The sequence below is a fragment of the Pelodiscus sinensis genome, chromosome 1 (assembly GCF_052426305.1).
Source record: "Pelodiscus sinensis isolate ZL-2025 chromosome 1, ASM5242630v1, whole genome shotgun sequence".
Lineage (NCBI taxonomy): Eukaryota > Metazoa > Chordata > Testudines > Trionychidae > Pelodiscus > Pelodiscus sinensis.
In genome coordinates, this window is record NC_143052.1 from 41,576,266 (window position 1) to 41,864,623 (window position 288,358).

Below are 288,358 nucleotides of genomic sequence, written 5' to 3' on the forward strand. Positions count from 1 at the left end.
TCTTCCCCTCTCCCACCTCCTTTTCCCAGTCTCCCCAGTTTTGTTCAATAAAGACAGATTCCATTTTTGAACACAATTGTCCTTTATTTTGTACATCAAGAAGAGGGGCTAGGGAAGGGTAAGTGGAAGGAGGTGAGGGAGGAATGGGGTACGCGCCCCGATGGGGAGGACTAGGCTGGCTCTGTGGGCTTCTGGGGGTGGAAGCTCTCCTGCAGCCCCCCCAATTGCCCCCTCTCCCCAGATGGCAGCCTGCGGCAAGTGCAGCCGGTCTGATGGCCGAGTGCTGTGATGTGCCCAATGTGGGTACACCGGGCAATACAAGCCAGGACTGCTTTGCAAGCGGGACACCCCTGAGAACTGTCTGTCCGGGGTGGGGGTCGGGACCCTTTAAGCACAGCCCTCGGCTAGCCTGAGACAGCAGCTCCACGCTCTAAGTCCTACTCTGATGCCCTGCCGGTACTGCTTCCGGCCATCCTTAACCCCGGTTCAGGGTCCACTTAAGGTGGACATGCTAGTTCGAATTAGTAAAACGCTAATTTGAACTAGTTTTTTAGTCTGGATCCGTTAGTTCGAATTAGCTTAGTTCGAATTAACTAATTCGAACTAAGTTAGTTTGAATTAGTGCTGTAGTGTAGACATACCCTCCCTATCTACAAGGCTTGTTACCCTGTCCAAAAATTTAAAAAAGCTATCCGGTTGGTTCAACATGATTTGTTCTTGGCAAATTCATGTTCACTATTTCTTATCTCCTTATCTTCTAGATTTTTGCAAAATAATTATTTGTTCCATTATTTTTCCTGGTACAGAAGGTAAGATGACTGATCTATAATTCCCTGGATTCTCCTTATTTCTCTTTTTATAGTCAGATGCTAGATTTGCTAATGTCCTAAACAAATGCTTGATGGCTGACTCCATAAAAACACTTCCAGGCTTCAACCTACTCTGGAAACAATGATCTGCAGTGAACTGTGTCAGAATCTTGAATGGCAGATGCTATAATCTTTTTGTACCTCTGGAAGATGAAAAGCAATGCACAATGTGTCTGTGCACACTAGTCACAAACTTTAAACCATATTGCAAAGCAGTGCCTTCTTCAATTATTTGTCAGTGACAACTCAGACTTAAGACAGGTCATATCCAAAGCTATTCACTGGCTTGCTAATTTGGACTTCAGTTATTTCAATGTAACTAATCAACTGTCTTGCCATAGGAAAGGAAAAGCCAGGGACCTGATTTAAAATAAAAATTACACATAAAAGGGAGGCTGGATTAAGATCATTCTAAAAACATTAGCCTCAAAATATATATTACATTCAAAAAAAATCCTAGCATTAATATAATGCTAAGGTTGAGAAAGTCAAATCATAAAACATTGATGTTAAAAATCAGGTACACAAAAGACTGCAGTACTGTGGTCTGGAGCAGCATTTCAACCTTTCTGATACAAACAACCAGAAATTGGCACTGGTCCACAAACTGGCCATTAAAACAACCTGATCTAGTGGTAGGAAACTGGGCTGGTACTCTTTAGGATACATCTGCACTGCAGGAATTTGTCGGCAGAGGCAATGCAAATGAAGCGTTCATTAGCATTTCTTGCACTCTCATTTGCATAATATCTTCCGATCTGTTTTGCCATAGAGGTTTTTGTGCAAAAAAACGTAGTGTAGATGGGGCCATTTTGCACAAAAAAACACTTTTGCGCAAGAACCCTCATTCCTCAAAAAAAGCAGGTATACAGGATCTTGCGCAAAAGGGGTTTTTGCCTCGTCTGCACTGCATTTTTTCTGCAAAAACCTCTTCTGCAAAACGGATCAGAAGAGAATATGAAAATGAGAGTGAGAGAAATGTTAATGAGTGCTTCATTTGCATTGCCTCTGCCGAAAAATTCCTGCAGTGTAGACGTAGCCTCTACTGAACAGAACACTTGAATGGAACTCAGGAACAGAACACTTGACTTCTGTTCCTGGTGTGGGACTTATCTGCTGGGTTATTTAGACAATTCACTTTCTGGCTCTGTTGTCTCTCCCATTCTTCTTCCGTTTTGTCAATTTATATTGTAAACTCTTCATGGGGGCTGTCTTTTGCTATATGATTGTAATATTATAATAATACTTTTCAACAACAGAGTGCAAATCGTTTCACAAAGGAAGACAATATCATGATTCCCATTTCCCCATTTTACAGATGAAGAAACTGAGGCACAAAACAGGGAAGTGAGTCACCCAAGGTCATCCAGCCTGCCACTGGAAAAGCAGAGAATAGAATTCTGGTTTTCTGAGTTCCATTCAAGTGTTCTGTTCACTAGACCACGTCGCCTCACTTGTAAGTACCTAGCACAGTGAGCCTGATCTTATTTAGTCCACTAGGTTCCATTGAAATGCAAATAATTAATATAGGTTGGACCTCCCTGGTCCAGCACCCTCGGGACCTGATCAGTCCTGGATGAGGATTTTGCCAGACCAGGGGAGGTCATTTCTGGCTCCCCAGATATCAACCCGCCCTCCAGCCAGGGCTGGATTACCCAATAGGCAGACTAAGCATGTGCTCAGGGCACCAGCAAAGCAGGGGCACCAAAAAAAAAAGAGATTTGACAGTATAATATTGTTTTTATTTTGAATTACATAAGGGGGGGGGTGCACCATAATCTTTTCAGTGCTCAGTGTCTCTAAAGGTCTTAATCCGGCCCTGCCTCCAGCCCTGGACTGGCCTCCAGCCTCCTGGCTGGCTCTCCCCCTGCCCCACTGCCAGCCCTGCCCTGCCATTTCCCCTCCTCCAGCTCCCGCCCGCCTTCCCTGTGAAGCCAAGCAACCCAGCACCCAGGGCACTAGTCTCCTTGCCCCACCAGGTAGTGCCAGGCTCCTGGCTTCAACTAGCAGCCCAGCTGATGCACTCCTGGTAGTTCAGTTACAGGGAACCCAGCTACCAACCCTCCACCAGGATTTTCTGGTCGTGGAACATCCATAGTCCTTCCAGACCACGGCTGTGTCTACCAATTCCAACCAATGGGAACTGAGAGATTGTGCAGGGGTGGGGCAGTGCACAAAACTTCCCTCCCCCGCCTCCGGGTGCACAGTGCAGAGAGGTATATGGAGCCATCAGCTGCAAAGAAATATGATTGGCTGGTCCCTTGGAACCTGGAGAACCTGTTTGGAGTTCTTCTTTAAGAACACAATTCCCAATGTGATAGTAATTTTGAATTTGTCTGTTGTACATGTATCATGCAACAGTATTAATTATCATTGAAAAAGAAATCTGTCTGGTGTAGAACTAGGTCAATAGTCTGCCTACCCCATAGTACCTGCAAAAGAAGGCCATGCTGAGTCTAACCACAGCATTGATTTTTAGGGTCAACTACAAGCAAAATGACGCAACTGGAATGTTTCCTTGAATTTCAGTTGTTTGCACAGCTGAGCCTACTTAGTCTCAGAACCTTAAAAGAAGGTGAAATGGGTGTTTGGTATCGATGAACCAGGACAGGGAGTTCTAGATATAGGAGCTGCCTTGTTTATATAGATTTATGAGTGAGGATTAAAGTATATTCAGGGAACATGATGAGAAACATGAGCAGATTTTTGTGTACTTTTGATTACGGATGAATACTCAATATAAAACTGAAACCCTGGAAATGGAGAGAGGGTTTTTTTTTCATTTGTTTGTTTCTGTTTTGTCTTGACTTAGGAAAATTGTGTGACATTGGCCTCCAGCTGCACAGATTCTGATCCCGCCTCAAGGTCAAGTCGGGCAGGTGTTTAATGCTCTCAATACCCAGGACAGGGCCCCAAAAGTGTAGTGAGCGAGAAGGAAAAAGTGTTGGAGTAATTCGTGCAGCATATTGCCAAATGGAAACCTTCAGCCACTTGAATAAATTATGTATAAAATCAACCCTGAACATACTGCTAGAAAGGGAAATTAAGACCATTGTGCCTACTACAGTACATAAAGAGCGCTTGCACTGAATCCTGGATATTTCTCTGTGCTTCAAAAACTGCACAATCAGAGCCACCTACCGCCAGTAAGTGTTTCTCGTCCAAAGTTATTTATTTTTGTCCCTATTGCCAAAACTGTATAATAAGGACAATCTAATCATACAGAGATGCTCCAGGGACTTTTTCACGGAACATCTAATAATTATGTTTTGAAGTCGATGAAGTAATAGTATCCTTTGATGTAACTTCCCACAGAGGGATCTGCAAAACAAAAAACCCCAGTAAAGCCTGAAAAAACACAAAAGCTGATACAACATAATTACAGAGGAATAGCAGAGATCATATTGCCCAAATGTTCTTCCCTTCACTCACTTAAGAGAAGCAAACTGCTTGAAGAAATCTAAGATCAACCAAAAACAGGGGAAAAACATTCTCCTGCAAAGGATCAAGCATATTTTTAATATACATAATTGAATCCATGTTTTCTTTTTTTCCCCTTCTCTTCATATTTCTCTATAAAAGGACAAGGTACTGGAGATAAATTATTAGAAATACGCAAAAGCTGCAAATTAAATATTGCATATCTGAACAAAATACATATAAATTTGATGCCAAAATAAAATATTAATTTGTCAATAAGTATGTAATTGTAACTAGCCACAAAATTGGCAAAAAGACAGGAAATCATCCACACACAAGACATCTACTCCCAAAAAATAAAGTAACTAAACCGTACACAAAAATGTATATGCCGTCTGATTGGCCAGCTGCTGTACCATCTTGATCTCTTATTCAAGCAGAAATTCAAAGACAACTCGTAGAGCTTGTTCTGGTGTTGACAATGACACATTCCTCCCCTGAATAGTTTAAATTACAAATAAACTATGCCCAGAAAATAAAATGGTTGCCATTTCTTAAAATGAGTGACAGATTCTGGATTTATTAAATGCACATAACTGAGGAAGGAATCTGCAGTTCTCACAAAAACTGTCCCATTCACCTCTTCCTTATGTTGACTGAAAATGCAGAACAGGCCATGAGAAAGGTTGCTGCAGATTTATGATGGAGTAACTCAGGTATAATAGCGTCATAGATGTGGAGCCACCAGGGCGTTGGCTGGACAACTATATTTGTGCACACTCCTCTGATTTACCTTAATGAGGTCAGGTATAGTTCCCTCTCATTTGTCCCACCCCTAAGCAGAATGAATTTTGTTCTGTGCACCAACATTGAGGTGACATGCAATACATCACCTCCATATTGGCGCACAGAACAAAATGGTGTGATAGGGGTGAGGCCAATGGGTCCTGAGAGTAGGAGGGGGCTTAGGCCTTGGGCAGAGAGTTAAGATGCAGGAGCATGAGGGCTCTGACTGGGACTGGGTATGAGAAGGCTGGGGTGCAAGGTCTCTGGCTGGGGGTGCAGGCTCTGTGGTGGGGCTGGGGCAGAAGGTGGAGTACAGAGGTGTAAGAAGGGGCTCTGGGGCCAGGCTGTGGCAGTTGAGATCCAGACTGCTTGAGCGGTGCCAGGGGCCTCCAAGGCCTGGCTGATTGGCTCACAGCAGGTGTCTCAGGGGCCAGGCCTCAGTTACATTCATGCCAGGGAAAGGTGCTGGACTCAGGCTGTCCCTCCCATGGTCACTGCAGCCAGAAGCTGGGCTAGGTTGGGGGTTGGCAGCCTTCTTTCACACCTTGGGTGGGTGCCTAGAGCAGCGGAGTGGCTCTAACTAGGCAGGTGTGTGGCTACGCAGCTTACAGAGATGTCAGATCTCAAATCCATGGAAAGAGGAAATCCTGCCTTTATAATCTCATGAGTTTCACCTCATGGGAATGAAATCAGATGCACTCCTCTTTTCACAGTGAAGGGATATATAGACTGGGAGGCTAAGGTTTAGCCTACCAACAGTGCAAAGCCCACAGATTTGAAGGGAAAGTAGAATACATCTGCATGAATCTCAAACTTTTCCCAGATATGACTTTCTTCCCATCACTGCTCTTTCAGGCCTTCTTCCTCACTCTGAAGGGTACGTCTAGACTCTGCTGCATCCAGAGAACGCGATTTTTTTTCAGAAGAGCAGACGCACTATTTCAGAAGCCCTGTCTTCCTTGTTCCATGAGGAGGAAGAGATCTTCCAAAAGAGGGTTTTTTTTTCCAAAATTTGGCCCAGTGTAGACAGGCCAAATTTTGGAAAAGCCTCTTCTGAAAAAAAAAAGCGAAAAAGGGTACGCAAATTGCAGCACGCATTTTGAATACCTTTTTCCAAAAAAAGTTATAGTCTAGACATAGCCTTAGAAGCAAGGCTCTCCCAAGAGCCATACAGTCATTGACTACTCCCTTTGTGACCATTTAATTTATCTCTATTCACCTTCTTCTAAGTGGGGTAAAAAAGATTAATTCTTTTTTGTTACAACACTGACTTGCACATCATTTGAATTCAGAAATCTAGCTGGTTAGGCGAGAGAGATGCCACAAAGAGTTATCATTCCCTAGTGCCCATGCTCTACTCTTTAAGCCCTAACCATACAGACACAGGGCTCTGTTGTTTTCTGAGAAGAGGGTGTGCTGTGGAACTCTTGCCCTCCTTTCAGCACTTCTGAGCCTCAGTACAAATATTAAGCTCAAGAGAATTATGAAGACTTTAGGCACTCCCGGGATAAGTTTTTACTTTAAAATTTTTTAGCAGTTTGAAATGGGGATAACCTTGCAACCATATATTGTTTGCTATCAAAAGGGAATTTTCCTCAAATCAACAAATTGAAGTGTCCAAACTGTACAGTATTAGAACAGTAATTTGTGAACAGCTTATCTGTAACTCAGTCTCAGATAGAGCATTATTAATTTAACACTGATCAACAGTGAAGAGCTGGAGATCACCTCTACAGTGAAATGTGCAAAGGAAGAACCATGTTGAGGATAAAGTGGAAGATGGTTTCATTTCCACTGCCAGGTTTCTGCCTGCCTATCTGTAAAGTTCCATGCACACCTACAACACATATCCAAAGCAATAACGAACAACTGATTGCATTTTGATAGTATAAATCATTTTGGATCGATCAAATCATTTAACATTAAGTAAAACAAATATATTTCATTCTGATTATGACATGATGACCACAGCTGGGAAACCCATTATCAAGCAATTTAAGTCCCCAGACTGCTGCTGGGTAGGGAGTTATTAAGACATGCAAACTTGTATGTGCTGCATATACTCTGACCTCTGCTGAGGGGTACAGTGAGGAGATACGGGAAACCAGGCATACTGACAAGGGTTTCCACAGGGAGCAATTGCCCCTGGGACCAGAGATTCAAAGGGGCAGTAGGAGCAGCTGGAACCCCAAGTCCTTTGAATTGCCACTAGAGTGTTCCTCTGGGCGCTCCGCACAGCTCTGAAGTCTGAGTGGTGCTGAAGGCTTCTGGTGACATGTAGTTGGTCCCCCCAACACACACACACACACACACACACACACACACACACACACACACACACGTTGCCCAGCAGCCTACAGAAGTTGCTGGCCATCCTGTTGGGACACAGTGGCCATTACTGTGCTAGGGGATAATTTTAAGATGATTTTCCTATAGGATCAATTATTAATGAGTTTAAAAAATTGTGTGTGTTTCATAGTTTCACCATATGTAACAATAGGAAATTCACAACAAGTGCTATATGTTCTTCAGCATATTTGGCAGCTAAATTACTTTTTAATCCAGGGTAACTCAATCAAAACAGAACAACTGGCCCTAATCCTGCAATCAGATCCCATGTGGCTTGCAGACCCCATTGCAAGGTAGAGGCTAAAATTATAATAAGCTTACTTATCCAAATAAATCAAAGTAATTGTAGATTCACATTTTCTCTTCACCAAACTCTTTGATGCAATAATCACTTTATAGCAAAAGCATTTTCCTGAAGTGTCTAATATAATATTGGTCCATGCTTATTGTAAGCAAGACTTTTGACCATGCTCACCTATTGTTTGTGTTAGCTTTCTCTGACTTAATTAAGGTTCTTATTTGCTGTAGAGGGTTAAGGTCAGGGTTTTGAGGATGTCGTACCAATTAGTGCCCTTGATGACTTTTTTGTTGTTGCTTGAATTGCCTCTTCACAGGTGAGAAGAAAGTGAATCTTTATGCTCTTGATAAATGAGCCCACAGACAAGCAGCTGGTATACAGAAGGAATTCTAGTCTGTACAAAAGTGCTGAAGAGAAGGACAAAAGAGCAGAGGTATTCACAAAGGTTTGTGCAGAACACAATTTATTACATTTACTTTGATGACATGTGCCACTCTTTTTTTATTCATTTCCCCACCAATGTCTGTACAAGTGATTTGGATGGTTGGTTTGCAAAAACATTTGCAGAAAATTAAATTCTCCAAATACTCATGCCAAAATGTGTTTACACAAATGTCAGTGCTGGCAGGGTTAGCATGGGCATCTCAGTGATTTTTTCCAGTGTATGAAATTTTCAGTTAACCCATCAAGGATAGTCAAAATGAATACTCAAAGAGCAAGACATCAGCTACAATATCATGATTGGATTAAAGTCTCTCTCTGTTATATCATGCAAGCAAGACACTAACAAACTTCAACAGGACTTTATTTAACAAAAGTGAAACCTCTTTACAAATCTGCTGCACCCCTCTGTAGCTCTCACTCAGCTCTAGCTAATCTTCTCCCCCTCCTCCCTGTTTCCTGTGCTTCCAGACTTCCAACAGCCAGTGCTCCCAGTTCTAATAATTACAAGCAGCATCTAAAACACCACACTCTCCCATACACACAATAAAAAAAACATCATAGATTTTTTTTTGAAGAAATGGAAGAGCCAGATTCATTGTTATGGACAAAGATAGCAGATACCTTTAACATTTTTTAATCAAAACATTGTTTAACCAAAAACTGTCATTTGAGCCGAACAGTCTAGCCAGCTTATTCACTGCGTAGTCCATTCATCCAAGATGTACTTTTTTAACTTGCTAGCAAGAATACTATGGAAGACCATATTAAAAGCTTTGTCAAAATCAAGGTATATCAAGTTAACTGCTTTCCCCATATCCACAGAGCTAGTTATCTCATCATAAAAGGCAACTAGGTTGGTCAAGCATGATTTGTCCTTGGTGAATACATTTTGACTATTCCTAATCATCTTTCTCTCCTCCTAGTGTTTCAAAATGGATTCCTTGAGGATCTGGTCCATGATTTTTCCAAGGATTGAGTGAGGCTGACTAGTCTGTAATCCCTGGATTCTCCTTCTTTCCTTTTACAAAGATGGGCACTACATTTACCATTTTGCATTTATCTAGGACTTCCACTATCACCACGAGTTTTCAAAATATAATGGCCAATGACTGCAATCACATCAGCCAACTTCCTCAGCACCCTTGGATGCATTGCTTCCATGAACTTGTGCATATCTAGCTGTTCTAAATAGTCCTTCATGTGTTCTTTCATCAGCAAGGGCTGCTCACCTCCTCCCTGTTCTGTGTTGTGCCTTGTATGTGAAGACTAGGGCAGATAAATATTGAATACTTCAGCATTTTCCCCATCATGTTATTAAATTGTCTTCCCCATTCAGTAAGCATTCCACATTTCCCCAGACCTTCTTGTTGCTACCTGTAGAAACCCTGTAGAAATTACCTTTAGAAATAATATACAAACAAACCCAGAGTTCCCACATCTACAACAAACTCTTTTAAACTACAATATAAACCCAGCCACAGAGCACACACCCGGATCTTCATAATGGCACTTGGGGATACAACCTAAACTTTGACCTCAGCTTCATTAAACTGTATCTTTTATAGACATGTAAACTGGCAGCTTCCATAATTGTACATGAAAGGTATAAACTTTCAAGTACAATAGACTGAGTCCACCTGAAACTCCCCCCCAGGGTGATGAACCTTCACACTTAGGCACTGAAACCTGAAACTGTAGAGACAGAATCTAATTTTTATTTGTAAGTACCTTGCCTCACTGTTGATCATTTTGAATTTTCTCTCTTAACTTTTATTCATATCCTAACAGATCTCATGGTACCAATATAGGGGCATATTTTACACCCCCAAGAAACACTCTAAGGGCCAGATCACACTGGGCAGCTGGCAGAAGATTAGAGGATAACAATGATTTCAAGTGACTGGCATTTTCTCAATCTCCTATGGACTATTCTGAGAATTGCTAAATAAATTAATGGAAAGTGCCTATCTCCTAGAACTGGAAGGGACCTTGAAGGTCATTGAGTCCAGTCCCTGCCTTCACAGCAGGACCAAGTACCATCCCTGACGATTTTTGCCCCAAATCCCTAAATGGCCTCCACAACCCTGGGTTTAGCAGGCCAATGCTCAAACCGCTGAGCTATCCCTCCCCCCAATGGTCCTTGCTAGAATGGTCCTTGTACCTTTAAGTCCCTCGCACATCCCTTATGCTGGAAGGAGCTAGGAGAGTGTACTCTCAGTTGGGGATCCTTGAGATGTCCCAAAAAGATGGATTTCTAGTCCCCATATCAGAGGAGCAAAAACATAAAAACACCCAGTGGGTCAGACCAATAGTCCATCTAACCCAGTATCCTTGCTCTGACAGTGATCAGTGCAACAGCTTCTGGAGGAGCAAGCACAACATGTGGTCACTTTTCCTTTGTGCTTAATTTACATCCCTCTGCTGACAGAGGGATATAGTCTAGATGTAGCCTTAGACACCAACAAAAATATAGATAGTGTCATGAACTTTCATGGGCACAACCCACTTTTTCAGATCACTCCATTCATCTGAAGAAGTTGGTTGTGCCCACGAAAGCTTATGATAGTATCTATACTTTTTTTTAGACTGTAAGATGCTATAGGACCACTTGTTTTTTGTCAAAAATTTGTTGTGATAAGTTTGCAGCACTATACTCTAGCTCATTCTCCATATTGCTTAATATAATCCATATTTAAGTTTTTAAAAGAATCAAACAGCAGAAAAATTATCATATCAGCAATGCTATTTGTCCATGTCTAATGACAACAATTCCTTTATCAAGTAAAAGTCACATGTTTGCTGCATCTCTACAAAGAGTCCAGGTGTAGAGATTTTGATTTCAGGATAAATATTTTTCCTAAAAAGTACACATTCTTATTTTTCCCCAAAATGATACTATCTTGGGATATCTCCTTTTTCAAAACCAGTTCTTGTGTTTGGCATGTAGCACTAAAAACAATATCAAAACATCACAAAATCATGAATAGTGATGCTAGAACAAAACCAATTGTTTATCACGTCTTAGCCACTGCATTTTGCATTCTCTTACATCATTAGATGTCTTCTCTAATCTCTTCTCAAATATGCCTGACAGTGATGGCCCCTTAAATGTCTCCCTGGGTAGTTTCTTAAACTGCCCAACTGCTCCAATTGTTAAAGACTTTTTCTTAATGTCTAGCATAAGCTTTTCTTTCCTTAACTCCAGGCCATTGCTTCCTATCATACCATCTTCTAAGTCTGAGTAATTCCCTTCATTCATTTTTATTGTTACCTTGATGGTATTTATATATCCCCCTGGAGTCATCTCTTTTCTACACTATAAAATGTGGTTCTTACTCTTATCCTCAGATCCTTGGACTGGATCATTCTTGTTGATTTTCATTGTATTTTCTATCATTTTTTCTCTATTCTACCCACACTCTGGGACCAAAGCAGAATGCAATTTTCTAAATGCTATGCAGAGTGACACTTTTAACTCCCTTCCTTTCTAATGTGATGACCTTTACTATAGCAAGATACTTGGACTTTTTTATTTTTAACCACTTGTAGCAGACTATGAGCTCATACTAAGTTTAACAATATCCGTTTGTATTTTTACTTGCTGTTTTTTCCCCCCTCAGATTGTGTATTTTTTATTTTCTCTTGCTAGGGGTAAGATTTTGTATTTTTTACAGTGAATTTCATCCTACAGTATATGTCTCATTATTTTACTATGTCAACCTTGCAACTTGCATTTTCTTTCCAGTAGCTTTCTTATCCATCCATTTTTGATGTTGAGAATGAAAGTATGCATCATTTTCTATGGGTGCCCAAGATCATGCCTTATCCTTTGCCTTAGTGATAGACTTGCTGCTGCTAAACCAGGAGTCAGCTCACTATCACTCAAGTCTCTAATCCACCCAAATAATATCCTCAGAAACTCTGCCAGCCTTGACTTTGCCTTGCAGGTTAACTCCAAAACCCTTGAAGGGTGTTCCCCAGTAGTATCCAGCCCCTGTCACTGGAAGCTCACCGAAATGACCAAGACTGCTGTCTACAAAGAAAGAGTGCACACTGGTCTGTTTGTTGAGGATTCGCAGTTGAGGATTCACATAGTATTAAAGCTAAAAGCACTGAAATGAATTTATAATGAAACCAAGAATACATTTATTAATAAAGAAAAGAGATTTATGTGATAGCGCGTAAGGAAAATGAAAATAAAAATGTTTACAAATAAAACAAAAGATAACATACTTTTACAAGACTAGAATTAACTCTATCAAATTAATTTTATCTAAAGCAGTTTCTCACCTAATACCTTTCATACTCAGTGTGCAAGTGTTCAGGATTCAGATTTTTCATAAGCCGCCAACATTCCTCCACAGCATCAGCACTCCTTACTGAGGAAGATAACAAAAATGTCTTTTTTCTTTATATTTCCCCAAAATTCCATTCTTGTGAGTGCAGAGACAAGTGGTTTTAGTCTCCAGTGTCTTCCCAGGCTAATTCTACATTCCACTATCAATGTGACTTTTCCTCTTGACTTACATGCAAATGCAGATTGCATTTTGTTTGGGATTTTACAAAATTTGATTCACTTCAGAGATATAGACAGACAGGTAATTCATCGTTCCTTTGTCTAAGACTGACTTATTTATCAATCCTTCCTAGTTACATGGCACAAAAGAAACATGTTTCTAGGACTCACATACAACTTCTTAATTTAATTATCACACATTCAAACCTCACATACTGTCCTTGATGACAAATATAAAGTGAGCTTTAATTTGATGCTTCACATCGCCTTCTTTACAAACAAAAACGACAGCAACGTGAAAGATGTAGAAAGTTTTTCAGGCCTGAAATTGCTTTTACAAGACAGTGAACTTTTCCCAGTTGGCACATAGGTGCTCTAAAGGTCATAGTGCTATATCCTTAAAATGAGAAAGGGAGTTCTGGGGGAAACAGAGAAGAAGCTAAGCAAAGAGTTGCACCATAACCAGAATTTCCATCCCAGGAAAATTTCACATTTCTGAAAAAACAACTCTCAATCAAAATAAAAAGTCAGTAATGCAAAAGTCTGATATATTAACATTTCCAAACAATGCAATTTTAGAAGAACTGAAAACAGAATTTTTGAATATATTCAATCTGAGTTTTTTCAGACTGTCATCTGCTGATTTCCATCAAAAGTTTAAATGGAATTGACACATTCCTAAGGAACTGTTCAGCATTTCAATTGAGCCAGATCTTTTCCTATAGGAAAAAGTTGAGTTGGAAAATTTTCAATCTGCTCTAGTTAAGAATGTTTACCAGCTGGTAGAAAAGAATATACAGCAAGCAATAACCAGATACAAAAGAACCACCCTAGAGATATGATTGCTTGGTTCTGCCAAATGTCATAGATTTTACTAGGGTCTGAAAGAACCATATAGACCTTCAATGTTGCAGTAAGAAGGCAATCCAGCACTGGGGGAGTTAATCAGGACACAAAAGAAAGCGTTCCTTGGTAAGGTGCTATATCTGAATATTGTATTGCCTTGCCTAGATCACAGATCTCACTCACAAATATGATTACAGTTTAATTTATACTTTCCTCTGCAAAATTATACTTGCTTTCCTTTATATTTGTTAAGGAAACTGCTTTTCCCATTACTGATTCTTGTGAAACCTAGAGGTTTCCCATTAGAAATTGCTTTCTTCTCTGCACAATCAATTTGTAATCCAGGCTATTGGTAAATTAACTGTATGGGTCGATATTAAATGTTATACTACAATAAGCAAGATTAATTCATAAAGCCCCTTTTATCAAATAAATGTGAAATTATGTTGAAGATGGGCTATTGCATTTGCTTGACATCACCTGTCTTTAATAAAACTGCTTAATTTTTTAGTTATTAAATACCTTTTTCCAAATGTCCACAGTTGATTGAAAGTTTTTTAATTTGAGTCAAAGATTCTGCTTACATCAGGTTGAATCACATGAATATCTGTCCAATTTATGTTAGTCCTTTATCATTTGGAACAACTGGAAATTTTCTGAGAATATAGAATAGCAGTTATATAGGCAAGAGGGAACTGGTTAAATAAGAGTTTAGCTCACTCATAAGTATGAGGATATTTTATGGTGTGATGAATAAGATGGTTACTACACTTTTTTGGACATTTCTGCCATTTAGTTAACTAAATTGCCTGAAAGGGTTAAACCCAGAGACAGTGGGTCCTTGAGAGTTTCCAGGAAGTTTTGACAGGAAGCCAGGAGAGTCAATGAAAACAGAGTGTCGTTTTTTAATGGGAAGCACTGATCTTCCTGCTGCAGTCTTTGTGTGACCAGAGGAGAGCTACAGACACGAATTAAGCTAAGAAGCAAGGCATGGAATATCCTTGCACAGGGAAAGACTAAATGGATCGATAGATATGTGTGTAGAACAGGGAATGTTTAAACTTAAAACACAATAAGTAGTCTTGCAGCACAGTAAAGATTAACAAAATATGTAGATGGTATCATACCTTTGTGATATGTTTGATTCCTATCACAGAGGTATGATTAAAGACATTGACTAGATGGCCCACTACATTCCACATCCTAATGACATAAAAAAAACAATGGGTACTTGAGAACAATTTGCACCTTCTCTATCAGCTTCATGTAGCATGGCCACTCTAATTGACTCTTCCCCCCTTTTTTTTTCTTTTTCTTTCTCTCTCCCCTGCCCAATCCCATATTTATTTAGAAACTGGACCTTTAATAACTCATTCATCTGAAGAAGTGGGTTGTGCCCACAAAAGCTTATCCCTCATACAATGAGGTGAAATATTTCAAAATAATGGGTGGCTTGTGTAGATGCAGGGTAGCTATTTTGGGGTACCTTTGGTATCCCGAAATAGCAATGCATTGTAAACGTACCCTAAGGTGCTGCTAGACCGTTCATTATTTTTTAAGTTTTTCCTATTACAGACTAACTTGGCTCTCCCTCTGAAGGGAATGTTTAGTTAGATGTGATCAGCTTATTTTCTTTATTTTGAGGTTTGTTGAACACCTCTGTGCTGATTCCATATATCCCCCATCCAAGTACATTGAAACTTTTAAACTGAATCCCAGGGGAACAATTCTCTGTGTTTTTAATCTGCCTTTTTTCAGTTGTGTTGTAACGCCTAGCTACCAAGTATTCTTTACCAAGTATGTCTTCTTTTTTTGTTAATAAAATCACCTTTTTAATACTATGGTCTCATTCCTATGTTCTAGAAGGCAGGAGGTTGTGTCTATGTGCCTGAGACTGAAAGGTTAGCTATTAAGAAATTACAGTTTATTTTCAAGCTCTCTCCAGAGGGAGAATTAAAGAGCTTGTGGATACGCCACAGGAAGAAATTCCCAAGTGTATCTTCCCTTGTTTGCAGAAGGGTTTTTGCATTTGGGTGGTGGCAGTGTATCACCTAAGGTCAGGGAATCTGTGACATTGGTGAGTTTTTAAGCAGAAGCATTTAATGGCAGGGAATTTTAAAGTCTCTTGTAGGACCCTACCTTCTGTACTTGAAGTGCTAGAGTGGGGAACAGCCTTGACATATGGATTTGCAACACTCATTGAAAACATAAGGTCCGTGGGTCAGGTAACAGATTATGTCAATCTATATATAATACAAGTATAATAAAATACTTATAAGTTGACTAGGAGAACAGAACTGAAATTACTCATATTTTCATGCCATGTGTATTTTTTAAACAATGTATATACTACATGCCACAAAATTTTGCACTCAAATATGAACAAAGACAGAGGAAACCAGATTTTCAAATGCCATCCACTAATTAACTCACCAGGGAAATTGTTAGCCAGTTTACATTTGCAACCTGCATAACCTGCAGCTGGGAAATCTGACAACCAGCTGAAGAATCAAGATAAGGGGTCAAATTCTGTTCTCTATTACACAAGGGTAAACCCAGAATACCTCAATTGACTTCAGAACTATAGAGTAAAAACATCCACACAAAACAAAAGCCACACAGTACCATACCAACATTCTACATAGTGGAAATTACTCAGTGTATGAATTATCCTTATTCAATAGATACATACTTTACAAATTTTCAGGGAAATATAATGAAAAACTCAGCAGTTTTAATAACTTCAGGGTCTTATCCAAAGGTCATTGAATTAATTGAGAAAACTCCCACTAGAAGCCAATTTGAATTCTCAGTCTATTATTGATTTTTTAAAAGTTACTTGTTATTTCTTTTCATTATTTCACTGACTATTATCTGGCTATAGAGATTGTGTCTCTGGCATTATTATGAAAGCTAAAGCATGAACAAATTTGTTGTATATTTGAAGGTAAATATATTTGAGAAGATGGGAGAAGCAGCATTCCAATAGATCAGTTCCAGCAATGCTGTTATTAGCTCTGTTCCCAGTCGAAATGTCTTTATCTGTTCATTCGTTTTTTGGCTTCACTTCAAACAAAGGCACTCATTTGCAGCTCATCTCTCTGATACAATAGATCTCAGTGTGTGTGTGTGTAATAATTTTTGTTTCTTATAATTTTTCTAGTTACTCAGACCAAGACAATATTTTTAAACAAATTGATTAAAAACAATCAGTCCACCAACCAAAAATCCACCATCTTTCATGTATACTTGGATCTATTTTCACTCAGAGGATCATCTACACCAGCATTTTTCAAACTTGGATCACTGGGCCACCAGGGTAAGCTGCTAGGGGGCCCACACTGCTTTGTTTACTTACTGTGTTCACAGCCACAGAACCTCACAGCTCCCTTTGGCTGCAGTTCACCATTTCCAGCCAAGAGGAGCTCCATGGCCACAGACATGTTAAGTAAACAAAGTAGCATGGGCCTGGCAGCAGCTTACTCTGACAGTTCTGTGATCCAAATATGAAAAACACCGGTGTAGATTATCCTTCGAGTGAAATTTTTTTTCACTATTGCTTGCAACTCATTACAAAGTATTGATGTCGGTCTCCAAAAGAGTGTTTTGTGAGTTGCAAGCATCAAGTTCTTGCATTTGAAACTCAGAATATTAAGGGAGGAGAGTAAAATCAGTGATTAAATCAACCAACAATACTTTTCATTCAAAAAATTACTAAAAAATATTAAATGTAAACAAACATATTTTGTACTAGGGGATACTCAATGGAATTAATTATGAGGAAAGACTTTAACAGTTGTTGGATAAACATGACGCTTCACTCAATCTTTTTATATGTCCTCCATACACAGAGGCACATAAGACATTCTGCTACACTGACCAGCAGACTGTTCTGAAGCTGAAAAGTGTAAGTTTGAGCCTTAATGCCATAATCATAACAATTAGTGGACAGCTCCTGGATGTCATCCCACCCGGCAAGGGTATGAGACTCTGCAGACACAATGAAAGCAGAAAACTTGCACAGATCTAAAGCAACCCTGCAGTGCTGATCCTATGCTTATAGATGGCTAAGTATCTGCAAATGATTCAGTTTCATAATATGTAGCAGAATCAATTCACTCTTGATGCCAAATCCAAGACACTGCAACTAAAAGAGAAGGGAATAGCTTAATCTAAATAGAGTTCTTATTTTTTGTAATCAGATAAAAACGCTTTTGGGACTACAGTCTCTGGGAAATATAAAAAACTTTCTCTATTTAGTGGAATGACAAGACATAAGGCTATTCAGTGCTTTGCAATCGAGGAGTTAACTACAAGTTGAACCTCTCAAATCTGGGATTCTCTGGTCTGGTAATATCTGTGATCCAGCAGGACCATGGTAGTTGCTGAACCAAAGAGCCTCAGAGGCCAGGAGTGGGAGCCAGCTGGGAGTCTGCTGATGGTTGAGGACCTTCCACTGGGCAGGTGGCAGTTGGGCCAGGGAGCCCCATCAGGAGCAGGGCCAGCAGTGACTGTGGAGCCGTGACTCTGAGGAGCCCCAGCAGGAACAGGCATGTGGCGGTTGGACGCCTGGCACTAAACCAGCCCCTGAATTAGGGAATGACAACTGGCTCCTTTGGTCCCCATCTTTTCCTTCTACCTCTGTGTCTCTATGCCTAAACTATACTGGACCAAGAAATGTGAAGCAAAGTGCCCTGTAAATACTCAGAATTTTCCTTTGGTTGTCATCTGACTGTTTCATAGCATAACTGCTGTTTGAGCAACTGGAGCACACAGAAAGTGTGGGTAATCTCTGACATCACTGATTTTTTGTTTTGTGATTTCAAAGTGAGAATTATGGAATAGTCTTCGTGGACCAAGTCCTCACTTCATTGAAAACAGCTGGGCCACATTTCACAAGATAGTGGTAACATACTGCCTACTGGTGCTGGCTACATCTAGACTGCAATCCTCTTTTGAAAGAGACTTTTTTGAAAGATACTTTCAAAAAAGCCTCTTTCAAAAAACAGCATCTAAACTACAACCAGTACTTTCGAAAAAGCAAGCCGCTTTTTTGAAAGAGAGTACCCAGGCTATCTGGATGCTCTTTCTCAAAAAAGCACAGTTTACATTACATAGCGCTTTTTTTCGAAAGAGCACTTTTGAAAAAAGGCGTTCTTCCTCATAAAGGTATTCTTCCTCATAAAACAAGGTTTTCTGTGATTTTGATTTACTTTCGAAAGAACGTGGCAGCAGTTTATACTCGGGAAGTTTTTTTTTAAAAAAAGGCCACTTTTTTTTAAAAAAAAAACCCTGTAGTCTAGACACAGCTTAAGAGATTTGTTGTCAAACAAAGGCAGAAGGAAACAACACTTTTTGGAGGTGAGAGCCATGTTGCAAGCTGCTTCTTAGCTACCAAATGTCATGTACATTTTAAAAGCAGATGTGTGAAAGTGTGAAGTATCTGTCAGTTCTCTGGCATGGAGGCAGCACTCAACAAATGCTGTAAAACTTTGACATACTCCATGAATAATTGTCTTTTCAATTTTATTCTCTTTCTGCCCACTGGTCAGTATGCATTACATGTCTCTATCTGTGCCTAAAGACTATATGAATCTCTTACATCTCTTAATTTAAGAGGCTAGATCTTTATCTCAAGCTCACACTTTTATCTTTGGACAGCTGAAAATTAGTCCGTGGTGTGGAAGCCAAGATGGTGCCTCTTCCAGGAAATCCAACAGCTTTGTGCTTCATATAATTAGGTTGAATGTTCTCTTTTCAGTGTGATGCATTGGGGGGGGGGGGAGGGGAATAGGGGAGTAGCTCTTTTGCAGAAGCAACCAGTTGGTTGTCAGCAAAGCCCTGCCAGAGCCTGAACAGGAATGCACCTACACAGAAAAGGAGTTTGTGGCTGTGGTATTTTGAGTGGAACAATTCCATCAATAGACCTATAGCCACTCTAGTACAATCAGACCATAAACCCCTACAGACAATTGTGGAAAAGCCCCTTCTAAGTGCTCCTCTGTTGGGGTATACAAAGCCAATGCTAAAGAAGAAATAGGCAAGGAGTTCTGGCTGGGTGGACTTGTCCTACTGCACCTGAAAAGCCTGTGTAAGATGGATGAGGAGCTTAAAAAGGAAAGCAAAGCAGCTCAGTGGCAGGTAGATGAGGAAGTGAGCTGACCTGCACTCTGAATTCCCAGGAAGGAGCACTGCAGTCACTCTTGTGCTTGAGGCCTAGTGTTATTGACCTGACAAAGCCTTCAAAAGGAGGAACTGGTGAATTTCTGAAAGTCAGCAACCTTATTACTGGGTTTAGTTATTTCCTTTACCCTGCAAGAAGAGAGGTTTCAATGGGAAATGATCCAGAGAAGAAGCTGCATAACACCTCAAGGTGCAGGACTTAACTGCTTACAATTGAGCCCTGAGTCAGAGTCCAATGGGGTGGGTCCAAGCTTCCCTGCCAACTGCAAAAGAGGGACAGTGACAGAAGTCTATCCCTCAGTTGGGAACCAATTGGGAAAAGATCCTGAAGGTGCAAGGGTACAGACTCCCCCAGGACACTGACACGAGGAGGGAAGCCCTGAACCCCGCACTGACTTCTGAAGACTTCCCCAGTCATTGAAGTCATTGAAATCTCTGAGTGCCCTGGGTGAAGTGGAATCCAGCTCAAATGAGGTGTTTATGCAAAAGGGACAAATGATCCAAAGGTACAGGAGTCATTAATGATCCAGGAAACATGGCACCTAACGATAGTCTATAGAAATCACAGAATGGAGAGACAGAATTATCTGGAGATTAATCCTCAAGTGAGGGAAGAGTGTCCACAGAGAGATCGTCTGCTAGACTCAGTCATAAGGAGATAGACAGGTCATACCCAGTATAGTTGCCTGCTGAGGAGACCAAAATATCTCAATAACTATGTAACCAGATAAGTCTGTGTTAGACAGGACTCCAACTTGATTATGTGCTAGCAACTGCTGGCCAAGGGGACATGGGGTGGGATTTAAGTGTCAATTATTTGTTCTTAATGTTTATATAAAAAAATTGTAAAATGGGAAAGATGTCTCATGATCAGTGGAAATGAAGTCGGAAGCAAAGTTCCCAGTTTCCCTGGTGTCTTCCAGAGAACAAGCGGAGTTAGGCTGGAAGCAACTCGGCCACACGGGCAGAACAGTTTTAATAAAACGTCACTTGTTCACCTTAACTTGCATTTAACTTCACTCTTTGTTAAAGAAAGCTACATGTTTTGTAGTACCTGTCCAAAGCAGCAAAATAATTTTTGACAAAACTGAAATCCTACAGGGGTTGTCTCAATTCACATAATGGGACGAATGCTCTATATATCTGAGAGAGTTTGTCTGTCTCTCTGAATGTGTCTAGACTACAGGGTTTTGTCCACAAAAGTTGGGTTTTGTCAACAAAACTATACCTGCGTCTACACTACCTCCGCGTTCTGTTGACAATAAGTTGACAGAACGTGGCAGTTTTGTTGACAGTGGTAAACCTCGTTTTACAAGGAATAATGCCTTTGTTGACAGAGTTCTGTCAACAAAAGGTGAGTGTGGATGCGGGGAAGAATTTATGTCGACATAAAATAGTGATAGAAATGTAGCCGTGTTAGTCTGGTGTAGCTGAAACAAAATACAGGACTATGTAGCACTTTAAAGACTAACAAGATGGTTTATTAGATGATGAGCTTTTGTGGGCCAGACCCACTTCCTCAGATCAAATAGTGGAAGAAAATAGTCACAGCCATATATACCAAAGGATACAATTTAAAAAAATGAACACATATGAAAAGGACAAATCACATTTCAGAACAGAAGAGGGATGCGGGGGGGGGGGGGGGGGAAAGGAAGGTGAATGCCTGTCCCCCTAGAGTGACTTACCTCCATCAAGATGGCCCTGACAATAGACCTCCCCACGCCAAACTGATGTCCCACAGAGTAGTAGCTGTCGGGGTGGCCAGCTTCCACAGAGCAATAGCGACGCGCTCCTCCAGGGGGATGGTGGCCAGCAAGCGGGTGTCCTGGCATTGCAGGCCAGGGGTGAGCCAGGCACAAAGCTCCTGGAAGGTGGACTTCTGCATCCAGAAGTTTCGGAGCCACTGGTCATCATCCCACTGCTGCATAACAAGCCGGTCCCACCAGTCAGAACTGGTGTCCAGCTTCCAAACTCGCCTCCCCAGGAATAAGTTCGGGGGCAAGGGCAGTGGGGTTGCAGCCTGAGTGAGGGGCTCAAAGCTGGGCTCTGAATCCAGCTCTGCCACAAACATCATGATACTCTCATACAGATGCAGCGGAACATCCAGCATCTCCGTGTGGGACCATCGCCTGCCCAGGGGCAGCTGAGGCTTCATGGCCAAAAACACAGTGCAAAGCACAAACCAAACCTGAAAATAAACTGCTGTGGTGTCCAAGGAAGCAGGGCAACAAGAGCAAAAACTGCAGCAGCTTTGCTTTCCCTCTAGGAGGTAGGCAAGCCAGAAGCAGGAGCAGAGCAACAGTTGTCCAGGAGGATCCCTTTAAGCACGTGTCTCTGCAAAGAGCATGCTGCAGCACCTGGAATTTAAGGCTGCCCCTGTGATGTGCCAGAAGCACTTCCAGGTGCCTTCTTTTGTTGACAGAGCGTTCAGAGTCTGGATGCTCTTTTTTTGACAAAGCAGATCACTTTTTCAATCTGCATAATGCAGTCTAGACGCTCTTTTTCGATAAAGGCTTTGTTGACAGTACCTGTCAACAAAGCCTCTGTCGAAAATAGCCTGTAGTCTAGACGTACCCTCAGTGTGTTTGTCTGTCTGTTCAAGAACTTCTCCTAAATGGTGAGTGCTAGGACAATCAAATGTGGTATAAAGCTTCCTCTTATATCTTAAAGCAAGGTAAGGGTTTGATTGTGCCAGGAAAATGAGATGTGCTTGGAATGAGATTGCTTCTCTTAAAACCATACAGAAAAGAGACAGGATCACCAAGCAGGTGAAAGAGGCTGGCTAGGGGTTGGCCTTCTCCCCCCATCTGGGACTACCCCAACCTCAAACCTCCACCCTGCCATGTACCCTAAAGCTCCCTCCCCCATCCATATGGGAACATTGCTGGCTGTTTCCTTTCATCAGGTTGCCCAGTTTCCTGCATTCCTCACTCTGGCTGGGGAGCAGAGGGGGGAGATAAACTTGAATCTGCCCCAGCTTGGGGACATGCATCCCTCCCCTATCTGTGCCTGCTGGAGCTACAGCAGCCACAGAGAGGCACTTCTCACCTAGCCCCAAGCTGCTACAGTGAAAGAGGCTGGGGTAATCCTCCTTCTCTGGGGCAGCCTGCAAACTGAACCCTTCATCTGTAGCCCCACCCCAGAACAAGGATTGAAATTATGTACATTTTCATTTTATTTTCCAAAAATCAAAAATTAATTGAGAAAAGGACCCGAGAAATGCTGGGTACATCTTCTAGTATATTATTAAATATGTAAGCATAAACACCTTTGGCTCAGTCCACTTCTTAGTGGAGCCAAATCCAAGAAAGATGTTGCACAATCAGAGGGATAGAATAGCTTGTAGGCCAACTATGTCCTTCATTTTAGCCTGAATTAAGACAAGAGGATATAACTTCGTGGTGTATTCAGCTACAACTCACATATTTTGACCAAACTATTTCCTTTGTTTGCAACAGTGAAAACGTGCCCCTACTGAGATCATATAAAATGCAATTTGAAGTATAGAAGCATACAGCACAGCAGTATTTATGTGCTGCAGCTAAAACAATCCATCATTTCTGATGCTTATCTGATGCCCTGCAGATCTACTGAAATGATCTAGCGCTTAGTCCTCAGCGTCTAAAGAGAGGAGACTATTCTGACTCAATTCTGTCAAATTATGTACATTTTTAACATGAAGTATGCTCCAATCTTTTGTGACCAACTGAGAAAACTATTCATTTTATTACCCTCTAAATACATGACAAACTATGGCCCTTTGGGAAACAGCAAAGCACCTTCGCTTTGTGCTTTAACATTAAATTAAATGATCATATCCCAGAAATAGTTTTTCCACTGGATTTCCAAAACATATGTAAACTTTGGTAGTTGTTAGTATTATTCTTTATTAAAAAGGTAACACATATAAAAGAAACAGTTGTACACCCTCTACTTTTTTATTAAAACCCCTAAAGATGAACATACTTTAAAAACCATAGTGACATTAAAATAGGTATTTAAATTAAATGTTGTGCTGCTTGATGTGTTAGCTTTCAATGTTACAATTAAGAATAAGTTCCTTGATCCTTTCACATGGAACATTTTATTGGAGACCTTTATTTGGCCGTTATCGCTATAGTATATTAGCACGTCTTCGTAATTGGTGCTTTTGTCCTCTCAGCACCCCATGAGGTAAGAAAGTACTATTAACTTTCTATTAACCCCATTTTATAGATAGGAAACTTAGGCACAAAGAGACATGGTGACTTACACAAGTGTGACACACAAATCCATCCATGAAAACAAAGAGGTTACAAGAATATACTTATTCTGTCATGTACATTCAGGTTCACCAAAGACTGTCAAGTAGACATTAAAGAAAAACTGGTATCACACTGGTTATGGTATCATTGTAAAATGTATACACTGCTATTATGTTAGGAGTTATGTATATAATATGGGAAATATAATTTTATATTTTATCAGAGGTACATCTAGACTACATCTGTTTGTCAGAAAAAGCTGCGCAAAATGCCCCATCTAGACTGGGCCAAATGTCAGAAAAAAAGCTTTTTTCAGAAACCCCCTTCTTCCTCGTAGAACGAGAAATACAAGGTCTTCCAAAAGAGCATGTTTGCTCTTCTGCAAAAAAAAAAGCAGAAGAGCAAACGTGTTCTCTGGACACTGTATAGTCTAAATGTACCCACGGTGTTATTCTCCAGCAGAGGTGAAAACCTGATTTCCTGACAGACTACAGATGTTTATCTCTTGAAATGGAAATTGAATATTGTTTCATTCATAGTCACTAGTCTGAGCTAAATGCAGATGAGCCAGAAAAATTGGATGAACCTCGAATAGGATTGCTTCTCAATAAACGTTACAGAAAAGATATAAAATGGAGAAATTTGGAATAGTGCTTTGTTTAGGCACCATTAAATCAATGCTTCAGGTTTCAAAACTAGAAGAAAATATTATTGGAAAACAAATTGACTATAGCCCTTTTTTGGTAAAATATAGTGAATGGCAAAAGTTTATAAGGATGAAGAAACAAAATGCACTTGATGGAATTCCTGAATTATGGACCCAAGCAACACTGAATACATTTGCTAGTTACAAATATATCTAAATGCTGTGATGTTGAAACAAAGCAGTGATCCTGAGCTGAATCAGACAAGCCTGTTGTACAACTGATCTTGTATTTCTGAGTTTTCAGTGAAAAAAGGGCTGGACATACAGGGGAATACCTCAGTGGGACTTGGGGACTAGATATGATAACGCTTATACCCCATTACTCATCAAACAAGGGAAATGACCCAATCAGTCCTGCTCTGCACCTTTAGAGAAGTAAGTAATTGCTTCCTGGACAGTGGAGGCAGAGATAAATTCTACAAGTAAATTGAGGGAGCTCAGCTGGAGGGAGACTACAGGAGAGATAGGTCTCACTGATGGAAAGAAGCCTTGGTCTGTGGTTTAACAGGCAGGATAAACCAAGAGAAATACAGTGAAGCCTGGGAGAGTTATTATCTTGAATATCTGTTTGCATCTTTATTTGGACTTGTTTCTGCTACTCCAGAAAGTGTGTTAGACCTTAATGGAAATTGACTTGAGGACTAAGTCATGGAATACTCCAAAGGAGGGGTCAGAAGAGGTGAAGTGAGAAAGACCATTGTATGCCAAGGAATTGGCCGCTGGGAAGGTGATGCAAGAAGCAAAGTCTCCTGAAACATTGTGACCAGGTGTGAGCATGCACAGTTACATGTGAGGATGCACACTTATATGTGGTCCCAGAGTGGAATCTGGAGACCCCACTTCCTCCAATGAAGGAAGGGAGATGCCAACTACCTTAAAATGAGAGTCAAACTAAGACATTTTTGGAGTGTGTGAAAGGGGATGGTATGTTGGCCAACAAGGGAGCAGATATGTTCCTTTGTTGCGCCTTCTGCAAAGTAGCAATAACAGCAAAAGGCTAAACAGGCTGAGCAAGAATTATTCTGCAATGCCTAGAAAAGTGGATCACAGGAATCCACTTTTTGGAAAAGTATTCATCCAGACCCAATGCCAGAGCTGGGAAATTTGAGCCCAGGAGACACTCCAAAGGCATTTTTGCATACTTTCAAAAGGGTAATGACTGCAACATGGTGGGCCAAATCCTCTTGGGCAGCTCAAGTAGCTCCATTGCTCTTGGGAGAAACTCAGGAAACTTCCCAAGCTTTGTACAATGAGAGGAGTGGTCCCACAAAATTATACAAACTTTTGGCTAGACTGCCATTTTGGATAGACTGCAATTGACCTCAGGAGCATACCACGATTAGTTTAGAACACAGCCTTTTTCGCTGGAGGTAACATGACAGTTTCAGCCCAGCATCAACTCATTAGACAAGCCGATAGACCTTAGGTCTACACTTGCACCCTAGTTCGAACTAGGGATGCAAATGTAGGTGATCAAAATTGCTAATGAAGTGGGGATTTAAATATCCTGCACTTCATTAGCATGATCTCAACGGTGCGTTACTCCACTCAACAGCTGTTTCAAAAGTGAAAGTGCACACCGGGATGCGTGAGTTTGAACCAAACCCCTTGGTTGGAACTAACGTTACTCCTCAAAAAATGAGTAATGTTAGTTCAAACCAAGGGGTTTGGTTTGAACTAACGCGTCCCAGCGCGCACGTTCACTTTTGAAACAGCTGTTGAGCGGAGTAACGTGTCGGCAAGATCATGCTAATGAAGCGCGGGATATTTAAATCCCTGCTTCATTAGCAATTTCGGTCACCTACATTTGCATCCCTAGTTCGAACTAGGGTGCATGTGTAGACGTACCCTTATAGTTCTAGAACAATTCCTAAGGGTCTTACCTTCCTGAAGATCTGGAAGTTTTTGCCTGCTTTTACTGATGAAACCATGCTGAGGTCAAGGGCATATATGGAAAATGATAATGCCGCATCCAGGGAGAGGGAGTAAAAATTCAGCTTGGCATCGAGCTCGTGCAGGAATAGCGAGGCAGCATAGAGCAGCAGCTGCACACACTCCAAAATGGCCATGTGGGGCCAGAACAGGCACAGGGCCACCCCTGGCTCCATGGCACAGAAAGTAAAAGGCAAAAGTCCCCAAAGGCACTAGGGCACAAGCTGTGATGTCCAAAGAAGCTGAGGGCAACCACAACAGGCACTGCTACAGCTTTCAGCCCCTACAAGAGTTTCCAAAGCACTCAGCAGCAGAGAAATTGCTGTCCAGGAAGATCCCTTTAAGTGCATGTCTCAGAGGGTCTTCAGCTTCTGCCCCTGGAACATACTGGTGCCCTTTTGCCCTGTCCAAAGTGGTTGGGGGGGAGGTATTTGCACAAGAGCGTCCCACCAGTGTGGACGCTCTCTTGCACAAAAGCGATTCACTTTTGCGATGATCTTTGAGCAGTGTGGACGTGCTCTTGCACAAGAACTCTACCGCAAAATAGTTCTTGCACAAGAAGCCTGCAGTGTAGACGTAGCCCAAGGGAACTACAGTGAAGCTTACGTTGAAGGGCTATCAATTTGAAGATTTATTTGAATCCTTATTTGACTTGTTCCTGCTACTGTAGAAAGGTATGTCTACACTGCCTAAACCTGCAAGGAGGTTTAAAGGTAGATCGAATTAGGAGCTTTAATTCAAACTACCTAGTCCGTGCCGCATGTAGTCATATGCAGGTAGTTCGAACTACGGGCATTTAAAAATGGCGCCCGCCTGGGAACATACAAATGAAGCTCGCGATATTTAAATCCCGGGCTTTATTTGCAAGTTCGAATGCCTACATTAGCCACCCTAGTTCGAACTATGGTGCCAATGTAGACATACCCGAAGAGATTTAGACCTTGATGTGATTTGGCCAAAGGTCCAAACTACAGAATGCCAAAGAAGGAGAGTCAGAAGAAGATGCAGATTGAGAAAGGTCAATGCGGGCTACGGAAGTGGCCACTGTGGGAATGCCAAGAGTTAAGTCCCTTGCAATGCTGCATCCAGGTACAAGGGGGTGTCCTCAATGTGAGGAGGCACATTTACACTAGGGTATACCTCTTGTTAACCTGCAAGGCAAATTAAAAGGAGATTATTGAAATAACTAACAGACTGGTGGTGGCAAGGAGCTGATATTTATGCACAAGCAAATCACCCTTTCTGGATAGAGACAGGTAAAAAGGTAATTCTAATTTCTTGGCACTGTCACACCAAGCTCACACAAAGTCTGTGGCAGACTGGAAAATTATACGTAGCTTTTACAAGTTCTATGCTGCATCCTACCCACTGGACCATCTTTCCTCACTGTTTCAGGACACCTACCTGCTCCAGTAAAAAAAGAAACAGGGCTCATGTCACTTCCCACCACTGTTCTCCCCTAGTGCCACACCCAGCCCACTTTCTTGCAGGGGAGTGAGGATCTAAGAGTATTAGATGAGTGATACTGTGTGATTTGAAGAGGAAGATAAGATAATAAGATATGTTCTCCTATGTGGCCAAGTAAGGGCAATAAAAACTGAGTCCAAAGAGGGAATTTTAGTTATTTACTCTTTGGGGGGCATAAATAAGGAGGCTATAAATCTATAAACATGTTGGTTAACATTAATTTAGAAGCATGCCTATACAAATTTGCAGATATGTAAACATCTGCACCGTTACCTGGGGTGAAGCCAATACATTTTTAATGTATTCTAAGTGACATAACCTTTTCAAGCCAATGCCACATCTGAGTCTAATGCTTGCTGACAGAATCTATTTTGGCAATTATTTTTAAAGGTCTGTTTCTCTTCATTTTATTAGTGCATGATAACTCTAAGCCCCAAGGCACCTAATTTCTGAACTAAATGTTGAAATACTGTAGTTACTGAAGAGGACTAAATGAAAAAGATAGAAATGATAGTAAATTGTTTGAAAAAATTATCTACCTTCACTTTTTTTAGAGTCATAGAAAAGGTTCTTGCACAATGTAGCCAGTAGAAGAATGATGGCATTTTATTGACAGCCCTTCCTCTTTCATTTAATTCACATGCCTTCAAGTCATTTTGAATGCCGAGGGTACATGTTGTTACTGAATGTGAGAGAAAAAAATTAACCCATATGACTTTGCGCCATTTAGAGGCAGTTGGCAGTTAACTGCGTTTGTAGAAGATATTGACAAGATGAGCTGGAAGGGCAGATAGCTGGCAAGTTAAGAATCTCTTCATTTTGGATTTCAAATTACAAAAGCAGGGAAGGGAACAGAAGGCTCTACAGTGTTAGAAAACGCAATTTTCATTTTTTTCTCTTACATTTATTCTCTCTGAATGACGTAGAACCATGGAATGACTGCTCTAACATGAGCTGAGGTTCACTAATTATTCAGGCATACTGTGTTATCAGGACATTTTTGAAATGAGGAAAGGAAGAGGGTTTTTTTTTTCTAAAGGTTTATTTTTCGTCTTTATTTGTTCTGGCTATATGCATTTTTAGAGAAGCCTGAGGACTGAATGCTGCTCTGAGTTACATCAATGTGACCTTGGGGTTGCTGCAGTGTAACTGAGAACAGAATTTGACCTTTGCCTTTTTGGTTACCAGGAGACTATTGCAACATGGGATTGCAATAGGAGGCTATTAATCAGTAGACATTAAAAGCCTTATTCAATACCATTTACGTTTTATTCATAAGAGAGAGTATCTTGTGATGAAAATAATATGGCTTATATAAGCTGCAAGTTTTTAGCTGGAATTTAAATAATAACAGTGAAGTCCCATTAGATTTTTCACCTTAATAAATAGATAGACAGGAAAAGAAATCAGTTGACCACCTGTTGTTATACATGTAGTATTGTTAGTTTTACTCAATAGCACTAAAGTGATACAATTTCTCACTGAAATGATTGTAAGAATTTTACATGAGTCTAACAATGTATTTTTCCTAATCTCATCTGAACCATTTTTGCTGACTCTTCCAAAGAAATTCAGACTGAAACAGACACCTCAGATGGAAAATTTCAGCTCAAATGGTCAAAATCTTTTAAAGTTATAAACAACTATAAATAAAGATATAGAAAAAGTTAAACATCTGTACTATAACTAGAAATGCATATAGGAACACCTATTGTTTAAAATGCCTGCATTTCTAAGACACAGTTTCTCAGGCTTATAATTTTGCAGACTTAAACCATTTTGGTTGAAATTTTCCAAATTAGGTGTCTGTCTCAGACTAAATTTCTTTGGGAAAATGACCCTGATTTTTCCCCAAATGGGGTTAGGAAACATGATTTTTTTTATATTATGTTAAACTCCTTCAGCCATTTCACTAAAAAACTGTATTACCTTTGGGCTTTGAAATAAATATTTGACAAGATATTGCTGTGATGTCAATAATGTGCCTTTTGCTGCTCTTGTGGGGAAAAAATCATAAATTTGGCTAAGTTTTGAAAAACCTCAGTTCACATCATCTATGGAGACTTATTAGACTTTGACAGATAAATTCTCTGAATAGCCTATCTGAACTATGAATGCTGCACCTGAGATCTGCAAAGTATAAGCTGGACTTTCCCTAAAGTTGCCCCTCCTCCCTGCAGTCAGGGGTTACTAAGGTGTCATGTAGAGAGAAACAGAGCTAAACATTAAATCTCTGTTCTCAATACTGCCACTGCTGGCACCCAGGCAGCAAAGAGGAGAAAGAAGAAGCTACATGACTTGAATGCAAACAATTGAGGAGATGGACCAGTGGGCATGCTGAGGGGACAATAAGGAACCAGTATTCAACAGGGTCACAGTCTGAGAAACCAAAGGGATATCTGTGACAAGGAAAAGGGGGTGAAAGGCTGGAGCATGTATCTAGGAGGATGCTAATCCTCTACGTGGAGCTGAGTAGGTGTGAGAGGTAGAGGGGGAGAACAGGAGGAAGAACTAGGAGTGAGGAATGGAATGAAAAGCTGAGGAGCAGGGGAGGCAGAAAAGTACATGCTGAACTAGGGCAACAATGTGGAGGAGTGGGAGGAGACTGGCATTGAGGCCGTACTGCTGGGCCAGGAACAGAAGAGAAAAGGATTGTCAAGGACAGAGGCCAAGGTTCTGTAACCACTAGCGTACAGTTCCTTCTGAAACTGAAATGGAACCCAAGATTTCTGGGTTCTGATATTACTCTGCTGTCAGTAAATATCTCTGAAACCCATTGTCAAAATATATACCTCGTCTTCTTCTATGGGCTAGCCCATATAGAGGATAGTACTCTATTAGGCTATCAGATACTCTTTGTTAGCTCCAGTAGCAGAAGTCCGTGCTATGGACTGAAAGTAACTAATCTTAATGATGAATCTCATTGGAGTCTATGATGTTCCCATGAAAAAAATGCTTTTAGCTGCCTTTTTAAAAAAAGTTAGAAAATTATGTACAAAAACTATTAAAAATGTTAAAGCTGCAAAATCAAGCTCTCAAAAGTTTGGAAATGACAGAACTAAGGTGATGTGTACTAGGTCCTCAAATCCTAACCTCTCACTTCTAAAGTGTAACAAACCCCATATCCACTGAGTCAGAGTAGTCATAGAGGTAGGATTTACCTTATGGGTGTGTCTAGACTACATGGCTCCATAGACGGAGCCATGTAGATGAGTTTACTAGGCACAGCAACGAGGCTTATGGTATCTTACGACAAATCGTGCTGGGGTCGGCTGATCCCCATCTAGACTACTGGCACAGCGTGGTGGCCATTTTGATGTAAATGAAGCGGCAATTTTTAAATCGCTGCTTCATTTTGCTATGTCTAGTAAACTCATCTACATGGCTCTATCGACAGAGCCATGTAGTCTAGACACACCCTACCTGACTAACTATGAAGACAAAAGTAGCTGACTGTAGATTCAATTCCCACAAAACTAGAGCAATAATTAAACAAGCCCTAATAGATGAGCAGTGTTCCAGCAAATGGAGATAAAGGGGCTTGTTCTATTATTTCATACACTGATTTTGGACTTTATGGCAGGAATTGAGGTTCTTTATTACTAATTTCACTTTATTGGTTCGGGCACCATAAAAAAACAAAAACAAAAGAAAACCACTCAACATTTGGAACCAACCAGATCCTATGAAAGTATGAACTGCACAAGCCCCACATTCCATATTTTCCTCCTGAAGCAACACTCCCTCGAAACATCTGTCACTCAGTATTAGTAGCACTTAAATTTAGAACAAATAAAAGGAAAGACTTATTTGTATGGTGTGTAGTAAGCCTGTAGCATTTAGTGCCACAGCACAGCTTAGAGTCAAATGCTGTACCTGGATTTTTGAAGGAGTTGGCTAATTTTATGATGATAATGAATTATGCAAGTTAAGGGTGATCAAATCTCATGCTTCAGTGATCAGCTGTTCAGTGCAGAGGGAAGGAAAGAATGTTCCATAGAATCCTAGGGCTGGATGAGACTAGGGGTGTGTCTAGACTACATGCCTCCTTCGACGGAGGCATGTAGATTAGCCAGATCGGAAGAGGGAAATGAAGCCGCGATTAAAATAATCGCGGCTTCATTTAAATTTAAATGGCTGCCCCGATCTGCCGATCAGCTGTTTGTCGGCAGATCGGGGGAGTCTGGACGCGATGCCCCGACAAAGAAGCCTTTCTTCATCGACACAGGTAAGCCTGGTTTCACGAGGCTTACCTGTGTCGATGAAGAAAGGCTTCTTTGTCGGGGCATCGCGTCCAGACTCCCCCGATCTGCCGACAAACAGCTGATCGGCAGATCGGGGCAGCCATTTAAATTTAAATGAAGCCGCGATTATTTTAATCGCGGCTTCATTTCCCTCTTCCGATCTGGCTAATCTACATGCCTCCGTCGAAGGAGGCATGTAGTCTAGACACACCCCTCAGGAGGCCCAAAGCAGGACCAGCCCCAACTACATCATCCTGGCCAGGGCTTTGTCAAGCTGGGACTTAAAAACCTCTAGGGATGGAGATTCCACCACCTTCCTAGATAACCCATTCCAGTGCTTCACCACCCCCAGTAAAATAGTTTTTCCTAATATCCAACCTAGACCTCTCCCACCTTCCATCATCTGCAATCTTACTCAATTAGCCAGGTTCATTACTAAGGTGGCAAATGGAGTGCTTCTTAAAAATGATTTTGGCCACTTTCTGAAGCAGTTTATCGAACAAGATGGACCACTAGTCTAATCAGCCATGGGAACTTCATATTACATGAGCCAGATCCTTGACCCCTGGCACTACCCCTTTGTGTCACTTTTGTGGCACCAATGGACAAGGAGAAATCTCCAGCTGCCATAAAACAGGGTTAAACCAGCTTTACACCAGCCATCCCTTCCTATTTCTCTCCAAGCCCAATCCTTAGCCAACATGTTTGTCAGGAGTGTGGTAAGGATGAGAGCACTCATGACTCCAGCAGCTTGAGACCCAACAATTGGCTTGCAGTGACTCAGAGGGACCTTTGAAGGTGCTGTAAATTAGTGAAGCCCCAAAGCTACTTTTCTTTGTGATGGGCTGAACTGGTTCCTCGATTTCCACAGGATACGAAGTATCCAATACTGCCTTTGAGTACAATTTGCCAAGCTCCTGGCCTTATAAGAAGGAGTTTAGACCCATAACACCTCTCCCGTCTCGGTGTCTAAGTATTATTTAATACAACTATAAAGTGTTTTTAAAAATGGCCAGTTGTCACTCTGTGTGCCTCAAAGTAGATCAATACATCTGTGAGAATCCCAGATAATTATTTTTCCTTCAGGAATTCTAGAATACTAAAATAAAACAACATTCAGGCTAGCCAGCAGGCTTTGTAATAACTCACATAAGTTCTTTAATAAAACTCTGACTTTTTCCTTTGAGGAGAATCACAATTTTATGGCAAGAGATCTGTAAATTAAAATTTTAAAACCTAAGGTAAAATTCTGAGGGAACAACTCTCTCCTTTCTTGTGTTTTAGTGATAATCCACTAGAACACAGAGGTCAAACCAGCAACTTTTTTGACAGAGAGAGAGAGAGAGAAAGAAAGAGAGAGAGACCTGACACTTATTCTCTTTTTTATTTTGTGTTGTTTTATGATTTTGATGGCTCAAATCCTGAAATCACTGCATTGAAATTTTCACTAACTTCATCTAAGGAAGGATTTAAAGATTTGTCCCTGTGTTTTCAAAGCCCTTCTTACCTACTTGAGCTGTGATTCTATAAAGATTTTTGTATGTGCTTAACTTTATGCTTAAACGGATGATATCATAAAGTAATATATCACAGAATTAAGAAAATATATTAAAACTTGTTATTTTGATGAGATGACAGTCTCTAGTCAGACATAGAATCATTTGTAATTGTGAGAAATGAGGGGACCTCATCCAATACGGAGTGAAAGGACCCGTTCCTTCAAGCTGCACCCTATCCCTAGGCAGTGATACCTCAGGGTTAAAGTCACTAGAGTTGCCCTGAGCCACAGGGTAGTATGATCTTATGGCCCAAGTCAGTGGGGTAGCCCTTCTCTGCAGGGAAGCAAAGCCTAATTGTCAGAGTCCATAGAACTACCCTAGTTTACAGGGCACTGAAGCCTAGCAGCTGGAGTCAATAGAGACACCTCAGGTTCACAGGGCAGCAAGGCATAGAGGTCAAAGCCCATAGATTTGCTTTCTTTCACAGATAAGTGTGACCCACTGGTCAAAGTCCATAGAGTTACCATATTCAAGGGCATTGTGGCCTAGCAATCAGAGTCAATAGAGATGACCTCTGGGGTGGGTTTGAATGGCCTATTAGCCAGTCAGGGTGCATGGATTGCCACACAGGGAGGTTGATGGCAGCTAGGATGGGGGACCTGAGCCCTCCCAGCTCCATCAAGTCCCAGCCCAGGGCCCTTTCAGTGTCATGTATGTTCGCCACTAAGCCAGCAGAAACTCTTGCACAACATGCTGACCATCACCAGGACACATGGTGGCAATCTCGGTGCCTTTGGGGTTTCCATGTTCCTCATCCTATACAGCTCCCTGAAGCTCAGACCTTGGTGGGGTGACCACAGGTAGCTGGATGTTTGCTTGCATCTTGGCACCTGTAGCTTCTGTAGTCAAGGTCTCATCTGTACCTGACTGGAAGCCAGGTTGTATTATCCTTCCTTTTTGGTGGTCAGCTCTGACTGATCTGGGCTGCTCCCACTTATACTGATTCTATAAGTGGTGCATGCCCAGGATAGATGTGGGGGCATGGTTTTCTTTACCCGCAGTGAGGAGTTAACTCTTTCTCATCCAATGCAGATGAGTTCATCCTGTGGAATTTAAGATAATGCGTTGAGAAACTATGAAAGCACAAGCCAAAGAACTGAATTCACCAGAACGGATTACCCATCTCCATGTACTAAGTGTAAGTCAAATAAAAGAGTGGAACCATTTGCTATGAAAATCACTATATAGCTGTCTGAACATGACTCCCCTGTGTTTTTCCCTCTCAGCTACAGTTTGAGCAAATTTCCTGTGATGTCGAGTAGCTGCAATCTAGACCATATGTGTTCAGAAAATCCCCAATAATGTTAGATGCTTATTAAAACCACATTGCCTTAATAGGATTAATTTTATTAATACTTATGACTTTGTAACCTGTCAGTGTATGCATGAGGAAGTATGAGTGAGAAACTGTCAGTCATAAAGCAGCACAGCATGCATTACCTTTTATGGCTAAGGAAAACTCCTGCAAAGTGCATAAATTGATGTGACAGGTGGCCAGAGGGAGGGTCTTTCCTCAAAAAGATGTAACAGCATGCCAAACTTGAGACCGGACCAGAAGCAGTAAAGCCCTTCCAGGGATCTCAAGGGACTTTGGGTACTCTGTTGCCTCGCAATCAATCTCCAGGAAAGCTGTAGCCCAGCCAGTGTCAGACACCTGTGAAACTGAAACTAACTCTTGCTGCCTGCAATCTGCCTCCAAAATGTCAGCATGAATGTGGTGTGTGTGTGTGTGTGAGTATTGCCGTACCATTAAGAATCTGTACTAATAAACAAACTTCAGTGCTGATCAAGTTCACCCTTTGTCTGGCTGATTCCAAGGGCAGGCAACAAGTACTGGGTGAACACTTGGTACAGATGGTCATGTGAGAGGTATGGATCACAGCATAGTCCCAAACAGTGTATTTATTCCCTTTGGAAAACTCTCAGAAATGTGGGGAAAATAATCATTTTTCAAAATGCTGCAGAAAAGTCAAGAGCATCCAGATCCAGAAAGGCCTAAGAAAAAGTAATAAGGAGTTGAATTGGAGTTTTACCCACAAAAATATATGCCCTAATAAATCTGTTAGTCTCTAAAGTACTACAGGACTCCTCATTTGTTTTTGCAAATATAGACCAACATGGCTACCCCACTGAAACTTTTCACTATGAGAAAGTAGACACTGACTTACTTACTGGACAATCAAAAGGTTATTTAAGAATCATGAATTATTAGTCCCTATGTCTAGAAATTTTCTCTCTGACAAGTATTAATGATAAGTAAGTGATAGGAAGCAGGAAGGGACTCTTCTCTAGCCATGGAATTCCAGAAGAAGTCAGTCGCTATAATGGGCCCCAATTTTCCAGCGTAGATTTTAGGCAATATACCATAGATTGGGATTTTCATCACAAAACATCAAGTCCAAATGACCCCAATAAAATGGATCTGTGGAAAGGTCTATGCGGACAGTAAGGAATCTTATGAAAAAGACTTTTGACAATGAGGTGATTTGTTTAAAGTTTTACTGGTTTACCAAAGTCCATCTGTGAGGAATGGCTTTTCTCCAATTCAGTTGTTCATGAGAAGGATCAGATCTAAATTACAAATTACTGATAACATTCTGAAATCTCACACCAATGAAACCATATGGAAGATAAAGGAAAATCAGAAGTGGAAGCAGAAATATTAAAAGGGCCTGTGATCTTCCATCTTTTAACACAGGTGACAGAGTGTATCTGAGGAATCACACCTTTAATACTGGAGGCCAAAGAAGTACCATTAAAGAACAGTCTGAATTCAAGTCCAGACAGACACAGGGGACGCATGAGATCTACAAGTAATCCCAGAAAATTCTGACACATTGACTGTTGAGGTTGAGTCTAGCATTTCCCATCTGATTGTTCCTTAGCAGCAGAAGGAACAAGAGAACAACTTAGGCTCTAATGAAAGGCTGATATTGAGAAGATCAGAGTGGGAGATTAAATGTCCTGAAAAACACACAGAGACTTGCTAACCTGCTTGAAGAAGGGGTATTTGAGGAAAGTAAGTAGTAAATAGTCAGTCAAGATTGATATGCTGGTAACCGCTCCTCTCTAGGAAGCTGGCACATAGTATATTTCAATACATCCTACACTAGTTGAGAATTTAATGCATGTGTTACTAGATAGTTTTAGCTGCTTGTACCTACTATACATTTGAGAGAGTTTGTGCGTCTGTCTGTCTCTGTGTCTATTTGTTCAAGAACTCCTCCTAAATGGTGGGAGCTAGGACCACCAAATTTGGTATGCAGCTTTCTCTTGTCATAACTTAAAGCAAGGTCACAGTTTGGTTGTGCTAGGACAATGGGATGTACATGGAATGTGATTGTTTCTCATCAAATGGAGGGGTGTGATAGCAGGGACAGTTATACTCACAAATGACCATTGGGGGCAGTAAGCATAGGGGACAGAATGACTAGAGGGGGCAGCAAGTGTGCCAGCTCTAAGAGGAACTGCTGTCCAGCAGCAAGGCCCCTGTTACCTTGACCTGCCCTGGGGAGCAGCTTCTGACCAGCCAGTACTGCCCCAGCTGGCCCTCGGGGGAAGCTGGTGAGCGGGCTGCACCACCTCCAGCACCTCTAAGCCAGGCTTGGGGAGAAGCTGGGGCTGTCCCCACCCACTGCCCTGAGCCCCCACCCCCTCACCTGAGCCCTCCCATATCTCCCAATCCCCTACCCTTACTCCTGCACTCCCACCCCCTGCCCTGATCTCCCTACTCCCCACTCTGACTCCTGCAACCTTGTACCTGGTGGTGGGGTCCTGTCTGAAGGCCTAAACAGCACCGATTGCACCCTGTTCTCTTGCCACTGTGGAATATCAGAACTAATTTGGATTCCATTAGGAGTCTTGTTGTGAGCTGCAGAATTGACTTCTCTGTGGGCCAGTTGAGCACTAGCACTGAGGCTCCTCTATTATGAGCTGAAATCACTGTGTGCTGTGGAGAGCCTGGTGCTATACTGTGGAAGATCTGAAATCACTGTTGCTGTGGGGAGCCTGGTGCTAAGCTGCTGAGCTACTAGCAGAGCAGTTTGCAGGGACAACCAGCAAGTGCAGGTGGACAGCAGAGCCGTTTGCAGGGACGACCGGTGGGTGCAGGCAGACAGCAGAGCAGCTGGCGGAGACGACCCGCAGCTGGTAGGAGCGGCAGCAGACAGCCAGTGGAGCAGCTGCAGGAGCAACTAGCTGGTGGCCAGGGGCCTGGACCGAGACGGCTGGTGGAGCCGGACAGTTCGTGGGACAGCTGAGGTGGCTCACTGGACGACAGGTGGAGTGTGGCGGAGTGACTTGTGTTGACGGCAGCGGCAGAATCCTACGGAGAGGCGGAGCCATTGGCGGACCACGTAAGGTGTATCAATCCCCACCCCTCCAGGTTAGGATGGTAAAATCTGCTGGGTGAACTTTTGAACCCTTGGGCGGCACTGACCTGGGGCAGAGACTCTTGGGGTGTTGGACTTTTGGGACTTTGGGGGATTCATGGCTGGGGGGAGGGTCTTTGCTCATGTTTGGCCTATGAATCCGAGTTGTGTTGTTTTCCCAAGTTAATGCTGATGTCAGTTACATCATGTTATTAAAGATTTGCTGCTATACTGAGGCTCTGTGCTTGCGGGAGGGGAAGAATTGCCTCTTTGAGGCATCCAGAGGTGTATGTAAGATCTCCCAGGTCACTGGGCGGGGGCTCGAGCCGGTGTTGTATTACCTTGTTGGGAGGAGACCCCTAGATACTGAACCTGGCCCTTGCTGCTATTAACTCAGCCTGGCAGAAGAGTTACATGTATATTAGAGTTCATTTATTTTTCTTTTAGAGGAAAAATGCAGAAATATGTTTGTGATTAATATACAATTTACAGTATAATTTACAAATGCTTACTCATAAGACACCATGTTATGAACATAGGAATTTGGAGACATGCTCTGAATGTGCATGTTGGAAACACCATATGGATGTATGCATTACTTCACTCCAGGAGCTCTCCAATTTGTTTATTTGTTTAATTAAAGTTTTATTCCTTTCTCATTCACTGGCTTGTTATTTAATGAACTGCCAAATCATCATATTTACCCTCAGTATAAGAAAAAGAAAGGGCTGGATTAGAGCAAAGAAGGAGCAGAGTTCCACTACACTTCATCTGCTATTGGTGTAGTGTCCCTAATTATGGTAGTGAGATACATTAGGGCTGCTCCTATGCAACATCAGCCTGCACCAGATGCTGGAAGTCCTGAATCAGGGAGCAACTACTGGCTTCCTACAGCTGTGCCTCTCTACCTGTCCAAGCACATCTACTACTGTCAAGTACCAGTTTAGTGAGATATCTTGAATGAGCAGCTTATGATCCCAAGCTGAAGAATACTATATGTGATGAATATTTGAAGCTGTTTTCTGGTAGGAGAAGTTGGAAAGAAAAATGCTATGCCTCCTGTGAACTGTGAGTTAACAATCAACACTGGTGTCCCTCTGATTTTGCTGCATCTGCCATCAGATAAGAGAATGGAAGCAGTCTTAAAGTGCAGGAAATTGTGGAAGACTTTGTGAATAAACCACATTCAGGTGCAGTGAACACTGCAGACCAGAAAGAAGTCAAATTGTCTTGTCACTTCACACTATTTTTCATTTCAAGGACATGTCAAGCTTTTGGAATTTACAAACTTGCTGTGTGAAACAGCTGAATTGATTTCTAACTTTCTGAAAAGTGTTTTGAGCAAGAATGGATTGAACTTGTCAAACTTGGTAGTTCTCTGTGCTTCCAATGAAAATGTCAGGTATGGTGGCACAAGTCAAACTAGCTGAAATAATGTTTGCATGAATGTAACAACAGCAAAAGAATCTTTTTCTTGCAGTAGGCTCCTTGATGCATGATGGTTAGAACAGAAGCAAGCGTGCTGGTGATTGCCAGGCTATGAGACGTATGCAATTGCATCCAAGATTGCAAGTCACATTTTTCTGCTCCTACTTGTGCTATAAATCCTTCAAGGACCTTTGAGACTTTGTGAATATCAATTACACCTCTGCCCACACAATCAACAACTCACTGGCTTATGTTGTTGCCAATAATTGAATGAGTCCTGCTGCTTTGGCCAGCTTTGAAATACCATTTCTTGTTCTCTGAAGGAATGCCATATATATTGCAACAGTTCCATTAAGCAGTGAAATTGATTTTGTCTTTCTTTAAAGCCCATTATCCTTATTTTTTTTAAAAACCCAACCTGGTTTCTGAAAAAGGCTGAACTATCTCACTAGACTTCATGCAAGAGATTAAAAGAATGAGGACGAAGATAGAAGACTGACTCCCCCCTCAAAATTGTTAAGTAGAATCATACAAAACTGCATTTGCTAACGTCAACTAACATGAAGAAAATACATTGGGGGATATGGAATTCTATATTGTAGCCATTAGCTACTTTTATAAAAAGTTAATTATTATTGAATATTTTGATATTCTCATCATTTTGGGCTAATTGAACCTGTTCCTTTTCCCCCATTAGTACTTTGTTAGTTCACATATCTTCAGCCAACCCATCTCTGAGTGGGGAGTCTTGTCTCATTTCCTTCTGACTGAGGACTGTTAAGGCTGCGCAGCTCTCTGCCTTACACTGTGCTATCTCCTGCAAGACAGTCTGCAAACTGACCAGAAATGAGGGCTAGGAACAGTGTATGCCAGTAGTTACAAGTTATTCTTTCTAAGAAAGCATGTTTATTCTTCAGGGAAAAGCATCACAGGGAAAACATAATGAAAATAATAAACAGATTTAAATATACACTCACTTTTGGGGCCCCTAGTGGGCCAAAGTCTTTCAAACCTTGTCCACAGGTTGTGGCCCCCCTGTAGTGTCTGTCCCTTTAAATGCTCAGGGGTCTGTACTCTCCTCCTCCCCAGTGCAAAGCCTCACTTGTATTAGTTTCAGATTTGTAGCTAGAACAATAAAGCTACCACAGAAGACAGTTGTATTTCCAACATCTCCCTTTGCATCTGTCTCCTTCTCTGCTGGCTCCAGAGAGATAACATTTGGTGATAAGGAATTTATCTCTCTCTAGTGTGCAGTGCTTGCTCACATTATCTGACAAAGGAGAAGAAAAAGTAAGCAAATAATACTATGAAAAAGGAAACCAGATTCACACAGAAAAACAGGAAGTGGCAGGCAGACTGGGACTGCATTTTGCTGCTTGAAAAACACGTATCAGCTATCTAGAGTGGGGGACCTAGGCAAATAAAGGCTGATACTGAGACGATCAGGATAGGAGTACTGGAGTTAGTGGTGGCACTGTTCAAACAGAAGCTGTAAAGGGAAAACTAGCAGCAATATTGACTGAGCATGTGCAGGCAAGGTGGCTGAGGTAATATCTTTTACTGGACCAACTTCTGTTGGTGAGTCGAGCTTTCCAGATATATAAAGCTCTTCAGGTCATATGTGCTATCAGGCAGACAGTCTTAGCCTGAACTGGGAGCCAGCAAAGGGAGACCAAGTACAACCAAAGGAGTGTACAAGTGCACAGGGAGTAGAGAACAATCAGATACATATAGAAAACAGTAAAAAGTGGGGAATGGGGGAAAGAGAATTTCCTTTGAAAAAGGCAACCAGTAAATCTAACAGAAGATCACTGATATGGCAATTTTTGTGGGCAATATTGGTGAGTGAGATGAAAGTAGTGAATCGTGGAGTGGTGTGTTTCAAATACTTTGAGCAATTTGTAATCTGCAATACCATTTCACATGGACAAAAAATTTCAACCTTGCAAATAGTGATGGGTCCAAATGTATATGGACTGTGTGACCTGTCATTTTCCACTGTGCTTGGAACTGCTATTTACGCCATGATTATGGCAGCAGTTCAGGAACATTTTTCTCCTTTCCCATCAATGGCAGTACAATGGTTTTAGTTCCATCTGCAGCATCAAGGAATTTATTGCTGCTTTATAGAGCTTATCAGAGCATTGTCAGTTTGGGCAAACATTAAATGATGATACATGGGACCAATTAGTTTCCAGATTACATAGTGACTAGGTCCAGAAGAAATTATTGACTATATCAATTCTTACATCAAAAAGGCTGTTGAAGTTGCTGTTGTAATGGAGACCACAGAGAAGGAGTCTCTGGAATTCAGTGTGAACTGAGAAGTTTACCACCTGTCTCAGTGAGACAGTTATCATGAAAACACTAAGGTTCCCTGTGTGGCCATTGTGCACAAACTATGCATTCAGAGCTGGCCCAAGGTACGGGCTGACTGGGCTACCACCTGGGGTGCCCCATTATCCACGTGGGGCTGCCGGGCTGTGCGGGGGCAGCACCGCGCATGCTCTGTGCGCCTGGGCCAGTGCCACGCATGCACCACGTGCCCAGTGACGGGGCCACGCATACGCCACATGCCCGGAGAAGGGGCCACGCATGCACTGGGCACCCGGGACGGGGCCACGCATGTGCTGGGTGCCATGGGCAGGGTAACACATGCACCAGGCACCCGGGGCGGGGCCGTGCATGCACCGGGTGACTGGAGGTGGGGGCGGCACATGCCCAGGGGTGGGGCCACGCATGCATTGTACTCCCGGGGGCGGCGCTGCACTCCCGGAGCCTGGGCGCACAAATGGCTTGGGCCAGCCCTGTATGCATTATGAGAGACCGCAAGGCACAATAAGTTAGACACTTGGAGAAAGTGTCAGAAGAAAGGACATGTCACTGTGACTTGTCATACTGTTCAGTGACCAGCAACACACAATAACTATATATCCAAGAAGAAACCTATGAAGGTTTAACCAAAAAAGGGTCAATGTTGGGAATTTTTAATGTGGAAAAAAAGAAGAGCTCTGGTCATAGTGGCCAAGACCTAGCAGTACACATGTTATTGGAAGCTGGAGTCAGATAATACATCTGGGTCGCACCCTTGATTCAAGGAGTACCTGAAAGAAGGAAGCTTGATACTAGAACTACTGTTTAATTGATTCCTGAATTACCCATCACCAAACATTTTCACAAGCTCTGCTAAAAACACCACCGTGATTGTGGAGACTTATGCCAGAGACAACCTAGTTCCAAAGAGGGATAGACTCATAGGCTGTGTCTACACTGGCACCTTTTTCCATAAATGCTTAAAACGGAACAGTTTTCCGTTATAAGTATTTCCGGAAAAAGAGCGTCTACATTGGCAGGATGCTTTTCCGGAAAAGCCCTTTTTCCGGAAAAGCATCCGTGGACAATGTAGACGTGCTTTTCCGGAAAAAAGCCCTGATTGTCATTTTCGCGATCGGGGCTTTTTTGTGGAAAAGACTACTGTGCTGTCTACACTGGCCCTTTTCTGGAACAGTTTTCCAGAAAAAGGACTTTTGCCTGAGCGGGAGCAGCATAGTTTTTCCGGAAAAGCAGCTGATTTCTTACAGTAAATCGTCACTGCTTTTCCGGAAATTCAAGGGGCCAGTGTAGACAGCTCGCAGCTTATTCCGGAAAAGAGATGCTTCAAAAAGCCCAGTGTGGAGCAGGTGCTTCATCTTAGCTTAATTTCATGAACACTTGAGAATAAATATTTGTAAATAGAGCTGGAAGTTCTCTGCCTGGCCTTTGAATCTCAGAAGTTCCATATCTATCCATCTACACCCTCAATTATTGCTTCGGACTTCTTGGACACAGAGTGATTTGAATTGTGCTGGGTCTTTGGAAAGTTATATGGTTTTGGTCACAATTAGCACCAAAATGGCTAGAAACTTTCCAAATGACTTCTACGATGGCTACCAAGACCATTAGACATCTCTGTACTTTGCTTATCCAGTTTGGTTTACCATCTGGGGTGACAAATTATATGGGCCATAGTGTCTGTGCTCCAGCAAAATTCAGAGTCTGGGGACCTAGCGCCACCAATATTCAGAGACTCTCCCCTGCCTCCCCTGCATGCTTCCCTCAGTGTGGATATCCATGGCTGATTTTTGCATATAAAGGTGTGAATGTGGATACAAAATTTTGTATCCACACAAGGTTCTATGTATAGGCCCTCCGAGAGCCACCCAGTTCCCAAGTCTTCATTATAATTATAAAAAAGAATTACAATATAACATAATTTTACAGCTGGGCACTATCAATATTTAGCCTGCAACCAGCAGCTGCTCTTGAAGTTCTCTGTAACCATGTGACACCTGGATAAAAAATGTTAATGGGAGCATGCAGGCTGATTTGCCCTCACCCCAACAAGTGACTCCAATTCTGAGGGGGCTTATCCTGAAGTCTAGAGCTGAGCAGCAGCCTGCAACTTGGGTGAGTGTTGTGTCATGGCGCCTCCTTCTTCCTGCAGTCACCATTCCTGCTCTACTCTGGACAAAGAGCAGCCCCAACCCACCACCTCTCAGGGTATGTCTACACTACCCTCCTAGTTCGAACTAGCGGGGTAATGTAGGCATACCGCACTTGCAAATGAAGCCCGGGATTTGAATTTCACGGGCTTCATTTGCATAAGCGGGGAGCCGCCATTTTTAAAACCCCGCTGGTTCGAACCCCGTGCAGCGCGGCTACACGGGGCTCGAACTAGGTAGTTCGAACTAAGCTTCCTATTCCGAACTACTGGTACACCTCGTTCCACGCGCTGCACGGGGTTCGAACCAGCGGGCTTTTAAAAATAGCGGCTCCCTGCTTATGCAAATGAAGCCCGGGAAATTCAAATCCCGGGCTTCATTTGCAAGTGCGGTATGCCTACATTACCCTGCTAGTTCAAACTAGCGGGGTAGTGTAGACATACCCTCAGTGAGGTTACAGTGAGGAGTAGCAATAGGGGAGGAGGTGCTCACGTGATGGCAGACCCTCTCCCTCTCCTCCCCTCCCCACCCCCAGAACCCACCCACTACAGGGAAAGCAAGGGGGCTTCCTGGACCTGAGAGGGGCCCTAGGAGCATGTGCAATAACAGCAGTACAATGTGAGTGTGCTGCTGAGAGAGAGGAGAGGGGTCCTTCTCCCAGAGCTTGCTGCTGCCAGTGAGGAGAGGGCAGGGGTGAGTATTCTCTGGCCTCAGTCCAGGGGCAGCCTGCCTGCACCCCAAACTCCTTAGCCCTGGCCCTGCCTCACCCTAGAGCTCACACACCCACCCAGAGCACTCACTCCTCCACACTCCCTCTGTCCTAACCCTGAGCTCCCTTCTGCACTATGAACTCCTCATCCATAACCTTACTCCACAGCAGTCACCCCAATCCTCTACTTGAGCACCTCCCATACCCCACATCTCTCATCCCCAGGCCCACCCCCTGAGCCCTCACATTTTATATGATTTTGAATATAATATATATATTGGCTTACAAGACAAGTGGGGAGGACTTGGACCCATTCTGGACACTGCCAAAAATAATACAAACTGGATGCTCCCACTTACAATTACAGTTAGTGAGTGACAATTGAACTCAATTCTGTCCTGAAGAATTTCAAAGATTCTTAGTTTCAAATAAAATTCAGCACATACACTTAGCTCTTAACTATGCTGCTACAAATGGCCTAGTGGAACAATTTCTATAAATACTTAAGCATGCCTTCAAAGCTAGTAAGTCTATTTTGAGTCATCAACAGAAACTGGACAATTTCTTGCTTGTCTGCATGAACACACCACCTATTATTATCCAGGAGTCACCTGCAATTCTTTTCTTGAAATGATCTTTGCTTACCAGTTGCATCCTGCTACATTTGGGTATTTCCTCACATATAGCCAAATTCCATATAATACAAATTCTCCAAAGATGAGAGATTCACCATCATTCTTTTCAGGTCAAACATTTAGGATACATCTACACTGCATGGCTTTTCAGGATATACTGAAATAGCTACCCCCTGTGTCTTAACAATCTGCCAGTTATTTCGAAATAGTTTTCGAAATAACAGCTACGCTGTTTCAGCATCCCTGTAACACTTGTTCCATGAGGGTTAAGGGATGTCTCAAAATAGTGCATTATTTCAAAATGTGGTGCTGTGTAAACACACCAAATTTCAAAATAAGCTATTCTGATATAGAATTGAAATAAGATAAGCAATTTGCGTAGCACAAATTGAATATCTTATTTTGAGTTTAGGGTGCTGTGTAGATGCACCCTTAGCATGGATTCCCAACTAGATTGTCGAGTGAAATGTGTACTAGAAAACTTGTAAAATGCATGGGGTCTGTTCAGTTTGTAGCCATACTTTTTATGGTATTTTATTGAATTTGCTTATGGATTAGTTTCAGTCTTGAGTAGTTTTGGAGTCTGGAGATCATCCAGATGGACTTTCTGTTTCTCCAGTTGAACTTCTTTCCATTACTACTTGTAAGTTTGATAACTTGATATTAGAAACTTTGGTACCACATGTTATGTCGTGGGGAGTTTCACAGCATAGGAAGAAATCAGTGGAAAGGCAGAGAGCTGGAGTAGGTGCAAGTGTCCATTTTATTGCATAGCACAGAACTCACCAGAACAAGCCCAGACTAGCTGGGCTGCCCCCAGTGACCTACTCAGTTACCATAACAACAAGATCTATATCTACAACCCAATATACAACATATTCCTCCCCCCTTAATAAAAACATCCCTTTAAGAAAACAAAAACTAACTATGAAATGAGGGTAGAATGCCTCAAATTCCCAGCTAACCCTGGGGATTATTTTGCCCCATCTGTGAGTTAATCTCAACTAAAGGTCCAGCTATTGAGGAGGCCTCCTTTCTCTAGGTGGATTACGGCGGACATCCAGCGTTCTCGCACCCGAAGATGTTATGGGTGCAGGCCTGACACTGGGCTGGGAACTTGAAGTGGGAACAGGTGAGGCTGTTGGATCAGCCTGCTCAGGGAGGAGGTTATTGTTCGCCGCTGGTGGTGATGGAGGAGGAGAGTCAGGAGCAGGTGATTCTTGACATGGTAGCTCACCAGCAGTGGGAAGGACAGGCAACTCAACTGGAGATGTGCCTTGGGAGCAGGAATAACCTGTCAATAACTGATCTACATGCCGCCGCCAGATGAGATCTTTCGCAGTCCGGACAGTATAGGAAACAGGTCCTGTTTGAGCAATAATAGTGGCAGGGACCCATTTAGCTACAGGAACATAGTTCCGAGCCAAAACTGTATGTCCAGGACTAAAGGTTCGGTCTTTTGCTCTGGATGCACGCCTGATGACTTGACCTTCCTGCTGACGTTGCACAATTTGTCGTGGTTCTGAAGGTTTCAACAAATCAAAGCACGTGCGTAGCTGACGTCCCATCATTAGAAAAGCTGGGGACACTTTGGTTGTAGCGTGAGGAGTGTTTCTGTAGGATAGTAAGAAGGTGTCCAGACTCTTTTGTACGAGTGAATGTTCTCTAACCGATTTCAAAGCTTGTTTCATTGTCTGGACAAACCTTTCAGCGAATCCATTTGTGGCCGGGTGATACGGTGCTGAAGTGATGTAATGGATCCCGTTTGCTTTCATAAAACTTCCAAACTCCTGAGACACAAACTGTGGACCGTTGTCACTCACAAGTTGTTCAGGAATACCCAAATGACAGAAGATTCCCCGTAATTTTTGGATAGTACTCTCAGCAGTAGTGGAAGGCATTATACAGACTTCTGGCCATTTGGAATGAGCATCTACCACCACCAAAAACATGTTACCTTCAAATGGGCCAGCAAAATCAACATGAATACGTTGCCATGGTTTTTCAGGCCAGTCCCATGGGTGCAGAGGTGCCAATTGAGGTGCATTCCTCACATCCTGGCAAGAAATACAAGCTCTTGCCTTCTTTTCAATGTCACTGTCCAAACCAGGCCACCAAAAATAGCTTCGTGCAATTTCTTTCATGCGCACCATTCCATAGTGACCTGAATGCAGTTGCTCTAACATCTGTTGTCTCAGTATTTTTGGAATAATGACACGCATTCCCCACAACAAGCACCCCGAATGGGTTGATAACTCTGTTCTCCTGGACATGTATGGGACAAGGTCAGATGAGACCTGAGAGTTCCGTAGAGATGTTCCACGCATCACGAGTTCTATTACTTGGGAGAGTACTGGGTCAACACGAGTTGCTCTCTTAACTTGTGCAGCAGTGATGGGCCTGTTCTCTACCTGCTCAAAGTAAAAGATTTACTTCTGGCCACTATCTTGATGTTTGACTGGCAAAGGCAGCCTAGAGAGACCATCTGCATTGCCATGTAGAGTGGCTTTCTGATATTTGATCTCATATGTGTGTCCTGAAAGCCACAATGCCCATCGTTGCATACGACTAGCAGCCATTGGTGGAATACCTGAGTGTGGACCAAAAATTGCCGTCAGAGGTCGATGGTCAGTGAGAAGTGTAAACTTCCATCCAAACAGGTACTGGTGAAATTTCCGAATTCCAAAAACGATTCCCAATGCTTCACGTTCAATTTGTGCATAGTTAGTTTCAGCTGTGCTTAATGTGCGTGAAGCAAAAGCAATTGGTTTCTCTCTCCTGAGGGCATAACATGTGACAAGATCGCTCCCACTCCATATGGGGAGGCATCACAAGCCAACTGTAAAGGTAAGGATGGATCAAAATGTGTCAGGACCTCTGCATTTAGCAATGCACACTTATCTTTACGGACTCGTAGGCCATACTCTTCCAGTCTTTGTAGGGTAGCCTCTAAGTTCTTAAGGTGATCCTCCTCATTCCCATTCCTCATTCACGACCAGGATGTCGTCAAGATAGCACTGAACTCCTGGCAAGCCACACAAGATCTGGTCCATAGCTCTCTGGAACAAGGCTGGGGCAGAAGTTATTCCGAAGAGTAAGCGACAGTAACGATAAAGCCCTTTATGAGTCACAATAGTCAACAGCTCTTGGGATTCCTCCTCAACTTGCATCTGTAAATATGCTTGACTCAGATCAATCTTGCTGAACCTTTGTCCCCCAGCCAGGCCCGCAAAGATGTCATTGATGCGAGGAAGGGGGTATTGCTCTGCACATAAAACAGGGTTAAAAGTGACCTTAAAATCCCCACAAATCCGAATAGAACCATCTTTCTTCAATATTGGAACTATTGGAGTTGCCCATGGACTATGGGTAACTGGTATTAGGACTCCATTTTTGACTAGGCGCTCCAGGTCTGCTTCAACTTTTGGTCTGATAGCATATGGCACAGTTCTGGCCTTCAGATATTTTGGTTGGCTACCAGGTTTAATGTTCAGTTTCACGGTGATTCCCCTCATACTTCCCAGATCCTCTCCAAAAACAGCAGCATGTCTCTTTAATATATCAGTCAGACCTGTTTCTTCTTTAGTCATCCGGTGCACTTCTGTCCAGTCCAGTGGGATCTTCCTAAGCCATGATCTCCCCATTAAGGCTGGGTAATGGCCTTTCACCACAAACAGTGGTAATTCTGCAGTCCGTCCATTTAGTTCCACCTTAACATCAGTAGTGCCCAATAGGGGTACTGCTTCTCCTGTATATGTCTTCAGAATGATCTTTGTTGCCTTAAGTGGAAGATGCTTCAACTTTTCCTTATACATCGAGTCTGAGACCAATGAAACTGCTGCACCAGTGTCCACTTCCATGCGTACCGGTTTGCCATCCAACAGTGAGGTTACCCAGTATTCATGGGAGCCCCCTTTCAAAGACAAAACATAGCATGGCACTTCTTCTTCAGACAAGGTGTCACTTTGATCATCAGGCATCTACTCGATGGTATGCAGATTTTCCTTTTTGTTCCGCCAGGCCACAGGCCTCTTTTTCTTTTGTTTACAGGCACGTTCAATGTGTCCTTTTTTTCCACACTGTCGACACATTAGGTTCTTACACCAGCATTCTGCTGCATGGTGACCTGTCTTACCACAGCGGTAACATTCCTGGCTCCCCACTGTTTTGTGAGTAGGTTCTTGGGACATTTTATGCAGCCCAGGGGGCGCACTAAGGTATTGTGCCTCCTGTGTGGCCAGTTCCATGCAGACCGCAATATCAATGGCCTTCTGTAAGGTGAGCTGAGCTTCTGTTAACAGACGCCTCCGTATAGCTTCACTGTGCAGGCCACACACTAACCTGTCACGTATGGCATCATTTAACATCTCCTTAAATTCACAGTGTTCAGCAAGCATTTTCAAATTGGCTACAAATTGTACAATGGTTTCACTTTCTTTTTGGTCTCTGCTATGGAACCTGTACCTTTCTGCAATTACCAGTGGTTTTGGAGCATAATGTGACCCCAGGATTTCCACAATGTCACTGTAAGATTTGGTCTCTGGCTTAACAGGGAGCAGCAAACTGCGTAGCAGAGAGTAGGTCTTAGCCCCTACAACACTTAAAAATATTGGCACCTTCTTCTCTTCTTTAATGTCATTTGCAATAACAAAAAGTTCAAAACGCTCAGTATATACGTGCCATTGCTCTACAGTCTCCTCAAAAGGTCCCAGTGGCCCTGTAAGTGTAGCCATGGCTGCTGCACTCCCCCCTTTATTTTTCTTTTCCAGTCTCTGGGCTCCTTGATCTTAGTTTCAGTTTGCACAGGGTAGCAGTCAGTTCTTCCCCCCACCTTCCAGAACAGCCAGAAAGAGTTTGTTTTCTTACATTGACTTCTACTTCTTTTGTTGCTGGAGGCAGCACAGGCATCCCACCCTCGTCACCAGTTGTTATGTCGTGGGGAGTTTCACAGCATAGGAAGAAATCAGTGGAAAGGCAGAGAGCTGGAGTAGGTGCAAGTGTCCATTTTATTGCATAGCACAGAACTCACCAGAACAAGCCCAGACTAGCTGGGCTGACCCCAGTGACCTACTCAGTTACCATAACAACAAGATCTATATCTACAACCCAATATACAACACCACAGCCAGCTGATTTCAAACTCAGCCCAGATGATTCCTTACCACTGTCTCTTCCTGCTGTTCAGGACACGGCTGTACTACCCATGTTATCCCAAGAGACTGAAAAAATTCAGTTGTTTAATTAGTGAGTTGCTATTCCAAGACATAATTCCTTGCAATGTAAGATTCTGCAATAGTCAACCTGGAAATTGTAATTAGGTTATATATGTTTCATGTTAGCTGTGAAAATAATGCATTGTTGTTTGGAAAGCTTTTTAAAGTGGGCTAGAAGAATGTGATGTCTTGACCCTTTAAATAGTTAGGGTCTCTGTACTCTCCACCCCGCCTCCCATCCCATGCAAAGCCTCACTTTTGTGTTGGTTTCAGTTTTGCAGGTTGAACAATAAAGATACCACTGCAGGCAGTTGTGTTTCCATCAGCTCCCTCTGCTTCTATTTCTGATAGTTCCAAAAATATAACACCTGTCTTGTACTGAAAGTCCTGTATGTTGCTAGATCAGAAGGGAGGCCCTGTGGAAGTTCAAATGCAGCCTTTTTTATATTCATGGTTTAAGTGTCTGAATCAGTATATGCAAATCAAGAATTCAAGCCTGAAACAGTATACGCAAATATCTCAGGAATGATAGCTCTCTGAAGTCCCCTGGAGTAATCTCCCTACCACCACACTGTTTTTAGTTCCTTTTGGATTTGCTGTGATCCTTCCCAATGCAGTAGAACAAAATCATACAGAAATCATTCATAAATTATATAAACGGTCACCCAAGATACTACTTGGGGTTGCAATATCTGTCATAGAGAGCATGTAATGTTTTACACAAAGATTAGGACAGGAAATAAGGAAATGCACTATACCCAAATGAAAATGAAGATTATGCCTATAATGCTATATACATAAATAATGAAAAAGGGAGATTACATGGCAAAACTCTCTTGTCCTGAAATCCAACTCTAACAAAAGATAAGACAAGATTTCAGAAGAATAAAACTCTGTTTCCTTATGGCTTCCCGTAAAATAACCTCTTATTTTATTTTAAATGCCATGAATTAAGGCAGGGTGAGCAAACATTTGGAGTATGGAAATTGCACGGAAGGCCATGGATGCTTCTGAAATTGGGGTTGGAGTATGTGAGGGAATGATGGCTCTTACTGGAGCTGTGATAGAAATGTAGCCGTGTTAGTCTGGGGTAGCTGAAGCAAAATGCAGGACAATGTAGCACTTTAAAGACTAACAAGATGGTTTATTAGATGATGAGCTTTCGTGGGCCAGACCCACTTCCTCAGATCAAATAGTGGAAGAAAATAGTCACAACCATATATACCAAAGGATACAATTAAAAAAATGAACACATATGAAAAGTACAAATCACATTGCAGAACAGGAGGGGGATGCAAGCGGGGGGGGGGGGGGAGGAAGGAAGGTAAGTGTCTATGAATTGATGATATTACAGGTGGGGAGAGTGGGATGTTTGTGAGTTAATGGTATTAGAGGTGATAATTGGGGAAGCTATCTTGGTAATGGGTGAGATAGTTCAAGTGTTTGTTCATTCCTTTTTGGAGAGTGTCAAATTTTAACATGAATGACAGTTCAGAGGATTCCCTTTCAAGTGCAGATGTAAAAGGTCTTGGTAGCAGAATGCAGGTGGTTAAGTCATTGAGAGAGTGTCCTTTCTGGTTAAAATGGCAAGAAACTGTTTTTTCTTTGTGATCTTGTCTGATATCTGTTTTGTGGGCATTAATCCTTTGGCGAAGTGTCTAAGATGTTTGTCCAATGTACATAGCAGACGGACACTTTCGGCACATGATAGCATAGATTATATTTCTGGATGCGCAGGAATATGTGTTCTTGATCTTATAACTCACTTGGTTAGGTCCAATAATGGTATCAGCAGAATGAATATGTGGACAAAGCTGGCAACGGGGTTTGTTGCAAGGGAAGGTACCAGGGTTGGTATTAGTGTGGTATGTCCTGTGGTTGTTGGTAAGAATCATCTTGAGGTTAGGTGGTTGTCTATAGGAGACTATGGGTCTGTCTCCCAGAGCCTCTTTGAGTATGGTATTCTGTTCCAGTATAGGCTATAGTTTATTGATAATGTGTTGGACAGGTTTAAGTTGGGGATTGTAGGTGATGACTGGAGCTGTGGTCTTTGGGGTGCGGTCAGAAATGAGGAGATCAGGGCAGAGGAAGTGGCTTTGGGTTGAGACAGTGGGGAGGAGGCTCAGGCATGTAGGCTCCAAGCTACACTTATCTCCTCAAGAAGCTCCTGGAAGCATCAGCATGTCTCTCTCCGGCTCCTATGTGAATGCACGGTCAAGTGGCTCTGTGCGCTGCCCCCCCCATCTGCAGGTACAGCCCCTCAGCTTCTGTTGGCCATAGTTCCCAACCAATAAGAGCTGCATGCGTGATGCAATGGCTAAAGACCCAGTGTCTCCTCTAAACTCTTCTTTGCTGTAATCTATGCTCCTCCCTCCAAGTTACATGAAGGTTGCAGCAGTGTATGCCCTCTACTGACTTATCCATTTTTTCTCCTATAGTACCAGCCATATTTGTGTTAATTAAGACACTGAGTTTTCTTGAAACACATCCTTACTGTATGGCAATTTCTCAGATTCTGTTGAATAGTTAATGGAATTCAGATGGCTATCAAAGCCAGCCTCCTGTCCTAAGGCATACTTCTTTCTTGCGATTTAAAGCTAACTCACATTATTTCTAAACTAGTTAACAGCCACAAAGATTTCTCTTGAAGATCTCTCTAGACTAGTTTCTGGTGAGTGATGTTGACTACAAAAAGATCAGAGAAACTGTCAAATTTGTCAAACCAGAACTCGTACCTAAAGACAGTTTGACGAAGTAAGCCATGTGAAAGCTATCTTCAAGGAAACATTTGACAAGTTGTCAGAACTTTCTTAGGACAAGCACTGGTAAAGTTACTCAAGTATGAAATGATGACTATGTTGAAGAAACTCACGTCAGTTTTGTTCTCTTTTTCTGCATCAAATACTGAAAGAGTATTTTTCTCTTTTGCAAATAGAGTAGACCCATGATACAAATAATTCTTGCTGTCAGACTGATTTCGTAGTGTCAGTGCACTATAATTTGACTGGTTAAAAGATACACACTGAGACCTTATCATGAGCAGATATAAATCAGTCCAGCTCAATTGAATTTGGTGGAACTATGATTAATTACACCATTGATAATGTGGTTCTAAATCCTAAGATATCATAATATGCTCAAGAAGAGTCTGTTTGATGAGAAGTAAAATTAACTGAATAAATTGTCTTAATACTGACTTCATCCCAGTGCTCCCTTAACCAGTCCCCACAGTGTAGACGAATCTAGCAACTGATTTTATGTACTTTGCTAGGTATAACTCATTTTGTGCTTATCCTTTCTTGTTACATGCTTGTGTTATTTTGTACTCCTTAGCAAATGGTGTTTGTTTCCACTTTTTATAAGAATCCTTTTTGATTATCAGATCATTGAAGAGCTCCTGATGGAGACATATTAGCCTCTTATTATTTTTTCTATATGTTCTTTTCATTGAAATAGTTGTGTGTTTAATATTGTCTGCTTGAGAAACTGCCAATTCTGCTGAATCCCCTCAACCCATCGTGTATTGGACTCTTTGTGCATGATAGGTTGCAGTGCTGCTACTTGTAGGTCAGGGATCTGTACCATATTTCGACAGGCTTCGGCACTTCTGTCATGGAGATAGATGCAAGCAATGCATGTAGCGTATGGCACCACCTAGGGGCTTAGAAGTTACACTTATTTTAGCATTCCGTCATCCATGTGACCTTCCCTGACAATTCTCTGAGTTGTTAAAGTTTGCTTTTTTGAAGCCCATTGTGCTTATTCTGCTGTGTTCACTTTATGTGCACAAGGGACAATGCACCAGTGCACAAAGTGCTAAGGAGCAAAGAACAGGATAACATTATTTTAGGGAAAGGAAGGAGAATCATTTTCACTGTTTTCCAACTCTATCCTTGGACAGGTGAAGTTGCAGGAGAGGGACAGGTCTTCATTTCACTCATATTTTGATACTCCACTGACATAATCCCATCTTATGCACAACCTTTAGTCAAACAAGACAAAACCCCAAAACTAGGACTTTTCAGGGACTATCTATAAAGCATCCTCCCTGAAGCCCCTCACCACTACAGTCCTCCCAGGGTCCAGGACTGAAGATGTTAAAGATCATCTCACACTACGGTAGTACCAACACTTCTGGTGGACTACTGAGTAAGCTACAAACCCCTGCTCCCACCTACTAGCAGTTCATCATCACCAGATATCTTAGCTTTCTGGAATCCATCAATGTCTATTGATTCTTTACAGCTTTGTCTTTTTACTGCCTAAGATCAATTTACTTTGTCTTCCTTAGCTACTTTCTGATCCTTTTCATTATTCTACCCTCTCCCTCCTCTTCCCTGTACCAGCCCCTCCACACCTCAGCACAGCTCAGAACTCCATTGGGATTCCTCTATATTATTTGTACTTTCCACTGATCCTTTTAGGACGTTCAGAAAAGCAAGGATCCCTGAAGTGCAGTGTCCAACTTCTACATTTAGGGAGTTGAGAGAGAGAGAGAGAGAGAAGCATAAAGCCATATAAAAGCTATACGCCAGGCAGGGTTTCCCTTACACCAAGAAATTCCCAGTGATTTTTTAAAGCTGACTTTCTGGACCCTTTGTGCTACCACATTAGTATACTGGGGTCAGAGCTGAGGCCAGAATGTAGTTTATTCTGTCCAAAATTATACTGTGAACTCTTCGAACTCAGAATGATATCTTTATATTCATTCTGTAAAGTACTAAGCACACTTTTTGACACAGTAAATGTTAGCAATAATAATTAAATAAATAGTAATAATCTAATTTAAAATGTGCATTTTACAATCATGGTACCAATTTTTACCCTCAATTACACATATTACATCTATCCACAGTTTGTATGTATGAAATCGAAGTTAGAATTTAATCCAGCATATGCACACATGGCACTCTTAGATTCTTAGAAAAGAGATGACTAAGGAGAGATATGATAGAAGTCATATCATGAATGGAGTGAAGAAAGTGAATAAAAAGTGTTCTTTGCCCCTTTCCTTAATCCAAGAACCAGAGGTTCTCCCCATGAATTTAATAATCAGCAAGTTTTAAAGAGACAATAAGGGGATGTTGTGAAGGCCCAAAGTATAAAAAAATTAGATAAATCCATGGAGAAATGGTTCATCAATGGCTATCAGCCAAGATGGTAATGGGTTGCAACCCCATGCTCTCTGTGTTCTTAAACATCTGACTGCAACAAGCTGGCACTGTACAACATGGGAAGGAACTGAGGTGGCTGGGACTGGATGATCCTTCTGTAAGCACAGCTCTGCAAATTCAATCTTGAGAGAATGTTTGTGGCCCCATTGTCAGTGCCTTCGGGGAGATTCCCAGATTTCAGTAGCATTGTAATCGAGATACATCCTACACACGGATCAATCAGTTGCCCTGTTCTGTTAATTTCCACTGGAGTATCTGGCACTGGCCATTGTCAGAATAGTTGGTTAGATGGACCTTTGGTTTAATCCACTATGGCCATCTTTATGTTTTTTAACAAACACCTTTATTACACATCTGGATTTTGTGCTTTAAAATTGTGGAAGGAATCTTGAATAGTTTTCAACTGTAGTTTAAAGGAAAATAATTACTTTTGCATTGATTTAAAGGAAAAGCATTATCTTAGTCAGACTCATAGTCTAGCATGATGAGCTTTGCTGTCTCACAAGGCCCACCAACTGTTAACATCCTTTAGCTTTTACATGCATCTTATAAAATATTAAAGTCTAATTTGGGGATACTTCTGCTTAAGTAATCAATATTCCCTACTCCCTATTGTTAGCCTTCCCCTTCTTGACATTTTTAATCATCCTAGTTTATAATGTAAGAGGCATGCTATGGATTTTTTCATTCTCAGAAATTTATAATTGTCTTCACACAGAATTAAAAACCCCCAAACCTATCTTTTATTATGTTTTTGTCCAGTCTCCTTATTCTTGTCTATCATTGTCTATTTTGTTTTCCTTTTTATTTCTTCAAATCAACTTTCTCCTCCTTTCTATTTAGATATGCCTAAATGAGAAGATGATTAACCACTGGGATAGCTAAAAAAAATCACTACAGTAGGGAACTGTTCATGACTTTCAAAAATATTCATTAATTTTTGGACTGACAATGTATATAGATTATATATTAAACTATCATATGGGTCCATATAACACCCATTGACTTCAGAGGAAGCTGTGAACCTGTATTAGAGGCCTACCTATAACTTAGTACTTATAAAATAAGCATCTCTAAAAAAAATTAATTTTTAACATCTCCTGTGTGGGATAAATGAGTTTGTAATATTTTTGACAGCATGAAAGACAGTACTTGTACCTTGGACATTATGAAGACAGTAGCTCTGAAGCTAAGAAACTATTCTAATCAGAAAAAGACTATGGCAATGAACAAACTTTGTTGATTTAAAATAGTTCCTGTGTCTTTTCTTCAGTGTTACCTCTGCATATTCACATGTGTAGAATGTGTCCCCTTCACAATGTTACTGAACTTTGTGAACCTTCCAGAAGACACTGCCAACTGAGGCCACAGGCATTGAATTTCCAGAGCTGTAGCTACGGAAGAACCATCCAGTCCCAACCACCTCAGTTCCTTCAGCTGACCTCAAGAGTCCTACAAGCTTAGAATTCCTATGAAGAGGGAAAGGTGGATGAAAAGGTAGAGTGGGAAAGCAGCGGTAATGTTCTTGAAGGGGCTTATTTACGACGGTAAGTAACTATTTTTTATCCTTTAAAGTGATCTATATATAGTCCTACTTGTGGTAGTCTGGCACACTTTGAGATGGTCTTAAGCAGTCTAATTAAAGAAGGATTTCAGAACTGCACTTCCAAAGCAACCATTAGAGTTACATGCCAACTCAAGATTGAAATGGTGTATCAACATGCAATGTTTGGTAGATATCCTGTGAGCCAGTCTGATAGCTTTTAGAAAGCATTTGAAAGCCATGACACAATCTTGATGTTAGAAACTACTCCCAGCACATGGAACTTGAAATTTCTGATGAAGCTGTTCAGTATGCTGATATCCACAATGGGATGAAATTCATCCTTCTTTCTCAAGAGAATGGAGTACTGCAAAATAGAAGCGTGTTCTTCTGTACTGCTGGGGACTTTCTTCCATGACTCCTGACTTTTACGTGGATTCTCTTCTGAAGAATCCTACCTTCTAGGCCTTAGAGTGGCTCTGCAGCTGCCACAGGACTACTGCTACAGACCCTGTAGGGTAGAAATAGGATAAGAGGATTTGTGTAGTACTCCGTTATTCCCTGCAGAGCTAAACTCCACAGCAGCCAAGAGTGCACACCCTATCTACAGCATCCTATAATCCTGCCCTTCAACTGCATTGCACAGCAGACAGCAGAATCATGCGGGTACAAATGGCAAGGGAGTCCACATAGTCATCGAGATAAGGGCAGACACACCCATAGATGCGCAACAGCTTTCTGGAATTAGGACACAGAAACAAGTGGCAAGGGCTTGTATCCTAATGGCCACCTAACATCTTGACAGACGAAAAGTGGTATGACAAAGTCAGACTATCAGTAGTGCTCAGTAAAGGTATGGGAAAAGAGCCCTTCCTACAGCGGCTATAGATCCATTTGGCAGATGGAAGTTGAAGGATCATTGTGGGCTCTGTGATGGCTCTGTGCAGTGGCTGCACCAGTCTTAACCTGGCTTTTCCAAATTGAATGGTTATGAGCAGAATCTTCCCAATTGTCTTTGAGAATGCTATGTATTTTGAGGCCATGCTTGATCTTATCACTGTATTGGAGGTTCTGCATCATGTGCAGTTCTTACGTTGACCACAGAGCATACACAGCCTTTTGCATACTGTCTTGTGGCAGGTTCTCCACATGTCCCAAGCAGCAAAGCCTGCAAATGTCCATCATGGTCTGCATGGACGATAGGCCAGTTTTCTCCAGAATTTTGTTTTTGGTAATCCATTGATCCCACAAAGCATTTTGCTAAGACAGTGGAAGTGGAAGCTATTCACAACTGTAAAGAAGGGTACTAGAAACACAAGCCTGATAAACAAACACCTATGTATGCAGGGTTAGCAACTTTTTTATTCCAAATGTGTGAAGACAATTTGTGGATTCTAGCATCAGGTTCCCTATCAAGTTTAAGTGAGCTGGTAAGACTTGAGCCCAGAAAGTAGAAATGATACACATTGTCCAGAGCTTTGTTATTGATATAGATTTTAGATGAAATGTTAGTACCTTGTGACATGACAACAGTTTTCTTGATACCGATTACCATACCAAACTTGGTGCATGCATCAGAAAACTTGTTCACCATGACCTGCAGTTCACCAGGTGAATTAGAGACAAATGCAGCAGCATATGCAAAAAGCAGATCCTTAATAGTAAGCTGGATCACATGCCTTCTGCTCTAGAATCATCAGCTGTTAAACAAGCTGCTGTCCTTCCTCAATTCAATTAGTATAATAGGTTATACTTCTTAGGTATGCCTTTGGAAATGATCAGAGAAGATGCCAAAGCCAGTGGGTGCTCAGATGCAGCCTTATCATTATTAAACTTAGATAATATTTCATTTTCATAATGAATCATTGCCTTCATTCCCTTGTTGAACTTTTTGAATAGGTAAGAGTGTAACCATCACTGGACAATTCAAACAGGCCCTGCAATGGAGTTTGAAGGGCCCAAGGCAGCACACTGTGCTGCACAGCTCTTAGTCAGGGCAGCAAGTGAGGCGCCTGGCCCACACAGGGCCCAAGGCAACTGCCTCGCTCAAAGGCCAGGCCTGGATTCAAATCGGGGACCTCTGGAGCTTAGCGTAGAAACCTCTATAGCTTGAGCTATAGACAGCTGCTACTCAGCTTAGGCTCTAGAGCTCCCTTGTTCTTATCTATTGCTATACGTGGTCTAAGTGCCACTACATGGGACAATGAACCACACCCACTAGGTTTGTGGGTTACAAGAGCACCTCTTGTGGAACACCAATTTTCAATAGGATCTTATTGATGTCATTCCTGCTAAGCATGTGGAAGGCCTTTTGTAGGTCAATGAATGTTACAAAGCGAGGTGCCTGTTTTTCACAGCTTTCTTGAATTAGGGAACACAAACAAATGGCTGGGCTTGTATCTCTAGCCATATATTTAGACATCCCATTGCATTGTTTCAGCATTATTAGATACCTACTCGAGCAGCTAAATTTAATCAATGTATTTGATCCTGTGGATAATTATGATTTATTGGAAATCACTTTGTGTGCCGTGCTTGCTTTCCACTTGCTACTAATCAAATTACTAAAGGATATACAGTAAAACTCCAATAGTCCGGCATCCAATTGTACGGCTTCAAAATAGCAAGAGCCTAGAGAGTGAGCTTCAGCAAAAAATGAGTCACAAGGCAGCAGGGGCAGCAGCTGAACCGAGTGAAACCGGACGGGACCAAGTCAGTCTGCCACTGGCATTGTGTGACACTGGACTGTGCTTGTGCTACCATAAAAAGGGTTAAAAACACTTTATATACAGTATATTCTGTGTATATATATATATATATATACAGTATATCCTAATAGTCCGGCATATCCAATAATCCGGCACCACCTAGGTCCCAAAGGTTCCGTATTATCGGAAGACTACTGTATTTGGTTTGGAAATCAGTTAAATATTTTCATGGTAAGGCAATAAAATACACATATAATCATCAGTGTCAATAGACAAAACAGAACAAAGAACTATAGTAGTATAAAAATCGTACAGTATGATATAAAAAAAGATAAAATCACACCAAATAAATACATTAACCATATTCAATCAAATGTATATATTCAAATAGATGACAAAAAAATGCTAAATTTATTTCACAGTCCAAGTACATATGAAGAGAGTTCTGTCATTAGCTACCAACTGGTTTAGGCCTGTGTTAAAATGGCTCAGGACAACAGTTTAAATTGTGTGAATAAAATATTTGGTAAGTAGTGAGTATAAGGTAAATGGAGGTTATTAGCATGAAATCTTATGACAACAAAAAGTCATAAGAATGAATAAGATATGAATCTCTTTAGGGCTACATCTATACTGTATCTCTCTTCTGCAAAAGCTTAAGCAAATGAAGTGTGGATTAGCATATTGGCATGCTTCATTTGCATAATTAATTAGGAGCCATTTTTGCGTAAGAGGCTTTTGCACAAGAGCCGTTCTTCATTTTTTCAGGAAGGACAGCTCTTGCACAAGAGGGGATTTTTGCACAAAAAGGAGCCATCTACACAGCTCCTTTTTGCGCAAAAGCCTCTTGCGCAAAAACGCCCCCTAATTTGTTATGCAAATGAAGCACGACAATATGATAATATGCTCTTCATTTGCATAAGTTTTGTGGAAGAGTGGTGCAGTATAGATGTAGCCCATGAGTCTTCAGATTGCTCTGCCTCCCAGAGGTTGCTATATTAGGGCATGTCTACACAACAGGGCAAAAGTCAAATTAAGCGACGCAACTTCAGCTACGTCAATTGCATAGCTGAAGTCAAAATAGCTTAATGTGGCTTTTGGTTTCTTAGACTTCCATTGCTCCTCGTGAAATGAGGATTACAGGAGTCAGAGTAAGAAGTCCTCTAGCTCACCATTATTTTGAAGTAATAGTTTTCTGTGTACAAATGCTCTTTGTTATTTTGGTATAACATCAATTATTCTGAAATAATGCTGCTGTGAAGACATACCCTTAGAGAGCCATCATAGGAGCATAAGTGATGGTTTTCCTCTTATGATACACCAGTGGTTGAACTGGGAACCTCCTAAATGAAAAATAAGCTATATATTGAGCTAAAGCACACTAATTGGGAGATATACCAACCCATATCTCTGCAGATAGGCACAGAAGGAGCGAGTCACACATTCACCAGTGAGTTACATGCATACTCTTCTTTTTCCTCCTGGCCCAGTCCTGGAGGTGTTGAGTCTATAAGAGAGATTTTGAGCACCTTAAAAGTCCACTGACTTGAACAGAAGTTGGGGTCACTGACACTTCTCAGAAGCTCCCAATACCAAGTCTTAATGGAACTGAGTGGGAGGAGTCCTTGATTCAGCAAAATATGGAGCTTATCTCCTATTGAAATTTGTGCAAATGGAAAATGCTCAGTATGATGCAGGATCAAGATCTAGATGCAGCTAGTAGAGGGTGAAATGATCACAATTATTTATGAACAAGTACACCAATGAGATTCTATCCAGTTGAGACAATGTTTGGGTGAAAAGTTTAGCATAGCTTATCCTAGCGTTTACTATGGCAGATTGCTAGAGAAACAGTTCCATTCTAATCCCCCCTTTTTCATTTGCTCAAATAAATTCCTTTTGAGTTCAAATTTAAATTTAAACAATTTATCATATAGATGTGAAAAATATACACATTTTCCTTTATCTCATTAATATTTGTGCACTCACTTCTCAATAATGACTAAAAATAAACATTTCAAAAGTTCACTAGATTTAAAATCTATCTTAAGGAATAAAAAACAATGGAAAATTAAAGGCAAATATCATTATTTTTCTAAAGTTCTGAAAGTTTGAAAATGGAAGTCTCTCATGCATGATAGAACACTTTCTGTTCGGTTTCTCAGAGAGCCCTGAAGCTAAAGTGGTTAAGACTCTGTGCTCAGTGAACTGCTTTAGCTTCAAGGCACCTTTAACTGGTTAAGACCTCTTGAATTAAGACTGAGTTAAAGATGCCTTAGTAAATGCCTAGGATGCCTCATATAAGGGCATGCTGTTAAAGTGATTTAGCAGCTGCCAGTTGGCTCTAATGATATTGAACAGTGCTGAGGTGCATCTAAAGACTCCATGCTGAGGCACTGTTAACAGAATTTTCCCCCTTTTTTCACTTTTATGGTCTTACTTTCATATATATAATATAGAAAGAAAAAAAGAGAAGATGATTTTATATATTTATATATATATATATATATATATAATCTCCTCTTTCTTATTCAAATAGGGATATAAAATGCAAAAATTATCATTAATGCAAAATTTTAAAAAATCAACTACACATAAGTAAAGGAATTAAAATTAGGAAACTGAGTCCATTAAAAATGTGAAGTAATGCTGTTGAAATAATTGAAGATACACCAGTGTAAATGTAGTGTAAATCAAAAGAGAATCAAGTTTAATATTTTTAAAGCAATATTAATTCAACCACATTGAATATAGGAAATATTCTGCATTTTTGTTTTCTTTATAAAATCTATGCCTTTGTACTTTATAGTTTATTACCACAACAGTGCAAACATTTATGCACATGCATTAATTCAGTGGAAGTACTTATGTGCTTAAGGATAAGAATGTATGTAACTGACTGCAGTATTACATACACAATATACGGACTGTTCAATGTGGTGGAATAATATTGATTGCATCCTGTTTATTACAATGTTGACCTTAATTTCTTATCCTTTAAAATACACAATTATTTTTCATTTAATTGCTACATATATGTGTTAAGGGAAAATTACAATAGCACATTTAAACAGAATCCTTTTAGGAAATTAAACTACTCTCTGCACTAGTGCGTCACATTGCACATACTGTATATGTTTAAATTTACATTTAGCTCAATAGTAAGCAAAGCAATTAAGCATGTGCTTAATTTCAAGCTGTAATTAAGCTCATTCCTAGTCAGCAAACTATCCACGTAAGAACTTTAGTAAACTGGGACTTTATGTATACCGTTTTCTAGAAAAAAAAATTATGTGCATTGAGGAGAACTTATTCATTATTCATTTAATCAAAGGGTTATTATGTATTTTTTCAAGTTAAAGCAAAATGTATGTAGTCATTTATGAAATATTAAATACTTCAGTAGTTTACTTTGTTGCACATTGGAAGATTTAGAACTGGCTGCGGAAAGACAATTGCATTCTGTAAAGGACTGTGAAATTTCTGAATTTCACATTTTCACATTTCAAAATTTCTCATTTTGACTCAAAATAAATCCTCATCATTTACAAATCCTCCGCAAAGGAAGTTTTTGGAAAAAAATGGAATTAATGACATTTTTATGTTTATAAGTTAATATTGTATGCATAATATATTACTAAATTTTAAAAATTGAAAAAATCAAAACACAAAATGTCTAAATTTTGTCAAAATTGACATAATTTTGGAAAGTGTTTTGATTTTGATTTTTTTGAAACAGCATACATTTTTTGAAACAGCATAAATTTCAACCATAAATTTTACCCCAAATTTCTTATTTCTGTGTGTGCATTTCATTTCTAATAAAGACAAAAGCTATGACTCTTGGCTATTTGTGCATTCATAAAGTCAGAATAATTGGGCTCTGAGGGTATGTCCACAAAGCAGGGCTAAAGTTGAATTCAGCTATGTAACTTCAGCTATGTCAATTGCATAGCTTAATTCGAAATAACTTAATTTTACATTTAGCACTGTCTACATAGCAGGAAGTCAAAGGAAGAACATTTCTCCTTTGACTTCCCTTACTCCTCATGAAATGTGGGTTACCATGAGTTAGAGTAAGAAGTTCTCCAGCTCGACATTATTTTGAAATAAAGGCTTGTAGTGTAGAAGTGCCATAAATTATTTCAGAATAACATCATTTATTCCAAAATAATGCCTCTGTGTAGATGTACACTAAAAGTCATATTTTCAAAGGTATTTAAACACCTCAAGATAGGCATCTAATGAGAATTTCAAAAGTTCCTAAGCAAATCAGGCACCTAACTGCTACTGAAAGCAATGAGATTAAGGTGTCTAACATGCTTAGTCACCTAATAGCATTTCAGAAGTGCCTATCTGTATCTTCAGGTGCCAAAACAGCTTTGAAAATTTGTACTAAACACATACCAAATGTTACCTATATTAGAAGTCTCAGTGCAGTCATTGAACCACCTGTATGCTTGAATTAGGAACATGTTTAATTACTTTTGGTAAATTAGGACTTAAGACCTGATCCTGCAAGATGCTGAATACCTCATCGCCTATGGATTTCAGTGGAAGATGAGGGTGCTGAGCACCCAATAGGATCAAAGTCTACAAGCTTAAAGGAAATCTGGAAATGGAAATAAACCAGGTTGGTACTATGTTTTGTTTCTTTAGGATATATATGGAAGTTATGAAATACTTGGGGTTTCTTAAAATATGCTTCAGTTTGACTTTTATATTATAAATTCAGGACTTATCTAAATTGGAAAATTCAATAAGGACTACAGAACAGTAAATGGATGACATTACAAATGCCAATGTTAAATGTCTTTTTTGTTTTCATTAATACATATTTAACCTGTGTGGCAATTATCAATTTGAATAAATATTGGCTTAAGTGATAGAGTTTGACTAATAGCCCTGAAATCTCCCAGAGGTCCTCCAGCAAAGTCAAGAAGACCAAATTTGGCACCTCATTTATTTCTAACAAAATTAACCCAGTAGTAAAACAATTAAAAGGAAGATCACAGAAAATGTTCCCAGAAACTGAAATATAGCATGAAAAAGAACATCAGGACACAATTACAAATTTACAGGGCACCATTATATAGCTCTTATGAAAATAATGTTGCTAATTTGTGCACATAGACTGCAGTTGGCTAAGCTCTTTCAATGCTCTCATTGAAGATGTAGACATTAAGGTGCATGAGTGAGATTTTTATCCATTGTCTTCTGCTACCTGAATGCTTTTGCTAAATTTCACGTCATGAGCATAAAAGTCTCAGAGCGGTAGCCATATTAGTCTGTAACTAAAAAAACAATGGTTCTATAGCCCCTTGGTTAGTCTCTAAGGGTAGGCCTACAAAGCAAAGTTATTTCGAAATAACAGCCCTTATTTCAAAATAACTTTCCTAGTGTCTACACAGCCAAACCGCTATTTCAAAATAAATTCAAAATAGTGGAGCACTTATTTTGAATTTGGTAAACTTCATTCTACGAGGAATAATGCCAAATTTGAAATAGCTATTTCAAAATAAGTGCTTTGTAGACACTTATTTTGAAATAGGGAGCCTCCAGCATCCACAGGAGCCTCCAACATCCTCAACCAAGAACACTTCTCTCCCTCCCCAGAGCCCTTAAAGGGGTAGACTCTAGCCACAGTGCCTGTGTCAGTTTCAAGCCTGCCAGCCCAGAGCCAGCAGTCACTGCCCCTGACCCAGCGGCCCCAAAACATGAGCTAGCAAGCCACTGTCAGCCAGCCCTCCACCGCTCCCCAGGAGCAGTCTGCCAGCTCCCAGGAGCCTGCCAGGGCCCAGAGAAGGAGGGCGCCTTCCTGGTCCAGGGCAGAGATCATGGACCTTATTCAGGTTTGGGGGGGATGCCCCCAACGTCCATGCTCTCCGCACTAGATGGAGGAACGTGGCCGTCTATGGCAGGATAGCTGCCAGCCTGGCCACCAAAGGCCACATGTGAACCCAGGAGCAGGTTTGCATAACAAGCAAGTTGGTCCGGCGAGACCCTGAGCCCTGAGCTTCCCCTCCCCCTTCTTCCCCTTGCTTCCCTCTTCCAGCTCCCTCCTCCCAGGTTTCCCCCTCCCCTCTCCCACTCTCTCTTCTCCCTTCTCCCACCTCCTTTCCCCAGTCTCACCAGACTTTCATTCTCCCCCTCCCCTCCAGTTTTGTTAAATAACGAGAGTTTGTGTCATGAAAATACATGTATTTTATTTGACATCTGGAAGGGGGGGTTAGGGAGGGTTAAGTGGAAAGATGTGAGAGAGGAATGAGGCACAAGACCTCAGTGGGGCAGACCAGGGAAGCTCTTAGTGCTCCTCAGAGTGGAAGCTCTCCCGCAGGGCCTCCTGAATACTGACCCCCCCCCCCCCGGATGAACCTCCCGAATGGCAGCCTGCAGCAAGTGCAGCCAGGCTCACAGCAACGCGTCCAGGAGAAGCACCAGAGTGCCCAGGGGCAGCTCTGGCTCCTTGTTGCTGAGTGCTGTGGTGTCCCGAGTGAGGGCAACCAGAGCACGCAGAGACAAAATGCTTTGCTGTCCCTCATCGAGGTAGATAAGCAAGCAGGGAAACCTGAGAACTGGCTGTCTGGGGGGGGGGGGGGCATCCCTCTAACCACAGACCTCAGATAGCCTCAGGTAGCAACCCCACACAGTAAGTCCTAACCTGGTGCCCTGCTGGAACTGGTTCCAGACAGCCTTAAATGCGATTCAGAGTCCACTCAGTGTGGACGTGCTATTTTGAAATAACAAAATGCTATTTCAAAATGCATTTTGTGTGTAGATGCGTTATTTCAAAATAAGATATTTTGAAATAACACTGTAGTGCAGACATACCCTGAGATGCTACAGGACCATTTTTATTTCTAAAGTTTTTTTTATGTCATGAGCATGTCATACTAATAAATATTCAAGTGTAATATATAAATATTTTAAAGATTAAACACCCTCAGTAATACCATTTTGATTTTAATTAGCTTGTATATGCTCATGCTACATTTATTCCTGGGTTTACAGTGAAAGAAAGGATTCACTGATTCTGAAATGTTTTTATGCTGTTATCATAATCCCAGGATGCGTGTCAATGGTAAGAAATTAACTCAAAGGGAAATGATGCAAAAGAGTTGTGTTTTTTTTGCAGTAGGTTCACTAACAAATATATGCACACAAACTACTTTATCAGTGAAGACAACACAAACTGCTGTCACACGTTAGATATTTTAGGTTTAAATATGAAGAGCAATACTGAATCATACTCAAAGCTAGGGAACACAGCTGAATGTAGAACAGATATTAAGACAAAGACAGATGCAAACCAATACCTAATTTTTGTTCACTTTTACAGAGGCAAGATAAGTGGGAGGCAAGATAAGATTAATTGAATCATTTGCAAAATTGACAAAGAAGATGATACTGCTAAATTAATTAGCCTACTATGGTACTGTAATGAGAGGATAATTGGGGCGTATATTAATTTAGAAAAATACTTCTCATTTTAAAAAGAGAAGATGTTGTCTTGTGCTTCTGACAAAAAAATTTCTAGTTTTCACTTCAATCTCCCTTACCTTCTGCCCTGAAACATAGAATCATAGAACACTGGAACTGGAAGAGACCTCGAGAGGTCATCAAGTCCAGTCCTTTGACCTCATGGCAGGACCCAGTACAGTCTAGTACATCTCTTTAAGGGAAGCATGATTCAAAGTCCATTTAAGTCAATGGAAAGATTCTTATTGATCTGGTCCAAAACCGTATGTTTGACTTCTGTGATTTGGTTTATGTTCAGTTAGCATGAATCTTATTTAGCAGGGCCACTAATAGGTGTACTGTGTAATCCTGTGCAAAATTCCACAATGACTGGCCACCCACCTTTATAGAAAAATCTAAGATTTTTGTGTCCCGTTTTGAAGCCCTAACTATGGCGTTGACACCAGAGTCCTCTCTAATCACATGACAAGTCAAGAACTGGCACAGTGCTCCTTCCACAAAATCAACAAACTAAGTTCCCCTATCTTAATTTCTCATTATTCCTTAAATACTCTACTTATTCTCTTGGTAAGACAGCAAACTTCTTCTGGATAACCTGACTCTTTCTGCATCCTATACTTTAATGATAAGCACTTGGTTCTTCTTGCCAGCCAGCTATATTTGAGTCTTTTCCACAAAAAGTAAGAATGTTGCCTTGAAATACTGACAATGGTCTGAAAAGCATTCTACAATCATAGGCCTGTAATCAACAAACATTCTGTACACATGCTAGCAGCAACAATATCACAAAACTGTTGTCATTAATAGCAGTTAGCGATTTTCAAGGATTATTGTAAACAAGGAATTATAATATTTTTTCTTATGAATTTAAAGGAAATACAATGGTTTATCTTCACCTTGGAGTTCTTGTCTGGCACAAGAAACCATAATAATAAATGAGATTCTGATCTCAATTACACCAGGATCCATTTTGTTATTGTACTGTAGGACAAATTTCAGAAAACTGGATAATTGAAAAAAACTGATTGCCAGCTATCTACTAAAACTTAATTATTCATTTAAGATATGTGACTTAGTTCTGTGTCCAGTACTGAAAAAAATCTCATTTTAATAGGTCCAGTTATTTAAGAACTAACCAGCTTTCATCTATTTGTTCTTTCTCCCCAAATGTCTTTGCACTTTCCTCTATGCTGTCTCTTTTGCATGCAACACCCTCTGCAAACATGTAAAGCTATAACTCCATTCTATGTCAGATCCCTCCCTGAGACTAATGATGAATAATGCTAGCTGATACTGAATAAGCAAGTGGATTGCTGGAACCAATGCTTTTGATACACTGATTTATCTCAAAAGAAACTCTTTGTTACCTCCAAATGGTTCACACAGCTAGTCAAAGCCAAAACATTTGTATTACTATCATACTATTCTCCTTTTGACATCTGCCATTCGCTTATTACAACAATTATTGCATCGTGTATTACTTTTAGATTATGCATTACTCAGAACAGGCATGATATCTTATTACATATTTATATAGTGACTAGCATAATTGAATCTCAGCCTAGCCAAGCATCTAGACACTACTGTAATACAAACAGGATTAATAACTAATTATTTTAGGCAGAAGAATTTTATTAAAAATTAATTGGTATTGGGCTTTGCATTCTTGATTTTCTAGCAATGATGCAACAAAAGCCCAAGTGTCTTCCTGTCAATTACAGAAGGTGGATTATTAATCACTAAATAGGATGATGATAAGTGTTACTGATTATAAGAGTAACTATATGATTCTTACTTATTAATGATGTCTGTTTAGTTAGTAGAACTCCATTCTTATCCAGAAATTATTAAAATATTGTAACCATTTTAGTCATTCTTGTAAATTTGAATTCTTCGCAGCGATGGAGTGTACAACATCAAATGAAGAACATATTATTTTGGATTTAGTGAAATTGATCTCTGCCTATCCATAACTGAGTAGATTTGGCCCTTGTACTGTATATACATTTCTAGAGCAAAACTTTATCTAAAAGTTTCCATCAATAATATAAGTTGGCCAGACAACAATGGCTGGCTCTAATTGTGTGAGATACTTGCAGATCCAGATAATTTCTATTCCTTTGCTCTGCTACAACAGCTCTCAATCGACATAACTGATGCTTTCTGGAGACTGTATTATTTACAAGCTTCAATATGTAGCACTTTCATTTAGCAACATTTCAACTGACTATTACAGGATAACTAATGTCTAATGGGAAAATCTTTATATATGGGAAAGGAACAATTCCAGTCACAGAGTCTGGTTTTTATATGTTTATATTTAGTATTTGGTCTTATTACTATGATGGGGGTAAACCAGGTCCTGAAGCCCCCTGTTGAAGGCTTGTGACTTTTCCACACCTCACCTAAGAAAAGGATAATCGAGAAGTTCTCCAAGGAGACGAGAGTGATTGCAGACAAAGACCCTATAAAAGGACCTGCAGGACCAGAGTCAATTCAGTGCCTCTGGAGATCTTAAGGAGTGGAGACCAGAGACTGAATGACTAAGACAGTGGTGGCACCACAGATAGCTCCATATGGAGAACTATTAGAGACTGTGGGAGTATAATAGTACTCTGAGATAAGGCTGAGCATACTGCCTTTAGTAGGGGAGGCCCTGGAGGCACCGATCTTGATCAGAGTGGGGAACAGACTGAGAGAACTGACTCAGACATTATGCACAGGGCAGTGAGATGAGCGCCTGTTTCATGTGTATCCTAGCAAGGATTTGTGATTCATGCATAGGGTGTGTGACTTGGCTGGAGGGCTGAGTTGCCAAAGAGGCTTTTGGAACAGTGGAGTGTGCAGGCACATGCACTTGGCCAGAAGGGAGCACTTGCAAGAGGTGAGTGCTGCCCCTTTACAATTACTGGAGTATTTGCATGAAAACAGGGGCCAAAGGGAACTAGGATTCAAATCTTATTGAATGTCACCTCCCTTAAGGCATTTTTTAAAATATCACACAGTATTTTCAAAACTCGGTCCATGATTTTTTTTTTAATAGGAGCCTAAACCCATATTTAGGCTCCTGTATGATTTTTCAAAACTGTAGAACACCTATACATTGGCCTCCGTATGGCTAAATGTAGGTTTCATACTCTGTCTTAAGGTTCTGATTTTTGAAAATAGCGTGTGTGGGTGAAGTTAAGTTCAGAAGTCCACATTAGACACCCAATACAAAATCCTGGTCCCACTGAACCCAATAGGAGTTTTGCTAATTAGTGGAGTCAGGATGTTACTTTAGGGTGGGATTTCCGAAGCACAGGCCTTATTGAAAGACTCACTTAGGGATTTTTGAAAATGCTTAATTTTAATACAACTTATTATTAGGTACTTAGGTATCAGTATATGGATACAAATATATTTATTCATCAAAACTTTAATCTATATGGCTTATTAAAAGTCACACAGCAAATCAGTGCCAAGGTCAAGAACAGAATTTTAGCTGTCAGTCCTCTTCTCTGAAAAAAAAAGTGGTGTTACTGAAAAACTATAGTATATTTCAAGCATATTTAAAGTATCATGAGAATACCTCATTCCTGCCTGCTGCACTCTTTAAAATGATCTCTAAAATAATATGTTTCATTGCTTAGTGTTTATCTATTGTTCACTTGGGCTATAGTTTATTACCAGATATCAAACTTTGGATAAGCTGAAGTTGTAATGACTTACCAGTGACATAAAGAGGGGGTGGAGGTAATTTAAAGGCAGAGTCATTAGAAACCCGTGAAATTAAAAAATAAGATTAAATTTGAAGTAACCAAAACATCTGAAAATATGAAAATGCTCTGTTGACACAGCCATTTGTAATCTAGATGCATTTGTTAAGCTCTTGGAATGCACTACTGCTGCAGTCATTCCCACTTTCCTATTAACTTGTGTACATGATAGCACAGTGTAAAATTCAGTGCACTCTAAGTTTTCATGAATAGTAAGAAGAATTGACAATCTAATTCTAAAACATGCTAAAAACAGTACTGGAGAAGGAAAAATGAAGGCACATGTAAGATTGTGTGGTAATATAGATTAGCTACAAGCACAGCTTGATGATTCCAAGGCTGTGTCTAGACCGGCATGATTTTGCGGAAATACTTTTAACGGAAAAGTTTTTCCGTTAAAAGCATTTCCACAAAAGAGCGTCTAGATTGGCACGGATGCTTTTGCGCAAAAAGTGCTTTTGCGCAAAAGCATCCTTGCCCAGTATAGATGTGCTTTTGTGCAAGAAAGCTCCGATGGCCATTTTAGCCATTGGGCTTTCTTGTGCAAAAAATTAAGGTGCCTGTCTACACTGGTCCTCTTGGGCAAGTATTCTTGCCCAAGAGGGCTTATCCCTGAGCGGGAGCGTCAAAATATTTGGGCAAGAAGCACTGAATTCTTACATTAGAACATCAGTGCTCTTGCGCAAATTCAAGCAGCCATTGTAGACAGCTGGCAAGTTTTTGCACAAAAGCAGCTGCTTTTGTGCAAAATCTTGCCAGTCTAGACACACCCCAAATGTTGTCATTTTTAAAATGTATTTTATTGATAAATGCTTTACTGTATCTGTTCAGCATCAGTTGGCAGATTTCTTAAGACATCTTGGAAGAAATGGATCTTAAGGAATGTTTTGGAAAATAGGATAAATGCTTTGTTTCAGTTTACAGATCAACTAGCTCTTGAATGGGGTCTTGAATCGGGTTTATCTAGTTTAATTTTTTTGTTTCCAGATATTTTTTTGATTCAGTGGATACCACTCCAAGAATCTCCTTACTACCTGTATCATTGTTTCCTTTATCAGGTATTTCTTTCTAAATACAACTATGATCAAACTTTTCATTTTCAAAATTAACAGAGCAGGTCAAATGTTCCATTAAAAATGCTGATGAGAGGCAATCAAAATATTTTGTGAAAATATGTCTATTCTATCAAAATTTTCAATGGAAACTAGGAAGGGAGGTGTATCTGGCTCTCTGTAATACCTAATTCTCCCACAGCTTGCCCGGTGAACTACTTGGGAACTGGGATTTCAAATTTCCCAGAAAGGTTGAGATCCTCACGAGCATATTTTGTTTTGGAAACATCAAAATGTAGTAAAAAAACTCTGATTTGGGATGAAAAAAAGTCTGAAAACTCAACCTTTTTCACAGGATGGATATTCCACTTCCCAATCAGTGTTAGCTAGCAAAGACATGGGTGGAAGAAGTAAATCAAAACGTGACTTGGAAAGATGAGCACAGTGAGGACTGTAGGCAATCAGGGAAGATTCAGTATCTAGTAAATGTAACATCCTTTGAAAATAAATAGCACAGATCCAAAATGGGTTTTGTCATGTTGGTGTAATATTGTCCTAATATTAATTTTACATGTAATCAAGGATTCTAGTTGCCTCAGGGAAATAAGACCTGGATATTGACAGTTGTGGTGGTGATTCGCAAGAATAACTCTCTTCTTGTTTTAGGTTGGCAATAATGAAAATGACAGAGAAATAAATCCCAGAGAATCTCCTTGAAAGAACTCCTTTACTTAAAACATACTTTTATTGTGTCATTCACACAAAATGTAATCAAAACACTTTAGAGAAAGAAATAATATAGTTCCTAAAATAATGAGACAAATAAAGAGATATTGGGAGGGAGAAATAATGTGTTGTCTTGCTGTGATGCCATAACATAATCATTTGTTAAATATGACCATTTATGTAATGATGAGCAAACAAAAGAAAACTGTACCGTACAGCAGGAAATGCAGACATGAGGATGTGAGGCGAGACCTAGTGTAGGTTGGCTCTAGATAAGTAGTGGAGTGAGTAGACTGATTTTGACTGATGGGAGAAACTTGGCTGTCAGGATGTTATGCCATGTACTTTATAATACTGCATTGGCATACAGAGTAAATACATTTTTGGCACATCATCAAGCTTCATCCAAACACTATCATATCTAGAGGAATATGTGTCACTGAAAATGTCAGTGTGTCCCTGGCAGCGTTTCTCCCAGTGTTTCCTGTCATTTAAACATTAAAGCTGTGTCTAGATTACACCCCTTTTCCGTAAAAGGGATGCAAATTAGACACAGCGCAATTGCAAATGAAGCGAGGATTTAAATCTCCCCCGCTTCATTTGCATAAACATGGCTGCCGCTTTTTTCCGTCTCGGGGCTTTGCCGGCAAAAAGCGCCAGTATAGACAGCAATCTTTCGGAAAATAAAGCCTTTTCCGAAAGATCCCTTATTCCTCTTAAAATCAGGAATAAGGGATCTTTCGGAAAAGGCTTTATTTTCCGAAAGATCCCCATCTAGACTGGCGCTTTTTGCCGGCAAAGACCCGAGACGGAAAAAAGTGGCAGCCATGTTTATGCAAATGAAGCGGGGAAGATTTAAATCCCCGCTTCATTTGCAATTGCGCTGTGTCTAATTTGCATCCCTTTTACGGAAAAGGGGTGCAATCTAGACACAGCCTATCAGAATTTTGTCCTACGTTTTTGTATCCCCCTGCAGACTAGAGGTACTTGAAGGTCCACAAACTGGACAGAAGACTGGCTGACTATGTTCTTCACAAGCCACCCTTCCCCAAGGTTATTTCTACTACTAACTGGCAACCATGCTTCTCACTTTGAAGTCTAAGATAACCCTTCTCGATGTGTAACCTACTCCACATACAGTCAGAGATAAAATGGGAAATGTTATTTGAATTCATTTCTATATTAGCTCTAGCACCTGCAGAGGGACAAATGGGAAGGTGGCCAGTATAAGCCAAAGCCTCTGACTCATCCCTTAACCAATCTATGAGCAAGGAGAACTCCAAGGACAGCTACTTAATCCCACAGGAAGGGCAGCAACACAATCTGTGCAACATCATCACTTGGCTGGCAACTGTTCCTCTCCCACTGCTTTGTGTTTGAGGCTGCTCCAGACATTCAGCCTGCCTCCCCAGTTGGCTCTGCACCTGTAACTCCCTGCAACAGCCCCATCTCTTCCATTCTGAGTTGCTCAGCAATCCCCTGAAAGTTTGCACAGACTGTTACACCAAACGCCAGAGTCTTACATAGAGCTTCTGGGTGCTTCTGCTCCGGAGATTGCAATCCTACTCCAGAGTCTCCAGAATTAAGTTGTCCAGTTGCAGCTGGAAAATGACTCCCTCTGAAGGCAAGTCAGAGTCTTCTCCAGAGCACCTTTCATCGGCCCTGTCAGCAACCCCGGAGTATAATCCAAAAGTCCTGTTGCCAAAGTGGTTTGTTGGTAACCCTCATACATTCTAAGGGTACATTATCTAATGCTGCCTCTTGGTCATGCTTTAGACAGCCATTTACCCAAACAAGGCAAAGGTGGGATTGATCATCAGCCTTCTGACAGGATATCAGCCCTTCTGGAATGGGCAACCCTAGTTCCTGGCTGTTTTGAAGAATTAATCTAATTCTTCTTGCTTATATTTGACAATAAGCAGGCCTACACCACTGAAGCCCCTCTTAAGTTCCTCACACAGGGTTCATAGGCTCAGCTTATTCTGGCCACTTCTGGCACCTGACTGCCTTCTCCACGGCCTTGCCACATCTCTCGCTGCTCAGATCTGCTACTGCCTTGCCACTTGTCTCGCTGCCCGGTCCCTCACTGCCTCTTGCTGCCCCTGGCAGCTCCTGCGCACGTGCTGAGGCAGCTTGGCTTAGTGTGGCTCTGCTCGCAGGGAGGCACTGCCACTGTAGCTGATACAGTATGCGTGCTCTGCTGCCAATCTTGCCGCCCCCTGCTGGCCAGCAGCTGCATGGCTCCACTTGCAGGGAGGTGCTGCCACTGTGGACAATGTGGCAAGTGTGCTCTGCCACCACCTCTTGCTACCCCTGCACCAGCCAGCAACTCCTGTGCATGTGGCTTGGCTCAATGCGGCACTGCACAGCTCAGCGAACAGGGAGAATCTGCTGCTGGAGTCCACAGCGATGAGGCAGGCAGGCGGCTCAAGGTGCCACAAGCTGCATACAAACAGGCCACATGTTGAGTAGCCCTAATTTATAGGGTTCTGGAAGATGAGCCTCTGTCCATCCAAGTGTATTTACAGTGACAGGGTCTCTCCATTTATCTGAGCTAACTCTGTCTGACTTTTCTGCATCCTCCCAATAACTGCAAGCATTGGTAGTCATATATCACATTCCCTGCATTTAGTGTTAACACAATTTGTTAACACACAACAGCCAAATGGGAAAAAACACGTTCTAATAGTTGACCTATTGGCAGGCCTAAGGAAATTGAGTGAATTGTATTTACATAACCACACCCATGATTTCCTTCCCATTCCAGCTAACTGTAATGGAAGCATTGATTCAGACCCTGCTTGCATCATTTTTAATATTACAAGTAATAAGGGCTGTGGTGCTCTTTATTTTGGAATGCTAGATTAAAATAAAATTTAGACAACTGAAGCATTTACAGATACCCTACCTGAAAAGGAATTATTATAGTAGCTGAGTATTAAGAGATGTTACTATTCTACGAAGTAGTGATGAAGGGAAGTAGTCAACTAGTTGACTACCCAATGGCTACGTCTAGACTGGCATGATTTTCCGCAAATACTTTTAACAGAAAAGTTTTCCGTTAAAACCATTTGTGGAAAAGAGCATCTAGATTGGCACGGACGCTTTTCCGCAAAAGGACTTTTGCCCGAACGGGAGCAGCATTGTATTTCCGCAAGAAGCACTGATTTCAGATAGTAGGAAGTCAGTGTTCTTGCAGAAATTCAAGCGGCCAATGTAGACAGCTGGCAAGTTTTTCCGCAAAAGCAATTGCTTTTGCGGAAAAACTTGCCAGTCTAGACACAGCCAATAAGTATATGTTTATCGGGTAGTCAAGTTGACTACTCGCTTGTTCCCCTTGCTGCCTCTGTCAGAGTCCGTGTGTGTGTGTGTGTGGGGGGGGGGGGGGGATAGGAAGCAGGAGCCAGTGCTGGGGGAAGCCAGCTTACAAGCTAGTCCCAGAGAATTGCAGTGTCCTGGAGCCAGTGCAAATCAGGACTGCTTAGTCCCATCTTGTGCTCCCTGGGGAGCTAACCCTACTGCTGCTCTGCATTTTAAATGTAGTAAGGGTTATATTTAAAATGTAGAGCTGCAGCAGGGGTAGTCTCTGGGGCTGGCACAAGCCAGGACTAAGCAGTTGCAGTTCGTGCTGGCTCTGGGATGGTGCGGCTCTGTATTTTAAACGTAATAAGAGCTCGCCAGGCTCTCTCTACATTTAAAATACAGAGCTGCTGCGGGATTACCTCTCAGGGCTGGTGTGAGCGGGGTCTGCTTAATTCCAGTTCACGCTTCCTCTGGGAGCTAACCCAGCCCGGCTCCTACTACATTTAATCTCCAGAGCGGCAGCTGAGGTAACGAGCCCCCTCCCGCCCAGACTAATCAAGTAGTTGCTGAAAATGTCATGGACTTTAACATCCCCCCTATGAAGGAACGCCTTGAATCAATGCTGGCCACGACCACGTGTGCATGGGACGCACAGAATTACGAAGTGATAAATTTACAAGTCGGGGGGGGGGGGGAGGTGGGGCTGTGACAAGAGATTGTCTCAGTTGCGCCAAATCTCCTTACAAAACGTTACACTGAAAATCTGCAGAAAAGCCTAAAGTCACTGAAACTGTAACTCTCCAGGCAGCGCAAGCTCGGCCTGCGCGGGGCGGTGAGTCTGCCGCTAGCGGGTCTCACACGCTCCCGGGGGGGGGGAGAGCTGCGTGTGTACGCGCCAGGGGGCGCTGGGGAAGCGGTTTCTTGTTTCCACCTTGCTCCGGTTGACCCGGCAGGTGACAGCGGGGCGCCGAGTCCACTCCCTCCTTCACCCCTCCCTTCCTCACGTTGTTGCCGCCGCTTGTGCTACGCCGACCCGCTTCGGACCCGTCTGGCCTCAACACGCCACGGCGGCCAGGAAACGGCTTGCCCACAAGTGTTACTGCGCCTGCGCACGGCTCTCGGGACCTATGGGCCGCCGTTTCCACGGTTGTTGCCGCGCATGCTCAGATCGCGGGAACATGCGCAGAAACAGTAACGTGACGGGGAGCCGAGTCTGAAACTGCCGCGCGTAGCCCTGTGCCCCGTGACAGGTACCTGCCTTGCCCGCCGATCGGAGCCGCGGCCCCGCCTGGCTGCCCGTGGGTAGGGGGGCAGCGGGACGGGCGAGGGGCTGTGCGTGACTCGCCCTGGGGGCAATGCAGTTGCCTCGGACCCTCCTTCCTCATCGGCCGCCCCTCCCTGCAGGGGAGTTGCGCCCTGGCTGTTGGCAACGGAGCTTTCCGTGCCCTGCTTGCTGCGCGCGCCTCTGACAACACTTTCCCTGCTCTCTGCCTTCCAGCGTGAAAACGCGTCTTTCTCCTGTGAACTTTCTTGCTGTCTGTCCTCGCCGCAAAGAGTCTGGCAGGATTGTGAATGGGACTGAAATTGACCCCTGCCCCTGGCTGTTGTTATAACCGTCAATGAGTTGTGCCCACGGAAGCTCATGATGCCATCTACATGTGCTGTTAGTCTTCAAGGTGCTGCTAGACTATTTCTTGTTTTTTAAGCTTTTCCAGTTACAGGCTAACTCGGCTCCCCCTCTGAAGCTTATACATATAAACATAGCCCTAACTAGCTCTCTGGCCCTGACATTGGTTGGTACCTACACGTAAAAACAAGCTCTAAAACATGTTTCTCATTGTATAATGATGATTGTTTCCTCACTGAGTGATATTTAATTTGAGAGACATATTTAAATCCTGGGGCTTTGCAATCCTAGGATTATAGCAACACTTCACATCCTGGAAGGATCCGCTCAGCATTGTCTTTTCATTTGGGGATCCAACTGTTTGTTTCAGTTTGTTAGTGATAATCATTTTACAGAATGGGGTCTTGATTGTTCTGAGCAAAGACTAAAGATCTCATGGAATTTTTTGTACATTAGCTCATGCACACAGTAACGTGTAGCTTGCAAGCCAGTCAATATCCTCCAACCCTAGAAGTTTATAGGTGCTACATGAGTAGACAATAAGTTTGAAATTCTCTGGAGTGAGTGGCATTACATAAATGCTAAAAAATGTACTCAGAACTTTCCATGTAAAATGATAACATGGGATTAAAATATGATCTATGTTCCTTCTGGAAAGCAATAAATATAAGGGACTTTTCACTGTCATTATTTTGTGAAAAGGTCTCCATATGGCTGCTGCTGGGAGAATAAGAATGTTCTAAGCCCCAAACCTAGCTATGGGTTTGAAGCTCTGCAGAAGCAGCACACTACGGCTAAGTCTACACTGGCACTTTAGCGTGCTGAACTTTCTGGCTCAGGGATGTGACCTCTCCCTCCCTGAGTTACAGCTCTGCAAAGTGCCAGTGTGAACCAGGACTCCCAGTCCTATTAGCTACTTGCCTCGTGGAGGTGGTTTATATAGAGTGCTGGGAGATTTCAGTTTAAAATGCTGCCAAGTATAGATGAAACCTAAACCTTTGTGTTTATAAGACAGTGAGATCCTTATGTTGCCTTTGGACCAATTTCCTTGCACACAGATATCCTATAGTGATGTTCCATTGAAAATGTAATGTTATAGACATCAATCAAACAAAAAACCCAACTATCGTAGTAACCTTTATTGCATATGAGTAATCAAGTTGAACTTAATGAGCATAAAGTCAAACATCTGTGGTAGTATTTGCAGAATCAGGGCTGTAAGCTATTTTGTGCTTTCTTTATTTCAAAAACACCAATTATATATTATTTTTAAAGTCGCTTATTTCATATAGGTATTTAAAGCTTTCAGCTTGTTCCAAACATTGCTGAAATATAGGCAGAAATTATATTGGCAACAGTCTAGCTGATGCACTTGTTTTTGCTGATGTCCTCATACTTCACGAGTCCGCTCCCATTGAACAAAGCCATCGTTGAAGCATCAATCTGCTTCCTATATAAATATAATGTTAAGGTATTTAATGGTCTTCATAAACTCTTCTGCATTCTTTTATCTGGTTACTCCTTATTGCTTTACTCCTTACCCCCCACTCAGCTGCTAGAAAGAGATTTCTCTACTCTTCACCAATCTCCTTCTATTTTATGAGTTGGTTGGATTATAAATTGCTTCAGGCAAGAGGCTGCAAAGTTTGTAGAGAACAGTTCTAAGAAATGTAGTAAGTTTCCTATTCGGTAGAGCTAATGTAGCCTGAAATAAAGTGAAAGAAACTCTGGTGGCTGCCATTACATTAAGCAAGTCAACAGCTCAGTATTAGGAAACTACAAATATTTAACAGTAGAATTAAACAAATTAATGCTAAAATGTATTTGGGTTTTGTAGATTTTTGCAATTAAAACCTGTGTATTAGGAAAACAGTTTCACTACATACATATGAAGACATGTCTATAGTCGCTCTTATGTTTGCAAAACGTTTGTTGCTTAGGAACGTGAAACGCATAATGTGGCTACAGGAGCACTCTTGCAGTGGCACTGCTGTATCAGCATTATAGTTGGCCTAAGATTTCTTCCTTTTCCCCTCTCTCCAGTTTTGGCTAATTTTAAACAGGGAAGAGCAGCACCAGCTGTGAACAAAAGTTATTTTTCTTGAATTTGTTCAAATGTCTGTAGTTATATTTTGCTTTTTAATTCTTAATCTCTTTCTTTGTCTCTGATATGAGTAATGGAAAACCCATACTAAGATGTGGAAAGTTTGCCAAATAGGGTTTGTGTTGTGTATAGTCATCTGTCAGTTTCTTTTCCCATTGCATTTTGCAATGTGATTTAAAAAGTAATCATATATGGTTCTGTTTAGGGGTATAATAGTGTAGTTGATTAACCGATAAGCAAAAGCTTATAGGTTAATGTTGTAGACTACATGCATTACCCCCAACCCCAGTAAATTTTTTAGCAGGATGGCCAGCGATGGGTTTGGGACCTATCCCTGCTGCGGCTCTGCATATAAAGTGTATTAGGAGCTAGGCAGGCAGGCAGCCCGGCTCAGTTCTGGCTTGTGCCTGGTCTGGGAGCTCAGACCTTCTCCCTCCTCCACCTCCCCCCCTTTCCTGTGGCTGCCCCTTAGAGGTAGCAGCACAGGGTGACAGGCAGCTGGTCTGCAAGGGGAGCTGGTTTTCAAACTGGCTGTCCTCACAGACCAGCTCCCCGTTGGCACCCTGAGGCAGAGGCAACAGCGCAGAGTGATAGAGGGCTCCTCAGGAATGAGGCCAGAGTGTACTGGCTGCCAGCCCCGACCCTGGGGATGATAGAATAGTTGATTAACCAATGAGAATTAAATTAAGTTACTCAACTATTCAGTTAACCAATATTTAACATACCTAGTTCTGTTATCTTTTTGGGGAATTCAGTGCTGCAGACTTACAAGACTTATCTCTAGTAGGGATGTAATAGTATAGTTGATTAACTAATGAGCAAAAGCTTATAGGTTAATGTTATAGAGTACACACATTTCTCTCCCCCCACCGTTGCTAGTAAAATTTTTTAGCAGGCTGGCTAGCAGCCCAGGTCAATTCTGACTCGCACTGGGTCCAGAACCTACTCCTGCTGTGACTCTGCATTTAAAGTGTATTAGGAGACAGGCAGCTTGGCTCAGATCAAGCTCATGCTGGGTTCAGGAGCTCAAACCTTTAGACAGGGGCTGCTGCCACCCTGTTCTGCAGCCTGTTTATCAGAGGTAGCAGCACTGGGCAACAGGCAGCTGGTCCACAAGGGAAGCTGGTTTTTAAACTGTCTCCCTTCCTGGACCAACTCCTGCATGGCACCCTGCACTGCTGCCTCTGATACAGGCTTCTGGCTGTGCCGCTGCAAATTATAGAATAGGCAATAACCGATAAGAATTCATGAGGTTATTCGACTATTCAATTAACCAATATTTAACATCCTTTGTCTCTACTATGCTGGGGATTGATGCTGCCGCAATTGATTGACTGACCATCAATTTATCACGTCTCCTGAGATGAGAGAAATCAATCTCCAAGCACTCTCCAGTCAATGCCTGTACTCCGCTAGGGCAAGAAAAATAGCTGAGGTCAATGTGAGAGCAGCTGCTGCCAACCTTACCACACCCAACACCCCAATAAGTACATTAACTTCAGCAAAACAGATTAAATCAATGGCATGGTTTAGTGTAGATAAGGGCACAGTCCTGCTTAAGAATAAAGCAGATGGGCCTCAATTCAGCAAAGACTGACACAATGGAATGACCACCATAAACAGGATTACAAAGAACCAGACACCGAAGACAAATTTGATGGGCCTACTGCATGTGTAAGTGCAAGTTGAGCATATAAAGAAGAGCTTGTAGGCTTTGGCTTGTAATAGTGAGTCCTCTCTTTACCCTGCAACCCCATATATTAGAGAGACAGACTGTGAAGTAATATCTTTTATAGGACCAACTTTTGTTAGTGGGAGAAACAGGCTTTCAAACTCTTCTGAGTCCTTCTTCAGGCTTGGAACAGTCCCTTAGAATACGTGATATTTACTTATGCTAAAGTACTTGTTTGACCTTGGATTTAGCTGATACTTCTGAGTATCTTTTCTGGACCTGAGGAAGAGCTCTGTGTGAAAACTTGTCTTGCTAACCAGAGACTGGTCCCATAAAAGATTAGGGATGTAAAATCCTGTTTAATTGGCTAACCAATTGGTTAGCCAATTAAAAGGGGCAAGCATGGGGGAGACCTCTCTAACCTGGCATGCCACCTCCACCCATCCTCCCCTCCACAGGCAGGGGCTGCTTCAGCTTGGCCAGAGCAGTGCCTGCTTGAGTGTCCCCCATCATCCTCCCCCGCCACAGTCAGGGGCTGCATCTACAGGGATGCCAGAGCAGCCCCTGTCTGCGGTGGGCCAGGGTGCCTGCGGGGCACCGTGACTCACTGCGGACAGAGGCTGCAATGGCTGGAATGCTGGACCAACCTCTACCTGCGATGGGGTAGGGTGTCCCACAGGCAGGGGTTGCTCCGATGCCCTGGTTAGAGTACTCCTGCCTGCAGGCATCTGGGCCTGACGCAGGCAGGGGTTGCACTGGAGAAGCCCCTGTCTGTGGCGGGCCCCCATGGGACTGCAGCAGCCTCCTGCCAGCCCCACCAGTTAACTAGTTAAACCTTCACATCCCTATAAAAGATACTACTTCACCTACCTTGTCTCTCTGATATCTGAAACTCACATGGTTATAACACTGCATATCCTTAGTATATGTTGTTGTATTAGGCACAGAATGTAGACTTAAACTATTTGTTCTTCTGTTTTTAGAAACTTAATGCTATTTTTTTTAATTATACATCTTCCTTTATAGTTCTTAAAGATACGTTACTGATGATTCATCTCCAGACAGTTGTGCCTAAATTCTTATTTACGTCACAGGGGAGAATGCATATGTCTCCAGTCTCTCACATAGCTATTTCACAGTCGGGGTTTAGAATCCTGTTTAAATAGTTAACAGGCTAAATGTTGCATTTAAGTGATTTATTGGGATCCCGCGGTTAACTGAGCAGGGACACTGCTCAAGCTCGGCTGGGCCTGCTGCACCTCAAGTGGGGACTGCTCCAACTGGCCCAGGCAGGGCTTGCTGCACCACACTGTAGGTGAAGAGCTGCACTGGCCGGCTAAAGTGCCCCCTGCCTGCAGCGCGGTGCGCCTAGCCTGGCCACTGGTTAACCCGGGTAACCAGTTAACTAATTAACCCTTTTCATCGCTATTTCCTAATCACTACCATTGCTATTAGACCTTCATTTTGTAGTGAATAGCCCTTAAAAAGAAAAGTTTAAAATATGTGTGAAGTGATTCCCAACTGTAATCACAGTGTTGTCCATGGACTCCATTGGAGGTTTCATTTTTCATATCTGCCATTGGTTATTAAGGTTTCCAATAAATCTAAGTCCCTCTTTCACCATCTTCCTGCCATATTCTAGCTACTGGAAGAATGAGTATATTTATCCTTTGGCCCTGGCAACTGGGGGGGGGGGGAGGAGGAGGGGTGTGTGTGTGTGTGTGTGTGTGCGTACGTACTTACGTACTCTACTTACACATTTCCCTACCTTCTTGTCTACCACAAGGGGAGAATTCTATGATGCTTGCCTACCTTTAAGTCCTCCTTTCCTATGAATAGCTCCATCTATTGCCTGTCATAGACTTATCAAATAGCGGAGTGACATCGACATGATCCTTGCCAATGTTGTATTGCCCGTGGTTTTGAACATCAGTTTAGAAATTTGGCAGACTTTGTCGATTTCACTTTCCTTCCAGTTTGAGAAACCTCTGAACACCAGGGAAAATGCGGGAGCTTCCAGCCTGTAGATTCAATGTCTTTCTACATGAATTCACATTTGGAAAGTTGTCCTTGCAACTGTAAGGGATAGATATCTGTCCCCTGATTTTAATAACTGTTATGAACCAGAAACTCCTGTGAGCTTTGGTTGCTTGGCAGTTATGAAAATTAGGCCATGTATTTTTATGTATGTTCAAGTTAGAATTCTGCAGAAAATGATAGCTTATACTCCTAATTTTATTAGTATGTTATACTTTTTATATTGTATATACCTAGAATATTTGATAAACAGTTAATATAGACACATTAGGTCTATATCCAGAACAAAATCTTCCTTATCTACTTGTCCTAGCAGGTATTTTTCAAACCCTAATCGCTACTATAGAGTTGTTGATAATGGTATTATCTTTAAGATTGTGCCAGCTTTTCAGTTATTAATATTTTTCAGCAGTTTGTGTTGCAGACTTGGTAATTTTTACTGGGCTGAAGCTTAGAGGTCAAATTTCATCTGTGGTTTGTGTGTATTGTTGTTTTGCGAACTTGGCAATGTGTACATGTGTGCAGAACTTGTATATAAGTAAAGTAGCTTTTTTTCTTGTTAGATATTTGATTATTTGATGCACATCAGACACCTGATCATGACTTCATTGGGAACCCAAAATTCTAGTTGAAATCAAGTACAGGCAGTCCCCGACTTACGCGGATCCAACTTATGCCAGATCCGCACTTATGAACGGGGCTTTTCTCGCCCCGGAGCTCACGGGCGGCGTGTCGCCACCCATGTCCTCTGGGGCGAGAAAAGCTTCTCCCGGTCTTCCTTGTCTGCTGGGGGGGTCCAGCAAAGCCGCTGGACCCCCCCAGCAGACCAGGGACACCCGAGCAAAGCCGCCACCTGGGCGGCTTTGCTCGTTTGTCCGGGAGCAAAGCTGCCCAGGCGGCGGCTTTGCTCGGGTGTCCCTGGTCTGCTGGGGGGGTCCAGCGGCTTTGCTGGACCCCCCCAGCAGACCAGGGAGACAGGAGCAAAGCCGCACAGGCGGCATCCCGCCAACTGTGTGGCTTTGCTCGGGGTCAAAGGAACAAAGCCACACAGGCGGCGGGGTCCCTCCGCCTGTGCGGCTTTGCTCAGGTCTCCCTGGGGTGCTGGGGGGAACTCCCCCCAGCACCCCAGGGAGACAGGAGCAAAGTCGCACTGGCAGCGGGGTCCCTCCTCCTGTGCGGCTTTGCTTGGGTCTCCCGGACTCCCTCCAGCACCCCAGGGAGACAGGAGCAAAGCCGCACGGGCAGCGGGGTCCCTCCGCCTGTGCGGCTTTGCTCGGGTCTCCCTGATCTGCTGGGGGGGGAGGGGGCGCAGCTAGTACGCCCCCCCCCCCAGCAGATCAGGATTTTGTTGCGGGACGCCTGGGGTAGAGCAGCTGGGGTGCTGCCGGGTTGGTCCTGTGGGAACCTACTGGGCAGCGCCCCAGCTTTTCTGTCCCAGGCTCCAGATTCAGCAGCTATTGAAACTGATCAGGCTGATTCCAGGAAGCGGGGGGCAGAGCAACTCTGCCTCTGGCTTCCTGTAGTCAGCCCCTGGTCAGTTTCAGTGGCAGCAGCTGAATCTGGAGCCAGTTCTGACTTGCATACTAATTCAACTTAAGAACAAACCTATAGTCCCTATCTTGTACTAACCCGGGGACTGCCTGTACTGTAGTATATGTACTAGTTCTTAGTTGTGGGGTGTGTATGTGTTTTTTAAGTGATATGCAATCTTAACAGAACACTTTCAAATTAGGAATCTAGCCTTTTTATTTAAAGCGATTTCTGGTACTACAGCTCTCCTTTATTTTTCTTGAGTCTTTTTTGTGGCTTTTCAATTACATTTTACTACACTTAATGGTTTTTTTTTCCTGTTGTATGAAAGACTCACAGGAACAGAATTATCTCTTCCCTTTTCACAGTCTTCAGCCTATTCATGCAACATAAAACTTGAAGTGCTACAAGAAATACAAGCACAATGTGCAACTGAGATCCATAATCCTTATAGTAGAGAAGATAGCCAGGACCAAGCTAGTCCTATCCTGAGAGATTTTTCATATGATCTTTAAAGAAGGAAACCTTCCACCCAGTATTCCAGCAACCACGATTGTGGTCTGTGGGCCCTGCAGTGTGTGCCTGGTATCCAGTCTGTGGGCCTTTCTTCAGCAAATTAACTGAGAAGCTAGCAATTTTTTTTCAAATGTATCCATTGTCAAAATGAACCCTGCCCTACAGTACTTTGAGTCTGCTGGTCTCAAACCTGGATAAAGCAATGAGGGTTCAGTGTAAGGCCAACTATCCAGCTGTGGTTTTTTTTTTAAACAAACTAAACCCCACAACATTCATTGGTTATAGATATGGAACCAGGCTACCATTCTGCTACAAATGGATGCTCAGTACGGAATACTGACCCCTCATACTCCATCAAGGTTTCTAGTGAAAGCCAGTCTCTGAAATCCAGGACCCTAAAAAGTTTGATGCTAGTAGCAAAAGTCCCTAAAAACACTTCAGAGTCAATTGAAACATGAGAACAATTAATATCTTGTAGATTATGAGGGAGATGGCTAGCTATAGACTTTAAATCCTAGCCATCAGTTGAACCCACTGACAGGTACAGATAATAAGCACATTGAGCAGGAGAAGAAATCTCTCACATATTCAGGTCATACTCAGAAAAAGTGGTGTTCATTATTACAGATTCTATGGAAGAATAACTTATGAGCTGGGAACCTACCAAGCTATTATATATGCCAGACTAGGAATGTAAAATGCCATTTAATCAGTTAAACGATTAAATGTTACATTTAACTGGTTAACCACTTATCCAGGATTCTGCAGGCAGGGGTCTGCTCCAGCCTGGGTGGGCAGGAGTGATCTCCCCAGCATGGCAGGCCCGGCCGGGCTGGAGCATCCCCCCCATCCATTTGTCTGGCCCACAGGCGCTTCTTGAGATTAATAATCAATTGCAAGCACTACCAGTTTACTATGCTTCCATTTGGTCTATCCACAGTCTCACGTGTGTTCACCAAGTGCATGTCAGTAGTAGCAGCCTTTTCCGCAAGGGGCAGGTTCAGGTGTATCCCTACATTGATGATTGGCTGCTGTGGGGTTGCTCCAGGGACCAATGGAGTCATAGAATCATAGAATACTAGGACTGGAAGGGACCTCGAGAGGTCATTGAGTCCAGTCCCCTGCCCCCATGGCAGGACCAAATACTGTCTAGACCATCCCTGATAGACATTTATCTAACCTACTCTTAAATATCTCCAGAGATGGAGATTCCACAACCTCTTTGGGCAATTTATTCCAGTGTTTGACTGCCCTGAAAGTTAGGAACTTTTTCCTAATGTCCAACCTAAACCTCCCTTGCTGCAGTTAAAGCCCATTGCTTCTTGTTCTATCCTCAGAGGCCAAGATGAACAAGTTTTCTTCCTCCTCCTTATGACACCCTTTTAGATACCTGAAAATGGCTATCGTGTCCCCTCTCAGAGTTCTCGTTTCTAAACTAAATAAACCCAATTGTTTCAGCCTTCCTTCATAGGTCAAGTTCTCTAGACCTTTAATCATTCTTGTTGCTCTTCTCTGGACCCTCTCCAATTTCTCCACATCTTTCTTGAAATACGGTGCCCAGAGCTGGACACAATACTCCAACTGAGGCCTAACCAGCGCAGAGTAGAGCGGAAGAATGACTTCTCGTGTCTTGCTCACAACACCTGTTAATGCATCCCAGAATCATGTTTGCTTTTTGTTTGCAACAGCATCACACTGCTGACTCATATTCAGCTTGTGGTCCACTATAACCCCTAGATCCCTTTCTGCAGTACTCCTTCCTAGACAGTTGCTTCCCATTCTGTATGTGTGAAACTAATTGTTTCTTCCTAAGTGGAGCACTTTGCATTTGTCTTGATTAAACTTCATCCTGTTTACTTCAAACCATTTCTCCAATTTGTCCAGATCATTTTGAATTATGACCCTATCCTCCAGAGCAGTCGCAACCCCTCCCAGCTTGGTATCATTTGCAAACTTAATAAACATACTTTCTATGCCAATATCTAAATCGTTGATGAAGATATTGAACAGAGCCGGTCCCAAAACAGACCCCTGCGTAACCCCACTTGTTATACCTGCTGTGGAGTCTCAAATGTGGTTGGTCAGAGAGACCTTCCACAGACTTGGTCTGCTCCTGAATGTGGACAAGTCGACGTTGTCATTGACCAAGAGAGTCAAATTTATTGGGGTGGTGTTAGACTCAGTGCAGGGGAGGGTGAACCTGCCACGGTCTAGACTAGAAATATAAGCACGTAGTTGACTATTCGATAAGCAAAAGCTTATCAGATAGTCCATGGACTAGTCACTCCACTCCCCCATTGCTGCCGCTTATTGACACATCGACTAGTCAATGCAAAATGTATCAACTAGTTGATTAAACAAAATTTAACATCCCCAGTCCAGATACTGACAGACCTCTTTTGGGCTCTCAGATGCTTCCCTACCACAACCACAAGTGTATGCTTAAGTATCCTCAGATGCATGACAATATATGCCTGTGTGATGAGATATGCCAGACTGAGGTGCAGGCTGATCCAGTCATGAGTATCTGAATATATCACCCAGGCAGACACAACTTGAACTTGGTTGTATCTGTTCTTGAGTAAGGATGTAAAAGACTGGTATTTTGACTAGTTGATACCCCTCCTCTTTGCTGCCTCTATAGAATAGAGGCAACAAAGGGGGTAGGGAGGGGCACTTCAATGTGGCAGCGCTGCTGTTCGGTGCTGCCACTTTGAAACCACCAGGTGGCTTTTCAAAGGGGCAGCCGCTGTACAGCTGATCCGTGGATCAGCTGTATTGCGGTTGCCCCTTTAAAATGCCGCCTGTGCACCTTTCAAAAGGGCAGCCATGGAGCCTGGGATCAGCTGGGGACTCCCCACCTGATCCCGGGCTCCCTGTAGCATTTCCCCAGAACTTGGGATCAGATGGGGAGTCCCCAGCTGACCCCAGGTTCCAGGGAAATGCCATGTGGAGCCCGCGGTCAACTGTGAACTCCTCAGCTGACCCCGGGCTCCTAGCGGCATGCAGTGTAGAATGGAACCCGGGGTCAGCGGGGGACTGTGAGTCCCCTCAGATGCATGACACTTTATACCTGTGTGATGAGATATGCCAGACTGAGGTGCAGGCTGCTCCAGGATCAACTGAATATATCACCCAGCAAGACACAACTTGGACTTGGGAACTCTTGTGCATTTCAAAGCAGGCACCTGCATGCAGCCTGGAGTCAACTGGACTTCCTGCTGGCCCCGGGCTGTACTCGGAGTTCCACATTCCTCCTTTGAAATGTACCAAAGTACATTTCAAAGGAGGAATGCGGAAGTGCCTATTGACTAGTTGACTAGTCAGTTAACCGCATTTTAACATCCTTATTCTGGAGTGAGTCCTAGATAATCTCCACTGGTGGCTAGACCCTTGCATCGTTTTTGTAGGAGTTCCATTCAACCCCAATCAATGATCCTGGTGACAAATATGTCAGACCTGGGTACCTAGGGGAACTAATGATGAAGGGACAGTGGTCACAGTCAGAAGTCCCCACTCCACATCAGTATAAATGAACTCGGAGCGATGAGGCTAGTCAGACCTTTCAGGACAGACTTCAAGGTCTGTATGTGGTAGTGGTGACCGACAATACTACTGCCATGTTTTACATAAACAAACAAGGAGATACCCACTCCTTCCCTCTCTGCCAGAGCCCTCCAGCTCTGGGATTTTTGCATAGGATATTTCCAGGTGAATGGAATGGTCTTTCTCACAGGCAGTCAGAACAACCTTGCAGACCATCTCAGCAACCTTGCGGACCATTGTCAATCACTAATAGTCAATTCACCCAGACATCTTACACACCGTTTTCCAGAAGTGGGGTATTCTCCAGGTGGCCCTTTTCACTACCAAGAGCAACAGGAAGTGACTTTTTTTTTCCTTTCGGAAACACAGTGCAGTATTGATCTTGGACGTTTTCTTCCTATTTTGGGGCAGCTGCCTTTTGTATGCCTTCCTTCCAGCCCTACTAGTCCACAAGGGACTGCTCAAGATATGTAGAGATAAAGCAGTAGTGACATTGGTACTCTGTGCTACTGAAGGTGTCCCTAGATGCCCTGATATCTCCACCATGTTACCAAGATCTAATCCAGGACCTCTGTTGCTTGCTCCACCTGGACTACAAATCCCTTGACCTCATGACTTGGAAGATTCATGGCTAAACCCAGTGAAGCTCCAATGCTCAGATTTGTGCAGGAAGTTTTACTCAGTAGCAGGAAGTGTTGCTCAGTTGTAGGAAACCTTCCACCAGAGCCACTTACCTAGCTAAATGGAAAAGATTCTAATGCTGGTGTGAGCACTATTGCACATTTCACTTCAAGCATCCATGCCACTTCTGGAGTACCTACATCATTGCAGGCAGCAGGAGCTGTCATGCTCATCTGTTAAAGCTCACCTTGCTGCCATCTCTGCCTTTCACCTGGGAGGAAACAGATCACTCTGTATATGCCAGCTCCATGATGAGCTGTTTGGGTTTGAACAGACTCTTCCAACATTCTGAACCTCTTGTACCAGCTTGGTACCTTAATCTCATTCTCTCCAGGAAAATGGGAGTCCCCTTTGAACCATTATCCACATCTTCCTTTCTGTATATTTCATTGGAGATATCCTTGTTTATGGACATTATCTCTGACCCCTCCCTACACTGTCTTCCTTAAGGACAAGTTGCAACTCTGGACTCACCCAGCCTTTGTACCCAAGGTAGTGTCTCGATACCACATGTGGCAAGACACATTTTTCCTTTTTTCTATTCCAAGCTGCACGCCAAGGGAACAGGGGCTCCAATTGCTAGATGTCTGATGAGTGCTGAAATTCAACATTGAGTGCACCAAGCCATTCAGGAAAGCAAACCAATTGTTTATGGAGGTGGCAGATTGAATTAAAGGACTTCTGATCTCCTCACAACACATCTCATCATGGATCACTGATTGCATCATACAACAAGGATCCAGCTCCATTTGGTGCATTTTTGATGGTAAAACGTGAGTTGGTCTGTAATTTATTTCAAAATAAGATATTTCAAAATAACTCATCTACATACAAAATGCATTTTGAAATAGCATTTGGCTGTTTCGAAATAGCGCGTCCACACTGAGTGGACACTGATTTGTATTTAAGGCTGGCCGGAACCAGTTTCGCCAGGGCATCAGGTCAGGAGTTACTTTGTGTGGCTGCTGCCTGAGGCTATCTGAGGCCTGTGCTTAAAGGGACTCCCCCGGACAGCCGGTTCTCAGGTTTCCCTGCTTGCTTGCCTACCTCAATGAGGGACAGCAAAGCATTTTTTTCTCTGTGTGCTCTGGTTGCTCTCACTCGGGACACTACAGCCCTCTGCAACATGGAGCCAGAGCTGCCCCTGGGCACTCTGGTGCTTCTCTTGGATGTGTTGTTGTGAGCCTGACTGCACTTTCTGCAGGCTGCCATCCGGGAGGTCCATCGTGGGGCTGTCTGTCCAGGAGGCCCTGCGGGAGAGCTTCCGCCCTGAGGAGCACTAAGAGCCTCCCTGGTCTGCCCCACTGGAGTCTTGTGCCTTATTCCTCCCTCACGTCCTTCCACTTACCCTCGCTAACCCCCCTTCCCGAGGTCAAATAAAATACACGTATTTTCATGAACACAAACTCTATTTAACAAAACTGGGCGAGGGGAAATGAAACTCTGGTGAGGCAGGAGAAGGGAGGAGAGAGGGTGGGAGAGGAGAGGCGGAAACCTGGGAGAAGGGAGCTGGAAGGGGGAAACAAGGGGGAGGGGAAACCCAGAGCTCAGTGTTGGGGGTCTGGCCGGGCCAACTGTCTCCCAGCACCGTGGGTGCGGGGGCCTTGGTGCTCCTGTTGTCAGCAAGAGTAAGTCTCAGGTCCGACATTGGGTTCTCAAAGTACAAAGGACGCTACGCAGGTATCTGTCAAACACAAGTAGTTTATTTCCTGACAGCTCACAGATGCACCCCTTAACTAGAAGGGCAACATAACAAAGAAGCGGCATATCTTATGTCCCTTCCTGCTAGCCAGGGATCCTGAGTTGGCTGCGGATGAAGTGGGAGGTTGTCTCAGCTTCCGAGGCGTTGGTACCCAAAGCCCATCGGTGAGGTCCAAATTGTTGTGCTTTGGTGAAGCCTTAAATACAGTTCTCTTGCCTTGTTTTGCAGTTTGGAAATTTCCAGGGGTTACTCATTGGCTACGTCTACACTGGCATGATTTTCCGGAAATGCTTTTAACGGAAAAGTTTTCCGTTAAAAGCATTTTTGGAAAATCGCGTCTAGATTGGTAGGATGCTTTTCCGCAAAAGCACTTTTTGCGGAAAAGCGTCTGTGGCCAATCTAGACGTGCTTTTCCGCAAAAAAGCCCTGATCGCCATTTTCGCGATCGGGGCTGTTTGCGGAAAAGAAATCTCTGCTGTCTACACTGGCCCTTTTGCGCAAAAGTCTTTCAGAAAAAGACTGTTGCCCGAACGGGAGCAGCATAGTATTTCCGCAAAAGCCCTGACAATCTTACCTGAGATTGTCAGTGCTTTTGCGGAAATTCAAGCGGCCAGTGTAGACAGCTGGCAAGTTTTTCCGCAAAAGCAGATGGTTTTGCGGAAAAACTTGCCAGTCTAGACACAGCCATTATGAGCTGATGTAGGGCTCAGCTGTTAGTTATCGATCTGGTTTTGATCTAGTTCTACTTGTTCTTTGGCCTTGTTTATGTGATCAGTATGTTAGGGTAAACAGAATTGATTATGCGTTCTTGCCCTTTACCCTTATCTTATACTTGTTCTTGCTATACTGGCAACAATGCTTATCTTAAATGGCGTATGTTCCCAAAGACTTGCTTCTGGCTCATCAGATATAGGGGAAAGCGAAAAGGGGGGGAAGAATGCAGGCCTCACCACCCCTAAACTAACATGTACAAAGTTCTTCCTCAATTAACCCCTACAGTCCGCGGGGGGATGGGGAGGAGATGGAGGATGGGGAGGGGATGGAGGGTGTGGAGGGAGAAGCAGGAGGGGGAGAAGGAGTGGGAGGAGGAGTGGTAGCTGCGGAGGCAGCAGGCACTGGAGCGGCAGGAGGCAGTACGCTCTGCACCAAAGTCTGCAGGTGCTGGCAGATGGCATGGTCCTGGGCAAGCTGCTCCTGTTGGAGCTGCAGGTCTTCTTGCACCCAGTACTGGAGGGTGCGCAGGGCTCATCGTGCCCCCAGGTGCTGCTGTTGGCACACCTCCACTGCACGGGTGCTCCTGCAGAGCCCTCGGGTGCGGGAGCATGATCCGGGTGGGGTGGTGCTCCCTGCACGCGCAGCTGGTGCGGCTGTGGAGAAACAAGAGAGGTGGTCAGTTCTTCTTGGGAACACGGTGGGTGAAGCCCAGCACCTCTCTGCAAGGTGAGGATGACCGTTCCTTTGACCATCAGAGCTGATGTGCTTGCACACAGGCCATGTTCGGAATATCCTGATATCTCCGGGAGTGGGAGCTGACCCGAGACCTCACCCATGCCCTTGTGCTGAATATATTGTGTGTGTGTGTGGGCGGGGGAGATGTCCCCTGCTTCTGTGTAGAGTGACCTTGTTGAGGGAGGGCGTCCTTCTATGTCCCACCCCAGAGTCAGGAGAATGTCATGCCTCTTCACACATGCCTGTGGCTAACAGGGTAAGGCCCCTGTGTGGCAGCCAGCTGGGCCACATACCCGGGGTGGCATTGCACATGCTCGCACATGCACAGGTTGCTGCGTGATCGATGGACAGCACGGCCCACACGCGCAGTCCCTGGTTTCCTGCTTCACTGCTGTAGCAAAGCTGCTTACCCAGGAGAAGAGCTAGCAAGAGCTGCCTGTTCTACTCGTGGAGAGGCTTCAATGTGGGCTCTCCAGCTGGCTCCCTGGAAACCAGCTTGTAACCTGTGGCCAGGAGGTCGGACTGGGCCTGTCACAGACAGGGCAGCCCCTGCCTGTGGTGGGCCCCGTGGGCTGGAGCAACTTGTTAACCTTTCATATCCCTATTCTAAATACATATCTCTTCATAAAAAATACTTTTTATTGTATAAAAAGCTTAATTGCTAAGCTTATGTGTTTAGCTGGACTCACAGTTTTTGTCAGTTTTTGCAATAAAGATATGTAAATACAAGCCTAGAGTTGAAAGAAATGGCAGGAAACAAGCAATTTGAATGGATTAAAGTAATGAAAATAGTTAATTCTCTTAAGTAAAATGTAAACATTGTTTTAAGAGTTTTTAAGTAGTGAGATCAAAAACGATTCAAGTTAACCTGAAAGTGCAGAAAATCAGTTCCTTAATATTCTTTAACATTCTATATATCATTTGGATAAAACTCTGTTAATTGAAAAGTACAACATTGAGCATGATCTTGCAAATGAAAGGTTTTAGTATTATGGGACTTGAGTTAAATTATAAAGACTGCTTCTCAATAAGTATGAAAAATAAAGCAACGTTAAAACTCTTTTATTATCTGATATCTTGAAAATTCAGTTGAGCCTAGTTTTTATGAAATCATTATATACATTATTCTCATCTGCTTAGCAATATGAGAACTTGTGCACAATGTTCTGTAAATTTTTTTAAAGTTGTTTTTCATCTCAAAGTCATACTAACACTTTGAATTTCCCGCCCCTCTCCCATAGCAGAAATGTTAATAGCTTTTTTTCTATGGTAATAAACTGGTGGGAAGGACATACAAATATCTCTTCTGGCTTTCTTAAGCAGGGTCTGCTAGTTATTACTGCAGTGTTTCCCAATTTTATTTGGCCGAGGAACCCTTTTCAGCTTTCCAGAATTTCAAGGAAGCCCTAGGTTTGTCAAGCAAAAAAGAAAAAAAGAAAAAAAACCCCCAAATGAGCTGCCCACTCCCGCTGGTTCCCTGCACCTTCCCCAAAACCATCCCTCACAATCCAAGGGAGTGCAGCACCAGTTCCCTGCAGCTCCCACATCTCAGCTGAGCTACCCATCTGTTCCGTATGCCCTCCCCCATCCACCTCAGCCCAGCTGAGCCCTGCACTGGTTCCCTGCATGCCTCCCCCACAGTACAGCTGAGCCCCGTTTCCCTGCACCTCCCCCAAACCCCGCAAGCCTGCTGAGCCAAGTGCTGATTCCCTGCCCCTCCCTCCCCTTGAGTCTATCCCCAGTTCCTGGCACCTCCTTCCTCCTGCAGCCAAACTGAGCTCTGAGCTCCCCACACACACCCCCAACCCGCAGCCCAGCCCAGCTCCCTGGATCTCCCCACGCTGCAACCCAGCTGAGCTCAATTTCCCTGCACCTTCCCCCCAAACCATGCAGACATGCTGAGCCAGCTCTCATTCCCTGCCCCAGCTTCCCTCCCTCCTTCCCATTGGCTGTGTCTACACTGGCGTGATCTTGTGCCAAAGCGGCCGCTCTTGCTTAAAAACTTGCTTCCTGTCTACACTGGCCGTGTGTTCTTGCGCAAGTACACTGACGTTCTCATGTATGAAATCAGGGCTTCTTGCACAAGAACTATGATGCTTCTGCTCAGGAATAAGCCCTTTTGCACAACTGTTCTTGTGCAAGAAGCCAGTGTAGACAGGCAACATGAATTTCTTGTGCAAGAAAGCCCTATGGCTAAAATGGCCATTGGCACTTTCTTTGGCAAGAGAGCGTCCACACTGCCATAGATCCTCTTGTGAAAAAGCACAGCTTGCACATGGCAGTGTGGACGTGTTCTTGCGCAGGATGTTCTTGCACAAGAAACCGCCAGTATAGACACAGCCTAAGAGTTTCCTCGCATGAGCAAAATGAATTTTGTGTTGTGCACCAGTACTGAGTTCATGTGGCTTTTTTGGATGTGCCACTGTGGCACCCAAGTTATTAATAAATATTTTTAAACCTTTACCTTTTCCCTCTGTTGCCATGTCTCCTCCCCTTGTTCCATCAGCTCCCCTGGTGCCTGCTGCCTCCCAACTCCTCACCTTCCTCGGCTGTCCTGACTCCTGCCATTCTCGCTGCCCTCAGCCCTCCTGCAACCTGCCCCTGTCCACCAGCCCTTCCCTCCTCCCTGTGCCCACTCCTCCAGTAGCCCCCCACTGATCATGTAAGCTACCCCTCCTCATCCCCTCTTCTAACACCTCCCTCTACAAACATGCCCTGCCTTTCTCCTCTGGTGGTGGTCCCTCCCCTGCATGTGTCTGCCCTTCTGCTTCACCCCTAGAATTCCCTGGCACTTGCACCTTCTCTTACTCCTGCACCTTCCTGTTGCCTCCCTTTTCCCTCACCCTTTGCCCTCTTTTTCCCTGATGCCCACCCCCTCACCACCCTCTGCCCCCGTTTCCCTCATGCCCCTGTGTCCTCACACATGACTTGCTCCATCCCCGCCTTCCTCATGCCCACCCCCTCTTTCAAGCCTTCTCCCAGCACCTCCCCTCTTGCCTTTTTCATCATTGTCTGCACTTGGCCCCCTGGCATTTGTCTCTCCTCTACCCTGTCCTTTTGGTGTCTTCCCCTTTCTTCCCCCTCTCCCCTCCCCCTCCGCACAAGTCCCTTCTTCTCCCAGCCCTTCCCCTTCCCCTACCTTCTGCCTTCTACTTTGTGGGGCTGGAGTCTGCACTTCGTCCCTGGACTCTGAACCTGCAATTCAGCCATGTGGCACAACACAGCATCCAGGAGTTTTAAAATCCTGGGCTGTGAAGTTATGTCACGCCCGGGCATCTCCGCCCACCTATTTGAGCACGCTGCGCAGGGCAGCAGCAGCCAACAAGGGGGAGCTCAGTGAAGGTTGTGCATGGCAGGGACGGGATGGGTCCAGAGAGGGGGGAGAGGCACTCTGGGACCAGGGTGGGAGGATGCGCGGTGAGGGGGGGGGGGTTCCAGCTTCAAATATTGGTGGAGCATGGGCACCATGAGCCCATACAACTCACCGCCCATGCCTCTGCTGGCTAGCCGGCTCTCTCTTTCAGAGGGGGTGGGGGAGTGCCGGCTCCTCGTGGAACCCCTAGTTTTGCTTCACGGAACCCCAGGGTTCCCCGGAGCACCAATTGGGAAACACTGTACTACTGTATAGATTTTATGAATCGATGACCTCCACAATACTCACTTTGTTCTTTATTCTGTTTTAAGTATTACAGGTTTTTTTCTAAAGAAGCTTAATATAAAATGATTTTTTAAAATAAGAAGCTTGTGAACTAAAGAAGCTTAATTTGACACCTAGTGCCAGACAAGTGTTACTTTGATATGCTTCACATCCTGTTAACATTTTTAAGGTATTTGAGATCATCTGCCGTAGAAGATTATAAATATGCCAAATGAAGCAGTTGAACTCCAGTTCAATTAGAGGCTTTATATTCTAACCAAAGTTGCAACTAGATTTAATTATTTCTTTACTGTAGAAGCTAGTAATACATTACTAATTGAAAAAACGTACAAAACAACAAATAGTCCTGCAGCAACTTTGATACTAACAAAAAATGTAGATGGTATCATGAGCTTTTGTGGGCATAACTGACTTCTTCAGATGAATGGAGTTAAGGGGTACAGGTTGCAAAATAAATAGCAGAGAAAGAGAAGGTGTGGGGAGGGAAAGAGGAGGAAAAAATGGGGAAAAATTGGCAATTAGCGTATCCATGCTAAATAGACCCTGAGGGTATGTCTACACTACCCCGCTAGTTCGAACTAGCGGGGTAATGCAGGCATACCGCACTTGCAAATGAAGCCCGGGATTTGAGTTTCCCGGGCTTCATTTGCATAAACTGGGCGCCGCCATTTTTAAATCCCTGCTCGTTCGAACCCCGTGCTGCGTGTAGCCACGCGGCATGGGGTTCAAACGAGCAGGGATTTAAAAATGGCGGTGCCCAGTTTATGCAAATGAAGCCCGGGAAACTCAAATCCCGGGCTTCATTTGCAAGTGCGGTATGCCTGCATTACCCCGCTAGTTCGAACTAGCGGGGTACTGTAGACATACCCTGATAGAGTAGGTTCTATGTACTCTTAAGTACCCAGTGCTTGGCTTTTTATGTCATTAGAGTCTGGAATGTAGCAGGTAATCAAGTTAATGTCTTCTTTTAAACCTCTATTGCAGGTAACAAACTTGTAAATGAAATTAAGTTCTGCAGCTTCCCTTTCAAGCTGGTTTTTGAAATGGGCTTGTAATAATATGACAACTTTGAGATCCATTGAGTGCTGGGGCAAGTTAAAACGTTCCTCAACAGGTTTCTGTGTGTTACCTTTTCAACAATATCTGATTTATGTCCATTAATCCTTGTTATAGAGACTGTCCAGTTTGGCCAATATACATGGCAGAGGGGTATTGCTGGCACTTGATGGCATAGACTAGTATTTCTCAATCTTTTTTTTATAAAGTACCCCCTTTTAAAAAAAATAAGTACCCCCAGTACCTACAGTTTTCAGACACACAATATTTTTTTCTACCATTGCAACATATTTGTTTGAACAACTTAATCATAGCCGGGTGGGTGATTACATTTTTAGGTGTAAAAAGTACAAAAATAATAAAGCACTGTAAAACTTAAAAACAAAAATTCAGTTTTCTCCAAATTTCAGTTGTGTTGACATAGCCCCCAGACTTCTTTCAAGTACTCCTAAGGGTATTCATACCACTGGTTGAGAAACACTGGCATAGATTACATTGATGGATGTGCAGTTATATGAGCCTCTGATGTGGTGGTTTATGTAATTAGGTCCTGTGATGATGTTGCTAGTATAGCTGTGTGGACAGAGTTGGCACCGGAGTTGATTGCAGGTGTGGGTTCCTGGATGAGTATGATGGAAATGTGCTGCTTGGTTGCTGGAAATAATTTGTTTGAGGTTAGGGGGTTGTCTGTAGGTGAGGATTGGCCTGTGAAAGTGAAGGGTCATTTTACTAATTGTTTTTATTTTTAATCTGACTTAGATAAAGCAGCTATGCCTGTTCAAGTTATTGATGGTGCACCTGAAACTCTACTGCCAAGCCAGCTGCAGAAAGTGGATTTAAAATACCTGCAAGTGGGTTGTGATCAGGCCAACAAATACTTTCAGGTAACTTACTACAAGAGAGTATTGGTCACTTAAAAAAAATGCTAAATGTACAAGGCATGCGTAAGTTCCCTTTGCATGGGTTTGGCATCTGATATATCCTCCCAGAATTAAGGGAGTATGTGATTGTAAAGGGCCATGTATTTGTAGGCAGTAGTTTACACATCTTGGGTGAAATCCTGGCTCCACTGGAATCATCAGTTTTACTCAATGTTTCATAGGCACCAAATTTGTTGGTACTCCAGGACTGGAGCACTGTGGGAAAAAAATTAGTGGGTGCTTAGTACCCACCAGCAGCTAGCTCCTCCCCCACCCTGTCTATAGGCTCCCACTCACTGGTGATCCCACCAATCAATTCCTTCCTCTCCCAGCACCTCCTGCCATGCAACAGGATTTGGGGATTGGGCAAGGGGATGGAACAGCATAGAAATTGGCAGGGTGGAGCAGGGATGAGAAGGGGTGAGGTAGGGGTGGAGGGTTGAGGAAGGGCTGGAGTGTGACAGTACCTGAAGTGTAGTGGGAGTTGTGTACCCCCAAGGCAAGTAAGGAACCCAGTGCCTGTGTTATGCAGAGATTTAAATGTGAAAGTTTTTCTTAGTTAATATAGAAAATGTGTATAAAACATCATTGTTTCTTTATAGCATTGGTATTAAACAATCCGCTTTGAGAGGGATTTTTGGGGCTTGATTAAATAAACAATCAAAGGAAAAACCAACAAAAACACCTAACCTAAAATGACAGCACTATACATGAAAATCACTTTTCTGGTTTGGTGATTTTTAAAGGCATTTCACATTTCTTGTACAAAGCAATACAGTCTCCCATCTTTATGAAGACAATTACTCTAATAGGAACTCCCACATCAAAATGTGATTGTTTTTTCTCTTTATTCCCTTCCCATAAAATGCACTACATTGATAATAGCAATGTTTGGTTTCCAAATAGTTGTTCCAGAATGGGAAATGTAGGGGGTATGGAGCAGTTATCTTTAAGAGTTCTTAGCTTCAGGCACAGAGTGCTAGTGAAATAGGGTTTCAGACACATCGGATCTATTTCTAAAAATGTGAGGCCATATTGTGGTATTCTTTTATCAAAATGTTTAATAAGATTTCTGTGAATGTAATTTTTAAATCCTTTTTATCATCACAAAGTTGGGAGATGGAAATCAGTATCCTAAACTTTCATTATGTCTACTGTGAAAAACAATCTCTGTTTAGAAGAAAAAGCCAAACTGTGCAGCTCAAACTTTTGAGCAGTTTTGCATTCTGTGAACATTTGGAGAAAGGCCTGTGAGGTGGAGGTATAGAGAGAGCAATTTCCCTGAAGGTGTGGGATGCTAGTGAGATCTTGTCAGGAGCCAAGTGGACTAATTTTTTGTTTCTGTGGGAGACTGAACCTGCAAACCAGATAACTGAGAGTAATAGGGGGAAAGGGAGAAACACAGGAGCTTAAAAGAAAGGGAAGGTAGTTCTCTTATGTGTGTAGCCAAAATTGGTCTTGACCTCTTTTCTCCACAATTTTGAGAGTTGTCTTCAATTCTCTGAATGTTAATTGATTTAGTAAGCAAAAGTAGCTTCTTACTGCAGGTGGACTTTTGACCCTAGCAGTATCTGTTGGTCAGCTCTGGAGCCCCTTGGAGTGATAGTATATAAAACACTGCTGAACTGTGCCCCACCCCTCCAGTTCCTTTTTACCATCCATGACGGTCATTGGAACAGCTCCAGTCTCTCGCTTCACAAATATTTTGGTACCCTAATGTAGGTAGCATTTGTATATCATTTTTCAATTATAGTATAGTTATAGATCTAGTTGTAGTAGTTAGAGGTCCCCTCCCACTTTAATCTATTCATCAGGGCATGCCACTTTCACAAGACTTGCAACAGACATATGCCAAAGGGCAACCCTCATGCTGATTGCCTGAAGTGTCTGGATAAGAGACATCAAATGGACAAGTGTCTCATTATTCGGTGCTTCTAAGAAGGAGCGATACCACAGCCTTAAGCTCTTCACTATGGCCCCAACTGGCACCAGATATGGTCTTGGCACCGGTGATATGTAGTGCCTCCAGCATCCATTTGCAATTTCTTGACACCATAGAAGTATCCAGGCCAGAGGCACCGCTTCCCCCACCATGCATGTTCAATCGCACAATACTGCTCCAAGTCCTTGGTGCCAGCTTTAAAAAAAGCCTGAGGGGGACAGGTTTCCTGCCAAGGCACTATGAAAAAACATCAGCGGGGCACACTTAGTGCAGGGGCATCCACATGTGGCACCACCATTCCTGACAGTGTTGGCTCTGGTTCAGCCATTGAGCCTGGTTGTTATAATATGTCTGGGTGGGAGCACTTGGAGAAAGAGAGAACTCCAGTCTATGCCTGATGCTTTTGAAGCCACAAGGAATCTGATAGCCATGACGGTGGACTTCCTGGCATTGCCAGGCACCGCTGCAGGTCAAGGACCATCACACACTTCTCTGCATTCACACAGTGTCAACGCCTGTGCCAGCATCACATGCCATACCAATGGTGTCACCGATGCCAGCTCTGATGACAATGGTGACTAGGGCGCTGCTTATGGTGGCTTGAGTAATGCTGGTACTGATGGTGGCATTGACGATGGTGGCACTGTCAAGACAACACAGAGGAAAGGCAACAATGCGGTGTCAGGCTTTGGTCTCTCCTTGGTGGTATTCCCCAGCACTATTGGAGTCAGCACTATTGTGGTCCAGCATAGATTACTCTTTGGGAGAGGAGAGTGAATCTTCAGCCTCATCCTGAAGCTGGTACTATTCTTGTTCCCACCACTACTTCTGGCACCATACACAGCAGGAGGCCCCAGCAACTCAGATCTCCTTTTCAGTGGCAAGGTCCATGGCCCTTTTGGACCCCGTGGGCCTATTACCATGCTCAGGGCCCTGTTTCCAGACCTGATGTCTGTGCCCAGAATCCCTCCTTTCAGGCACTATGGGCCACACGCCTGTGGTGGCTGGGGAACAGGACCAGCAGCAACATCATCTTTTGGAGCTGACCCTGTCTGCCATCCATACTGTGTATGGTCCTCAGGTGAGCACCCTACCCCAGTCCTCTCTGCAGGTGGCACCATCCTCAGCCACGAAAAATGGAGATAGGAGACCAAGAGGTCCCTATTCCAGGGACAGCATCCTTCTCCTCTCCAGGTGAGGCTGTGGCAGGCACTTCTACAACTACATTGCCTGCCATGGATATGAAGGCTCATCAGTTCCTTCTCAGATGGGCAAGATCTGCACCTCCAAGCAGAGGAGGTAGAGGAGGAATTGGACCTGATGGTGGACCCTTTCAGCTCTGAAGGACCATCTAGGGCAGTGGTCCCCAACCTTTTCAGGTTGGCGGGCGCCAGGGGGCGTGGCCGTTCGCCCGCCGGGGGCGGGGACACTTGCCCGCCCGGGGGTGTCCCCCCCCAGCCGCATGCCCGGGGGCAGGGCCCCCCCATAGCCACGGGGCCGGGCCCCCCCCCATACCCGCGCGCCCGGGGAAGGCGCCCCCTGGCAAGTGCCGCGCACCCGGGGCTGGCGCCCCCCCCCCCCCCGTAAGCGCCGCGCACCCGGGGCCGGCGCTCCCCCCCGTAAGCGCTGCAGGGCCAAGGCCGGGGCTGGGGCCAGGGCCAGGGCACGCGCGGCGCCCCCGGGGGCGGGGCCAAGGCCGGCGCCAGAGCCGGCAAGGGCACGCGCGGTGCCCCCGGGGGCGGGGCCAAGGCCGGCGCCGGAGCTGGCAAGGGTACGCGCGGCGCTCCCGGGGCCGGGACCGGCCATGCGCCTGGGGCTGGCATCTGCCAGCCCAGATTGCTCCGCGGGCGCATGTAAAGAGCCCGGCGGGTGCCATGGCGCCCGCGGGCACCGGGTTGGGGACCACGGATCTAGGGTATCATTGCCTCTCATAAAGATGAATCAGATAATACCATGGTGCTCTGCAGATGTCAGCCTCCACACTTCTCACAGAAGGGGTGTTGAGGGATGGTACTTGGTTCCACAAAAAAGTTATGATCTCCTTTTTACCCACCTGCAGTCAGGCATGCTAATGGTAGATGCAGCAAACCACAAACCACGTTACAGTCCTTGGATGTTTGACGCACACTCACATTTTATATAGAATGCACACAGCTGGTTAGAAAATCACTGCAGCTCTTTATTGCCCTGGCAGGGAGGATGGGAGGACTTCCTATCTCCACCCAGGGCATCTCACATTGGATCACATCCTGGACATATTATTATCTAGGTGAGGTCCCTCCCCTTATGGTCCTCCACTGATGGCACATTCTGTGGGTCTGTCTAAACTACATGCCTCTGCCGACAGAGGCATGTAAACTGGCACAGTCAATGAAGCAAGGATTTAAATATCCCCCGCTTCATTAAAATAAAAATGAAGTTTTTTGCTGCGTTGTGCTGGCTCAGCTGATTGTCGGCGCGAACGAGCAGTCAAGACGCAGACGCAGGGAAAGCCGTTGTTGACTGATCCTGTAAACCTCGTTTCACGAGGCATAAGGGATCGGTCGACAATGGCTTTCTCTGTCGACCTATCCGCGTCTGTCAGCGCGAACCGGCAGTCAAATCAGCTGAGCTGGCACAATGTGGTGGCCATTTTTATTTTAATGAAGCGGGGGATATTTAAATCCCTGCTTCATTGACTATGCCGGTATGTCTAATTCACATGCCTCTGTTGGCAGAGGCATGTAGTCTAGACATACCTTGTGAGATCCCAGACATTTCTCAGTCACGTTTCTTGAGAGCATCCCTATTCAGGACATATGCCAAGCAATAACGTGAAAGTCCATGCATACGTTCATGTCACATTATGCCATCACACAGCATGAGAAGGATGGCATGGCTTTTGGCACGGCAGTCTTTAGTTTATCCAAGAAATGGGTTCCAACTGGGCATATAAGTTCAATCGATCAAACGGTTAACCGATATGCATTAGCTTATTGGGGGGCGCAAGTCCAGCAGCCTATGGAGTGTTTAGACATGTAGCCAATTGAAATTCAATCAATTACACAGTGAGAGGTTTTTTTTAATCTGCCTTTCATAACTGTTTTTTTTTTTTTTTAAAGAGATGTGTTGCTGATGTCCATTCCAAATTCCAGCCACCCGCCCCCTTTCAGAATATTCCAACAAAAAGGATAGGGGATGGGTTGGTAATGTCTTATATGCACCATCATAGTGGTGCCTTCCAGGGGGCTCCACAGCTAACCCAATGGATAGTGCTAGAATAAAAGCTTTCTGGTAATTGTGCACATCCTGCACGTACACCTATTGAAAGCAACACTTTTCAAAGAACAACAGTTATGAAAGAGGTAAACTTTTTTTTAAGTTAAACTGGCAACTGAAATAAGTGACCAAGCTATTCTCCTGGAGTATGTTATTCTGGAGACTATGCATTATATAGCATTTTTCAAAAGCAATATTGCAAACATTGAACAATCTGGTGTTCCTTTTACAAAGGTATTTGGGTACATGACCGACAGAGCTGTGAAAGTGATCAAGTTCTGGGCAAGAATTCAAACACATACATAATGGAATATGTTTATCTTCTCGGCATGCTTCCTATAGTTCATGGGGAATAGTTGGAGGAGGACCTTAAGGAGCATTAGTTTTCTAGTGGTAGTTGGGGAAGAAAAAAGGTGCGTAAATTCACAGCTACTCCTCCAGTGAAAGCCATCTACAAACTATTTTTGCAGTGCGAATGCAAATCCTCAGTATTGCTTTCATTTTAGGTCATTGCAGTGTGCCAGGTGCTTGCTTTCCTGATATTTTTTGCTGTGTAGGACACTTGGATTAGGACTGCTCCTTTTCCAAAGAAAAGTACAGCACTTGACATTGGTGTAATTGTGTCAATATCTACCAGATGTGATTTTAAAAATGTAGAATACATGTGTGTGTCTGCATCAGTGAAAATACGTAAAGCATGAGACGGACTAATCAAAAGACCACCTGATTTATGTGAGAAAATTGGATTGTGTTACTTTACCAGAAGACACAGATAAACTAGGTGCAGCTATTTGATATTTGAAACAGTGCAAGTGCTTAACCTTCAAGGCTTCCTACTTAGATAATCGGATTTCTTTCTAGGAAACGATCTGTTGTGGACAATATTGCTTGGAAAGCACAATGGATTAAATGAAAAGGACATTTAGTTTTATCAGGTTAGCATAGAATGTTTTCCAGACTTCAAAGTTGTCTTTAAGTGCCAGTCCACAGTGCAACCTTGTTTTCATGTTCTACCAACGATACTCAAAATTTTTCCTGTTGCATTCCACCTACCAGAAATGGAATCTGTCTGCACCCCTCCCCGCTCCATTAGTCTACAGTGCACTCCATGGTGGAGCTGAGGGCTGAACTGGGAATGGGGGAGAAGCTGGGCCTAGTTGCAGAGCTAGCCTATGTGCAGACAGAGAATGATGACAGAGCTGGGCTGGGGTAGAATACATCTGTGGCTATAGCTGGGCTTGGGGCACAGTGGAGATGTGACAAGGGCTGGAACTGGCTGGGAGAGTGGGAGGGGGTTGAGTAGAGCAGCAGCTGGGGTCAGAGTGAAGCTGGGCTGGATGGAGCTCCTTTCCTACCCTTGTGGGGACTGGCCTAGTCCCTGCTGTACATATTTTCTCTCCTCCCTTCCCCCCCGGGGGACCACTCTTTTAATTAATGTTAGACACTATGTGCAGGGGCATGAAACCTGAGAACTTAGGTCAGCGCACAGTGCTGTGGCAGAATGAACTCGAATGACAGTTCCCGCCATCAAAAGTGCCAGAACACTTATTCTTGCTCTTTTGTTTTTATTAAAACTTTTTAACATCTTGTACACGGGTTCTCATTTCTTTGTAATTAGCTCTTACGTTGCTTTCTTCCTTTTTTCCATCATGAATCAGTTTCTGCTGTTACATTAGTAACTCTGTTTAAATCCATAGTTCCACTGAATATAATAGACAGCAAGCAAAATGTGGTGCATTTTTTAACAACTTGTACACAAGTTATCCTTTGCTTGTAATTTTAAATAAATCCCCAAGTTCAGATATGAATAGAAAATCTGTTTCTTCATACACCTTTAGAAACATTTCCAGTACCCTCATAAAATATTGTTTAGTGGTTGCTGGTGATTAAAATATGCATTTATGACATTTCATGTTGCCCCATAAAACTTTCCATCTTTCTTCTGCACAGTGGCATTTTTACCATGACTTTTTCTTTGTTTTGTTGTAATGAAACACTATTACTGTGTTGGCAGCAATGAAGCTTTACATCATATTCTGAATCACTATTTTATTTGAAATATATTAACAATTAGGGGTGTTGAATTTGTTTTATTAACATTTTAGAAAAAAATCAGAAAGTAACATTATTTGGATTAATATGGGGACTACTATTTGGTTTACTGGCCAGTAATCCAACATTGTTTATTTCTTAAATTGTTTGTAATAGATGGTTATTGATAAGTTGCCTATCCTCATTTAAACAAAATGCCTCCCTTGACAGCCATTTCTTTTGCCTCAATTGTCTTCTAATATTTAATCCACACTTTCTGTGATGTAATGTGATAGAAGACCACTATGACTGATTGGCTAGTAATAATAATATACCTGTCATCTTGGTAAATCTCCTTTTATGTGTTGATAGACAGTTGTTTTACTCCATCTCTATTCCAGTTCTGACAGATAGATATAGATTAATTTTTCAAAATTTATCATGTTTGTTTCTTCCCTCTGAATCCACTCTCCATATTGTCTGGTTTTTAAAATGAACATAGCACTGTACCTCCTTAGTGTAGAGGAAAACTGATGGTTTGCATGTTCTGCTAATTAATCTTTTTGTGGTGAAATCTTTTTGTATTATTTCTAAGCAGATGTTCAGTATAACTAGAATTGGAATGCAGCAATATAATTCTGACTTTATGTTAAATGGATTTGTCAGCAGGTTCCTTTGTACACTCAAAAATATTTGCAGCATTCCGTCAGCAGTGTAATTCAACTATGCAAAGCCTGAATTTGTTCTTTTGAGTCTTGACTCAATTTTAATTTCACACACTTCACAGAACTTTCCTCCGAAATATTTGCAGTCTGTTGTATCTTCTGAATACCTTGGATCAGCTCTTCAGCCACTTCTTTTACCTCCCTGAATTAGCTCTTTATTTGCCCCTAACTAGCTAAACTTACCTTTATGGTTAACTCCTTCAATTACACCACCTATGTTTCCGAGGTACTAATGAGCATATTTGTAGCAGCTATTGCAAACATCTCTTACAGGGAGAAAATCTTGAGAATTACTTATGTGTCTGTTAGTCCATTTGAATCATCCACAACAAAGGGTATGTCTACAGTACAGCACTAATTCGAACTAACTTAATTCGAATTAGTTAATTCGAACTAAGCTAATTCGAACTAGTGCATCTAGACCTAAAAACTAATTCGAATTAGCGTTTTGCCAATTCGAACTAGCATGTCCACATTGAGTGGACACTGAACCGAGGTTAAGGATGGCCGGAAGCAGTGCCGGCAGGGCATCAGATTAGGACTTAGAGCGTGGAGCTGCTGTCTCAGGCTAGCCGAGGGCTGTGCTTAAAGGGACCCGACCCCCACCCTGGACAGACAGTTCTCAGGGGTTCCTTGCTCGCTTATCTAACTCGATGAGGGACAGCAAAGCAGTCCTGGCTTGGAGTGCCCTGAATGCCCACACTCGGCACATCACAGCACTCGGCCATCAGCCCGGCTGCACTTGCTGCAGGCTGCCATCCAGGGGGAGTGGGGTCATTCGGGGGGCTGCAGGAGAGCTTCCACCCCGAGGAGCCCGCAGAGCCACCCCAGTCCTCCCCATTAGGGGCTCGTACCCCATTCCTCCCTCACCTCCTTCCACTGACCCCTCCCTAGCGCCCTTCCTGATGTACAAAATAAAGGACACGTGTGTTCAAAAATAGAAACTCTCTTTATTGAACAAAACTCGGGGAGACTGGGAAAAGGAGATGGGAGAGGGGAAGAGATAGAGTGGGAGAGGGGAGGGCAACTAAAATGATCAGGGGTTTGGAACAGGTCCCATATGAAGAGAGGCTAAAGAGACTGGGACTTCTCAGCTTAGAAAAGAGGAGACTGAGGGGGGTCTATAAAAGCACGAGTGGTGTGGAGAGGGTGCATAAAGAAAAGTTCTTCATTGGTTCCCATAATAGAAGGACTAGAGGACATCAAATTAAATGAATGGGTAGCAGGCTTCAAACTAATAATAAAGTTCTTCTTCACAAAGCAAATAGTCAACCTGTGGAACTCCTTGCTGCAGGAGGCTATGAAGGCTAGATCTATAACAGAGTTTAAAGAGAAGTTAAATAAATTCATGGAGGCTGGGTCCATGGAGTGGTATTAGCCAGGGGATAGAAATGGTGTTCCTGGCCTCTGTTTGTGGAAGGCTGGAGTTGGATGGCACGAGACAAATGGCTTGGTCATTGTCTTCGGTCCATCCCCTCTGGGGTAGTTGGTGCTGGCCGCTGTCGGCAGACAGGCTACTGGGCTAGATGGACCTTTGGTCTGACCCAGTACGGCCGTTCTAACCTCAGGGCTCAGGGTCGGGGGTCTCACTGGACCACCTTGATTTTCATGCAAACCTGCTCCTGGGTGCCGCCAGCCTGGTCCTGGGAAGAGGCGGAGGGTTGGGTGGCAGCGGGTGGCTGGTTCGTGATGTGCCAGGTGCAGGGTCTGCTAGCTGGGTGCTGGCAGGCTTGCACCTGGCACGGGCACCGTAACCAGACCGTGCCTCTTTAAGGGCTCCGGGGCTGGGAGGTGGGCAGAAGAGTCTCCCTAGTGGTGCCCAGAGTGGTCACCAGTGCAAGCTGGGGAGGGATAGCCTCCCACTCGTTCGAATTAAGTGACTACACAGCCCTTAATTCGAACTACTTAATTTGAACTAGGCGTTAGTCCTCGTAGAATGAGGTTTATCTAGTTCGAATTAAGCGCTCTGCTAGTTCGAATTAAGTTCGAACTAGCGGTTTGTATGTGTAGTGCCTATCAAAGTTAATTCGAACTAATGTCTGTTAGTTCAAATTAACTTTGTAGTGTAGACATACCCAAATTTATTTTTAGTACCTACATATTTGTATCTCCTGGTTTGTAATTCTGTTAATTATTTTGTTATGCTCCTCCTGTCTAAATATTATTTCCGACATTTTTAGTAGCTACTGTTTGCCTGCCTTCTTTGTTTTACTTGCTGTAATTAACTTCTCACTGGAAAGTTATCCTTTCTCTGGGAGGAAAGTCTAAGAACATATGTTAAAAAGAAAATATACCAGATGTAATCAAAGCAGTAATTATTTCAGTTTTAATCACTTATTAGCCATTTGTGTCTCTTCTCTCATTCTTCTAGCCTAGTTAAAATTCACATACATGTTCTTATATCTTCTTAACCTTGGCCAGCAATCTCCCCCACAATCTGTGGCTACATCTTTACTGCACCTCTCTTGCGCAAAGGTCTACACAAATGAAGCACAGATTAGCATAGTGCCACACTTCATTTGCATAATTAGGGGCTGTTTTTGCACAAGAGGCTTTTACACAAAAAGAAGCTGCGTAGACAGCTCCTTTTTGCGCAAAAAACCCCTCTTGCGCAAGAGCTGTTCTTCCTCATTTTTTCAGGAAGAACGGCTCTTGCACAAAAGGGGGGTTTTGTGCAAAAGGGAGCCATTTACACATCTACTTTTTGTGCAAAAGCCTCTTACGCAAAAATGGCCCCTAATTAATTATGCAAATGAAGTGTGGCAATATGCTAATCCTCTTTTCATTTTCTTAGGCTTTTGCGCAAGAGAGGTGCAGTATAGACGTAGTCTGTTTGTCAGGCCATGATAACATTAATTCATGCCCGACACAGACCAAAAGTTGGCTTTTGTGCTTTGAATCATCCACAAGTTAATTCTGTTGCTTATCCACAGTTGCTCATGGCCTTATTTTTATAGGGTTTTTTTAATCAGATTTTTTTTTCTTTCTCTCCTCTCATTTCAGGGAACAGTTATTCTTTTCTACCCTTTAACTAAACTTGGCAACGGAACAGAATTTTTCAAGATTGTACTTCAAGGTATTGCTATTTAAATATACAGTTGTTTACTTTTGCTGAAATTACTAATGGATGCTTTAAAAAATGTGATACAAATATTAATAAATCTTGTAAAAGAGCTGCTTTGTTGTGTTCAGTGCTTAATTTTTTGTATACATTCACTCAGAAAATGCTTCAACCGACTTCCTATAGTTACAAAACCTTGTAATCTGTTGTTAAAGATTGTTCCAGCAATACTTTACTGTTATGTATTGTCTTGATGTATTTCTTCAGTTTATAATCACTTGAAAAACTGAAGAGCAAAGTGCATCAAATTAATTAGTAATCACCATGGTTGAAACAGGGAAACAAAGCATTTATTGTGGCTATAGGGAGGAGAGAAGATAGAATGTATAACATTGAGTCCTATTCCAAGCTGAAGAGATTTTAAAGTTGTCTTTTTAACTGATTGACTTGGGATTAAAAAAAAAAAGATATTCAGGCCTTGTCTATCCTACCCAGTTTTATTGGCAAAAACAGCCTTTTGGTGACGATCACAAAAAACTTCCACTCTTATGGCCCTGTCTGTACCGGCAAGTTTTGTCAAGGAAAGGTGCCTTTTGCCAACGAAACTGTGAGAGCATGCACACTTAATGTGACTTATGGTCTGTAAAATGGCCTTTTTTGTCAACAACAAATCTCCAAATCCACTAGGGACTTTTGTCTTTTTCCCTCCCTGTGTTGCCAACACATATAGGCTACGTCTACACTGGCATGATTTTCTGAAAATGCTTTTAACGGAAAACTTTTCCTTTAAAAGCATTTTTGGAAAAGCACGTCTAGATTGGCAGGATGCTTTTCCGCAAAAGCACATGAGATCGTCAGTGCTTTTGTGGAAATTCAAGCGGCCAGTGTAGACAGCTGGCAAGTTTTTCTGCAAAATCACGTGATTTTGCAGAAAAACTTGCCAGTCTAGACACAGCCATACAGTATAGACACCTTGATGTGTTTTGTCGCTGATCCTAGCCTCTAGGAAGTGGCTTACAGTTCCAAAGCAGCCGCTCTGGTCAGCAATTTGAATTTTGTTGCCTTACAGTCAGTTGACTCAGCATGCCCCATTGCAAGCCCTATGAAATATAAATTCTTTGTCCTGCTTCCTGAGCATCTGGACACTTTTCCTATGTGGGCTGGCTCAGGGTGCAATGGTCTCATGGCATCTTCCCAGCTGTCTATGCCTAGATATTGCACCAACCACTCCCCCTCTGGGACCACCGCAGAGTTGTTAGATCTGCTCAGTGTATGAGGAGAGAAGTATGTCCAGTTGCAGCTGAGAGTGACTCATAGGAACTGGGACACATACATGCACATTTCTTGATCCTTGTGTGAAAGGGCATGAGAGTGACACACTCCAGTGCAGAGTGACGATTAAAGTACTGAGACAAGCCTATAATAAAGTACATGAAGTGAATCGAGGCTCCGGTGCTTCTCCAAAGCCCTGTCATTCTATACGGAGCTATCCTCAGTGGTGATCCCCTTTCCACCACCGAGAGTCCTATGGATTCTTTGGAGGGCATGGAGGCAGTACGCAGAGGACATAACCCAAAGGATTAAATTGTAAATGAAGAAGTTAAGGTAGATGAGGACCAGGGCCTCCTTCCAGGGTCACTGAGTGTGTCTGACAGCCAGGAACTGTTCTCCACTGCTGACGGTCTGAGCAACTGCTTTCCAGGGACCAGGAAGCAGGTGATGAGATGTAGGGTAAGTGGCTGTGGCTTGTGGAGTGCAGAGTTAGGGGCATGAAAAAGTAGAATGCTGGCTCAAAGCTGAATGTGTCCCTGTGTAGCTAATCAATATGACCAAGAAAACTGATTTTAATGGAATCCTTCAGAGAAAGACTATCAAAACTTTTGGAGAGGTATTTGTAAATTTTCTGCTGCAGATTCCATGGTACTGCTACTTTGTTCCCTCCCTGTTGTCAGACACTAATCCATACCATTCATTAATCACTTGTGCAGGAACCACAAGTGATTAATATGAAATGTAGGTGGGCTGCATATAGAGCAGGGTGAAAGCCACAAGCCTGGAGAAGGTGTATTATGGTTTCCTTGTTTACCCTGAGCAGGGCAATGTCTGCCAGGATTTTGCCTGGCTGTGGAGAAGTGTGGCATAATTATAACTATATTCCTGCAAAGGAAATTTTTTAGCCCCAACTGGAATTTCTTTTGCCCATGTTCATGGTTACTACCACTTCTATCTGCTCACTCACCATGATTAAATTGCTGGCCAACCTGCATTCCTTTCAAAGGTCAGTGGGAAGGTGGGTGGAAATATTAGACAATTAAATGTTACAATGTTGTAATCGATGTTAACCGACTCCTTTTTGTGCATTGTGCTAAATATCAGAAACCTTGGTGGCCATGATGCATAGTGCCTCAGAGAGGTTGCAACAGATATGGAAGCACCCTTATTAAAACAGAGGATTTGATTTGTAAAATGCTAAATCAATCAAATGAGGAACAGTGCTTGGAAAGGGAACTCAGGACCCACAAGGGCAGCCATGAAGGCCGTCGAACACATGATCAGGGACAAGGAGGAGTAGACTGAAATTCTAAAGTGTTTAGTGAAGCAGCACAGTGAGCCAACACTGGTTGCTCCCTCTCCAGCAGCAGATTAAAAATTCTGTGTCCAGCAACCCTTATTCTCTCCCCTCCCTCCCACATTTTCTCTCTGAGTCCAAATTTTCCCATGCACTCCACCCCGTCTCCCAACTTTAATTATGATGCCTGGACCTACACACATCTGTGAATTGTAACCCTATGCCAGGACCTCCCTTACCAGCTGTCGGGGTGCTTTATTGCATTTCAGTGCACTGCTTTCGAGTGAATAAAGGCCCACTGTTAAACAGTAAATAAAAGCATAGAACTATTATAAAAATGTCACAGGCCAGTCACTGTAATTCCAGGTGCAGGCATTAAAGGCATGTTCCCAGCTATGTGCTGTATTTGATGGTGCAGAAGCAAATGTGTGAAGCAACAGTAACAGAGGTTTCTTTCAATGCCCCTCTTTTTCAAAGTGCACCCTCACAGCCTCTCTGATGTTAACAGCAGCCCTCTGAGCGCCTCTGAAAGCTCTAGTGTCTAGTTACTCAAACTCTACAGCCAAGCACTGTTCCTTGGTGCTCTACCCCTGAGCAAACAATTCCCCTTTACTTCCATACAAATTATTCAAATTGCAACAAGCTGCAATATCCATGGAAATATTATCCTCAATGAGGTCTAGCCTGCCGTAGAGACACTTCCATCTTGCCTTCAATTTCCCCAAGGTGTATTCGACCACTATGTGGCACCTGTTCAGTCTGTTGTTAAAATGTTCATTACTGCTGTCCAAGTGCCCTATGCACAGTTTCATGAGACAGAGATGCAAGGGGTAAGCAGGGCCTCCCAGGATCACAGTGGGTATTTCCACATTTTCCACTGTAATCATGTCTGGAAAGAAAGTCCCCACCAGCAGCTTTTTGTACTGGCCAGTGTTCCAGAAGGCCAGTGTTTCCAGAACACTCCATGTTAATGTCTGTGAAATGCTCACTGTGATCCATAAACACCTGTAGAAACATGAAGAAATATCTCTTCATCTTGATATACTCAGTGGCAAGATGGACTGGAACTAAAATTGAATACATGTGCCAACTATTCCCTCTCCCAACGAAACACACGCAGTTGGGAAAACCCATAGTATGCAAAGCCAGCTGCTGTGTTATGCACATTTCCTCAAGTCACAGTCCTTCGTAGCAGAATGCTATTTATTGTCCTGTATCTTGCAGCAGTACAGCTCCAATGGTAGACTTCCTCACTCCAAACGGATTTCTTCTAGGTCATGACAGGGACTCCAAAACTTAGATATTGAATTGCCAGAGCTCAATACAATAGTCAAAGCTCATGAGCAGTATCTAGGAACAGCCTCTGCAATCTCCCCAGCAATCAGGAGAGTTGGCCTTCTCACCAGTGGCTTTGAATCTCACTGGCGATCCTTCACTTCCTGATTTTTTTTTTTTTGTTTCAACTTCCAGATGGGCAGTCTAATTTTGAATATTAAGGCCTTGTTGTCTAAACTACCAAGTTTTGTTCACAAAACTTATGTTGACACCCAAAAGTCGACAAAACAAAAATTGCTGAAGGGTGTTTATGCTTGCTTCCTCTGACAACAGATGATAGCAAGAAATGCACCATCATTGACAGTAGGACAAACTATGTAGCACTTTAAAGACTAACAAGATGGTTTTTGACAGTGTGAGCCATGCACAGTGGGTATGTATCTCACAGTGCAGTGTTATGGAAAGGAAGAGTTCTCCTACAGCCTCCTCAGCTTGCGGGAGAAGAATCATGAGTGTCTTCCTCCTTCCCCCTTTACTTTTCCAACCCCCTCACTCCCCCCCCCCCCCCATTGTGCCCTCCATTGGAGAAATTCTGCTACTTGACCCCTCTCTGTCTCCTGGTTGTTGCTAGGGATGTTAGCAAGTAGTTGTCTTGCTGATAAGCATATCCTTATTGGGTAGTTGAGTAGAGTATTGACTACTCACTCCCCGACCCCACTGCCTTGCTGCCTCTCTAAGAGGCAGCAAGGAGTGGGCGGAGGGAAGGGACAGGAGCCAGTGCTGGGGTGAGCCATTTTAAAAGCCAGTTCCTCACAGCACCGTCTCTGCAATGCTGCCCTGTCTACAGGTGGGAGATAGGGAAGGCTGATGTGAAGCCGCCTATGCCTGCAGTGGGCTGAAGCTGCTCCAGCAGCAGCCCTGTCTAAAAGGGTCCCACTAGGGAGATGCTCTCCCGTAGACAGGGCTGCTGCCACCAAGCAGTCCCTGTTCGTGACAAGGCTCACGCTAGACCGGGCCACTGAGCCTCTGCATTTTAAATGTAGTAAGAGCCTGGTATTGGTGGCTCCTGGAGCTGGCACAATCCATGCCTGCTCGGTTTTGGGTTGAGCCAACTCCTGGAGCTATCCCCACTGCAGGTCTGCAGAGTGGCCCTTATTGACTAACCGTGTAGTCAATACAAATTGTATCAACTACACAATTAGCTAAATGAGCGCAATTTAATATCCTTAGTTATTGCATTAGGTCACGGAAAAGAGTGCCTTGAGTTTTTTGGGTTCTTGCCCTCCTCTGTATGGTTATGTTTATACTACATACCATGTAGTGTACATGTAGTTACACGTCAGAATGAAAAGCACACTGTGTCCACACTGTGACATGTAGCTAAATAATTTAATTAAAAGCTCTGGTAGAGGAGAGGCAGCAGAGAGAGTCTCTATTGGTGAGGAAGCAACAGGACACCAGGATGCTAAAAATAGCAGTGTAGATGGCTAGGCAGGGCTTGGGTGTGTAGAAAGCATTGTAGGGTATGTACTTAAGTGCATACTTATACTCTTGAAGCATGTCTTTATTCTACTTGCATAAGCTGTGCCTCACCATCTACATTGTTATTTGTACCTTTTCTGGAGGGCTATGTAGGCATGCACATTATACACCTGAAAAATATACCGTGTAGGTTAAACTTTTCTGTAGTGCTGATTCTTAGAGCAGCAGCAGGTATAATTGATTCAATCCTTGCCTGTTTCACTCTGCCTATAGAAGCCTGAATAGACTTGAAACTTCCCCAGAGTTTTGTTAATTTCACTTTGCTGCAGCTTTGTCTATCTATGAGCCTCAGCAGAGGAGCTGGCGTTCTTTTCAGTTTCAAGAAAATGACTCTATTGATTCCCACGTGGAAGGTTATTTCTGTAACCATAATGGCTAGAAATATGTTTTAAATTGAAAGCTTGATTTTTAGCAGATATTTATACCTATGTCTTACAGCTCACCAGAGAAAGCTTCTTGGCACATTAAAGTTGGTAAATGGACTTTTTTCTAGTTATGGGTTATTCAGATATCACTTGGTAGTATACTGTCTTCCATATAAATCATTCAAGTGGAAGCTTTGTCACTTATATGTTTAATATACATTGATGTGTTGTACATGCACATGTTAAATTATGATCAGACACATGAGAAGTATGCTGTTTTTATATAGCAATTGTTGGTTGTATAGTTGCTTTTCTGTATCTTTATAAATATTTTGCACATATATATCACTTTTTATTATTCAAATAAAAACATGACTAGATTTGTATAGAAAATGTTTTGTAGAGTCTTTTCCTTTATCATTTTTGTATAAAATGATTGTGATAATCTAGATTTTTTTTTTTTACTTCTTTTTATAGAATCAGAGAATTCATGTTCAAGGACCAGCAGCATCAATATTTTATTTTTTGGAAGGTTGGCAGAAGATTGTGAAAAAGTTGTACATCAAGGGGTAAAACATTTTCAATTCTTTCTCATTCTGAGAGTCTTTCCTAAACGTCTAACATAATTACTATACTATCTAGTTGTATGGCTATCATTTAAAATAGATTTTAGAGCTATACTGAGCCATTGTTAGAAATAGTAATTACAAAGGAAAAACATAGTTTGTTTATGCTCATTTCTTATTAAACCAAAAATTAAACTTCAGAACTTGGTTATTTTATATAGTCATAAAATTCTCCTGTTTACCTGGCAAATGGATGGAGGTGAATATCAGTGATTCAGAGGCTGACCAGTTATGAACCAATACCTTTATATTGTTGTTGGATGTAGATAGTAAAGTCATCACTTATTTGATTAAAATGACATCAAGCTAAAAGTGTTTTTGAAAACCCCTAAAATTGTGTAACTTTTGTTATTACTGCAGCAAGGGTCGGTTGTGAGAGGTGAAGCTACACAGCAGCCACTCTGCTCCTCTACCCATCTTTTAGCCTGCTGTGCTCCACTTCACCACAGCGGCAGGAAGTGGCGCACCCTGGCTCCAGCCTTCTCTCCTGCTACGGTTCTCCACTTCCGGCTGCTACCGTGAAGCAGAGAGCAGCAGGCTGGGAGATGGGTGGTGGGATGGAGCAGATGGTTGTGTAGATCCGGCTTCTGCTGCCACAATGACAACAGCTGCCAGCCCATGCCAGGCCCCCTGGATAATACCCCAGGTTGCCCTGAGCCCCACGGCGAGAATGGGGGACCATCCCCTCCATAAGCCGATTCAGATGGCTGCAATAGAGCCACATACAGTGCTTCCTTCATTGGCTGGCTGCTGGCTTCATGCTCCAGTAGAATTAAAACAACCCCCCTAATATACTAAATATATCGATTAGTATGGATCACAAAGAGATTTTAGTAAACTGATTTGCAGATCAGTTGTTAAACTAAGAAACGATGAGAAAAAAGAGAACCCAGGGCATAAATGTATTTAACAATTTCTCAAGTTAAAAAACTAGAATTTTAAAAATCCATAAATATTCTAATGGCAGAAATATCAGTCCATCATAAATATATTAAATGTGGACTTCTAGATTAAGGCTAGAAGGGATCATTATGTTCATCTAGTCTTACTGCATCTGTAACATACGTCAAAGAGGCTTAGCCAATAGTTTCTGAATCAAGTCCATAATTCAGTTTGAGCTATAGTATGTTTTAGAAACATATATTTCTAGTCTGAATTTATCTAGCTGTGACTTCCAACTTTTAGATAGTGTTATGCTTTTGTCTGTTACATTTAAGTGATGCCCACTGTCAAAAATCTCATCAACATTTAAGTGCTAGCATACCATGATCGAGCTGCCCTTTAACCTTCTCTTGAATATATAAATAGACTGAGCTGCTTTTATATTGTTTAAATGAATTTTTTCTAAGGCAGAAAAGTTTTTCAGCAGCCCCTTTTTGTGAACTTGAGGTTTTGAAAGCCCAGTATAACTTGTGATGTTAATTTGGCCTTAAAGCTGATAAAGGGTCATTTTGAGCCATTTGGAACATTTGTGCTCATAGAAGGTACATGGAAGATCATTTTAGAAGTGATGATAAAAACTTTTGGTCACAAGGCGAACTATTCCATGTGCCATATTTCAGTGTCTTCTGATGTAACTCAGAATCTTAAAGTTTTTCTGATTGCGTCTTTCACTGCTAAAGAGTGGCATGTGTAGAGCTCAAGGATCATGTCCTGTCTCATGCTTTTTGGGGCATAGTAGCTTTTGCTGACAGTCACAAATCTCTATAGCAAACTTGCAAAGCAATGACATCACAGTTTGTATGAAGATTGTCAAAGCTGTGTGAACATTAAGAAACAAATCCAGGTTCAGATGGTCTTGTTTCAGAGCTGATTCCCCACAGCACCAGTGTCTGAATCCTCTGAAAATTAAAGACCTGATGGTTTTTGTCCTTTCTGGCAGAAATACAAGCTGCAAAACAAGGCCCTAAGCAGCAGTTAGAAGATCAAAGAGCAAAGCAGCAAACAGCAGCCATTGAATAGCTAACTTCATATGGCCAGAGTACAGCAGCATCAGTGTTTAATCCTCCCCGGTGACTTGAAACTTCATTATGTTTACAACACTTCTAAAATGTGGTGGTGGTGTTTTAATTGTTCAGTGTTAATCTAAGCAGGTAAATTTCAATTCTGGAAAGTACAGAGCTGTGACTCAGCAGGGTTTAATTAAAAACCAAGAATATTATTCTTGATACACAAGCCCACCTTGTGATAAGAAACAAAGTAAGAAGGATAAAATAGAAAATAAAATACTTTGAAAGCAGCAGTTCCTTTCCAAGAAATACTTTTTAAATTTTCAGTAATCCATATGCATCTCCCAGAAGAGTCTGTTCTGAGAGACAAAGGTCAAAATGTGTCTGACATCCCTTGAAGTCTTACTTCCTAAAGGCACAGTAATAAATTCCCATTCAATTTTTGCTCATGTTTATACCATCAGGCTGGTCTAGACTGGCAAGCTTTTCAACAAAAGCAGCTGCTTTTGCGGAAAAAACTTGCCAGCTGTCTACACTGGCCGCATGAATTTCCACAAGAACACTGATGATCTCATGTAAGAAATCAGTGCTTCTTGCGGAAATACTATGCTGCTCCCTTTCGGGCAAAAGTCCTTTTGCGCGAAAGCTTTTGCTCAAAAGGGCCAGCGTAGACAGCTCAGATTTGTTTTGCGCAAAAGCGCGTCTAGATTGGCACGGACGCTTTTCCGCAGAAAGTGCTTTTGCGGAAAAGCGTCCATGCCAATCTAGATGCTCTTTTCTGCAAATGCTTTTAACGGAAAACTTTTCCATTAAAAGCATTTGCGGAAAATCATGCCAGTCTAGATGTAGCCTCACTGTGCTAAGGTACTATGAAGATTTGTCAATCCTTTAAAAGCTAAAAATAGAAAGTAGTGACTGGCTGCTCGAGAAAGAAACACAGTAGGTTCAAAAAGGTTGAATGCTTTAGCACTGCTTGGCACTTATATTTACAAACTGCGCCTGTAGGACTTCTCAATCCTGGTTTCCTTTTGGCAGCTTTAGCTAATTAATGCAAGGAAATAAGTGGTAATAAAGGATCTCTTCCTATTCACAGATTCCCAACAATAGTGATCTTCATGTGTCTCAAATTATTGGCTGATCCATTGATTAATCTCACAGAAATGGTTAGGTATTTCTTCTTTTCTCTCTCTTTCTTTCCTTTCTAACTAGCAAAGTTTCCTATTTACATTGTTTTAAAAAAATAGTCTGCTAAATCTAGTGTTTTCGATATACATAGTATATTTCTATGACCTGAAAACCCCACAGGCGTTATGTGAAAAATTGGATTACCATCTCATTTGTGTTAAAAGTGGTTATTTTAAGTACTCTTATAAGGCGTTTTCAGAACTAATTTTATATAGCAGTTCACATTTTCAAAACACTCTTTTTTGAGGAGGGTCCCCATGGGTGCTTCACGATACAATCATGCTCCCACCTCCAACCTCAGGGGATGTTTTTAAATCATTCCAAGAACTTTTTAAGAGAGTCGCAGACACACTGGCGATTTCCCAGTCAACTATGCGAAAGACTCACCGTAAACTGACGAATATACTGCATGCCTCTCCTCATGCCAAGCTGGCCATCCCCATGAATGAAGCCCCCATAGACCCAGCAAAGGCCATCTGGCAGACACCTACCGCAATCTCTCCAAACTGCAAAAGGTCAGATCAAAAATACTACGTTGTTCCTAAAGGAGCAGACATTTTACAGATCTGTTTTCCCTCCCCACCTCAAATTCCCTGGTGGTGGATACCATAAATCAGAGAGGGAAACAGGCTAACCACTCAGTCCCTTATGACAGAGACTGGAAGAGATTAGATTTGATGGGCAGAAAGGTATATTAATCAGCCAGCCTCCAGATCAGAATATCCAATTATTCAGCACTCCTTGCCAAATATACACACCACGTATTTGATCAGCTCACATCTTTTATTGAGTTTCCCTTGACAATAAAAGAGAGCAGTTTGAAGTCTACATTGACGATTGTGGATTAATTTCAAGAATGGCTCTACAGGCTGCACTAGATTCAGCGGACACCGCAGCAAGATCCCTTGCCTCAGTGGTTATCATGAGACGTGCATTGTGGCTCCAGCAGTTGAAGATTTGCCTTTCAAAGGGACCAAGCTCTTCGTGAAATCCACCAATGCCTCACTCCATACATTGAAGGACTAAGAGCCACACTAAAGACACTTGGCATGCATGTACCTGTTAAAGAAAACAGGGAAGATCATTCATGCAGAGGTGCAAACCAACACCTTTCAATCAGCAATCAAAGCACTACGACAACAGGTGCCGACCATGTCCAAACAGGTGCAGACAAAAAGGCAGACAACTACAGGTTGTTGTTGGAAAACCTCCTCAAGGCATACAAAAGCCTTGGTTGCAACATGTCACTAAAGATACATTTTTTGCACTCTCATCTAGATTATTTTCCACCGAACTGCGGGGCATTGAGCGACGAGCATGGCGAGCGATTTCACCAGGACATTGCAACAATGGAGAAACACTATCAGGGCAAATGGAGCCTATCAATGCTTGCAGACTATTGCTGGACAGTGACAAGAGATGCTCCATTTAATGAATACAAGAGACAAGCCAAGAAACGCCGAGTAGACACTGAATAGAACTAAACTATGTACATAATAGTTTTTTGCCTTTTGTTTCATAATAAATTTTATTTATATAACCCTTTTGCTGATTTTTAAAGTGTTACATAAACAGGACAGGTGAAATATTATCATGTAAAGCAACCATAAACACATGAAAAGACCTAGGTTTACAATTTATGATTAAAACTCTACTAGCTACACAATATACATAGATGTAAAATGTAAAAACTTAAATATCTTGGAAACAGTAGCCAATCAGTTGTTTTAATTGTCATGTTTGAATTCAACATATCAAAATACATAATAAATAGCACATTTTATCTCTGAAGCAGATGACTTCTGAAAAATTGTAGACCAGTGAAATCTGCAAGGCTGCCACATGGGCCTCAGCACACACTTTCACGCAGAATTACACCATTCAAACCTTTGCAGATTCTGATACACATTTTGGTTGAATAGTACTCTTTGTCACTGACTCACATCCTCCGAAGCGGCCACCACCGAGCATGACTACTTCTTTGTAATCATCTAAGGTGGAGTACCTGCAGGGAAACTTCTCAAAGAAGAATGGAAGGTTACTCACCTGGTGCAGTAACTGGAGTTCTTTGAGATACTTGTTCCTGTGGATGATCCTCCACCCACCCTTCCTCCTCTCTACTTCGGACTCGTCTACATCTGTGTCAGAGAAAGAACTGAGGAGATGGTTGGCTGCTCGTGTGGGATAGCCCTTTGAAATGTTGCTTGCTGGTGTTCCACATGCGCAGCCGACCATGGGCACTGCTAACTAAAGTCTTCTATAAGAGGCACATTGGTGATCAAGCACCTAGGGTGCAGCACCCACGAGGACATCTGCCTTGAACTCTAGTTACTGCACCAGGTGAGTAAACATTCCCTTACCTAACTCGTTATGCCTTTGTAAATTATTAAATCAATTTTTCAGATATTGAAACACAGAATTTATAGATTTCCAAAGGCCCTACTCATGGTGGATTGATTTAAATCACCAAGGAAAAAAAAACAGTGATTTTAATCATTTCCCTTTGATACTTCCTCATATATTTCTTAAACAATGGTGCAAATCTGACCACAAAAATATGTTAAATTACAATTCAGTACAGCATTTTACAAGATCTAACAGGAAATAGTTTGTGTATTTTTTTAAGATAGCTTGACTTTTACTAATTAAAGGAATACAGGCAGTCCCCGACTTACGCGGATCCGACTTACGTCGGATCCGCACTTACGAACGGAGCTTTCTCGCCCCGGAAGTCGGGGCGAGAAAGCCCCGTTCGTAAGCTGCTCCGGTGCCCCTGGTCTGCTGGAGACCGTCTCCAGCAGACCAGGGGCACCGGGCGGGTTCCCGCGCTTCTGAGGCTTTGCCAGGGCAAAGCCTCAGAAGCGCGGGAACCGCTGCTGCTGCCACTTGGGTGCCGGTGCCTGTGGTCTGCTGGGGACCGTCCCCAGCAGACCACAGGCACCGGGACCCAAGCGGCAGCAGCGGGCGGGTTCCTGCGCTTCTGAGGCTTTGCCAGAGCAAAGCCTCAGAAGCGCGGGAACCCCCGCTGCTGCCGCATGAGACCCGGTGCCTGTGGTCTGCTGGGGACCGTCCCCAGCAGACCACAGGCACCGGGTCTCATGCGGCAGCAGCGGGGGTTCCCGCGCTTCTGAGGCTTTCCTCTGGCAAAGCCTCAGAAGCGCAGGAACCCGCCCGCTGCTGCCGCTTGGGTCCCGGTGCCTGTGGTCTGCTGGGGACGGTCCCCAGCAGACCACAGGCACCCTGACTGAAGCCGCAGCCGCGGGGGGTCCCGCGCCTCAGAGGCTTTGCCAGAGCAAAGCCTCAGAGGCGCGGCACCCCGCTGCCGCTGCGGCTCTGCTCCCCGTGTCCCTGGTCTGCTGGGGGGAGGGGGCGCAGCTAGTGTGCTCCCCCCCCCCCCAGCAGACCAGGCTTTTGTTTTGGACTCTGGGGCAGAGCAGCTGGGGCGCTGCCGATTGGTCCTGCAGCGCCCGTGGGCACTACTGGACCAACCCGGCAGCACCCCAGCTGCTCTGCCCCAGGTCCTGATTCAGCCGCTGCTGGTCAGTTTCAGCAGCGGCTGAATCAGGACGTCTGGGGCAGAGCAGATGGGGTGCTGCTGGGTTGGTCCAGTAGCACCCCAGCTGCTCTGCCCCAGGCGTCCCCAAGTCAGCTTCTGCTGAAACTGACCAGCGCTGACTACAGGAAGCCCCAGGCAGAGTTGCTCTGCCCCGGGTTTCCTGGAATCAGCTGCTGATCAGTTTCAGCAGCAGCTGACTTGGGGACGCCTGGGGTTCTTAAGTTGATTCTGTATGTAAGTCAGAACTGGCCAGTTCCGACTTACATACAGATTCAACTTAAGAACAAACCTACAGTCCCTATCTTGTACGTAACCCGGGGACTGCCTGTAGTACAAAATACTCATTACCTGTGTCAAGCTGCAGATGCAGCAGCCGTATATTAGGAATGGTAGGAATTTAAATCATACACACACAAACACAATAGTACTTATAGTTTATTCAACTAAATCTTAAATGTTACATAAATGTTTCATATTTGCAATTGCAGCAGTCTCCTGAGTTGCTCGCTGATGGCTGTCCTTAAACTCTTTTTGTAATTTTAAAATTGTATTAACTCTGACAGGTCCACGGATCACTAAGGCTGTGTCTACACTGGCCCCTTCTTCGGAAGAGGCATGCTAATTTCTAACTTTGGAATAGGGAAATCCGCGGGGGATTTAAATATCCCCCGTGGGATTTAAATAAACATGGCCGCCGCTTTTTTTCCAGCTTGGGGGAAAAGCTGGAAAAGAGCGTCCAGACTAGCGCGATCCTCCGGAATAAAGCCCTTTTCCAGAGGATCTCTTATTCCTACCTGAAGTACCTGAAGTAGGAATAAGAGATCCTCTGGAAAAGGGCTTTATTCCGGAGGATCGCGCCAGTCTGGACGCTCTTTTCCGGCTTTTCCCCAAGCCGGGAAAAAAGCGGCGGCCATGTTTATTTAAATCCCGCGGGGGATATTTAAATCCCCCGCGGATTTCCCTATTCCAAAGTTAGAAATTAGCATGCCTCTTCCAAAGAAGGAGCCAGTCTAGATGTAGCCACTATGTGCTGAGGCAATCAAGTTCTGGAACTGGTGCATGAAGAACAACGTTACACCGACCGCAGTGTACATACCAGGCCAACAGAATACCAGAGCAGATGAGTTGAGCAGACAATTTTATCCAGCACCATGACTGGGTACTCAGCCTGATAATTATCTTACCCATTTTTTGGCAATGAGGGTTCCCAGTCCAGTCATAGACCTCTTTGCCATGAAAATCAACCACAAATGCCATTGCTTCTGCTCTTGAGGGGGCCAGGGCAAACTCTGCCAGGGACATGTTCACGGTACTATGAACAGCTCCTCTTTCATACACATTCCCTCCAATTCCCCTAATCCCCAGGGTAACCTGCAAGATTCTAGAGGACCAAGTGAGGGTCATCCAAACAACACCATATTGACTGAGACAACATAGGTTTCCATACCTCATTACTTTTCAGTTGCCAAACCCTTTCAACTCACCATCACTCCTCAGTCAATTAACTAAACACAACGGGCAAACATATCACCCGAACTCTCAGAATCTGTAGCTTACTGCTTGGCTTCTCCTTGGTTCCAGAATGATGAATTTACATGCTCCCAGAGATCCTCCTCAGCAGTCGACACTCTTCCATGAGATACACCTATCAAAACAAATGGAAGAGATTTCAGGAATGGTGCAGAGTGATGTTCGCCCATCCCATCACTAAGTGGTTTCTAACAAGTCTGTCCAAAGCGTGACCCTACCTACATTCACTTTTCCCACCTTGGAACCTAAATTTTGAGTTAGACTCCTTAAGAAGACCTCCCTTTGAATCCTTATCGACAGTCTCAATGCAACACATGGTCATGAAAGTGTCCTTCCTTGTCATGATCACGTCAGCATGACAAGTAAGTGAAATCGCAGCCCTTATGGCGGACCCACCATATACGTTTACTCTTCACTAAAGATAATATTATTCTCAGACCCCGTCCGAAATTTCTACCAAAGGTTATCTTCAACTTCCATGTTAATGAGCCCATTATCTACCCACTTACTGCCCTAAGTCACATGCTTCCCCGAGGGAGGCAATATTACATACCCTTGATACAAGAAGGGCTATCGTTTTCTATATAGATGGGACTAAACCTTTTAGAAAATCGAATAGACTTTTTATATCCATGTCTGGTTCCGTCAGGGGACCAACTGTCTCTACACAGTGCATATCCAGATGGATAGCAACTTGCACAAATACCTGCTGTAGACTCAGAAACAAGGAACCACCACAAGTGGTCACTGCATACTCCATCCGAGCAATAGCTGCATCTATCACCTTTCTACATATTGTCCTGCTAGCTGACATCTGCCGGGTGGCTACATGGTCTTCCTCACGCACGTTGGCACAACATAATGTGTTACTGCAAGGACCAGTACCTACCACTTCTGTGGGCAATGCTATCATTATCTCTGCCAGTAGATGACTCCAAAGTCCCATCTCCACAACAATGGGTACTGCTTTTTACTCACAGGAGTAGAGCACCCACTGGGGCACTACTTGAAGGAGAAGAAAATACTTACCCTGTAAGTAATGATGGTTCTTCGACATGTGTGTCCCTATGGGTGCTCCACTACTTTCCCTTCCTCCCCACTACTTTGGAGTCCGTTACAGTATTTCCAGTAAAAAAAGGAATGTAGGGAGACTCATGCCAGGCGTGCAACTAATGGACGAAAACAGTGCGAGATGGCTACTGTGCATGTGCAATGTGGGAAGACACCGCTAGGATAAAAGTCTCTGATTGCCAGCGCAAGGAAGAACCAACACCTGAGTAGAGTACCCACAGGGGAACACATCGCAAAGAGCTATCGTTACTGCTCAGGGTGAGTAACTTCTTTTTCAGCTCCTACTCAATTTCTTAGATTTGTGTGAATAATATGAAATGATTAAAATATTCCCTCTGTGTCTGCGGAGAAAGTTATTGCTGTGAAAAGTTTATAACTGTCTTAACAACTGAAAGAACTCTGTTTCAAGGTGCATAGCTAATGATTTTCATCAATTCAGGGGAGTGATTTTGTTCAAAATATAATCAATAAATATTCACTAATTGAATGGGTTTGCTCCATCCCTGAAATTTATGATGACTGGCATAACTGAGGAGTGATTTTGAGATTCCCATGCCATGGCAACGGCATCATCTTCAGAAGTTGGGCATTTATGTCTGTAGTTAAGAATGTTCACAAGAAAATGAGCTGGAGTTAGTTTTATCTATTCACTTCTTTATTGCATGTAGTTTAACTTTCTGGTCATGTGTTTCTTTTACCTTCCAAAATGAACCTTCCAAATTTTGACAGCAATTCTGCATCAATTTTTCTGAAGTTTGTTTAAGGCTATGGATAATAGGCTTCAATATATTAAGTATATCCTCTACATTCCTCTTTAATCCAATGCTAAATATTTTGGATGAGATACTTCAACCACAGAATTCCATCGAACTTTTTGAGGGATAATTAGTTTGGATCCTGCTGCTCTCTTCAGTGATGCTAAAGACAAAAGGCTGTTACGGAAATATTTTGTGACTTCAACAACTTTTTCTTTTATTCCTGGAGAAGACATACTTTAGTCTACGGCTAAAATTTACATTAAATTGACACTGCAGCCATATATTATTAAAGCACAGAAGAAGAAATAGCTCTATAAGTATCCTTTTATCTTTGCCAAGTTTGCAGCATTGTCTGTGACAAAACTGCGCAGTTGATATTTGATATATTTTTTTCAGTTTATTACAGCTTTCAGTGCCACTTCTTTTAAATACTCTGATAGGCATTTCCCCATGTATCTATTTTTTTTCTGAAAGATATGTAACCCTATTTTCTGTTGTCAAAGGAGAATAAAGGAAGCTGTGGGGATGCTGAATTACATCTTCCCTTTTTCTTTTCGGTTCACTCTACTGTTTCTTTCTATGCTGACTCTGTCCTTTTCTATATATTGTCTTTCTGTCTTTAAGACAATGACTTATCTGACTCCTCTGCTGTGCTTGGCCCAGATCCACCACTACTTAAGCATAGAACAAAAACAATCCTATCCAGCTTGTCTTTCTTTACACATTATTTGAGTCTGCTGAGAAACAGAAATTGAAAGGCCAGAACTGTCAAGAATCAAGTGCTGGTAATTAGGTTTGACAGATTAGAGCTATTAATTTTTGAGAGACTGTAGTTGTAGTTGTTGCACATTTGTGATGAGAGTTAACTGTAACTATTATTTTTAATTCAAAATTTAGTATTTTATTTTTTAATTAAAAAGTTGATTTAAATTTTAAAAATAATTGATTTTTATCCACTCTGGTCCTATCCTAAGTCAGTGACAGTGCTGAGAAAAGACCTCTGTTTTCTATCCCCCAAATCAGTCTTTTATGATATAGAGCTGAAAGATTTATTTTTCTTCACTTAAATAATGTATAACTGGTAAGAATATTTTCACAATATTTTGAATGCCATGTTGTACACTTCATATTGCCACAAGATATGAGTTGATAGCAACTGACAGTGATTTAATGTTCACAGCAAAAACTTCAGTTTATTAATTGGAAACTGTGTGACTACTTGAGCCTGTAGAATGGTAAGGCTTCTTTCCAGTGCAAGACAAGTCTAGTCAGCTATACAGAGCTCTTATTCTGAGTCAGCAACGAAGTTCCAGAATCACTTGTACAGACAGTAATCTAGTAAAATGCTGAAACAGGAGTAATATCTACAAGGGCATAGCTTTTTTAGTTTAGGGTTGATTTCACTACTGGGGGAGCAGCATGAACAGCAGAAAGAGCAGTGATGCACAACGCATGACATTGTCAAAACATCTGAATTTAGCAACCCGTGTATATGTTATGGTCTCTTTGTATTGTTTTGTTCAATGTTTCTTTACACGTCTGGTAAGTGTAAGGCAACATTAATGTATGCTAGCAGTGTAGAGGCAAAGAATGCTACATTATTTAATCACTTTTACCTGTTTTAATTTATTTAGTTTGAGCAAGTTTTATATTTTATGTGACTTATATAATACCTTTAACAGCAAAATATTTATTTTGTTTCTATTTATGATGCTACGTAAAACTCATCACCCATTGGAATTTTATTGTGCATTAAGCTGTCTGTTCCAATTGTTTAGGGAATTTTTAAAGAAAATCCTACAATGACCAAGTATAGCTCTTCATTTAAGCTAGCAGTCTTTTTTCTGCAGAAAACATTAAGGTTTAGAATCTTAAATCATTTAGAGTAGGATTGTGAGAGACTGCTGAAGTAGCAAAAAGCATTCATATTGCAGTATTTGGTTAAAAACTGTCAGCTTTAATCAGAAAGCTCTTTTATTTGTTGTAATCAAATAAGCATATGAATAAAAGACATGCAATAAAAGTTTATGGGAGTGCCATCGATACAAGGTCGAATAAAATGCAGAAAGAGCTTAATCTAACATGTTTATAGCCTGACAGGAATCCATCAGTCTAAAGGTATTTGTGGGATATGGACTGCACTTTGCAGCTCTGCTGAAAAGTGCTGGTGCCAAGATTGTCCTGCTATAAAGGAGCATTAAACTGCCACATATTATGTTTTTGTTCAGCAAGATGCCGTGCTTATGCTTACTGTTTCTGCTAATTGTAAATGTATTCTGTGACTCTTTTCTTTTGCAACTATCTCAAGGGTTTTTTGGCCTAATATTAAAAGGATGAGTTACTAAAGGGAATTTAAAGACAGGACTGTGTAGCACTTTAAAGACTAACAAGATGGTTTATTAGGTAACGAGCTTTCGCGGGCCAGACCCACTTACTCAGATCAAATTGTGGAAGAAAATTGGCATGACCATAAATACCAAAGGGATACAATCAAAAAAAGTGAACACATATAAAAAGGACAAATCAAATTTCAGAACAGAGGGGAGATGAGGGAGGGAGGTTAATGTCTGTGAGCTAGTGATATTAGAGGTGATAATTGGGGAAACTGTCTTTGTAATGGGTAAGGTAAAGGGAATTTAGTCAGTTATCATTTACTCTGTAATATAACCATTTCCCTTTTACTTGCTTTCTGATAGCTGAAAAGCAGATAACTGCTCAGGAGTGCGTTGGTAAATGTAGCTGATTTTTGTCAGCCAGAACTACTAGTCTCTGCACACCAGAGAATGTTTGAAAATCTTAATTTCTATGTGAAATCAGAGGGTACGTCTAGATTACATCTCTCTTTTGACAGAGGGATGTAAATTAGGCACTTCGAAATTGCAAATGAAGTTGCGTTTTGAATTTCCCATGCTTCATTTGCACGATCACATAATGGTGCTCTTTCGAAAAAGTGCTATTTTGAAAGTAAAATGTGGTCTAGATGTGATTCTTTCGAAAAGGGAAGGCTTTTTCGAAAGATCCTGTAAACCTCATTTTTTAGACTCAGCCTAATTGTTAACCCAAAGAGCCAGAAGGTCAGTACCAGATGAAGGAGAAGTGCTAGCTTATCCAAAGATGGAGGATTTTTTTCTTGCAGATACCTCATGAAAGCCTACAAACCTTGAAGCTGTGAAAGCCTCTTGAGATGGCAGAGTGGTGAAACAACCTGTGGGCACTGTAACAAGCAGGCACTGGGAGGGTACATACTTTCATTCTGTACTCTGCATGCTTTCTTTTCTGGTCCATGTGAGAGAACGCTAGATATTCTAATTGCTTCAGTATTTGAAAATCATAGAAAACATCAGGTCATCTAGTCTGATCTCCTGTACATCACTGGCTACCAACACCACCCATAATCATCATACTAAATCTAACAGCTGGAATTGGATCAAAGTATTACAGTTCTCAGAAGACTTGAGCGTTTCACCACAGACAGAGGACAGGAGAGACTGAGGTTTACTAATGCTTGACGACCCTGCAGTAACAGGGGCTTGATTAATTGAGCTTTATAGATATGATCCTAGCAAGCAGCCCAGGCTACTGAAGAAGGTGAAAAATTCTGAAAGTCATTGCTAATCTAACCAGGAGGGAAATTCCTTCCTGTCCACACATGTAGGGCACAAAGTAGGGCTAAAGCCAAAATAAGCTACGCAGTTTGAGCTATGCCAGTTGCATAGCCTAAGTTGAAACGTTTTATTTTGGATTTTGGCGCTGTCGACACAGCATGAAGTCCAAGAAAGCGTACTCTTCCTCCAACTTCCCTTACTCCTCGTGAAATGAGAGTTACAGAACACGGAGTAAGAAATCCTCCACCTCAACATTATTTTGACATTATGTTGAAATAACTGCTTTTAGTGTAGACATGGACTATGTTGTTTCGGAATAATGTTAGTTACTCCGAAATAACACTGATGTGTAGACGTACCCATAGTGATCAGTTAGACCCTTGACGTTTCAGTTGAAAACAGTGAGCTAAGTACTTGAAAGAGTACCATCTCAGAGCATGAGTCCGCTTTGTCTAGTATGTCATCTTCAACAATGTCCATCTCTAATGCTTCAGAGAAAAGTCACAAATGAAAAATAAAATCCCAGGATACATTTGAGTAAAGGGAAGAATCCTTTACTTAACCCTGTGGGTGACTGTCTGAAGCACAGAAATATCAGATCTTTTGGAACGTAAAACATGAACCAGAAGGGATCCCCACAGGACAACTGAATCTTGCCCTCCTCTTTCCCTGACATACAATCCTGCTCATAAATTTATCAAACTCTGTCTTAAAATTCATTAGGTTGTTTGCCTCCGCAACTGCTATTGGAAGTCTGTTCCAGAACTTCACTCCTGTGATAATTAGGAACTTTCTTCTAATTTCCAGCCTAAATTTATTCATACCTAGGTTGTGCTCATTTGTTCTTGTCCCAGCATTGTTTTTCTGCTTCAGTAGTCCTGATGTTTACCTAGATGAGGCATTTATAGGAGCCTTTATTTATTTGACTACCTCGGACAAGCTTTTTTTAGTCTACTCCTATAAGATAGTCTCTTCATTCTGAATGATCATTCTAGAAGCTCTTCTGTGCACCTGTACTTTGTACAATGGTATTAATGCTTCTCTATCTCTACTGAAATGTATCACATAAACATCCTAGGATTTCACTTGCCTTTTCTACAGCCACATCATATTGGTAACTTGTACTCATTGACCAGCCCACCCAGGTCTCTTTCTTCCTCTCTTGCTCTCAGCTAAGGAATCTTCAGCTAATAGCAGGAATTCTTCTTAGTCCTATATGTTTGCACTTTCTGTCATCCTATAATAGTGATCCAGGCAGGTTTAGCTTCTTCAGACACTCTGGCAGGTTCCCATGTCAGAGTGTGCCTCAGTCTGGATCTGTTTTATCTCACTTGAAAGAGTCTGTGTCCTTGTGTCAACGACCTACCTCTCCTTTTTGTCTTCCTCCTGGGTTCTTTACTGAGGGCAGGTCTACACTGCTGCGTAAGTCAGTCTAATTTACATCATTCAGAGGAGTGAAAAAGGCCCCTCCCCAGTGACGCAAGTTGCAGTTAACTTAATGCTGCCCACACTGGTGCTATGTTGGCAGGAGATGCTCTCCCGAAGATATAGCTTCTGCCTTTCACAGAGGTGGAGTAATTGTGTCAACGGAAGAGCACTTCCTGTCAGCATAAAGTATCTTCACCAGATGTAGAGTGATACAGCATTTCTAATGTAGACCTGCCCTCAGTGTACCCATCAAATCAGTTTGGGATCTACCCAAGAAATCAGGATAGATCCACTACAGGCTATTGTCTCTGAGATAAATAAATGTTCTTTGATATAATCATTATACACATTCCAATACATTTTAACAAGTGTTTGAGGAAGAAGAGGGTGCAGAGAAAGCCAAAAGGAAAGTGATCTTTTTTTTTTAAGATGCCTAAGCTTGTTCCAGCAAAAGAAACATCTGTACAGTACACAGTTGATAGCTAGTCTCCCTGAAAGGGTTCAGGAAATGTCATGTACAGTACTAAGTGTATTAGGAGTTTTTTGCTTCAGTTAAGGGATCTTTTCCCTCATAATAAAAGGTGGTTTTTTTTTTTAAGTTTTTAAAAGCTGCACAAGATTTTTTTCCCAAGACTTTTCTTCTTTGATGGTTATGCCAAAACAAGATGAGGAGCAAATGCTTCAAAACAGTAGCTTTCCCAAATATCTCTCAGTATTTCAGCTAAATACATATTGCTTTCAACTTTAGTTCTGTACCATATGTCTGGGGTTCTCATCCTTTTTTCCTTTGAGACCCCTCTCCAAAATGCTATAAAAACTCCATGGCCCACCAGTGCCACAACAACTTGTTTTCTGTTGCTTGGGTCTCAGGCCACAGGAGTGCCTACAAAGATACATTGCTCAGTCTTCAGTGTCTGTTCAAGGTGGTGGGGCTCAGGGTCTAGGCTTCAGTCTCATGCTGTAGGACTTTGGTTTTCAGCCTCAGTCTCAGCAAGTCTAATTCTGGGCTTGCTTGGTGGCCCACCTGAAACCAGCTTGCGTCCCCCCAGGGAGCTGCAGATGCTTGGTCGAGAATCACTTCTTACACATGACAGTCCATGCAAATTGTTTAATGAGCTAGTTTATATATTTGTGCCCAATTTGCATATAAACATACCATAGTTATAGTTTCAATGAGTTTAATTTATTTAGCTTGGTGCACATGCTGTAAAAGGGTGATTTGGGTCAGTCTATAGTATATGCTGTGGTTCAAACAATATTTAATTTAAGGTAGTTCTCTGGTCTGTGTTATGCAGGAGGTCCAACTAGATGGTCACAATTATAGTCACTTTGTAATCTGTGAAATATAACCTTATGGTTACCACGGTGGATACAAAATTTATATCTGTGATGCTGCCGGACTCTAGCGACAGCAAGCAAGTCCTGCAAAGCCAGAGACTGGGCAAGGAACTTCCGCAGTAAAAGCAGATGTATGTTGGGCCACTGCTCACTGGAGCCAGTATCCAGCTCTGACAGCTCCTCTGCTGTGTCTGTGCAGTCCCCTGCCCTGACCGCTAGGGTTGGGTACCAGGTTCACCAGCAGCTGTCCCTGGCCACACTATCGTGTGCAGGTGACTCTCATGCTCCCAGTAGGGAGTTGCACACCCATCAGAGTGCCTCTCCTATATATTAACATGTAGGAGAAAAACAGAACTCTTATTAAGATTTGACATTGTTTATGCAAGTTTAATGTACAACACTTGAAAAGCTATTGACAAGCATTTACTTGTACGAAAATTTATTGAAAATGTCTCTTTTCTGGAAGAGATTGACCAGTCTTTGGAGCACAATTGCCATCTGCCCCTTATGTGCTTTAGGAGTGAGCAGGCCTGGGTGAACCAAGATGGGCAGTGGGAGGAAGGACTTATACAGGAGAATGCACCTTTTTGTATAGAGCCCTCTGCATATAAACCACCCACTTTGTAATGAGAGGTTCTGGAGCCATTCATTGATGGCTGAAGGAAGCACATATTTCTGACACACAGCATGGATTCTATACCATTACCTTTGTAAAAAATACAAACCAGTTTTAGGTGAATGAACCTTGTTAGCTTCACCAGAGAAATACAGATAACTTTATATTTTCCAATTCAGAGGCAAGATTTTCTTTCTGTAGTAGTATGAAAAACCCAGAGGAAAAGCAGTGGTATATTAACTATTCCTCTGAGATCATTATTTATTTTTCCATTCATTAATCAAGTTCAAAGTTTTCTAGTACAATAAAAAAAATAATTACGTGCATAAGATATGAAAAAGTACAATATGTACTTTACAATATGTACTCCATCTGTTTAATTAATCTGCACCTTTATTTAGTTGACTTTCCAGTATTGGGACTTTGAACTTAATTTAATTTACTGGACCTTATTTTCAACTACCTCTTTCATTTTTTAAAGCTTTCAAGTGCCACCACATCATAAAGAATCATTGAATTTTAAGTGTTGAGGAAATTTTTGAGACAAATTAAAAACACCGTCTCAAGACTTCTTACACTGATTATTTTATTATTTTACACCTTTAATGCATCTCATTTCACATATTGTAAGAATAATGTAGTTGCAACCTCTTTAGGTAAGAATATAGGGTAAGATTAAGTGTCCCTAACCTCTGCCACTCAATGATTCCTGTTTTGTTTATTCTCTCTGGGGCAGCTAGCATTGGCCACTGTCAGAAAACAGGATACTGAGCTAGATGGACCTCTGGTCTGACCCAATATGAGTGTTCTTGTTTTTAATTTCTTTTGTGTCTTCTCTTAATGTTAATGTCCATATGGAAATGGTAAACTAATAGTGAGGAGAGAATTAAAAAAATGGCACTTTTCATTTTAGAAAAGAGGAGACTAAAGAGGGGCTATGATAAAGGTCTTCAAAATCATGACTGGTATGGAGAAAGTGATTAAAGAAAAGTTATTTACTAGTTCCCATAACACAAGAACTAGGGTTCACCAAATGAAATTAATGGATAACAGGTTTAAAACAAACCAAAGGAAGAACTAAGTGTGAATGGAAGTTATTTTCCCCATAAGACAAATGAACATTTAAAGATTGCAGATTTTTCTGTGGGTACATTCTTAAATTTGCTTTAAAGTGCTTAGGGTTCGAACTACGGGGGCTAATGTAGTCATACGGAGTAGCAAATGAAGCCCGGGATTTGAATTTCCCGGGCTTCATTTGCATAAAGCCGGCCGGCGCCTTTTTTAAATGCCGGCTAGTTCGGACTGCGTGCCGCGCGGCTACACACGGCACGAACTAGCTAGTTTGGATTAGGCTGTACGCCTCGTGGAACCTTGGAACGAGGTGTACAGCTAGTTCAGATTAGGAAGCCTAATCCGAACTAGCTAGTTCGTGCCGCGTGTAGCCGCGCGGCACGCAGTCCGAACTAGCCGGCATTTAAAAATGGCACCAGCTGGCTTTATGCAAATGAAGCCCGGGAAATTCAAATCCCAGGCTTCATTTGCAACTCCGTATGACTACATTAACCCCCCCCCCCAGTTCGAACTAGGGGGGGGGTAGTATAGACATACCCTTAGTGTTTACCTTGTATATAAGCTAGGGCACATTTTAAACACAACTTTGTATTAATTTTCCATCAGTGTATTAGACGTTCTTAAATTTGTCACTGTATATCAGAAGATCAGAATGATGCTAAATTGGCCAGACTGCCTTTATGTATGCACATTCATAATTTAACTAATTAAAAGAAATGGTGTTACTGATTATAGAATTGAAACTGGAAAGGAGAGGCTGTACATTTTTATATTTTGAAATACATAAATCCTGCCATGTAAAAGCAAGAGACTGAGCATCTGTTTTCGACTCTGTCACTGATTTGCTGTGACCAAGGGTAACACTCAATTCCTTTCTGCATCAGTTTGCGTATTTGTAAAATTTACCCATCATTCAGATTCATAGCACTATCCCATCAAGAGAAACATGCCCAGTTTTCTATGTTTTGTTCTTGCCCTCATTTGCTTTCTTGTCTAAAATGTAAATTGAAAGTTCCTTATGGCATAAACCATATCTGTGTATGTTTCACAAAGTGCTGACTTTCCTCTGTGGTTGGTACAACTAATTGAGACATTGCTTGTCCTGATTCTGCTAATATGAATAGATGTTCTATTAATGCTGCTGAAACACACTGGATTGAGGAAGGTATTTTAAGATACTGCATTGGCACTGAGGAAGTCTGGGGTCAATTTCTATTTTTCTACCACAGATTCCCTGAGTGACCTTGGTTAAATCATTTAGACCCAGATTTTTAAAGGTATATAAACATTGCTTTGCCTAGCATTATAGCCTTGAAAATGAGACTTAGGAAATAAGAGCACTATGGACCTTTGATTTTCAATTAGGCTTTGCAGCATTGCAGCTGTTAGTGGAAGAACCTAAATCTGGGCTTAAGTGACTCTGTGACTCAGTTCTCAGTTCCCCATCTGTAAAATGAAATTGATGTTTCCCTTCCTCTGTTTCCCTTGTTCAGTTGACTGTATTCTCTTTGACTCAGGGTCTTTTTAATACTGTGACTGGACATTGTCTATCACAAAGGGGTCCCAGTCTTGGTTAAGATTTCTAGACACTATAGTATAGGTAATAATAAATTACAGTGAGCAGTCACTTAGAATCAGAGGATTAGAAGGGACTGCAAGGGTCATCAAATCTCGCCCCCTGCCTAGATGGAAGATTTGTTGGGTCTAAAACATATATCATAATCACTATGTAGTAAACATTCTATAACGCCTTTGTTCTCTGCCTTATGATGCTGTAATTCATTTCCATTTCTATACTCTCACATTTGGCTAAACTCTACTAATGGCAGAGTATGCTATAGTGAACCATTTAAAACTATTCAATTCTGGTTTTTGATGCTAAATGTCCTGCCTCAAGTAAGATCCTGACCAAAGTAGATGTGTGTCGCATACGTTTTTGGCTTGCCACATCTATTGGATGTCACTTCAATTTATGTAAATAGTTGCTGCATAGATGTAAAATAGGCTAAAGGGTGCAGAGAATGAAAACTACTTATTCATTTTTGTTCTCAACCGGGAAGTGTATAAATCTTCTCTGTCCCACTCCCTCCCCCCCCCAATAACTAATAACTTTCTTTATTCCTTTTGTAACAGGCCAATGGTACAACATTCTTTCTTTTTTTCAGATAGAACCATTTCATGCAAGCATATTCCATTATGGGTTTAGTATAGTTTTCAAATCATTGACATTTAAAAGCTATTTAAGAAAAACATAACAGAGTGTCTTTGCAAAAGTACTCTCCATAAAATAACTTCCCTTTGGCTTTATGCCAGAGCAACTCAAACAGCTTTGTTTGAAAAGAGCAGGGAGAGAGATTGAGTGTGTGTGTGTGTGTGTGTGTGTGTATATTCATGTGTATTCCTGATTTAAAACCTTAAACTGAAGGAAGAACCTTTAAAATATTCATACATATATTTCATTCAGCTTGGAATTTTGTGTATAAATTATACCACTGCAAATTACCTATATTGTTAAAGGACCTGTAAATGTGATTTGCACATTTCAAAGAAATGGAATATTTGTATCTTGTTAGTGCCATTCTCTAGGTTAATCTCTAGAACACTTAATTCTTTTCTTTTTGCTCAGTCCAGTAGTTACTGTAGTTACAAATTCTTTTCAGAATGAAGTGCTGCTTGCATATTCTTGCATTTTGCATTTTGAATTATATTTGAACAGAAAATGTTCCCCTTCCTTCCAGATGGCTTTTTTGATTTTGCTACTGTAGATGGACTTATATTTCTTTCAAATAAACAGAAGTAGTAAAAGTTGTTGGTTTAGATCATATTATACTTCATATTATGCAATGCTTCATATTATGAATTGTTGTAGTTTCGTTTTACAAACAAAAGTTATGAGACTTGGGATTCCAAACAACATCTGAAACAAAGTACATGTTTTTCAAGAGACCTGATAGACTTATAAGTTAGCAAAGGGACTATTGTGAAATCTTGTTTGACATTCTCTTTAATATAGGCCCCGTAGAATTTCACTCAGTAATTCCTAGTCTATAGTGAGAGGTGCCAGGGTTTAAAAGTCTGAAAATGTTTTGACGCCAGAATATTAGTTCAAATCACACTATCGTTTTGGATGATGTGGATCATTTCACATTTATCTGCCATTACACCTCCATAGATTGATCGTAAACTTTTAGATCAATTTTAGTGAGTACAAGGCGATACTTGTTGCAGGGTTACTCCTGATTTTATGTGTGCCATATTACCACATCTAGGAAACCTGATGTTTTACAGAACTGTCAAAACATATGTTGTTTTTTTGGAAGTTGACATAGGGATACAGCATATTGAATAAAAACAATGTCAGTTATTGGTTTAATTTTGTATTTTTTAATAGGATACCATGGTGGTAGCTGGATTTAACGTGGCCAAATCATTTTCTGCTAATGAAGATGACCATCACTGCTGTCAACTGGAAGTATCTGAAGATGCAGGGTCAAACATTTATGTATGTAGGTGCACTGGGTTCAGTTTTCCAATTTAAATGTCCAAGTCATCAATAATTTAACAGAAGATAAAAAGTACAGATAGAAAAATGTTATTAATCTAAGTACCATAAGCTACATCTACACTGCATAAGTGCTGACTTGGAGCAGGATGAGCAAGGGTGGAGAGGGAGTGAACTACAACATGAACTACATGCACTAAAGTTCTGTGTTTCAGTTCCTGTATGCGGACAGTGCTGGCATGAAGTGAAAGGTACCTAGTTTGTGTTGGTCCTCTTCAAATAATACTTAATTATCTTCACATGAATAATATACCATTTAGTTCATGTTAATAGCATTCAGGATCGACTGTTACAGAAAAGCACTTTGAGTACTACAGTTCACATACCCAAAGTCTAAAATGAGGAGCCATGCAGACAACCACACAGATTGGTTTTATATTAACAATAGCCAATTATGGTGAAAACCTAGAAAGTTTTTAGGTTTGCGATGCACCTTATGAGATATCATTTTATATTAAAAATATGTGGAGTCCTGGTGGATATTTCTCTGAAAACATCCACTCAATATGCAGTGGCAGTCAAAAAAGCAAACAGAATGTTGGGGATCATTAAGGCCTGGTCTACACTACAGCAAAAGGTCAGATTAAGATACACAACTCCAGCTATGTTAATTACATAGCTGGAGTTGACATACCTTAAATAGAGTATCTTAATTTGATAGCAAATGCTCATATAGGCTCCCCTTTCTTCTCATGAGGAACAGGAGTAACAGCATTGACAGGGGGCATCCTCTGAGTTCAATTTAGAGGGTCTTCACTAGATCCACTAAATCAAACCCTGTAAGATTGATTGTGGCAGCGTCTGATCTTCCGTATAGTGTAGACATACCCTGAAAGATAGATAATAAGACAAAATATTATATAGCTACTATATAAATCCAAGGAATACCCACACATTGACTATTACATGTGGATGTGGTTGTCCCATCTCAAAAGTATTGGAAAAAGTTCAGAAAGGGACAACAAAAATTATTGGGGGTATGGAACGACTACCTTATAATGAGAGGTTAATAAGCCTGGGGCTTTTTAGCTTGGAAAAGTCTAAGGGGATTATGACTGAGGTCTAGAAAATCATTACTGGTGTAGAGAAGGTAGATAAGGAAGTGCTGTTTACTCCTCATAACACAAGAAGTAGGGACCACCAAATGAAATTAATAGTAGTAGGTTTAAAATAAAAATAAATATTTCTTCACATAACACAGAGTCAACCTGTGGAACTCCTGTGAGAAGTTGTTTTGAAGGCCAGGACTATAACAGGATTGAAAAAAATCTAGATAAGTTCATGGTTAGGTCCATCAAGGTCTATTAACAAGGATGGGCAGGGATGGTGTCTGTGGCTTCTGTTTGCCAGTTTTCAATGACAGTTTTCCAATATCCTGCCTGCAAATGATTCCAGCAACAGTTCCTGGTACCTGGCAGGCTAAACAATGAATATATGCACTTTTTCTCTAGAAGCATTGTTCTGATGTGAAATAAGGTAGGACTGCACTAGAATGTGCTGAAAACATTTTAGCTGATGACTACTCTGTTAAGGCTCAAAAGTGTCTTTTCAATGACTCATAATGTTCATGACCAGTTATGTGCTAAGTAGTATCAAGCTTCAAACTTGTTTGTATGGTACTTTTTTAACTCTTCAAATTAAATTTCACTTCCCAAATTCCTGCATGGGTTATTTAAACCCACAGTAGAGTTGTGGACCAGCAAAAACAGGTTATTGTGCAAACTGTTTTGTTCTGTTAGTTATGAGTGACAATGATTTTATTTATATATATATATATATATATATATATATATATATATATATATATATATATATATATATATATATATATATATATATATAATATAATGCTTAAATACCCTTAAAAGTGATGTACAGGAAATAATGAATTTCTTGATCACAACTAGCTGCAAACCAATTTCAAACACCTTGCTATAATTATTTACAAATAAAATAGTACTTAATCAGTTTTACTTCACTAATAATACAAACACATTCGAAACAGATATATTTGTAGTCTAGAGGTGTTTCAAGATAAATAAGTAGATTGCAACAATCTATGATGTAAATCTATCTTGCATTAGCCTTCCACACAATAAACATCCACGTGGACCTTACCAAAGTGCACTAACAGCTCCCTAATATGCTTAAATTTATCCTGTTTTGTAATGTGTTGTCACCAATTTATTTAAAAGAAAGTTAAGAATGATTGGGGAATGGAAACATTTTAAATATTGAAAAAGGTAAATTATAGATGAAAGGAGGAAAAAAAGCATTGTGTTGGTCTCTCTTTTATCACCTGTAGTCAGACTAGTTTTTTGTTGGAGAATAAAGAATTTTTAAAATACTTGCTCAAGCAGTTGGAAATTATATTTGTTGTTACCGTTGTACAGTACAGTTTTCAAATTTGTAATCCATTAATCTTTTGACTGTTTCTTCTCCTCAGATTTATACTAAGCCATATTTGGTCACAACATCAGAAACAGCATCCATGGTGAGTTTATAGTCTAGTAATTTTTTGTTTAATTAAATATCATTTAATAGCTTCACTGGAGCATTTTTTCTATATGCTTTACTGGAACATAATTTTTAAATGGCCATTACTTTGTCTTAGCATTTTTCAAATAATATGCTTGGAGAATACACTAAAAGTTTGTAAATAGTACTTCACACCTCTGCAGTGCATTTCTTGTAAAAAAATCTCAAAAAAGTTCTACTAAAGCCCCACTCTTGCAGTATGTTACATTAGGGCAAATTCTGGCATCCAATATTAAGCTCATTCATATAAGTATCCAATATTACCCTAGAAAAGGTTGATTTAGTTGGGTTTTACACAAGTTTAGGAATATACTCATACACAAAACATTGCAGAAATGGAACTACTAGAGGTATGAAAGCAGCCTTATGAAGTAAGAACATAGATCATTTTGATCACCTCTGAAATACAGAAGTACTTCTGGGATGGAACAGAGCTTTTTAACAAATTAGGGCAGGAAATTAAAAGCAGAAACTGAAATAGGGAAACCCAAACTTGTCCAATACTCAGAATTTTTGCTTCTTCAGGGTTTACTCTTATATAAGTTAACTTAATATTGGATGCTTTTATTTCTCTGGTGAAGGAACCTTGAGCATATATTTGTGCTTTTCATAAGTTGGAGCTTTATCTTTCCTTTGATTTTAAAATCAAGCAAAACTTGATGCTTGTTGGATAGTGGCCCCATCTAACACTGCCAGTTACATTGATTGGTTTTTGTGAAAAATACACCTAGAACTATAGAGTGGAAATGTCGCCTGCGAGATATTTTAAAATAAGGGATAATTATTTAATCCTTGGAAAGTATCACCTAGGATTCTTAGTCATCCACCCTCTTTCTCCTTCAGTTTGGAGATTCAGCTTTTTAATGTGTGACCTGGGTCTTCCATCCATGTGTCCATTTTATGCTATTTTTGTAAGGGAAACACCCCCCTCCCAGAATCTCTACTAACTTCAGTTAATTTAGGGAAATGTTGAAAGGAACTGGCAGGCACACAGTGGGACTTCACGTTGGGGATGATCAGTAAAACAGAAGCCTTGAGCTAGCTTTCAAATACCCCAGAGGTTAAAAAATCGTAAGCGCTAGAGACATTTTTCTGGGTGACTGTTGCAGGAGATGTAAGACTTGAGCAATAATGATCTGTGGTGATCTTTGCAAAAATGAATTTCAAAAATATTTTGTCGGAGTGATATGCATCTCTAAAAGGTCATCAGATGCCAGGGTGATGGATAAAGTTGTAATCAATTAAAAAGATATTTTCAAGTAATATTGCTTGCATTCACATGTTCAAATAAGTTACATTTGTTAGTTTATATTTATAACAAGGGAAACACACCCACAGAAAGAAATTGAGAGGGAAAATCAAATAACTCCTTGTGCTTGCTTGCTGCCTATGGGAAGCAGATGCATTTGTTTTGAGCTTCTGAAATGAGGTGCTCTAACACCTAAGGGGACTAGATAGTGCTCATTTTTAAAAAATGGCAAGAAAAGGGCAGTATTTTGGGTGAGAAGGATGATAAAACAATTTTGGATTAATATTTTTAGCAACGTTTTATATGTATCTACTTTTATTTATTGTCTCTTTCCAGCCAGTTGCACCAAAATATACATATACGCCTCTGAATCATCTTAAAGGTGGAACTATAGTCAACTTGTATGGTGCTGTGAAATTCTTCAAGCCCCCATATATAAGCAAAGGAACTGGTATGTACTGTATCAAACAGAAAATCGAAACTCTTAATACATGTCACTCTGTCTGGAGTGGTTTGTGATTGAGTGCCAACCTCAGGGCAGACTATCAAAAAGTGGAGCAGATACCCAAACTGGTTGCATGAGCTATAATAAGATTTCACCAGCCCAATCACAAATGTGAACTGCTGAAGCACAGTATTATCATGGAGTCACAGACTTTTCCCTTAAACAATCCAGTCTATCCTGCTACCCAGGCAAGTGATCACTTATTGCCAATCATCAACAATCACAGAATATTGAGGTTGCGTTCAGTTCTACAAGACCAGTTCAGATCTCACACCAAAGACAACATGTGGAGCTAATCATGTGGAAAACTAAGGATTTATTTACTAGTGAAAATAAATGAGTTACTTATAGGTTAAAGCACATAAACATATATATACAAATGAGTTATGGTCCATGGTTTTAAAAGGTGATGGGTTTTAGTCAACACAAAATGTCTTTTAGGGCTGTGTTACTGGCAAACCATGTCAGTCTAGTGCCACAGTACAATTTACTTGCTATTTGGATAGATCAAAGTAATGGCTGAATACAAAGGAGTATATAGGTCGTTTAAACTTCCTGGGCCCTTCTATTGTTCTCTCTTATCTGTTCCTATACAATGCAATAGCAAACTTATACATTATGTTTATTCCTGTAAGTAAAATAATTCCTCAAACACCAATGAAGCCTTGGGGAATGCAAATGAAGAAGAGTGTTATCTTCAAAGCAAATGGTCATTGTGTATAATAATTGGAATGAAATTCCTCACTCTCTGGTATCAAAGAAAGAGCTAGTAAATACACTGTCAGCTTCCTTTCTGTATAAAGGAGCTATAAATATGGATTCAAGAAAGGATGTATTCTTACATGGAGGTATACCAGATGCAAAGTCAGGATCCCCAGAGACAGAATGGATATTCTGAAGTCTTTTGAGGCACTGCAGGCCTATAAGCAGAAATTTGTGTGTGTGTGTGCGCTTTTTTTTGTAAATGTGGACTGCAATTTTTTTAAATATAAAGGAGTTCAAAACAATCATGCAATGAGTGAGCATAGAGAGTTAATGAAAAAATTGAGTGGAGACAATGATTGGTAAAATGATTTTGTTATAATATACTAACACCAGACTCCCTTTCTCATGCTTACTTTGGGGACTATGAAAGGTGCATTCAATCCTTCGCAGCCCCCAGTGTACGGGTCTGACTGGCACTTTATTATATAATTATCACCATTTTGAGTTACAAATTGTGATTTACCTGTACATATTGTGACAGGCTTAAGGATGCAGCGACACAAAGAAAAGAATGCACAGTGACCCTCCAGCCATTCCAGTTTTGGGTGCAGCATAGAGTAGGAAGCTGCCATGGCAATGCCGATGGGTTGTCCAGAGTGCACTGTTTAATGACCCAAGTTGCCCAACCACATGGTATTGAAAAGGGGGTGGGGGAAACGTGTGCCAGACCGAAGCCAGCGGTCTTCCACACTCTGGTGGAAGTCAGATATACAGGACACTGGATAAGTGGTTTTCTCATTCCAGAGTGAACTACTGGAGTCTGCTGCAATAAAATGAAGGCAGGAAAACACCTGGGGCTAATTAACTAGATTTCTCCCTCGGGCAAGTTACTCAAACCTGCAGCAAAAAAGATGAAAGATTTTCTTGTTCATTTTTTTCTCAGAATTCAGGCTTTTGGGATAAGCCTTTCTGCGTATATGTCCTCTTCAGAGGTGTAAATGGGAAATTAACAGTCCTGTTGTGATGTCCCACAATGGCCCACTTTGTTTTTATCAATTTCTTAATAAGTAGGAAATGATTCCTTCTGAAAAGTTGGATGGGAAAATATTTTTTACAGTTATAAAGTAAAAATTTAAATATTACCTTGTAGCATGTGATGAAGATATAATAAATTAGATTCATACAGGAAGAAACTTACAAGCATTTATTAAATTTAAACACTAAACACATTGTTATAAGTTCAACACCTGTCTTGGATGTATTAACACATAGGTAAAATAGATTGGTTTCCTGTGATAAATTTGTCAGAGCCTGAAGCCTAAAGCTTTGGTGAAAGCTGGTGCCTGGTCAGCCAGTATCACAGTATACAAATGTATATGTGTTATAGTCTTTCACATTTACAGCATTAAAAACACCCAAAAAACAACCTATTTTTGGTTTACTGATATTTTCATGCCTGTAGCTATGGCGAGTAAAACTAAGGAGAATAACAGAATGACATGTGAGCTTTATTCTTGAAAATAGAGCTTTTACACTTTCCCTATTTTGTACAGTATATGTGATTCAGTTTAGACAAACCAGTGGATAAAGCAAGTTGAAAATGGGTCTGTTATGGTAATAGTCCATACAAATTATGGAAGAAGATTTAAAGCACAGAAGCCCAGCACTTATTCTTGGGGGAATAGATAGTTCTGCTACTGTGTATAACTTCTCTTTTTTGACATTTTAATAATGAATGCAATTACACTATGTTGTAAATATGACACTATTGTGTGTCTTACACAAAGCAGCAGTTCAAAGCATGAATTATTCATTTTACTTGCGAGGGGAAGATTTGTTTGTGGTATCCTGCTTAAAGACTCTGCTCAGATTCAGGACCCTATTGTGGTAGGTGCTCCATAAACACAGAAGTAGACAGAATGTCTGCTCCATTTATTCTGAGTGAATTGAAAGCCTATGCTGGTTGTTCAAAGGCTTCTGTACAGTGTAAGGATTTTTTTAAAACGAAGTTACCACTGTAAGGGAAGGTAAATTGTCTGTTGTAATGGTTCTTAAATTTAGAAACCTGATTTACATAATTTAGTATCTGTTTAATTCTGTCCGTGAAAGTGTGATTTTTGTCTGTGTGACTAAAATATTTATATCTGTTCAATCCTCAGTATGGACACTGTTATGTCAAAAAGGTCTCTCGTCATTTTAGAGTATTTCACTTCTGACATGGGAATAACTATACTGGGATAAAACACCTATATAGTGTTACAGCTATGTCCATACTACAGTGGTTATAAAGTTTTAACTCTACACGTATAAGTAAAATAATTTTTGGCTGCTATTGAGTTAGCAGGAAGTGTAATAGTATGTCCTCTAGACAATTATGATATATGTGACTGTAAAAATCATGACATATCGTAACTTAATTGTTAGATCTTAAAAAATGGATGCAGTGATTAAATCAGGAATCAAGAGTTAGTAATAGTCCATCTGCTGTTACAGAGATCATAGCATATGTTTTGATATTTTTCTTCTAAAACTAAACTAAAATGAATATCACCGCTTTCATGTCAACATATTCCGTGATACACTCTTGCAATATAATTTTAGCAGATCTACAAACTAATGTGCCTAAACCATAAATTTGGAGGAATCTTTATTTAAGATGAATTACTCATCTATTGGTTATTTTGTATTGCTGATAGAACTCTATGAGAGTGTCAAACAGCACAAGTTGTGTGTTCTGTAAATGATCCTTTTTGACAGTACTGTAGACTAATACAGGAATAAATGTAGAAGAACAAGCTTCAGCTGTTCTGTGTTTTGAATATTGTTGTGGTTGATAAATTACAAAACATGTATTCCTAATTATATTTAGACAATAATTAGGAAAAATATCTTTATCCAAATCTAACTTTATTTAGACTAGGAGTGAATAAGTATTTGGTCCCCCATGTAGAATTGAATTTACACATACAGAGGTTTGTACATATTATATATATTACAACTAATATATTTGATTTTTACTTTATGCATGGAGATATATTTATATTGTATGTATTAAACCAGATATACCTTGATTTTTATACTATATTTTCAAGATATACTAGAGCTATTATATTTATGATGCTGTTTTTGGCCTAAGAAATTTAAATGATAAAAGTTTTCATATAAATGAATTATATTCAGAAAACATAATTTGGGTCACCCATTCTGACTCTCTCCACAATTCTGTGTGTCTGTATGGTTTTTGTTGTTCGTTTTTTTTTTTTTTTAAATCCACCATTCCCACTATTAGGAACTTTGAGATTGCTAGCCCCAGAATTAGCTGAGGGAATTCAAGCATAGCCTTTGAGGCAGGTTAGTTAATCCATCTGAGCTGTGACAGAATGGCCTCACTGGCCAGACCACCTGATATGGCTCCTTCAGTCAAAGTCCTGCATTTAATTGCAGCTGAGGTTGTTCTTGTCTCTGGCTTGTTCCTCGTCTTCCTCCTGCATTGTTCCTGTACTATTCCAGCATGCTGCTGCTCTTTTCAAGCCCTGCTTTCTTGCCAGTTTTGTGATTCCAGATCTGTCCTTTGGCTTGATTTATTTCCTGATTTGGCATGTGGCTCTAGCTTCCCACTCCTATCCTCTAACTCTGACTACTAAATTAGATTGCCACATCCCAGTTCTGGCATCTTCTGCACTGCATAACATGCTTAGTATTATCTGTGGTACTGGTGTCTGTCACCTCCCCATTTAGTCTATTTCTTTATCCAATTACTCGTCTGGAAGGAGGGGGTAACTGTATGAAAATCGAGGCTGTGTCTACATTGGCACCCTTTTCCGGAAAAGGGATGCTAATGAGACACTTCAGAATTGCAAACGCCGCGGGGGATTTAAATATCCCCCGCGGCATTTGCATGGACATGGCTGCCGCTTTTTTCCGGCTCGGGGTTTTGCCGGAGAAAAGCGCCAGTCTAGACGGGATCTTTCAGAAAATAAAGCCTTTTCCGGAAGATCCCTTATTCCTGAATTTAAGAGGAATAAGGGATCTTCCGGAAAAGGCTTTATTTTCCGAAAGATCCCGTCTAGACTGGCGCTTTTCTCCGGCAAAGCCCCGAGCCGGAAAAAGCGGCAGCCATGTTCATGCAAATGTCGCGGGGGATATTTAAATCCCCCGCAGCATTTGCAATTCTGAAGTGTCCCATTAGCATCCCTTTTCCGGAAAAGGGTGCCAATGTAGACACAGCCCTAGTGTATTGATAGCTATTTAAAAAGTTGTGTTCTTTGAAGCTCAAAGACTTGTCTTTTCCACCAATAAAAGAAATTACCTTCTCACCTTGTCTCTCTACTTGAAAAATAATCATTCATATAGCGTAAAACTGAAATTGTTGGAATCTCCATTCATCAAAACCCCAATAGTCACTATTTCATACGCTCTTCCACAGCATGTTTTCTGAAATGTAAACATGTTAAAATTTAAAAAAATTAGGTTGATACTCTCTAAAATCAGAAAGAAAAATAGATCCGTAATTTAAGGGCAAAATTCTCTTTTACATAGCATATCTCATCCTTTATACTTCCTTTCTACCAAGGTCCTACTTAAGTCAGTGAAAGTCCTGGTTGTAAAGGAAAAGCAGAATATCAAAGATGAGGGCCTCCCCATGAAACAGAGAGTAGAATTTTGTCCAGGATATGCAAAGGGACACATTATTTCAATATCTGTTCATAATATCTTGTCGGTTCTATACAATATATGTTGTGGTCTTTCTGTCACTGAAGCAAACTTGGCAAATTATTATGCTGCATGGTGCCTGTGCAAGATGTCTTCAAATGTTATCAATTTAAAAAAGGGGATTTTAAAAATTGAATTCACTGTAACATTGAGTCTCTGATTTTAATCAGAAAGATTTTTAAAGTATCAATGTAAAACTACAAAGATTACATTTTTTAGTCCTGCTTCAGGATATTGCCATGGGTGTGTTATGAAGGTAATTTCCTCTGGAAATACATTAGGTTTGAAATGTAACTTCTTGAAATGTCAACATCCTTTTATTTTTCTTTCCTTGCTTCTTGGAACTTATATTGACTGACAACAAAAGGGCAAGTAGGCAACAAATCAATTTTAGAAAGAACATGTCAAATGTAAATATTTCTAATAAAATCATAAGGTTTTGAGTATCTGTTAAGATTTCTGAAACTATCACAACCAATTCACCTAACTGCTGGTGGAGACTTAAATCTTGACATATCATACTTAAGAATCATGAAACCATACGGTTAGAAGGAGTTCATCAAGAGAAGCTTCTTTTGAGTTCAGTATGACTCCTCATGGATACAAGGACCTGTCCACGACCACATAGTCAGTTGCAGCATTGTGGCTTTAAAGTTTATTTCCATTATATTCCCTTTTCCACTAAGACTAAATTATTGCTCACTGGTTGCACCATTAAAAATATGACTGAAAGTAAACTTTGGGTATATTTACAGATGTAGATCCACAGTGGGCTGAATTTTTGTCATATGCATTGTTAGCCATTTTTACCAATCTTTGATTGGTCTAGGTTGTAATTATGCTACAGCTCTTTGAGTCATATATATGTTAAAAACTTTTGCCTAGATTTTCTGAAAAAAAAAATTCTGATAAAATTTAATTCCCAGAAATTTTGTTGGCGGCAGTTGTCATTGTGACATGAATAAGATTAAGAACATAGTGATGCTATTTGATTTTATTGCATGCTTTGCTATATTTAGAATTTTCTTTGATGTCCTGGCTGCTGGAATCAAGTGATTACTTGACAATTTCTTTTTATGAAACTTATCTTCTAGACAATTCCTACCCCCATTCTGTCTTTCATATCACCCTTTAATAGGTGAATAAGTGTCCGATAAATTTTTCAAGCCTTGAGAGTGTATCACAATATGCCCTCCTTGTTACTGTGCAATATCCTGGACAAACATTATTGCATCAAGTTTAATATCTTTGGAGTCTGTTGTATTGAATGATTGGTTTATATATCCCTGTGCAGGAGGGATTTTATGTATTTCCAAGAGGAGTGATAGCGACAGTTCCTCTAGGAACCAAGAGGTATGGGCATTGTTTAAACAGATTCACTAAGGTAAAAAGTGCCACCAGACTCCTTTTTTTTTTTTTTTTGCTGAAACAGACCACCATAGCTATCTCTCTGAAACTCCAGAGGAATATCACCACCTGCACAGGCTCACATATTTGGTTGGTTGTTCCTGTCCAATGGGAGCTGCAGGAAATGGCAAACAGCAATTCCCCGTGCCACTTCTCACAGCTCCCATTGGCTGGGAATGGCAAACCATGGCCAATGGAAGCTGCAGGCAGACGTACTTGTGGATGCAATGTAAACAACCTGTCTGGCGGCCCACCAGCAGCTTATACTGAGGAGCAATGTGTGGTCTGCAGTCTGTAGATTGCTCCCCTCCCCCGCCTCCCGTTTTACATCTTTGAAAAGTTAAAATGTTACCGACAGTATAAGTTTCTTGCACTTTTAATAAATGTGCTAACCTTGCATTCTTTTACCTTTTTTACTTTGATACAATATGTATTGTTCTTTATGCCTGAATATGGCAAAAGCAGTGTCTATATATTTTTAGCAAACAACAGTTTTATTCCAAACACAATAAATATTCTATGTCTTCAGTCATATTTGTAGTAACTGGTGCATTCTTCTTTCCTTTGAGATTTCTTCTAGAGCATTTAACTTGCACTGATTTGAAGCCTGACTGGAAGAATCCTTTATACAGTAATGCAAACTATTTGTTATAGAAGTGACTTTGGAACAGTCGTTAGACTTTGCCTCCAAATTCTAGTAAATAATGTGGTAGCAGAGTATAAGTCTTAGGCTCTTCAGCTAACAGTTTAATTCCTTAAGTGATATGAAATCTGTTTGATAAAGAGACTGTACAGTGTCCGTTTTGTGGCTCCTGTTTGTATTGAGATGTCCCTCCGGTTCAGCAGTCCTCAAAATATTTGGGAATAGGATCTGAATTTGATCTTTCACAGATAATGTAAATGCTGAAGTTATGCAATTCTTCTTTGAGGACTGTCCCCATGGGTGCTGCACCTTAGGTGCTTCAGTGCCACTGAGCCCAGGATGGAGATTTTTTTACAGCAGTACCCTTAGCTGTAACGTGCAGGGAGCCAGTATGTGTTCAATACAGGCTACTGTGCATGCGCAACTGGTCCTTCTCTCCGCCTCCCATCCCCCCAGTTCCTTCCCTACCACTGCCGGCTACGGTCGCAACTTTAGCAGTCTCCCTCGCATACCCTTATCTCATCTAATTTGTAAATAGTTACCTTAGGAATTAGTCAGTTAAGTAGAGTTAGTAGTTAGCTGTCAATGTTGTGATAGTTTAAAAAAAAAATTGGAGGCCTGAGGAAGAAGTGGCGGCAAGTCGCTTCCCAGAACAAAGCTTCCCATCACAGGATCTCTGCGGGATATGCCTGGCTTGCCCGGCTTCAAGCGATGCGCTTGTTGTAAAACAGCCATATCTGTCTCCGACAGACCCGACAAGTGCCTCAGCTGTCTGGGGCAGCACCACCCTATTGAAAGCTGCCCTCACTGTCAGAAACTGACAAATTTCTCCAAGAGAGCCAGAGCGCTCCAGATAAAAATCCTCGCCATGGAGAAGAAGTGAAGCTCTCCCCGTGATAAGGCACACTCCACCCATACCCACCACAGATCACCAGATATGGGTTTGGATATAATGTCCCGGTGGTCAGACACGGCCTGCTGGAGGACGGAGAAGTACCCCTTGCGGTTGATGTACTGGGAGGCCTGGTGTTCCGGGGCACGGATGGGGATGTGCGTCCCGTCGATGGCACCCCCACAGTTGGGGAAGCCGAGGGCACTGAACCCCCGGATGACCGTGTCCGGGTCGGCGAGGCGGACCACCCTGTGGAGCAGCACCCAGTTGATGGCCTTTACCGCCTGCAGAGAGACACAGCAAACCGTGAATCACTGGGGCGCCTGGGTGGCCAGGAGTGTTCGTTCCCTGGCACTTCCCCGTGCCCCACTCCCGGAAGCAACCCCCACAGGTGGTGTGTAGTATGGCCGGGACAGACCAAACCCTCCAGTGCCGGGCTCTTTCGCCTCCTCCACCTCCCCCGTTTTCCCTGGGGCAGCTCATCCCCTCCTTGCAGCCCCCCTTTCCAGTGACCGGTGGGTGCCATACCTGCATGAGTATTGCTCCGATGGTGGCTCTCCCCACGCCGAACTGGTTCCCAACAGATTGGTAGCTGTCCAGTGTGGAGAGCTTCCACAGGGCGATGGCCACATGCTTCTGGAAAGGGATGGTGGGCCTCATGCGAGTGTCCCGTCGCTGCAGAGCAGGGGCGAGCCACTCGCAGAGCTCCAGGAAGGTGTCCTCCTTCATCCTGAAGTTCTGGGTCCACTATTGGTCTCCCCAGTGTTCCAGGACGATGCGTTCCCACCAGTTGCTGCTGGTGTCCAGATGCCAGATGCGACGGGGCACGCTGGCATTGGGGAGCTGCTGCCGCTCCTCCACAACCCCCGGGGAGGCCAGGGGGAGAGGCAGGGGGCTGACGTGCACCAGATGGTGCAAGGCAGCCTCCACCCATTGCTGGCAGGCTTTCAGCAGGAAGTCCAAAAGCTGGAGCAGCATGCTCTGGCTCCATGGTGCCAAGTGTAGCGATGTCCCCAATGGGAAGCACCAACACAGGCAGGCAGAGAGAAAAACGCTTTGCTGTCCCTCAGCGAGGTAGGCAAGCAAGTGGAAAAGCTGAGTACCACCTGTCCAGCACGAGACTCAGACAGCAGCCACACAAAGCAACTACTGACCTGATGCCCTGCCGGAACCGGTTTCAGCTGCCCTTAAATGCGACCCAGCGTCCAATCAGTGTGGGCACGCTAATTCGAATTAGTTTTTGGGTCTAGGTGTGCTAATTCGAATTAGCTTAGTTCGAATTAACTAATTCGAATTAAGTTAGTTCGAATTAGTGCTGTAATGTAGGCATACCCTGGGAATGGTGCATTCCACGGAACATACAGCTGACCGCGACATACCTACCAGGCAAAGACAATATACTGGCAGACAAGCTTAGCAGACCGTTTCCCCAGAATCATGAATGGGAGATGAAGAAAACAATCCTCAATCACCTCTTCAAGAAATGGGGCTTCCCAGTTGTAGACCTCTTCGCGACCAGCAGCAACTCCCGATGCCCATGCTACTGCTCCAAAGCAGGAATAGGTCCAGAGTCTGTGGGGGATGCTTTCAGTATAGAATGGAACGTACACTTAGCAGATGCGTTCCCTCCCTTCCCACTGATACAGAAAGTGATCCTCAAAATCAGATGGGACAGGGCCAAAGTGATACTTATCACCCAACTGGCCCAGACAAACATGGCATCCATACCTTTTGCAGATGAGTGTACAGCCACCATATCGCTTCCCGTCAGTATGTATGCTGCTGACTCAACAAAACAATTAAATCCCCTATCCGCACATCCACAGATTACATCTGTGGGCGTGGATGCTTGCTGGCTGACTCCCATCAGACAGGGCATTCACAGAACCGGTGCAACTCGTCCTCACCAACTCCAGACGACCTGCAACAAGAGAGACATATGCTCAGAAATGTGAACCTCCTCATACTGACGTATCTTGCATTTTACAATATCTGTGGGTATGTCTACACTGCCAGCCTAGTTCGAACTAGGGTGGCTAATGTAGGCATTTGAAGTTGCAAATGAAGTCCGGGATTTAAATATCCTGGACTTCATTTGCATCTTGCCGGGCGCAACCATTTTTAAATCCCCCTTAGTGCGGACTCCGTGCCCGCGACTACACACGGCACAGAGTAGGTAGTTTGAATTAGGCTCTCTAATTCGAACTACCATTACTCCTCGTTCTACGAGAGCCTAATTCGAATTACCTACTCCATGCCACGTATAGCCGCGGGCACGGAGTCCGCACTAAGGGGGATTTAAAAATGGCGGCACCTGGCAAGATGCAAACGAAGCCCAGGATATTTAAATCCTGGGCTTCATTTGTAACTTCGAATGCCTACATTAGCCACCCTAGTTCGAACTAGGGTGGCAGTGTAGACATACCCTGTTAGAATTACATAGCACGGGTCTCTCCCTCAATACCATGAAAGTGCACTTGGCATTCATTTCCGCCTTGCATGCGCCAAGCCAAACACACTTAGTTTTCACACGCCTATCAATCAAACAATTTATGCAGTACCTATACATCCTATTTCTTCCCCACAAAGACTCAATCCCAGCATGGGTCTTAAATTTGGTACTGAAAGTAGTCAAAGTAAAACCTTTTGAGCCTCTTGCCACCTGTTTGTGCCTACATATTTCTATGAAAGTTGCATTCCTGATAGCAATCACATCCGCTAAACGAATAGGTGAAATAGCATGTTACATGAATACTTTTAATAAGTACCAACGGATCAAGGATGCCAAAGGTGTAAGAGGGCAATCCTCAGAGAAGTGCTCAGCACTTCCCAATCCTCTAGGGATGGTAAAACAGGTTGGACCTCTATCCATATCTATTCACCGTTTAAAGTGCAAAACCGCAATAAATAAAAACATAAGTCCAGGTATAAATTTTATAACAACAGGACTATATTGTTTGACAAAGTAGAAATTTAAAACACAATATCTCTATTTAACATTAACCCGGGGGCAGTCCCCATTCTACAATAACCTAAAGGATAAGAAGGGGAAGTCCCCTCAAATCCTTGAATATTACCAGAGTCTTCGACGATAGTGGAGCCGCAGAAGCTGGTGACCTCAAGCCTTTGGTTGTTTTAGAGCCTCGGGCGAGGAACAACCAGGCGATCCCTCGTCGGACGATTCGAGGCAGGATAGTCCCACGAAGACAGGAATTGGGAACGACGACCGGCGATTCGTCTTCCACGGATCGTTTTCTCGTCAGCCCTTTTCACGCTCTTCGGTAGCGTCTTGAACCGGCGATGGTAGACCCTGTACTTAACTTATTCTAATCCTAAAATAAAACCCTACACTCTCTGACGCACCCATCGAACAAACACGATGACGGCCGACCTTACGTTGACCGACGCACCTGTCGATGACACATGGGAGATCTATCCTATTCTAAGAACTAAACTACACTAAACTAAAAGTAGGAAAATGACCTTCCGTCATGTAACCCAAGGAAGAAGACTAGAACACCATAAAGATGTTCGGTACCACAAGGATACCTAGTACCATTAAGATACTAACAGATTCTGTATATGACAAATACAATTAAGGTATTCTTTCTGAAAAGAGCCCAGGCTAGGATGCTCTACTAACCCGACAAAACACACCACGCTGCAGGCCCCAGCTACGTCCGGGAACCAGCACGAACTGACGTTCGGTCCAAACTTATATAGGGTGGTTTCATGCATATTCATTATCTAGATGTTTTAAACTTATTGGACATGGCAAGGATGCTTTTCCAGCGTGGTTTGAATTGATTGGCTAATAGGAATGCTCATACATATTCATGTTTATGCAAATTTAACTGACAGGTAGCTCAGGTTTTGAACTCAAATATTCTACCTGCACATTCTATGCCATACCCAATTGTAAAAGACAAATCTGGAAAGTTCCAGGTACAAAATGGAGTTTTGGTCTCCATTTTGGAAAACTACATTTTAAACAGCTTTTCCCTTATTAATGGTCTTACAAACATTTTTCTTCAATTTACAATTCTACACAGCATTGACAAGAGTACATAGTGCTATATTACATCACTTATCTCCATTACAGGTGGCAGGCCTTAAAATTTACTCAAATCTTCATCTATTCAGCATTTCTGCCTTACAAGCAGCAGACCCACCTTACACTATATTCCACAAGGATAAGGTCATGCTTAGAACCCACCCCAAATTGCTCCCCAAAGTACTTACCGAATTCCACTGTAACGAACCCATATACTTACCTGTCTTCTTCCCTAAACCACACAAGGACAACAAAGAAGCAGCTCTCCATACCTTGGATAGCCACAGGGCATTAGCATTTTACTTGTAACAGATTAAGCCCTTTAGGAAAACTCCACGTCTCTTTATCTCTTCAACAGAGAAGTTGCAGGGACTGTCTATATCAAATTAAAGACTGTCAAAGTAGATATCTAGTTGCATCAAACTAGCATGTGCCATAGCCCAAAAAGAGTTACCAACAACTGTACGGACCCACTCGACATGGGCAATGGCAGCCACGATAGCATTTCTATGAGGAGTCTCGATGGAAAACATTTGTAGCACCGCAACATGGGCCTCAATACACACTTTCACACGACATTACGCACTGCAAACTTTTGCAGACATGGACACAAAGTTTGGCCACACAATACTCACGGCCTCATAATCTCAGTATCCGAAACTCCCACCTCCTCATACGAACATTGCTTCATAATCACCTATGGTGGAGCACCCACGGGGACAGTCCTCGAAGAAGAAAGAGAGGTTACTCACCTGTGCAGTAACTAGAGTTATTCGAGATGGTTGTCCCCATGGGTGTTCCACCACCCTTCTTCCTCCCCTCTGCTTCAAGATACATCATCTCCAGGGCAGAGAAGGAACTGAGGAGCGGGGGCGGGGAGCGGAGCGAAAGAAGGTCGTGCATGCGCAGTAGCCTATATAGAACACACACCGGCTCCCTCTGTACGCCAGGGGTACTGATGTAAACGATAGCTGTCCTGGGCTCATCGGCACTGAAGCACCTAAGGTGCAGCACCCACAGGGACATCCATCTTGAACAACTCCAGTTACTGCAGAGGTGAGTAATCTCTCCTTTCTTGCTTTGGTTTCATAGAAAGTAAGGTATGTTTCTTGTATAACACAGTATTTTGGTTCAAAAGTGAATCCGAGATTTTGATGGTGCATGTTTAATATTTTTCCTCTCTCTTTACCCCTCCTCCATGATGCACTTCCTCTACATTGATGATGTTGCAAAGGACATTGGAATTCTGAAAGTGATTACCTGGCTCCCTATGTTCTGCTTATTAGGACATATTTTCCTAATGTTATTTTTCTGAAGATAGTACCTTAAGAAAATGTCGGTTCTTGGAAAATAAGTTCCTTATCTGCTGTTTACAGAATTCCAATTACGCCTCACAAGAAATGCATATACACAGTATTATTGGGGCCCTACTATGTTGGTGAACCATTTGGTTCATTTGAAAATTGTGAATTTCATGATTTCATCTATTTAAATCTGAAATTTCAGCATTTTAATTGTAGGGGTTCTGACTGAAAAATGATTTGCAAGTGGGTCACAAGGTTATTGTAGGGAGTGTTGCAGTACTGCTAGCCTTAGTTCTTTGCTGCTGCTGGTGGCAGTGCTGCCTTCAGAATGAGCAGTTGGAGAATGGCAGCTGCTGCCAACTAGCCCAGCTCTAAAGGTAGAGCTACTGTCAGCAACTGTGCAACAGTACAATGGTATGGTACTGCCATCCTTTTCTCTACACAGCTGCCTGCAGATTTGGGCCCTCCATCAGCAGCCACCACTTTCCAGCCAGACAACTCCAAAGACAGAAGTAAGAGTTACAGGATATGGCATTACCATCCTTCCTTCTATGCAGCTGCTTGTGACACTGCTACCTTCACAGCTGGACTCCTGAGCAGCAGCTACCCCTCTCCAGCTCCCTAGTTCTGAAGGCAGCACAACTGCCAGCAGCAGTGTAGAAAAAAGGAAATACAATGGATCTCCCCCATGAACCGCACACCAATAAACTTGCAACCTCCTGAAGCTCCCTTTTGTGTCAGGATCCCCAATTTGAGAAATGCTAGTCTCCCCCGTGAAATACATATAATCAGGGGCAGATGACTGTTTTGCGGGGCCCTGGGCAGCATAACTCCGCGCCCCCCCCCCCTTGCCACGGCGCATGCGCGGGGCTTTTTTAAGCGCAGGGCCCGGGGCGGCCGCCCCGTTCGCCCTGCCCTATATCCGCCCCTGCATATAATACCGGGCAGACACAAATCTGATCTTTAGTATAGGGTAAAAGCAGACTATGCACATTTCACAAGAGGAGACCAGATTTCATGGTCCATGATGCATTTGTGAAGCCCATGAATTTGGTATGTCCTTACATGTTATACATCTGGCAAAACCATTTTAAAGTTGTGGGATTTACAGAAAAATTGTTGGCCACCAGGTATATGTTGACTTATTAATGTGTCTGGTTTAGGAGCAACTATACCAATAATTTGATTAGCAACATTATATTAGTTACAGATAACAATAATTACTTGAATTTAAGTTTTAAATAGCACATAGTTCAGTTGTTAGTTTAAAAACTGTTGATCTTAGAAACATTTATTATGCAAGTAAAGGAAAGAATTCTGTGCAAGTATTTCAGCAGATTATATAAATGCATATATTCATTACTTTTTTTGATTAAAGACTTAATATAGAATTAGTAGCAGTTTTTCTTTTCTAATAAAACTCCTAGGCAATTTGCACTTATTCATACAAAAAAATTAGGTAAATTGTTCACAATTAACATTAATGCCTAACAAGGAGTTTAATTTTCCATCTGTTATATTTTGATTTATGTCTAGTTAGGTAAAATATTACTAACGTACTAATTTTCTACTGTTGGGCAAATCCTAGTGAAGTGCATTTCTGCCCTGTCCCATTTTTTAAACTAAATTTTTGCATATTTTATTTTAGCCAGTCAGATAAAAACTACTGGCTTTAAAATAGAGAGGGTTTTTTATTTTAATGGTGGCTATCAATCTGGTAAAGGAATCTATTGTGTCTGATAAAGGGAAATTATTCTTTAATTATTGAGCTTCATTAATATTTTAGGGCTGTAAAATTATTAAAATTAATCATGATTAATCACATGATTTAAAACATCATGATTACTCACACTGTTAATAATAGAATACCATTATTTAAATAGTTTTGGATATTTTCTGTATTTTCAAATATATTTATTTCAGGTACAACACAGAATAAAAAGTATACAGTATGGGTCTCTTTATACTTATTTTTCATTACAAATCTTTGACCTGTGAAAAAAATTAGTATTTTGCAGTTCACCTAGCATAAGTTCTGCAGTGCAATTTATTTATGATAGAAGTTGAACTTATGGATGTGAAATTATGTACAAAAACATTCATTCAAAAATAAATCAATGTGTCTTTAGTGTCTGTAGGCCAACTCAATCCTATTGCTTGTTCAGCCAGTCGCTCAGACAAGCAAGTTTGTTTTTTTTTCAATTGTAGATGGTAATGTATTCACTTCTTTTTCACAATGTCACCTGAAAGTGAGAACAGGTGTTCACATGGCAATGTTGTAAGATATTTACATGCCAGATGCACTAAAGATTTGTATGTCTCTTGTGGTTCAGTCAGCATTCCAGAAGGCATGTGTCCATTCCAAACGGCTAAATGTAGTGCCTTGCATGTAGAATAGTTCTACATGCAAGGCACTACATTTAGCCGTTTGGAATGGAAATCCATCAACCATATGAAGAAACTCGCACAGATACAGACAGACATCATCTTTCTATCCAAGTGCAAGAAAATGGACATCGTACCCAAAGGACTGAACATATTTGTTCATTTTTTTTAATTGTATCCTTTGGTATATATGGTTGTGACTACTTTCTTCCACTATTTGATCTGAGGAAGTGGGTCTGGCCCACGAAAGCTCATCATCTAATAAACCATCTTGTTAGTCTTTAAAGTGCTACATTGTCCTGCATTTTGCTTCTTTGAGGTGTAAGTGTGGAATTTAGACTGGTTCTGAACAAATTACAGCTCCCTCTATATCTGAGAAAATTTTGTTTTCCCAACTTGAAAAATTATATATCTATTTTGTTATGCCAATCATTTTTGTGACTGCTATATGTGACCATGCAGACATCACCTTGAGTTCAGATTCAATGAGAATTGGTGTAGCTTCTCTCCCCTTTTGGGCTTTATAGGATCGAATTAGTATGGATTGGATGGCTCCCAATCTCCCACAATATGATCTAATTTGTCTCACAGCTCTAACTTGGCCAGAAAACTCTTCTTCCATTAATTCTTCTGTGTAGAGATGGTTCTGTGGAGCAATCCTTTCCTTAAAATCTATAGTAAAATGATGTGGGGGAATTGCTAAAAAGAAGACTAAATATACTGTGTTACAGCTAATTGATAATGATTTATTTAAAACATTTATAGATCTTCTGCAACAGTTAGGTTTTCTCTGCTCTTGAGTGTGAGAATATTTCCAATTAAAGCATTTAACTTACAAATGTATCTTAAACCAGATGCATTGGAAACTCCAGAACATCCATAACATTTTATTATTTTAGAGGAAACTTCATGGATTTACTCAGCCAATGGTATTACTTTATAATTTTTTGATGCAAAATACTCTGCCAAAGATTAATAGTGTGAGAGTTGCTTGCAATTATGGGTGTTAAAATAGTTAACCAGTAAGCTTAACAGTTAACCAGTCAATTAATCCCCACCGGTGACCTCCAGCAGCAGCCAGCCATGCTTGGCTGGGGCAGCCCCAACCTTAGAGAGGTCAGAGGTAGAACCTCACAGAGGTCAAGGCGCAAGCGTGGAGTTAAAATGGTTAAATGAATAACCGTTTTAACATTCTTACTTAGAATAGAGATTAGGATACACAATTCTCTCTGACCCAATGGAATACAATTACATCTAATGTTAAAAAAAACAACTGAAGACTTGAGATTATGGCTTATTCATCAGAAAACATCTTTTAATATACTGGTCCCCACATAATTTAATGGTAGTAGTCCTCAGAACTGGTGACAGATATTGGAAATGTAACTCTGTTGGTGCTGTGTTAGTACATACGTATTGTGGGAGTGTGCCTCCATCAAGAGCTTCTAGTCAAATGATTAATCTGATTTTGGATGCTAAATTTTGTTGTTGGATATATTCCTGATATCTGAAGGTTAACAGTTAATAAGGTGGAGTGGTTCCAATGTATATTTTGGTTGCTAAAACCAAAGGGTAAAAGTCAATCCCGGCTAACCATTGATGTGTGGCTCAGTGGTATAGTTGACCTGGCAGCTGACAATGGCTGACATTCTGTAAAAGGGGAATACCAGAGAAATTCAGTTTTTTCAGAGGTCAGTGATTAATGCAGACACAGCACATATGTGTAATTTCTCCTCCCTTTATCCTTAACCTTTACTTACTTTATAGGTTATGATGAATCTTCTGTTTTGGTATATTTGTTTTATTTTGAAAAATATAAACGTTTTTATCTATGCATTTTTGTGTTTATATTTAAAAAAAATCTAGACAACTTTCTGGTGGCTTAAGCAGTGTTTCCTAAATTCTGAATTGGGGATTCCTAAATTCTGAATTGGGATTATATAAATCTTTATATTTTAAGTACTACAACAGTACCTGATTGAGTTCGAGTCATTTGATTTGAAAGTTAGCTTTTGCAAAAGCAAAAACCTTAGTGAAAATCAGATCAGATATCTGCATCTCAAGCAATTCAGAACTGCTGATTTTTACCTTTTGCTTTGATCATTATTATAATACAGACTTCTGCAGGCATTGCTATGTCACTCAGGGATGTGATTGAGGTGTAATATGTGATTAACAGAGCTGTGCTCTCAAAACCCCTACTATAGACACAGTTATATCAGCAAAACTCTGCTTTTACCAGAATAGCTTGTCTCACATTACTACAGGGAAAGAAGTGCTAATAAATTATACCAGTAAAAGCATAGTTTTTCATGGTTTGCCAATGCAGCATAACACTACACCTATACCAGTGCACAATACTTAGCAGTACCAAATAACCCCCAAATTTAAGACAATTTCACCATTACTTCCTTGCAGATTTCTCACTTAAAGATGTCCAACTGAGCATATTCTTTTACATTTCTGTTTAGGGAAGTCAGTGATATACATAATATACTGTTACAGTTCTCATTTGGTAAAATAAAGGTCATACAGTCTTCTGAGTTTACCTTGTGGTTTGTTGTAGAAGTGCAATGCCATTTCCTGGATCTCTAGCACTACCCACCCCATCTCCCTTAACAAAAACCATAACAACAACAAAAAACCTTTACAGTCCTTGAAAGGTAATAAACTCTCAAAGTCCTGGTATGTGCCTGCAACCTTGGGGGAGGGCGGAAAGGGACAAGGAATAATTCATATTTAAATTTATTCTTAACATTGCACAGTTCTTTATCTCTTCAAAGCATATTGAAAAACTATTTTTCACAACTTTCCTCGTTTTATAGATGAGGAAACAGATTTGTAAAACTCTGATATTCCCCCAATCATTTAGTGCACCAATTTCAGAACAAAGAATAGAACTTGGGAGTTCTGTCTCAGAGTCGTTGGCTGGAGCAACCATGAGCTATTCTGACATTTTACATCGTGTATAATGGGATGAATTTTCTTATTTATGTTAGCATTGCTCCCTTAATTTATGTGTTAATCCAAATGCGACTATTAAAATGTCCTAAAGATCTATTATGCATTTATTTTTAATGTATTTTACAGATTATTGTTCAGTTGTAACAATTGTGGACCAATCAAATGTGAAGTTAACATGCACACTTTTTAATGGAAATCTAGATGCCCTTCCAAAAATCTACAAAATTGGAGATATTGTTCGATTTCATAGAATAAAGGTACGTTGTTTTTAATATATTTGTGTTTGGAGGAAGACTGCAGCATTGTGGGGATAGCTTTATTCATATTTGAAATTTCTTCAGGCCAATACGGAATAAAGAAGATCGCTCATTTATGAACCAAGACTAAATTGATTAAAAAACTTATAGGCACTCTATTGGTAGTTTTATAATAGGTATAGGATTTCTATGTGAACAGAATATGTTAGCAATAGCCAACATGGATTGTGTAAATGAAAATCATGCCTCTTCAGTCTATTAGAATTCTTTGAGCTAGTTGCTCTGAACCCAGCTCTGGAGCATATTAGATAAATCTGATGACTGGTCTAAAGTGAACTAGCTACAGACCTCTATAAAATGGTGGCAGTAGAAACACTTTAGCTGTTTTGTCTGTATTGGAGCATGTGTACTATAAAAATGTACATATTCTTCAATACTGCTCTGTTTGGATCGCCCGAAGATTTAATGAGTTCCATGCACCACCCATGGGCAAAAATTCAATTGAGATCTGCATTAAAACAATAGTTTGGTCTCTAGCTCCGAGCCAAAAGTTAATAAGACACAAAACTTAGAAACTTGTTAAAAAATGACTGTTTTATACCTCTTCACAATCTTTAGTTTAAATGACCTCAAATCAAGTCACTGAACCATTCCTATTGCTTTCTAAGGTGTACTACATTTCAAAAGAATCTGACTAAGCATGCCAATTTTAAGAGGACTAAAAGATCACACTTTAAACACAACCTTAATTATAGTGGTGCTGCTGTGCCACTATAATAATTAAAATAGGAGTTAGCATGATCATTTGGGTCAGAGATATTTCTTATCTTTTCACATTGACTTTTAATGGGAAAGGAGTTCTGTTGGGATTAGTCTAGATACAGAATCACTTGATTTGCTCATGTTTCAGGAAACGAAAATTGCATGCATCTTGATAACAAGATTGAAAGATTGTTTAGCATAATTATATTTCTGTTACTGTCATTTGTAATGCAATTTTGTGACGTAAGCTAATATTTAATGAATTAATACAGATATATCTGTATCTTCTACTGCATTAGTTACTAGTGATAAATCTGTGCCTTTTACTACTTTGTGGGGAACACAGTGATGGGGAGGAAATTTAGCTTTCTGCCTAACAATGGAAACATATGGTCTCAAATGTTGCACTATATCAGCACCCTGCATATTGTATAACACCTTGTTATTCACACTAAAACTACATGAAAATAATGTTCAGCTATTCAGAATATGTAGTTAGAACCACTACCAAATTAATGGTCCATTTTGATGAATTTCATGTTCATAGTATTTTAAAAATAGTAAATTTCATGATTTAGCAACAGAAAACTCTTGTAATTTGCTATGGATGGGTTCCTGACACCACCGTGAATGGCAAAATTTGTGAATACTGGGAACCACAGCTGAGCTCCCCGAGGCTCCCAAACTCACCTCAGCAACCATAAGGAATGCATGGAACCACAAATCGCGAGGGTCTCCTGTATTTAAATCTGAAAATTGATGTTGTAGGGATCCTGAACCAAAAAGGAGTTGTGGAGTGGTCAAGATTATTGTAGGAGGAGTTGTGGTATTTCTACACTTTATTCTATGCTGCTCATGGCAGAGCTACCTTCAAAGTCGGGCTGCTGGAGAGTGGTGACTGCTGGCTGAAAATCCAGCGTGAAAGGCCTTCACCAGCAGTCAGCGCAGAAGTCAGGATGGAATGTCTCCTCAATAGAATGTTTTTTACTGTGTTGAAGCCTTGGAAGTCTCAAAACATTAGAGATACAAGATGAGTAAAGTCACGTCTTTTATTGGACCAACTTCTGTTGATGAAATGGACAAGTTGTCAAGCTACAAAGAGCTCCGTGTGTCTGGGTCCAGATCTGAAAGAGCTCTGTGTAGCTTGAAATCTTGTCCCCTTCATCAACAGAAATTGGTCCGATAAAATATATGATTTCACCCACCTTATCTGTTCAGCAATTTCAGTTTTCTTATCTTTTAACATTGACTGTTAAGTGGGAATGTTGCATGCTATATGAACCCTGTCATGGGGTGTAGGTCACAAGTGGGAAGTAAGGGGTTATGGCACATGTGGTTAGAATAGGTACTACTGTCCTACCCCAAGCACTGTGGTAAGTGTAGTGCAGGGTAGAGGGACTGAACCTACCCTGGTGCACCAGGTCCCAATCCAGAGCCCTATAAAACCAGTAGTCCTTGGTTCTCACTTGGTTTCCTGTTTTAACAGCCACAATCCCTGGATCGCATCCTAAAAGTGGTTCCTGCTCTGTCAGTTCCCTGGGGATGTTGGTCTTCTGGCTCACTCTGATCTAGGGATGGCAAGCGAATAGTCGAGTAGTCTGCTCAACTACTCACCTCCCCCCACACTTTGCTGCCTCTAATACAGAGGCAGCAAGGGTAGGGGAAACAGGAGCTGGTGTTGGTGGGAGGCGGCTTAAAAGCAGGTTCCCCCCAGCACTGTCTCCACAATGCTGCCTGCCCCAGTGGGTGACGGTATGGGAGGCTGCCCTGAGGCTCGGGCAGTGGCCCGGGCTGTCCACGGCCCCTGTCCACAAGAGGGTCCCAGCCCGCCAACAGAGGCTGCTGGACCCAACACAAGCCAAGACTGAGCAAGCCTGGCTCAATCCCAGATCATGCCAGTCCGGGACTGCTGCAGCTGTGTGTTTTAAATGTAGTAAGAGCTGCCTAGCTCTTATTACATCTAAAATGCAGAGCCACAGCAGTTCTGGACCCGGTGGAAGTCAGGACTCCTCATTCCCAGCTTGCGCTGGGTCTGTGACCTACCCTCCTGTGGCTCTGCATTTTAAATGTAGTAAGAGCCGGGCAGCTCTTATTATATTTAAAATGCAGAGCCACAGTGGTCCTAGTCCTGTCCCAGCTTGCGCCTGTCTGGGATCTACCCCTGCTGCGGCTCTTCAATTTAAATGTAATAGAAGCCGGGCTGCCTGCATGCCCAGCTCCTAGTACATTTAAACTGCAGACCCGCAGCAGGGGTAACTCCTAAACCGACATGAGCCAGGACAGAGCACCTTCCCTTATTGAGTACACGATTAGTCAGTTACTCGCCTCTTAACATCCTTACTCTGATCCTCCGGGGCCAGCAGGGGTTCCACTGTCAATCCCACTAGCTCAGCCTCCATCACCTGTAGCTCCCAGTAATACCCAGTCAGGAGCCCAGAGCATGTTCCATTCCTCCTCAGCCAGCCTGGACTGAGCTGCATGACTCTCTTTGATATCCTGCCTCCAGGTTGAACATTTCCAGCAGGAACAAAGGCGTACCCCTTCACAGAGGGGAAAAAAACATTTTTCCAATTGGTAGAAAAGTTATGTGCAGAAATTGTCAATAATCTTATATTGGCCCACATAATTATTTTAACTTGTCCATGTGAACAGTTGAATTAAGTTTACCATGCATTTTATTTACCTTTTCAGTGTTGAATCTTTGTTGTTTTTATTCTGATACTGAAAAAGTCCATGCTAATCGTGTTGTCAGTGATAATAGAGTGGGAACCTACAGCTATCCCGCTTATATTTTGGTATACTTTTTCATATGTTCACAGGAGTTCATTTTATATTGCTCCCATGAATGCCTTACTAACATCATCTTGTAAGTACTGGAACTAGAGCTGGTTGGGATATTTTCAGCTAAGAGAAAGTTTATCAAAGCTGAAACATAACTGAGATGCATCAGTTTCAACAACATTTTTGCCCTGTGAATCAGGGAGGAGACTCCCTGTAGTCTGGTAATTATGGCACTGGTCTGGAATGTGGGAGAAACAGGGTCCTGTCCCTGATTTGCCTGATTGAGAACAGTATTTCATCTAAGATCCCTCTGAATCATACAACTTGAATTTAGGTCTCCTACCTCCCTATCTTCTGCCATAATCACTAGGATAGGATGACACTCTTTTTGTCTCTTCTGGGTGAAAGAGCTCAAGGTTTGATCTGAAAATAGACATTTTGATACAAATGCATTTTTATAAAAATAAGTCTTGATGCTTTGTAAGTTTCTCTAAATCAGAATTATTGTCCTCTAATCAGGTGTATCTGTCCTGTAATGTACCTAGAATGAAAAAATTGGAAAAGTAAATAGTTATGCATTTGTCCTGTAATGAAAAGTTTGTACTGTATCTAAATGCAAATTGTTTTTAACCAGTGTATAACTTTCATTCAGGTATTTAAATCTAAATAATTTACCATTCACACTTTTTGAATACATAGGTTTATTGTGTTAATTAACTACTAATGTATCATTGCTTAGTTTTCCTTAAACTAAAGTTTGTTCCCTAATCCAAGTTAATTGGACTTCATGTAGACACAGGGAACTGCCCACACAGAACATCTTTCAGGACTGGGACTTCAATTAGACATCACAGCAAGAGGAAACAAGGCAAAAGAAAAGGTATTGAGGAGAGTAGATGGGAATATTATTAGTAAGCTGTAGTTTCTCAGCCATAGCTAGTGCATTCCATGATACAGTATAGAGGCTGTTTTTAATTTTTGTAATGAATGTTTTGGTTGTCTAAGTTACACTTTGAATAGCTGAAGATATTTAATTTAGATATACAATAATTTACAATTAATAATTATAATTTTAAATTAATTGATATTTTTATATTATGTGTATCGGTGTGACCTGCTGAATATTACTTACTCTGAAGGAATATCTATAAAAATTGAATTGTTTCTATTTGATATCCCAGAATATTTGAAAATATTGACACTTTTTAAAGACCCACAGAATTTTGCCATCTATTGCTCATATCTACAGTATTTTTCCTGCTCCTGAATTCCAACTTAATTTTTAAGCTAACAATCTAGTACAAGCTACAAAGAGTTTTCTTTTAAATTAGTCTCAGCATCAGCTCAGAAGTAATACTGGCAAGTGATATTGCTTGAAAGTTTACATGCAGTATATGAGTTGTGCTGAAGGATGCTATATAACTAATAAATAGGTAGTTCTTCGCCATTACAACATTCAGTCAGGCAAACAAATTAAAGAATAGTTCATCTTCAATACCTATGTCATCCCTGATTTAAAAAAAAAAAACAGGCGTAAGGTTTTTTGGGAGAAGCAGAGACGAGAATGCAATATAGGCTGGGGACAATTTCTAAGCTATTTTTGATTAGTATGAAACCTTGCTGAGTGCAGATTGTCCCACATCCACCTATGGAGTGTTTCCTTAACCTTTCTGTGAAGCCATGTGGAACTAGTTAGTGCCTGTGACAGAATACTAGATAAGACAGATAACAAGTTTGATCCATCATGGTAGTTCTCCATGCTACCCTATCCTGACTTGGTGGGACCATCTGAACAGTTGAATCATTTAGTATCAATGATTTTGCCATCCTTTATTGTCTACTGAGTCTGCCACTAAGGATGCCAACAATCACAATGGCACTGTTTGTGACGTGTGTTTTGGAGTTGTGGAAACCATTTACAGGGTGGACACCTTGTCTACTAGGACCTGGACTGAGGCCACTGCATTAATGGCACATAGTCATGAAGGGGGCTAATACATTTGCCTTAGATGCACTCTTACAAGCTGGAAATTATCCCTACAGATTAACATTATCTGCACAATGGAGGTGTCAGCAACTTGATAAATAAGTGCATTGGCAGAACTGTATGGAAAAGCTTGAACAGCATATTGTCCAAATTGTGTCTCTTTAAATGCCTCCAATTTTGGAAACTGGTGGATATTCTCTTCAAATCATTCCTAAAGTGAGGCTGTGTACAGCTGGTCTTAGTCATTTATTTTATTAGCTTTCTATTTAAGCATATGCACAACTATTTAATTAATGTTAGGGACTGTAACAGGGTGACACTCACGTCTCATGAACAGCCCCTCAAGTGTGTGTGTTTACCCTCACTCTAGTCCAAAGCCTCTTCAGCAACTCAACCCTCTGGCTAAGTCTCACAGCCTGTGTGCAATCAAACACAAACCTTTTCTAGGATACAGATTTTAACAGGGGCCCTTCTCAGTGCCCTCTAAATAGTGTCTCTGAGTCCATTCCCTTAAGCCGTTCCCTACTCTGGTAGAGAATGGTGTCTCCAGGGCTTCCTCCCTTTGAAAACAATATCTATGCCCTTACCCCAGCCCTTACCTGGCTTTATTTCAGGCCAGGTCTACACTAGACCTGGAAGGTTGGCTTAAGGTACGCAACTCCAGCTACATAAAATTTGTATCTGGAGTCTGCTTACCTTAAAGCCGAGCTTGGCACCATCTTCACAGAGGGAGGTTTTCTCCCATCAGCTTCCCTTATTCCTCGTGATTGCAAGAAGTACAGGCACCAGACAAAGTGCCTTCACCAGTCAATTTATGGGTCTTAACTAGACCTGCTCAATCTAATGCCAGAAGAGTGATCTCCAGCATGGCAATTGAAGACGTGCCCTCAGAGTGCCATCATAATCCATTTTCACTAAACTCACCACAATGAGCTGTCCACAGTGCTTCCACTCTCCCCTCCAGTCTGTCTCCCACTCTGCTCAGCTTGAGGTCTCTAGGGGAACTGAATTGCCTCTGGTCCTTTTATAGGGCCTTCTTTGCCCCTGATTGGTCACTTCTCCTTCAGTCACTCTAGCCTTCTTGAAGGACCTCTCTATTGCTTATCCAAGGCAGGGTATAGCAGGACCACAAGCCTTCTGACGGGGGGGGAGGCTCAGGGTCTGGTCCACCCTATCACAGGGGATAGGTCTAGACTATGGGGCTTTATCAGAAAAAGCTACGCAAATTGTGCTCCACAATTCACATAGCTTTTTCCGATTGCTTTTCCTGAAAAGGCTTTTCTGCCATTTGGCCCCATCTAGACGGGGCCAAATAGTGAAAAAGCCTCCTTTTTCAGCAGAGCTCTTATCCCTCCTGGTATGAATTACACAGGACTCCCTGAAAGAGCGTGTTGGCTATTCCATGAAAAAAAGCAAAAGAGCAAATGAGCTCCCTGTTCGCAGGAGGGGTTTTTGGGGATACCTAGGAAAAAAACCTGTAGTCTAGATGTAGCAGAACACAACATATTTACTTACTTCTCTTTTCTATTACCACCTGCTTTCTTATATGGCCTCAATTATTATATATCTTTTATAATAAATGAATTAAAAAATTAAAACTCTAATATAACAGAGAAACTATAATCAAGATATTATGTTTTCAAAACCAGTTTAAATTGTGGATTATTATACTTAAAGGAATGTGACTGAACATTTACAAAATATAAAGTAATGTTCCAGAAAACATCTTTTGGGAAGGAAAATGTTTTCATAAAAGTAGCAGTCATAAGCACTATCTGAGGAATTCTATCTCAGTAATAATCTGTGAATCTAATTGATCTGGTCAAGGTTCAATCACCTAACTTTAGAACAGCAAAAAGTTAACTGAATTATACATAACGTAGGATGTTTAAGTAAATTGTAATTTTCCTTTTTTGCCAATTCCTTGTAGCAACATGCAGTATATTCTTTGCCTAGTTTAAGTTAAAAAAGAATATATCAGAGAAATCTCTATCTACAGTGAAATATTGTTCTATTTAAGAGACAAACAAACCCTTTGTCTTGAAACTACCAGGCATTCTTTTGTAAAATATGTAAATTATGATAAAGCCGTTGATCTTGTGGCATCCAGATTTGAAAAAGCTGTCTTCAGTTCTTAATACAGCTGCAAATCAACTTTCAGATTTAGTTTAGAATCTTTTTACTGTAGCAGTTATAGATTAGCTTTATGTTGTCTTTGTGAAGCATTTTGATGATCTATGACAGCAGTAATTTTGTAATAGTCTTGTACATTGCTCTTTCCTTTGTAATTTAACAATCAGTTTTGATTGAAAATTACCTCAGAGATACTGTTATCCCAGTTTTATATTCTACTTATTATCACACTTTCCTTTCCAACCCAGGTAGATAATGTTAGCTCCAGTAAAATTGAATCCAGATATATTTAGCTTTTAAAAGAGTATTCATGGAGATTAGAAGCTGTTGTGTAAATATATTCAGAGTAAAATCCTCTCCTGTTGAAGTCAAGGGAGTTTGCCTTTGGCTGCAGTGGGTTCAGGATTTCACACTCAATTCTTTAGGTTCAAAATTACTTATCCAGAAGCTTCCTTAAACCACAAGTGATGGTAATTGCTTACTCATTGCAAGAAAGGTCCACACCATTTGTTTTATTTTTACCCCCATAGAGGTTTTACTATTTATAGTAATTATTATTTATTCAAGAGAGTGTGTCTCTTGCTGCCAGCCAAGATTCCATTCACAGGTTAGCTTTATCTACATGTAATTAAATTTCAAATTAGTTTTAAGTGCTAAGTACATAGCTATTTTTTAATATATCACTACTTACCATAGTTTGAGAGATACTCATTATGCTTTAACAAGCCATATGTTATGGAATTCAGTCCATGAATTACCTTCAGATTACACTCGACTGATTTAGTCATGATCCTTTACAAGAGGCTAGCCAAGAATGCTCAACAGTTGTATCATCTGTTCTTTAGTTCTGGTGTGTCAGCTAGTTACTTTTTTCCTTTGTAATCTCTCCTCTATATACAGTTTGGTTCTGCACCCTTTGGTCCTCACTGGTCCTGAACAAGGGAATTTGCTGGACTGAGGAGGTTCCCTGTCACTGGCCCCTCATCTCCCCAGTTGGCTCTGCTTCCAGCCCCACCCCCTGCCTTCAGCCAGCTGTGCTGCCAGTCCTGGGCGGACCCCTCAGCCCTGGGGCTCCTGGCAACACAGCCAGACCAATCTCCCCTGAGACTCGCAGCTGCACTGCTAGAACCCTTGCAGTGGGGCTCCCAGTGCCGCTTGATCCCCCTCATGCAGGGCTCCCTGCACCTCCTGAGCCCCTACCCCCAGGCTCCTGGACTGTCGCTGGTCTCCCTGCCCCTGGGCTCTCTGGTTCAGGAACATACATGGTACTATCGGACCACAGATGTTGCCGGACTAGAAAGGCCCAGTTTAGAGAGTACAGCCTATAATTGTTTGTTCACGGGGTCATTTGCTAAATACTGCTATGCATGATTGCCTTTATAAAATCTCTGAGAGGCTTTCTCATTCACACAGCATTAAGGAATTTCCCAGAAAAAAAATCTCAACTTCAAGATGATTACTTAATGTCCTCAATCTTGTCTCTTGCAATTTTATTTCTTATGTTTCATTACCTATATTGCTTAATTACTATACTTAGTTATGTTTTCTCTGATTTCAGTGGTAATAAACTAAGGTCACTCATAAAGACCATTGGAGTATGGCACACAAAAACAGAATCATAAGAAAGTAAGGACATAAAATCAAGGTTCTAGTTGGAGAAAATAGTTTAAAATGAAGGAAAAAATGAAAGCTCAAAGGACCCCACCTGAACCAGTATACGTTTCCTGTGTTACTTGCATAGAAAGTTAAGAGCTTCATAAACTTTTATCTTTGGGTCTAGTAGTAAGTTTTCTATGTGTAATTTGCCTAGATACTATGGCAGTGGGTACTTGATAAATTATTGAACAAATAAATAGGAAATAAAAGCAAAACATCTGTGGAAAGGATTCATTTGAAATTCCACATAAAGTATTTGATGATATAGCTGAAATCTTTTTGATCATGGATAAGTGTATAAAACTGAAGGCTTTCCTTTTCCCTCAGTGCTGTATAGTTTTTTGCTAGAATGGAATATATTGAATATATATGGAAGTTATTCTGAAAATTACTATCTTTTTATAGTCATCTCTTAAATAGGGCTGGATTACCCACTTGGTGAAATTGGCCAGTGCATAAAGCTCCCAGTTTATGTATCATATCATGTATGTGAGGATGTCCTGATGTCTTATTGACATCACATAGAAACTGGAGAATATAAGGAGCAGATTGCCTGGTGCTTGAGAGAACACTTCAGGGTTTAAGCTTTTCAGAACTTGTATAGTGGCAAGTTTACAGTTAAATCAGTCGTCTGTCAAACACTGACAGTGTTGGGGTAGGTAAAAAAAAATGAATTGGAGTCTGGGATGACTGTACATCAGTGGGTAAGAGGTCTAGCCAGAATAGGCATTGCCATTTCCCTTTAAACATGTTTTCCCTTTTGTCCTGGAAGTCTTGGAAGATGGTTGCACTGAACAGTGTCTTGTTTTGTCTTCACGCTTGTCTATAAAAACATTTGAGGGTCGAAGCGCTTTCCCCCTCCCTATAAGCTGCTGATTAAGACAATAGGTATTGCTGATTCAACTAAAAACCAGTAAACAACAAACATGGGCGAGTAGAATTGTATTCATCACCTACTTATTAATATTCAGACACCGGCCCCTCCCCCAAAGGGATCCACATAGTGATGGTTAACTACCCTAGATGCTGAGGATACATCGGGTTAGTGTGCATTCTCCCAAAGTTGTGTGCCAAGTGGCCCTGAAGGTCAAGTATGCCTTCAATTGCTTGGCCTCTGGCTTCCTCCCTATCGAATTGCCTCTTGTTGGCCAGAAGGGGCTAATGCAAGCTGGAAGAAGCCTGAACAGAGTTTGGGTCAATTAGGGGAAGCTTGTAAAGAATCATTAGGGTGCTTGCGGGGGCAGACATGTATATAGGGAGTTGCCGAGCAAAGATGGGCAATTAGGCCCTGACCAGGGAAGGTGCAGGACCTGGTTCCCATTGAAGTAACTTTGTGAGAGCAGTACTGGGCAGGCTCAGGGGGCTAGAAGAGGGAGGCCCCTGCCTGATACCTTCCAGGCTGCTGGCCTTGCCACAAGGGCCAGGAGGGTGCAAAGAGTCACAGGGGAAGTAGCCCAGGGAATAAAAGGCAGTGAAGGGGAGTTGAGAAGGGCAGGACAAGGCTGCCACCGGAGGGTCCTTGTGTTGGGACCTAGAATAGTGGGTGGGCTTGAGTCCCCTCCTTCCCCACTTGCATTACATCTTGCCACTAAGGCGTGACCCATATAAACTGTGGCTTGCCTCTGAGATGAAGGGGCTGGGCTTGGAAGCCACAGCTGGACACAGTGGCGGGTGAACCACATGACGGCTGATATACTGCTGGTAGGGGAATGAGAGATAACTGTAGTGAGTACTGCTGGAGGACAGTGCCCTGAAGAGGACACCATGGTCCAGGAGTGATGCAGGTCCAAAGTTTAATGGGGAGACACCAGCCAGCAGGAGGACCTGCTGATAAGAGCTAATTCCCAGTGTTACTGATAGGAGATGCCATGGCAGTGAGTCATGCCCCGTGACGCCCCCAAAGAATAGTCTGTACACTAGTTTCCAGGTTAGCTATAAGGAATTTGGTGATGTTTCCCAGAGTTAAAATGTCGTTCCAAAATGCACTAAGGGCCGACCCCTGCAACAGGAAGGATCATTGCAGAGCAGCAGGGAGACTATTTAAGAGTCTGAACTATAATTAAGGTAAGTTACATGCATGAATCCAGGGGAAAATTGATCCATTTGTCATATTGTCATATGAGTAGAAGTGTAGCTCACAGGACTGGTATGTTTTGTTACTAAAGAACTGAGGGGACAATGTTCAACAATCTACTTTATTGTTTGGCAGTGTGGTCTAGTGTATAAGGAGCTGAACTGGGACATATGATACTGGGACTCTGCCAACAGACTTCTAAGAAATCTGTAGCAAGTCATAAGAAAATAAGTACAGTCCTACTACTCTGTCTTCTAACAGTGCCCAATGACAGATGCTTCAGAGGGAATGAACAGAACAAGCCAATTATTGAGTCATCCATCACCTGTTGTTCAGTTCTCTGACTGGTAGAAATGTATGGATGCCCAGAACATGGGGTTGCATCCCTGACCATCCTGGCTAATAGCCATTGATGGAACTATCCTCCTTGAATTTACCTCATTTTTTGAGCCCATTTACACACTTGACCTTCATCTTGCCCCGTGCCTCCGTTTTCTCATCTGTAACAGGTAGTAGAGCAGATTCCTTCCTCCATTTGGACAGCATTTTGAAGTCTTTGAATGAAAAACTCAGTATGAAGGTTTGGTTGGTATTTTTATGATTTATTTACATCTGCATTTCAGATCATGCCAGTACAGGAAGTATTGGTGTTAGATTGCATTTTCTTTGCTCATCTGGTTGGTTTTCTGGGTGTATCCATTTGTTTTGGGTTTATTTCATTTGGTTTTTTTCCCTCCAGATGTTTTCTTATTGTGTAGGAATAGTATATTTTAAAGAACAGTAACAGGCAACAATCATTTTTATACATGTAAAATACTGACTTTTTTAATACATTTTGGTGCACATTTTTCTCTTCCTGTTTTTGTGTTATAGATCAGGGAATACAATGAACAAATGCAGGGAATTACCAGTATTGGCTTTGCATCCTTGACATTTGATGGAACTGTGGGAGCACCAATAGTACCTCGAACCTCTAGTAAATTGTACACTTTCACAGAAGAAGAACAGAAAACAATAGAAGAACTACGTATTTGGGCAGCTAGTAATCTTTCAGTCTTTGGGCCAACAGCAAAATTGTCTGGTGTCCAGCCAATGCTGTTTTTTGACCTCACTTGCCAACTCTTAGGGAAAGCAGAAATAGATGGATCTTCCTTTCTTCTCAAGGTAGGTTTTTAAATAATGTATATAATTTGATTTAAATAGTTGTTACAGCTTGGCTGTTATAAAGCTTTGAGGTGGGATTGTGTGTCAAGATTTTAATGAACTCACTTGATCTTACATTTAAATAATTTTATATAGGATAATTTTAGACATTTAAGGGTTATTTTAGTAAATATATGATCCTCAACCAATTCAGTTGAATACAAATTAATGTTTTTTGTCTTTAAAGGCATTCATCTGACCTATTTCTCTAGAATTGTTAAAAAATATTGGTGTGAAAAGGTGTATATTCAGAACATGATTTCACAAGCATTTATAGTTAGAAATCACAGAATTTCTTAATACTGAAAAATGATATTGTCCATTTTAAGTTTTTACCTTGTTGCTAGTAAAATTAAATTTATTTTACATACACTTCTGTGTATTATGTTCCATTAGCACATATGCAGGATAATTTAATGCAGTATGTAAAATTGTTTAGCTCCATCTATCCATCCGTCCACTATCTTTTTGAGACATTTGAGTTAGCCTTTATTAGTTGTTTATAAGTTCATATGGGACCTGTGCTTAAGTAAAGAAACAAAATACAAAGCATCACTCTGCTTGAAAGCACTTTCTGGGAATGAATATTTAACATCAACTAAATGAAAAGGGATCAGTGTAATTTTTCTGAATTAACAACTGCTACAGTAGATTGGTTTTATCTTGAAACCCCTTCACGAGTTGACTGTTGAGAAATAAGAGCCAGTCTGATGTTTTCCATCTCAGGATGTTTGTTTTTATATATAGTGGGCTCAAGAAACAATTATCTGAAGCCATAAGTTGGTATTTTTAGAAAGGAAGAAAATAATGTATTATTTCTTCATTAGAGCAGTAGATGTTCTCTTGCAGAACATTGTTTAGAAATATTACTTAAGCTGCATCCTGCAACATGCCCTACAGCTGTTATAAACATTTTAATTCAAATAAACCTATGTAAAATGGATGCCAAAAAGGCCTAATAAAATGATTTAAGCACTTTGTGAACTGGAGGTAAAATGTTCATAGTTCATTACCTCAATAAGCACACATTCATGTTGTGAGATCCTTTTGTAAGAACGTTTCATTGCTGTCTGTTTATTTCAAATTTGACAGAGCCTTGCATTTGTGTCATTTTTATATAATCAAGGGACCAATTGGGAGAGGGGTAAATAAAGGCTTGACTTGTGAAAGTAAAACATTGATAAAACCCTAGCATGATAGATCAATTTGTTTGTAGTAGCAACCTTGACAGTGTCATTTTTATAGGAGTAGCATAAAGTTATTACATGCATAACACTTTATTAAAATATAGCAGCTAGACAAATTCCAAAATGCAAAGCAATTCTGAATTAATACTGGTATGGCATTGTTAATGCACTTCTTTGTGCTTAAGTGCTAAAGTCCATCTGAGTCTTTAGCAAATATAAATCTTGTTATAAGCAAGGCTCATACTTTTGGCAGGGCCTCTGTTATTCTGTGCTGAATTGCTAAAGGGTAGTGTCCATGCCACCAGCTTTCACATAGTTCAGTTATTACTCTTGTCTGTCGTCTTATAATGTAAAGCAGTGATTAATTTTGACTATTTAATAATTGTCAACAGAGCAGTACTCAGTGAATAAGTGTGTGAAGGTATTCATCACTGTGGCACCCTAAAAGACATTTTGAAGTGACTCCGAGAAACAATCAAATTTAGTTCCAGGGCTTTGTGTGTGACCCATAGTATTTGTTTAACCAGTGTTAGACACTGTATTGCACAAGTACTAAGAGACCAAATGACCATATGCAAGAAATGAGTCAAGAGCAATTGACAAGTGGTTACCAACTACACTGAGAATTTTCTGTTTCAATTCAGGGATACTCAGATCCATACCCTGGAGCAAAAGCTATCAGAAGCAGTTGATGAAGAAGGAAATAACAAACACTGAACTGAATTTTTAATGCTTAAACAAGATGAAGTTTACAAGATTAAAATACCTATTTTTCCTTCATTAAATTGCCTCTGCCCGCCTCTGTCATAGGAATAGCATGCCCTGGCATGGGACCATTCAAAGCTTTAGCACCTAAGGGGTGCATGGATGATTCCTTTTGCAACATTTTGTATTCATGAATATAAAAGGCCTCCACCCATGACAGTTCCTCAGTTCCTGCCTTTCCATCAGTAGTGATGGAACCAGTTCCTGTTTCCTGCACAGGTTTGATTTAGTTGGCATACCAAATAGCCTTTTTAGCCTTTTAAATAGCCTAATTTTCACATTTTTGGTTCATAGTATAGCAGGAATTGGTCCCTGCAGTAGCAGGAGAAATGGAAGTCTTTAAAGAAAAAATGAGTGGCAGTATTCCCTCTACAATTTTCCATCATTGAGCAGATTGAATTTTCTTATGTGCAACACCAATATTGAGGTAGTGTGTGAATATGCACCCACGAGTACAACCAAAAAACATAGATATAAATATGTATTTTATATAATCCATAGATATAGAAAATATATTTAAACAAGGGATAATTAACAAGGAGCAATGTTTATGATTATTTAATAAGAAATCAAATAAAAAGAAAATTAACACTACCCTTGACAGAAGAAGTGGGTTGTGCCCACAAAAGTTCGTGATACTATTTGTGTATTTTTTGTTCGTCTGTAAGGTGCTACAGGAACATTGTTGTTTTTTAATTTTTTTTTTTTTAGTTACAGACTAACATGGTTACCCCTCTGAGATATTTGCGTACATGTATAATCATACTTTCTAATGGACAGATGCATGTTTTAAAGATCTTGCAAATAAGGTTTCATCCTATAAAACAGCTGGTATCACACCTAGTACTTGCTATTTCTGTCTCATAAGAGCCAGAACTCTACCAGCTATCAAAGATCTGGCCTTAATGCAATACAGTTTACTATGCATTAATTAGTAACATGGGATTTTAAAAAATAAGTAAGATCAGAGTTTTCAATATCTGTAACACACAAAAAAATCTGTTAAAAGAATCTTTTCTTTCTTACCTTAAGCTATTAACACCTATGTAAACTTTATTTGAAATGTAATCATGCAAATGTCCTGGCATAGCCCCCCTCTCCATGCAGTCGGCTTCAGGCCCTTTCTAAAAGAACTGTTATGGTACTAAAAGAAGTAACCCCCCCATCCCCAATTGCCTAAGATAACATCTAGAACACTGTTTCTTAAACTGTGTTCCGTGGAACACAGGTGTTCCATGAACAACTCACAAGTGTGCTGTGACCTCTTCTTTGTTTTTGTTAACTTCTTTGTTTTTGTCTTTTTTTGTCTGACATTTTTTTTTTTTTTTTTTTTTTTAGAAAATTTTCATTGGTGTTCCACGTAAAAAAATATTATTGTTTGGTGTTCCATGGTCTCAAAAAGTTTAAGAAACACTGATCATGGGCATGTTTAGACTACATCCCTCTTTTGAAAGAAACCCGAGGAGTACAGGATCTTTTGGAAAAGGTTGTTTTTTTTTTTTTTTTTTTTTAAAGAACTGCATCTAGATGGCGGTTTTACTTTCGAAAAGCCCTTTTTCAAAAGAATGCGTGGCCGCCATTATGCAAATGCAGCGTGGGAAATTCAAATCCCGGCTTCATTTGCAATTTCGATCTGTCTAATTTACATCCCTCTTTCGAAAGAGGGACGTAGTCTAGACATGCTCCTACAGAACAAATTTACCAGAGGGTCCAGTCTGCACAGTTCCCAAGGAAACATGCAGTTTCACAATCATCTTACTCTTAATCCAACATCTTGTGTTTCACCTCTCACAATGTTTCCTCACAACATGGGATTCTCTCCTTCTCCCAAAAATCCTTACCAAATGTCTTGATTCAACCAGAAAACTGTCTTCCCCCCCCCCACCACCACCCACCCACACCCATTTGCAGCATCTGCACATATAGACCATTACTGTCCTCTTTTCCTGAAGCCAGGGAGGGAAGCTTTCCAAGTATGGAACTCAGAGTTAAAAAGGGAGGGAGAGCTAAAGTGATCAGAGAGATGGCTGAAACTGGGGAGTGTTTTCCATTTTCAGTGACAGGGCAGGGAGAAGGTTGGTCTTGCTCTCACTGGGGGAGATACTGACTTGATTCTAAAAAGGGTGAAAGTATGAAAGTACAGAGGAGGGGGAAGAGAGAGGTGCTGTCTTGTTATCATGGAGCGGGGGTGCAAGTTGGCAAGAGTACGAGGAAAGTAGGAGGCAGAGAAGTAAAAAAATCAACTGCCCTGCTCTGAATGGACAGCAGGGGAGTGGACACAGGGGAAAACAGGGGATCCCTTCCCAGCTAGTTTCCCAACGGGAGGGCTAGGGAATAAGCAGAAAGGTCGGGGAGGCTGCTACCCTGTTAGCGGTTCACAGGGCAGGGGAGGATTTAGGAGCAAAGTAGAGAAGTTGATCCAATCAGATTGTGCCTGTAACTTACCCAGCTTTTTCCACGTGACTAGTGGCAGGCAAAGAAGCACCCATCCCTCTTCTCCTACAGCCAGCAGCTTCACCACAATCTGTGTCACATGATCCCCTAAGTACTTCCTGCCTCCCGAATTGGTGAACTCGCTTACTCCCAGTGAGTACAGACCCTCCAGGGGAGGTGGGGAGGACTAGAGTAGAGGCTGGAGCCAGTATAGCAGGCAGCAGCAGCAATTGCTGCTGCTTCTACTCTTCCACTGAGCAAGAGACAGTGCCCTTCCCCGGCCCCCCTTTCCCAGCCGATCAGCTAAGCTCCCTGCCTATGCAGGGAGCTCTGAACCTCTGCACAGGTGCTCAGAAAAGGGCTGCGTGCCTGCACAGGTGCACAGCTTACAGGGAACCCTGGTCAGTGGCTTCTTGTTCTAGCAAATATATTGGTTCTATCCACTCATTCCTTATGTTTCAACTATTTAAGTAGGAAATATGAGTTCATTCGCATCTATTAAATTATAAAGGAACCACAGGTTAGAGGCCTTTGTTGGAAGATCAGTGGCTAATGGGTATGAAAAAGGATAGCCTTAAAAGGAGCCCACAGGTCTTCCAGGTTCCCTGCCAAGGGAGAATAAGATCTTTGGATCAGGATTTCAGTTCCATTTTTTGAGTATTGGATTACAGCTAGTTGAAAAATGAGGGGAGAAATTTTATAATACACAAACACTGCTGCACTTTCTGTCAATTGACCAGCTCCACTGCTGAAACCATCAGTCAAGGAAGTCTTTGATCCCTTATTCTGGTAATTTAAAATATAAAAATACTGACAACATTGGAATAGTTCAGTTAATAGGTACCAATCTTCCAAATCAGGTAACTTGATAGATCTAAAGTTGGATAGAATTATACACTGGTGCAAACATTGGTGGAATTTGGGACAACTTAGGATCTATAACTGCAAGTTCTTTTTTCCCCGCTCTGGGTCTTCAACAAGGATGGCTTTTTCCTTTTTGGTTATTCTCTCAGGTTGAGCATGTGAATCATATGTTTTCTCCAGCCTTCTGCATGTGACTTGTGTAAGTACTTCTCTTGAAGTCATTTCAAACAGAAGATATCTTTCTAAGCTACAGGAAGTAAACAAAACAGGAAAAATCTTTTCTTTCTTCTGCAAATTGCCTCTGCAAATGCTTGGGAAAACAGACTTTTAGCATGATATACTGAGAACTGTCTAGAAAACAGAGTCCATTGAGGTGTTGTGAGCATGTTTTCTTGCATAGCCAAGATCTGGCCCCATCTGCCCTTAGTTTCTTTCGTACACTGTAAACAGCAGCTTTCTGAACCATTGGGGGTTTTTTACAACCATTATTGTTTACTTTGGTAAGAACCTTGCTACCTTATTTCAACTGTGGATTTAGTCTATCTTACAGTCTATTGTATAAGATAGTAACTGCTAATATTTTAGTGTTTAATTTAAGTCTCTGTTGTTATGAAGTTGTAGACTGGTTATTTGCACTGTTGCCAAATATTCCTATGATGTATTCAAATAACAAATGTAATGTCTGAATGGTATATATCAAATGAAAATAAAATCTCCATAATGAAACACCACACCAGACACCTTCAGCCCTGTAAGAAAACAACTCCTTCTAAAGATTTCCTAACATGTCATGGCTTTTCTTCCTATAGGATACCTTCCACATCAATAACAGCAAAAATGTATATTGGTAGAGAGGATTCTTTGAAAAGCCAGCTAACCCACTAGGTGCATCATGTCCAGCTGAGAGAACTGACCAAAAAACTTCCAGAACTTCTGGGTTCTTAGGGCTAGGTACAAGTTTTATGCCTTAGCCATTTTTTCCTTCTCCCAATCCAACTGCCTGATAAGCATCATAGAAAATGAAGTCCAGGTTTACAAAATGACCAAATTGTTTCTAGACATTTCATCAGATTGTCTCTAGACATTCCATCAAGTGTCACATACCACAGCTAGTTCTGTGGCATGTCCCTTCACTATCACTATTACTTGGTTTTAAATTTTGGCTTTTCCTAATGTGATAAACTTCGGATAGGAAAAAAAGTAAATAACAAATGACAATTTAGAATATGTGTATCATAAAAAATATATAGGAGTCATGATTCTCACTACTTAAATGTGAATAGTTCCTACTGAATGAAGTGAGTATATGTCTTAGTTAATGTAAGCAGTTACATATGTTTGTAACAATATAATCTAAAACAATCAAATTTTTAAATCTTTTGTTTTGCACATTGAAAGTATTAAAAAGGGATTGTTGAAATAATTTCTTTTAATGGCAGGTGTGGGATGGTACAAAATGTTCCTACCCATCTTGGAAAGTACTTGTGGAAGAAAGTGACCTTGAAGGAGATAAAGTTCTCATCCATCGGCTGAGAAATCTGACTGTAGACATTCTAGTTTACGATAACCATGTGCAGCTGGCAAAATCACTGAAGGTAACGTAGAATTCAGTATTTTTAACTTAGATTTTACTGATTGTTTTGTTTTTGTTTTGTTTTGGATTCACTTCCTGAAAACTAGCTATTCACTTCCATGAATAATGACTTAGTTTCAAATATGCTTTTTATCCTTTCATACATGCTATTTTAGTGCAGGCCTCCTTCAGCAGGTGTGAAACAGCCCCATTACCTTAAAACAACCATGAAAAATTATCCTTCCAATCAAATAGCGGTTTCCCGACATTGTAATGTCATGCATTACTATGTGAACATAATGCATTATGGAAAATGTATTCTGTAGTTTAAAATTATTTATTGGAACTGATGCAAAATGGGATTAATTTGCAGCCCAATTAAATGATAATTCTACAGTCTATAAAAGTGTAATTGTATATTCTGTGAACTCTGCTTTATTCTGCAATATGCATCTTGTTTTAGTAGGTCAGTAATGTTGATTATACTTACACAGGGAAAAGAACAACATAATTAAACATTTGATCTTTAGCAACAGTGCCATCTTGCTTCTGAATAAAATGAATGAGCAGAAATTGTGGCTTTCATTTTACAGCATGACTGCTGTAGTTTTGCTGTTTAAGATCCTTGTTTTTCTGATCAATTTTCTGAGTGTATCTGTGGGGGATTGTATAAAGATATAATTTTATATGCGAAATATTAATCTATTGTTCTAGATAGACTTAAAATCAGTTTACAATACTAATACATTAATAAAGAGATGTTAATGAGTAAATTGAAGATAAGATGGCTCTTTTTAATGTAAGAATTGTTAACTGTATATTGTCACACTATTATTTTTATTTATCTTAGATTTTTTTCCAAATATGGATTTATCTCTTGCTAAAAGATTCACCCCAAAAGCATTATCCAACAATACTTTCTGAGAATTAGGGGAGAAAGTCTACACTTTCTATGATTCTAAAGATGATCAGTTGTTTCTTATACTGCGAAGTCTTGGGTGTTTGTAGCTATAGAATTCACCTAGTAGTATAAGGAAGGCCATTCGATATCACCCACTCTCATTATTAGGATATTAACTAACACAGTGCTGACCTCCATTCATTAGCTAGTGTTGGGTAAACTAGCTATGTTCAAATGCTGCTGGATCTAGTTTAACTAGTTTACATAGTGCTTACTATGATTTCTTATCTGTGCTGACCAGTGTTCCCTCTAATATTTTCTATCCTTGGACAGGTTGAATTTTGTTTTGAGCGGGTTGAAATTTCTTATGTGCAACATCAATATTGAGGTAATGTGTGGATGTGCACCACTAATACAAACGAAACACACACACACACACATAACTTGAAGTAGTACATATGTGTGGAAGAAAATATATTAAAACAAGACACCTGTGTCTAGTTGCTGTGAGGTACCCTTAGTGACTATAAAGGTGCTGTACAAAGGTAGGGAATTAGCCTTCTTCCACTGGAGGAAGAGTAGAAGCCCCAGAATAAAGTAACACATGGCGTCAGTGTTTGTGGACAGATGTTTCAAAGAGCTTGCAAATAAGGTTTCATCCTACAAAACTAGCACCACACCTAGTACTTGCTTTTTCTGACTTATCAGAGCCAGAATTCTACCACATAGCAAAGATCTGGTCTTAATGCAATACAATTTATTATGTACTAATTAGTAACACAGGATTTTTAAAAAAATCATTAAGTTCAGAATTTTAGATATTTACAACACTCTAAAAAACTTCTGTTATAAGAATCTTTTTCTTTCTTACCTTAAGCAGTTAACACCTATGTACTTTCTTTGAAATATAATCATGCAAATGTCCTGGCACACACACACACACACACACACACACACACACCCGCCCCCTCCCCACCCACTCCCCGCATGCAGCTTGCTTCTCCCTATCAGCCCAGACAGAGAGGACTGCAGCAAGTAAGTCAGGACACCCCAAATAATCTGCCCCTGTCTCTCACTGCACAGATGCCAGCACCTACCCTCTTCTTCTTTCCACCACCTACTCCATTCAGACAGCCCCTTACCTCTCTCTTCCAAGCCCAGGAGAGTTGAAGAGACTGTTAGGTTTCTGCCTCTGTTTGTCTCTCTCTCTCTTTGTCTCTCCTCACACAAACATGACTCTGCAAACTTCCCTCTCCTATAACCCCCCCTCCCCAAGCCATTTAATTAGTTACTCGTTCCCACCTCCAGCCACTTATTTTCTTCTGATCTTGCTTTCTTGTCTCAACTGCTGATCTGCTCTGGGAGATCTTCAATTCAAGCAAGCAGCAGCTAAGCTGCTGCTTAAACTCCCCGCTCCCTACCGGTCAGCTGAGCTCTCTGGCTGCTTGAGAGGCTTTGAACCTCTGAGTGGGGCTCAGAAAACAGCTGTGCAGTCACGCACCTTAGAGAGAATTTAGGTGCTACCAGATTATGTTTGTGGTCCTGTCATCTGTTTTGTCTGCTCACAATTACATAGAATGATTAGATTACCATGTATAGATAAGCCCTAGGAAGATCTCTCTAGATACAACGTAGTTAAACATCTTTTAGGGACAGAATGTGGTATCTCTGTTTTGCTGCCTTATTTAGCCACTGTGTAAGAACTATAAGATGATTTTTTGACCCGAGTTCAATAACAATAAAAGGGTTTCAGGCAAACCATGGTTTCTGTGCCAATAACTTTGCAGTAAAAAATATAGATTGTGACGGGGCGAGGCAGCCCTGCATTGAACCTGCAGGGTCCAGCCAGGATTACCTGGCTGCAGAGGCCCCTCCCCCACAGCCCTACCAAGCATGCCCGGGCTGTAGCTCCACTATAAAAGCCTGGGGAAGGACTCAGTCTGGGGAGACAGCCAGAGGAGAAGGACCTGTGAAGGGAGCGCCCGCACTGCTGTTGCCGGAGACTCCAGGAGAGGCCAGAGGGGACGCGGAGGTGAGCTGGTGCAACCCAGGGACTGCCGGCTGAGGAGACGCTGGCCCAGAGGTCGCAGCAAGTGGGGCGAGTACAGGGGAAGGAACTCCAGGGGACTAGGTAGGAAGTGGCCCAGGGCAGGAGCGGGAGCCCTCTCTCCCGCCCAGAGAACCTTGGCGCATTTCGGCCAGATTGCCCTGCCGAGGGAGTGACCTGCTACCCGGTCGCTCACAGGGCCCTGGACCGGGACCCGGTGGAGTAGGGTGGGCCCGGGTTCCCGAACCTGGGGTGTGTCCCCGCTACAACCCTGAACTGTGTTATGGACTCAGGCCGGAGGGCCTCGGCCTTGCCAAAAAGGGCTGGACATGGACTGTGCTTCGGACTCAGGCCAGAGGGCCTTGGACTTAAGAGGGCAGGCAGGAGGGACCCGCCACATAGATAAAGAAGTTGATGAGGAACATAGGTAACAAGAATGTGTTTTACATGCTTAGGTTTAGTATATGTCTTGTAGATCCAGTTTGTGGGTATGCTTATTGTGGCAGAGCTCTGGCTGTGCCCATGGGTCCTGCACTTCTGGCGGATAATGTTCAGCCTCCGAGGCTTGTTGTGTCCGACCATATGGCCTCTTTCTTTTTACTAGAGGTAGGGTTCACAGCCTACTGAGCCATACTCATCATAGGCTAGTCCATAATGTGGGTGTTAAACCCCTCTAGAGTCCTGGTTTCCCTATCCAGAGACAGACCCTGTAGTGGCATAGGAAGGGTTGGGGGGAACCCAGGCTTATCCATTACTCCAGGTTACGGCCCAGGGACTCTAAGGCAGTGGCAACAGATGGGGTGTGTTCTGCTGTCAGGCTGGCAACTACTTTCCTGGGCCACTTCCCTAAATGATACCTCCCAGTACCTTTTCTCTGGTACCTGAGCAGTCTATCCTGCTTCTCCACATGTCTCTGCCTTGCTTGCAGTTACCAGCTCTCACTCAGACACCTCTCACTCTCAGAACTTTGGCTCCTTCCTTCCTTGCACACCTCTGAGCTATCCCGTCTTTTAAACCCATCTCAATTGATTCTTTATTGAGCCTGGGTGTTCTGAATACCCTGACTCCTTTGGCTTTGGAAGGCTTCTAATTGGTTCCAGTGTTTCAACTGGCCTGATTGTCCACACTGATTCTCTAAAGTTCCTACTGGTTCTAGGCCAGCCCCTCCCAGTTCAGCCAGGGAACGGACCTACTTAATATAGGGTTAACATACCTCCCTTTGAGTACTCTCCTGTAGCCATCTGGCCCTGACCCCATTATATTATGTTGCAATTTTATAAGTATATATCTTAAAATTTCAACTGCAGGCAAAACTAGATCTATATTAGGCAATGATACCATTGTATCTGAACGCTTCATAATCTTTGATATATTTATCCTTAGACAGTAAAATGCTATTATCCCCATTTTGCAGATGAGGAACTGTGGCACAGAGACTAGGTGACTTGCCTGCATTCTCACAGGAAGTCAGTGGTGGAGCACAAAATTGAACCTGGTCTCCCAAATTCCAGCCTAACCACCGGGTAATTCCAGCCTTCCTCCATGGTTGGTGATAGGAGGATATCCAGAATAACTGAATTTCTAGGAAGGGCTTGAATTGAGATTGTTTGTACCCTGGGAAAATGGAGACTATTCATGTGTAGTGTTAGTATGGAGGTGAGGGATGTTTGAAGGTGAGAATTTATGACGACGATATGAAAGGTTGGTTTATGTGGAAAAAGTTGATAAAGCAAACTAATGGGAAGTGCAATAGAAAATAAGAACACATAGCAAAAGAGGTAAAATGTGCTGCATCTTATTAGAATTGGTGAGGGGAAGAAAGGAAGGAGACCTGAGAAGAGGAGATTGCATTATGCACATCCTTGTTAGCTCTTGCCTCACCATGTTTTGGCTGTGGAGCTAGAAAAAGGAATGGGCATGTTTGTAGATGAAGGGACATTTTGCACAAATTTGGATTGGAAACTAGAGGACAAAAAGAGTATTGGAAAATTACCCCAACATTGTGAGTCTGCAAAATTCAGGGAGCTATGCCTGCCCCTGAAATATTGACGGCACAGTGTGATTAGTCAAGTAAGTAATCATCTATCGCTGAAATTCACTAGAATTTTTATGACACATATTTTCTTATCTTTAGGCTAAATCAGAAGTGTAGGTGTTTCTGTCTTTGTATTCATATACAGACTTTATTTTTTTCCCCAATAAAATAAGTGTTTTTATATAGGTGAGTTTACAGTAAAAATGTGGATTTGAGCACCTACCTCCTGACATTTTAAAAATCTTTGAAGTTTAATGTCTGTGTGTGCTCAGTTTTGTTTGTTTATCTTATTGTGTAGACTAATAATTAAAGCATAGGGTATTTTTGTAGAAGGGAGAGATGGTCTAATAAAGGGCTTGCTATATGTATGAGGGGATGTTTGCAAGAGAGTGTTTGCAAGAGAGTGTAACTGAAATTACCTATGGTCATATTATTCCATGTAAATCCTCATGTATAGAAGCTTTTATTATGCAGAGATAAGGAAATCACATAATTATATGCTTAATTCTGAGCACATGCTTAAAATCCGTTTAAAGTCAATGGGACTTAAGTAAAAAATCAAAGTGCTTTCCAGTATAGGTATCATATATATAGTAGCCTAGTATCTGTGAGTCTGTAACGCCGAAATGCTGGCTGTTCCCTCTGGGCGGCGCTGTTGTTGAAATGCTGGTTGTTCCCTCTGGGCAGCCCGTTCTGCATGGGGAGTGCGGGGCCCAAATGGCCGCTTGCGCCACTTGCTCCCCTGCAGTAGCCTGGCTGAGTGGTGCAGAAGTCAGCTGAGCGCCACGGTGGGCAGGGAAGTGGGGTGGAGAGGTGACCTACATGACCAGGGGGAGGGGCCTGCCCATGTACGTCACCGCCCCCCTTCGCCTCCTGCCATAGCGCTCAGCTGACTTCTGCGCCGCTCAGCGGGGCCGCCAGGGGGGAGCCTAAACGGATGCTTGCTCCCCCGTGGCAGCCCGGCTGAGTGGCGCAGAAGTCAGCCGAGCGCCATGGCGGAAGGCAAAGGGGGGGGCGGGGCAGTGATGTGCAGTGTGACAGCGGCTTCAGGCCCCACCCCCTGGCTGTGAACGTCACCGCCCCGTCCCCCTTCGCCTCCCGCTGTGGCGCTTGGCTGACTTCTGCACTGTTCAGCCAGGCCGCCACGTGGGAGCAAGTGGTGCAAGCGACCGTTTGGGCTCTGCGGTCCCCGAGTGAGAGGCGGGAGGGGGAGGAGAAGAGAAAGAGAGAGAGGCAGGAGGCGGAGGAGAGCTGAGAGAGAGGGGGAGGCAGTAGGAAGAGGGGGAGGAGGAGGGAGAGAGAGAGAGAGAGACCGGAGGCTCAGGAGAGAAGACCGACGTGGAGGAGAGACCTGAAAATCCTGTCTTATGATGGGCTAATTGGCTAGTTAATATAAGAGTGCCCTTAATAAGTATTGTAATTTAGAAGGTTTCTTAGCCATTTCAGGATTGTAAGACTATTATTTGTTGATACCATCTTTTCTTAATTTTGAAATCCCTTTAGAATTGTGTTTTCATGTGCAATGCTGTTTAAAATGGTAGCTTCTGGTCTCCAGTACCATCATGTACCATGTGAAATAATAGCAGCAGCTTTGAGGTGATGTTTTAATGTAAGAATAATCTACTTTACTTGGAGTTGTTATTAAGAGGTCAATAGCAAAGACTATATGCAAATAAAATATTTAATATATATGAGAGCATTATGACAAGGAGTAAGAAAAGCTCGCAATAGAGAAATTGGGTAGTGCATTATGATCAATTTATAACAAATCCTGAAGCATGGTATCAGAATATATCTTCATGTTTATTCCCTGCAAGAGTTTGTAAAAAAAACAACTACTGTGTATTGTCTTTCACTGTATGCCAGAGAAATAAAGATCTCAGTGAATTGCATACATCTTTTTTCTAGTCAGATTATGAATAGGGTTTTCTATTAAAAAAACCACTAAAGATTAGTAAATCTATGACTGCGCTGTAATTGCTATTGATAATTCTATCTACAGTTGCTGCCTTCATCTCCCCATCAGATCAGAATATTGGTCCTCAACATTATTGCACTGGAGGAGATGTAAATTTACTTTGTTCCAGCAGAAATTCCTGGATTTATTGTGTTAGCCAATCATATTATCTCTTGGAACATAAAAGAACATGGCACCTTCTGAATGTAGCAAGGGTGATATCTGAAATGAATTAAGGCCATGGTCCTTCCCCACTCCAACGTCTTCTACTTTTTTGGGCGAGGGGGGAGGTTGATACATGTATGTGTATGTAAAGAGAGCTGACAGTTCTAAATCTATTTAGTTCCTTTGTTCCCCTCAGTTCAAAGGGTCTGTGATTGTGCTGCATGTTCCTGACACCTTTCAACTCATTTGTGAAGGACCGGGCACAATTTAACCCATTATGTATTGTTTTGTAGAATGTAGACATAATAGAATGATCAGCGATATAAGTTGAACAGAAATCATTTTAAATTTTGCAGATTAGAAAGTTAATATTTGCTTGCTGGTACAATGGAGATTTCCAAAGGTAATTGGAAACTGATTGTATTCAGAGACTGACTGCCACTCTAAATGTTCTTTAAAATACTGTGAATTCTTTTTAACAAACATAGGCATCACCTGTGTAGTTTATGATATTTATTTGCTTTAACTTATCTTATGTAAACTTATCATGTGTTTTATTTGTTTTTAGAATCATCATATATGAGTTATATTAATACCTATTTCTGGTATGTTCTTGAATGCTATCCAGAATGTTTTGTTGTTGATTTCCATTTTGATGTGTCTTTAACATTTTTTTAAATATACAGGCAGTCCCCGGGTTACGTACAAGATAGGGACTGTAGGTTTGTTCTTAAGTTGAATCTGTATGTAAGTCGGAACTGGTGTCCAGATTCAGCCGCTGCTGAAACTGACCAGCGGCTGACTACAGGAAGCCCAAGGCAGAGTTGCTCTGCCCCGGGCTTCCTGGAATCAGCCTCAGATCAGTTTCAACAGGCTGAATCTGGACGCCAGTTCCAACTTACATACAGATTCAACTTAAGAACCCCAGGGGTCCCCAAGTCAGCTGCTGCTGAAACTGATCAGCCGCTGATTGCAGGAAGCCCGGGGCAGAGCAACTCTGCCTCAGGCTTCCTGTAGTCAGCACTGGTCAGTTTCAGCAGCGGCTGACTTGGGGACGCCTGGGGCAGAGCAGCTGGGGTGCTGCTGGGTTGCTCCAGTAGCGCCGCTCCTCGGGCGGTACTGGAGCAACCCAGCAGCACCCCAGCTGCTCTGCCCCAGGCGTCCTGATTCAGCCGCTGCTGAAACTGACCAGCAGCGGCTGAATCAGGACGCCTGGGGCAGAGCAGCTGGGGTGCTGCCGGGTTGGTCCAGTAGCGCCCAGAGCGGCGCTGCGGGACCAACCAGCAGTGCCCCAGCTGCTCTAACACAGGCGTCCGGAGAAAAGCCTGGTCTGCTGGGGGAGAGGCGGGGGCGTACTAGCTGCGCCCTCCCCCCCCCCCCAGCAGACCAGGGAGACGCGGGCAGCGGACCGAGACGCACCACAGTCCCGCCGCCTGGGTTCTCCACGGCTTTGCTCCGCGTCTCCCTGGTCTGCTGGTCTCCAGCAGACCAGGGAGACGGGGAGCAAAGCCTCTGAGGACGCCGGCAGCGGGACAGCCCAGACGCGCCGCGGCTGTCCCGCTGCCGGCGTCCTCAGAGGCTTTGCTTCCCGTCTCCCTGGTCTGCTGGTCTCCAGCAGACCAGGGAGACGGGGAGCAAACCCCGTTCGTAACTGCGGATCCGACATAAGTCGGATCCGCGTAACTCGGGGACTGCCTGTACTTGTCATACAGGTGCCAGTAGTTGTTCATTAAGAGGATTGTTCAAGTAAAGAGAGCCATTTCTTGTCTCTATTAATTGACATTTATAATTGAAGATGTCAGTTATATAGACTGATAGTGGCAGTGTTCTTTTTAATATTTTCCCAATGGATTATATCTTAGCACCATCTAAAATAAGTGTCATATGTTTTTTTTCTACAAGCATATTCTGAATTAGCAGGTGATATTACTTCCCATGTTCAAAGCTTCTTGCTTAATGTGGTGCTAACAATGTACAATGCTGCCTCCCAAAGGAATTTATGTATATTACACTTTCTTACATAGTGTATAATCAGCTATTGTTATACTTTTGATAGTCATAACTGTATGACTGTTTTAATATATGACACTTCTGATTATTATTATGTCATTTTAGTTATAAGCAGCTATTAAGTGTCTAAAATACATTAATAGTATCACTAAGAATGAAAACTTCTCCTTCGAGTGGTGTCCCTGTGGATACTCCACTCAGGTGTTGGTGCATCCTCGCATTGGCAATTGGAGATTTTTCCCCTAGCAGTGTCTTTCCGCACCGCCCATGCACAGTCACCATCTCCTGCTGATGTGTCTGTTAGCTGTGCACGAGGCTCAAGTCCCTCAGTTCCTTTTCTACTGTTCACGGCCAATGACAGAGTTCCTCAGCAATGCGACCTCTTCCTTAAAAGAAAATTTTTGTGTGAAAAATTATGGTTCTTTTAACCGCATTCACCATTAGTCATTTTTTTTTTCTTAGATTAATCCATTCCCAGAAAAAAATGTTTTTCTTTTTCCCTCTTCGCCCCAGTTTCCTTAAAATCCTGGGCTTCCCCCAGATTCAAGAAATGAGACTCCTGCAGGGATCTCATGCCCATTTGTGACAGGCAAAGGCCATGTGGCGCAGAAATGCCAGTGCTGCTAGAGTATGACAGTAAGAGCCAGAAGAGACAGGGAGACTAGGCTAAAGAAAATACTATGGGAGAAGTCACTCCAGCCCTAAGAAGTTGGTGCTGGCAGAACCCATGACTCCAATGAAGAGAGCCCATTCATCTCCATCCTGGTATTCTCACAAGTCCAGGGCGGTCACTGCTCGTGGTGCCACCGACATCCCGAACAACCCATTCGCCGGTTTCATCTCCCTCCAGCAGTGCTGAGACAACCAGCAGCACCGTCTAAGAGAGTAGAGTCAGAACCAAAACGTAATAGAAGCTCCTCCGTACCGACTAGCACGAGCTCCCGCCCGGCACCAAAGACCAGCTCAGACATGACTGCTCTGCTGGCATTAGTGAAGATAATGGCACCGACTCAAGCCACTTCTTCACAGCACACTCCAGCACCTAAACAATCTTCAGCACTAGAGACTACAACAAGCAAAACCCATTAGTGGTCTGAGGTCCGGCACTGAGCAGCACAGGTGCCAGCAACTCCTCCACCGGAACAAACTGGTGGAGTCACCACTGCATTTTCCAATGCTGAGGGAGGATAGTCCACACTGGTACCAAACGAAGGACATCTCCTTTTCATCTACGCCATCCTCTCCGGCACCAACCTCAGCACTGCACATGTGAGCAGCTTCTCATCTCCTCTCCCATTTACTCAGTAACATTCAACCAGGCAAAAGACTGGCCAAAACTAACCTCACTACCCCTGGTTCAGCCATCCATGGCCATACCCAACTCAGTCGTACCCCCCCACAGTGGCCCCCACGGAATCCAGAGGCTCAATGCCACTTACAGCCATCACAATACCACCATCGATAGGATACAGCTCCTTCTACTCCAGCTCCTCCAGCAACTCGCTCACCACCAACTCAACCACCACAGTCACCTTCTGTGGTGACAGACCCTATGGAGAAGGAGGATGACCTACTGAAGTGTGATATAGAGGATCCATCCCCGGTGGCCCAGTCTTCGTCATCCCCCTGATAAGGCAGTCTTCCCCTCCTCTCTACCAGAGGATGAATTGAAACAATTACAGGAATTGCTTGAGGGTTGGGAACTCACAGGAAGTTCAAATAAAACAGCACCAGCTGCTACAAATATTGCAACCTGTGTCTTCCTCAAAAATTGCTCTGACTATTGATGATTCCATAATGGAGCTGTCTGAGCCCATATGGCAAATACCTGTTTCCATTCCCCCTACAAATAGAGGGGCGGATAGGAAATACTACATCCACTGGTTGTGGATGTGGTCCATCATTAGTCAAGACAGTCATTATTCAGATCCACTCCATAAAATAAAGAGCACATTAGACCTCATCGGGCAGAAAGTCTACTCCTTGGCAACCCTGCAGTTCCAAATCTATAACTACATAACCCTTCTCATGAACTATGGTCATGTGAATTACTCAAGGCATCAGGAGCTTATAAACAACGTCCTAGAGCAAAGATGACCACCACTCCATCCATTATTCAAGAGGGCCAGATTATTGCCTGAACTGCCTTACAGGCTTCAATGGATGTGGCAGATATAGCTGCCATGGTGACAGCTACTGCTGCAGTGATGCATCGTACCTCCTGGTTACAATCTTTGGGAATCCTGCTGGAGTTGCAAACCAGAGTAGACAACCTCCCGTTGGATAGAACCCACCTGTTTGCAGCCAAAACAGACGAGGTTCTCTACTTGATGAAAGCGTCTCACACAACCCTTCGCACATTGGGGACAAATACTTCACCTAACAAAAGAAGAGGGTACACACCATATATGAGGCTGAGACACCCCTTCCAGAGATAGTAACAAAGAGCTTTTGATCAAAGGTCCAAACAACAGTTGAGCAGAAGAAAGGGTCAACATACTCAGGCCACGGCACCACAGCCATCAGTATCAAAGCCACAGTTTTTAAGGTGTGGTCAAGGGTCTGAGTGACCTCCCCTTAGAACCAATGCAGTCCAGCCATCTTTTTGGTCACTGCCTATGGCCTTTTTGCAATCTGTGGGCCCTTATTACCGTGGACCAGTGGGTTCTCGAGATTGAGAGATTGGGCTATACCTTTCCCTTCCTATCTACGTCCCCTGCCCTTCCCTGTATCTCTTCAGGGATCCTTCTGACAAATACCTGTTACAAACAGAGGTACAAAACCTTCGCCGCTGACATAGAACCAGTTTCTCCACAATTTCACAGGAGAGGGTTCTACTCAAACTATTTCCTTACGTAAAAGAAGACAGGAGGCTGGAGGCCCATCCTCAATCTCAGAAAACTAAACAAGTTCATCTGCAGTCAGAAATTCAAGATGGTGACACTGGGGGCTATCATACCAGCATTGAATGAGGGGGACTGGTTCTCCGCTCTCGACCTTCAAGACGCCTATTTCTCATAGGAGATTTCTCAGATTCAAGGTGGGAGAATGTCACTACCAATACCATGTGTCACCTTTGACCTTTCAACTGCACCCTGTGTGTTCTCCAAGATAGTAGCAGTGGTCAACGCCTTCTTGAAATGTTAAGGGGTCATCATATTCCCCTATTTAGATGATTGTCTAATCAAAGGTATTTCTCATCAACACACTTTTAACATTTGGGATATTTTCTCCCACCTTGGCCTCCTAGTAAATCTCCAGAAATCCACCTTAGTACCTACCCAAAGGATAGAATTCATAGGAGCATTCATAGAATCATAGAATAATAGGACTGGAAGGGACCTCGAGAGGTCATCGAGTCCAGCGCCCCGCCCTCAAGAAAGGATCAAGCTCCGTCTACACCATCCCTGACAGATGTCTATCTAACCTGTTCTTAAATATCTCCAGAGAGGGAGATTCCACCACCTCCCTTGGCAATTTATTCCAATATTTGACCACCCTGACAGTTAGGAATTTTTTCCTAATGTCCAATCTAAACCTCCCCTGCATTGCTAGATTCCACCAGAGCGTAGGCTATCCCTCCCCATCCACCAGTTCAACACACTATGGAACTTCATCAGAGTAGTGTTACACATTCTGTTCATGACCATTCATGCAGGCCTTCAAATTCTGGGACATATGGCAGACACCACATATGTGGTACAATTTGCAAGACTCCTCATGTGCTGTTTACAGGGATGGCTAGCTACAGTGTACATCCCAAACTGACACAGCCTAAGCAAGTGAGTAGCACTTTCCCCGCTAGTACTTACGTCTCTCTGTTGGTGGATATGTCAGCACAATCTTCTCAAGGGAGTATCCTTCCAACAGCACAACCCATCATGCATGATAACCACCAACTCATCTTTCAGAGGGCGGGGTGCCCATTGTGGTTATCATATAGTCCAGGGCAGATGGTCACTTTGCGAGATGTGCCTGCAAATCAACATATTGGAACTCAGAGCTGTCTGCAATGCTTGTCTCCACTTCCTCCTGATAATCCATGGCAAAACCATTCATATCCTTACAGATGACACACACTGAATATTTTATATTAATAGACAAGGGTGTGCCCAATCATACTCTTTATGTGCCAAGATGATCCAGTTTTGGAACTGGTGCATAACAAACCGCGTAACACCATAAGCAATGTACTATGTTCTGCCAACTCATCTCGTTCATCTCGTTTAAATGCTTTGTTGATGTTTTCCATATTATTCTTGTTCTCCATATTCAAGGAATGCCCTCCCAGACAAAATCAATGAGGATATAGATAATAGAAAATTATATTCAGAAATAATTAAAATAGGTTAAAGGGAAATTGACAACATAGTTAACCCTCAAATTAGTCTGCCTTATGACAAAACTGCCATTTATCTTTGTTATAATAAAATATCATCATTAAGAAAACATGGGAAACACTAATAATCCACTAGGATCTCCTTTTTCTTTGAACTCACCTTTGTCAATAGACTTAAAATTGTTTTTATATTTTGACAAGACTGTGTTTTGAGATAACAAAACTGATTCTAAGCAAGATGGGAAGTATTCTACCTCCTGTGGATCTGTGGAGAGAAAGTCTGGCAGAGTTAGAAGTAGTATCAAAGGGTGGGAACTCTGAGAAGTGTTGGTTCTTTGGGGACAAAGTAGATTATTTATTCATTGAACAATAAGATATGGTAAGGCATGAATTTTATTGCATTAATTTACACTGCAGGCGTTTTGCTCAAGAACAGTCGTTCTTGCGCAAAAACTTGCGGAGCATCTATACTGCACACGTGTTCTTGTGCAAGTAAATTTGCAGTAAAGCATCAGAAAAGAGGGCTTCTTGCGCAAAAGTTATTCCTGTCCCCACAAGGAAAAAGCCCTCTTGCACAAGAAGGCAGTATGGCCAAGCAACAGGGATTTCTTGCGCAATAAATCCCTGTGGGTATGTCTACACTACAAAGTTAGTTCGAACTAACGGACGTTAGTTCGAACTAACTTTAATAGGTGCTACACTAGCGCTCCGCTAGTTCGAATTTGAATCGAACTAGCGGAGCGCTTAGTTCGAACTAGGTAAACCTCATTTTACGAGGACTAACGCCTAGTTCGAACTAGCTAGTTCGAACTAAGGGCTGTGTAGCCCTTTAGTTCGAACTAGTGGGAGGCTAGCCCTCCCCAGGTTTCCCTGGTGGCCACTCTGGCCAACACCAGGGAAACTCTATGCCCCCCTCCCGGCCCCGGACCCCTTAAAGGGGCACGGGCTGGCTACGGTGCCCGTGCCAGGTGCAAGCCTGCCAGCACCCAGCCAGCAGACCCTGCACCTGGCACGGCACAGAGCCACCCACCCGATGCCCCCCAGCCCACCCCCTCTTGCCGGGACCAGGCTGGCGGCTCCCGGGAGCTTGCCCTGGACCGCAAGAGGCGGGCACCTTCCTGGGCTAGTGCGGACATCGTGGACCTCGTCCACGATCTCCGCACTAGGCACAGGAAAGTGGCCGTCTAGGGCAGGAGAGCTGCCAGCCTGGCCACCCAGGAGCAGGTGTGCATGAAAATCAAGGGGGTCCACTGAGACCCCCGACACTGAGCCCTGAGCTTACAATGGCCGTACTGGGTCAGACCAAAGGTCCATCTAGCCCAGTAGCCTGTCTGCCGACAGAGGCCAACCCTAGGGACCCTGGAGGGGATGGACCGAAGACAATGACCAAGCCATTTGTCTCGTGCAATCCCTCTCCAGCCTTCCACAAACTTTGGGCAGGGACTCCACTCCTACCCTCTGGCTAATAGGACTCCATGGACCCAACCTCCATCACTTTATCTCACTTCCCTTTAAACTCTGTTCTAGTTGTAGCCTTCACAGCCTCCTGCAGCAAGGAGTTCCACAGGTTAACTATTTGCTTTGTCAAGAACAACAACTTTCTCTTACTAGTTTCAAGCCTGCTACCCATTCCTTTCCTTTGGTGTCCTCTAGTCCTTCTTTATGGGAACTCAGGAAGAACTTTTCTGAATGCACCCTCTCCACCCAACCCCTGCTTTTAGAGACCTCTATCCTGTCCCCCCTCCGTCTCCTCTTTTCTAAGCTGAACAGTCCCAGTCTCTGTAGCCTCTCTTCATCTGGGACCTGTTCCCAACCCCTGATCATGTTAGTTGCCCTCCCCTCTCCCAGCCTTTCTCTTCCCCTCTCCCACCTCCTTTTCCCAGTCTCCCCCAGTTTTTTTTCAATAAAGACAGAGTCAATGTTGGAAGAAACGTTATCTTTATTTTGTACATCAATAAGAAGGGGGGCTAAGGAAGGGTAAGTGGAAGGAGGTGAGGGAGGAATGGGGTACGAGCCCCCGATGGGGAGGACTGGGCTGGCTCTGCGGGCTTCTGGGGGTGGAAGCTCTCCTGCAGCCCCCCAATTGCCCCCTCTCCCCAGATGGCAGCCTGCGGCAAGTGCAGCAGGGCTGATGGCCGAGTGGTGTGATGTGCCCAGTGTGGGCACTCAGGGCACTCCAAGCCAGAACTTCTTTGCAAGCGGGGCACCCCTTAGAGCTGTGTGTCCGGGGTGGGGGTCGGGACCCTTTAAGCGCAGCCCTCAGCTAGCCTGAGACAGCATCTCCATGCTCTAAGTCCTCCTTTTATGCCCTGCCGGCACTGCTTCCGGCCATCCTTAAGCCCTGTTCAGAGTCCACTCAATGTGGACTTACTAGTTCGAACTAGCAAAACGCTAGTTCGAACTAGTTTTTAGTTCTAGACGCGTTAGTTCGAACTAGCTTAGTTCGAATTAACTAATTCGAACTAAGTTAGTTCGAACTAACTTTGTAGTGTAGACATACCCTATGGCTAAAATGGCCGTCAGAGCTTTCTTGTGCAATAGGGCATCCACACCACCATGGATGCTCTTGCGCAAAAGCACATCTCTTGCGCAAAAGCACATGGCAGTGTGGACTCACTCTTGCGCAAGAACTCTTGCACAAAACAGTTCTTGTACAAGAAGCCTGCAGCATAGACATAGCCCTAGTGTTGTTGTGGACATAAAACCAAATACTCCTTGCTGTCAAATGAACCCATGTGTATATGGAAATTATAACAGTTCTGACTCTATAAAGTATTATTGCAATTATAAAAATGAGTTCTGTCCTTCTGGGGCCCAGAGGATGGGAGTACCTGGGCTTGTTTACTTTTTAACAGAAACTTTGGCTACTGAAGAGCATAATTGATAGATGTTGCAAGAAGTCAGATCCAGTCTTCAACTGATGGGACAGTTGCACACCAACTTAACATTGAGAAGTGGTGGAGTAAAAATAGTCAAGGCAATTGATCCTTAGAATTCACAGCCTTTTTCTAGGAGAAAAGTGTGATAATTCTGTTTGTTTTGTATTATGAAATCATGTGTTTGTTTAGGTTGGAAGCTTTCTGAGAATTTACAGTCTGCATTCAAAACAAGCCAGTGCTGGGAACCAGCCTGATGTTTCCTATGTAGAATTTCATCTTCATGGAGGCACCTGTTATGGTCGAGGAATTAGAGTCCTGCCAGAAAATAATCCAGACGTTAAAGAACTAAAAGCGTGAGTTCTGTAAATAATCTTTGAGACTAGTCTGGAAGTTTTAAATGTAGTATTTTAGAATTCTAGTTCCAGTAAACATGAAGCTATTTACATTTGTAAGTGCTTTGGGGACTGAGTACATGTAAGCACCCAGAACTTCTGGAGTGGAATGAGATAGTTGTTTGGCACTACCATACTATACAACTTTTCAAGAGAGGGGTAGGTAAGTAAGTGAGGAGTAAATTTTCCAATTGAAACTATAAGAGGAGTTTGGATTAACAATCATAATTGTTCAAATTATGATTTGGCCAAGCTACCAGGTGTTATAAACTTAGTAATCTTTTAAAAAGTGGCATGCAGGCACTTAATGATGAAGGTGCCAATTCACCAACGTAATTAAGCACTTACTTCACGTAAAGCATGTGCTTAGGTCTAATTGATGCCAGTAAGATTTAAGACCATGCTTAAAGCAAGGAACATCAATAAATACTTTATTGATATGGGGCCCACAGGCAAAGAACAGTTAAATGATCAAGATCTCCTTTTTATATTTCATCAGAAAGTGTGCATTTCTAGTAGCACAGTTTTCTCTTTATGCTATATTGGATATTGATTCCCTTACTGAATCTTCAATAAACAAGCCTGTAGCCCTTGGATTCTTTTCTGTTTTATGTCTGTACAAGAATATCTATTATATCTAAACACTGTAACTGGACCATATGAAGAAAAGGATCAAATCTTTGATACCTTTAAAATCTGTTGAAAACTACCGAAGATGAATATATTCGTATTTTTAAAATCTTTGTTCTTTTTTTTTTTTTATAGATTCATGGATTCTGTGATTCTTACAGAGAGTCAAAACGTGGAGAGCACGTCTTCAATGGAAGTTGATGGCACTTTTGACAATCTATCATGTAAGAGTAACTGCAAACTGATTCATTCCTTCTTTCTACATAAAAATAGTACTAGTTATCTTATATTTATTATCACTTTAAAGAAGACTTGGAGTTGATTTTTTTTCCATTTAAACAAAAAGTATCTGGCAGGTACAAGTTATGTGTGGACCTATTAGACCATTAACCAATATTCACTTACTTGTCTATGTCTCAGCAGAAGTTTGTCATGTAACTACATGAGTGTTTGTTTAAAAAGAGTTGGTAAAGAGTTAATTTAAATGCAGAGCATAAGATTTTTCACTTCACTTTAATGTAGCACTGTCTTGAAACTGTGTTAAAGCACACTAAAGAATAATGTAATAGGTACAGCAGGGCACCAGTTAATGTGCTAGCATACTTCAGAAACCACATACCCATGGTTCATTATCCCACTGTGTGGACAAACCCTTATCAAGAAGTATGTTCACACAAAACAAAATACTGTTTTAGGGAAATTCATATAAAAAGTTAGGTCCCTACTCAAGAAAATGGCTACCATTTGCCTATGAGGACTTGTAGGAATAGTAGCAAAATAGTCACTAGGTCTCTTTTGAAAAACTAAAATTCTACAATCTGTACTCCTTCCTCAGCATTTCACAGGTGTTAAATTTATTTGATTGTATGTATGTTACCAGCATAAGTCTCCCATTCATCAAAAAGACAATAGGCCCTTATGAGCTAAGATCAGGCCTACACTGGGAGGGTCAAAGTTGAACTAAGGTACATAACTCCATCTACATGAATAGCGTAGCTGAAGTTGGCATACCTTAGGGTATGTCTACACTAGCCCCCTAGTTCGAACTAGGGTGGCTAATGTAGGCATTTGAACTTGCAAATGAAGCCCGGGATTTAAATATCCCGGGCTTAATTTGCATGTTCCCGGGCGGGCACCATTTTTAAATCCCCTTAGTTTGAACTGACTGTCTGCGGCTACATGCAGCAGTCAGAAGTTAATCCAAACTAAATCCTTAGTTTGGATTAACTGTTAAACCTCATTGTAGGAGGAGTAGCAGCCGTGTAGCCACAGGCAGTCAATTCGAACTAAGGGGATTTAAAAATGGTGCCCGCTGGGAACATGCAAATGAAGCCTGGGATATTTAAATCCCGGGCTTCATTTGCAAGTTCGAATGCCTGCATTAGCCACCCTAGTTCGAACTAGGGGGCTAGTGTAGACATACCCTTAGTTTGACTTACCACAACATCCCCACTGCAGCATGGAGGAAACTCTCCCACTGATTTCCCTTGCTCCTTACAACCCAGTGGAGTATCGGAGTTGATGAAGACACAATCAGAGGTTGATTTAGCGCAAACCTGCTAAGTTGATCATCACAAGTTCGATCTCCATAGTGTTGATCTCCCAGTAAGTGAAGAGAAGGCCTAATATATAGATTTTTAAGGGAAGAATGCTGTGGTTTAGAAATTCAGGACATACTTTTAAAGCAAATTACCTCTTAGCTCTCAGATTATGAAGTTACAGACTTCCAAACTTTTGATGAGGTCAGGGACAATGAGAATTAATAAAATATTCCTAGAACTCAGTCAACCAGGCAGGATAAGTTCATGTCCAGAGCTGCTGATCAAAAAAAAAAGCACATTTCAATGTCCTTAAAGGCACCAGATATCTTATAGTGCATGGAATCTAATTGCAGAGATGTTTATAGTATTAGTGTTCTTTGTTAACAAATAGAGAGAACCAGGTTTGTGAAAGTAAAAGTGCAGCTCAAATGTTACAACCAGTGGCTGTACTAATATGCACTCTGTGTGCAGGTTTCCACAGGTGAACATAAATCTGAGATGAGCATTATATATGAATACAAATACAGTAAAACTCCATTGGTCCGGCATCTGATGGTCCGGCACTCCTGATGGTCCTGCTGAAACTGACCAGCAGCAGCTGAATCGGGGACGCCTGGGGCAGAACCGACATCACACCATCCCCACCACACCACCCCAGATCCCTCATAGCCCCCCCTTCCGACAGTCTGGCATATCTGATAATTCGGCACCCCCTGGGTCCTAAAGGTGCCGGATTATCGGAAGCTTACTGTACCTACAACCGATAAATCCTGTTACTGTTAGTCTCTTCTTTTACCTATGCCGTTTGAGCAAAACCTAAAGGACACTGAGATAATGAAAAGCAGATCTTGCACAGAGAATGGAAAGCACCCTCCTATGTTGAGGCATTATCAGATGTATAGGTATTTATCTTTCGTAAACCATAGTTTTAAAACAATTTGTGACCTACTTGTGTGTAATACATTTCAATTATCTGCTATTGAACCATATTTGGTTTTATTACTGTACAACCAAAACACCTATGAAAAAGAAAAGAAAATACAAGATGCAAGTCAGGGATCAAAAGCAGATGGATCTTTCAATGATTTGGGATTCCATTATTACTAATGGTATTACTAATGGTATAAACGGCGGGTGAGAGATTATAACAACTAAAAATATAGAAACTTCTTAACTACAAATGACATCAATATAAATATGTGTAGCTTTACATTAACGTCTTTTAACTGAAACACAGCAATTATGTATAACTCATAATTAATAGCAAACATACAATGTTAAAAATTGGTTATTAGCAATGTCATACTCCATTAACACAAGTGTTCTTCCTTCAATATATGTTATTTCTTAACAGACCAGTCATATTCAGAGAGATGCCAACAGTTATCTGTTACAGGTAGGAAACATATTTTACACCAACTTGGTAGACTTCTTCTAAATAGTCTTTGAAGGATTAGAATTTTATCTATAAAAATCAGTAAATTTTTATTTCAGTGTACAGATACAGACTGGTGAAAAAATGTTTCCATTGATGCGGATCAAAATTGACAGATGGTCCAAGTAACAAAAATGTTGCTAGAGAACTCGTTAGAGTTTAATTTAAGGATATTTGCTTTGATTATTTTGATGTGTGATATTGACAGTTTGTGTTTTAAGAGTTAGAAAGCTTTAACTTTTTGAATTGCGTCCCCTCTTCATTGTGTGATTTCCCCCATAATTTCCTATATATTATTAATTTTTTAAAAATGATAAAAGTACAAAAAAATCTAAAAAATATAAATTAATATTAGCCATCAAAATTATAAGAAAATAAAGATTGAATTCTGTAAAGCTTAGTTATAGATAACAAAGATGGAAGTTCAGATGTTAGCTTCCAAAACTGTTGAAGCCATTGTAACTGTCTAATTTTCAATATGAATGTTGCTTTTTAAGGAAGATATGCATTTGGATGTAGATAAAGCCACACAACAAATTGGAAAGTTATTCCATAGGATACTAATATTTAGCCTTTTGTTTTCATCCTCTCAATTGGAAGCATCTTGTTCTAACCATATTGTTGAAATATCCTAGTGCTTTCATTTCACTATATTAGAATATTTTTAAATAGAAAGAAATTATGACATTCTAAAATAATTCTTATTAAAATATGTAGGGCTTTTCTCCACTTGAATCCTTTTCAAACAGGATTAAATCACTATAGACTTTTGGACCATCTTGTGTCTTAAAGGCCAAAGGAACCATTTGATATAGTGCAATTGTAAAGCCAAGACTGCTGCCATAGCTACATTTCTTAAGAGCTTTGTCGACTCAGCTAGTACCTATTCCTGCCACTCTTTTCATAAAAATGTACATCTGTTTGATCAAAACTAGCTTAAGTGCTGTAAGACCATCATTTTACTTTACCGAGAGTTTGCAATCTAACATTCATTCCATGGGAATTGGAATGGCAGCTATGAGCTCCATTACTTAGAACTCTTATCGGTTTTAGCTACATCTGTGCATAGGTTCTGCAAAAAGTAATTTCTGAAATGTACTTACAGACTTTAGGATCCAAAAGAGTATCTTTATCTTTTCCAAAAAGTTCTAAATTAAAAAATATTCTTTAAACACATCCTTGTGATGGTTGCATGCACTCACCCTATTGTTTTATTGTTCTAAATATTGTGTCATTGCTTGTATTTTTGTTGCATTGCAGTATTAACAGATCATCAGCATTTAGATGACACCGCACTAAATACTATTTTGAAAAGCACAGTTCCTCAACAGTATCGCATTAGAGCAAAACTGAGAACTTTTAAACCTCAGAACCTCTATCAGTCCGTTAAACTTTATTGTTCAAAATGCAACTCACTGTAAGTTTTTTTTATAACATTAATTAAAAGTTACAAATTGCTCATATGTTTTAGAAATCTTAGATAATCTTTTCAATATTTTCATCTTTCTTGTAACACTGAAGATGGTTTGAATTTAAATCCATTTAGTTTTGAGCAAAGGTTTAGAAGATTACTGAAGTTAGTTGAGGAAAATTAGTCATATGGAATCTGCTTACTAAGTTCTCTTGAATCGCTCCAGGATTCTAGTTTCTCTTTCAGTTTGCAAATTGGACATTTAATTTTGCTGTGGACCTAGAAACAGGATTTACCTAACCCTATTCTAACAATTTTTTGAGTATCCCATCACAATCTTTTTGTGTCCATATGACTATCCATATTTTGGCTTTTAGAATTATAGAATTATAGAATGGAAACTATCAGTACAACTAAAGACTGAGTTTCACTTTATTTTCAAAGTTATTTTATTTAAGTGAAAAAATTACCATTTGAAAACTGTCAGACATCAATTTTGTCTTGGTGTGCAAGTTAAGTAAAATGTCAGGACATTTCTGTTATTTCAAGAAAGTGCATTGAACTTGTTAAACAAAAAATAACATCACTTTACCTTTTAGTATATCATGAAAAGCAGCATAGTCTGATAGGTTTTGTCTGTCCAAGAATATTAGTCTTGGGTTATAATTCTAGGTCTCTCATGAAAGTTCCACATGGCCTTGGAAAGAGTTTTAACTGCTCTCAGTTCCCCATCGTTAAAAGGAGTATAGTGCCTTTCTTATAAAGAAGAATTGTGAGGATTAATAATGTTCTTTCTAGGCTGAGCCTAAAATGTGATGAACTCCCTGCCCCAGCACATGCTTAACTTTAGATTACTCTAATGCTTACAGTTAAGCATGTGCTGAATTGCTTTGAAAAAATAGGGCCAGGCCATTCAGTTTCTTTCAAGATCAACTCATCTGTGTGGTGAACACATCACTGTGCCCTATTATCAGAGCTTAATGGTCCTCTTGTGAGACTTTCCTCCACTATAAACAAGGAGTCCTTTGGCACCTTAAAGACTAGCAAATTACACATTTGTTAGTTTTTAAGGTGCCACATGACTCCTCCTTGTTTTTCCTGAAACAGGTTAACATAGCTACCTCTCTGAATTTTTTTTTTACAATATGCTGTTCATACAGAAGCTTTCAGTCTAAGGTACTTTACAAAAGGAGCTAAATTCTGGCTTCATCTGTGCTCACACTTGTAAAGTCACTTCCATAGTGGGGAGTTTCATCCTGTTCTCTGTAGTGGAACTGAGGAGAGGAGCATTCCATCATGCAAGCAGGAAATTCACTATTCCACTTCCCCATCTCTTAAAATGGAAAATAACAGCTAGAGCCCTACAAATCCACAGATACCTGCTTTAGATCCACAGATATCCGCATCCACAGAGGTGGATGCAGAGATCCACAGCTCATTTTTGCAGATATGGATGCAGATATAAATTTTACATCTGTGCAGAGCACTGATAATAGCACTACCTACCTCACAGTGCAGCTGTTTAGAATACAAATATTAAAGATTGTGATTTGCTTTTAGAGCTATTGATGAAAAGTGCCAGGAGAGTGAGGTGTCTCAGGGGCCACATCAGTGAAGGTTGGCGGGGTTGGAAGGGTTTTTTTTTCTTTTGGCTTTTCACTTGTGTGGTCCCCAATTGATTTTTCTATAGGTCAGTGACCCCTAACCCAAAAAACGTTCCCCACCTGTGCCATAAATAAGGACAGTGCAGTAGAAAGTGGTCTCAAACAGCTTCAGGGTTTGTATCTCCCCCTTCCCCCCAGAATATATGGTAAAATAGGGAGGGCCAATCTGGGTTTCAACTTTAAGGAGTCATGTACCTGTGTGACCATTTTAGAGCCTATGCCAAAGTCCAGCAGTTTGTGGGAGTTTTTCCATTGCTTTCAATGGGTTGGGATGTTAGACTTTAGCTCTGGCAATAGATAGGATTAGCTTTCTCGGCATGAAGCAGTGGACTCATCAATACAGGGGTAGTTTTCCTTGAGCTTATATGTACAACACTTCACACCAGTGCTGAACACCCTCAAACCCTTAAATTGCTACAACTTGTTGAAATTGTCCTTTCTGAAAGGTCAGTGTGAAAAAGTGACTCTTCCTGTATATGCTGATGTTTATTATATTTCAATATCTTGTTTGCTTAAAGTACTGCATTTCATCTACAAGACTATTGGAAGAGAAGTTGCTACTATTTACTTACTGCTTTCTAAAATATTTTTAGGCAAGAAGTTCCAGATGGAGATGATTTTGACTTAATATTAAGAGACTCTGCAGTTACAGCTCCAAATCCAGAAGTACATAATGCATTGTGGTATGATTCTGCTGTGTGGGATGCAGCTAATCAGGGGCAAAGAAAAATAGTTGTTCATTTTGTAAAACATGATGAGCTGCTTCAAGAACCAGAAGATACTCTGATTATGGTAGAAGGTAAGATAATTAAATTACAGTTTTACCACAGTGGTCTCTTCCACTTGATATTTAGGATTTAAATATCTTTTATTTTAAAAGAGAAAATATTTTTATTTAAAAAACAAGCATATCTACTGCTTTAAGAGATGATAAAATCCATTAGTATTTTATAGTTAGAGATGGTTGGCTGAGTCTCCGAAGCTTTCAGATAAAATCTAAACTTCCAATATCATGGGTTTATATTTCTGTAAACTAGACAGGAGTCAAATACCTATGTATCTGATAAATCAAAGCCAAGAAGCTTTCATGGTGCAGTTAGTACATTCTTTTTTCTTTTTCTTTTTTTAATCTCCTGCTGGGCTTCTAGGTAGTTTAAATTCAGATATGGAATATAATTGCAGTCTTACCAAAAATTTTCAAAAGTGGCTGGACAAATAAAAGGCATCTGATCATGCACACGTACTACTAACTTTGTCAGCCTCTGGATGTCAGTGTTGTGTCACATAAATAAACCTGAAGCAGTGTTCTTTTTAATCTCATTGCTTTTTAGAGGAAGAAAAAAAAACTAACTTTAAACAAAGCAGGTTAGACAAAGATATAAATAAGGGTGTTTGAATAGAGCAGTGATTCTCAAAGTGGTGTGGGCCCACAGACGCCTTGCCCGTGAGGTTGAAGCAGCAACACTGGCTTCCTGCTAGGGGAGGGGAGGAAGAAAGCTCCAAGCCTCACTGTGTGATATGGCTTGTGGTGAAGAAGCAGCTCCATGCACTGCTGCTTCCCCCTCCTCTCTCCCCCCTCCCCCCCAGCTAGGGGAACAGCGGCATACAGATGCGCGCTCTGGAGGCTTTCCCTGATGCTCCCATTAACCAGATTCCGGCCAATGGGAGCAGCAGAGTGCCATGTTGCACAGTGCCTGAGAGCAGCGGGGTGTGCGAAGGCAGGTAAGTGCCCTCCTTCCCTTAGTACCCAGACCCTGCACCCCACTCCCCTCTTGCATACCCCCACTGAGACCCAGTACCCTCAGCCTGCTCCTGACCCCTCCCTCTGGCCGGATACCTACCCCCAGCATACTCCTTCCCTCTCCCCCCGGCCAGTGACCCTACCGTCAGCCTACTCCTGCTCCCTCTGAACAGACATCCTATTCCCATCCAGACGCACCCTCACCCCCTCCTGTACACCACCTCCTGCCCAGATCTGCACCCTCATCCCCCACACTGGCAGCCCTGTCCCACACACTGAACCCCTCATTTTGGCTCCACTCAAGAGCTTGGGGTGTTCACAAAGTCCACTAACCTCAGAAGAGTTAATCTGGCCTATGGGAAGTCCTGAACCTTAGTCCTCCCTGTCCCTTGGGGCTGCAGTGCCAGGGGAGTGAGGTGTCTCAGTTGGGGGCCACATCAGTGAAGGTTGGAGGGTTTGGGAGGGGTTTTTTTTTTTGGCTTCTCACTCTTGTGGTCCCTGATTGATTTTTCTATAGGTCAGTGGCCCCTAACCCAAAAAACATTCCCCACCCATGCCATAAATAAGGACAATGTTGAAACCTTTTGTGTTGGACATAAATTAATATTTTACTTTATTTAAAATGAAATTTGGTAAACATAAGAACAACCATACTGGGCCAGATCAAAGATACATCTAGCCCAGTATCCTGTCTTCCAACAGTGGCCAATGCAAGATGCCCCAGAAGGAGTGAACAGAACAGGTAACCATCAAGTGATCCCTCTCCTGTCATCTATTTTCAGCTTCTGACAGAGGCTATGGACACCATTCCTGCCCATTTTAGCTAATAAGTATTGATGGACCTAACCTCCATGAATTCATCTAGTTCTTTTTTGAACCCTGTTAAAGTCCTGGTCTTCACAACCTCCTCTGGCAAGGAGTTCCACAGGTTGATAGTGAATTGTGTGAAGAAAAACTTTTTGTTTGTTTCAAACTTGATATTTATTAATTTCATTTGGTGACCCCTAGTTTTCATGTTATGGGAACAGGTAAACAACTTTTCCTTATTCACTTTCTCCATAGCTGTCATGATTTTATAGACCTCTATCATATCCCTCCTTAGTCTCCTCTTCTTTAAACTGAAAAGTCTAGTCTTTGTAATCTCTCTTCATACGGCACCCATTCCAAACCCCTAATCATTTTTGTTGTCCTTTCCTGAACCTTTTCCAATGCCAGAATTTCTTTTTTGAGATGAGGCGATCACATCTATACACACTATTCAAGATGTGGGCATATCATGGATTTATATAGAGGCAGTAAGATGGTCTGTGCACTTAATCTGTTTAATAATTTCAATTAATATTTCCTTTTACTGGTTAAATTAAACCATTTTTCCTAGATACAGTACTAGCAAAATGGCTCAGGTGTAATTATATAATTAATGGCGAGTTTTTATTTGTAGCTGGTGGTCTGTGGAAAGGTTTGTGTTGAGCCGGATGGGTCATGGGCCCAAAAGTTTGATAACCACTGGAATAGAGTATAAAAGAAGAAATACTTGCATAGCTTCACATTCTTAATTTAAAACAAGGTCACGATAGCCAAGTGGATCAATATGGCCAGGGTGAATCACTTGTTCCTTTCTATGGACAGATCAAACCCCTTCTGTTGGCTACTTAGCTGATTATATTACTAGCTTCAATAATAGTCTGCTTTATTATGTGTCCCCAAATTCTGCCACCTGTTGATATAATTTTCTTCCTTTGTAAGAACCCTGTCTCCCCAGTTCTGTGTCTGCTATTTTCTCCTAAAATAAGTAAACATTCTTTTCTCTTCAAGTTACTGAATGATATTAAAGCCCCAGAAGCTGAATGTTTGGATGAATGTGCATGTAGAGTGGAAGTAAAGACACAATTGTCAATCTTCATATACAGGCAGTCCACGAGTTACGCGGATCCGACTTACATCAGATCCGCAGTTACGAACGGGGTTTGCTCCGTGTCTCCCTGGTCTGCTGGTCTCCAGCAGACCAGGGAGACGCAGAGCAAAGCCGCGGAGGACCCGGGCGGCGGGACCGCAGTGTGTCTCGGTCCGTCGCCCGTGTCTCCCTGGTCTGCTGGGGGGGGGGGGGGGGGAGGCGCAGCTAGTACCAGGCTTTTCTCCGGACGCCTGTGGTAGAGCAGCTGGGGCGCTGCCAGTTGGTCCCACAGTGCTGCTCTGGGCACTACTGGACCAACCCGGCAGCACCCCAGCTGCTCTGCCCTAGGCGTCCTGATTCAGCCACTGCTGGTCAGTTTCAGCAGCTGCTGAATCAGGACGCCTGGGGCAGAACAGCTGGGGTGCTGCTGGGTTGGTCCAGTAGCGCCGCTCCTCGGCGCTACTGGAGCAACCCAGCAGCACCCCAGCTTCTCTGCCCCAGGTGTCCCCAAGTCAGCTGCTGCTGAAACTGACCAGTGCTGACTACAGGAAGCCCGAGGCAGAGTTGCTCTGCCCCGGGCTTCCTGGAATCAGCCGCTGATCAGTTTCAGCAGCAGCTGACTTGGGGACGCCTGGGGCTCTTAAGTTGAATCTGTATGGAAGTCGGAACTGGCGCCCAGATTCAGCCTGTTGATGCTGATCAGCGGCTGATTCCAGGAAGCCCGGGACAGAGCAACTCTGCCTTGGGCTTCCTGTAGTCAGCCGCTGGTCAGTTTCAGCAGCGGCTGAATCTGGACACCAGTTCCAACTTACATACAGATTCAACTGAAGAACAAACCTACAGTCCCTATCTTGTACGTAACCCGGGGACTGCCTGTATTTACTACAAGAAGCTTTAGCTAACTAGTTTTTTAACTCATTTTCTTCAGAATACTGACAATGGGAGGTGTCTAAAAAGGATGGCTGCTCACAGAATTTGGGCTTTTTACCTCTTTCATTTACAAGTTCTGAGTGGAATTTTTTGAGTGTTCCCAGATACATCTCCCCTTAATTTTTGCACATGCACACAACAGCAGGTATTCTTCTGGCCAGGGAGATCTAGATAGTGCTCTTAATGATGCATAAGCAGGTTGCTTTAATAAAATGTGAGATTCCCCCTCTCCAGAGACCAAATGCTGAGCCATGTTACTTCCAAGGGATTTTTTTGCCTCTGTTGAGCTGAGAGTTGCAATAGAGATAAATCCAAGAAACAGATCCACTGCTAGGTCAGCCTTTATTTAAACAGCTAATTTGTGGCAAACCTTAAAAAGGTAGAGTTTAAGTTATAGACGGCATTTACCTTACTATGTACTATTCATCTGCTTCAAGTTTTTTATCCAGTAAATTCACTCTAATTAACATCAGCATCAGCTGTTATTAATCCAGCACATTTGTTGATGTTGATTTGTTAGTATACTGAAAACAATTTCTAGATTGACCTTATATTCCAAATATCTTTAAATTATGGAAACATCCCAGTGGTTCCATAGTTAAAGCTATGCTGAGTTTTATGCTTAAAACATGATTTAAATCTTTTGTCTGACCATAACATTTCAAGCATTGTGTGCTGTAGAGGTTGTTGCTATGGCACTGAACTGTATTCTATTTTTGGCTCTGCTGTGTAACCCTGAGCAAGTCATTTCATGTCTCTGTGCCTCTGTTCCCCAAGCTTTATTAATCTTTTACAGTTACATTATAGGTAGGTACTGTCTCTGTGGTACTATGTATTTGTACAGTACCTAGCATAATGGCACCCTGATTTAGTTGGCTTCTCTTGGCACTCATTCATGATAAATAACTGTAATAACAATAACAATAAAATATGAGACAAAGTCATCATTCCTATAATAATGGTTTTGTAAGATCTTAAATCTAATGTAAGCAAAAGTTGTTTTTGCAGAAAATTATTTATTTCAGAAAATACACTGCTATATTTCTTTCCTGTTTTCTATTCATGAACTAATTAATTCAACTGCTATTTATCCAAAAGCTAGTGGTTATTATGTGCCTAACAATAATTACAGGGTTAAGTGTATCAGACTGGTTCTTGCAGTTACAAGGAAACAATTGCATTGGACTAAGGTCAGAGAGTTCCTAGATTCAGTTCAGGAACCATATTAAACAAATACTGCTATGACTGAAAGACATATGGTAGGTTAAGAAATAACATCCCTGTATCACTATATAAAATGTAACCTGAGTAAAGTTACTTTCAGGTCTGCTATCTTGTTAGCTACTGTTGTTATTATGAAATATATTTAAAACATATTTTATGGTAACTTACAACTTTATACATGTAACCTGTGGATGTGTTAACATTTTGATGTTTTTCCATGTAGTAATGAGAGACTTGTAAAATTTTTGTGGTTGTTCCTATATTTTTAATAGATGCTGTGACAAAGTTCCTCCTTAACCTTGGTGGGTCATGTGCTTTCAGGCAGATTACTTGCCTCAGAGGCTCACAGCAGCCCTCAGTTTTGACACCATCTTCTGTTTGTTGAGCTACTCTCATTATTGACCAGCATGAGAAGAGGGGAAACTTCATAATCTTTGTTGCCACTCCCAATAGTACAGGATAGGACAAACCCTTGTGCCAAAACCAGTCTCTTTCTAGTACTGAAATGGGGAGCTGATGGGCCAGCAACCTGAGTCCACCCTCTACTCCGGGTTCTAGCCCAGGAGCCCTGTAATAGCAGCTGTCTGTAATGTTTCTGGTAACCGCTGTATGACAACTACCAATCACTAGGCCACTTCCCCACAGCCTTCTCCAGCACCTTCTTTGCTGCAGGCTTTTTCTTCTGGTACCTGCATGCACTTATTCCTCCCAGATTCTCCACAACTTCTTTTCTCCTCACATTCTTCAACACACTGAGCTACCAGAAAGGGAGCCCTTTTTTCTTCATTGGCCCCAGGTGTTGTGCTTAGTCTAACTCACTAGACTCTGGAAACCTCGTAATTGGCTCTACGTGCTTTAATTGCTGATTGGTCTGAAAAATTCCTGCTGATTCTGGATTAGCCCTTGATAGTTTACCCTGGGAGCAGAGATTTTCTCATTCTAGGGTTAATACGCTTTCCTTCAACCACTCTTCTGTATCCCTCTGGCCTGACCCTGTAACAAAAAAGGAGTTCCATCAATACTGGCATGCTTACAGTGATGAATTACAGATGCTGAAATGGATATCCGATGATAGGTCAAAAAAGATGAAGCAAGTAATTTATCATTAAATACAATTAAGTAAACTTTTTTTGTTTTGAATAGGAGTGACGCTAAAAGAAATCAGAAAACTTTCAAGAAGATTTAAATGTATTATACCTGTGAAATCCACAAAAGAAGATCTTGAGTTACTAGACCTTTCAGCTCCTTTCCTTTTGCAAGGGAAAATATGGCATTATGGGTAGGTTAAAAGAAAAAACTGATTTTAGTTTAGAAGTGGTTTAGTAGTTTACAATTAATAGATTGTATGGAAAGTTAGTTTCAATAACTTAAATTCCTGATTCCTCTTTATCTTTGTGTATTGTGTAAATATTGAAAAATCACACCTTCCCAGGGGTCACCTTAGATTTGACGAGAGCAGGAACAATATCTTTGCATTTGGCCGGATGGTAGCTTATTATACCCTTATTGCCCTCTTTGCAAGGGTGTGGATGTGTCTCTTGCAGAGGTGGTTGAGTCTACTATGCAAACTAAATCATGGCCTGTTCATGATCGTTTCACTTGTTCAGAAGATTTATAATTCTGGTGAAAGCTCCCAAAATTTGTTTTGAAGAGAAGCACATCTCATAGCCGGCATCTTGATTAATGGTCACCACAAAGGTCTCCAACCTTTGGTGGGAAGCTCCTTTGGGTAACTTGAAAGTTCATGATGTTTCAAAGTCTCACCTGTGTGTACTTACCAAAGCACAATAAATGAATGCCTTATACAGTAATCTGCTATATATTTGAGAGAGTTTGTGAGTGAGCTTGCCTGTCTGTCTGTTCTAAACCTCCTTCAAAATGGTAAGAGCTAAGACCACCAAGTTTGGTATGCAGGTTCCTCTTATAATAACTTAAAGCAATGTAAGGATTTGGTTTTGCAAGGATAATGGGATGTGCCTGGAATGTGATTGTTTCTCATAAAATAGAAAGGGAGGACTCTGCTAGCAGGGGCAGTTATATTGCATTATAACCACCGGGAGGCAGCAAAGGGACAGACATGGGAACTGAGACAGCTATAACCCCATTGGGACAGCTGGAAGAAGGGGTGGAGAAAGGGATGGCTATCTACTTTATATTTCACAGAATTTCTCTATTTATGTATGTCTATCCCCCAACTGGGAGATATACATCCTTCCCCGGCTGTGCCCATTGCAGTGTCCATGATCAGGCACTTCTCACCTGGCCCCAAGCTGCAGTGGTGAGAGAGAACTAAGGTTGTCCTCTCTCCCCACAGCAGTCTGCATACCAAACCCTTCAGCCCCAGCCCAGTGCAGTAAAGAAAAACAAAATTATTTGAGTTAAGGACCAAGTAAATAGTCTAGTATAAAATATATACCAAGGTTGCTATAGCGGGTGATCTTTGAATTCCCTGACATCTGTGCATTTAAAATCTCAACTTTTGCAATTATCAACAGTTTTATATTTAATCAATGTAGAATTTTGGCATATTGCCTTATTTCCCATGTAACTATCCTAAATCTGAGTGCCATATATTATATGTAACATATTTGAAAGTTATTAATTACTAGCGCATGAAAACAACTTGATTTGGACATCTCTCAGCTTAATAGAATTTTATCCACTCACAGTATTTTAGTTGATGAAGATATATAAGTACTCAGGAATAAAAATGAGAGGTTATTTTAATAGCTCTTCATTAGATTATTTTAGGCACAGGTAAAGCCAAATTCCTATGGCAATAATCTTATAACCCTATGTGTTTTAATATATAGTAGAGTTTTAGATTTATCACTGCTGTTACAAAATGGCACTTTGTATTGTTAAACAACAAAAAGCATTTGTGTACGAATATGTTATCAAATGGTATTTGTGCACTGTTGTTAGTCTTTGTTATTCAGTTATGCCCTTCCAGGAGCCAAAATAATTTGCTGTTTGTAGCTGATGATTCATAAGGAGCATGAATGTAGTTTAGTACTTTAAATGTTGTATGAAGCTTCTCTCCCTTAAAAATCTGATTTGGAAACTGTACCTTTTCATAGACTCATAGACTTTAAGGTCAGAAGGGACCATTATGATCATCTAGTCTGACTCCCTGCACAATGCATGCTACAGAATCTCACCCACCCACTCCTGGAATAATCCTCTCACCTATATCTCAGATATTGAAGTCCTCAAATGGTTTAAAGACCCCAAGATGCAGAGAATCCTCCAGCAGTGATCCATGCCCCATGCTACAGAGGAAGGCGAAAAACCTCCAGGGCCTCTGCCAGTCTACTCTGAAGGAAAATTCCTTCCTGACCCCAAATATGGCGATCAGGTGAAGCATGAACATGTGGGCAAGCCTCACCATAGTTAGGTTGCCTTGCATCCCCACTGAGTAACTTATTTGAAATAAACTTGTTTGGTGCAGAAGGAAAAAAAAGGTAACAGTGTACAGACTTCCAGGTGATGAATTATCAGTATCTTACTTTAAATGGCAGGTGTAAACAGTGCTCGAAGCAGAAAACTATCCAGAGTCTCAGTTCCCTTGCCATAGAAGAACAACCATCGTGGGAGCCCACTGAAATAGCAAAAGGTTAGCTAACATCATTATGACCTGAAATGCATTGTGCCTGGATTCTTAAGGGTAGATTCCAGTTATCTCACTGAATGGATTACACTTTTGTTTAGATCTTTGTATTTCCTATGGATGCATGTATATGGAGCTATGCAATTATTTACACCGTATGGGCTGGAGTAGAATACATGATTACATTCTTAAACTCTTATATTAAAGATTAACTAAAAAACTTTTTACCTGTTGGAATGTGAGCGCATTGTCTAATGTTTATGCGATAGTAGCTGGCATTTTTAACAATAATGACAGTGCCAGTGTAACACATCTTCAGTTACATACATACAGATGTCTGTGAGGTATACACAAATATGTACCATACATAAGTCTTTCTTTTGAGTCAAATGTGAATATTCCTTAGCTGTAGCGATAGTAAGATTTATTTTTTTGTACACCCTAATGCTATGAAGCAAAAATTCTAGCCTACTACATTATCCAGGGAACTGGTGAAGAGCTAATTGCCCAGATCAATAGGGTTTTAGCCCCTAACTCCCATTTTTGATTTTGGAAATCTCCCTATATATTCCTTGTGTTGTTTTAGGTAGTTTCATCAACTGATTAAAGGAAAGTAAATGGGAAAAGATGGGGAAAGTTTGAACTGTTTCTAAATTTAATTAATCATCACTGAGTGGTTAGATCATGGCAGCATAAACTATGTACAAGACCAGGAGTGGGCAAAATATGGCCCGTGATCTGAATCCAGCCTACCAAGCCATCGGATCCAGCCCATGGATGCATCAGGGAGCCTGAGGCAGGTTCCCTGCTTGCATCGCCCCCACATTTACACCACTCAGAAAGGCGGCTGCTGGGCTGTTTCCCTTTCAAAGCTATGAGTCCAGAAAGGAGTGGGGGAAGGCTTCAGGCACTGTCCCCACTCTCAGCACAATCCCATTGGCCGGTTTCTGGCCAGAAACCATCCAATGAGAGTTGCCTGTTTGAATAACAGGCAATCACAAAGCATCACACTCTCTCCCCTGGTCTCCTAGTTATTCACACACACACATGGTACTGCAGCTTGTGTGGGGGCTGGATAGACAGGCAGGCTGCCTGAGAAACATGCTGGGCTGCTGGCTGGGAGAGGTAAGTCTCCTGGCCAGAGCTTTCCTCTGGCACCTCAGGTTCTCCCTTCCCCAAGCCTCTGTCTCCCACTTCTGCACCCCTACTCCACATACCCAAACCCTCTGCCCCCCTTCTATACCCTCCCAGACCCTGCCCCCTAATCCTCTGCCATAGGTCACAATCCCCTTCGCTAAGTCACAACCCAAACCACTGTACCCCAGTCCAGTGCCTCAGGTCACAACTGCTTTCTTCACCCAAACTCCCTCCCAGACCCCACAATCTCTCCTGCACCGCAGTCCCTTAAGCCACGCCTCCTTCTGCACCCAACTTCCGTCCTAGACACCACATCTCCTCCATTAATATCATGGAAGAGTACAGCCCTTGATCACTTACCAAATTCTTGGAGTGGCCCCCCCATCAAAAATTATTGTCCACCCCTGTACAAGGCTATCCTAAGTACAAGGTAGCACATTTCTTTCTTTATATGTAAATACTTGATCAACTATTTATTTTGCCCATAATTGTTTTATTAAAGATAACACAAGTATAAAATGGAAATGTATATAAATGTCTGTAATACAAAAATAATGCATATAATATAGAACTTATATTTCCATTAAAATGTCTGGTTCACATGAAAAATACAAAGGTTTCAATGGAATCTAGACACTTTTTAAATAAAATGTCCTGAAAGTAGTCAAGTCTGGAATCATCAGGGGATATTAAGTATTGCTTAAATAGGTCATTCACCTTTTTCTTGAAATAAACTTTAATAGTGTTTCTGTGGATATGTGTATTCTCACATAACTCTTTAAACACATACTGCAGTTATTTTTACATTTATTAATTTGTTTTTAAAAATATGTGAATATATTTCTAGTTTTAGCTTATAATAGATCATTCACACATAGAGTCATAGAAATGTAGTTCGTGCCGCGTGTAGCCGTGGGGCACGGAGTCCGAACTAGCAGACATTTAAAAATGGCGGCGCCCGGCAACATGCAAATGAAGCCTGGGAAATTCAAATCCCGGGCTTCATTTGCAACTCCGGTTGACTACATTACCACCCTAGTTCGAACTAGGGTGGTAGTATAGACATACCCGTACTTAACTATCCTTGGCGATGGACATATTTTTTCCTAATATCTAATCTAAATCTCCTTTTCTGCAGAGTATGCCCATTACATCTTGTCCTGTTTTCAGTAGACTTGAAAAATAATTGATCACTGTTGTGATGCACACACCCTGCTTGTGTTCAGGCATGACTAGGAGTTGCATGGATGCCACGATAATCAAAATGGTGTGGCCTCCAGGTGTCATAGTCATCACAGTCCAAGGGCAAGGGCATTGACTCCAGTGCCCCTAAGCTACTGTGGCTTAATAGACAGAATCAGTAGCACACCCCTTCACCATGGGGCAGTATGGCCTAATAACTGAATTCAGTAGAGTAGCCCTTCTCTGCAGGACAGCATAGCCTAATACCCAGCATACCTCTTCACTGGGGGCAGCGTAGCCTAATAGCCGAATTCAGTAGAGTAGCCCTTCCCTACAGGGAAGTGTATCCTAACACCCAGAGTCTCTAAGGACCTCCACCAGAGGTAACTGGCGACTCGGGAATGGAGGACTTTGTGGAAGCTGAGCAAACTGCCACTGGCTTAGCGGAGATTCCCACTGAAACACACTGAGCTCATTCAAGTGGCAGGTACCATTCACTCGCCTACTCTGGGTTGTTGCCTAATGTAGCTGGTGCTGAGACAGTCCAAGAGGTCTCAGGATTTCCAGGTCTCTCAGGGCAGGCTGCTCGCTGGTGCTCTGTCAGCTATGGAAGTACATTCTGAGCCCCTGGATCCTCAGAACCAGCAGGGTGGATCTGTGGCTGGTTCTCAGCAGGAGCTTCCACCACACATCCTTCCTCTCCAGCATCCTTCCAAGACTGAGCTGAGATATTTCCCTTTATACAGAGCCAGTATGTCGAGCATGCTCAGTACAGTCATAGGAATGGGAATTCCTCCACTTGAAGTGTGGTGTTAGCCCCTTGTAGCCTAGTGCAAGATATGCTTACCCCATCACAATCTCTATCCTCATTATAACAGCCATAAATATATATGGTCTGGTAGCACTTTATAGACTAACAAAACATGTAGAGGATACCATGGTATCATCTACCTGTTTTGTTAGTCTATAAAGTGCTACCAGACTATTTGTTGTTTTTTTCTGTAACAGACTAACTCGGCTACCCCCTGAAGCTCTCAAATATATATGAACACTGTTGCTGGGTCCTTCTTCAGTATTCTTTTCTCAAACTAATATGCCCAGTTTTTTTTTATCTTTCCTCATATGTCAGGCTTTCCAAACATTTCATCATTTTTGTTGTTGGAGTCTCTAGTTTGGCAAAATATTTCTTAAAGTGCAGCATCCAGAACTGGGCTTAGTAATCTAGCTGTCTCTTGACCAGTACCAAGTAGAGCAGGACAACAACCTCTCAAGGCCTATTATATGAGATATACCTGTTTATGTACCCCAGAATATTAGCCTTTTTCATAACTACACCAAATTGCCTCTCATTCAATCTGTGATTCACTTTAAGCGCCAGACCCTTTACTGCAGTGCTACTTTGTAGCCAGGTACTTTGTTTTGTAGTTGCACCTTTACTTTTTCATTCTCAAGTATAGTATTTTGCTTTTCTTGTTGCTGAATTTCATGTTGTTGATTTCAGACCAATTTTCCAGTTTGCCATGATCATTTTGAAATCCTGTCTCCAAACTGTTAGAAACCCCTCCCACTTTAATGTGATCCACAAATTTTATAAGCATACTCTCCGTTCCATTATCAAAGTCATTAATGAAAATATTAAATACCATTAGATTTACAGCAGGTGCCTGCAGAACATTTCTAGGTATCCAAAATGATATTCAAAATATAAACCATACACATATTCTCAATTAAAGTTAGATAGGAGAGAGAATGATTGGTAAGTAGTTTCAGTAATTATATACCTAGTTTTTAGGGTTTTTTTGTTTGCCAGATGACACAGTTGATATCAGTCAAGAATGTACCTAGCAATTAAATTTTCATAGCTGGCGTTAGTTAGATTAAGAGTACCAGTCAGGCAGCTTTTTTATTGTATTGTGTTGCCTAGGAATGTTAACTATATCATATGGACTGAATTGTTTTCCCATAGATAATATATTTCACTATATATAGTACAATGTGTTAGTTTAGAGTATGATCTTATTATCATTGAATCAAATTCTGACTGCTTTCAGTGGATGATCAAGTTATAAGAGATTCTACCATATATAGTCAAGGATGGGTATGTATGCAGACATTTTACTAGAGAGAAAAGATTCTTTGAAGCATTTTCTGTATTTTTCTAAACCTTTGAGCAAAACTGAATTTCCATACTAATGTGGCACTGTATATTTACATTTTTTGTTTTTTCATTCTCAAAATCTCTCATTTTACCTGCAACCAAAAATGTTTTCACTTAGTATATAATAATGTTGTCATAAAACATATTTTATAAATAGAGCTATGTGAATTTTATGAAAATACATTTTTCACCGAAAAAATACAGATTTTCTTCAACCAAGACAGCAAGTTCATGTAGATTGTAGTGACTATTTTTTTTTAAATGGAGGACATGCTTTTCATTTCAGAAATGTATTTTATTTTGGAATTTTACTTAATTTTGTATAAAACAAAAAACATTAAAATAAAACAAAATATCTAATTATAGGTTGAATGAAACATTTCCATTGTTTGCCTTAAAAACATCAGGTTTTTTGTTTCAGGTCAACCTGAATAGATTGTGTTGTTTATTTTTCAGTCCAGCGTTGAACAGAAAAATCTGTTATTCACACAGCTCTATTTATAAATTCATACCCTCCACCCTTTCAATGTATTGGATTATATTTTAAAATTATAACCTTATAGTAAGTCACATGATTTAAAAAAAAAGACTATTTCAGTTACTTTTTGTTGTGATAATTTTGTCTTAAATATTCAGTACCTAACGCGAAATATTTTTCCCACACTAGTTTTGGGTATTGAACCACTCCAGTATGTCTTCGTTATGAGGTTTACGCTTGATGATGGAACAGGAGCACTGGATGCATACCTCTTTGATTATGTAAGTAAACAGAAAGTACATAGATGACAGTTCTTGTTGCATTTGGTCACGGAGATGTTTGCATATGTATATGAATTTGTGCATTCTCTTTGTCACGTGCAGTATTTTAAAGCAAACTATTATAGTGAATAAAATGATCACCACTCCCCATTGATGAAAATGCTGTTTATATCAATACCAGATAAAAGGTTAAATGAGAGAGTTAAAATGGAACTGAAGAGAGGAACTGCACTGGGGGTTGTGACAATGCCCTCCCCCAGAGCACAACCTAGACTGTGGGGGATTGGTGTGTCCCCTTTAACTGGCTGAATCAGGGTACTCTCACACTGTTCTGCTAATGACAATCAACCCATTTTGGATTTCCTCTCATGCAGCCATTAGCATGTAAAGGCACACCCAAAATTACATTCAGGCTCTCTCAGCATGTCATGAACTACTCACAGAGTGTCATTTTACATTGCTCAAGACCTTGATTAGTGAAAACTCATTAATTAGTTCACCTCTTCAAAGGATAGTGGGCATGCTCCAGCCTTTGTAATCTGAGCAGATTACCAGTGAGTTTGTCTAACATCTCGGGGAAAGATCAAATATTAAAATAAGTATATTAACTACAGAATGAGAGAGTTTAAGTGAATATAAGTGCTAAGCATAGAGAAATAAAATGACATTTAAATCCTAAACTTCATCAAACTAAGCAAGATACAGTGCGGGCCGGGAGAACGGCCTCGCTTGCTAGGAGCAGCTGCTGCCGGGAAGAATGCTTCCAAGTAGGAGCAGCAGCAGCTTCTCCTAGAGAGAAAGGGAACAGCTGATGCTGCTTCTGCAGGGGACGTCCCTGGCAGAAGCGGTATCAGCTGTTCTCTTGCTCTCTAAGAGAAGCTTCTGCTGCTCCTGCCTGGAAGTGTCCCGGCGGTAGCGGCAGCAGCTGCTCCTAGAGAGCAACGGAACAGCTGATGCCGCTCCTACTGGGGACATCCCCGGCAGGAGCGGCATCAGCTGTTGCGTTGCTCTCTACAATAGAGTTCATATCATCCGACATATTCGGTAATCCGACCATGTGTTGGTCCCGTTTAGATCGGATGACAGAGACTCTGCTGTATTAGTAATATTAAGTAATATTAAGTTGTATATTTTCAGTCATGCAAATGAGAATTCTTATACTGGCTCTCTGTTGACTGCTTGTTCTGAATTTTAATGTATTTTGGCTCTTTCATTTGAAAAGGTTGATGGCCCCTGCTTTATATCCTCAGTTCATGTGTTTGGAAAAATATTGGCTCAAACATGGAGTCAAGCATCACCTCTCCTGATACCTTGATGAGTAACTGAGTTAAACAATCCGCACTGTGTAGCACATGAGGATCTTTTTTATTGAATTGTAAATCTCTTGTTTGCAATGCACCTGCTGGTGTGAATGGCTGGTGAGGGTCGCTTAATATGCATCTGAGTGTGGTTCACCCCTTTGTTGCCACTGGAGAGCTTGCTATAGGTATTTTTCCTAAACTCCCAACATATTAGAGTAATAACCGTATAGTAAAATCTCATAACTGCATATACAGTGGTGATACACATATTTTGACATAACAGTGAGTTTCAGCAAATTATGACTTTTCATGAGAGATCTTAAAAGGCATTTTTGTGAAAAATATCATAATCATACACAAGGGATTAATGTGGAGGCTACATAAGGTGGTAATTTGAAATACATTGTCACAGGGATATAGAGTATGTTGTGTTTCCACAAAGTGCCTAGATAAGTTCGCTGAATTTTTCTTTGTCATGGTGTTAAAATCACCCTCTCTGATTGCTTGAAAGACTTGATGCTTGAAAGTCATTGAGAATGACTATGGAGTGGGGAGGGGTGTTAGCACAGGATTATGTAACTACTCTGACAATTCTAGTTCCTTACTTGGTAAATTGCTGCCAAAACCATATAGCTGTCCAACCTTTACATCTAGTTTTTTGATATAGAAGTTTAGGTAATAGGAGTTCTTGCTTGATTGACTAGCGTCTCTTAGATTGTATTCATCTAGCCACCAAATAAATGTTAGTTCCTGCTCCCAGAAAGATAATTATTTGGCATACTTAGACACTTGGTCTCCACATTTACCATAGGTTTATACATTCACTCAGTGAAACTTACACGTTTTGCTTAAATTACATGCCTCCTTTTCCCAATTTTCTGAAATAGAAATAGCATTGATATGTGAGGGATTAGCTAAATGATTCCGTGCTTTTTAAATGCAAAATATTTTTCATATGCATATGTAATAGATGTATTACTGTGTGGAAAAATAGAAGATCCTTTTTCATACATTACATACATTCACAATGGCAGTTATACTAGTCATGAGTACTGTGCATTAGGATGTAAGAGTTTAACCAGTTAACCAATAAGCATTGGTTTATCAGTTCCAGCTGCGGTTCAACTCATCTGCCGATGCACGCCAGCTGCCAGCTCCGCTCCTAGGAGCCAGTTGCCACCACGTGTTTTCTACTGCAGAGCCCACAGCACAGCCAGCTCCTTGAGAGTAGGGCTGGCAGCCAGGAACTGATGCCTGGCCTTCAGCACAGGGCAGCAGCCGGCTCCTTGGGAGCAGGATCGGCACCTGAGAGCAGGCGCACAGCCTGCTGTGTGGAGCAGCAGCCAACTCCCTGGGAGCAGGGTCAGCAATCAGTGTGCGTTGGAAGCCAGCTTATTTATATAATATGCACCGTTTGCCAATTCATTCCCAGGGGAGCCGGCTGCACTGCAGGCTCTGCAGTATAAGCCTTAGCATGTATAACTGCTAAGATTTTTGACAGTTACTTTTTTAAAATGTTTTTATATCCCTACTCTGCATGTCCCATATTTTGTGTATCTGGGCCTTCATACTTCATTTAAATAGCTGTTTGTGTGCAATAGACATTTATTTTGGTTGCCATTTGGTTAGTGCATACCTGCTGATAATTTCAGATAGTAATGGAAACTTTAAGAAGTCTGAGGGCTTTGACAGGATGAAAAGATATCAATAATGCTAATCTGAGATAGCATTATATTTGTTTTATATTACACTGCAGCTTTGGAATTATCTAAAGCCAGCTGGGCTTTTTTGGTCCTCTGTTTCACAGCTTGGAACTTCCTCACCTCAAAAAATATATACAAATTAATATATAAATATATATTTTACCAACTGTGCCAACTGGCTTCCAAATAGACAGTAAAAGGCAAATATTTTTCTCTTTCTTTATTTAATACATTCTGTATAACAGGTTAAAAGGCTCTTCTCTTAATATATGAAGGCCTTTAGTTGCAAAGGAAACTGAAGCCCAGCAGTACCTACGTTTTTTTCTCTTCTTTCCTTTCTGCTGCACCTCTCCTCTTCTTTGAAAGTTGTTCTTTTAAATTGACAAATGAATCTGGAGGAGCTGCTGAGTGCCACAACTGTGCTGTGAGAGAGAAGGGAAAAGAGGAGGGGGCAATTTTCTTTTGAAATGTCATATGCACTTCAAAGGGAAACTTCCATTTTCCTCTGCCCAGACTAAGGTGTTCCAGCAGTGCTTGAGAAGAAGATGAACTGCTTTGAAGTATAACTTGAAACTAGCTTCTCCTCAGATGTTTATAGCAATGCTGCCAGTTAATTTTCTTATCCTGATAGTTGAAGTTAAAGGAGCTGGGGAGAAGATTGAGCCAAAATTATGGGATGGTGGTGGGAAGAACTTGGAAGGAAAAGGGGAATAATCTTAAACTGGCCCTCTCTGACCCTTTCCCACCTTTTGGTAATTTTCCATTAAACTTCTAGTATAAAAGTTAAACTGAGGAGAAAGTATTCTCACATTAATTCGTGTAAAAGAAAGTGTGAGTTGAACATGAGTCTCTGGACATAAAACGTATTGTTATTTAGTGCTTAGAGGTTGATCAGGAAAGACCCTGTTTTGCTAGGTGACAGGTCAGCTGGGTTCTAGGGGGAGGGAGTCAAGATTGGGCAAGAAGTGTGGGGGGAAGGGACACAAAATGAAATTCTAGTCCAAGTTATGTTAACATAATTATGCTATAGTGAAAATTGGTATACAGCTCCCCCACTCTTTTGTTTCATCATTCTGCATGCTCTACTTTTATAGTGGGAGAATAAATTGTTTAAAACCCACTCACATCTTTTAAAACAGAAGAATGAGAATTCTACTAATATAGGTTCTGATTCTTCTATCCTTACTCCTGTTTTATCTTACTCCTTGGGATTTGCATTTATAGCCATGGGAAAATTTGAGGAGTAAGGTATTATTGAATTTAAGGATAACAAAATTATGTCTGACTCATTTCTGTCTGTCTGTCTATCATACTTAGATGCTCCAATCACTGGAGCTGGGCAGTTTAGAGGAGGAATATTATTTTTGCTAAAAAATACATTTGGGGGGACTCTGAAACGATTCACAAATTTGTGCTTAATTTGTCAAATAGTTTTTCCAAGAAAAAAAAGAAAACAATATCAGAATCAAAATGTTTCATATCAACCATTTGAAAACATTATTTTGACATTTTATGAAATATTTCTTTTTTACTTTCATTATGAATTAATCCATTTTAAAATTTTGTCCAACTGAAAATTATGAAAATCACAGAATGATGAAAAACATCCCAAGCTGACTGAATCAAAAGAAAAATCTTAAAGAAATAATAGTGTGTCTACCTAAAACATTTCAGTTGATTCAAAACAGAAAAAAAAATTGGAAAACTGAATTTCAGTTTAAATCAAATGAATTTGTTTTGTTGTTCCCCCATTTTTTGGTTCCACCCCCCTTCCAACTGAAATTATTATTCACTCGGCTCTAATAGTATCTGTGCACCTCATAATCTTTAAAGGATTTAATCTTAAACAGCATGTGTATTAATACGGTGGTATTTCACTTTTTTTGGTGGTCTGAGTCTTTGAGCACACTACATGTCTCAAGGTTAATACCATACGCACTCCTGCTCTGGTTTGTTTTTGTCTGTGTCTGATTGTTTTAAAAATACTGAACTGAATACTGAACTTCCTTTTGTCATTTTAGTATCTTCATAAGAGCTTACTAAAATTACTCTAACTAATGACGCCTAATTTATTTTTTTTTATTTTTTCTCCTCAAAACTCTTCCACTTTGCTCAGGAAAAGTTTTTCCAGATTCCTGCCTCTGAAGTCCTTACCAGTAATCTTCTTCAGGAGAAGATGGAAATGATCATGAGTATGCTTTGTCCTTCAGGAACAAAACTAGGTCAGCTGTCACTTTTTGTTACCTACTATGAGATTTGTAAAGTTAAGCTGAATGCGCCATTCATTTATTATAAATATGATGAGAGCACAGACCAAATTCAGTACTACAGAATTGTAAGGAAATTGTTACTTACATTTGTGTAAAGTATCAGAGGGGTAGCCGTGTTAGTCTGAATCTGCAAAAGCGGCGAGGAGTCCTGAATCTGCAAAAGCGGCGAGGCACCTTATAGACTAACTGAAGTGTAGGAGCATAAGCTTTCATGGGCAAAAATCACCATAGGTGATCTTCCAGAAAACACCATCCTAGCCACCATGGATGTAGAGGCTCTCTACACAAACATCCCACATGCAGATGGAGTACAAGCTGTCAGGAACAGTATCCCTGATGATGCCACAGCACAACTGGTGGCTGAACTCTGTGAATTTATCCTCACACACAACTATTTCAGATTTGGTGACAACATATACCTTCAGACCAGTGGCACTGCTATGGGCACCCGCATGGCCCCACAATACGCCAACATTTTTATGGCTGACCTGGAACAACGCTTCCTCAGCTCCCATCCACTTACACCCCTTCTCTACCTATGCTACATCGATGACATCTTCATCATCTGGACCCAAGGGAAGGAGACTCTGGAAGAATTTCACCATGATTTCAACAGCTTCCACCTCACCATCAATCTCAGCATGGATCAATCTACACGGGAGGTCCATTTCCTGGACACCCCGGTACAAATAAGTGACGGTCACATCAATACCACCCTATACCGAAAACCTACCGACCGCTACACTTACCTGCCTGCCTCCAGCTTCTATCCTGGACACACCACACGATCCATTGTTTACAGCCAAGCACTGAGGTACAACCGCATATGCTCCAAACCCTCAGACAGAGACCTACACCTACAACTGATCATATGCATCTGTTGAAGTGGGTCTTTGCCCACGAAAGCTTATGCTCCTACACTTCAGTTAGTCTATAAGGTGCCACAGGACTTCTCGCTGCTTTTACATTTGTGTAGTGTATTACCATTGGTTTTCTTTTTTAAAAGAAGGGTCTTTGGAAACAGGAGTAATAATTCAGTCACTATAGAGGCCATCAGGATGTACTGTTCATTCATGCTGATGTAAATTCAGTATTCTATACACACATGTATATCCAGGCAGTGTTAGACGTGTAATTCACATTCACATGGAAGTTAACCAGAACACCTTTATTTAAAATATCACAATACCCTAGTGAAAATTAATAGAGAATTCAGTCTGAGCCCCTCACTTTAGGCTTTATTTCTTCCATTGAATGCACACACAAAGTTGGAGCACCCTTTCCTGCAGGAAACCCCTATGGAAAGTGATGCAGGGTAAGGAAATCTCCTTGAAGATCTCATCAAAGAGTTCCTTTGGGCATTTCATCTGGGGCATCAAGTGGAAGCTTCCACTAGGCTGTCCGCATAGATCTGTTTGTCTTTGCCATAACTCTGATACTCAGGAGCCTGTTTCCTCACAGTGCAAGGCCAGTGCACCCATGCACCCTTGTTTCTGGGAACCATCGACTACCTAATGCAGAGGGTGTTCCATGGAATGGAACATATATTTCAGCAGTGCATTATCTGCTCCATATATAACCCTTTGGTGAGAACAGAGGGAGAATAATGATGCAAATCCCACTCTGCTGTCTCCTCCTCCAGGTGGCTCTCTGTAAAGAGCAGTGTTTCTCAGCAGAGACTAAACAACTCTGTATGAGAAAATTCAAAATCCTTTTTTAGTTTTCCTACCAGTCATCTGAGTAGTGTTACTATTCCTAGTTAAAGGCTATGTTGAAGTTGCACTTTTTTTTTATAAAAGCTGAAAATATATGTCAAAATGTACACTTTGTTTTTGATTTGTAGATGACTTACCATGGTTGGAATGCTTCATCAGGTCTTACAACGTCAGAGATGGAATGGAACAGCAAGTCTGCTATCAAATTTTTGACACTATGGTTGCTGAAGATGTTATCTAGTAATATGTATTATAAGAGATTTATTAACATGGATTACAAAAATGTTGAAGTTAAAAATACCATAAAAGCTTTTGTATAACATATTGTGTTCTGTGTTGAGAAATAATAATCAGGAAAGCAAATGTCTTTTTTTGTTTGTTTTTGCATCTCACCTGTGTACTAAGGCTTTAGCTCTTATGTTCCTGAATTAAAATTAATTGGACATAAGAGGTATTTATGACTTGCCCTGGGCTAATCCAGTGAGTCAAGTAGTAGTTGAAGTGCCCAGCACTTCATGGGAGTGGTAACTATGTGGTAGAGACTGTTAAAAGTAGGTTAATAGCCAAAGGTCTCAAGCTATTACATCCTTGAAAATTATCATTGACCTAGAGTCAAATTTAAATGGACATTATAAAGTATAAATGTTTTGTAATATATGAAGAATAAACATGATTGTGCTTTGTTTATGAACCTATTTTAATACGAAAGAGTAAGTGATTTGAGCAAAGCTGGGGAAACAAGGCTCTTCCATTAACTTGTGCTCCCTCACTTTATTCTGTACAAATCTATTTTAGGATTCTAAAAACACATGGGCTTTTTCCTTGCTTTAATTTCTCATTGATATGTAGATTGTAGTAAGCTCTTCCTGCAGTCCTGATGCATGCAAGTAGTGTCCTTGACCTAAGTGGATCTATTTGCATGAGTTAGAATTACTGATCTGATTTAGAAATACAAAGTCAGGCCATAAAATCAGGGATATTTAAAATATTAAAATGAATACTAATATTTATTATATTGTGAGGATGGTAAAGTCAGATATATTTGGGGTCATATTTGACATCACTTCTTCTTTAAATTGTGTACGTGCAGAGGTTCTTGCACATAGTTTGACTAAATTTAGAATCTGATTATACTGTCTTGATTGCTTTTCTCTTTTGTGTAATTAGATTGGTTGGCCAAATTTAGAAACATTTTCAGGCCAATCAGTGACTAGCTGGAAACCACCGTGGAAACAGTACAATTGCTTTTACCTTGCATTCTAAAGTATTTGCCCCAAATTCAGAATAATTTTCTAGAGAATAATTTTAATGTAAAAGTTCTCACTAGGGGAATATGTTTCTTGTCAGCAAGGAGAAAAATCACGTAACACTTGCAAGGAGGATTTTTTTAAAAGGGAGCATGGAGATATTTAAAATAGTATTTATAGTTAACTAGTACTAGGATACTAAATCAAATTATTTTGCAGTGTTCTAAGAGAGATTTAGTAGAATAAACTATTATGTTCACTCACTATTTCATCCAATTATGAATAGATTTAATGTATTATTCTAAAAATCTCTCCGAGCCATAGAAACATTGAGTCATAAACCTAGACATTATATGCTTTCTCAGTTATCGTGTAGATAAAAGGTTCATCAATATGGGTAGATGATGGGTCACTTTCAAGGCAAGGAGAAACTGTCAGCCTGATTGAATGAGACCATCAGCTTGCCAAGCAAGGAACAACACTGGCAATTGTTCCGAGAGGAGCTGCTTGCCTCCCTTTGGCCTGATGAGAGATATGATAAGTGAATTATTTTAATTTCTGTGTAATTAAACTCCTGAAGCACTCATAAATAAGAAATATTCAAGTCCTTGCTATGTAATGGGTAGTTTATCACTAAAACTATAAAGCAGACCTCTTTTCGAATAAGATTTGTATAAAAGCCTATATTTCTGGTTGGGTTACATGACATAAACCATATCATGCACTGCAAAATCATTAGTAAAAAGTATGTATGAAATTGTAACTGTTTTTATGTAAATAAAAAGTCATGTTCTTGTACATCGTTGCAGGCATTAGTATCTCTCTCTATATATACAAACATTTTTCGTGCCAGATGACAGAATGACATCATCAGCCTAATTGAAAGTGGAGTCTCAGCATCTTGTTTACTTGCAGTTCAACCAGAACCAGCTGCAAAACTGAGTTCTGGCTATAGATCCATCTGTAACACATAGTACGTGAGCAACAGACCAATTAATCCTTTTTTTTCTATACAGCTTTGTTTGTTCATTTATCTATATAAACAGTGCAAGATTAACAGGCTGTCTGGCTGTAAAAGCTGCCAGAGAGGAGAGGAGTGTTGGTGAGCGTAGCAAGCATAGGGTACAGCCTCCGTAATACATTTTAAAGTAAACCTGTTGAAAAGTAATAGATTAGTACATATAAGATTTACACTTCAGTGTAAATTTGTTTTCACTATCACTGATATTTGAGATTCTTAGCAGAACATTTTTAAATCATTTAATAATTGTAGATGTAGCATTTAAAGTGGTCTGTCTATTGAATATTGTAAGTATTTAGCTAATTAATAAACATATTTTAAAATAATGAGCTCTTTGCTCAGACTTAACTTTTGAATATCTGTTCTCAAAAGTACAAAAACTTCTGCTGCCAATGGCCTTCATCCAACAAAGCGCATTCTTAGATTCTTTGCTGATTTGGAACCTAATTAATGAATTGTCATGTCAGATGTATTTTATTTGAGATTTTCAATGCTCACGGAAGATTTGAATTTGTTACAACCACTGTTCACAAACTTGTCTCAGTGTTGACAGATCCTTCTGTAGGTGTGATTGAGCAGAGTTCTGTCTCCTTGACTGTTTTATTCCTTATATGTTTCTGTGGAGCAGCCAACTTGGAAGTCAGCTGGGATAGTAACTTCTGTGATACAGACAGTTTCTACTCTAATCTGAACTGAGAGCATAAACTCATTCTAACTTCCTGTGGGTCACACCTTTTACAGTAATGGACCAGTTACCATCTTCTTCATAAAAGCAAGAAATTCTGTCTCCCATTTTCAATCCCTTGGTCACATTTTCTGGTTTCTGAAACACATTTTAAAATTAAATCAAATGTTCCTTGCAGAACTGACTAAATGAGATAGCTGAGGTCCATCGGTGTAGTAGTATTTCTCCATAGAATTAATTTGTTACAGATGTATTAAAATGTTAAGTTTACATTTGATACAATGAATGTGGGAAAAATCAGAATGCTTTGAATGGGGAATCTGATATCTGCAGTTTGTCATGGAAAGCAGAAAATGTCATTTAACCCTCACTTTCTTTTCCTTCTGCCAAAGGAAAGGAAACTTGTTGAAATTAAGGTAGTTAAAAGCAGCATTTTCTTCTGCATAGTCAAGTTTCAAAGCTATAATAAATCAATATGCAGTTTTAAACTTTTGAAATAACAAGAGAGATGAACAACCTCCATTCCCAAGGCATTCATTGACAGGTCTACTGTACAAAGACTCTGTCCTGGAGCATTTACAATCAAGGGCATATGCTCATCTAATACAAGATGCAGGTTCCTATTTATTTTGCAAAAGATTCTGTCTTAATTCATTAGCAAAACTCATTTCTAGAGCCCTGTACAGATACAAAATTTGTATTCAACTCCGAATCTATATCTGAAAAAATGAGCCATGGATGTCGCATCCATATCTGCAGATGTGGATACCCGCTGATATAAAGTAGATAATCATGGATTTGCAAGGCTCTATTCATTTCTACCCCTTGATTTCTATGGGATATTGAAATTTCTCTGCAAAATTGTTCTGGGACATTCAGAGCAGGGGAAAGTCCCCAGCATTGGAGCATTGCATCCCAGAGTGGGAAATGCCCAGTGACTGGGAAAAGCACATGTAAAAGTGAACAAACTGAAAAGTTAGGGAGGGTCTGAGGAAAAAAATAGGAAAGTCGAAGGTTAAAATTCTCCATTTCTTTAGAAAAGTGCATACTTTCCAAAAACACCTAAAATAACTTGGGGACTTAAACCTCACTTTCATAGGTGATTTAGGACCTTATCTTACTGAAATTCTTTAAAATATAGGCTCTTAAATGCTTATAGGTTTGTGTAGATGAGGATATGCCAAGTGAATTAAGCTAAACTTAATTAAGGCCACTTTAATGAATACCAGCATCCACACAAGCATTTAATGCAGTGTAACTAATCCTCTTCAAATTAAAAAAATATTTACTGAATTTGGATTAATTCTCCTGTATGTCCCCAAATTAGCAAGCCCTAAGTGACTTTTAAAATGCATATCCTGTCTCATGTTAAAGGGAACTACTACATACATGAGAAATCATCTAAGAATAAAAGAAACATCCGGGATGGCAGCTCTTAAGTGACTGATTACTGTCCCCTTTTTTTATCATAGCGGGTACTAGACATATAGAAGACTTGGAATCCTTTGCTTATGCTCCCCTCAAGTCCTTTGACTACTGGGGAAAAGAGGAAGAAGTGAGTCTGGGGGGAAAAAAAGATAGTGGGGCAAAAGTTAATAGCAGGAGAAATATGATATTTTGTCTGAACTGGGACGAATGGTCCATACTACAGGAATTCTGTAGCCACAGGACTTCAGTAACCACTGAATTCATCACTGTAATAATGTATCTCTAGTATAAGTCACTAATTTTGAAGGCGTTATACTGTGCAGTTGTGAGTAGACCCAAATCCAATAAAAGAACAGAAGAACGTGATGTACTCTTCGCAGATAAGTCTGAATGGTAGCTTGGTTAGTATGTGTCGGCAAAAAACAAAGAGTCTATAAAACAAACAAAAGGCTAACAAATTCATTTGGACATAAGCTTTTATGGGTAAAACCCCTTCATCAAATGCATCACTTCCCTCCATACATCTGACAAAGTGGTTTTTACTCACGAAAGCTTATGTCCAAATAAATCTGTTAGGGTATGTCTACACTACAAAGTTAATTCGAATTAACAGACATTAGTTCGAATTAACTTTGATAGGCGCTACACACGCGAACCGCTAGTTCAAACTTAATTCGAACTAGCCGAGCGCTTAATTCAAACTAGGTAAACCTCATTATACGAGGACTAACGCCTAGTTCGAATTAGCTAGTTCGAATTAAGGGCTGTGTAGCCACTTAATTCAAACTAGTGGGAGGCTAGCCCTCCCTAGCTTTCCCTGGTGGCCACTCTGGGCACGACCAGGGAAACTCTATTGCCCCCCTCCCGGCCCCAGAGCCGTTAAAGGGGCACGAGCTGGCTACGGTGCCCGTGCCAGGTGCAAGCCTGCCAGCACCCAGCCAGCAGACCCTGCAGCTGGCACGGCTCAAGCCAGCCACCCGCTGCCACCCAGCCCTCCACCTCTTCCCAGGACCAGGCTGGCAGCTCCCAGGAGCCTGCCCGGGTCTGCAAGAGGCGGGCACCCACCTGGTCTAGTGCAGACATCGTGGACCTCGTCCATGACCTCCGCACTAGGCACAGGAAAGTGACCGTCTAGGGCAGGATAGCTGCCAGCCTGGCCACCCAGGAGCAGGTTTGCATGAAAATCAGGGTGGTCCAGTGAGACCCCTGGCCCTGAGTTTAGAATGGCCATACTGGGTCAGACCAAAGGTCCATCTAGCCCAGTAGCCTGTCTGCCGACAGTGGCCAACACTAGGGGCCCTGGAGGGGATGGACCGAAGACAATGACCAAGCCATTTGTCTCGTGCCATCCATCTCCAGCCTTCCACAAACAGAAGCCAGGGACACCAGTCCTACCCCCTGGCTAATACCACTCCATGGACCCAACCTCCATGAATTTATCTAACTTCTCTTTAAACTCTGTTCTAGTTCTAGCCTTCACAGCCTCCTGCAGCAAGGAGTTCCACATGTTAACTATTTGCTTTGTGAAGAAGAACTTTCTGTTATTAGTTTGAAGCCTGCTATCCATTCATTTCCTTTGGTGTCCTCTAGTCCTTCTATTATAGGAACTAATGAAGAACTTTTCTATATGAACCCTCTCCACACCACTCGTGTTTTTATAGACCTCTATCATATCCCCCCTCAGTCTCCTCTTTTCTAAGCTGAAAAGTCCCAGTCTCTTTAGCCTCTCTTCATATGGGACCTGTTCCAAACCCCTGATCATTTTAGTTGCCCTCCCCTCTCCCACCCTCTCTCTTTCCCTCTCCCACCTCCTTTTCCCAGTCTCCCCGAGTTTTGTTCAATAAAGAGAGTTTCTATTTTTGAACACACGTGTCCTTTATTTTATACATCAGCGTCTACACTTTGCGCACCTTCGCCGACGATTCCACCAGTGTCTGCAGAAGACGCTATCTCAGTTACTGATCAGGACGGGCATGAGAACAACTATACTCCGAATAAGGAACCGGAGTCTCTAGCCAATCATTCATCGTCATCCTCGGACGATTCTGTCTTCCCTGGAGAGTTATCTCCCACGGAAGGCCAGAAGCAGTTTCAAGAGCTCTTTGACAGGGTTGCACAATCTCAGAACATTCAAACTACGAACATACAGCAAAAACAACACCCTTTGCTGAAAAACTTGCAGCTCTCACAAAAATCAAAACTGGCTCTGCCCTTCGATGAGGCTATCTTGGAGATCGCAAATGATATATGGCAGACTCCTGCCACTTCTTTACTGACGAACAAGAGGGCGGACAAGAAATACTTTATAAACCAAAAGGGTATGGACTTTTTGTTTACGCATCCTCAACCCAATTCCCTTGTTATGGATGCCGCCCAACAAAGATCAAAGACGGCTCAGAATAAAAACACTGCAAGTGACAAGGAGGCTAAACACCTAGACATTTTAGGTAGGAAAGTATATTCTTCGGCCCCTTCAGTCCTCCGTATATGTAACTACGCGGCTCCCCTCGCGAATCATGATTTTGACAATTACTCTAAATTAGTCCCCCTCCTAGAACACCTACCAGACTCCAAGCGCCAAATCTTGAGGGCGGTAATACAGGAGGGCTACACAACCGCCAGAACAGCACTGCAAATCGCCCTGGACATGGCAGATGCAGCAGCTAGAGCCACGGCTACTGCTGTAGTCATGCGGCGTGTGTCCTGGCTGCATCAGGCAGCTGCCCCGAAAGAGTTGCTCAGCAAAGTAGAAGTCTTACCATTCGATAGACAGTCTCTTTTCGCCCTTACCATGGATCACGTGTTCCACTCGGGCAAGGACTCCCGAACGACTCTTAGAACGCTGGGGATGTATACGCCTCCTTATAAATGCAAAAGGTATACGCCCTATAATAAACAGAGACCCTTCTCTTATGCAACATTCTGCCCCAAGCCGTATGAACAACAGAGACCAAGGCAACGCCAGCAGAGACGAAGACAGCAACCTGGCAAGACATCCGGTAAACAACAGGGCTGGCAACAAGTTTGATGGGTCAGTCGAGGGACTGTGGACAACCCCTTTATCGGGAACTTCACAACTAGCTTTATTCCATCATCAGCTGAGACCTTATCAACATCGATGGTCTCTGATTTCCACCGACCGATGGGTCAACGACATAGTAGTTTCAGGATATGCCATCCCTTTCAACTCCATCCCCCCCCACTCCCCACCCTCCCCGTCCCTTTTCAGGGACCCCTCTCACGAGATTCTTCTACAGCAAGAGGTGTTCCGACTACTTACTATAGGAGCTGTGGAGAGGGTACCCGTTTAGTTCCGGGGGAGAGGTTTCTACTCCTGGTACTTCCTCACCCAGAAGAAATCAGGGGGTTGGAGGCCTATTCTGGACTTGCGTTGACTCAACCACTACCTGCGGAAACAAAAATTCAAAATGGTCACGTTAGCTTCTATCATCCCGGCTCTCCACAAAGGGGATTGGTTTGCGTCCCTCGACTTACAGGACGCCTATTTCCACATAGCAATTCACCCGGCCCACAGGCGATTCCTTCGTTTCATGGTGGGCACAGAACATTACCAATACCACGTCCTACCCTTCGGTCTGTCGGCAGCACAACGGGTATTTTCCAAAATCCTGGCAGTGGTGGTTGCCTACCTCCGACGCCTCAATAGTACAATCTTCCCGTATCTTGACGATTGTCTACTAAAGGCCCCTACCCGCCAAGAGGCGGCATGAGCAGTGACCACCACCACATCAGTATTCGAGACGTTGAGCCTTATAATCAATTTCAGAAAATCGTCCCTAACACCAAGTCAGGACTTGGAATTTATCGGCACGAGACTCGATGCACTGAATGCAAGACTGTACTTACCTACGGTAAGACTCCAGTTGATCCAGGATTTGGTGCAGTCTGTCTCAATTGCTCCCAGATCCAGCATACTCACTTGTCTAAAATTGCTGGGGCATATGGCTGCCACCACATATGTGGTGCCACATGCGAGACTTCACCTACGCAGTCTCCAGCGTTGGCTGTTCAAGGTGTACACGCCGGGGGTACACGCTGTGAGCAAGACAGTGTCCATTCCCGGACGCGTCAAGACTTCACTGGCATGGTGGGACAACCCCAAAAACTTATCAGGCATACCATTCCACGCACGCAGGCCCACTGTACAGATCACAACGGATGCCTCTTTGATCGGCTGGGGGGCACATCTGCAGGAACATCGGGTTCAAGGGCTCTGGACGACACAGGAGTCCCTGCAGCACATAAACCTCCTCGAACTGCGGGCCGTATTCAACGCATGCAGACATTTCCTGCAGATGATCCGAGGTCTTGCAGTCCACATTCTCACCGATAATATATGCACAGTGTACTATAACAACAGACAAGGTGGGGCGCGTTCACGACCCCTTTGCGCAGAGGCCATACGACTGTGGAACTGGGCAATCCACCACGGTATAACCCTCACCGCATCATACCTCCCGGGCAAGGACAATACCATCGCTGATGCCCTGAGCAGACACTTCCTTACTCAGCACGAGTGGGAGTTACACAACGAAGTGGTTCACGGTCTCTTCCATCTCTGGGGGTTCCCGAGTATAGACCTCTTTGCCACTCATCACAACAAAAAGTGTCATCAGTATTGTTCTCGGGTGGGTACCGGCAAGAATTCCCTGGGGGATGCTCTTCTGCTCAGTTGGGTCTCTCACCAACTTCTCTACGCGTTTCCTCCTCTTCCTCTTATTCCAAGGGCACTGGAGAAGATAGCGACGGAGGGCGCAACAGTGATCTTCATAGCACCCTATTGGCCTCCTCAGACTTGGCTGACACAATTGTCCAGAATGTCGGTCGCTCAGCCACAACGGCTTCCCCTGAGGCCCAACTTACTGTCTCAACGGCACGGTTCAATGCTGCATCCAAGCATCAATCGCATGCATCTTATGGCATGGCTCCTAACTGGTTTCAGCCACCGGAAATGACTTGTTCTCAGGAAGTGAAACATGTACTGATGAATAGCAGACGCCACAGCACTCGCAAGACCTACACCTACAAATGGCACTGGTTCCAAGCGTGGTGTCTGGAAAGGAACTTGAACCCTCTTTCTTTACCGGTGCAGCATACTTTGGACTACATCTTCCATCTGAAGACGGAGGGCTTAGTGAGCGCTTCGTTGAAAGTGCACTTGGCAGCAGTCTTGGCCTTCGGTTCGCACATCGACGGACATTCACTGTTTGCTCACCCGTTAGTTAAAAGGTTCCTAAAGGGACTTGATAACCTATATCCGACCTTCACAATCCCTCCGGAGCTGTGGGACTTATCTTTGGTACTGGACGCACTAACTCGTCCCCCCTTTGAGCCTTTAGCAACTTGCAACCTGCGCATGCTCACAATGAAGATATCTTTCCTTCTAGCAATCACGTCAGCACGTCGGGTTAGTGAGTTGGCGGCTCTTTCAGCCGATCCACCATACACTTTATTTTCTGAACAAGGGGTTCTGCTTCGCATTCATCCCCCCTTCCTGCCGAAGATAAATTCTTTCTTCCACATAAACGAGCCCATAAGTCTGCCAACATTCTATCCGAAGCCTCATGCCTTGCCAGAAGACTCACGTTTACATACCCTCGATGTTAGACGGGCACTGGCCTTCTATCTGCATAGAACACGCGCCTTCAGGAAGTCTCGGCACCTTTTTTTAGCTACGGCGGAGCGCTCTAAGGGTCAACAGCTCTCCACACAACGTATTTCCAATTTGATCACCTCCTGTATCTCATGTTGTTATGCCCTACGGCACAAATCCTTGCCAGGACGACCTCGCGCTCATTCCACCAGAGGCATGGCCGCATCTACTGAGTACCTTAAAGGGGTGCCCTTGCAGGACATATGTCGTGCAGCAACCTGGTCATCCTCTCTTACCTTTGCCAAGCATTATGCTCTTGCAAAAATATTGAGGAATGATTCAGCGGTGGTGCAAGCGGTCTTGGCCACAGCACAGAGATCATAAATCCGAAGCACGCCAATAGTGTTGGACCACTGCTATGTACTCACCTCGAGTAGAGCACCCTCGGGGACACTACTTGACGAAGAAGAGAGAGTTACTCACCCTGTGCAGTAACATCTGTTCTTCGAGATGTGTGTCCCCATGGGTGCTCCACAACCCATCCTCCTCCCTCCTTCGGAGTTTCTATTTATCTCTTTCAGATGCTTCCGATTGGGAGGAAACTGACAAGCCGGCCCGCGCTCAGCTGTAACGGCGCAAGGCAACAGGAGCACATGCGCAGGCCGGCAGGCTACTGCTATGGAAGTTTCTCCATTTTGCGGCGCTGGGACGGACCCAACACCTCGAGTGGAGCACCCACGGGGACACACATCTCGAAGAACAGACGTTACTGCACAGGGTGAGTAACTCTCTCTTTCTGAGTTTCAGATGCTTCTTGTTTGAAGCTTAAACTGTTGACTTCTGCAAATAAGTTGTTTATCTTTATAGAAGAAATATGGATAATTTTGCCTGGCTGTCTGAAAGAAAAAGCTGCAATACTCCAGATGTGGCCTGACCGGTGGCAAGTAGAGGGGAATAATCACTTCCCTCAGTCTGCTGGCAGTGCTCTTCTTAATGCAGCCCAACATGCCATTAGCCTTCTTGGCAACTAGAGCACACTGTTGACTCATATTCTGATTCTCATCTACTGTAATCCCCAGGTCCTTTTGTGCAGAACTACTGCTTAGCCAGTTGGTCCTCAGCTTGTAGCAGTGCTTGGGTTTCATTTGGCCTACATGCAGAATTCTGCACTTTATCCTTGTTGCACCTCACCAGATCTCTATTGGCTCCAATCCGCTAGACCAGTGGTTCCCAACCTTTTTGATACCAGGGACCAAACACATTCACAAACTTTTGGCAGACTGGATACATTTTATTTGCATATTCATTATGCAAATAAAGAACATGCAAATAAACCGTTACCTGTCCACCAAAAGCCAAACCTCTAGAGCCCCTGGTGCGAGGCCTAACCCCTAGAGCCCCCTACCCCTCCACAATTTCCCAGCCACTGACCCCAGAATCCCCTGCACCCAAACCTCTCCTCCCAGTGCCAGCCACCTATGCCAAATGCCTCAGTGCCAGTCCCCTGCCCCTTAGAGCCCCCTATACCACCAGGACCACCAGTACTAGCCTCCTGTTTCCGGAGCCTCCCCCCCAGTGTCAGCCCCCAATATTAGACCCATCCTCAGAGCTCCCCATAGCTAACCCTTCCCCATAGCGCCCCTCCCCCCCACTAGCTCAGCCTCCAGAGCCCTCCAGCACTAGCCCCACCTCTGGAGCCCCTAGTGCCTGCCCTGCACCTCTCACCTTGCCTGCACTGCTGCTCATGTCTCAGCGGCTCTGGAGGCCGGAGCTGGGGTACACCGCCCAGCACCTTCCCTCCTGCCACAGCTGTTGGGAGAGGCGTGTCCTGTCCTGCCTTGCAGCCAACCAGTTCTGGGCAAAGGGTCTCCTCCTGGCCGTGGAAAAGCACTTCCCTGCTCAGCAGGAGGGCCACGCAGGGAAGTGCTCCTCTGCAGCTGGGAAGAACCTCACCCATGCCTGGCACTGACTGGGTGAGAGGAAAGGCAGAACATGCCTCTCCCAACAGCTGTGGCAAAAGCAGCGTACCCAAGCCCCAGTCTTCAGAGTCAGCACAGCCTGGCAGCCAGAGGTCCGCAGCCCAGCGGTTGGGAACCACTGCTCCAGTACAGCTATTTCTCCCCCAGGTTAGTGTCATCCATGAACTTGCTGAGGGTGCAATCTGTTCTATCATTCACATAATAAAGATGTTAAAACTGGCCCCATAACCCACCTGTGGGGCACTCTGTTTGATACTTACTTCCAACTAGACATTGAAGTGTTGATCACCATTCATTGAGCCTAGTGATTTAGCCAGCTTTTTAACGGTCATATAGCATTTTAATCCAAGCCATAATTCTTTAACTTGCTGGCAAGGATACTGTAGGAGATTGTATCAAAAGCCTTGCTAAAGTCAAGACCGATTTCATTCACCATGTTCCCCATATCTACAGAGCCATTTATTTCATAAATGGCAATTAGATTGGTCAGGCATGATTTGCACTTGGTGAATAGATGTTGAATCGATCACCTTCTCCTCCTCCAAGTGTTTCAAAATGGATTATTTGAGGAACTACTCTATGATTTTTCCAGGGACTGAGGTGAAGCTAATGAGCCTATACTTCCCTGGATTTTCCTTCTTTCCTTTTTTAAAGATGACCCTTCATTTGCCTTTTTCAAATCGCCCAATCACCACAAGTTTTCAAAGATGATGGCCAATGTCTCTACAATCACATCAACCAATTCTCTCAGCACCCTCAAATGCACTGCATCTGACCCCATGGACTTGTGCATGCCCAGCTTTTCTAAATATTCCTTAACTTGTTCTTTCACAGCTGAGGGCTGCTCACTTCTTCCCCATACTGTGCTGCTCAGTGCAGCAGTCTGGGAGCTATCCTTGTCTGTGAAGATGGAGGCAAAGAAAGCATTGAATACTTCAGCTTTTTCAACATCATCTCTCCACTCAGTAAGGGTCCCATACTTTCCCTGACCACCTTCTTGTTGTTCACACACTTATAGAAACCCTTATTGTTATCCTTCGTGTCCCTTGCTAGCTGCAACTCCCTTTGCTCTTTACCTTCCTGATTACACCTCTGCATGCTCAAGCAGTATTTTTATACTCCTCCCTTGTCATCTTTCTAAGTTTCCACTTCTTGTAAGCTTTTTGGCTGTGTCTTCATTGGCACAATCTTGCGCCAAAGCAGCCACTTTTGCTCAAAAACATGCTGCCTGTCTACACTGGCCGTGTGTTCTTGTGCAAGAACACTGACGTTCTAATGTGTGAAATCAGTGCTTCTTGCGCAAGAACTATGATGCTCCCACACAGGAATAAGCCCTCTTGCACAACTGTTCTTGCGCAAGAGGCCAGTGTAGACAGGCAACATGAATTTCTTGTGCAAGAAAGCCCGATGGCTAAAATGGCCATTGGAGCTTTCTTGCGCAAGAGAGCATCTACACTGGCACGGATGCTCTTGCGCAAAGGCATATGCCAGTGTAGATGCTCTCTTGCGCAAATAATCTAATGCAAAAACTCTTGCATTAAAGAGTATTTGCGCAAAATCTTGCCAATGTAGACGTAGCCTTAGTGTTTAAGCTCACTTGACCCTCTTTTCAGCCAAGCTGAACACCTGCCATATTTGCTGTTCTTTCTGCACAGGGATGGCTTGTTCCTGCACCCTCAATAAGTCTTCCTTAAAATACAGCCAGTTCTCCTAGACTCCTTTCCTCCTTATATTATCCTTCCAGGGGATCCTGCCCTCAGTTCCCTGAAAGAGTGAGGGTATGTCTACACTACCCCGCTAGTTCGAACTAGCGGGGTAATGTAGGCATACCGCACTTGCAAATGAAACCCGGGATTTGAATTTCCCGGGCTTCATTTGCATAAGCGGGGAGCCGCCATTTTTAAAACCCCGCTGGTTCGAACCCCGTGCAGTGCGGCTACACGGGGCACAAACTAGGTAGTTCGAACTAGGCTTCCTATTCCGAACTACCGGTACACCTCCTAGTTCCGGAGGTGTACCGGTAGTTCGGAATAGGAAGCCTAGTTCGAACTACCTAGTTTGTGCCCCGTGTAGCCGCACTGCACGGGGTTCGAACCAGCGGGGTTTTAAAAATGGCGGCTCCCCGCTTATGCAAATGAAGCCCGGGAAATTCAAATCCCGGGCTTCATTTGCAAGTGCGGTATGCCTACATTACCCCGCTAGTTCGAACTAGGAGGGTAGTGTAGACATACCCTGAAAGTCTGCTTTTCTGCAGCTCAGAGTCCATATTCTGTAGCTCTCCTTTCTTTTTGTCAGGATCCTGAACTCGATTAGCTCATGGTCACTGCTGCCCAGGTGGCCACCCACTTCTTTTTTCCCCTACCAATTCTTCCCTGTTTGTGAGCAAAAGGACAAGAGGAGCATGATCCCCTAGTTGGTTCCTCCAGCACTTGCAACAGGAAATTGTCCCCAACACTCTCCAAAAACTTCCTGCATAAGCTGTGCACTGCTGTAGTGCTCTGGCAGCTGATATCAGGGTGATTGAAGTCGCCCCTGGAAAGCCAGAGATTGATGTGTCACCAGAACCCCAAAATGGAATGCTGTAACCCAGACATTTTTAAAAATATACTGTATTTTAATCACAGATCTGATTCTCCTCCTCTTTCTCACCATGAATGACCCCGGTAGTAACAGATCCTCAAAGCATCGCTGGAGCAGCTCTTCACGTGAGCTGAATATAATTCATAGGCATGATTTGAATTACCTGAGGGGATTTTTTTGTACTGGGCAGTACTGTGTTGAATACAACTACCCACATATTGCTCTACATTAATTTGCTACTCCATCTGGAAGGATGCCCTCTGTTATTCATGTTACTGTCTATTATGCTAAAGGTGCAAAATCCTGTCAAAATCTGAAGCAGTTATAGTAATTGAGTTTGACATAAACCCACAAAACAAGGAATGTCAAAGATAATGTTGCTATGCTGTCCTTAAATTTCTCATTGTCTCTGGATATCTTAGTACATATGGTACAGTGCATATAGTCATGTTATTCTTAAACTACTGTAATACTAAAACTGTTTGAAAACAACATGATTCACTTAAATCAATCTATTCTCTGAATTAAGGGGTTGGTTTGTTTGTTTTTTTGCTATTATCACAAGCAAACTTAAGAGCACTATAACTTGAAAGATACTAACAAGAGGAATATTTTTTCTAGGTTGTTAATGCATTTGATAGCATTTTGTACATGATTGCTTTCTCCATTTCTGCACTGCAGACCCTGTGGGTCCCTCCCCCAGCAATGGGGAAGACAAAACACTTTTTTAAACATGGGTAATCTGATTGTAAAACCACAAAATTTCATAAGAATATTTAGTCAGGGGCTGTACCTTTATATCTCAATTTTAAATGTTAAGATCTGAATTTCTTTTGATTTTGTCTGTTTAAATCTGGGCCTTGCTTGTATTTGAAGATAGTATTTGTTTCTTGTTTTTAAATGTACTAACTAGTTTAAAACTGAGATGTAGTTTTCTGGATTCCTATGAAAACTGGCCGCATTTTCCAAAATATAATCAATCTCCTTTAATCCAAAATCTTGATGCAAAATCGCTATATATGTTGAGCTCTATAATTTGATCAGTATGTTGACTACTTCTTTACAGGCTATGCCTATCATTTATTAAACTATCCCCTTTTAAGAAGTTTCTAGCCATGGTGCAGTATTCTTCAATTGAAAGTTCATATCCAAATTTGATCAGTTTCAGTCTATATTCTTAGGCGTCATCTTGCCTTTCATAGTGATGCTGAGCTCCCACATTACAACAGCTGTGAGTAATGCTTTCTATTGTATACAGGTGGTTAAAGGAGATTTCCCATCCTACTGGACAAAGATGTGGCCTCATTTACTCACACGTTCATCACCTCTAAGGCTGGGTTGCAGTATTCATAGAATCATAGAATATTAGGACTGGAAGGGACCTCAAGAGGTCATCGAGTCAGTCCCCTGCCCTCATGGCAGGACTAAATACTGTCTAGACCATCCCTGATAGACACTTATCTAACCTACTCTTAAATATCTCCAGAGATGGGGATTCCACAACCTCCCTGGGCAATTTTTTTCCAGTGTTTAATTACCCTAACAGTTAGGAACTTTTTCTAAACCTCCCTTGCTGCAATTTAAGCCCATTACTTCTTGTTCTATCCTCAGAGGCCAAGATGAACAAGTTTCTCCCTCCTCCTTATGACATCCTTTTAGATACCTCAAAACGGCTATCATGTCCCCCCTCAATCTTCTCTTTTCTAAACTAAACAAACCCAATTCTTTCAGCCTTCCTTCATAGGTCATGTTCTCTAGACCTTTTGTTGTAAATCATTCTTGTTGCTCTTCTCTGGACCCTCTTCAATTTCTCCACATCCTTCTTGAAATGGGGTGCCCAGAATTGAACACAATACTCCAACTGAGGCCTAACCAGCGCAGAGTAGAGAGGAATAATGACTATATGTGGGCGCGTATGTAATATACGTGGGCACGAAATGAAACTTTCAGCACTTAAGGAACTCCATCCAGTGTAAAACACTGCACATCTCAGCAACACAGGCTACTATCACATCTGTACTCTGCTCACTACACAGAATTTCAAATCAAGTTTGAAGTGTCAGTTCTCTTCACAGCGCTGCAAGGCCTCAACCAAGGATACCTGAACAATCATTTAAAGCTCCACGGTGAAGACTGTGGTCAACAATTTCACTCCTCTGGCACATTGGAACTCTCAACAATGTGAATGAAACTTCTCTTTGTGGGAGGCAGAACTTTCTTGGGAGGTGGCCTGCAACTGCAGAACCTGGAACTAAAGACTGTCACAAAACTCACCACTTTCCAGTTCAAGTGTAAGGTGCATTTCTTTGATCTTTCCTGCCTTAATTTTAAAACATAGCATGAATATTTATTTAATAAATAGAAACCCTACCAAAACAAAACATTCATTTGCACGTGCTTCTCCCTCTGATGAGAGAACAAATATGTGACAGATATTTAGTCACATTCCTTAATGCTCTACAGGAAGATGCCCAGATGCAACCGTAATGGCCTCAGTATACAAACTGAAATAGAATTGTAGAAAGAGAGTATTCAAACCCATTTGGAAGTCAGTACTATTTCTTTTCACACCATCCCTGGAATTTGTATCTTTGTCTCAATCTCCCATAAAAGGGTCAATTGCTTTTCCTGTGTTGACAATGGGCAAAATTCTGAGCAGAATTAAAATGCAAAACTTCTTCAATGAATATAAAGACACTTTGACCTTGCCAGTCTGTCACTTCTGTGACAAGTACTTTGTCACATTATATATAAAATTCCTTTTCACAGAAAGCATCTCAAGGCATTTTAAAAATAAGAATAGTTTCAAAGCTCATTTCGATCTCCTCTATTACTTGAAAAAACATGGATGTCTTTAGCCTACTTGTCAGTCTAGGCAAAGACATTTCTTATCTGATACAAATGGATATCGAATTCTCACGCTTTTGAAACACTTAAAAAGAGTTGTTGGACCAGGTATTATCGTCTTCAGTTTAAAGGTTGAGGACCCTGATTGATGTGTGTCAGAAGAGCACAAGGATGGAAGGTCAAGGGATGGAAGGTAAAGCCCTCTCAGAAAAGAATTTTGAAATTGATTCAGAAATGTAGGGCAACTGATTCTATGGTTGGAACACTGGAGCGGGTGGAAAGATGGTAGTAATTTTGACTTGCCAGTTAGCTTTGTTAGAGAACTCCAAACTGACAAACTTGTTTTTAAAAGTACTTGCCTATTTCTTGGATGAGGGTCATAAAGTACTTGGCTGGTTAGAATTTAGAATCCATGAAAGATTCTGGATTGACAGTCCTGAAGACTGATATTATCCATGTACAGAACAGATTAAAATTCTACTCCTGGGTACCAGGCCTAGGAGGATCCCCTTTGGAGATGAGACTGTTTAGGGCTCTGTTTCTATCCAGTGCTTAGTATCCCTGCCTACATTGTCAGCAAGGGTGTCAATTGGCCACCATCTGTGGTCTGTGTCATACAGACACATTGACTAGGGACTGAAAAATAGTCTATTTATTTTTTATAATTCACTGTAAAGCTATCAACCAGTGGCACCTTTTCGTTACTCACTGATCTAGGTTGGCAGTCTGAGTCCAACAGACAAGAAAAGAAAGCTGACTATTTCACTAACAGCTGCTGTAGCCTTGTTTTTCTCTCACAAATGCCTATTTTTATTTAAACTCATTGAGGAAGACAGAATGTGAGAAAAACACAATAGTCAATCTTGGCTGAAATGAAAGCCCACTTCAGCCTCAGAATATCACAAATAAAGGGAGAGTTTACAAGATGATGGAAGGAATTGTTCTCCATCTGGTCACAACATGACTTGGATAGCTAACGAATATTAGTAAGTGGGAAATGCTAATATGATCAGTTTTATTAGAATTAAACATTTTAGGGGATTGGATGCAGTAAGAGAATGAGACAGTAATAATACTAAGAACTTACTAGAGCACTTTCTATGCAAGAATCTCAGAGCATTGATAGCAGCCGTCAACTTCCTGAAGTGAGGTTCCAAAGAGGACGGAGAAAGACTGTTCTCAGTAGTGACAGATGGCAAAACAAGGACCAATGGTCTCAAGTTACAGTGGGAGAGGTCTAGGTTGGATATTAGGAAAAACAATTTCACTAGGAGGGTGGTGAAGCACTGGAATGGGTTACCTAGGGAGGTGGTGGAATCTCCATCCCTAGAGGTTTTTTAGTTTCAGCTTGACGAAGCCCTGACTGGGTTGATTTAGTTGGGATTGGTTCTGCCTTGGGCAGGGGGCTGGACTTGATGACCTCCTGAGGTCTCTTCCAGCTCTATGATTCTAGCATTTTGTAAACATTAAAACCAGAGAGAAGATATGTTGAACATTCTACAAATGAGGGGAAACTCAGGAACAGAGCTGTTGTGATTTAGACAAAGTCACATAAGAAATGAGTGTCGAGACTGGGAATTGACTCATATTTCCTGTCTCCAAAACTCTTTAAGAATCTGCTGCCTCCCACAGTGTCAATACATGATATAGTCATTTTGATTTATAAACAGTATCTGTGTGAGACACTGTATCTTGTCATGTCTTGAGACTTGTACTCAGGTGTAGCTTAGCTCTAGATGAAAATAAGGTTGGTTTTCTTTGTCATTCCCCTGGCAGAGATCACAAAGCCACCTGAACGTGTGCCACAATTTAGTGTGATTAGCACCTTGTTCAAGTGAGACTATGAAAGGTGGGTGAAACTAGTGTTTTCTTCTATTTGGAGAGTGAAAATTAACCCAAAATAGCTTATCTTGTAACTATACATGGCTGTATAATTCCTCTGCCTTCAGAAAGTAGATTTTCTGGGATAATGTTTTGGAGGTTGACATGTATTCACCATGAATCCTCTGAATAAAAAGCCCCTTTCACTCAAAAATTCATATGTACAACTCTTGGATGGGAGCTTATGTGGTGGTGCTGGCTCTCCAGAACTAGATAAGCACCTCCACCCACCCAGTAAATTCTGGGTGTGCCTAAAGGGGTGTGTGTAACTCAGATTCAGGGTTCTATTTATAGTTAATTACTAAGACACTGCTATTAGTAGCAGAAGTTGTTTCTGACTTTTGGTAAAGAACTATACATGAGAAAAAATCAGTCATGTTATACATATTTTTAAGAGTAAACCAGAAGAAGAGTTTTGTTAATTCAGAAATTCCAGTCTGTTAATTGAGGCCTGGTCTACACTAGGGTGGTGTTTGGAAATAACTCCCCTTATTCTGAAATAACAAGCGGCGCATCCACACTACCAAGCCTATTTTTTTTCAAAATAACAGGCTGGATATTTTGAAATAATAACTCCTGCTTGTCATGAGGAGTAACCCTTGTTTTGAAATTATTTCAAAATAGCATTAGGGTGGATGCTCAGCTACTGTTGTTTTGAAATAATTGGCCTCCAGAAGCCTCTCAGAGCTGCACTTGTGGCATTCTGGCCACACCCGTAACAATTCCACTGCTCCCTTTCTCCTGCAGATTTTAAAGCTGTAGGCAAAAAGGAAAGGGCTTGTGGCACCATGCCAGCCCTACTAGCCCTGTGCCACCTAGCACTCTTCAGTGGAGCCAGGGCTGACCCCAGCGTTTCCTCTGTACCCTCTATAGCTGCCAGCATGCCTGCAACAACTTCTGATGCCCCTGGCCATGGGCGGAAGAGAGCACCAGCCTGGACTGGTACCTAGATCCTGATTCTCATCAAGGACTGGGGGGAATCAGGATCTCCACCCCAAGACTCAAAACACAGAAATGTATGGCCAGATGGCCGCCAGCCTGGCCCAGAAGGGGCACAGCAGGATCCTAGCCCAGGTGCAGAACAAACTTATGGTGCTCTGGCAATCGTATACCAAGCCCAGGGAGCAAAATTCCTGCTTTGGGTCTGCACCGCACACCTGCTGCTTTTATGAGCAGTGAGAGACCATCCTGGGAAGGGGGCTGGTCACCTTCCAGGAGGTCATCAGCCCGGATCTGGTCCCCCTCCCAGGACATCTCCGAGGACTCAGATGAACCTGGATAAGGCACTGCAGGTGAGTTCCATCACTTTCCCTATACACACATGGTCGCAAGGGGATGTGTGCTCCTCTCTCAGCCTTCTTGGCCTGGGAGTACCAGTCTGGAGTCCCATGATATTCTCACACAGGAACCCCTCACTCCTTCTCACAGGGTTCCTGTACAGGCCTGCCTTACTCCCGACTGCATGGTGAGACAACTTCCCACGACAAGCCAACACTAAGGAGGCTGGGGTCATAGAACCACATGGCAGTGTTGCACATGGCACAGCACTTTCACACAGCATCCGCTCCCTGTCAAGTGTGGCAATGCAGAGGAGACCGATCCCCTGCATGGAAACCTGCTAGAGGGAGGAAGAGGAGAGGACTGCAGTACCACACTCTCTGGCAAGTGGCCTCTGCCACTCACACACATCTCCCTCAATGTCCTGCCCCTCTCCCCCTTTCATTGGACAGGGATAGAAGTTCTCTTTCTGCGGGACACTGCCAGAGGACCTGGCATGTTCCGGACACCGTAGGAAGGCAAGTCGCCCCATGTCCCCTCCTGCCTTCAGGTTCCCGACATGGCTGACACATTCCCATACTTGATTGTCCCCAGGCTGTGGGGGTTATGATGCTCCCCTGTCATGTCTGTGACCTTGCAGAAAATTGCCCACTATCTAGGCAGCAGAAAGTGTTGCTCAAAGCACATTGCCATCATCTGAACCAAGACCTCGGTGTCATCTCAAAAATTAGGAGTAGGCTTCGTGCAGTGTCTCCTGGAATCTCTTCCCAAAGCAGGACCAACTCCAACAAAACCATCCCTGTCAGGGCTTTGTCAAGCCGGGATTAAAAACCTCTGAAGATGGAGTTGTTTCGGGAGTTATTATTTTGAAATAAGTTGTTTCTAAATAGTTTCCTAGCATAGGCATGCCCTTAGAGATCAGTGACAGCATTAAATGAGCAGAAATGAGGTTTGGTAAAGGCAAATATATTTGGTTATGGCCTGATTTCCCAGATTAAGAAATGAAATAACATGTAGACAAAGTGTAAAATATTTTACCTTAAATGTGTTTTTAGACACATTATTAAATACTTAAGGATACATTTTTCCTCTTAATGTGCACACATAACTCTGCCTAATGGTAGCCGGCGTTAATGGGACTTAAATTCTTCACTTGCTGAAATTGTCCAACACTGAGGGCCTAATTCCACAAATAACCCATCTGTCTTGCACAATGCAGAAACCAGAAAGATAATGGCAGTGTTTAATTGAGCCCTTAGAAATGAGGCAGTTCACCACAGCCCAGCAGTGTTTTGTGAGTTGTCACTACTAGCCATTAGTTTGTCTAGTGCTATCTGAGATGCAAACTGAAGCAAAGGACTTTTAATAAAATGGATGTTTTATCATAACTATCTTTTAGGCTTCCTGAAGACTCAAAGCAGCCTGGAAGATGTACATATTAATTGAGAGGAAATGTTGCTTTCTTTATGCGACTATGATACGGTCCAGGAGAAAGTTCTCTACAGTCCCCACATCACTACACTGCTCTATTTTATCTGTAGAGCCCCTCACAGTGTCTAAGCCAGCAGTGCTCAACCCACGACTCTCAGGCAGCATGTGCACCGTGTGCTAAAGCTCAGCTGTGTGTTAAACGCTAGGGGACGGGGGTCAGTCTTGGCTCCCCTGCTGCGTAATGGGCTCCAGAGTTTGGGCTGTCAGCTGCCCCTTGGCTGCAGACTTCCGAATACTGGCTGCTGCCTGGCCTGGCAGGGGTTGGGCTCTGTGCTGCCAGTTGACCTCCAGCCCTGAGACAAGGGGGTCCAGCTTCCCAACTGCTGACTGTTGCCCAGCCTGGCGGGGTTCATGTTCCATGGTACCACCTGCCTGACACGGTATTCTCCAGGGTACTGTCTACTGCTCGATCCTGCAGTGCTAGATGAGTCCAGGCTGCCACCTGCTGCCCAGCCTGGTGGAGTTCACTATCAGGGTGCCAGCTGCTCCCTTGCCCACATGGTATGCTATGGGGTGCTGGCTGCAGCCTAGCCCTGCATGGTGGGCTCCAGGGTGCTGTGGGTTGGGTTTCCAGACTACTGCCCAGCCCAGAAGGATCAGTCTGTAGCCAGCCCCAAGCAGTGGGATCAGAGTTTAGGGTCACGCTGGGTCAGGGGTCTCCATGCAATGGGTCTGAGGCTGGGGTCTCTGCTACCCACCTCACACAAGGTTTGGGGTGAAGGTCCCTACCACCTGCACTGTGCCCTTCTTTGCTGCCTCCTGGCCCTACTTTGTGGAGTGTCCGTGGGCAGAGCTCTGAGCCTAGGCATTGGGGGAAATGTTATGTGGGGACACTGTGGTTCTCAGCCTGAAGCCCAGAAAACATGTTATGGGCTGCATTTGCAGCCTACACGGATAAATACATTGAGAACCACTGGTCTTATCACTTCTCACAGAAATGAACTCTTCATAGCAAGGGCTCTAGTCAAGCTCAACATGAAACCGTTTGTTCATCTCTTGAAAATTGCAGTTCCACATTATTCCACCTTCAAAAGGTATCAGGTTTTCTCAGTGTGGGAGACCTAGCTGCAGTCCTTGCTCCATCTCAGAGACCAAGCACGTGACCCTTCCACCTTTTGAATGAATGTCTTCAGTACCAGGCTATGGACTACTCTACGATAGTGTGCTCAGTCTTTCCTACTGTAGCTCGTCCACTTTGTATAAATAATAAAATATCCATTGGGTGAGAGAGGTGATCACAACTGTTTCTATATCCAGAAGTTAGTGCACTCACAAAGACTAAAGAGATGTTTGGTTCAAGTCTAATCGTGTATTGTTTGTGTGTACCCAGCTCCCTGAGCAACCCTCATTGTGCTCCATCCTCTTCAGTGTTCATCATTCCCCCTTTTTTTGTGTTATCTGCAAACTTTACCTGTGATGGTTTTGTGTGTTCTTCCAGGTCATTGATAAAAATGTAAATAGAACAGGGCCAAGAATCAATTCTTGTGTGAGCCAATTCATGCAATGATCCCCCATTCATAATTATATTTTGAGACCTATCTATTAGTCAGTTTTTAATCCATATAATGTGTGCCATATTAATGTTATATCTTTCCTTTTAATCAAAATATCATGAAGCATCAAGTCATATTACTACCAGAAATGTTAGTACATTACATCAGCACTATTCATTTTTAAACCCTTGTTTGGTTGTAAACCAAATGTGTACTCTCATTAAAAAAGGAGAGAAAGTTAGTATGGCAGGGTCTATTTTCCATGAACATTAATTATATTAGCGTCCTTTGTTTTATATTGATCAGGTCACATATCAGCCACTCCAGTATCTAGCCTAAGACTGATGTAATTACTCAGGCCTTCCCGTTTAACCTTTTTAAATATTGGCACAAAGCTAGCTTTCCTCCAACCTTCTGGACCCCAGCATTCCAAGACTCTGAAAATCATAATGGTCCAGTAAGCTACTAAAACAGCTTTTATAAAACTCTTGGATGCAAGTTATTTGATCTTGCTGATTTAAAAATTACTTTAGTAGCTGCTATTTAACATCCTTCTGAGATTCCAATGGAATGGAAAACATATTTGCATTTTTTGCATTATTATTGCGTTGTATTGATAATTCTACAATTTCCATCTATTAATGGACCAATAGCATTGCTAGAACTCTTTTTGTTTCAAAAATACTTAAAAAAACACCTCCTTGTTGCCCTTAATTCTGGGGGTCATACTTTTCTCCTTGTGTCTCTTTGTTTTCCACAGGCATTTTCTATAATTCCTAGCCTCTAATGTATAGTCATTTATAGTTATTACTGCCCACTTCCCCATTTTTCCATTTGCTCTATATTATTTGTATAGCTGCCTTCACTTTCCTTCTAAATTAGTTTGCTATTAACCAATACAGCCTTCTTCCTTGATAGTGGAATGGTAGCTTTGGGGGCATCTAGTAAAGTAAACAGTTTTCACTTGTCATTCACATTTGTCTAATTAAATTCTTCCTTCTAGAGGATTTGGCTCATAATTGTGTTTCAACCCTTTTGGGGTACCATATGTGTATGTATTTGTGTAGTTTGAATATTATAAATGAAATCAAGTCATGAGCACATATACCTAAAGCTACCATTAATTTTTAGTTCTATGAGTAGTTCATCTTTATCTGTCAAATTCAAGGCCCTCATCCTGGAAAGAGAACCACATCAGGAAAGGCATTCATACGTATGACTTTCTTTGTAGGACTGAAGTTGGTAACTTCACAAGTTCTTTAGTCATAATTCCATGTTTTATCTATATGCGTGAAGGAAACATGTTAGGAATTGTTTCCCTGCCAACTTCTTTACTTCCAGTTCTGTCTGAGGACACTCATCAAATGAATAGTGAAGATAAAACTGTATCCTGGATTACGTCTGTAAACAGAGTTGTCCCCAGTTTCAGAAGTTTTGAGGACTCACTGCTTTCACTTAAAGGCAAGCAACAGAACACTCAGATCTGTGTGCTTGAATCTTCCACTGAACACATGGAAGCCAGATTCCTTAGTCTGCAGCAACTATTATTCATGTGGTTCTAATGCTTTTATTCAACAAATTGTCCTAATTATTATAATGATAGGCTCATTATGAAAATGTACAACTTGAAACTCTGCTAGACATTTTATACAGATCTTGAGTAATGAAGTACAGAAGACAATCTTATATCCATGATTACCTCTAAAATTACACTTGATAACATCAAATCTACAAGAATGTGATTACAAGTGTAAGAGAAAAAACATTTTTATCCACCCAGCCTTTTGAGATAGATTGCACTTATTGGTAATATTGTTTGCATCCTTCTGTAGTTCTTTAGGGGAAGAACATGGGTTTTTCATAATTAAGAACTTGACTGCTGCCAGAGTGGGTCAGATCAGTGATGCATCTAGCCCACTCTGCTGTCTCTAATCTTGGCCATTACTGGAGCTCCAAAGGGAGCATAAAGAATGGAACTGTTTTGAAAGATACATTCCCTATCATCCCCTCCAGGTAAAGGTTTGCAGTTGTCCTGAACATGTGGTTACAACCCTGACCATCTTGCCTATTAGTATTTGATAGAAATATTCTCTATGAACTTACCTAGTTCTTCATGTTCTTTTTTTTAAAATTTTATACTTTTGGCCTTTGCAACATCCTCTGGCAATGACTTCCACAGGTTAATTGTGCATTGTGTGAAAAATGCTTCCTCTTTTCGTAGTAAACATTAGAGTTGTGTCTACATTGGTCTAATCTTACACAAAAGCAAGCGCTTTTGCGCCAAAACTTGTTGCCTGTCTACACTGGCCGCAAGTTCTTGCGCAAGAACACTGACATTCTAATGTATGAAATCAGTGCTTCTTGCACAAGAACTATGATGCTTCCACTCAGGAATAAGCCCTCTTGCGCAACTGTTCTTGCGCAAGAGGCCAGTGTAGACAGGCAACATGAATTTCTTGCACAAGAAACCCCTATGGTTAAAATGGCCATCAGAGCTTTCTTGCTCAAGAGAGTGTCTACACTGGCAAAGATGCTCTTGCGCAAAAGCACATCTCTTGCACAAAAGCACATGCCAGTGTAGATGCTCTCTTCTGGAAGAGTTTTTGCACAAGAACTCTTCCGCAAAAGAGTTCTTGCGCAAAATCATGCCAGTGTAGACGTAGTAGGCATATTCATTTCCTTAAGCAACTCCTGGTTTTTGGTTTTGTATTGTGGGAAAGGATAAATAATACTTCTTTATTCATTTTTTTTTACATCATTCACGATATTATAGATCTGCTACCCACTGAGATCAGGTAGGAAACTCCAGCCCATGTCTCAGTAATGTGGCTGTGTTCTATAGTGAGTCTAATCAAGTAGATCTTCCATTCCTTAACCTAAAACAGCCTTCTGGTCAATGTTCAAAAGAGCTCATTTCGCCCTTAGGCACCTAAAAGGTGTGGCTAGATTTTGAAAAATGCTTAAGCAGGAGCTGTTGTATGGTGAGCTGCTCTTCTTAGCCCCTGCTGTATAGTCTTGCACAAGGCATTTCACTGTTCTGTGTCTCAGTTTCTCTAGCTAGGAGGATGAATTTGTTAATGTAACCTTTTCTGATCATTCAATAAAAAGTTCTACTGGTGTGCAGAATAGTATTATAAATGGACTTTCTTCTGTGTTGAAAGGGTCAATAGGAGAACTAGGTGTGTGAGAAGGACAAAACAAGTGTGCCATCTAATAAAATATAAAAGCATTTGAGAAACGCATACAGGAAAGTTCTCTAAACTGCCTTAATGCCATAACATGTATTCATATCTAAATATTACTTTTGCAATTTATAGGTTTTTTAATATACCAGGAGACATTACATTTGAAATTTGTCCTGGGTAGTAGTTTTCATAGCACTTCAGATTTATTCTGCAGTTTCTATAAGTAATGTATAATTCAATAAGACGGATGTTGATTTTTAAATAACCAGATACACTTCTTCATAAAACCTATTGTATATTGCAATCATATGCTCCAATTCAACTGAGCCTTCAGGTACGACAGTAATATAAATAATAGATAAGAATTAGGTACTTAGGCACACGCCAAACTTTATTCACATGAGTAGCCCCGCTGGAGTCAGAAAGTCAGAAAGCATTTTGCTGGCTCACGGCCAAAGGATACTCATCACATTGAAGGGTCAAACATTTATTGCATCACTGTAAATTATCTTTAGACATTTAGGCTACGTCTTGACTGCATCCCTCTGTTGACAGAGGGATGCAAATCAAGCACTTTGAAATTGCTAATGAAGCAGGGATTTAAATATCCCATGCTTCATTAGCATAAACATGGCCGCCGCTTTTTTTCGAAACGGAGTTTTTTGAAAAAAACTGCTGTCTAGACATGGATCTGTCAAAAAAAATACCTCTTTTGACAAATCCTGTATTCCTCAAAAAATGAGGTTTACAAGATCTGTCGAAAAAGGGTTTATTTTCAACAGATCTGTACCTAGACTGCCGTTTTTTCAAAAAAGTTCAGTTTAAAAAAAAAAAGTGGCGGCCCTGTTTATGCTAATGAAGCGCAGGATATTTAAATCCCTGCTTCATTAGCAATTTCAACGTGTCTAATCTACATCTCTGTTGACAGAGAGGTGTAGTTTAGACAAAGCCTTAGAGCCAAATCCTTCTTGCCTTATTCTCTTGCCAATAAAAATGTAGTTGTTATATATTAACTCTCCCCAATGTATTATGTATTGGTTTGGTATGTAGCAGATAATTCAGATAATCAAGCAATTCTGTAATAGATTAGCATTTTGTTACACTTTTGCACTCTTTGGGAAAAATGGGTCTATGAAAATGGAGTCATGAGGTTCCACACCGTAGCATATCATAGAAGATGAGGTTGAGAAGAACCCTTACGAGACCATATATCCCAACCCCCTGCTTGAAGTAGGGCCAAGTCCAACAAAACCATTATAGCCAGGACTATATCAAACCAGACCTTAAAAGCCTCTAAGAATGGATATTCCACCATTTCTCTAGGCAACCCATTCTAGCACTTCACCACCCCCCTAGTGAAAAAGTTGTTCCTAATATTCAACCTAGACCTCCCCCACTGCAACTTGAGATCATTACTCCTTGTTCTGTCATCTGCCACTGCTGAGAAGCAGCCTATCTCCATCTTCTTTGGAACCCCATTCAGGTAGTTAAAGGCTGCTATCAACCCCACCCCCATTCTTCTCTTATGCAGACTAAATAAGCCCAGTTTCCTCAGAGAATCTTCTTAAGTTATGTGCCCCAGCCCCTCAAGCATTTTCTTTGCCCTCCACTGGACACTTTCCAATTTGTTCACATGCTTTCTGTAATGAGAATCCTAAAACTGGATGTAATACTCCAGATGTGGCCTCACCAGTGCTGAAAAGTGGGGACTAATCACCTCCCTTGTGTTTCCAAAAAAAACCCAAACACAAACAAAACCCATTCAATTTGCACCAGGTACAAATGATGACTGGTGGTTTCACAGTCCACATGTGGCCATTAAAACTTTAGTCCTCTATTAGGCTAAAAGCAGAGCAAGCTTATTCAAAAGTTTATTAAAATAGTAAATAGCATGTAATATCAGAGCTGTCAGTTGTAGCTAATTAAATAATTTGATGAAGGAAGATTAAGAAAAGAGCTGAATAGTATTTCAGTGGTAAATGTATATGATACCATCCTTTTTTATAAACTGAAGTTAATTCATTACAAAATTCATCTGTTCCAGCACTTGTCACGTTATAACAAAAGTGGCGCAAATGGAATCACAATATCAGCTTCCAATATTTAGTTAAAGGCAAGGATACTTCCTCAGAGGCGCTTGGTTCTCCTTTCAGCAAATTGCATTAGTGAGCACAAGGTGATTAAGACATTTGACACATTTTTTTGTGAACTGCTTTGAGTCCAAAACTGCATCTTCAAAGCAAATGTAAGAAAAAGATATTTGTTAAAATTTCAACAGCCCATGCATTTCAGCTCTTCAAGAGTCTCTCTCACTGTTGTGTAGTGCAATGAAAGGCATGGACTGCAGTGGATTTTTTTGGTGGGGAAAATGCAGAAACATAAACAGCAAAAATTATACCAAGCAATTTTGTTCATATAAATCATGATAAGCTCTTAGTCATATTAGTAATAAGTGCACAGGTCATTGGCTTAATTGAAATGTAAGTATCATCTGTTCTTGATTGGTGCCTGAGCTTCAACAATTAGACAGCCTGGCTTTTTTTAATAATGAAAGAATTTACTTAATCTCAGCCTTCTCTCACTGAAAGGTTATTAAATGGCTCTACCATTGAAGCGCTTATTCATTAGAGAGGTCCGATGTCCAACCACTATAAGGTATGTGCTGAGTGAGAGCAGGCCTTAATTAAGTGATTACAATTAGAAGAATAACGTTCAATGCATAGAAACTGAAATTACACGCGTGTGCACCACCATTATAACTTCATAATGCTTTGTTTCAAGAAAAAATCCAAAAATGGGTTCCTGGTTCACAAAATAAATGTATGATGCACTCATGGACTGAGTAAGGGACAAAATGGTCCCAGGTCCTGTGGGATTGATGCACTGGTTTGTGGTCAGGTGGGGCACATCTACACAGCAGGGCTAAAGGCGAAATAAGCTACACAACTTGAGTTATGTCAATTGCATAGCTTAAGTCAAAATAGATTATTTCAGCTATTGGTGCTGTCTACCGAGCAGGAAGTCCGAGTTAGAGCACTCTTCCTCTGACTTCCCTTACTCCTTGTAAAATGAGGGTTACAGGAGTCAGAGTAAGAACTCCTCCAGTTCAACATTATTTTGACATTATTTTGACTGCTTGCCGTGTAGACGCAGACTATGTTATTTTGGAATAAAGTCAGTTATTCTGAAAAGATGCTGCTGTGTAGACATAGATGTGGAGAACTGTACACTTGTCTGACCCCTTCCCCATCCCAATATGCCGCCTATGTAGAAGAGGGGAAGCAGATGGTGTGGGGAGGGCTACATTGGCTCTACATTGTCCAGGGACCCTCAGGCACCTTGCATAGTAGTTTTCTGCCTGCTTTGCACAAAGCTAGTTGAATTGGAGTCAGGATCAGGCTTATTACAGGCAGTCCCCGAGTTACGCGGATCCGACTTATGTCGGATCCGCACTTACGAACAGGGCTTTCTCGCCCTGGAGCTCGCAGGCAGCGGGACCGCCCAGAGCGCAGCGGTCCCGCCACCTCGACCTCTGGGGGGAGAAAAGCTGCTCCGGGTGTCCCTGGTCTGCTGGAGACGGTCCCCAGCAGACCAGAGGCACCGGGAGCAAAGCCGCAGCGGCGGCGGGGTGCCGTGCCTCTGAGGCTTTGCTCTGGCAAAGCCTCAGAGGCGCGGCACCCCGCCGCCGCTGCCGCTTTGCTCCCCATGTCCCTGGTCTGCTGGGGGTGGGCGCAGCTAGTGCCCCCCCTCCCTAGCAGACCAGGCTTTTGTTGTGGACCCTGGGGTAGAGCAGCTGGGGAGCTGCCGGGTTGGTCCTGCAGGGACCTACCTGGCAGCCCAGCTGTTCTGTCCCAGGCTCGAGATTCAGCCGCTGTTGAAACTGATCAGTGGCTGATTCCAGGAAGCTGGGGGCAGAGCAATTCTGCCTCCAGCTTCCTGTAGTCAGCCCCTGGTCAGTTTCAGCAGCAGCGGCTGAATCTGGAGCCAGTTCCGACTTACATACAAATTCAACTTAAGAACAAACCTATAGTCCCTATCTGGTACGTAACCCGGGGACTGCCTGTATATTATTCTTCATATTATTATTATTATTAATTATTTTATTAAACAATCATTATTCACATGATGTATTCCTGCTTATTTGGCATTCCCATTAGACATGTTTACGGGTGGATGCACTTTAGTGTGGTTACTTTGAAGTGTGTTCATTTGTTATCAAACTTAACAACACCATCATGATTTAACAAATCAGAAATAAATTTAGTTTGATATTTAAACTTGCTCAGTATAGTACATGCTGCTTTTAAAACAATGTGGGCTTGCCATAATATAAATGTATTCCAAACCACATGGCTAATTCTTATGGCCCAAACTTTCAATAATTTTACTTGAATAATATGTAATATTAATTATCCTCACTATCCATGCGGTTGCCAGTATTCTGAAAATCAATTTGCTTAATGTTGCATGTTAATTTTTCTCTGTCCTTATGGAGATTGTGCAGCTGTATAAAACATTCAACTCTGTTCTTAAACTTAAATTAAGAGAAGGACCTCCCCCCATACACACAGTGATTGTGATAGAATGACTTGAGGGACTGGTACTTGGGAGTTTTTACACTGGCTTCAGTGAGGCCAAGACTTCTGCTAGAGCCTTTCCAGGATCATCAGTTCAAATCATATCCAGGTTGATAGTAATTGAAGTTTATTGCTATCAGACAGCTCTCTGGAATCAATGTGAGATGAGCTGGTGCTCTCAGTATCGTTCCTAGTGTGCAGATGCCCCCAAATGTAAATAACACCCCTGTTGGTGAGTCCCTCCACATCATCATAAAAGCATATTGATATGATCATGGTGTGTGTGTGAAGGCCTTCAAATGAGGTGAAATTGTGGCTTTTATCCTAATTCTACAGATGATCTGCTGAGTAACCTTGGAAAAATCATATAGGCCCCGAGTCAACAAACCACCTAAGGATGTGCATAATTCTCACAGGTGTGGCACTTAAGCACATGCTTCAGCTCCTGTGTGTGGGAATAATACTTGCACTAGAACAGTGAAAGTTTAATTCTCTATTATTGTTAGATCATTTCTGAATGTATATATAGAGAGAACTTTGGATATATGTTCTGTACTTTTCCTCTGCAAAAATGTAGAACTTCAACCTCTAGAGAATTTATTATCATAGGAGCAAGAAAATCACTTAATTAAACAGTTTAATCATTTTCTGCCCATCCCCAATTTTAACTTGGTGAATTTTGATAAAGTCTTTCTTTAGAACTATAAACTAGAAAATGTTTGTTGGTGCTAACTATAATACTTCATACCCCTCCAATTAAAGTACTTTTTAAAAGTAAAGAAAATCATGGGGGATAGAAAGTAATACAATCCTACAAAGCCTTCTGCTTACTTCTTTCAGATATAAATTGGCCTACCTTAATTGACTTTGATGAAACTCTGCCATTTAAATCAGTTAGTGAATGTCTACACTGCAGCGCTATTTTGGGATTTCGCATTTTTTGAGCTCGCCTGTTATTTTGAAATATAATGGGCTTGATAGTGTGATGTCCCTGTAAACCTTATTCATGAGGAATAAGGGACATTTCAAAATAGCAATTTATTTCAAAATAAGTGCTGTGCAGTCAGTGCCAAATTTCAAAATAAACTATTTAAAAATTGTCTTGAAATAAGCTATGCAATTTGTGTAGCTCAAATTGCATAGCTTATTTTGAGCTGCAGGTGCAGTGTCAATGCATCCCTATGGATTTAGTTGTATCATAAAAATTCCAAATAAGCTACCCAAACAAAGAGGAATGAGCATGTGTCATTGTGCACCAGCTACTCTTTTCCATGTTTCCTTGTTCTGCCATATTATTTGTCTGATTTGTTCATTCCGTCATTGAAACTTGGTAATGTCTGTACTCAAATATTTGGCAGATTTTATTAGAATTATTGTGATCTCTGAGGAATCTTTAGAAATCAAGAAAAGGTGAGAGAATTTTTAAAGTCAGAGATGATGGATGGAGACTAATGTGATCTACATTTTAATGCTTTACACCCTTCACTCAGGAAAACAATAGTAGAGAAGAACCTGTTTCTGCTGTCACACACTTTCTGTTATTAAAAGAAATATCAGTTACCTTCAATGAATTTCACTATAGATACAGCTATTTTACCAGTGACTAGAAACCAGATGTCCTCTTTTATTTCATATGGCATGGTCAAGAACAAGAAGTTTTGTGGCATACTTTCTTCCAGAAATATGCCTTGTTATTTTCCCAGTTAGAAACTGGAAAATGATTGATGTCAGCTTTCAACAGCTAAGTCTAATGACATTGTATTAAAATATTGTGTATGAAGACATTTTACTATAAAAAAAAATGGTCATATTTGTAGACAGCACATTGTAGAAACACCACATAAAAAAAACATAAAGATTTTGACCTGAAAATTAATAAGGAAAATTAAAATAGACATTTAATAACCCTTTTCAATAGAAAAAAATAATTCTATATATGTAGCTCTGGGAAGGAAATTTTTACAGCCAGAATTTTAAGCAAACCAAGACACGTATACAATAGCTTATAGAAGTACATTGACTTGAACTTGACAAAATAACTGATTTTGAACGTCTGTTGTCAGCCACTTGTCCAATTTTGGATTTACCACAGTTCAGATAAAAATAACACAGTGAGAACGCTATCAAACGAACAAGAGAGTGAATGAGAAGATTCACTCACATCTCACTGAAGCAAAACAGCACACCACAGGCATGGTGTGGCCAGTGGCTGTGTGACTATGGCCATTCTCCCATACTGAGGAGGAACATGTTGGCAACAAAGGTTATTGGAGCCCTGAGGCAGCAGTAGTTGCCACAGAGCAACTCCACACCACATGGCATCTTCCCCACCCTACTAATGTCCTCTAATAGCCTCTGCACCCAGCCTGGCCATTCAGATTGCATGCTGAGTTCCTGACCCATTGTCATTCACAACCTAATTGGCCTCAGTAGGAGGAGATCTGTGATCTTAAAACTCACAGTTACAATACTCACCAGACCAAGACACAATAGGATTTCTTGGGATTTATTTATTTAAGAGCTACTTTTGCTGCTGCATTTAAAAAAAATGGATGGCAGAGTATAAATGACAGTTTCTGTGCAAGAAAAGGAGCCTTTGGTTGAAATAACAGCAATGCTGCAGATCAGGAATGAGACATGTTGCCAGAGCTTTGGAGAAGATTTGCAGAGAGTGCTTGCCCATATTATGCCGCAGTAGGCTTTTTTGATTTTATGAGCACTCCAATTTTTGCCCGACAAATCCCATTTGAAAAATAGCCTAGCAGTTTATTGCTGTGTATATTGTTTTAATTGATTAAAATGCATCATTCTTTGTCTTATAGTTTTATATAGTGAATTTATTCTCTGAAGGAAGAGCAGGCTTTTATCGTTCTGGTCAGCTCTTGTATTATTGTTATTTATTATTTCTATTGCAGTAATATCCAAAGACCCCATCTAGGAAGGCTATTTTTTTACCTACAATAAGTAGATGTAGTCAGAAAATATTATGAGAGACATTTATTTTTTGCCAAATCCATTAAATAGTTCATGCCTTACAAATGACCACAAGCAGGATGTCATGTACAATGTGCACAGCCAGATGAGTCATTTCAGTTGCCTTCCATCAAACACAGTAGGTATTAGGATTTAATAGGAAGCTGACGCTTCAAATTTCAACCATGTCTTGTGATTAAAGCTGTATAAATGATGGATTTTTTTTTTTGGTTCCTTGGCAGTTCTATTTTAATTAATTATTTCAGGTTGATCCAAAACCAATTTTTTTTTATAAATGGGCAAGATTTAAAAATTGTGTTTGAGGTTGATTCCCCCCCCCCCACACACACATTTTTCAATTTTTTAAAATAAAATTCAAGGAAATTTCAAAACAAAGAGTGATCTTTACATACGCCCCCCACCTCCCCCAAAAAACATGAAAAGTTTTGAATTTTTTTAGAATTTTTGTTTTGGATGTAACAATTCAGTAAAATAGATACATACTCACAAAATACTTCAGTGTATCTGTAGAAGGGTGGCTGCCCCACTCTGGCTACAGTGGATTCAAAGCAAGTCAGAGGGAACCTGTGCAAACCCAGCCAATCAAGGAAAGGCTTATAAGGAGCCAATCAGAGGGCAGCTTTCTGTGGCAGTCCTGTTTATAAGGAGCTGCTCAGCAAATCAGGGGATAGCAAGCTTGGTTTGTTGGGAGAACCATCTTAGGTGGAGCAGTGCTGGGCCAGTTTAGGGGAGAATAGAGAGAGGCTCTGTGCACTGGTATCTGCCAGGCCTTGACACAAGGGCCATGAGAGTGCAAGAGTCATGGGGAAGTGGCCCAGGGAGCATGAGCGGAAAAGAGGCAGTAAAGGAGAGCAGGAAAGGCTGTCACCAGAGGGTCATTGGGTCAGGACCAACAGTAGTGGGCAGTCCCCCGCTTTACATCGCATCTAACCACCACAGAACATGGCCTTTATATACTGTGACTTGCCCTAGAGGTGAGGGGCTAGACCTTGGTAGCAGTTGGCCATGGTAGCAGGTGTGAGGATTGCTGCTACCTCAGGGAGGGGGAAAGAGAATGGAGTGATGGGCACTGCCAGAGGGTAATGTCCCAAGAGGGTGCTGCAGTCCAGGGAGCAGCACAGGTCCAGACAGTGGAGACAGCAGAGTGGAGAATGACAATGAGGCTACATCTAGACTACAGGCTTCTTGCACAAGAAGCTTTTTTTGGAAGAGATCTTCACACACTGCAAAAGCACATAGAAAAAGTGATGCACTTTTTCGAAAGAGAACATCCAGACTGAATGGACGCTCTCTTTCATGTAAGCAGTGATTGCTATGGACAGAATAGCCACCAGGGCACTTGTGCTTTTTCCTTTTCCCCCTTCTTCCGAAAAAACTCCCTGTTCCCTGTCCACACACGCCTTTTTTGTGAAAAAGCTCTTTCGCACAAAGGCTTCTTCCTTGTAGAATGAGGATCACCAGTTGTGCAAAAAGCCCTCTGTTCTTTCGATTTACTGTCGAAAGAAAATGCTTTCAGTGTGGACGTAACTCAAGTTTTGTCGGAAAAATGGCCATTTTTCCGACATAACTCTAGTCTAGACATAGCCTGGGAGAGACACTGGCCAGAAGTGTCCTGATGCGGAACACAGCTAATTCCCAGAATGACCAGTAGGAGGTGCCACAGCAGTGAGTCAACTCCACTCCAGTGTCTGAGCTTCATTTTTTGCAAAAACAAAAAAAACGTTTTGGCTAAAAGGTGTCATCCACTTCCAGTTGTAGGCATCAGAGCAACTCAGACCTCCACAAAAATCAGAACACAAAGTTTTAGATATATATTTAGCAAAATTGTTTAGCTTTCTCGGGTACCTAAAAGTGTCCATAGCCTGCCTAATGTAAGTCTTATATTTCTTTCACATGTATTTCTCTAGCAACATTTATGAGCTTTCTTACACAGATATACCAACTGCATATTGACAGTGAGCTGTGGTTGTTGTATAATTTTATCACATTTATTGGAAGAAAATACAAATCACTACTGAATAGCCTTATAACTATAGAAGGAAAATCTTACAAGATGCAGAGATTATTTTTATTTATAAAGAATTTTACGTAATGATCTATTTCTCGGTGTTTCCATAAATATGTATTATATTTGTAAATTAAGTTACTCTTGTATGTATAACTTCAATTCACAAATCACATGCACTAAATATAGGAAATACAGTATACATTGAACTGCAAGCACAATTTATTAAAGCAGTTAAATTAAACAGGTTGATTTTGTCCCCAGCAGTTAATGAATAGGTTTCTGTGTGATCTTAAATAGGTTGCAGCAATGTTGTCTGTTTTGCAGAGGAGGGAGCTCTTTCCTACATATTCTAGAGCGTGGATGTGTAAAATTGCATGGTGCTCGGGTACAAGTGCACAGTTAATGCAAAGAGACATCATGTATTAGGGATGTATATGAAACACAAAATGCAATGCTGTATTATTGTATATATTGAATAAAAAAGCAGTAAAAAGGAATAGAGATGTTACACTGCCCTGTAGATTGCTGGACTAGACAGTATATTGAGGCCTTTTTCTCTGCCTTTACTGTGCTATCATTGGTCTCAAAGGAGAAGATGCTAAGCCCACATGTATATTTGTAGGTCAGTTTTCTTTCCACACAATTGTACGGGGAGGGTTCTGGTGATTGCTCCCAATCTTCCTTTACTATCCCCAGACTGGTTGCTCTGCAGACCCTCCATAACGTGATCTATATGGAGGGACACCTCAAGCAAAAAGAAGCCACACATATTTACATGTACAGAATGCACTGTATACTGCCATGTAAACAGTGCCTCTCTGTGTGCACAGACCTAACTTCCTATCAGCAGTGACCTGTGCAGGGGGTCCAATGCATGTGTTCACAGTGAGTCACAATACAAGAACACAATTACATTGGTTTTTGTGTGGTATTTGTGTGTTTATTTTGTTCCTAGGGAAGCAAAAATGAGTTAAAATATGTTTATGATCATTTGACATGTAGTCAATGTACAGTATTTAAAATCAGGAAAGTATGTCCCCAATCCCATTTTTTGATACTGATGGCTGAAATTATCCCTGCCTGCTTTCTTTTACTTTCCAAATCACCTTTTTATTAGGGTTCTATCTGTGATTTAACAGCTAATGCTCTCTGTTCTATTCTATACAGATTTTTGTAGCATATCATCACCATGGGTTCTGAACGCCTTCCATTAGTTCATAAAGAAGTGTGACTACACATCTGTCATGTTGTCTGTTCTCTTATACTCTGCTCAGATGGAGAAGTATGTGGAGTGGAGTGTTTTGTATTGATAAGGGGTTTGTTTTATTTTATTTTTATTTTATTTTTTTGGTTGTTAAACATACCTGTGTCTGTGTGTTTAAATTAGAGAAGGCAAGGTCAAAGAAATGTGCCTGGCACTTGGAATGGAAAGTGGCGAGGTTTGTGATAGACCTTAACTCCAGGACGAGTTCATTGCCAGAGACTGAACCACTCCGGAGGAAGGTGTGTCTCCTGTGTAGACAAGCTTTATTATGCAAGAGAGTTCCACTGTGCAGCACAGTGAAGTTGTCAACCATGATCATTGCAGAGCTTTAAATGATATTTTTGATATCCTGAGCCTAAGACATGAAGCACTTCGCAATCAGGACCAAGGCTTTGAACATAATTCAAAATTCTATAGGAAGTCAGAGTAGAGAGCAGAGGATGGGTGTGATGTACAGGTGTGTGACTTCTCCTTGCTTGGGGTGCCTCTCCATGGATCATATCTGCAGTCACCTTCTTCTGGGATTTAAAGGAATATTGAGAGCAATCATCACAGCTTCTCTCATGTACAAGTGCATGGGAAAGAAACTACCTACAAACATACATGAAGAGCTATGTTGCTGAGAAGATGCACTGCAGCTTTTTGTACTAGTTGGAGTTTCCCAAATACTGAAGGTTTCATCCCAAGGTATAACATTATTATGATCCAGTATAAGGCATGACAAATGTGTAAATAACTGAGGCCAAGTCTTTCTCAGCCAGGATTTGGCAGAGTCTCCTTCCCAACAGGAGGTAACAGAAAGCATTACTGACAGATGTTTCAAAATGAGAGCTCAGTGTCATCCAGGAATACAGGAGTGCTCCTAGATTCTAGATTGAAATGGTCAGCTGTGGATGTGAATCTCCAGGGGAAGGCGATTTCACAGTGGCTGCAAACTCCTTAAAATACTTTCCTTTGCCACCAGCATCACCTTTGTTTTGCTCAGGTACAGATTTAACTAGATGTTCTTCATCCTGGCTCATCTGTCACTGGGACAGCTTGGTGGTAGTGGTGTGATCATATGTGATGATGGGTAAGTAGAGCTGTGTATCACCTGTATATTGTTGGCACTTGAGCCCATGCCATCTGACCAGATCACCTCCTGACTGCATGTGAATATTGAAAAGAACTGGAGAGAGAATTGATCCTTGTGAAACCACACAAATGAGGCATCCAGTAGTGACAGTGCATTACTATTTTTGAGTGCACTCCTGTAGGAAAGACTCAAATCATTTTAGTGCATTGCCTTTCACTCCTACTCCTCTTGCAGGTAAGACAGCAGTATCTCATGATCAACAATGCTGAATACATCGATCCATTAGCAGAAGATCATTCATTGGTGATACTAATGCATTGTCAGTTCCAGGTCCTGGCTCAAATTTAGATTCTGCTGAGCCTAAGATGCTGGATTCAGTTAAATGAGCTGGATTCAGTTGATGTTGGATGGTAGTTTGCTGGGACTGAAGTAACCAGGGTGTGTTTTTTCAGGATTGATCAGAGTATGGTCTAATTGAAGGATAAAGGGAAGCTTCCTTCTCTGAATGAGGGGTTGCTTCTTTTGATAAAGGATGTTATCAGTTACAAATAATAAGGAGTCTGTTGGCACATTAAAGACTAACAATTATATTATGGGATGAGCTTTCATGAGCTGCAACTCACTTCATCAGATGCATGAAGTGAAAGACAAAGGAAATTGATAGTTGAGATATAGAAATGGGAGTATTAAATCAGAGCTAATTCAATCAGAGTGGATGTCGATAAGAAGGTGAGAATATCTAACATGGAAAATTACTTATGGTAATGAGTGATCCATTCCCAATCCCTATTCAGACGCATTCTTGATGTCTGATTTGTGTCCATTTATTCTGTTGTGTAGAGGCTATCCATTTTGTCCAATGTATATGGCAGAGGAGCATTGTTGACACATGATAGCATATGTCACATTAGTAGGTGAATGAGCATTCGATGGTGTGGCTGATGTAGTTAGGTCCTGTGAGGTTTCATGAGGATAGATGTCTGGACAGAGTTGGCAACAGGGTTCATTGCAGGGATTGGTTCCTGGGTTAATGTTTCTGTTGTGGGGTATGTCATTGGTGAGTATGTATTTCAGGTTGTGGGGCTGTCTGTGAGGACTGGCCTGCCTCCCGAGAAACCCAGGAACTAATTACTTTTTTTCTCTTTTGGTTTGTAAAGGTCGTGTAATTCTTTGTTGTTTTTAAAACTTCAGTGGTTTTGTTTCTAAATGAAAAAACCTCAGTGCCAGCAGTCCAGCACTCATAAGTCATTTTCTAGCAACCAGACAAAGTGAACACAAACTCAAGGAAAAACATTGTAATAAGGAAGCACTATTCACTTTCATGCTGCCTTGTGGCAATTATGGACAAGAGGGTGAACACTTTTTAAAAAAAATGATGGCAATCATTCTGAATGGTGCCTTCCTTTTTTCTTTCTCTGTATTGGCCACTTGTGCTACCAGTAAGAGCAGACATTTTATTTCGGTGCACTTGCTAAAATGTTCTTTCACCTAAACAAATTGTCTGCAAAATCCTCTTTAAAGCTCAGTTTGTTTCTATATTGAGCGCTCTGGACGTTGAAGAAAAACATCAGAATTGTATTCATTAGGGTACATAGAGTGGTTATTCACGCTAGAGAAATAGCTGTCTCTGCTTCTACCTTGCAACTGTATTTTATTTATAGCCTATTATTTGTTACTGATGTACAAATAACTTTGATATAGCTTTACATTTTAAAGGATTTGCTAACTGACAAAAAGTGTTATAGTCTTGTGAGACAGATTCATGATCAATATTTCCCATTGTAAAAGTGGTAGTTACACACTGTTCTTCGCACCATATTTTCCTGCAAGTCTTGCTGTACTTCACTGGGTTTTATGATAAATGTTCTGTAAAAATTTTTAGTGCACCGTGGTTTTAACAAGCACGTAAAGAGCAGCTTGAGATCCAGCTCATATGGTATAGAAGGCAGAGGAAGAAGGAATGATTTTTGTTCCCTGATAGTATCCCTGCAAGTCAAATTATAATGGTAATGTGATACACCAATAGTATACACATACCACTATGTATTGCAGAGGGATGGAGAGGTAATGGCATATGCACCGCACTCTCACAAAATATCTATTCTGAGATCCTGATTCTGATCTCCTTATACCAATGTAAATCAGGAGTAACCCCTGAAGTCAATGGAATTACACCAATGAAAAACAGATGTCTGATTAACTAGACCCTTGCATTTTCTCCTTATTCATGCAAACATCCTTTTGCAAATAATAAGAACTGTATAATGAATGCATTTGACCAAATGAAGTTGCGAGCTAGATTGTGTGAGCTTGAATACTTGGTAGTTGGGAACCTCCTCATCCCATGGAGAAGTTGAGGAGCCATTTACCTCAGAGGGACACAATGCCTGCAGGAGCTCTGGGGCATAGAACAGCCCTTTTTGAGGCGTGGATTTCATTATCCTGAGTTCAGCTGATGATAAATCTATAAAATAGCATCCCTATTTTCTTTCTAGTCCTTCTTTGACACCTTACACACGGTGTTCCCACAGTCACTTCTCCTAGGAATGATGCCCGTGGAATGTTGCCACCTGGTAGTAGGTGGACACGCAGCAAACTATATGAGTATAACTACTGATCTGCTGAGCTCACTACAGTAGTAATAGGCTGTTCTGTGCAAAATTATAAGGTTCTGATATTTGTTTTTGTTCCTAGCTGGAATGAAAAAAGAAAGACCTTTCAAAATCTTGGATGTTGGAGGAACTGAGCATGACCTACCCCAAGGGTTAGGACTTTCCCTGGGATGTGGGACCCCCAGATTTAAGTCCCACTCTGCCTTTTTGACTAGTCAACATATAGAAAATCAGTAGACTACATGTATGGTTCAATACTAAACAATATTTAAGAGATCTAATAGCTAAGCTTAGTCAGTTTATTAGTCTAAAACAAAGCAGTATAATATGAAAAGAAGGCAGATATACCATTACTTCCAAGACACAATCCATCTCACGCCATTCATTCACTTTGCAGAGAATGTCTGCTTTGGGAGCTAGCAATATTCATAGTACACCAGTTTACAAGCTAAAAATCATTATCTACATCAATCAACACTTAACCTGCCAATCTGTGTCAGTTTCTTATCTGGTTTTTCTGCGCCATCCTCTGCCATCCTTTATCTTATTTTCAGGCACCACATTCCAGCTATCTGTGAGTTGTACATTACCTAACTGTACCAAACACACCATTAATACATCTTGCTTCTGACAGAATTTGTATCTGTGTGTGCCAAACTACTGCAAAGTGTCATGGATTTACCTTAGCATGAGTGAAGAAGAATGAACAGCATTCTGGGGAAAATAATATGATTCACAGCATAAAGCTTAATATAATTGCCCAACATTCATGTATAATATAGTATATATGAATTCCACTGATGTAATGCACATCAGTGTGATGTGTGACAAATATATGTTGGCTACCAGCTTGATTCAAAGGCGGGACTTGAATCTGGGTTTTCTACATCCTAGGTGAATGACCTAACCACTAGTCTATCGTGGATGTTTCCTTTTTCTCTTTCTCCATCTCAGAAATGTTATAGAATAGTTTCAGTTTTGATGAATCTGCATTTTCCAATAAAAAAATGTAAAAAAAAAATTACTGTTCCATTGTAATTAACAATAATAACGTACTCTGTATCCATACTTCTGTTGCCCTGTCCTCCCTTCTGGTCTGTTATATCTATCTGTTACTTCTTGGTTGCAACTGTGTCTTTTACTGTGTACAAAATCCAGCATTATAGGTCCTAGACTTGACAGGAACCCCTAGGTGCTACTGAAAAGCAAATTAATAACAATAATCATGGCCTTCATACCACCTCATGTTTGTGGGAGGGGGAAGCTCCTTCCACCACGCCACGCATTATGTTCCCACATAAAGGAAAGGCAGACTCTGAGCCTAAGCAAGGACCTTAAGAACCAGACCATGAAAAATAAAAGTATCTTAATTTTAGTGTTTAAACATTATAACTGTTTAAGGCTTAATCTACACTCCATTGATCTCAACAGGACTTTTTCCACTGGCATCAATTAATATCTTATTAGTGTCTTAATAACCAAGCATGCCACATATTCCCAACCTCTTGTTCCTTTGTGTCACCTCCAGTGCCATAGTATCTGCTACTCCTAACCTCATTCTCCATCTTAACCTCCCCCTCCTTCCTGCATACAGCCCAGTCACTTATCACCAATACTTGCTCTATCAAATTGTCCTTTTGTTATATCTATGGATTCCCAAGCTGTAACATATTTAAATTCTTCGTATGATAGCTTATTGTTAGACACTTATATTGCAGCTTATCAGTTTAATTTTTATGCTGCTACGGTGGGATTGCTGAGTTTTCAGTGGTAATAGCAGTAACATCCTTAGAGGACAGTCATGCAGGGGTACTGCTAATGGTACTAAAATGGCATCAATCTCACACGAGGTGAATATATTTAAAAAAAAAGACCTGTCAAAGTAGCCTGGGAAAACCTCCCCCCCCCCCTTTTTTTTTCTAATGTATATCTCCACCAAAAGGCTAAAAATCTCAGACACTTATCCTGCCTGAGCTTCTGTGGGATTTGATAAGCTCTTGTGAACTAATGTAGAGATCTGAGCCAAAGAGAAACATGAGCTGCTTTCCCATTCATATTTCAATAGTACTGCCACCTCATGCTTCTTTTCTTTACTTTTTATCATGTCATATAGAGCAGCACAGCCACAGCATTTAAAAAGTGGGCACACATTCAAATAGCCCCTACTTGCTAGTTAACAGAGTGTCAGTTCTTAATTAATAAATTGTAAAATCACAGGCCCAGGGAGAAAAAACACCTCCCAGAGAAGGGGTGGCTTTGAGGTTCCCAATGCTCTCTGGGTCATTTTATCTTCCCCATACACCTGAATGCTTTGGGTTTTCCACCATCTGGCTGGGTCTCTGACATCTGCAAAGACCATATGGAACCCCTAAGCCATCAATGGCTACACAGCAGCCAGAGAGTGATGGATTCACTTGCTAGGGCTTTCCCTGGAATGCCTTATCAGTGATTGTTCCACAGCACACAGAGGGTGCAAGCTAAAGTCAATACCGAGTCTATTATTATTAGTGCTGCTAAAGGATTCAAACAGAACTGGAAGAGAAATGATAACCAGGAAGCCTGAATTCCTACAGTCTTTCCAGCCTAGCTAAATGGACTACATTTTTAGAACATTAGACTTTTGCCTCAATTTTTGAATGCCAAGTGCAGTGATCCATACTCCATATGGGCTATCACTTTTGGCAGAAACCTGAAAGACTTATTTTTATAAGGCCAATCGTGAATTCACAATTAAATGTGTGTGTGTGGTCCAAAAAAACCTCAACACTATTGTTCATGTTAACAAACTGGCATTTCCTTTTCTAAAAGACTTGGCTTACTGGGCTCTATTGTCAGACTTGACATTGACTGTCTGGGATAATAAATTACTATAATCCTATATATTTGTTACCAGGTTGCATCCCAAACTATATTTTTAGATGAGTGCTTGAAGTTGGAAGCACAAGGGTTTTCAAATGCATGCAGTAAAACATAAAAACAATGTTTAAGGAAACACTAAATTAGTGATATCGAAGTGCAGTAGCTTAGTCTCTGTTTTGCTCGTAATTTTATCATTACAATAATTAGTAGATATATGTTTGGTGGGAACCAACTTTGTTTCTAAAATGGACATATTTTTTGGCTACTAATCTAACAAGCCATCTGAGCCATTAAAAGTAGACCTGTTTATATACAACTTGGGGCACTTTATGACTTCAGAATATTCCGTTGAAAAAAATTCTGTGACTAGCAAATATTGTATTGAAAGTAGATTGAAAGTATGACCACCATGGTTTATTGAATGCTACTAAGGCTCATAGTATTTTATGCATTATACTACCCCAGAGAAGTACCTTAGGAAGTGTTGGTGCTCAGATTTTTAAACAGTTCTAAATGCTGCCAAATTCCTGCTGCTTCTATTTTGTGCTGACAGCCAAGTCCACTCCCCACTTTCTTTCAGTGAATGTGAATCATCGGGAAACAAAAAAAGATCTTCAGCAGCATACATTCATAGCCAAGATGAAGGGGCATTTCACTTAGGGTGAGAACTTGTACTTCATGTGGCTGGGGAATCAGTCTAATGTATATTCAGTATATCCAGCATTAGATTTGCATTTACTTGGAGATGTCAGTCCTCTGAGAGAAATAGTTAAATGTGCCTTCATATTTTATATAAAAACATAGCATTCAAAATATACCATATTTTTCCAGTGGTACAAAGATGATCAGTGTTTTCACTGTTTTCTTCATTTTTTTCTTTCTCATACGTCTCCCCTTTCTGAGCTTAATAAGTGACATATTTGCCATTAAAAACAATGAGTAGTCCTGTGACACCGTAAAGACTAACAAAAATATATATAGTGTATATAGTGTAATTTGCCATTGTTAATATTAGACATTCAAAGTAAATTTCATGGCAGTGGGAGAGGAGAAAGGTTCTTGTCATGATTCTGCATTTGCTCCCCTTCTATCTCCCCATTTTGGCCAGAAGTGGTGCAGTATGTGTATCTCAAACAAACATATTTGAGCTAGATATGGCCCAGTACAGAAAAGCTCTTGACAAAAAGTTGATAACAGTTAGGCAGCTAATCTACTGAGACTACAGCATATCATACTGGCCAGGATGGTATCTCATTGTAGCCTTGTGATTGTTTGTGTGTTTGTATCCGCCTGTTGTCTCTTGTTTTATACACTGGCTATGATTATACTAGAGAGCTTGAAGAACTGATGCATCTGCTGCTGTAAATTATCTAGTGTAGCTACCTTAAGCCAAAGCAAGAGCTTTCCCATCGACTTTACTACTACTGGTCATTGGGGGTAGATTATGTCATCAGGAGAGACGCTCCCTCTCTGGCATTGCGCTCTCCATGTTGGCACTTAGGTTGGTGTAACTTGTGTTCACTTATTCATACCCCTGAGTGATATAAATTATATCAACATAAGAGGTACTGTAGACTGTCTTAGACTGGCAGCTCTTTCGGCAGATCTAGTCTTTTTGGTTTTGTACAGTACCAGCACAATGGAGGCTGATCCAGGACGGGGCTCCTTGGAATAAACACTGTAGTTAATAACTGTAAATGTTAGTTTTGGCTTCAGACTTCCCCAGAATTTGTGGATGTTCATGCCTGACATTTCTGTTTGGAACCATCCCCAAATGAAGCATATTTTGCATGCACTATTTCTATAGAGAATTTGTTTCAGTAAATAATGAAAACGGGAATGCACCAAGCTCTAAGTAAAGAGTTGCACAGAGCCCTGAATACAGGGCAGCACAGAGCTGCAGTGCCTCGGTGAGCACAAAAACAGACTGTGTCTTCAGAGATGCAGTCTTTCTAGAAGTGGGAGATGTACTTTGTGACGCACATCAGACTGCTGTAAATTTCTTTTCTTCCCCCTCCCTGCTATCCCCCCCTCCACATCTGGTGTTTCAGCCTCACTTTGTAGATTGAAGAAGAGGGGAAAATGGGAGGAAAAAGTGGGTAAAGTTCTGTGCCTTTTGGGGGAATGCTGATGGGTCCTCAAGCTTCTCAGTGAAACATCTGAATATTTTAACATGGTCAAAACAATGGATTTTTCCTTAATCTCAATGTCAGAGACACCTGAACTCTTTTAACTGCAACATAAGAAAATAGACAATCTGAGGAAGACACCCATCATTGGGAAGATTTAGTTCTAACAATTGACAAAGGTATAAAAAAATGAATGAAACTTAGAACAGAAAGTGTTGAGAAGCTTTACCTATAGTCAACACTGTGTTATCTATAATAATTTTTAAAACCACATTGATCAGGCTTTTGGGGTAGCTTTTTAATATGACTGATTATATGTTGTTTTGTTTTGACAACTAAGAGATGTTGCAAACATTTCTGAAATTGCTCTCTCATCATTAGTATTAATTTCTTGTATTATGACAACACATGGAGGCCCAATCAATGCTGTACCCCCGTGTACTAGGCACTTTACAAGATTTATAGTAGCAGTATGTAGTTCTAAGGAGCCTATATAAAGACTGATAACAGGCAGGAGATACAAACTGTTCCCATACTCATTTTACAGAATATGGAGTCACAGAGAGTCAGAGTCGGGACTTTTGCTCAGATCTCCCAAGGCCCACTGCAGTATCTTACCCTCAAGGCCATTCCTTTAGCTGTCTAGAAAATGAGATACAACTGGATGTGCTGGCTCACAGTAGAGGAATGTAAAATGTCACATCCTCCAAGGCTCTCTCTCATCTCCCATGGTGCATATATGTAGCCTCACTACTAAATGTAAGATAGAACATTATCATTATGCTGATGATGAAAATAGTTTTTCATTTGCCCTGTTTGCAGATAGTCCCTGTTCTATAGAAAAGTCTGAATGATACTGCAAGTGGCTGCAGCAGCATTTACTCATCCCCAAGCCAGTGAAGAAAGCCTTGCAGTTCTGCAGAGGTCATCTATCGGCGTCATCAGCTCCTCCACAGTCATCCGATTTACACCAGCGGGGGCCCTTTTTATTCACTGATGACTTTGCAACTGAAGCGTGTTTATTCTAATTCCTTATTCAGAGGGTTCTTAGTAGGTAGCTTATTAAGACTGCATTGGCTACTGCCTATGATTCTTTAAATCCCTTACCAGGCTTCACTCTAGCAATATGTAAGACCTAGTCCTGGACCTTTGAGCTGATGGGTATCTATGAATATAACACCCCTGGTTTAAATATTTTACCATTGTGTCGGAATTCAGCTGGAGTTCACAATTCTGTTATGACAGCCTACAGAATAAAATTCTCTGCTGCCTCAAGTCTTGTTTTCTTTGATTTCACCCCTTTTTCATCATTTTAAAATGGACCCTGTGTTTTTTAAAAACATATTTCTACTCTATTATGATCTTATTGCAATACACAATACTCCAGCATTTTGGCTAGGAGGGAGGAGAGTGGTGCTATATAAATATTGTATGCCTGTGTGTGTATGTATGTATACTACATATAAAATGTACATTTTACTACTGTATAGGTGTGTGGCAACTTGTGCAATGTTCCTGTATATTTTATGAATTTCAGGATATTGAGTGTGTATTTTTGGTATGTTCTCATATGTATTTTATTTTGTAAGGGTTCCGTTACATACTGTACATGTGCATAATTTCAATCAACGTTGTGTATAGGTAACTGCATTCTTAAAATAAATTATACAATTTAATATAACATATCCATGTTCTGTACTAGCTGTCATAGCATACCTACATTTTATTGAAAAAATGTATTGTTGTGATTTGTATCTCTTAGGGCAACTCCTAATTTATGGAATGCCTGATGAAGATGTTTATTTTTACTTGATTTTATTTGTTTTTGATAGTATAATGGAATGCCTAGTGTGCAGTGGATAATCTTGATGGATTTGCTATGACAGATCTGGTGTTGTATACAATTTTCTACCTCCAAAGAAATCAGCTCTCCTGCAGGGATGGCTCACAGAAAGCAGAGATCACTGCCATTAGCACTATGCATTCATAACATTCCTATATACAAATGTTTAGAAACAATTTCTGGTTCCCCTTCTAGTTTTAAGAACGTTGCAGGGAACATCAAGAAAGCAAAGTTCTTTTGGATGAGAATGGAAAAGGTAACTTGCCATCATGCAATCACTTGCACTGTGCATATTCTTTTCTTCCTTTTGACCCGTCATCCTTCACAGTTTGTTCGGTCACCTTGTATTGTTCAAGGAATGAAGAGTCTTAAGCCACCCGCAGCCCTCCAGTTAGAAACCCCTCCCCCTACATACAGCCTGAGTCTTTTGCATCTGTCTGTCTGAAGTCATTAATCCAAAGACCTTCAGTGAAATCAGGACTGACAAGCTGACAATCTGGCTGTTTTGATTTTATTTTCCTGCTTTCATTAAATCCTTTTGACTGTCCATGAAAAATAGCAACCCCTTACTTTTATTTCTCAGGAATGCTCTAATGGGCAACTTACCACACTAATGGACCTATGCAAAGTCTTTCTCCTTCACTCACAAAAACATAATTGTGGAAGGGACAGTACAGAGAACCATCTTCCTTCTGCCAGTGACTTCACAGACATACTGTGAGCCTTCATAATACTAGTATGCTAATGGATATATGTTTTGTTTGTTTCTTCACAAAAATGTATTGATACTGCATAATAGAAATTGATGTTGAAGTGGACAGAGACTTTTGCTGATACTGAGGTTTACTTCAGTTAGACACACTAATATTCATATACATGTGGATGTGGATGTATAATACCTTTGTGTATTTTTTCCAAACCTACATCCAATTGAAATACATTTTGACAGTGGTTGTTAAGAGCAAAAGAACAAACCAAAGGGGATAAAACTCATTTTACAAATGAGTTTTTAAATATTCTTAATCTGTGGTCTATATATAAAACCAAAAAGAACAATAAATGACATGTGCTTTCCACCTAACCTTAATCCAGAGTCTCTTTTTCCACATACATGTACCAGGCTGCATTTTATTTGGAAACCATTTTAAATATTTATTCCAGTTGTTTATCCAGGATCCTTCTGTAGGATGTCTGGGATGCACGGTTCTTCATGCCACTGAAGAAGTACCTTCTTTGAAAGGATAAAATAATTTACATATTTTCAGGTGAGATTTCTTGGCCCTCAGTCTGACCTCTCTGCTCTACTGAATGATAAATGTGCCAGAAAGGAAACCAAAAAGGCAAGCTGAGGGCTCTACTGATAGGGAAGTTCCTGGCTGGCATAAAGCTGGCTGTTTGGGATGAGAGGGAACATAGACAGGATTCAGGTTGTTGTTGTGATCCTGGGTCAGAGCAAAGTTACATTGAGGGTTATTGTAGTTAGCATACATCAGAGCAGTCCTGAGCACAAAAGCAGGCTACAAGCAGGGGCAGACTGGCCTGGCGGGATACTGGGAATTTCCCGGTGGGCCGTCCTCTGAAGGGCTGAAAGGCCAGCTGGCGGCTTCTGGAGGAGGAGGGGGATTGTGACGGGGTGCCACAGCCCCACACTTTAAATTCCACGGCGCCGGCCATGTACAGGTCACGGAGGGGCCAAGGGAGCATGTGCGGCGTGCTCAAATGTCGCACAACAGCTGAGAGGGGAGACACCCGGGCAAAGCATGATGTCATGGCCCGGGACTTTAAACCAGAGCTGCACCTTGCGACGCAGCTCTGGGCCCAGCATGTGGTCTGGAACCCCGGAAGCAGCTGGGGCCAGGGCTGTGGGGACTTCTGGGGCCTGAACTCAGACTCCAGTGCCGCAAACTGGAAGGCAGAAGGTGGGGGAGGGCAAGGGAGAAAAAATAGGAGGAAGGGATGGGAGAGGAATGGGCTTGTGCTGAGGGGAGGAAGGGAGGAGGGCAGGTCAGGAGAAGAAAGGGGAAGGCACCAAGGGTCAGGGTGGAGAAGAGACAAATGCCAGGGGGCTAAGTGGAGACAATGAGGAAAAGAGCAGGAGGGGAGGTGTCAGTGGGAGTGGGACAGGGTGATGCTGGGAGGGGAGAGGGTAAGGGCATTGGGAGCTAGAGGGGGAAGGGGGAGGTGCTGGGAGAAGGCTTGAAAGAAAGGGTGAGGAAGGCGGGGATGGAGCAAGTCATGTGAGAGGGCACAGGAGCATCAGGAGAATGGGAGCAGAGGGTGGTGAGGGGGTGGGCATCGGGGAAAAGAGGGCAAAGGGGGCAGGGGAAGTGAGGGAAGGGGGGCACCAGGAGTGTGCAGGGGTAAGGGAAGGTGCAGGTGCCAGGGGATTCTGGGGGTGAAGCAGAAGGGCAGACACCTGCAGGGGAGGGACCTGCACCAGAGGAGAGAGGCAGGGCAGGTGTGTAGAGGGAGGTGTTAGGAGAGGGGATGAGGAGGGGTAGCTCAGATGGTCAGAGTGGGGCTACTGGAGGAGTGGGCACGGGGGCAGAGAAGGGCTGGTGGAGGGGGGCAGGTTGCAGGAGGGCTGAAGGCAGTAAGAAGGGCAGGAGTCAGGACAGCAGAGGTGGGTGAGGGGTTGGGGGGGTAGCAGGCACCAGGGGAGCTGATGGAGCAACGGAGGAGACATGGCATCAGAGGGAAAAGGTAGAGATTTATAAGATATTTATTAATAACTTGGGTGCCACAGTGGCACATCCAAACAAGCCACAAACGCAGTACTGGTGCACAACACAAAATTCATTCTGCTCATGGGAGGAAACTCTTAGAGGGAACACCTCCCCCAACCTCTCCGCCCCCGAGTTAATATCACACACATTGGGTTAATGCAATTGCAGGATAGTTGCCTGAGGGGGGTTTGGTGGGGACTAAACTAATCCCTTTTGGTAGGAGGATGGTGGGAAAAGTCCTTGGAGAAGGATCACATGACACCTTTTACTTCTGGTCATGTGTCCAACTTGCCCGGAGAGTGTTACCTCCAGAGGCCTGGCTAATGGGAGTTAGGGAGTGTGGCTAATGGGGGTCTGGGGTGTGGTTAACGGGTCAGGGCTGTGGCTAATGGGGGTCAAAGAGTAAATTTAAAAAAATTCTTTGATGTGCAAAAGTGGGCATTTCTCAACCCATTCCCGGGTCTATTTTGGTTGCCAGTCCACCCCTGGCTACATGATCAGGGGATTGCAAAGATGGCTTTACCTTTTCACCTTGTCAGGCACTACACTCAGTGATGCTTAGCCAGCTCCAAGTATATGGCCCATCATGTATCTGAATCATCACTTACTATTCAAATGCAGGTGCTACAAAGCTCAAAAGCTTGCTTCTTTCACCAACAAAATTTGGTCCAGTAAATTACAGCACTCGCCTTGTCTCACTACTGCCAGCAAAACTGCAGTTTTAAAACATCCATAGTCTTTAAAAAGCCATCATGGGATCTTTTAGGGTACATCTACACAGCAACATTACTTTGGAATAGCTGACGTTATTCTGAAATAACAAAGAGCGTGTCTACACAGAAATTCGTTATTTTGAAATAATGCTGAGTTGGAGAACTTCTTACTCCAACTCCTGTAACCCTAATTTTACGAGGAGTAAGGGAAGTTGAAGGAAGCGTGTTCTTCCTTTGACTTTCTGCTGTGTAGACAGTGGCTGAAGATGAATTAAGCAATTTTGACTTAAGCTACACAATTGATGTAACTGAACTTGCATAGCTAAATTTGATTTTAGCCCTGCTGTGTAGATGTGCCCTTACTGGCCACAAGGTAGACTAAGCCTTGCTATTATATTTTATAGGCAAGACATACTATAAGAATCCAGTGCCTGCTCCAATCATGCTGAAACACTGGTTCAGTAGTGATTCCAAGGAAAGAGTTCATTACTTCCTCAAGCATCTAGGCTTATCATGGAGTTTTCCATCTAAATACTGATGAGCTCTGACACTATTTAGTTTCAGAAATCACAGCCCAGAATAGTGTAAGTATAGGCAGGCTCTGTTTGTAGCAAGGGGTTTATGAAAAAGAGTTTGCATCTAGAAGTTCCTCTCATCCTTGGTGATCAAATAACATCATTATTAAGAGATATTGGCAATTAGAATATTAGTGTAACTCATGAAAATCAGTCTGCAAAATAAATATAGGAAATTGTTCATATATAACACTGAAGACCCTGGTTGTCTGCAGGCAGAATCAAACCTGGGATCTCTGGAGATTTGTACGTTACCCTCTATACCACATGAACTAAAAGCCAACTGGCTCTCAGATAAGATTAAAGAGCATACTCATTATTTTCTGTGTAAGTGGTCCCAGTGCCATAGATAGGGCAGCGCATCATCCCTAGTAGGTATGTGGGTTACATATGTACATCAGCCTCTGCAGAGGTGGCAAACAGATTCAGGCAGACAGCTACTCATGAGGACAAGTGATCACAGGACAATGTACTGAACATAGCACTCTAACTGCTGACAGTTAGCTTTGTGAAGGTTCTCAGTGAGCAGGGAAGAAAAAGGTTTTTTTATTAAGAGACAACAAAATGGAGAGAAAGAGAGCTAGAAGTAGGGCAGTGGGGGCCTCCAACAAAGATAATAAATAGAAAAGTGGACCCACCAAAAAAAGATAAGGCTTGGTAGCTAAGACTGATCCAGAGCTCATTTTAGTCAACAGTAAGACTTTGACTTCAAAGGGCTTTAGATCGGGCTTTAATTTAGGGAAAATTCATGAGCACAACCTATGGATTAAGACCTTTTAAAAATTAGAAAATGTATGAAATGAAGATCTGGCACAACACACACCACACTCCCAAGAAATGAACAATCCCAATCCATTTGTTAATAGGTCAGGTGGGGCAATCGGATAAAGGCAGCAACAATCAGGGTCTTGGTCCTAAAAGATTTGGTTGCAACTGCTAAATGAGGACCAGAGTGCTCAGCACCTTCCACGATTGAGCCCAGGATGGGTTAACGTTACTCAAAAGGATTAATAAGAGGTATAGAGTAAAAAGCAGTAGGCTGAAAGTAAGACCAATAGTAAATGAAGGTATGAGAATTTATGATTCTACGTCAGATACATTTTTAACATCTGTGCTTCTCAAGAAAAACAAAGATAAGAAGTTTTGATGATTGAAATGTAAGAACTAGCTACTGGTAACATGCAGGTAAAAAAATACTTGGAAAATTAAAAAATACAATCAACTCATCCAAGTAACGTGCCTTCCAAGGTGCACAGTGAAAATGCTGAACCACTGACAATTATTTTTGAAAAGTCATGGGAAACTGGAACACACAGAGAGAAGTGGAACAAAACACAAATGACATCAAGCTTTGAAAAAGAAAAATTGATTGGTGACTGAATGATCAATCATTAAGTCTACTTTCAGATCCCAGCAAAATAACAAGAGCTGAAAAAATGCTGCAAACATTCAGAGGACAATAGAAGCATGAGCAAGAAACACCATGGCTGCGTCTAGACTGGCATGATTTTGCGCAAATACTTTTAAGGGAAACGTTTTTCCGTTAAAAGTATTTGTGCAAGAGAGTGTCTATACTGGCATGTGCCTTTGCGCAAAAGCATCCATGCCAGTGTAGATGCTCTCTTGCACAAGAATGGCCATTTTCGCCATCGGACTTTCTTGCGCAAGAAATTAACTTGTCTGTCTACACTGGCCCTTTTGCGCAAGAATACTTGCGCAAAAGGGCTTATCCCTGAGCGGGAGCGTTGGAGTATTTGCGCAAGAACCACTGATTTTGTACATTACAATGTCAGTTTTCTTGCGCAAATACTTGTGGCCAGTGTAGACAGGCGGCAAGATTTTGTGCAAAAGCAAGTGCTTTTGCGCAAAATCATGCCAGTCTAGATGCAGCCCATGTGTTTAGAAGGAATGAACCATGCCAGGAGGAAAAAAAGATTGCTTTTTGATAGCATTGAAGAAATAGTGGATAAAAGACACCCAGTGTGATTTTTAATAAAGGATTTAATTCAGCATCTCACTAAATCTCACAGAATGAATTTAAATGGCCTTGCATATGATCACTGTCATGTAGATTGAAAAGAGAATGAAGGTTCCTAAACAAAGTGTGATGCTCAATGGCAGTGTATTGTAGGGAGGTGTGCAATGGGGCTGCTGAAAGGTTCAAAGTCAGTTCTCCTTTTAACATTGATATTAAAGAAGTGGTACATGAACATTATAGAGAACGCTAAAGGTGGAGTTGTTGCAAAAGCAGTCATGACTGGTAAATAGTATTAAAGGACCTACAGTATTGAGCTTAGAAATACAGATAGTAAATAACAAACTGAGATCTAACTTAGTGAAAAAGGAAGCCAGCAACGAATGCATTTTAAGAACAGTCCACAGAAGGGAAAAAACAACTTGAAAAGCAGATATTCCAAGCAACTTATACTTTTGCTTTGGGATGATGGTAGACAGCAAATTTGACTTGAGTTTGCAATGTCAGACAAAAAAGGCTAATGCAAATTTGAGTTGTACATTCAGGCTGTGTCTAGACTGCAGGGTTTTTTTGAAAAAACTTCCCCTGCGTCTAGACTACAGCCGTGTTCTTTCGAAATTAAATAGAAAGAACATGGCTTTTCTTTCGATGGTGGTACTCCTCATTTCATGAGGAAGAACGCCTTTTTGAAAAAAGGCGTTCTTGAATGCAAACAGGGCTTTTTCGAAACAGAGCATCCAGACTGCCTGGGTGCTCTCTTTTGAAAAAGCGGATTGCTTTTTTGAAAGAAAAGGTTGCAGTCTAGACGCTCTCTTTCGAAAGACGCTTTTTCAAAAGTTTCTTTTGAAAAAGCGTCTTTCGAAAGAGCGCGCAGTCTAGACGTACCCTTCGAGACATAAGAACAACCATAATGCGTCAGACCAAAGGTGCATCTAGCCAGTATCCTGTCTTCCAACAGTGGCTAATGTCAGATGCCCCAGGGGGAGTGAATAGGACAGGTCATCATCAAGTGACCCCTCTCCAGTCATCCATTTCCAGCCCTGACAAACAGAGGCTAGGGACACCATTCCTATCCATTTTGGCTAATACGTATCCATGAATTTATCTAGTTCTTTTTTGACCCCTGTTAAAATCCTGATCTTCACAACATCCTCTGGCAAGGCGTTCCATAGATTAACTGTGTATTACATGAAGAAAAACTTCCTTTTGTTTGTTTTAAACCTGCTACCTAATTTCATTTGGTGACCCTAGTCCTTAACATCATAGAGCAGAGAGAAAAAAGCTCCTCTCCCTCAACCCCCAGACACCTAAAGAAGATATAAGTGTAATCCACACACCTATTGGGTATGGTGTACTGACTTACCTAGTGGCACTTAACCCAAGTGTACACCAGACCTGGAAGTTCGGCTTAAGGTGTGCAACTCCAGTTACGTACAATATATAGATGAAGTTGCCTTACCTTAAGCCAAGCTTGGCAGTGTCCCCACAGCAAACGCTCCCATCAGCCTCCCTTACGCCTCATAATTCTGCTGAGTACAGGCATCATCCAGAGTTGCCCTCAGCATTCAATTTGCAGGTCTATATTAAACCCAATAAATCAAATGCCAGAATGTTGATCTCTGGCGTGGCAAGTGAGGACATGCCCTTAGAACACTTAAAGGGTACGTCTAGACTACATGCCTCTGTCGCCAGAGGCATGTAGATTAGGCTACCAGGCATGGGAAAATGAAGTGGCGATTTAAATAATCGCCGCTTCATTTAAATTTACATGGCTGCTGCGCTGAGCCGACAAACAGCTGATCAGCTGTTTGTCGGTTCAGTGCGGTAGTCTGGACGCGCGGGTGTCGACATCAAAGGTATTTGTCGACCACCCAGGTATACCTCATCCCAGGAGGCATACCTGGGTGGTCGACAAATGCCTTTGATGTCGACACCCGCACGTCCAGACTACCGCGCTGAGCCAACAAACAGCTGATCAGCTGTTTGTCGGCTCAGCACGGCAGCCATGTAAATTTAAATGAAGCGGCGATTATTTAAATCGCTGCTTCATTTTCCTATGCCTGGTAGCCTAATCTACATGCCTCTGGCGACAGAGGCATGTAGTCTAGACGTACCCTCAGAGAGACAGAATGAGTTTATTCTACAGCCCTTAGAGTCATAGAATCATAGAATACTAGGACTGGAAGAGACCTTGAGAGGTCATTGAGTCCAGTCCCCTGCCCTCATGGCAGGACCAAATACTGTCTAGACCATCCCCGATAGACATTTATCTAACCTACTCTTAAATATCTCCAGAGATGGAGATTCCACAACCTCCCTGGGCAATTTATTCCAGTGTTTGACTACCCTGACAGTTAGGAACTTTTTCCTAATGTCCAACCTAAACCTCCCTTGCTGCAGTTTAAGCCCATTGCTTCTTGTCCTAACCTCAGAGGCCAAGATGAACAAGTTTTCTCCCTCCTCCTTATGACACCCTTTTAGATACCTGAAAACGGCTATCATGTCCCCCCTCAATCTTCTCTTTTCTAAACTAAACAAACCCAATTCTTTCAGCCTTCCTTCATAGGTCATGTTCTCTAGACCTTTAATCATTCTTGTTGCTCTTTTCTGGACCCTCTCCAATTTCTCCACATCCTTCCTGAAATACGGTGCCCAGAGCTGGACACAAAACTCCAACTGAGGCCTAACTAGTACAGAGTAGAGCGAAAGAATGACTTCTCGTGTTTTGCCCACAACACACCTGTTAATGCATCCCAGAATCATGTTTGTTTTTTTTGCAACAGCATCACACTGCTGACTCATACTCAGCTTGTGATCCATTATAACCCCTAGATCCCTTTCTTCCGTACTCCTTCCCAGACAGTCGCTTCCCATTCTGTATGTGTGAAACTGATTGTTCCTTCCCAAGTGGAGCACTTTGCATTTGTCTTTATTAAACTTCATCCTGTTTACCTCAAACCATTTCTCCAATTTGTCCAGATCATTTTGTATTATGACCCTATCCTCCAGATTAGTCGCAACTCCTCCCAGCTTGGTATCAGCCGCAAACTTAATAAGCATACTTTCTATGCCAATATCTAAATCATTGATGAAGATATTGAACAGAGCTGGTCCCAAAACAGACACCTGCAGAACCCCACTTGTTATACCTTCCAGCAGGATTGTGAACTATTAATAGCTACTCTCTGGTCTTCCTCTTGCTTCTAATGTGTTTATAAAAAGTCGTCTTGTTTCCCTTTATTCCTGTAGCTAGTTTGAGCTCATTTTGTGCCTTTGCCTTTATAATCTTGCCCCTGCATTTCTGTGTTGTTTGCCTATATTCATCCTTTGTAATTTGTCCCACTTTCCATTTTTTATATGACTCATTTTTTATTTTTAGATCATGTAAGCTCTCGCGGTGAAGCCAAGGCGGTCTTTTGCCATATGTTCTATCTTTCCAATACAGTGGAATAGTTTCCTTTTGGGCCCTTAATAAAGTCCCTTTGAAAAACTGCCAACTCTCCTCAGCTGTTTTTCCCCTCAGTCTTGATTCCCATGGGACCTTACCTATCAGCTCTCTGAGCTTACCAAATTCCGCCTTCCTGAAATCCATTGTCTCTGTTTTGCTGTTCTCCCTTCTACCATTCCTTAGAATTGTGAACTCTGTGATTTCATGATCACTTTCACCCAAGCTGCCTTCCTCTTTCAAATTCTCAACTAGTTCCTCCCTATTTGTTAGGATCAAATCTAGAGCAGCTTCCCCCCGGTAGCTTTTTCAACCTTCTGAAATAAAAAGTTTTCTCCAATGCAATCCAAGAACTTATTGGATACTCTGTGCCCTGCTGTGTTATCTTCCCAACATATATCTGGATAGTTGAAATCCCCCATCACCACCAAATCTTGGGCTTTGGATGATATTGTTAGTTGTTTAAAAAAAGCCTCATCCACTTCTTCCACCCGGGTAGGTGGCCTGTAATAGACTCCTAGCATGACATCACCCTTGTTTTTAATCCCTTTTAGCCTAACCCAGGGATTCTCAACACTTCCGTCTCCTATGTCCATCTCCACCTCACTCCAAGTGTGTTCATTTTTAATATATAAGGCAACAAACACCTCCTTCCTTTTTTCCCTGTCTATCCTTCCTGAGCAAGCTGTACCCTTCTATAAAAACATTCCAATCATGTGTATTATCCCACCAAGTTCCTGTGATGCCAACAATGTCATAATTGTACTTATTTATTAGCACTTCCAGTTCTTCCTGCTTATTACCCATACTTCCCGCATTTGTATATAGGCATCTAAGATACTGATTTAACCTTGCCTCCCAGTTTTGCCCTGATCCTCCTTTATCTCTGCCATTATAGCCCACGCTCCCTCCCATTTCCAACCCATCTCCCAGGTCTCCATGTTCTACACTTACCTGTGGGCTTTGCTCACCTATCCCTATCAAACCTAGTTTAAAGCCCTCCTCACTAGGTTAGCCAGTCTGTGTCCAAATAGGTTCCTCCTTGAAAGGTGTCACCATCTCTGCCTAGTAGTCCTTCCTGGAATAGCATCCCATGGTCGAGGAAGCCAAAGCCCTCCCGGCGACACCATCTTCGCAGCCAGGCATTCATCTCCAGGATGCACCTCCAGGATGCACCTTAGCTGAGAACAGCAGTAGAGGCTTATGCACTAAGTTCCAGAGATCCTAGGATCAGTTCCACCTGTCAATGTTACATAAGGATAACGGTTCAGGCAACGAATGAACCTGATAGGCCTGATAGTGGCGTCAAGTGTATGATTGAGGGGGATGAACCAGAACAGTGAGAAAGGCAGACAGGAGTCAGAAACTGAATAGAAATAGCTGGAATGACAGGCCCAGGTGAGATGGTTCAGCACTTCCTTCAGACTCAAATATATGTAGACTTTATAGCCAGAAGGGACTATCATGATCAACTAGTCTGACATTCTGAATATTGCAGGCCACAAAAACTCACTCACCCAATCCATTTAATAGATCCTTAACCTCTGGCTGAGTTACTTAAGTCCTCAAATCACTCTCATTTACTTTAGTTCAAACCAGACTCTGATACAGAGGCATTAGAGCTTGGCAGCAGGCAGTGTGCACCAGGAGCTGGCTTAAAAGCTGACTCCCTGCATGCAGCAGCTCCCAGAGAGCTGGTTGCCACCCCACGTGTAACCACTGAAATTTTCAGCGATTACATGGTTAGCCAATTACACGCATTTTAAAATCCCTACCACAGACCCACCATTTCACTCTCACGTTACCCATCTGGTATTTACTGAGCATAGATACTACTTTACTGAAACCAGCAGCAGAAGAGTTTTCTTTCTGAGACCCACTTAAACCCAGATCCAGTGCAAACTCATCTAGAAAACATGTTCAATAATGAAATGGCATTTTTTCACCATAGAAATGAAACTAGAACATCTGGTAAATATCCTAAGACAATTGGAAAACACAAGGGTCAAGATGGAGGTTGCAATTATCCATCTAGGTATCACTCCCAGGTACTTTAAAATAGAAATAATCTCATTCTCTCTTTCTTGCTCCTTCTTCCTATCTTGTACAGAACTAGCTTGATTATATTTAGGGGGTCTCTGTTGTTATTTGTGTCTACATGTGAGGAACTTATTGAGGGAAAATTAAGCTGAAGTTCTCAAAGTGGTTATTTCCATATTTGTTCCTATCTCTTGCAGAAGCAAGTTCCATAGTTCAGCTCCTGTAGAAGTTCTGTAAACTGCATGAGCCTGTAATTTCTAGTGGAATACAGCCTTCATAGGAGACCAAAGTTGCAGAGGGAGAGTTGATCTTGCAGGTAGGTTGGGCCATTCCAACAGAAGACTTTGAATTTCAGAAGAGAGCCCTTGAACTGGACTGTGTGTTAAATGGGGACTCAATACAGAGAGTGGAGATCCAGGGTGATGCCATGGTGTCCTGTGTTAATAAGCAGAATGACTACAGCCTTAATAACAGAGTCTTTTCAAGGCCTATGACTCCATATCTAATGAATTGCAATAATCAAGCCTTAAGGTTATGAAAGAGTGGAGCCAGGTTTGTGTTTCATTACATTAAAAAGATTGGAGAAACAGGGACAGTAGGCTGATGTCCATAAAATTAGATGAGTACAAAATGTGATAGAAATATCTCAGAATTCTCTGAATCCCTGAGGGGAAAGAGCTTTGTCTGGGAATACTGTAGAAATTAAAATTCTTGCTTTAGTGGGAATGCTCTTGTGCATGTTCAAAGGTGGTGCAGGATTCCGTAAAATATTGAATAGATTAAACCTGCATCAACAAGTACTCGCTTGCCCTTTTGTATTTCCTGTTGATTCTTGTGCAGGAGAAAAAATCTTACCTGCCCTTTGAAAGAAGGAGAAAAGGAGAGAAAGAAATACTTATGTTTTCCTGATCTGAATTCTGTGAGCCAGTAAGAGAGGAAAATACTACATGTACTATATACAGATTTTTTTGATGAAGGAGTCTTCCTATCCCAGGCATTTCTTGCAAAAGTGTAGGAGATGTAGAATACAAAAAACTTTTATGTCTGTGAATGTATCCTCTGCATAAAAACTCCTGAAGAAGACTGCCTATAAAAGGGATGAAACCAGGCAGGTATGTTAAATAGTCACGTAGTGCAGATGAAAATGACTTACGTGCTTTCAGTCTCTGTCTCAGTCTACATTCTAACTAGGAGATGCACTGCTAGAAATATTTTGCTTCTTTTTCCATCTAATATAAATGCAACTTTTCACCTCTAAGCAATAGACTGATTTCATTCTCTTCCTTCGTCATTCCCTAATGTATGCTTGCTATAACATATGTTATTAGATGCACCATTGATTGTTCTGCCGCATGGATAATGAATAGGACAAAAAGTAAGTAGCCTGTTGTATATTATTGTGTAATGTACATCATGTGTTTTCTTATAAGTAACAGAAACCAGAGGACCTAGCTGCAATTAATAGCTACCTTTGTATTTCAAAACCAGAATAATTTTTAAAACAAGGTTCTACTGAGCTTCAGGTATATGAACATTTGATGCTGGTTCTTTATGAAAAACTCAGACCTTCAAAAAAGAGAGCTGAGGAAAAGCATTATAGTTTCAAATCTTAAGATATATGGGAACAGTAATCTACACATTCAGACTGTCATATGCTTCCCCAATAGAGCTCATTCTAGGCAGAATCACAACAGTAATTATAAGTAATTCCCTATCTTGGGACAGAATGTTGACACCTTTTTTTCTTCTAAAATTTGCACTTTATCATTGAGCTAGAAACCTGGTCCATAGTCCATTGAAGTCAATAGAAAAGTTCCCTCTGTTGTAATGGGCTTTGGGTCAGGTGCTAATTGATAAATTCCACTGACTCTACTCAGTAGAAATATGTTCTATATAAACTCAATACTTTCTGACACTATAACATGTCAAAACAGGAAAGATATAAGAGAAAGAGTTATCTCTACACCTGGGTTTATCTAAAGCAAGGAAAGATGTCACTGAGATGAGAGAGCTAAGAACAAGAAAGGAGTTGGTAACTGGAGCAAGCAAGATGAACAGGGTCTGAAACCATCAAAGGACACATGTTATTTTAGGTACATTTACTCTTCCCCCTCTTCATTGACCAGCTGTATGATCTGAACACTGGTCAGAGCTCATCAAATAGCAGAAATTCTTTCTCACTGCAGGATGATAACACAGACTTAATTTATAGCTTTATCAAGAGAATGAGCATCTGAAATGTCAAAAAAACAAGTTGTAGACACTCAGACCCTATTGATTTTGTTTACTATAGCCAAAATGTAGTTGGACACCAAGAGAAGGAAATGTATGTACATGGAAATCTTTCAAATGCCATACTTTCATACTCTAATAAGGGATTATGTTATTTTATTGGCTTTCTTATCATTATATACATATTGGCTGCAAAAGCACCACCAAACCAAATTTCACTAGTCCCGATCAAGAAAAGTTAATTTTGCATGTTATAACTACAAGTGAAACCTTTACTGTCTGGGATGTTGGGGGTATGGAAGTTGACAGTTACAGTCCAATATTCTGATTAACTAAGAGTCTGAAGTGTGGTAAGGAGCTCCAAGCTGAGGCAGGGGTGTGGGATGTGGGGGGAGGTATAGACTCTGGGCTGGGGTATGGGTTCTGGGGTGAGTCCAGAAATGAGGGATTCTGGGTATGGGAGAGGTATCTGGGCTTGGGCATGGATGGGGG

At 41.7% G+C, this 288,358-nt stretch overlaps 1 protein-coding gene and 1 long non-coding RNA gene across 6 annotated transcripts; one reads left to right on the forward strand and one right to left on the reverse strand.

Annotated features, from left to right (window-relative positions):
* Window positions 1–77,254: 77,254 nt before the first annotated feature.
* On the forward strand, window positions 77,255–228,115 carry POT1 (protection of telomeres 1). 5 transcript variants are annotated; one of them, XM_075928396.2, is made up of 22 exons: window positions 77,569–77,695; window positions 77,944–78,121; window positions 98,783–98,907; window positions 109,903–109,975; window positions 116,189–116,280; window positions 137,836–137,946; window positions 140,453–140,500; window positions 142,130–142,244; window positions 161,492–161,622; window positions 165,959–166,045; window positions 173,889–174,179; window positions 180,907–181,062; window positions 197,563–197,726; window positions 198,531–198,619; window positions 201,291–201,332; window positions 202,632–202,788; window positions 205,040–205,245; window positions 211,379–211,514; window positions 213,757–213,851; window positions 218,990–219,081; window positions 224,202–224,307; window positions 226,199–228,115. In XM_075928396.2, the coding sequence occupies exons 2-22, from the start codon at window positions 78,088–78,090 to the stop codon at window positions 226,309–226,311; spliced, it is 2,463 nt and encodes an 820-aa protein (XP_075784511.2). In that variant the 5' UTR covers window positions 77,569–77,695; window positions 77,944–78,087; the 3' UTR covers window positions 226,312–228,115. The 5 variants fall into 5 exon arrangements, with proteins under 5 accessions (XP_075784523.2, XP_025040195.3, XP_075784511.2 ...); XM_075928408.2 differs by lacking the exons at window positions 77,569–77,695; window positions 77,944–78,121 and adding an exon at window positions 77,255–77,277; XM_025184410.3 differs by lacking the exon at window positions 77,944–78,121 and having other exon boundaries at window positions 77,539–77,695.
* On the reverse strand, window positions 150,810–183,159 carry LOC142829264 (uncharacterized). The gene is made up of 5 exons (XR_012903702.2): window positions 183,084–183,159; window positions 152,387–152,579; window positions 152,131–152,230; window positions 151,187–151,294; window positions 150,810–150,942 (listed from the first exon to the last, which is right to left on the reverse strand). It is a non-coding gene; the product is annotated as an uncharacterized LOC142829264 (long non-coding RNA).
* Window positions 228,116–288,358: the final 60,243 nt, after the last annotated feature.

Coding starts and splice junctions, on each gene's coding strand:
- POT1 (XM_075928396.2), top strand. CDS start 78,088: ATGATGCCATCTACATGTGCTGTTAGTCTTCAAG. Junction 109,976..116,188: donor TTTCAAGATTGTACTTCAAG/GTATTGCTATTT, acceptor TTCTTTTTATAG/AATCAGAGAATTCATGTTCA. Junction 205,246..211,378: donor TACTCTGATTATGGTAGAAG/GTAAGATAATTA, acceptor TGTTTTGAATAG/GAGTGACGCTAAAAGAAATC.